The sequence below is a fragment of the Leptodactylus fuscus genome, chromosome 5, assembly GCF_031893055.1.
Source record: "Leptodactylus fuscus isolate aLepFus1 chromosome 5, aLepFus1.hap2, whole genome shotgun sequence".
In the NCBI taxonomy this organism is placed as follows: domain Eukaryota; kingdom Metazoa; phylum Chordata; class Amphibia; order Anura; family Leptodactylidae; genus Leptodactylus; species Leptodactylus fuscus.
The window spans coordinates 208755803-209044160 of record NC_134269.1 but is presented as its reverse complement, the minus strand read 5'-3'; the positions used below and the strand labels follow the sequence as shown (position 1 = coordinate 209044160).

General features: G+C 43.8%; 3 protein-coding genes across 12 annotated transcripts; 1 reads left to right on the top strand and 2 right to left on the bottom strand.

Moving 5' to 3' along the window:
• The first annotated feature begins 49660 nt into the window (after positions 1-49660).
• Positions 49661-145645, top strand: PHF21B (PHD finger protein 21B). Of its 2 annotated transcripts, XM_075275142.1 has the most exons (13): positions 49661-49954; positions 87379-87669; positions 122507-122599; positions 128702-129046; positions 129695-129817; positions 130009-130060; positions 133320-133396; positions 137166-137217; positions 140429-140451; positions 141365-141523; positions 142279-142351; positions 142727-142830; positions 145207-145645. In XM_075275142.1, exons 1-13 carry the CDS (start codon positions 49937-49939, stop codon positions 145432-145434), a joined length of 1638 nt encoding a protein of 545 aa, XP_075131243.1. In that variant the 5' UTR covers positions 49661-49936; the 3' UTR covers positions 145435-145645. The 2 variants fall into 2 exon arrangements, with proteins under 2 accessions (XP_075131243.1, XP_075131244.1); XM_075275143.1 differs by lacking the exons at positions 137166-137217; positions 140429-140451.
• A 19074-nt stretch (positions 145646-164719) lies between these two features.
• ARHGAP8 (Rho GTPase activating protein 8) lies at positions 164720-200503 on the bottom strand. Its single transcript, XM_075275152.1, has 13 exons — positions 200460-200503; positions 193336-193417; positions 192913-193047; positions 188331-188418; positions 186104-186235; positions 184731-184817; positions 183348-183446; positions 182087-182197; positions 175733-175806; positions 171398-171475; positions 167683-167811; positions 167360-167463; positions 164720-165065 (listed from the first exon to the last, which is right to left on the bottom strand). The coding sequence occupies exons 2-13, from the start codon at positions 193379-193381 to the stop codon at positions 164868-164870; spliced, it is 1281 nt and encodes a 426-aa protein (XP_075131253.1). The 5' UTR covers positions 193382-193417; positions 200460-200503; the 3' UTR covers positions 164720-164867.
• A 10107-nt stretch (positions 200504-210610) lies between these two features.
• On the bottom strand, positions 210611-287114 carry PRR5 (proline rich 5). Of its 9 annotated transcripts, none has more exons than XM_075275158.1 (10): positions 287096-287114; positions 251882-251971; positions 247543-247656; positions 230824-230904; positions 223007-223055; positions 222687-222744; positions 221338-221429; positions 219366-219506; positions 212787-212925; positions 210611-211278 (listed from the first exon to the last, which is right to left on the bottom strand). In XM_075275158.1, exons 3-10 carry the CDS (start codon positions 247644-247646, stop codon positions 210734-210736), a joined length of 1209 nt encoding a protein of 402 aa, XP_075131259.1. In that variant the 5' UTR covers positions 247647-247656; positions 251882-251971; positions 287096-287114; the 3' UTR covers positions 210611-210733. The 9 variants fall into 9 exon arrangements, with proteins under 9 accessions (XP_075131259.1, XP_075131262.1, XP_075131255.1 ...); XM_075275161.1 differs by lacking the exon at positions 287096-287114 and adding an exon at positions 278603-278875 and having other exon boundaries at positions 212844-212925; XM_075275154.1 differs by lacking the exon at positions 287096-287114 and adding an exon at positions 278603-278873.
• Between the last annotated feature and the right edge of the window lie 1244 nt (positions 287115-288358).

Genomic DNA, 288358 nt, shown 5'->3' with positions numbered 1-288358 from the left:
CTCATTATACTAGAGCAGAGGTCCCCAACTTTTTTTTACAGCAAAGACCGGCTTCAAGCAAGTCAGTTTTTCCATGTAGGGGCGGCGCTGTGGTTATATGGGGCGGGCTCCACCTTATGGACAGGAAGGCTCAGCACCGGGATGCTCTGGAGGGCATGCAGGAATGACACGAGCATCCGAGCGGACGTGGTGAATCGCTAGACACTGAGGCTGGATACTTCGCGCTAGGCCACGTTGCTATGTTAACATGTAAACTATCGGGTGGCGCGGCGTGGCGTCCTTATCAGGTTCACACAGAGTATTTTGGTTCGTAATGTGGAACGTAGACGCTGTGGGAGCTTTTGCGGGCCATATACGCTCCCATTGTTTTCAATGGGAGCCGGTACTGTATTTTGCATCTACGTTCCACATTACGAACCAAAATACTCCGTGTGAACCCGGCCTTACAGGACAATGCACTAACTGATAGTTTACACTTTACCATAACAATGTGACCTGGTCTGTATGTATGTATCCAGCTAACACTCAGGCCAGCATGCCGCGCCACCCCGCGGACCGGCAAACGACCCCCAATGGCCTAGTCCTGGCCTGCAGACCAGTGGTTGGGTTTGGTTGGAGTATAATAGTGATTTATGGGTGGTAAACCTCAAAAACTTTTGGGTCAAACCCGAAATTTTGGGAAATGTGTAAGGAATCCGACTCGATACGAACCATTGCTGATCTCTAGTCATACCTAGTACGGGTTCTAGGTTATGTTATGTGCTACATTACTCATGTTGAAAATTATCTCGAGGTCAGTGGTCTGGAACTTTCTAGAACTGAATCATGTGATGATCCATTATAGGAAGAACCAAGCTGGGCCCATGAGTTGTACCGTGGTAGAAGTTGTGTGTTGGGCGGCCTGTTGACATCAAGCATTACCTGACTACCAAGATGGTTCCCTCTCAGCGCCGCTCCTGTTCTAAGCGGCTTGGAAGAAGATGTAGCTGGCAAGGCCAGATGAGTTTGGAGGGACGTGTAGCCTACTTGGTCACTTATGCTGGTATATAAGCCAGATCCTTGAACCGACAACCTTTCTACAGCACCTGGTGAGGAAGAACCCAAATACTGCAGTGGTGGGTGGTGATTCCCCAAAAGATGGGGAAGGCTGAAGGCATACAGTGGGGCACATTGCCCCTAGGGTCCCTATGGTCCTATAGGCTGCCCTATTCCATGCCATTTTTATGTTACACCAACAAGGGTTCTTGTTTGGTCTCTGTCAGGTCAATGGAGTCCTATGGATACGTTATCTAAATGCACATTACTAATAAGACCCTATGAATGCCGTATGCTAAATAACAAGGCTGCATCGCAGGTGCTGGGAGCTTGTTAGTACAGCGGCGTCTTCACCACCGGACTTGTAGATTATAGAGAACACATTTGCTAGTCGCTGCAGCGCTTCATCATTCACATTTCGCTTCCCTTCCTCAGATCTCATTCCCACGTGTTTCGCGCGTCTCCATACTGACTATTCCTTCCAATCACTGCTGATTACATTAGTGGATTAAGGCTCTTGTGCCGGAGTCGAGATGTAACTTAATTCATTGTTTCATTGAACTAATGTGCATGGAGCCGTCTTAAAGGGAAAGTGCGCGATCGAAACCGTCGACGCAGGATAATCTGCAACAGAGAAAAATGGGACACATTGATGTTTTTGGATCTCGTTGTTCTAGGGCTACCAATGCTTGACAATAGCAAAAGAATCTATACTTACATGATCTTGATTTCTGGTCCATCATGACGGAAACGTGGCCACAACAGGGAAGTGTCCATGTCCATGCCAACATCCAGAAGTCTCCTGCCAAATGGGGTGTCTTCTCAACATCCCTGAAGAATGGCTCCTGCATCTGCCGGGGTTTGGGTAAAATTCTATGTCCACGTCGCAAAAAGGGGCATGAAATTGCATGGAGTGTTGATGAATAGGGTTTGATCTTCTAAATCTTTTGCGGCATCTGGAGCTCTTGGATTCCACTTGCCTAAAGTTAGCAAGCATGCTCTAAAGAAGAGATAGGAGAACCTACCAAGGTTTGTTTTGTTTCGGGTTTGGGTGGCTCGGGTCAGGTCGAACAAGTTGGGATAGAACTGGAAGTGAAAATATTATGCCTTGAGGTGTCTTCAGACCCCAGAGTATAATAGGTGGAGGCCTACAATTCTTTCTTGGCCTCCTCAGTGACATCCATGAAGCTCAACGTGCCCATGTCACCACTGAGGCCCAATCAAAGGCCTCAGCAGTGACCCCAGTTGTCTTATGTCACCAGGAGAGCGCCGGACACTGTACGAAGGTGCAAAAGAGGTAAAAGAGGGTGAGTATACCATTTTTTTTTTTTTTTGCTTTTTTCACCTCCCCTGGGCCGGCCCCTATAATACTCTGGAGTCTGAAGAGACCCCAAAGTATAATAATTTACAGCAATGCATGTTAGATGAATCCCCAATTGTTGCTTTTGTTAAAAACCAAATAATTTGGGATATTTGAGCCAGACCTTAGCCACAAAACCCGTCACTGAGGACTGGAGATCCACGACGGCATCGAGGAGGACGGGAGCTGCTTTTGTTATTTACAAGCGTTGGCTACATTTGGGAAAAAAGCTGAACCAGCTGATTTTGTCGGTGTTGTCTGACTACCATATGCATGGGGGTGTAAGACCTCTGCAACAACAGTTGTTGGGGAAAAGGAAGATGTGGCATACTGATGTGGAACATGCCCGATCCACCAAAGGAGGAACCATTAACCCTCTGGCTCCTATTGAGAACACATGTATGCTCTTTTCAGACCTCCGAGTATAATAATCGGAGCCCCAGGGGAGGTGAGGGAGCATAATAAACAATGTTACTTACCTCTCCTGGATCCGATGTCAATCTGAGAATGCTGCGGCCCAGGCTCCGCCCACAGGCCCCGCCCACAAGAAGTGGGTAGTAGATCTTTTGACTTGGTCGCTTTATAAGTAGCTCACATGCTGCGAAAGTGTGAGCACCCCTCCCATAGACTATAATCTGAACTACTTTCCTGTGCGCATGGTCCCTGCGGAGATCTGGTGGCAAGCACACGGACCCCATTATAGTCTATTGGGTCCGTGTGCTTTTATTGGTACACCGCTTGCAGTGGTGTTCAGTATTCCGTTCAGGGGGGTCCTCATGCAGAATACCAACGCGGATGTGAACGAGGCCTTAGACAGGATCATTGGGATTTAATACAACCACTTATCTTTCTCTTGCCACCATAAGATAAGCTATTTTTTAAAAACTTTTAAAGCTCAGGCAAGATGGCTGCCCCATAATCATGGACAGAAAATAGAATTAAAAAAAATTAAAATAGGTAAGAAAAAAGTGATAGATTTCTGTATCTGATTTTAATAAATAAATGGGTTTTTTTTAAGTTCTGGTAAGTAGGACTCTCAGTAATACACGTCGTGCCCCTGCCAAAGTATGATCGGCTCTGACGTCTGCTCGTTGCTTATTCAGCAGATAGAATTGGCTCTATATGGAGTATAATTATATCAGATGCATCAGTGGGCTACGGCCCAGCCAAGCCAGAGATAGGATGGACACCTGCCATAGGAATACATAGCGGCTGGCCAGAACAGGCTACTGGAGCAAGTCTACGGCAGGTCTGCTGATATAAGGGGCCTGTAATAGTAGATATTACAATGGTAGATAAAACTTCACACCTTCCAACTGTTACTGGTGATCTGAGAGCACAGAGAGTCCACACATCCATTATACAGCACCCCTTTCACCCATGGTGTTTGCTTGGAATTGCAGCTTAAATGTTCACAACTTAGTCTCATATAATAGAGCAGGATATTCTGGATCAAATTGTAATTCACTTTATTTAAAAATGTTGCTGTTTTCTGCCTGAAAAACCTCTCTAAAGTTCCTGCCACTAGGTGTCTCCCTCCTTCCTAATTTGCTGTTCACTTCCTGTTACTAGGGAAGTTCTGTCATTAGAAACCAGTAGGCTCAAAACAGGATCACAGTGGAAAGGAGAGGGGAGGGGAAGGTCTCACTTTACAGTCTCTACATGTTTGCAGCTTTCCCTGCCTGTACACTGCTCAGTCTGTAGCTTGTCAAGGCTCACACTGCAAGTAAGGAAATGCGTATTGGATATACCAATAAAGAAAGTAAAACGCGCTCACTCGGACTAATTGATAAGTAAAAACATGAAAGTGTTTATTTTGAAGATTACGCGTTTCGGGGTTTTTTTTGGAGTCACACAGGATCCCACCCCTTCATCAGATCTAAAAAAACAATTCCAAAAAAAAAAAAAATATATGTATATATATATATATACTCATGTATTTTATACTAAAATTTTCACACACAATAAAAGATTTTCCTATGTTTCAAACATTATTGTATTCAATATACCAATTCACCAATTACAGATACTATTTTGGATTTAAGTTAGGGGGTCTTTAGATGCGGGAAAGCCCGCTGTAAATGCTGTAAATCTATTAAACATAATACAACTAATTTTATAAGTTATAGCACAAAAGAAAGTTTTTTAATTAAACAGCATCTTACATGTGAGTCAAATTTTGTTATATATTTAATTTCCTGTAAATGCGGCCTACAGTATGTAGGTCGCACTACCCTATCGTTAAGAGTAAGGATTAACGGTCATAGACACAATGTACAAAAAGGCTATCAGAAGCATAGTCTGTCTAGACATGCGTATGATAACCATAAGTGTAACTTTGAACAGTTCCAGGTAACAATAATTGAGCAAATACCTATCTCTGAATCAAATCGCTTCGAAAAACTTAAACGAAAAGAAATGTTTTGGATTTATAAATTAAACACCCTTAATCCTAAGGGCTTAAACGAAGCAAGAGAATTGGTTACCAATTAGATTTATCAAATTACATTCGTTAATCCTGAAAACATAATATATTGTTGGGTACAAAACCTAATATATACAGTATGGCTTATAAATGGATTTAAGTTTATCATTCATTAAAATTAGTTATTTTATTTTAAGAGTTTTTAGATTTTTATACAAACATGATTAGACAGTCGTTAATATATATGCAGCCCACGTCTTAATAATGTTAGTTTACCATATTATTATACTTCTGGATATTGGCTTCTAATCTTATATTTATCTGATACTTTTGTAACTATTCCATTTAATATCCGTGTCCTTAATGCGATCACATCTCTGGAAGGTGTGGCGCATGCGTGCTTGATTCACTTGCGGAGATCTTGCCATTATTAAACTCCGGGGATCTCCGGAGTTTTCTCCGTGCGCACTTCGGATTGTATCCTCGGTGCGCATGCGCACTAGAGAGGTAATCGCACATACGTGACTGTCTAAGGCCCGCTGAGTATCCCATTCATTCGGGCTAAGTAAACATGGGGCGCATGCGTGTAATGCCGGCCTCGCGATGGGAGCGAGGCTTGGCTAGAAAATTCTCGCGGCCTTTTTGGGTTTAAAAGGACGCTGAGCAGCGTGTAATTTAAACTGCATGCTTTTCAAGCTGATAATCTAAAGGTATTTATTATTATTTTAATATTTCACTGTTAGTATTTTTGAAATCACTTTGCCATTGACATCCATTGAGTGGTTTGTATACTATGTTATTGTGCATATAATTATGCCAATTACCATCTGCACAAATAACCGCATAGATGTCTCTGTGCGATGTGTAAGTTTATGCATATAGGTGCATGTATTTACATGTATATGGGCATATTATTGGCTCAAATGGATCATATGTGTATATATGTGTGGATATGTATATGTATGCATATTATTGTTGCAAATCGGTTATTTACATTATTCATGCAAAATATACTATTTTCAATAGAACAAAGTTAATTAAGATATATATTGAAAATATTGAATACAATAATGTTTGAAACATAGGAAAATCTTTTATTGTGTGTGAAAATTTTAGTATAAAATACATGAGTATATATATATACATATTTTTTTTTTTTTTTGGAATTGTTTTTTAGATCTGATGAAGGGGTGGGATCCTGTGTGACCCCAAAAAACCCCCCGAAACGCGTAATCTTCAAAATAAACACTTTCATGTTTTTACTTATCAATTAGTCCGAGTAAGTGCGTTTTACTTTCTTTATTGGTATATCCAATACGCATTTGCTATATTTACACCGACTTAGTATCGGTAGAGTATAACGCTGCCAACTATACTCGGTTAACTCCCTTTCCACCCTCCTTTTTTGAGGAAAACATATTTTCTCATTAAGGTGGAATATCTCTACTAACTACTAAGATCCCAAGAAGGCGCGGTTATTCTTGACCCATATCTTCTACTTTCTCACTGCAAGTAAGTAGTGTCTATTTACTTCTGACTAACTGCTTGTGTAGCTTGCTGTTGTGATGTTAGTCATAGACAGTGAGTAGATTTCCTTATTGTGCTCAAGATTTATCTTTTTTTTTCTGTGCCAGGGATCTTTTTAGCTGTATCCTAACCTGTATGTGCAGTCAAGGTCCCTGGATCTCCTATAGTATGGTCACTTGGGCTTTTTTATTTAGCAATTTGTTTCTTATTTTACAATTAGTCCTGGTAAAATTTCACATAATAAAACCAATAGTAGTAATAATGGTTAGGGGAGGGGGCAGACTGCTCTGTATTGTACACATCCCCTGCCTTGGAAAGATATGTAAAATGTGCTGCAGCTATAATGGGACTACTGGCAGCAGAAAAACATATTCGACACCACATATAAAGACTTATACTGCCACACAACAACCTGTCCAGCAAGATTTCAACTTTGGATGTAAATCTGTAATACCAAACACAACCTATAGACTAGAGTGGCGCTATTTCTAAAAAGAAAAAAAACCTATTTGTTTTAATCTCCCAACAGAGATGAAGCAAAATACCAATAAGGAACAGAAAGAGGGAGTGTGATGAGCGGTGTGATGAGACATGGCTTCCTATATTGAGCGACGCTGCGGCGGCTGCAGATGGTTGCACCATAACAGCAGCTAATGTGATGTGAATCGTGTGTGACAGTCATGGCTGTATGAGAGTCGATCTCTACTTTAATTGAAAAATCATGTGTATTACGCAGTGCAATGCCATTACTACTTAGCAATAAAATAGGAATATCAAAAGCGTGAAAATGGTGGAGGGCATCTCAATTGTAAAGGGAGCCTATCAGGTCCCAAATGCTTCCCAAACCAATAATAGTGCCATGTAGGGTTTTTTTTTTCTTTTTTTAAATGTAGATTGCGAGCTCCACATAGAGCTCACAATGTACATTTTTCCCTATCAGTATGTCTTTTTTGGAATATGGGATGGAAATCCATGCAAACACGGGGAGAACATACAAACTCCTTGCAGATGGTTTTATGCCCTTGGCGGGATATGAACACCAGGACTCCAGTGCTGCAAGGCTGCAGTGCTAACCACTGAGCCACCATGTGGCCCCCTCCATGTAGGGGTTTTTAATAGGAGCAGAAACACACCTGTGTGGTCACAAACCGATGAAGTAATACAGAGATAATCATCTTTTTATGAATATGTAAATCAGCTCTTGCAAGTGCTTCGGAGGCGGGGCCTGATATGCCAGATAATAGGTGTAGGTCCTGGAAATCGCCTAATAGGTGTAGGTCCTGGAAATCGCCTAATAGTTGTAGGTCCTGGAAATCGCCTAATAGGTGTAGGTCCTGAAAATCGCCTAATAGGTGTAGGTCCTGAAAACAGTCCCTAATATGTGTTTAGTCTGCCCCTGGAAGGAGTAGTCAGTGCCCCTCCACACATGGCAGACTCTCTCAGCCTCAGCACTCTCTGCACATGCTCACAATGCCCTACATTTCTCTTGGTTTAAGGACCTACATCAGAGAATTCGGAGGTCCTATCGCATGTACACAATGCCAAAATGTATCAAACCATAGGAGGCAGCATACCATTACCCCCCTAACTTCTGACTTCATGGACAAGAGTGGACTAAAACGGCACAACTCTGTACACCACATAGTGGCCGTAAATGGTACTGAAACTCTCTCCCGTTCAAAAAATGTGATCTAGACATGTCTGTTCTGGAGTGCTGTGGCCTCTTCATTCAGCTGATCGTGGGGGTGACAGGAGTTGAACCCCCACTGATATAAGGATGGGCCATCAATATTAAAGCCGCAGAGAATCCTTAATGTAGTCAGATGGTGGTCACCCAGACAGGAAGTCATACGGTTACTAAGCAACTCCAATTACAAGAATATATATTAATCTATAAGATGTAGTACTGGATTGAACAGTCACCCTAAAAGGGGTTTTCCCATGGATCACCTGATGTACCCTGAGTCACGTTCATTGTCACATGACCAATACCATTCAAGTCAAGTGCAATTCCAAGAACAGCCACTAAACAAATATGAGGCGCTGTGCTTGGTAAGTACTGAAGATGCTGAAACCTCTTGAAACAGCTGATCAGCCAGGGGTCCGTGTTTGGTTGTAGAAAGCCCATACACATTAGGTAGTCGCCCGATCCTGCCAGAATTGGTTGAATTGGCCGTCTATAGTGTATGGGTTGCTCTAGTTATAAGAGGATATGTCCTATCTACAACTCTCAGTCACCTGGACTTCAAAACCAAGTTGAAAGGGTTAAAAATCAAATCAGTTTAACCCTCTGGGGCCCCAGGGGGGAAGATATCATTTTTGCCAGTCTGTGTGCAACTGTACAAAAGGATTAGCAGCATTTAGTACAGATGGCGGAGAAATTCAATCTCTAATCATGTTAAGGAAAACAGGATTCTAAGTTCAGATAGATTGTGCGAGTTCTTCACGGAAAAGCTTGAGACGTAACCTACTTCCTTTAGCGCAAAGCAGACGTCTCCAAAATTGTGGCTGTATCGTTTGAAGACTAATAATTCCTAAGTTTGTCCTACACTTTATCCTGTCCCTTCTTGGTAGAAGATTCCCTGGACAATAAGGTAATCACAAGTATTCAGCGGGTGATAAAACGTGGAGACATAGAGAGATGGAAAGATATAGAAGATAGATAGATAGATAGATGAATAGATAGATAGATAGATAGATAGATAGGAGATAGATAGATAGATAGATAGATAGGAGATAGATAGATAGATAGATAAGAGATAGATAGGAGATAGATAGATAGATAGATAGATAGATAGATAGATAGATAGGAGATAGATAGATAGATAGATAGATAGATAGATAGGAGATAGATAGATAGATAGATAGGAGATAGATAGATAGATAGATAGATAGATAGATAGATAGATATGAGATAGATAGATAGATAGATAAGAGATAGATAGATAGATAGATAGATAAGAGATAGATAGATAGATAGATAGATAGATAGATAGATAGGAGATAGATAGATAAGAGATAGATAGATAGATAGATAGATAGATAGATAGATAGATAGATAGTAGATAGATAGATAGATAGATAGATAGGAGATAGATAGATAGATAGATAGATAGATAGATAGATGATAGATAGATAGATAGATAGATAGATGATAGATAGATAGGAGATAGATAGATAGATAGATAGATAGATAGATAGATAGATGATAGATAGATAGGAGATAGATAGATAGGAGATAGATAGATAGGAGATAGATAGATAGATAGATAGGAGATAGATATATAGATAGATAGATAGATAGATAGATAGATAGGAAAACACCTCAAAATGCTCAGAAATGTCCTTATTAATGTACATTAGCACTCCCCCCCCCTTCCCTTTAGGATCCGTTTTGCGGTCCTATAACATAGTGCTGAATGCAGCTGTGTGAGCAGGACGCGGTCGGGTTTTTACCTTTCATCCTGCAGTGACTGAGCTTTATTTACATAGGACTGATCCACACCCCGAGGCGCTATCTCTAGAAGAAACTTTGAGCAAACAGCAGTAGAGATGCGGAAGCTTCCGCTGTGCCCGTAATCTCATTTATCAAAGTCGACATTCAGCGGGGAATTAGCAGAGCTCATTAGTATCAGCAGTAAGTGAATGTGATCGTCTGATACGCTGCTGTCACTGATCAGGTTGGACGCCTGCCACACACTTGTAGACTTACGGGACGCAGGATCGGAAACTTCAGCAGGTTTTTTTTTTTTCCTGTAAAAGAGCAGCTGTTCCGTGTTGGATATAAATAGATGTAAGGAGAACGCTGACTCCGTATCCGCGGGAGGAGATTCCTCGAATTGTAATTGTGGTGTTACGGAACAAAATTAAGAAATGACACACATTTGTTTAAAGGGGTTGTCCAGTTTAGAAAACCCTATTCATTCACTCTATTACGCATAGACTATAATGGGGAACGCCGGGTTTCCATCCGAAAATGGTGGAAAAATGCTGAGAGAAGAGTCCGGCTTGTAGGACTTTTCTTTCCGCATTTTTTAAGTGGATTCAGGGTCGGAAATCCCAAACGGAAATGAAGTGCTAGTGTGAACCAAGCCTTAGGGAGTTATGGGTTAATAAAGATGGGTCCTGCGGTTAGGTTACCAAGAGTGTCTCCTACTCTAAACTGAAGGTCCTGTCTCTCGCTGTGGAGGACCTGTCTCTGGCTCTGAAGGATCTGTCTCTGGCTCTGAAGGACCTGTCTCTGGCTCTAGAGGGTCTATCTCTGGCTCTGAAGGACCTGTCTCTGGCTCTAGAGGGTCTGTCTCTGGCTCTGAAGGACCTGTCTCTGGCTCTGAAGGACCTGTCTCTGGCTCTAGAGGGTCTGTCTCTGGCTCTAGAGGGCCTGTCTCTGGCTCTGAAGGACCTGTCTCTGGCTCTGAAGGACCTGTCTCTGGCTCTAGAGGGTCTGTCTCTGGCTCTAGAGGGCCTGTCTCTGGCTCTGAAGGATCTGTCTCTGGTTCTAGAGGGCCTGCCTCTGGCTCTGAAGGATCTGTCTTTCTCTCTGGAGAACCTGGCTCGGAAGGACCTGTTTCTCACTCTGGAAGGCGTCTCTTGCTCTGAAGGACCTGTCTCTTGTCCAGGAGGACCTGTCTCTCTCTCTGAAGGACCTGTCTTTCTCTCTGGAGGACCTGTCTCTGGCTCAGAAGGACCTGTCTTTCTCTCTGGAGTACCTGGCTCTGAAGGACCTGTTTCTTGCTCTGGAAGACTTGTCTCTCACTCAGAAGGACCTGTCTCTTGCTCTGGAGGGTCTGTCTCTGAAGGCCTATCTTTCTCTCTGGAGGACCTGGCTCTGAAAGATCTGTCTCTCACTCTGGAAGACTTGTCTCTGGAGGACCTGTCTCTCACTCTGAAGGACCTGTCTCTCACTCTGAAGGACCAGTCTCTCCGGAGGACTTGTTTCTGGCGGACCTGTCTCTTGCTCTGGAGGACCTGTCTCTTGCTCTGGAGGACCTGTCTCTTGCTCTGGAGGACCTGTCTCTCGCATTGAAGGACCTGTCTCTCACTCTGAAGGACCTGTCTCTCACTCTGAAGGACCTGTCTCTTGCTCTGGAGTTCCTGTCTCTCGCATTGAAGGACCTGTCTCTCACTCTGGAGGACCTGTCTCTCGCTCTGAAGGACCTGTCTCTTGTCCTGTAGGACCTGTCTCTCGCTCTGAAGGACCTGTCTCTCACTCTGGAGGACTTGTCTCTTGTCCTGTAGGACCTGTCTCTCACTCTGAAGGACCTGTCTCTCACTCTGGAGGACTTGTCTCTCGCTGTGGAGGACCTGTCTCTGGCTCTGAAGGATCTGTCTCTGGCTCTGAAGGACCTGTCTCTGGCTCTAGAGGGTCTATCTCTGGCTCTGAAGGACCTGTCTCTGGCTCTAGAGGGTCTGTCTCTGGCTCTGAAGGACCTGTCTCTGGCTCTGAAGGACCTGTCTCTGGCTCTAGAGGGTCTGTCTCTGGCTCTAGAGGGCCTGTCTCTGGCTCTGAAGGACCTGTCTCTGGCTCTGAAGGACCTGTCTCTGGCTCTAGAGGGTCTGTCTCTGGCTCTAGAGGGCCTGTCTCTGGCTCTGAAGGATCTGTCTCTGGTTCTAGAGGGCCTGCCTCTGGCTCTGAAGGATCTGTCTTTCTCTCTGGAGAACCTGGCTCGGAAGGACCTGTTTCTCACTCTGGAAGGCGTCTCTTGCTCTGAAGGACCTGTCTTTCTCTCTGGAGGACCTGTCTCTGGCTCAGAAGGACCTGTCTTTCTCTCTGGAGTACCTGGCTCTGAAGGACCTGTTTCTTGCTCTGGAAGACTTGTCTCTCACTCAGAAGGACCTGTCTCTTGCTCTGGAGGGTCTGTCTCTGAAGGCCTATCTTTCTCTCTGGAGGACCTGGCTCTGAAAGATCTGTCTCTCACTCTGGAAGACTTGTCTCTGGAGGACCTGTCTCTCACTCTGAAGGACCTGTCTCTCACTCTGAAGGACCAGTCTCTCCGGAGGACTTGTTTCTGGAGGACCTGTCTCTTGCTCTGGAGGACCTGTCTCTTGCTCTGGAGGACCTGTCTCTTGCTCTGGAGGACCTGTCTCTCGCATTGAAGGACCTGTCTCTCACTCTGAAGGACCTGTCTCTCACTCTGAAGGACCTGTCTCTTGCTCTGGAGGACCTGTCTCTCGCATTGAAGGACCTGTCTCTCACTCTGGAGGACCTGTCTCTCGCTCTGAAGGACCTGTCTCTTGTCCTGTAGGACCTGTCTCTCGCTCTGAAGGACCTGTCTCTCACTCTGGAGGACTTGTCTCTTGTCCTGTAGGACCTGTCTCTCACTCTGAAGGACCTGTCTCTCACTCTGGAGGACTTGTCTCTGGAGGACCTGTCTCTCGCTGTGGAGGACCTGTCTCTGGCTCTGAAGGATCTGTCTCTGGCTCTGAAGGACCTGTCTCTGGCTCTAGAGGGTCTATCTCTGGCTCTGAAGGACCTGTCTCTGGCTCTAGAGGGTCTGTCTCTGGCTCTGAAGGACCTGTCTCTGGCTCTGAAGGACCTGTCTCTGGCTCTAGAGGGTCTGTCTCTGGCTCTAGAGGGCCTGTCTCTGGCTCTGAAGGACCTGTCTCTGGCTCTGAAGGACCTGTCTCTGGCTCTAGAGGGTCTGTCTCTGGCTCTAGAGGGCCTGTCTCTGGCTCTGAAGGATCTGTCTCTGGTTCTAGAGGGCCTGCCTCTGGCTCTGAAGGATCTGTCTTTCTCTCTGGAGAACCTGGCTCGGAAGGACCTGTTTCTCACTCTGGAAGGCGTCTCTTGCTCTGAAGGACCTGTCTCTTGTCCAGGAGGACCTGTCTCTCTCTCTGAAGGACCTGTCTTTCTCTCTGGAGGACCTGTCTCTGGCTCAGAAGGACCTGTCTTTCTCTCTGGAGTACCTGGCTCTGAAGGACCTGTTTTTTGCTCTGGAAGACTTGTCTCTCACTCAGAAGGACCTGTCTCTTGCTCTGGAGGGTCTGTCTCTGAAGGCCTATCTTTCTCTCTGGAGGACCTGGCTCTGAAAGATCTGTCTCTCACTCTGGAAGACTTGTCTCTGGAGGACCTGTCTCTTGCTCTGGAGGACCTGTCTCTCACTCTGAAGGACCTGTCTCTCCAGAGGACTTGTTTCTGGAGGACCTGTCTCTTGCTCTGGAGGACCTGTCTCTTGCTCTGGAGGACCTGTCTCTTGCTCTGGAGGACCTGTCTCTCGCATTGAAGGACCTGTCTCTCACTCTGAAGGACCTGTCTCTCACTCTGAAGGACCTGTCTCTTGCTCTGGAGGACCTGTCTCTCGCATTGAAGGACCTGTCTCTCACTCTGGAGGACCTGTCTCTCGCTCTGAAGGACCTGTCTCTTGTCCTGTAGGACCTGTCTCTTGCTCTGAAGGACCTGTCTCTCACTCTGGAGGACTTGTCTCTACAGGACCTGTCTCTCGCTCTGTAGGACCTGTCTCTTGTCCTGTAGGACCTGTTCCTCACTCTGAAGGACCTGTCTCTCACTCTGGAGGACTTGTCTCTGGAGGACCTGTCTCTTGCTTTGGAGGACCTGTCTCTTGTCCTGTAGGACCTGTCTCTCGCATTGAAGGACCTGTCTCTCACTCTGAAGGACCTGTCTCTTGCTCTGGAGGACCTGTCTCTCGCTCTGAAGGACCTGTCTCTTGTCCTGTAGGACCTGTCTCTCGCTCTGAAGGACCTGTCTCTCACTCTGGAGGACTTGTCTCTGGAGGACCTGTCTCTCGCTCTGGAGGACCTGTCTCTTGTCCTGTAGGACCTGTCTCTCACTCTGAAGGACCTGTCTCTCGCTGTGGAGGACCTCTCACTCTGAAGGACCTGTCTCTTGTCCTGTAGGACCTGTCTCTCACTCTGAAGGACCTGTCTCTCACTGTAGAGGACCTCTCACTCTGAAGGATCTGTCCTTTCCTTCACACAGACAATGCATTGATTAATCCATTTGAATAAACAGTGTGCAATGCTTATCTTCCCCCTGTGATGGCGCTACATGGAAATTGAACACTTATTGCCATGTGTCTCCACAGTATGTGTAAGTTCACACTGAGTTTTTTTGCAGGTGGATTTTAATACGTCTGCGACTCCTCTGGATACTCGATCAGTAATCGCAACGCTGGTCTAGCAAGGCAAAACAAATCTGCCTTTCTCTGCTGAGACGTCCGACAAATGCCTCACAGCTGTCTACCCCGTGTTTTGCATGAGTCAAGGAAATCCTTAATGGCTGGGTGACTCGGACTCAGTATTTCTTGCCAATATCCACATGCCAGAGGACACGTTTCTGAGCGCCAATTCCTATACGCAGGGAAAAAGCCATTTCAAGCTGAATTCACATGGTTAGACACAACTACTAAATGGTTGGACAGATCAAACTCACAGCCTAGAGACCTCATGTGTAGAAACATAATGAGAAGGTTTAGATTTTTCAGAAACAGCGCCACCCTTGGCCATGGCTGTGTCTGATATCGCAACTTGGTACAACTGAGGTGAAAAATTGAAGTTTTTCTCTACAAAATGGAAATAAACGGTAACAAATTTTAGGACTTTAGAATTATGCCCTTAGCCAGTGGTGTAACTATGGAAAGTGAAGGGAAAAATACGTTATATAATTGCCGTTAAAGAAATTGGCAAATTTTTTAGGTGAAACTTTTTAGAGACCGAGTGCCCAAACTGCAACCCAAAACCCATTAGTTTATCACGGCAATTTAACCTTAATAATGTGCGGGTCCACAATTGCACACAATTACAGACCTGCAAAATATGGTCATACATATGGGGCTTTATAGAGCTTTCTGCTGCACTGTGACCCCTGCACAGTCCTATCTGATCCACTGTGGTCCCCACACAGTGCAATAAGCTGCACCGTAGCCCCCACAGGTATTAACTTGCTGCATAGTGGTCCCCACACAGTATAATCTTCTGCACAGTGGTCCTCACACAGTGTAATCTGCTGCACAGTGGTCCCCACACAGTATAATCTGCTGCACAGTGGTCCTCACACAGTGTAATCTGCTGCACAGTGGTCCCCACACAGTATAATCTGCTGCACAGTGGCCCCCACACAGTATAATCTGCTGCACAGTGGTCCCCACACAGTATAATCTGCTGCACAGTGGTCCCCACACAGTATAATCTGCAGCACAGTGGTCCCCACACAGTATAATCTGCTGCACAGTGGTCCCCACACAGTATAATCTGCTGCACAGTGGTCCCCACACAGTATAATCTGCTGCACAGTGGTCCCCACACAGTATAATCTGCAGCACAGTGGCCCCCACTCAATAAAATCGGTGAAAGATCCTCTTTAAGAGTTAATTCATCCCTTTCTGACAGGGGAAGGCTGTGTATCAGAAATCACTGTACTGCACCAGCGGGCAGGGGGAATAAATTTACGGTGAACAGAGTGTCAGCCAGAAAAGGAAATCAGAACGGAGAATGGTGAAGAGGACCTGTGGGCCCCCCCTGGCTTCAGGGCCCGATTGCAGCCACAGCTATTGTGACCCTCATAAGAACTGCTGACAGCAGCTTGCTGGCACTGTGCATACACTACGACATTATTACCAGCTGCACATGTTATCAGCTCAGTCCCAGATTTCCACCTGCACTAAAGCGACAAGATCAATGGATTGGGAATCAGCGCGAAGGCTGTGACCCGTTTATGACCGTGGTAAATGGGGGTCTGGGAGACTCTCTAGTCATAAGGTGCCCTCTTAAAATTAAAGCAACCCATAAAACCAGCCCTGAAGCTGAAAGTGCAGCGTTTATTACAGCACTGTACCTACACATACAGTGTCGCCGCTGCAGCTAACTGCAGACGTTGGCCGGCGGTGGCACTTGTAACGCCGCTCCCCGGCTGCACCACTAGATTTTAATTATAAACATAAAACTCCAGTACATGCTGGAAAGATTTGATGGTTTTATGTTGCGGCCGTCACTGTGCTGAAATTGCTAACACTTTACACAGTCGGCCTGGCGTAGCGGCTCATGCCGTGCTCTCCGGTTCTAAAATATCACAGATAAGTAAGATCAGACGCCATTGATTTTCTGCCACTTTAGTTGATATGATGGCAGCCTTCCTAATAGTTTGTCATAAGATCCTGTAAATTTCTGTCAGGGAGTATTACTGGCTCCCTATAACATGGGCAATGCTGTGACCATGCAAGGCCGGAGTGTGGGCCAGAGGTGGAGCAGGCTTTATAGGCCATGGGATTTTTTTTAAAATGGAAACTCCACCCATGAGTAGAGGCTGTGCCCCTATAACAGCCAATGATATGCTATAAAAGCCTGATAGGTACAGGTACCCCATCATATACTTACCAACTGTCCAGAATTGTTCTAGGAATAGTCCTGACTGACATTTATCACAGATAGTGTCCTTGAAAGCGGTACTTAGTACTGCCTATTGGGTTAGGAGGTGGGGGGTGAGTTGGAACTAAAAAGGAGCTTTCTATCACATCCAAAGTACTTTATACAAATGAGTACAGGTCAGTACCCTTCTGTATATGTCCTGCATGATTCTAGGGCTGTCTCTGAGTGACAGTGAGACAGTTATAAAGCAGATTCTCCTCTACTTACTGTGAACAGTATATGACAGCTAACCACTAAGTCACCGTGTTGCCCCTTCTAAAAAGGAGCTTTCTATCACATCCAAAGTACTTTAATCACATGAGTACAGGTCAGTACTCTTCTGTATATGTGCTGCATGATTCAAGGGCTGTCTCTGAGTGACAGTGAGACAGTTATAAAGCAGATTCTCCACTACTTACTGTGAACAGTATATGACAGCTAAACACTGAGCCACTGTGTTGCACTTTCTAAAAAGGAGCTTTCTATCACATCCAAAGTACTTTATTCACATGAGTACAGGTCAGTACTCTTCTGTATATGTCCTGCATGATGCTAGGGCTGTCTCTGAGTGACAGTGAGACAGTTATAAAGCAGATTCTCCTCTACTTACTGTGAACAGTATATGACAGGTAACCACTGAGCCACCGTGTTGCCCCTTCTAAAAAGGAGCTTTCTATCACATCCAAAGTACTTTATTCACATGAGTACAGTTCAGTACTCTTCTGTATATGTCCTGCATGATGCTAGGGCTGTCTCTGAGTGACAGTGAGACAGTTATAAAGCAGATTCTCCTCTGCTTATTGAGAACAGTATATGACAGCTAAACACTGAGCCACTGTGTTGCACTTTCTAAAAAGGAGCTTTCTATCACATCCAAAGTACTTTATTCACATGAGTACAGGTCAGTACTCTTCTGTATATGTCCTGCATGATGCTAGGGCTGTCTCTGAGTGACAGTGATACAATTATAAAGCAGATTCTCCTCTACTTACTGTGAACAGTATATGACAGCTAGTATTTACCTTCCAGCTCAGGGAGAATTGCAAACAGATAGAGCTTGCACAGGGGAAAAGTGTTACAAATGGCAGAAAACGCATTATATAATGGCCACAGATATTATTCCGCATGTACTCACTGAACTATTGATTTATGCAAAGTTTGTTTAACGGTTAGATAAATAGGAGCTTTCTGTCAGAACCAAACTCCCTTTTTCCCATGAATACAAGTTAGTACTTCATCTATATATGTCCTGCTCGATCCTTAGGCTATTTCCAAGTGAGAAAGATAGTTATAGGGAAGATTCTCCTCTACTTACTGTGAACAGTATATGACAGCTAGTATTCACCTACCAGCTCAGGGAGAACTGAAAACAGATAGAACTCGTACATGCCAAAAATGCTACAAATTGCAGAGTACATGTCATAAAATTGACAAAAATAGTATTATTCCACATGTACACGCTGGACTGTTGAGTTGTACAAAGTTTGTTTAAAGATAGGCGTAGTCCTTCTCCACAGCAGTGCCTATCGCGCTGTACAGTGTGAGCGGGGAGGAACGCCCCCCTCCCCTCCTGATAATACTCGTCTATGGACAAGCACTGTGAGCAGAGGGAGGGGGCTTTCCTCACCGCGCACACTGTACAGTGCGATAAGCGCTGCTGTGAAGAAGGACGTTTCTGACTGACTGTCAGGAACGCCCTTCTGACTGTAAAGAGCTACAGTACCGGCACTAATAGCTCTTTACCCGGGGCACTGATCGGAAAAGCCGACAGTGCGCTGAATTCAGTGCACTGTCAGCTCTCCAGCAGTATATAGAACTGCCTGTGCCCAAATCAATGAAAGGTCCTCTTTAAAGAGTAGATTCTCCTCTTCTTACTGTGAACAGTATATGACAGATAGTCTATATCCGTCAGCTCAGAGAGAACTGCAGATAACACTTACATGGGGGAAAAGTGTTACAAATTGGAATAAAACACCTGATATAATGACCAGAGATATCGTCTTATTTTGCATGAACATGCTGAGTTATTGATTTTTTGCAGTTTGCTTAAAACTTAGATACATTTTAAGATAGTTTTTGTTATTCCAAAATTTTCAGTTATTGAGCTGGGCGATACTTACGTCTTACGCAACCCTTTTTACAGTATGTAAGCCGAGCGACCTGTAAATAAATCCCTGTAATTCTTCACAGCCATTACCGGCATTTTCTGTAATGTAAAGTGCACATTTTGCCATCGACAAGAAATACTGTGTTTAGAGCGATATTTGCTGTTACAAGCCATTAAGAGCCAGTAATATGGAGGCAGCGGAGACGCATTAACTTACTCCACTGCTGAATGGACTAGTCAGAGGTCAAGGGTCATTGATAGGGCGTGAATATACACAGCCATAACATTAAAGCCATTCACAGTTATAGTGACTAAGGCTGATTATGTTTTGGCAATGGCACCTGTCAAGGGATGGGATTAGGGATCAGCAGGGGTGGGATTAGGGATCAGCAGGGATGGGATTAGGGATCAGCAGGGATGGGATTAGGGATCAGCAGGGATGGGATTAGGGATCAGCAGGGGTGGGATTCGGGATCAGCAGGGATGGGATTAGGGATCAGCAGGGATGCGATTAGGGATCATCAGGGGTGGGATTAGGGATCAGCAGGGGTGGGGTGTGGCCAGTTTTGCCCGATTCTGCAAATTTAGTTGCTAAAAATAGAGCCAATTGCAGGACCTGGAAGAAGGGCCCCAATCTGATTCTGAGATAGTTAGAGCAGGAAGCCATAGGCTACCTGTCCTATTACTTTTTGACTTGTAGGCCTTGGGCCACATGTTGGCCCTTTCGTTTCTATCCCCTGGTCTCGGCACAGATGACATGTCACAAGTGAGAAAGAGCATAGCCAGGGAACAGACAGTACTGATGTAATACCACTGTATGGGGGAAAGTGACTGGGCCACTGCATAGGAGTTATTATGTAGTATGGGGGCAGCGATGGGGCCACTGTAAGGGAATCATTATATGGGATGGGTGTCATTGATGGGGCCACTTTATGATAGCAATTATGTTGTTCGAGGGCCACTGTATGGGAGTCATTATATAGTAGATGGGACAGTATGTTTATGGGGGGCCATTAAATTTTGTGGGGGCCACTTCATGGTACCATTATATTGAGAGAAGGCAACTGTAAGGGAGTCATTATATTGTATAAGGGACAGTGATGGGGGCCACTGTATGGCAGCAATTATGTTATTTATGGGCCACTGTATGAGGTCATTATATTGTATAGGAGACAGTGATGGGACCTCTGTATGGGGGGGGGGGCATTATATTGTGCCAGAGCTACTGTATGAGGTTCATTATATTGTATAGGAGCAGTGATGGGACCACGGTATGGTGGCCATTATATTGGGTGGAGGCCACTGTTTGTTATGGCCATTCTCCAACCTATTCTGGCCTCCTGGTTGAGGTCAGTAGCCTCGGGAGACCCTTTGAGGCCCGTGATTGAGCCTCAGTGATCCCAAAGGACGCTTATATGAAAATGTTGCGATGTTGGTGCGTCTCATGTGACCACTGAGGCCCAGTCAAAAGCCTTAGCAATCTCTTTGGGGCAACTGATATCACCCCGGAGGACCGAAGAGAACACCCATGATGGAACACCATGGGTTCCACCATGGTCATGGGTGGCAAACCCTAAGTACCTCCAATTCATATCGATGGTGCCTCTTAATGATCCCTATGGGACTGATGGAGACATCTCAGCACTATAGTCTGTCCTATAGGCTTTACATACAGTAGGAGCATAAGTGTCTCTGGGCTTAGGACCCCTATACTAGTGATAATGGGGTCTGAGAGGTTGGGGCCTCTATCTTCTCGTATTTATCATCTATTCTATGGATCGCTGATAACTATTAGTCGATGGATAACCCCTTTAGGCTCAATACAAAGACAATAAAGTCCACTCCATCAGCACTGCCTTACAATTATGCTGCATTAATACTGTGACACAAGAGCAGGCACATTTGCCATGACTACGTGACTATAGTTGTTAGCGGCCCTGTTGCCTGGATAACCTTCATGTCTTCTAATGAACTTATTACCGGCGATAATTATGACAGATCTCTGTAACCACAATGGGGTAATTGGAGGACTTAGCGACTCTGCCTAGTAGTAATAACCACACGTAACACATTATACAATTACACCAATAGGAATAATGGTGACGCCGGCCCTTTAAGTTCCTGTAAGTATGAAGGCATGCAGGGGTTAATTCCTCCGTATTCCTTATTGTCCTCCCCATAGGGTGCTGTAGATATAATATGCATCCATTTCATACAGTTTTATAAAACTACAGCCGGGTATGTGAGCGTTTGACGTACTGACCATAGCTAAGGCAAACAGTAACTACTGTAGGTGAATGCTGTATATACTGTGTATACTGTGCAGGTAGTAGTCAAGGATATAACCAATCTTTGTAGGGGGATTCATAGCATAGTCTGATCTCATTTGGTAAAGATGCAAAAACACTACGCTACGTGGACACAAGGCACACGATGAGCAGCATTTATTTATACACATACTGTATATACTGTATATACATACATGCATATACATAACAAAACCAGACGTAAACATATTACGCACATACACAGTGTGGGGAGGTAGAAGCGGTGGTGCGGACAAACCTTCAATGAGCAAAACAAAATACAGCCTTAACTTCAGGTAAAAACAAAATAAAATCCTGCTCGTCTGAGCAACTAACGAAACAGAACACCTAACTATACATGTGGCTTACTACTAGCCACATGAACAAAACAGAAGCCATATAATCACACCGGACTCAGGGTTACAGGACAGACCCAGCCACCTCCTTTCACCTCATGGAACAGCAGCCTTTTATGGGTCAGTAATGTGCCCAGGATCTACACCAGGGCCGAGGCCTACTTCAGATTCGCCCTGGACTATACATACGTCAGAAACCTGTGGCTGATATAACTGGAGCCCAGCACTTTGGCTGTTACCTTCTCACAACATGCACACACACACCTTACACACACACACACACACATGCACCTTACACACAGATATACACGTAAATACCTCACACACCTACACACACACAAATCATAGCTCCCAACCGTCCCGCATCCTGCGGGACAGTCCCGATTTTAGACTGCTGTTCCACAGTCCCGCACGGCTTACTGCATGTCCTGCTCTGCCCCCTGAAGTATATAAACACACAAACACCTTACACACACCCACATACATACACATAAATACCCCACACGCATACACACACATGAACACCTTACACACATAAACATTTCACACACACACAGGGGTGTAACTACCGGGGTAGCAGTGGTAGCAGATGCCACAGGGCTCGGGACACTAGGGGGCCCGGTGACAGCCGCTACCGCTGCAGATTTTTTTTTTTTTGTGTAACTCCAGCATGTAACGGGCCCTATTTACTGCAGTTCCGAGGGCTGCCTGAAGATGGAGAGGAGCTGCCTCCTCCACAGTCCATCTTTCAACAGTATAAAGCTAGCAATTGCTGCCTTTACTACTGCACCAAGCAGGGGCCGCCTGCTGTCCGGGCCCCTGCTGCCTCCCGGCACTTGCATAGTGACAACGGGGAGGAGAAACTTCTATCTCCGGCCCGCAGTCCCCAGGCCCTGTGCCGGCATCTATACTAGTAGATTGAAGGACCTGAGACATGACGTCATCAAAGGTCCCTTAATCTACTAACATAAACTCAGTGTCTTTTGTGGGCGGAGCTTCCCGGATTGTATAGGTCAGTGTACAATGGGGGGAATGGGTTATAGGCTGTGAGGAAGAGGGGTACATGGGGGTGCAGGCTGTGTGTGAGAAAGTCTGCAACCCCATTCCTTCCTTTCTCACATACACCAAGCACACCTATGTACCCCTCCTACTCACAGTCTGCACCCCCATTCTGCCCTATGTGAGCAAGAAGGGTACATGGGCATGCAGGCTGTGTGTGAGCAAAAAGGGTGACCTGGGGGTGTAGGCTGTGTGTGAGAAAGAGTGTGATGGAATGGCGGGTTCCCCCCTCCAGATCACCCTCTTGCTCGCACACAGCTTGCACCCCCATTTCCCCTCTTGCTTATACACACCCTGCACCCCACATCACCTTCTTATTCACAAACAGCCTGCACGCCCATGTACCCCTCTTGGAGGGGGCTCCATGTCAAAAGTTCACCACGGAGCCGCGCCATTCCTAGTTATACCACTGCACACACATACACCACCAAAACAAAACCTTACACATATACATACATAAACATCTTACACATGTATATACACATGAAAACTTCACACACATACACACACAAAAACACCTGACACACATATAAACACATAAAGTGTGCATATATATATATATTTGTGTGTAGGCATGTTTGTGTAGTATGCATTTGTTTGTGTATGTATGTATTTTTTATGTATGTATCATGTATGTGTGTGTAGGTATTTCCATGTATGTATATATATTTGTGTATGTATATTTCTATGTGTCGATATGCATGTATGTATTCGTAGATATATCTTTGTGTTTATGTATGTATGTGCGAGTTCTTATATTTTTCGGTGTATATATTTGTGTGTGTCGGTATATATGTAGACATGTATGTACCGTATATGTGGGCATGTATTTGTGTGTATACACGTGCGTTCCTCCTTTCTTGTCGGGCATCATGACTACTTGTTATTTTTCAGGAGATTTACAATAAGTTTTGTCATCATGCATCACACACAATAACCATATATATAACCACTACATGGCATAATAAAATAGCAGATGGATCGGGGAGGTTTATTTGTCCCTGAGATAAGCTAATTTTACCTCATGTTCTGTGCTTTATGAATAGAGAGTTCAATGCTTTGTATGATGTGTATCTGGATGTGCAGCGTATCTAAGATCTCAGAACAACATGTTTCTTATTCACTCATGGTCTATATATAATGTGTTTTCAGCTCGCGAGGTCCCCAGCGATCAGATGTAATCTGGAAAGATAGTCTACAGCAGGTTGGTGATGTCTCTGCAGTGCCCCCACAGGGCAAATAAAGTAGTACACAGTTCATAATGAAATCAGTGTGTAGTGCAGGACAGGATAGGTCCTCCAGAGAGAAAGACGCTCTAAGTAACTGCTTCCGGCTTTGGACAAGAGATGTGTACCAGGAACAGAAACCCCCTTCTATTAGTCGTCTCCAAGACCTAGTTTTGGGTCCTCCAGGGAGAATCCTACTTGTAGAACTCTCCTTTATATATTTCTTAGGCTGAGTTCACATCTCATGTGGGGTGCCCGGTTTGGGACAGATCTGTTATAAATTATCAAATGAAAAGTACTGCAAGGCCGATGTTTTTGTCAGACAAAGGACACCCGACAGACCCCATTATAGTCAATGGGGTCCCTCGGCCTCTGTTTGTATCCACTATTTTCATGGTCCAAATTTCTATTCCCTGGTCCTCTGATAGATAAGAAGAACGGACATACAGCGCAGGTGTGAACCTAGTCTGTTTTTGAGAACCCAATATGGCATCCATACTTTTGGTAAAATAGGGATATATGAATCCGTACCCTCGGTCTACCCAAGAACACACCCAGTTCCCACTGTATTTCCTCCAGAACAGGGTGGGGGCCACCCATACCCAACATTCAGTATATTGCACCCCTAGTGCCCTCCACACAGTCTAATGCCCACTTAATGGTCCCCACTCTTGTCCATTACGGCATGGTTTATCCAGATATTGACAGAATCTGGACATCAGATATAATTCCCAAAAAGAAATGGCCATTTTTTTTTTAATGGCCAGGTTGTGGTCAGCAGGGCCCCCTTCATCTCTGGGGTCCTATGAAATTCCTTGGGTTGCTTGTTGGATTTCACAGCTCCAGCCAATACAGGGATGTGATCCTTATGAGGGACTAGCTTTTACCCGCGACTTCGTCTGCGGTGATTTGAGAATTGGGCGGACACAGACGTGTGAAACTGTGAAAGTGCTTTTAAAAGTTTGGTGGGCTAGCAAATGTGATGTGATGTGTTGTATTGTGTATGTAGTGATACAGACAATGTGATGTGTTGTATTGTGTATGTAGTGATACAGACAATGTGATGTGTTATAGAGTGGAAAGCTATATGTAAATGTGAGTGAGTAGAGTGAGGGCTACTCCTGAGGTGACAGTAAGGAGTGTGCAGGCAGGTTGAGGCAGGAAATGCCAGGCAGTGTGTGTGAGTCTATAGCTGGGGCTAGGAGTCCTGCTTTTGTGAGTCTCCTACTAGGAAGCCATGTTGTTTAGTGGCACCAAAAGTAGCCTGTGACTCAATCCTAAGGGAAAACTATGTTTGTGGAAAATTGCACGCAAATTCGTCCAAGCGTTTTAGCGTGATTGAGGAACAAACATCCAAACTCACAAACATCCAAACTCACAAACATCCAAACACACAAACTTTCACACTTATAATATTAGTAGGATATAATTTAGGACCTTACTTCCTAGGTAGTTGGATAATGTTCCGAAATGGGCCCCAATTTTATCATTGCTATGTCCTCTAGGTACGCCAACCCTGACAGATGATAACTGACGAGTCTTAAAGGCAAAGTCCAACATATAATGTTTCTTTTAGATTCTTAGTGTAAATTCTTGAGGACAACAAAATTTTTGAAATTTTTTGCAAAAATAAAATGCTAAATCGGGGTAAAAATAAGAAGTCAGCGGCAAGAAAATGGATTCTTCAGTGGACGATGATATTGAAAGTCATTGTATATATGATTAGCTGAGGGCTCAGTCCACCGGGGCGATATTATCAATGGGGGAACAATAGGAACCTTTACAAACAGTTGGTAGCCGGGCGGCTTAATGCACTTCAGAGCGTCTATAATGAACTTATGCTAAACAAAGCAATCAGAGCGTCGGCCCGGGAAGATTAAAAATTTATACCTTAATAAAAATAGATCCGAGCAGCCGACGACTTCACTTGGTAAAATGGTAATTTTTGTGTGTTTTCCTCGTATCAAGAGTAATTCCTCATTCGGTAGAACATAACCTTAGACCTGGGCCTCGTGTAGCGGTACGTGCCAGGGAAATAGTGGCATCGCTTATCATGGGACTGCTCGTATCATCGGGAACCCCAATGACAAATTCAGAATGTATTTTTGGAGATTTTTTGTAGCGCATATATACAGAACATTATATGGTTATGGCACGATTTTGTAACAGGCCTTATGGCGAGTGAGCCACACTATTACGTAGAGGGTTGTAGCTATAGGGGTCGTAGAGGCACAGCAATGGACCTTGTAAGGGTATGTTCACACAATAGAACTTGTAGAGAAATTTGAGAAGTTATCACCAATTTGCTTACTGATTAGCCCTAGATATTCCTGGCATTGGAAGAACAACTTTCAGGTTGACCTGTGACCCTTATTCTGGGGCTCTGGCATTGGAAGAACAACTTTCAGGTTGACCCGTGACCCTTATTCTGGGGCTCTGGCATTGGAAGAAAAATTTTCAGGTTGACCCGTGACCCTTATTCTGGGGCTCCATGTTTGAGTATTTTTGGTCAGCAGTATTCAGCAGTTTTAGTAGTTTTCCAGCAGTTTTAGTAGTTTTCCTTTCCCCGTGACACTAGGCACTGCATTCTCTTTTTTTAACGCTTTCACTTACCCATCCTGACTCCTGCTTTCTGCCTCCTCTGCTATGCTTTCATCCTCCAGGGGGTGCCGCACATTGCATCCTGAGGTTAAACAGGGCCCAGATGTTGCACACTAAACTCCTGACTCTGTTCAGCATCGGGACATCATTTTCAGCAACAGACTGAAAGCAAAGAGAAGGTAGTGGTCTAAAGTCACTTTGTGGGGGTAACTATGTCGTTTGGGGACCTTTAAAGGAGCGTTTACTGTATGGGGAACTTTAAGGACAGCTCTTACTTTATGAAGGCCTGTAGAGTTGGCCCTAACTCTGTGAAAAGGAACCATTTATGGGGCTTTTATAGGGGGCACTTACTATATTGGGGTCTGTAAAGGGGGCTCTTACTGTATGGGGACCTGTAAAGGGGCAGTATACTGTGTGGGGGACAGTGAGGGAGCAATTACTCTGTGGGAGTCAATAAATGAGTCAATGTAATATATTGGGGACAATAAAAAGGCAATATTTGGTATGCCTTAAATAAAGGAGGCAATGTTCCATGTGGGGGTCAGTAAGGGGAGCAATATACCATCAGTAAAAGGGTGTTATAACATCTGGGGGGCCAGTATACTCTATGGGAGACAATAAAATGGCAACATACTGTATGGAGGACAATAAAAGGGGCAATATACTGTATTAGGGCAAATAAAGTAAGCAGTATATCATGTGGGGATCAGTAAAGGGGAGCATTATACCTTGTGGGGGTCAATACAGCCGTTGTAATACAGCATGGTTGTAAGTAAAAGAGTGTTATACTGTATGGGTGTCCAGTATAGGGGGCAAGATATAATGAAGGGGTCAGTAAGGGGGGTCTTATACCATGTGGCGGTCAGTAAAGGGGGCAATATACTCGGTGGGGGTTGATAAAGGGGATGTTATACTACAGTCCTATGAAAAAGTTTGGGCACCCCTATTAATCTTAATCATTTTTAGTTCTAAATATTTTGGTATTTGCAGCAGCCATTTCAGTTTGATATAACTAATAACTGATGGACACAGTAATATTTCAGGATTGAAATGAGGTTTATTGTACTAACAGAAAATGTGCAATATGCATTAAACCAAAATTTGACCGGTGCAAAAGTATGGGCACCTCAAAAGAAAAGTGACATTAATATTTAGTACATCCTCCTTTTGCAAAGATAACAGCCTCTAGTCGCTTCCTGTAGCTTTTAATCAGTTCCTGGATCCTGGATAAAGGTATTTTGGACAAACAATTCAAGTTCAGTTAAGTTAGATGGTCGCCGAGCATGGACAGCCCGCTTCAAATCATCCCACAGATGTTCAATGATATTCAGGTCTGGGGACTGGGATGGCCATTCCAGAACATTGTAATTGTTCCTCTGCATGAATGCCTGAGGATTTGGAGCGGTGTTTTGGATCATTGTCTTGCTGAAATATCCATCCCCGGCGTAACTTCAACTTCGTCACTGATTCTTGAACATTATTCTCAAGAATCTGCTGATACTGAGTGGAATCCATGCGACCCTCAACTTTAACAAGATTCCCGGTGCCGGCATTGGCCACACAGCCCCAAAGCATGATGGAACCTCCACCAAATTTTACAGTGGGTAGCAAGTGTTTTTCTTGGAATGCTGTTTCTTTTTGGACGCCATGCATAACGCCTTTTTTTATAACCAAACAACTCAATCTTTGTTTCCAAAATGAAGTTGGCTTCTCCAAATGTGCTTTTGCATACCTCAGGCGACTCTGTTTGTGGCGTGGTTGCAGAAACGGCTTCTTTCTCATCACTCTCCCATACAGCTTCTCCTCGTGCAAAGTGCGCTGTATTGTTGACCGATGCACAGTGACACTATCTGCAGCAAGATGATGCTGCAGCTCTTTGGAGGTGGTCTGTGGATTGTCCTTGACTGTTCTCACCATTCTTCTTCTCTGCCTTTCTGATATTTTTCTTGGCCTGCCACTTCTGGGCTTAACAAGAACTGTCCCTGTGCTCTTCCATTTCCTTACTATGTTCCTCACAGTGGAAACTGACAGGTTAAATCTCTGAGACAACGTTTTGTATCCTTCCCCTGAACAACTATGTTGAACAATCTTTGTTTTCAGATCATTTGAGAGCGGGCTGTCCATGCTCGGCGACCATCTAACTTAACTGAACTTGAATTGTTTGTCCAAAATCCCTTCATCCAGGATCCAGGAACTGATTAAAAGCTACAGGAAGCGACTAGAGGCTGTTATCTTTGCAAAAGGAGGATGTACTAAATATTAATGTCACTTTTCTGTTGAGGTGCCCATACTTTTGCACCGGTCAAATTTTGGTTTAATGCATATTGCGCATTTTCTGTTAGTACAATAAACCTCATTTCAATCCTGAAATATTACTGTGTCCATCAGTTATTAGATATATCAAACTGAAATGGCTGTTGCAAACACCAAAATATTTAGAACTAAAAATGATTAAGATTAATAGGGGTGCCCAAACTTTTTCATAGGACTGTATGTTAGGGGGAAAGGTGGACCTTATCAGAATAATTTTTTGCTCTTTTCTTTCTCCATAGACTTCTATAGAGATAATTCACCTGAATCATGTAACCTACAGTCCATTTGAAGATGGACAGAACAGTGAATTTCAGAGTGAAAGTCAGTTTAGCAGAGAAAGGGGGATTGGTGAAACAGCCTGATAAGAGGACAAAAAAAGCATTGATCTCAGATAAGATATAGTACAAAGTTTCTTAGAATCGCCAGTACTCTTCATTTGAAGATTGTAGAACATGTATAACTCCAGTAGTAGAAAGAACTGCTTGTATCATTACAACATTTCACCGGGCCCGGGAGATTTGGCCGATCTCCTGGGACTCTACAAGTTCACCCTTTTCTTCGGGATCCTCCCAAATGTTCCAGGAGAGTAGTCAAGTACAGTCCATCTACCCAGGTGTCATCTTATGTGGACCCCTCATAGGCCTTGACCAGTGGCGTAACTACCGAGGAAGCAGCGGAGGCAGCTGCCACAGGGCCCGGGACATTAGGGCTGGAGTTATGGGCCCTACTTGCTTACCGATCCTGACAGGGGCCGGGATCGGTAAGTGACATCGCGGGCAACACAAGCATCATTATTATACTCGGGGGTCTTTTCAGACCCCCAAGTATAATGATCGGAGGCCCGGGAGAGATAAGCAAACATGACAAACAGTGTTACTTATCTCTCCATGCTCCGCAAAGGCTTCGGGGCAGACATCACATGACCTGCGTCCTTATGCTTCGCGATGCAGGCCCCCGGTCACATGACGTCCCTGACGTCATTGAAGATAGCCAACAGCGGGGAGCGCAGGGATAGGCAAGTAACTGTGTTTATGTTTGTATCCCCCTCTCGGTCTCCGATTATTATACTCTGGGGTCTGAAAAGACCCCAGAGTATAATAATTGTTAATGGGTGTCCACAGTAGGTGATAATACTGGGTGATGGGGCCACTATGGGGCATAATATTGGGTGATGGGGCCACTAGAGGGTATAATACTGGGTGATGGGGCCACTATGGGGCATAATATTGGGTGATGGGGCCACTAGAGGGTATAATACTGGGTGATGGGGCCACTATGGGGCATAATATTGGGTGATGGGGCCACTATGGGGCATAACACTGGGTGATGGGGCCACTATGGGACATAATACTGAGTGAAGGGGCCACTATGGGGCATAATGCTGCGTGCAGGGGCAACTATGGGGCATAATAATGTGCGCAGGAATGCGGGGGGGGGGGGGGGGGTTGGTTGGGGTCTACGGCATCGGTCGGGGGGGGGGGCCCATGCCAAAGGTTTGCCACGGGGCCCCGTCATTCCTAGTTACGCCGCTGGCCTTGACTGCTACTTCTGCAGCTCCTAGTGTCCCTATGGAGTCCTGTAAACATCCCACGCAGTTTCTATAGGTATATAGTCTGTATAGTTTATAGTTTCGGAGCTCAGATTTTAAGGCTGTAGACTTAGTGAGTGGGAAATTGATTTTTCCCACTTTTAAATTATTCATTAATTTGAATTTTTTTTAAACCTGTTTGCGTGTTCACATATGTATTTGATGTATTATTTATGGGGGGTTTTTCAGCGTGCCAAAAAGCATAGCAATCAACATCCCATTCACACTGTCCAGTTAAGAAGCATTTCTGTTTTTTATTTTTTTTTCTGCTGCTATTTATCGTGCCCTTTTCTTAGCATTTTTGTGGCATTAAACCAAAGTTGTAAACAACATGATTATAGTACAGAGAAATAGCATAGTACTCAGGCAGCAAATGAATATTTTAATGATTCACAACCGATTCTAATAAATATAGTTGTTATTATAGGATATAATCACATATTTTTAGCTTCAAATTTATTTGTCGCATATTTTATCTTAATTTTATTTATTATATATTTGCATCTTCTTTTATATTTTTTATTTTAAGTATTTTATAATTTTATATTTATTTTATTTATATCTTCTTCCTTTTGTTATATATATTTTTTTGATTTCTTATATTTATTATATATTTTTATTTATATTAATATATACATTAATACATTAATTATTTATTATATATTTATCTTTATTTTATTAATTAAATTTTTTTTATCTTTTCTTTATTTATTATATTTGTTTAGCTTCCTTTTATTTATTTATTATATTTTCTTTTAGATTTTTTATCTTTATTTATTTTATATTTTTATCCTTATTTTATTCATTATATTTTTTTTAGCCTTATTTTATTTATTTTATTTTTTTTGATAATTTTTTTATATATATTTTTTGTTTATAATCTATTTTTATCTTCGTTTTGTTTATTATATATTCTTTATCTTTATTATTTATTTTAGTTTAAATTTATTTATTATGTATTTAACTTTATTTGACATATTATTTATTTTTAGCTTAATTTTATGATGTATTTTTTATCTTTATTCTATTTATTCTATATTTAATCTTTATTTGGTTTAATACATATTTGGCATCTTCGTTTAATATTATATTTTTTTATTTATTATATATTTTTCTATTTATTTTATTTATTATATTTAGTTATTTTATTGTTGGCTTTATTATATATTTTTTTTAGTACTTTTTATGTTTGTTTTTTTCCTGTTGAAAAATGTATTTTCAGGTAAACACTTTCCCTTTTCTATTTCACCTTGATTCGAGGACAAGGACATTAGTGAGGGGTGTACAACATCTAGGCTATTCCCCACAACCAGGCCAAACTGCGTTCACGTCCGGCTCTGTTGATAATGGGGACGTCCGTGATGTGTTGTCCTCTTTTTGGAGTGTAAGTTTTGTGCCCTGAATGAAAGGCTCGGTCTTTTTTCCTTGAGTCCATTGTGACTGCAGTGCATGGTGAAGTAGTAATTCTCTCTGGCGGGGGTGGGGATATTGGAGAAGTAGTTTCAAGCAGTACGCATGACAGATGGGAGGACGTTTACAGTGTTCAGCTCCAGAGTGGTCTCTAATGTATCTCCGGGGCGGCCATCTCTGCCAATAAAATGGGTAACTACGAGGATTTCCACCATAAAATGAGAAAAAAAAACATCACGAGGGGCTACCTAACCTATAAAGTACAGGCGGCAACTACCATGTGCACATCTGTATGCCAATATGTCAGCAGGTTGTCAGCAATGGTGGAAAAATCCCAGGTGCGGCTGATAACAGAGAGCGATAGATTGTCATCATACATTAATATGGCTGATAACAGGGAACAGTTCAGGCCCTATTCACATCAGTGTTCGGGGAGTCCGCTAGAGGACCCCCCCAAATTGAAACCTATACGCATAAAAAAGCGGTTACCTAAGGAAACCCGCGGACCCCATAGACTATAATGGGGTCTGTGTGGTTTTTGCTCAGTGCAAGCAGCACTTTTCTCTCCGCATGTTCTGCGTGGAAATCGACCGTAGGTTTCCGTTCGGGGGATCCCCAATCGGACTCCCCAAACGGAAACCCGAACGCAGACGTGAACTGGGCCTCACTGAGGATTGTCTGGACTGGATGTAACTGAAGCAAAACCTCAGCTGTGAGAAGTACAAGGTCTCCACTAAGTTTTGAGGCTCCAGTAAAGAGAAGAAAGCAAGGAATGGGAAGGAACTGAAAAGTATATAAGAAAGTTGTATTAACTCTTCATTAACCACTTCAGTACCAGGTCAATTTCCCCAATTCACAACCGGACACATTTTCAGGTTTTTCACATGTGCATTTTTTTTTTTGTTTGCAAAATCACAGCCGCAAAATAACGCGGCGTATACGATCCAGGCTCCCATTGAAATCAATGGGAACTTTTACGGCGCTCAAAATCTCACACGCCGTATACGTCCCAGGTCACGCGGCACGTTACTCCGTGTGAACGGACCCTTATGTTATTTTTATATGTTTTTTTTTTTAATATCCGGGAAATGTGTCTGCTTTTCATGTTTTACAAAAATATTGCCACTAATTTTGTTTTCTAAATATTTTTCTATTACCCCCGTTACAATAATATTTATTTGGTATTGTGTCGTTGGGGTTGGGCTAGAACCTGTGATGGTGGCGTGGTATTGGTGTATTATTTATTTATTTTTTAATTATTTTACTTTAATTTTTATTTTTTACTTTTCTGTTTATTTATCTATTATACATTGTGCCCCCATAATAGACCTTTGTGGGGGGCATCTAAACAGTATATTTTTTTGGTGGGGAGGCTTATGCCATCACTTAAAGGGGTTGTAAGGACACTTCTCCTCAATCCACCGGTCCCAACTGAACGAAAGTGCAAATATTGTAATAACCGACATGATAAAAATCACGTTGTTGATGTTTCGTTTCAGTTATTTTTCGCTTGGCCCTAGTCGAGGCCCAAGAGAGGTGTGAAAAATAAAAAAAACATTCATACTCCCTTTCCGTCATCTCTTCTGGGCCTAGTTGTGGCGTCTGGCGCTCTCCTGTTGATGTCATATACCCGGGGTCACCGCTGAGGCCTGTGATTTTGTCTCAGCGGTCACATGGGCACACCAAGTGTATTGCTGTGCCTAATCCAAACCCAGGCCACACCGGACACCATGAGGAGGCCCAAAACTATTGAGGAAAGATGAGGCCTTCCCTGGGCCTCCAACTATTATACTCTGTGGTCTGAAGAATATCAATGAATGGCGGCCATTTTCGTTAGTCCAAGATGACTCCTAAATTGTTCAGAGACCCTTTCCAGGCTGTACACTGCACTGACTATGGCCTCATCCATACAACAGTGGGCGCCATGGTGGTCACCTGAGGAAGCAATGGTAAAAAACACAACTATGAGCATATATAATATATATACGTATCCCATAGGGTACTAACTGTCCTTAAGACAACTGGAATGAGGATTGAGGGGATAAACAAAAAGTTAAAGGGGTATTCCTACCTCACATACTCATCAGTCTTTACTGCTGTAAAATCTTCTTTCTTCCTGGTTTCTTGCATCATTTGGTGGGCGGGGTTTCACATGCAACCTGCCGTTTAGCTCCACCCCCAAATTTTCGTGTTGCTCCGCCCACCCACATTGGACTATGAAGTACAGGCAGGAGCAACTCCATTCTGTGTTACATACAGAGACTGCCTGTCTCTGCCATAATGAACACAATTGTATTAGCTAGCCTGATAACTGGGAGAACAGAAGAAATGAAAGCAGCTCCTCTATCTGAGAGCAGGGACCTAGGTCACGTGGTGTAGACACAGGAATAGCTAGATACACAGGCTCGCTCCCTGCACTTAGCCCCTCCTCCCTCCCCCTGAGAGCAGCAGATACATCACTTGACTCATGAGCAGCTAAGTCAGGGCTGTGGCCACAAAGAATTTTATAAAGTAAGATAGTGGACAAACAAAGCAGTTTTACTGAAGCAAAGTATTTAGGAAAAGTCTTACATCCACATTAACAAGCAGTATAGATAGGATCCTTGTGATGGGACAACCCCTTTAAGAGTGCGCCTTTAAGGAAAATGAAGCTTTCCCTTTAAATCCCAAGCTCATCCAGCGAGGCGCTATACATTAGATTTGTAATCCAGGACGTGACAGTGCGAATTAGCTCAATACGTCTTTAGAAGAAATAAAAAAACACAAATCTTATGTGGATTAATAATTGAGAGAGAGTTTGGTGCGGGGATTGCAGTAAATATTATCTGTCGCTTTACAGGATTGGAGTCACATCACTCATGTGTGTCACAAATCTTCTCCTAAAGTGTTGTGTCTCTTAGCAACATATATTAATCTAAAAAAATAGTGGAAGCACCTGACGGCAGAGGTGGAGGGGGAACGCGCCAAACAGGAGTCTTAAAGGGCACTCAGTAAGTTTGTTCGCTCCGTCATCCACCGCTGGTGTCTCTTTAGTTTCATGCCTCACGAGACCAATCAATGTCCTAGGAACTAGTCCTGTATGTGAGTGACGTCATCGGTCCCTGTCCGAGTGACTGCTAAGGCCGCCGGTTCCGCCAACCTACTAAATCAGCGGTTACCTGCGGACCTCGGAGGACGCCATTGACTAAAATGAGGTCCTCTAAGTGCCCATTGCTTTTTGTATGACAGACAGTTTCCGTGATGCAGAGACTCCAGCAAAGATGTGAACTTAGCCTCAGCGGTCATATGAGGCTAAGGACTTCCAGCACTCAGGCATGGCGTGAGATTGAACGGAAAGCGGCAGCGGACAATGGAGAACAGAAGACTGGTTTGTTTGTTTTATTTTACACCTTCCCCTCCTGACGGGTTGTTCCAATTCCTGGACAACCCCTTTAACTGTATCAACACTGCTTAAAGGGATCTTCCAATCATAACCCACAACCCACCCCCCATGATTATAAGTAATAACGGATATATTTTCACACCAGACCTGCGTCTGCTTTCACATGAACGATGCATTTTGAGCACAATAAAAATGGACGTCCTACAAAAATAAATAGATGACATTTTCTTTATTTTTCAGTGTCACCTGGCTATAAATTTGTGAAAGACGGACGAAACACGGACAGCACACGGATGATGCCCATTTGTAGAAGTTTTTTTTTTTCATGGCCCCATAGACTTCAGTGGTAGTAGAGAAACAGAAAAACAGTGCAAGCAATGATATTTTTCTCCGTGACCCTTGATGTAGAAAAAACGGATGTGTGAATAACTTCATTCACTATAATGGGTCCGTGTGTTTGTCTATGTACACTACAGTTTTAGTACCACACATCCCCATTGAAATTTATGGATTGTTTCTTTAAGGTCCCGTTCACAAGGCAGAATGTCCTGCTGATTTTGGGTTGAACTCCACCCTGATTCTGTTTAAGGGCCAGTTCACAGGTTGGAAAATGAAGAGGACTTTAAGGCGCTTCGGATTCTTCTTCAATTTCCGTCCCTCGGCTCCTCAGATGAATGGGTCTAACCATCAGGGAAGTCTCAAGCTGGCAAGATCATGCAGGACACTCACGGCCCGTCTTCACAGATGCCTCAGTAGGGTCAAGTCTATGAAGGATCGATGGAAATGTATTACTCTCAGATGGAGGTAACTTGAGGATGGGAGTAGTAGTGGTGGATGACATGCCTTCAGCTAGGCCGAGCACATTCAACCACTCTCTCCAGCTCTTCTCCTAGGCTAGACACTGATTAGGGGGGGTCCTGAACCCTGATTGTGGTGGTAGTATTTCCCCCAGGGCGTTTCCAGTTGGAGACGGGACCTCTCTACTCTGAGCCAATGTGATGGAATTCGGAAAGAACTGATGGTAAGGCAGGAACGACTCAGGCAGGCGGGTGTGCAGGTGAAAGAGAGTGTCACTCTACACCGCAACTGAACAGTAATACAAGAAGTAGCTTCCAAATGGGAGTTGTAGTTCTCCTATGTCCAACTCCCCAGCCTTGGTCTTAGGGAATGTCCAGTGATGTTCAGGCTCTAGTGCCGTACTTTACTCCTACTCTAACTCCTCTCCTCAGCCTCTTCAAAGCAGCCGGTACTTCCATCTCAAGGGCTGTATGGAGAACCACTAGGCCTCCATGTGTCAGTAACAACTTACACTATCCACTGCTAACTGCTAGACTGAGGTATAACAGTCTCCCTGGAGACTTAAGTCTCCTTGATCCCACTACGTGGCCGGAGATAGGCCAGGGCTGTACCAAGGGACAAGGTTTGAATCACAGGGGAAACTACACGGAACCACAAGGGGATAAGCCGCAAACAATATATACAGTACACAGAACAGAGAAGATAGAAGACAGGACACACAAATACATCCAAGAGACAATAAAAGCAGGAGCACTCTGGGATGCTGCACAGTGGCTATGGCCACTCTCGATAAAGCTCTGTTCCATTTGGGGGCTTATATTGTGTATCACACCACTTATTAGTGACGTGGACATGAAACGTACCAGTTACGCTCTGATTTTGGGAGAGATGACAAGTAAGAGTTAGGGCCTAGTGTCTAGGGTCTGAAATCCCCTTTGGGTTGGAGTTTGCAGTGGCCAGTGGAATCGCTAACTGGCTGCAAATTACAGTAGCACACAGGAGAAAAAAAACTTTATAGGACTGTCTACTTGGGACAGCCCTTGTCAGATGACCTACTATGCAAAATGGAGCTAAATGGGGATGATCCTTATGATTTGTGAACCAGGGCTACGAATTACATAGACACTTTTAGATTTGACCATCATGTGACATTAGGTGTGGTAGATCCGCTAAACCATTGTCTATAACATAGTACAACTGGACAAGTGGGTATAGTGGGGGTGAACAAGCCTTGTAGCAGAGCTCTCCTGGTGAAGCTGAAGAATGGAGAGCTGTACGCAGATGTGAATATAGTCCTACATAAACCAGTTTTTTTTTAATGCTAGACCTGGGGTTTCCGAGCTGGTTCCAACCAAAGGTCATGATATCAGAACCAGCACCCAGCCTTCATGTCGCTCTGCATCCTCCCTCTTCTCCAGTTTCTCCTGTATTACAGGGTTGCCTTACTACAGTCAGCCATCCTCCATAGCACAGGTAATACAGTCCTATGAAAAAGTTTGGGCACCCCTATTAATCTTAATCATTTTTAGTTCTAAATATTTTGGTGTTTGCAGCAGCCATTTCAGTTTGATATATCTAATAACTGATGGACACAGTAATATTTCTGGATTGAAATGAGGTTTATTGTACTAACAGAAAATGTGCAATATGCATTAAACCAAAATTTGACCGGTGCAAAAGTATGGGCACCTCAACAGAAAAGTGACATTAATATTTAGTAGATCCTCCTTTTGCAAAGATAACAGCCTCTAGTCGCTTCCTGTAGCTTTTAATCAGTTCCTGGATCCTGGATAAAGGTATTTTGGACAAACAATTCAAGTTCAGTTAAGTTAGATGGTCGCCGAGCATGGACAGCCCGCTTCAAATCATCCCACAGATGTTCAATGATATTCAGGTCTGGGGACTGGGATGGCCATTCCAGAACATTGTAATTGTTCCTCTGCATGAATGCCTGAGGATTTGGAGCGGTGTTTTGGATCATTGTCTTGCTGAAATATCCATCCCCGGCGTAACTTCAACTTCGTCACTGATTCTTGAACATTATTCTCAAGAATCAGCTGATACTGAGTGGAATCCATGCGACCCTCAACTTTAACAAGATTCCCGGTGCCGGCATTGGCCACACAGCCCCAAAGCATGATGGAACCTCCACCAAATTTTACAGTGGGTAGCATGTGTTTTTCTTGGAATGCTGTTTCTTTTTGGACGCCATGCATAACGCCTTTTTTTATAACCAAACAACTCAATTTTTGTTTCCAAAATGAAGCTGCCTTGTCCAAATGTGCTTTTTCATACCTCAGGCAACTCTATTTGTGGCGTACGTGCAGAAACGGCTTCTTTCTCATCACTCTCCCATACAGCTTCTCCTTGTGCAAAGTGCGCTGTATTGCTGACTGATGCACAGTGACACCATCTGCAGCAAGATGATGCTGCAGCTCTTTGGAGGTGGTCTGTGGATTGTCCTTGACTGTTCTCACCATTCTTCTTCTCTGCCTTTCTGATATTTTTCTTGGCCTGCCACTTCTGGGCTTAACAAGAACTGTCCCTGTGCTCTTCCATTTCCTTACTATGTTCCTCACAGTGGAAACTGACAGGTTAAATCTCTGAGACAACTTTTTGTATCCTTCCCCTGAACAACTATGTTGAACAATCTTTGTTTTCAGATCATTTGAGAGTTGTTTTGAGTAGCCCATGATGGCACTCTTCAGAGGAGATTCAAATAGGAGATCAACTTGCAATTGGCCACCTTAAATACCTTTTCTTATGATTGGATACACCTGGCTATGAAGTTCAAAGCTCACTGAGGTTACAAAACCAATTTTGTGCTTCAGTAAGTCAGTAAAAAGTAGTTAGGGGAATTCAAATCAATAAAATGATAAGGGTGCCCATACTTTTGCACTAGTCAAATTTTGGTTTAATGCATATTGCACATTTTCTGTTAGTACAATAAACCTCATTTCACTCCTGAAATATTACTGTGTCCATCAGTTATTAGATATATCAAACTGAAATGGCTGTTGCAAACACCAAAATATTTAGAACAAAAAATGATTAAGATTAATAGGGGTGCCCAAACTTTTTCATAGGACTGTACCTGTGAAACCTGTAGATAAGGGGCTGGGTGCTGGTTTAGATCATGTAACCTGGGTTCAAAACCAGCCTGGAAACCTCCCGTTCTGACATCTAGGTAACCCTGCCACATGTTAGGAAAATTCCCTGGACAACCCCTAAAAGCAAACTTAGGTGGGAAACCATTGATGGTATCCTGAGTAGCCGGCAGGATAAAAAAGACCAGGGGTCTAGCAGGTTTGGCTGGGAGAAATCACTGTCCTTTCAGGGCATCAGTAGAAGAGTGCACTGCTATGTTTCCGAGGAGTCAGAATGAGTATGAGTGGCTTTCAAAGACAACGATCACTGGAGGATGCCAAAGAATGATGGTATTGTAATGGGGAGCAGGTGATGATATACGCAGTAACTGCACAGAGCCACGGAATAACAATATATAACAGTTTAATAAAGAAAGGAGGGGAAGGGAATGGGAACGGGAGAGAAGGTAAGAAATAAGTATACAGTAGCTAAGCAAAACATATAACTTCAATATGACAGTGCGCACAACAAATAGTGGTAGTTACCCCTCTAGTGTCCTTAGTTAGAACCTGCATGCATTGGCTAGGAGAGGCCTCTCTTAAAGTAAGTCAGTAACAAGGTGCACCTTATTAATCTTCCAGGCAGGGGCCTGCTTTATCTTCCAGGCAGGGCCTGCTTTGTCTTCCAGCACACAAAGCTGCTTTAATGCTTGACCGAGCTGTATGGCCCCTCACTCTACTCACACTCCAACATACCTCTGTTTACAAGCTGACACAAGGCAGGAATAGTGAAGTCTCTCAGGGTCCTTGTTCAGCAAAGGAAAGTCCTTAATGGGCAAAGCAGCCTGCAGCAGGTCCTCCTAGCATGACATGTGTCCCCCTTCTGCCTGCAGCTTCCTGTATGCACACGCTTTTCCTCTCTGGAACATACCATCTTTCTCTGAGCTGTAGGGGGGGTTCTTTTGTGAATAGATTTGCCCTGCAATTTAGTCTTTCAGCAGTAGATGGCAGCAGAAGATCAGACAAATGACACAGTTATTCCATAAGCCCCTTACATGCCCCCCCTCTTTGACATCGGCCGTCCCGGTCGATACTTTCCTTGGACGCCTTACATAGGGTCATGCGAAAGCACCTTCTGCTCGGCCTCCCAACCTGGTGTTTGGGGGTCAATACTTTATAATCAACCCTATTAACAGTATACACAAACTCATCTGCCAAATACCTTTCAGGGGGAATACCAGCATTGGCCCTCTCAGTTCTACGTGGAGCCATGGCCACTTCTCTCGTGGTCTGAGCCATATCAGGGGTCACAGCATTCTCATTGCTGGCTCTGGCAAAGGTCAGATCATCTTCTGCAGGGGTGGCACCTGCATCTGGATTAGATGGAGGAAGGAGGCTGTCTTCAAGGTTTACATCTTCTGGATCTCTGTCAGGTGATGCTTCCCAGTCGACTGGGTTGGTTGGAGGCTGCCACCATTCTTCATCTTCATCTTCAAAGCCCCCCTCAGTGGGGACACATACAGATGCAGGCGTGCTCTCAGCTTCGCTTTCAGTCGGTCTTGCCTCAGAATAACAGGGCCTTAGCATATTTCGGTGGAGAATGCGAGTACGGTCCCCTCGCTCATTTTTCACTTCATAAACTGGTCCATGGGGGAAGGTTCTTCTGACTACAATGTAGGGCTCTACTTCCCAGCGCTCACTCAATTTATGTTGTGGACGCTTCTCAGCGACTAGAACCTTGTCACCCGGTTGGAACGGAACCTCTTGTGCAGGTTTTTGTGGCGGGTGTTTCTTTTCCTGTAGTCGCTTGGTGACAATGCGATGTACAGTCTCCAGTCGTCTGCGATGGCAGTCTATCCAGGAGCCCACACTCTGACTTTCACTATCCCCAGGGGGAGTCAGGTTCAATTCCTCGATGCCCCTCCCAGTTCTTCCAAACAACAAAACATATGGGGCATAGCCGGTGGTAGAGTGAACACGATTATTGTAAGTCCACACCAATTCTGCTACATAATTGGGCCAGTGGCTCTTGCGATCATCTTCTAATGTGCGTAGCATCTGTAATAGAGTCCGATTGAACCTCTCACAGGCTCCGTTTCCTTGTGGATGGTACGGAGTGGTTTTTGACCTTTGCATGCCATAGATTCTCTGCAGCTCCCTCATGACACTGCCCTGAAAGCAGGCCCCTTGATCAGAGTGTATTCGTTTGGGACAGCCATACACTTGGATAAAGTTTTCACTGATGGCTTGCGCAGCTGATGCAGCCGTTTGATCTTTGGTGGGCGTCACCACTGCAAACTTGGTGAAATGATCCGTCATCACAAGACAGTACTGATAGCCCCGATGTGAATGTCCAATCTTCAGATAGTCAATCATAAGCACTTCCAATGGCTCCTTGGTAACAATGGTTTGCGTTGGCGCTCTCTGTGTCAGGGACTTGCTTAGCTCACAGGCACGGCACAACTTGCAGGCTTTTTCTACTGTCCAGAGAAGTTGGGGACAGTATACTATCCTTTGCAGCCATTGGTACGTCTTATCCGGTCCAAAGTGGGCCCCCTTCTCATGAGCTTCCTGAGCCAGGGGTAATGCCATTTTCTGCGGTATCACCACCTGCCATCGCTCCTCTAGCTCAGCCGCCAAGTACACTCTGCGATACAGCAGCCCCTCTTGCATAGACAACTTCTCCCACTGGCTCAAAATCTGGAGGGTCTCGTGTGATAATTCTTCCCGTACCTTCTTGCTTGGTTTCCTCTGCTGAGTCACCCATTCCCTCACCCTGACTAACTCTGGGTCAGAAGACTGCACTTTGATCCATTCTTCCCTGGATTGGCCCAGTAGCCGTGAAGATGTTCCTGTTGTTATTTCCAAAATCCGAGCCTCTACAACCTTTGAGGTGAACTTGCGGAAATCTGGGATTTCATCTTCTTCCAATTGTTCATCTATTTCTCCCACAGGAACTTCTGAGGTGACTCGAGAGAGCGCATCAGCATTTTGGTTCTCATGCTTTGAGCGGTACTGTACATGGTAGTCATACTTGGATAAACGTGCTATCCACCTTTGCTCCATGGCTCCCAACTTGGCAGTGGTGATGTGTGCCAGGGGGTTGTTGTCCGTGTATACTTCAATCCGGGCTCCAGCGAGGTACTCGGCAAACCTTTCAGTGATTGCCCACACTAACGCCAGCAGTTCCAAGCGAAAAGAGCTGTAATTCACAGGATTACGTTCTGTTTCTCGTAACGTACGGCTGCCGTAAGCAATTACACGTTCAACGCCCTCTTGTACTTGTGACAGTACTGCGCCTAGTCCGTAAAGGCTTGCGTCGGTATATAACCGGAAGGGAAGATTGTAGTCTGCATATGCGAGGATAGGGGCGCTGGTCAAGGCTTCTTTTATTTTGTCCATAGCTTCCGCTTGTCGAGGTCCCCAGTTGATCCTTTGTGTTTTCGGCCCTCTCGCAGTCCCTCTGAGTAATTCGTGCAAGGGTTCTGCCAACTTCGCAAAGTGCTTGATAAAGCGGCGGTAATGACCCGCTAGCCCAAGGAATGCACGAACTTCCCTCAATGTGGTCGGTGTGGGCCACTGTTGCACTGCTCTCACTTTGTCATCTGAAGGTTGTATTCCAGCTTCGGACACTTTGTGCCCCAGATATTCGATTTCTCTCTGAAAGATTCGACACTTCTTAGGCTTGAGTTTAAGCCCATGTCCCCGCAGGCGTCGGAACACTTGGCCTAACTGGTCTAGATGTTGTGTAAAGCTTGCAGAATATACCACGATATCATCCAGGTATATCAGGGTAGCTTCAAAGTTCATGTCTCCTAGACAGCTTTCCATAAGGCGCTGAAAGGTTCCCGGGGCATTACTCAGTCCAAACGGCATTCGGTTGAATTCAAAGAGCCCCATGGGCACAATGAATGCAGTCTTGGCTTTGTCTTTCTCTGCCACAGGGACCTGCCAATACCCACTGGCCAAGTCCAGAGAGGAGAAGTAACGGGCTTTTCCCAAGGCGGTCAATGACTCCTCTATACGGGGCAGCGGGTAAGAATCTCGGATTGTACAACTGTTCAGTTTGCGGTAATCAACACAAAACCGAGTGGACCCATCCTTTTTCTTAACCAGCACAATCGGGGCAGCCCAAGGGCTCTGACTTTCTCGTATCACCCCACTCTTCAGCATCTGCGCAAGCAATTCCTTTACTTCTTGATAGTACTTTGGGGGTATCTGTCGATATCTCTCTCTGCTGGGGGAAGCCTCCCCAGTGGGTATCTCATGTTGAATTTTGTCGGTACAACCGAAGTCCTCCTCGTGTCGAGAGAACGTGGCCTGATTTTCCCAGATAAAATTTTCTATAGTTTTGGCCTCTACAGGAGTAAAGGGTGTGAGGTCTGCTCCCATCTGTCCTAGGATAATGCGGCTGTTCCACTGTTCAGTGGGATCCTCTCTTTCTTCAAAGGATACGGACAAGGCCCAGGCTTCTCCCTCTATTGGCTTCAGCTCAATTGTCTCAGTACTTGCTACTTCTTCAGGCGCCAAATAAACATGTCCCAAGACGACACCCGGTGTGAGCGTGAGGGCTTGATCACTTGTATTCACACACCGCAAAGGGACTCTTCCATCTCTCACCGTGGCTAAAGTTCGTGCCACCAATGGATCAACTCTATCCTCTTCGAGGAATATGGGCTCCACCAAAACTTCTATACCATCTAGCTTCCGGTGTGCCCCAACAGGTAACGTGAGGACAGTCTCTCGATTTGGTGGTAAAGTTATCTTGGTCCGCCTTGGTACGCGGATCTTTCCTACTGGATATCGATTCCCGCCATTCCTCCTCAAACCGCTGGTGCGGATAAGGTGCTGGAAAACTTTCTGCGTGGGTCTGTCATTAGCGGTCTGCTTCCAGTAATCAGGTCCTTCTTTGTTGAAAAGCAGTTGATCCAGCTCCTTCAAAATATTCATGCCCATGATGGCTGGCACCACCCTGTTGTACTGTCCTTCCGTTAATATAATCCCCTTCTGGCCTAAGTCTTGGCCACAAGCACGCACCGCCATCCACACGACTCCCACTACTGGAATAGGTAGATTGTTAGCGGCCATCAGCTTGATATGGGCTCTCTTGTCAATGGACATGGTCCGTCCAAAGTGTTGATAGAAGAATTGTTCTGGCATCGTGGTCACCTGAGACCCCGTATCTAGCAGGCATCTCACTTTCTTCCCTTCAAATTCAGCCGTAATCGTTGGAGTGTTTGCAACTATATCTTCAGGGCATTTATCTCCCATACTGTCCGTTTGTCCTCCCGCCATACGCCCAACTATGGAGGGAGGTTCTAGTTTAACGTCGGAGTCCCCTGGGGTCCCCTCTTCTCAGGGCAGCGACTTGCCATGTGGCCCCACCTTCTACAGTCCCAACACTGATATTCTCTAGCGGGTCTCTGTCGCCTTTGATCAAACCAGTCTCTCTTTTCTTGCTCTGATGCTATGCGAGTGTTTGGCTGCGCGGCCGCTGGTCTTGTTGCTACCACTTCAGTCATTGGCGTTCTGGCTTGTAATTGCATAAGCTTCAGCTGCTCTTGAAGGGCTAATACAGTCTCTTGCAGAAGATCTACTTGTTTTTCCAGCCGACTTGGCTCTCTGGGCCCCTCACTCGGGACTACCCTATGCGTCCAGACCTCACTCCATCTATTCGGTGGGTCATGGTCTTCAGCCTGCGTGCGTGAGACTGCCTCTTCTAATATCTCTTGGAAAGTCAGTTTTTTCTCTACTCTGATTCGTTCCCGGAGGGCACTTTTAATCAGTGGATTGTATAGTCCTCTAAGAAATTGATCTCGCAGGGTGCGATCGGCATATCCGGGAGTTTGTGCTAGCTCTGGCTCTGCGGCAAGAATTCGCCTCATAATTCTCTGAAGTGCATTGGCATACTGTGGCAACCCTTCCTCCTCACATTGTAATCTATGAAACAATTGTGCCTGCAAATCACCTGTTTCAGGTCTCCCACCATACACTCTCTCAAGAATCTTCACCACCTGCTCCAGTGTCCTCCTTTCACTCTCAGGACGCAGCAATACAGTATCTTGAGCATGCCCCTCTAGGGCCATCAGCAATATTTCACCTTGATTTTCTGTAGTTACTCCTGCCACCCTTAACATGCCTTTCATACGCTGTGCCCAGTCATGCAGCGGTATATTATCTCCTTTAAATTTTGGTATATGGGTCAACATTGCACCCAGGGATAAAGGTCTCACTGGTATTCCCCCATCTGGTTGCCTTGGTGCATCCCCTTCTGGTTGCACTAGTGCATTCCCATCTACAGCATTCCCCTGTCCTTCCATGCCTCAATACAGACTGCGTATCCTGCCGACTACGCCAGAAATGTAATGGGGAGCAGGTGATGATATACGCAGTAACTGCACAGAGCCACGGAATAACAATATATAACAGTTTAATAAAGAAAGGAGGGGAAGGGAATGGGAACGGGAGAGAAGGTAAGAAATAAGTATACAGTAGCTAAGCAAAACATATAACTTCAATATGACAGTGCGCACAACAAATAGTGGTAGTTACCCCTCTAGTGTCCTTAGTTAGAACCTGCATGCATTGGCTAGGAGAGGCCTCTCTTAAAGTAAGTCAGTAACAAGGTGCACCTTATTAATCTTCCAGGCAGGGGCCTGCTTTATCTTCCAGGCAGGGCCTGCTTTGTCTTCCAGCACACAAAGCTGCTTTAATGCTTGACCGAGCTGTATGGCCCCTCACTCTACTCACACTCCAACATACCTCTGTTTACAAGCTGACACAAGGCAGGAATAGTGAAGTCTCTCAGGGTCCTTGTTCAGCAAAGGAAAGTCCTTAATGGGCAAAGCAGCCTGCAGCAGGTCCTCCTAGCATGACATGTGTCCCCCTTCTGCCTGCAGCTTCCTGTATGCACACGCTTTTCCTCTCTGGAACATACCATCTTTCTCTGAGCTGTAGGGGGGGTTCTTTTGTGAATAGATTTGCCCTGCAATTTAGTCTTTCAGCAGTAGATGGCAGCAGAAGATCAGACAAATGACACAGTTATTCCATAAGCCCCTTACAGTATCGTGACCCATTATAAGTAGGAGAAGGGCCACAGGTTCCTCTGGGAGATCTGAATGAGTAAGGAGCTGTTTGTACATCGGAGACCCCTGATCATGCCTGGCAGACCCTTTTGGCTGGAGAGTATGGCCTGTATGACCTGGATGTGAGAAGAACCTAGAGTATATGCATGTCCATGTCCATGGTGGGCAGTGGTGGTAAAGTGCATGCTGGGCAGAACTATTGGAACAGTGTGCAAAAATCTTGCTGCTAAGCAATGACCCCTTGAGAAAACCTTTGACATCCCCTAGGGTTAAGACCAGAAATTAGTTGCCAGTCACAAGGAAGTGACCAACTGGAGGTATTAGTAGGAGAGGAGCAGGTGCCTGAAACGGAGAGACCTTACTGCGTACCCATGACAAACACTGCAACGCACTTTGTTGGTGGAGAAGGATTCTCCAGCAACGGTGGTCACAGGAATGGGGGGGGGGGGGGGTGCCTTAACTTGCTTAGGTTTCAGTTTCAGCTCCAAATTCCCTGTTATTATTTGCAAATGAGCTCTTTGGAGCAACGAGGACATCATCACTGCTCCAAAGAGCTTATTTGCTGGCAAAATCAGCGATATCTCTGCAATGGAGTCAGCGATTCACAAGGGGAAAACACTGTATGATTCAGGGGACCCTAACCTATATGCCAGGGTGGGTATATAGGCTGGGATATGGTGAAAATCCCTTTCAATTTATAGACAATTGAATGTTAAAGATTTTTGGCAAATTTTTGCAGAGTTTTAAAGACTCCCTTTATCTATCTTAATTGTGACAGTCTTTTGTCTGTTGCCAGTAGATACGACCATGGATGCGGGAATTTTTCCACGCATGAAAAGATAACCTGGGCATAATGAGGAAATCATGGCCGGACCCACCAAGGAAAGGTCCTGAATTCATGGTTGTATCTAGACATGGGACAACCCCTCAGGATTAGTTGTCTCAGATTTGGGTCCCTGATTCATTCTGGGTTGAACAAGTTCAATATAAATCACATTTTAAGGATCAGGCCAATGTGCAATGTGTGGATAAGTCAAAATCCCATCCACTTTGCAGGTACTGTAAAATGCAGTGGTGTTTCCACCTAAACTGGCTTAAAACATAGTGAAGAAAACTCTCAGGGCTACTAGAAAAACCTGGCGCCCATCACAGGTAAATAGGTGAATTCACTGGTGGGTCCCTGAGCCAGATGGGCCCCAGCTCACTCTGGTATGGCATAGTAGTCTGGCAAAGTAATATTTGCATGTAGTTGTATGGTGGGTCCTCAGAATAAATTGTATTGGTGCGGCCTAGGCACCCCAGTATGACAATGGCCGTCCATATTCGATCTGCGGAATTCCGAAGCCCAGGACCCCTGCAGATCCTCTTTCCTAGGACAGTTCGGCTCTCAGTATTATTACATGCTCACTCGCTGTACATACTGTAATGGCGGATCTAGTGGTGTCCAACTGATGTCCATGAGACACGGTCTACAGTTTGTACAGTGAGCGAAAAACATGGCTCTAAGCATGTCAACAATATCGGGAGATGATGATCTGCAGGTTCTGATGTCCTATCCTAATGGTTGGCCATCAGTGTTCGCAAGTGGATAACCCTTTTTAAGGTGGTCCTAGGTCCACCTCGTGTCTCTGTGAGTAGATAAGTGTCTCAGAAGTGCAGACTCAGGCTTTGGACATATTAACTTTACACAGAAGTAAGTTATCAAAACCGGGTTTTATATTTCTATAATAGATTGAGAAGTTCTTCTAGATGTCTTCTGGTGGGTCTTCATAGACTATGTACATCTCCCTCCTACTTATTAAGCCCCATCCCGGTTAAACATCATACAGAACGTCCCCATCTTACATATTAGTACTCAGTGGGGGCTTCAGCGGTCGGACCCACACCTATCTACAAGTTATCCTAGCGATTGGGGATATCGTGTCTTGGGAAAACCCCTTTAAGGGTATGCTTGTATGGAGGCTTTAGGAGAGGATTTTGCGATAAAACATGTCATAAGTTCTTACCCCTCCTGTCACGTTCTCTTTCTCTCTCCTTACTTTTGCCCTTTTCTATTTTCTTTCCACCCCTCTCTATTTTTGGGTGTCCCGAGGCAGTAATTACAATAGGGCCCTTCTTCCATATAAGTATTGTAAAGGGTGAATGGGGGTCTGTTGCCCCAGGGCCCTACAGCTTTATATTATGCCTCTGCCTTGTCTGTACTTTTTTATTTCTACCTTTGTTAATATGCCCTCGAATTTACTTTTAAGACGTTACCATCCTCTACTTCCCTCACATTCCCTCCTTCCTCATATCTTGTAGACTCTATGGCAGTACTTCTACTTTACTTCTGCCATCTCCCTTCCTTGAGTCATTTTCCATATTTCCTTCCAATGCTTCTCCAGTCTGCACATCTCCACCCTGCCCCAACTATTCTCCGACATCTTGCACCCTCACTACTACAACTCTTATTTTTCTCTTCACACTCCTCCATCTTTACTTCTCCTTCTCCCTCCTCTCTCCAGCCCCTCCCCCATCAATCACTTCTATACTATATTTACTCCGTCCCCTCCTTTCTCATTGTTTTCTTCTCCTAATCTTTATTTTGTTTGTCTTCTGCGTTTTCTAAGAACATCTCGCCCCTCCTTCCTGTTTCAGTTCTTTTTTAGAGACCTTACCCTTTATTTCGCTCTACCACAATCTCTTCTTCTTTCATGTTTTATGTTTTCATCCTTAGTTACTTTCCTTCCTTCTTTCCTTCCTCCTTAACTTTCCTTCTTACTTTTTTCTTCCTTATTTATTCCATTCATAACTTTGTTTATTCATTTTCCTTTTCTTCCTTCCTCCCTTCCATCCTTCTTTTAGTTTGTGCTCACTACTTCTGGTTCTTTCTTTTCTCCTTCCTTACTTCCTAGCTCCTTTCTTTCTTGCATCCAACTCTTGCTTCTTTGATTCTTTTTTCCTTCTTCCTTTCTCTTTCTTTCCGTACATCTTTCCCTTTCATTTCCATCCTTCTTATATCCTTCGTTCCATTTCTCATTCCGTCTTTTCAATCTTTCTTTGCGTCTCTTTCTCCCTTCCTTACATCTTTCCCTTTCATCTCTTTCCTTCCTTATATCCACCTTTCCATTCTTCATTCCGTCTTTACGATCTTTCCTTCCTTCTCTCTCTCTCATTCTACCTTCCTCCCTTCCTTTTATTCATTGCGCTGAAAGTAAACATTCCCCATAGTACAATGTCATGCTCCCTCTTCGCCCCCTCCCCTTCCTCGCTCTGACCACATTGGCTTGCATCACTTTTACTTTCCGACCTTATCATATTTACTCTCTGCCATCTGTCCTCCTGCCCTCATACTTCAATATTCCTCCAGTCTCCTGTAAGAACTTCATGTATCAACTCCCCCTGCATCACCTTCCCATCACTAGCACTCACCATCAGCCACTTTCACTTTTCTCCCCCCCTTTTGCACCCGCTACCCCACTCTCCCCCCTCCTTCTCCCTACCCTTCCCCTTGTTTCTCTCTTCTCCCACATCCCCCTCCCCTTCTCCCCACTCCCCCCTCTTTCCCTTTTTCTCCTCCCTCTCTCACTACTTCTTCCTCCCCTCCCTCCTCTTCCCCTGCCCCCTCCCTCTCTTGTCTTTTGCTAGAGCAAGCAACAAGGATTTGGAAGTAATGCGGTGCTGCTGCGTGGAGATTAGGACGAGACCTGAATATTTATGAGCTGGCTTGGGGGAAACTGCCTTGCACACTCACTGTGTGTTTACTTGCTTCTTTGTTCCTCCCCATTTCCATCAAACTTGAAACACTTTCTCCTTCCTCCTCCTCCTGCGATACTTCTTCTTCTTTTTTTTTTTTCTTCCTGGATATACTTTGTTTGCGCAAGGAACCATAGATTCCATATTTTCCTTACCTCCTTATAAACTACTTGCACGGATGAAGCAAGATCCACAGGTAAATGCGGTGGGGTTTTTTTTTTTTTGTATTTTGATGTTCTTTCCTCTGGTTTTCTATGGTTGTGCTTCTTGGATTGGTTGTGTTGTGATGGAGTACGAGGATGACAAACTTTATCAGCTTGGCATCTTTCATGGTGGGATCATGGCCATGGAAAGGAGTAGGACTCACCTTAGTTCTTTTTCCATGGATATTTACGGGAAAGAGGTAGGAGATACTCATTGACATCCATCTACCACTTCGCTTCCTTGTCCATCATTAACATCTTTCGACTCTCACCGGGGGGGTGGTTTGACTCTCATCTTCCTCCGAGCTCTAGTATTTGGACCAGCAGAACTCTCTTAGATGGTTGTTGCCTACAGTTTGTCCTCCTGCATGCTAGGGGAAGAAGAAGTTCTCACTGCCAGAGTCCATTCAAGATGAATTATGACACATCCCTCAATGACACATCAGTACCATGATGTACACTCGTGTCGGTCATATACACTCATTCTCTACTTTGTCAACACCCTACAAAAGTGTGAGATTCCGGTTGAGCCCAGTCAAGGTTGTTGAGTTCCCCTCGTGCACCATTTTCCTCTAGAACCACACACTCACATAGGACTACTAGTTACGTTGCTTTTTTCTTTGGCTTTTTTTTTTTTCTAGGCGTCCATTTTGAGTTGGTCGACATGTTTTTAAAGAAGGTGTAAAAAAACGTGCACTCTTTGGTTGACTTTGATTAGAGGAGGTGGCGGTGGGGGGGCGGGTGTTTATTTCATGAGTGGCTCAGCAGCAGCAGATGGGTGTTGGAAGTGCCCTTTGTTGCAGATTGCTGCGGCAGCCGATCCATTGAGCACTTTTTTCCTCCTCCTCTCTTTACCGAGACACTTTCACTCTCTTTTCTTGGCGTGCCAAAGTTAACTCTCCGCTTGCCGGAAGTAAAAACGGACCAAACTTTACTGCGCACCTTCTATAAGATCTAGTAAACAGGTGCCGTGACTAAGGGTGCATCCAAGTAGAGCGTAGAGTCTAAGTTCCATCCTATATATCTCGCTATGTATAGTCATATAATAGTGCGGGGGCTCTTAGTGCACGTTTTGATCAAATTGTGTGTGCCCACCTGCCACGTCATGGCAATCTGGGTCTGTACACTAACATTATTTGTATAACAGGAGACATACTTGCTTGCCAGAAGTGTAGTCCCCCCCCCCCCCCCTCTCCTCTTCTAGCCCTCCTCCCTGGTTGTGCTGTGCCGGAAATGGGAGGGGGAGGCAATGTGTGTTGTGTGGTCGTGCGCCTTTCAGCACCATGGACAGATGCCATTGAAAAGCTTTCTTCTTCCTCTCTCGCTGTAGTGAAATGCGCAATTGGAAGTTTCACGTTGCGTCTCGTAGACGAAGCCCCCGGTGTTTTGTGTCTTTAGGGGCCATCGTGTACCGTGTTGTGACACCCTAGGGCACATTTTGCAGCTTTTCATATTTCTTTCCAACCCCCCCTCCCTGGAATGAATCGATCGAGCTTCCTTAGGAATGCAGCAGTTTTCAGCACCAAACTTAAGACAGCTCCTTTCCCTTTCCACCTCTCCTAATCCCCCATCCCTCCTCCATCCTCCTCCGTCGCCTCAGGTCCTCGATTTAAGCTTCTTCTCCTACTTCTGCTCGAGTTTGGAAACCTTGTCATGTTAATGAGGGTTTGTCAGCACTCTCAGTTTGGTAGTGGAAGCTTCCATTTTGTGCGTGGAAAGGGGTGTTGTTTTTTTTTTTTTTTTTTCCTAACATGGAGAAAAGTCTGCAGAGTTTGAGATGGGGGATGGGGCCCCATTCATGCTGAACATTACCATTTTGATTGCTTTGATGCCATTTTTGGAGGGGGGAGGGGATAAAATCCAACCCCCCCCCTCTTTCCACCTTCTACTCGCACAGAACACACAAAGATGTTTAATCACCGTATACGATCGGAAATCAGATACTTTTTTTTTTTTTTTTAGCGAAGCAAATCTTTCACCTAAGGCTCTTCGAAGAGCAAGCTGTTGACTTGGGTGCTTTTCGGTGGTGCAGTTTTTTTTTTTCCTACCGCAACAATGCAACGCCGGGTCCTGGCTGCCTGTTTATATTCCGCTTTACGAAGCACATCTGCAGTCATTTCTCCTGCATAGGGAAGAAGTACATGCATGCTACTCCGTACTCCGTATGCTTCCAAGCTCCCCTCCCCCGCCTCCATTTTTAGCCATAAGTATATATTGCTTTTGCACTTTTCTATTATTATGGAGCACTTATCTTTCGGGACTGTCGACGGTCTGTGCCAATTTGATTATTTACTAGACGGAGTTGAATAAGTTGATGTTTACGCCTATGGCGGTACTATTAGTCCTTCCGACGTCGGTTTGATGATGTCACCGGATTTTTTCGATTTTTTAAGTTTTTGTTGTCGCCTTCCTTACGTTACCGTCGCGTCCATCAGCCGCTGTCGCCGCCGCCATTATCTTCCTTAGTTTATAGAACTGCTTCATAAACTGTACTTTGAGCGAGTGATTTATCGTGACACATTATCATTCAGTTCATTGCTCCGTTTTTTTTCATTGCTCTATAAATCTCATTGGCCGAGCTCTAATAATCTGATGCGCCTTGTCATCCCATCCCGCTACTGACTTAATTCTTGTCACACAACGTGCAGCCAGTTAAATATGGAGCTGGTGGGAAGAAGGGCTGCAGCACCGTGGGGGGATTGAGACCACAGCTGCTTGTTTGCATTACATATTGCCTCCATGATATTACCTTGCCCTTTGTTTTTTTCAATAGGTTGCCTTCTTGCGTTTGGTGGGGGAAGTTTTTTTTACGCAGTTGCGGTTGCTGCAGTCAGTTTTTAATGGTGATCGATGATGATAAAGTTTATGAAACATCTTTATTAGTCAGTTGTGCGATTCCTCTGCTGGCCATTGTCCTGGTGTAAGTTTGCCCTTTAGACCCGGGTTCATTAATGGACGTTTATTGCCTTTTTATGTTGTCAGGTGTCTTTCTGTTGTCGGCAGTGGTGACAACATATTGATCCTCTATGGGGTTTACTTTGGGCCTAATTTCGATGTTTATTCTCTTCTGCTGCAAATAAGGTGGAACAAGAGGTGAAGCTGGACCGTTCACTCAAATGAGGTGGCTGAACCAAAAATGGGGTGCATAAACCTCCTGTCAACGATGTGATTCAACAACCAGCTTTAGGTTGTATGGGGTGACTTATATTGGTATGCATTATGCCATATACTGTTATTTGGTGCAAAAATATCCATATCGCACAGTACCTAATGACCATGTACAGAAGGTGCACAAATAACAGTGTAATACAGTTCTCAAATGTACAAACACTCCATGCCGTACAGTGTTTTATTACTGATATTATAAGAAACAGTGCCATATAGTGCCCAACTAGTGCTCTACTATGTAGATATGTCCAGATCATAAAACATTGTTACCATTCAGAAGTGCCCAAATAACAGCAAATGATAGTGCCCAATCCAATGCAACATACAGCGCCCAATACAATATTATACAGTGCCCAAATAGTGGCACACTATGTACAAGTATCCTTGTTATAAAGTGACCTATTACCAGTATTATACAGGGACCTTGCATGTACGAATATCCCTACCGTATGGTGTCCACCAGTATTATAAAGTGCCCAAATAACAGCAACTTACAGTGCCCAATTAGTGCCATAGAGAGTATATACCCATCCCACAATGTGCTGAATTATCAGCAGAGGCGTAACTTGAAGCTCCTGGGGCAAAATTTGCAATAGGGCCCCTACCTATCTTGTGCCATTTTGAATACTGGGACCCCTTCAGAGTACAGGGCTACTGCACCACCCCCTATATTAAACCCCTTATTATCAGTATTATAGAGTTACCAATGACAGCACCATACGGTGCCCCAGTAACATTATTAAGGGCACAAGTAGTCATACCATACAATGAACAATTACCACCCCCCAAAAACACCCACCCCCATATGTAAAGACCTTACATTACCCATACTGGGTGTCACTAGCAGTAGGACGCAGCTGGCTTATTAATGGCCCATGTGCCAAGGGTGGGATTGGCAGGGGGCAATATTTGGGTGCCATCATACCCAGTTGCACCCGCTCATGTGTCACTTCCCTTGTGTGGCCATATTGGTCACCTAACCCTAAAGTTGGCCTTGTGCGAGTCTTTCAGCCATGTCAAGGATGTGGTGCTGCCCTCATAGGAGATAAGTAATGGACGCCATTACTTGTAATATTGTACAGGTAGTGTGTGTGTGAATATCAATGTGTGACATGGGAACGTGCAGGTCTTTCTTTTAGTGGTACCTTCACCAGTTACTTATAAGCATCATTATGTCTTGAGTTTCAGTCAAACAAAATGGCTGCTGCCGGTGGCCATCTTGCTCTGACTGCTCACTGTCTACGTGCCTGATACTCTGCCACCTGTAGGCTGCGGCTTGTACTTCTTCAGTGGCTGACAAGGTTTCTCCGGCCTAGTGGAAACTTTTATTCTGCCACTAAAGACTTTTCTGTTTTTAATCTGTAATCTTGGTAATGTCTGCACACGTAACAGGAGATTGTGTGACTGAGTCTTATCATAGGGAGGCCGAATAATACTACAGTAATAGGGTGGGATATGAGGAGTCAAAGGTGTTGCCCATACCAACCAATCACAATGCAGCTTTCATTTTTCAAAAGCAGAATTCAAAATTAAAGCTGCGCTGTGATTGGTGGCTATGATATTAACTGTGTCTCATACTACACTGCACTGTTATGTGCCCCCCTAACAACAGACATGTACAAATAATACACACAGTGATGTCACAGTACAGGATAATACACACAGTGATGTCACAGTACAGGGATAATACACACAGTGATGTCACAGTACAGAGATAATACACACAGTGATGTCACAGTACAGGGATAATACACACAGTGATGTCACAGTACAGAGATAATACACACAGTGATGTCACAGTACAGAGATAATACACACAGTGATGTCACAGTACAGAGATAATACACACAGTGATGTCACAGGACAGAGATAATACACACAGTGATGTCACAGTACAGAGATAATACACACAGGGATGTCACAGTACAGAGATAATACACACAGTGATGTCACAGTACAGGGATAATACACACAGTGATGTCACAGTACAGGGATAATACACACAGTGATGTCACAGTACAGAGATAATACACACAGTGATGTCACAGTACAGAGATAATACACACAGTGATGTCACAGTACAGGATAATACACACAGTGATGTCACATTACAGAGATAATACACACAGTGATGTCACAGTACAGGGATAATACACACAGTGATGTCACAGTACAGAGATAATACACACAGTGATGTCACAGTACAGAGATAATACACACAGTGATGTCACAGTACAGAGATAATACACACAGTGATGTCACAGTACAGAGATAATACACACAGTGATGTCACAGGACAGAGATAATACACACAGTGATGTCACAGTACAGAGATAATACACACAGTGATGTCACAGTACAGAGATAATACACACAGTGATGTCACAGTACAGAGATAATACACACAGGGATGTCACAGTACAGAGATAATACACACAGTGATGTCACAGTACAGGGATAATACACACAGTGATGTCACAGTACAGGGATAATACACAGTGATGTCACAGTACAGAGATAATACACACAGTGATGTCACAGTACAGAGATAATACACACAGTGATGTCACAGTACAGGATAATACACACAGTGATGTCACATTACAGAGATAATACACACAGTGATGTCACAGTACAGGGATAATACACACAGTGATGTCACAGTACAGAGATAATACACACAGTGATGTCACAGTACAGAGATAATACACACAGTGATGTCACAGTACAGAGATAATACACACAGTGATGTCACAGTACAGAGATAATACACACAGTGATGTCACAGTACAGAGATAATACACACAGTGATGTCACAGTACAGAGATAATACACACAGTGATGTCACAGTACAGGATAATACACACAGTGATGTCACAGTACAGGGATAATACACACAGTGATGTCACAGTACAGGGATAATACACACAGTGATGTCACAGTACAGGGATAATACACACAGTGATGTCACAGTACAGGGATAATACACACAGTGATGTCACATTACAGGGATAATACACACAGTGATGTCACAGTACAGGATAATACACACAGTGATGTCACATTACAGAGATAATACACACAGTGATGTCACAGTACAGGGATAATACACACAGTGATGTCACAGTACAGGGATAATACAGTGATGTCACAGTACAGGGATAATACACACAGTGATGTCACAGTACAGGGATAATACACACAGTGATGTCACAGTACAGGGATAATACACACAGTGATGTCACATTACAGGGATAATACACACAGTGATGTCACAGTACAGGATAATACACACAGTGATGTCACAGTACAGGGATAATACAGTGATGTCACAGTACAGGGATAATACAGTGATGTCACAGTACAGGGATAATACACACAGTGATGTCACAGTACAGTTTAATACAAACAGTGATGTCACAGTACAGGGATAATACACACAGTGATGTCACAGTACAGGGGTAATACACACAGTGATGTCACAGTACAGTTTAATACACACAGTGATGTCACAGTACAGGGATAATACACACAGTGATGTCACAGTACAAGATAATACACACAGTGATGTCACAGTACAGAGATAATACACACAGTGATGTCACAGTACAGAGATAATACACACAGTGATGTCACAGTACAGGGATAATACACACAGTGACGTCACAGTACAGGGATAATACACACAGTGACGTCACAGTACAGAGATAATACACACAGTGATGTCACATTACAGGATAATACACACAGTGATGTCACATTACAGGGATAATACACACAGTGATGTCACAGTACAGGGATAATACACACAGTGATGTCACAGTACAGGGATAATATACACAGTGATGTCACAGTACAGAGATAATACACACAGTGATGTCACAGTACAGGGATAATATACACAGTGATGTCACAGTACAGGATAATACACACAGTGATGTCACAGTACAGGATAATACACACAGTGATGTCACAGTACAGAGATAATACACACAGTGATGTCACAGTACAGAGATAATACACACAGTGATGTCACAGTACAGAGATAATACACACAGTGATGTCACAGTACAGGGATAATACACACAGTGATGTCACAGTACAGAGATAATACACACAATGATGTCACAGTACAGGATAATACACACAGTGATGTCACAGTACAGAGATAATACACACAGTGATGTCACAGTACAGAGATAATACACACAGTGACGTCACAGTACAGGGATAATACACACAGTGACGTCACAGTACAGGGATAATACACACAGTGACGTCACAGTACAGAGATAATACACACAGTGATGTCACATTACAGGATAATACACACAGTGATGTCACATTACAGGGATAATACACACAGTGATGTCACAGTACAGGGATAATACACACAGTGATGTCACAGTACAGGGATAATATACACAGTGATGTCACAGTACAGAGATAATACACACAGTGATGTCACAGTACAGAGATAATACACACAGTGATGTCACAGTACAGAGATAATACACACAGTGATGTCACAGTACAGAGATAATACACACAGTGATGTCACAGTACAGGGATAATATACACAGTGATGTCACAGTACAGGATAATACACACAGTGATGTCACAGTACAGGGATAATACACATAGTGATGTCACAGTACAGAGATAATACACACAGTGATGTCACAGTACAGGGATAATACACACAGTGATGTCACAGTACAGGGATAATACACACAGTGATGTCACAGTACAGAGATAATACACACAGTGATGTCACAGTACAGGGATAATACACACAGTGATGTCACAGTACAGGGATAATACACACAGTGATGTCACAGTACAGAGATAATACACACAATGATGTCACAGTACAGAGATAATACACACAGTGATGTCACAGTACAGAGATAATACACACAGTGATTTCACAGTACAGGGATAATACACACAGTGATGTCACAGTACAGAGATAATACACACAATGATGTCACAGTACAGGGATAATACACACAGTGATGTCACAGTACAGGGATAATACACACAGTGATGTCACAGTACAGAGATAATACACACAGTGATGTCACAGTACAGGGATAATACACACAGTGATGTCACAGTACAGAGATAATACACACAGTGATGTCACAGTACAGGATAATACACACAGTGATGTCACAGTACAGAGATAATACACACAGTGATGTCACAGTACAGAGATAATACACACAGTGATGTCACAGTACAGGGATAATACACACAGTGATGTCACAGTACAGGGATAATACACACAGTGAAGTCACAGTACAGAGATAATACACACAGTGATGTCACAGTACAGGATAATACACACAGTGATGTCACAGTACAGGGATAATACACACAGTGATGTCACAGTACAGGGATAATACACACAGTGATGTCACAGTACAGGAGATAATACACACAGTGATGTCACAGTACAGAGATAATACACACAGTGATGTCACAGTACAGAGATAATACACACAGTGATGTCACAGTACAGGGATAATACACACAGTGATGTCACAGTACAGGGATAATATACACAGTGATGTCACAGTACAGGGATAATACACACAGTGATGTCACAGTACAGAGGATAATACACACAGTGATGTCACAGTACAGAGATAATACACACAGTGATGTCACAGTACAGAGATAATACACACAGTGATGTCACAGTACAGAGATAATACACACAGTGATGTCACAGTACAGGATAATATACACAGTGATGTCACAGTACAGAGATAATACACACAGTGATGTCCACAGTAACAGGGATAATACTACACAGTGATGTCACAGTACAGAGATAATACACACAGTGATGTCACAGTACAGAGATAATACACACAGTGATGTCACAGTACAGAGATAATACACACAGTGATGTCACAGTACAGTGATAATATACACAGTGATGTCACAGTACAGGGATAATACACACAGTGATGTCACAGTACAGGGATAATACACACAGTGATGTCACAGTACAGAGATAATACACACAGTGATGTCACAGTACAGGGATAATACACACAGTGATGTCACAGTACAGGGATAATACACACAGTGATGTCACAGTACAGAGATAATACACACAGTGATGTCACAGTACAGAGATTATACACACAGTGATGTCACAGTACAGGGATAATACACACAGTGATGTCACAGTACAGGGATAATACACACAGTGATGTCACAGTACAGAGATAATACACACAGTGATGTCACAGTACAGGGATAATACACACAGTGATGTCACAGTACAGGGATAATACACACAGTGATGTCACAGTACAGAGATAATACACACAGTGATGTCACAGTACAGAGATAATACACACAGTGATGTCACAGTACAGGGATAATACACACAGTGATGTCACAGTACAGGGATAATACACACAGTGATGTCACAGTACAGAGATAATACACACAGTGATGTCACATTACAGGATAATACACACAGTGATGTCACATTACAGGGATAATACACACAGTGATGTCACAGTACAGGGATAATACACACAGTGATGTCACAGTACAGGATAATACACACAGTGATGTCACAGTACAGAGATAATACACACAGTGATGTCACATTACAGGATAATACACACAGTGATGTCACATTACAGGGATAATACACACAGTGATGTCACAGTACAGGGATAATACACACAGTGATGTCACAGTACAGGATAATACACACAGTGATGTCACAGTACAGGGATAATACACACAGTGATGTCACAGTACAGGGATAATACGCACAGTGATGTCACAGTACAGGGATAATACACACAGTGATGTCACAGTACAGAATAATACACACAGTGATGTCACAGTACAGGGATAATACACACAGTGATGTCACAGTACAAGATAATACACACAGTGATGTCACAGTACAGAGATAATACACACAGTGATGTCACAGTACAGAGATAATACACAGTGATGTCACAGTACAGAGATAATACACACAGTGATGTCACAGTACAGGATAATACACACAGTGATGTCACAGTACAGAGATAATACACACAGTGATGTCACATTACAGGATAATACACACAGTGATGTCACATTACAGGGATAATACACACAGTGATGTCACAGTACAGGGATAATACACACAGTGATGTCACAGTACAGGATAATACACACAGTGATGTCACAGTACAGAGATAATACACACAGTGATGTCACATTACAGGATAATACACACAGTGATGTCACATTACAGGGATAATACACACAGTGATGTCACAGTACAGGGATAATACACACAGTGATGTCACAGTACAGGATAATACACACAGTGATGTCACAGTACAGAGATAATACACACAGTGATGTCACAGTACAGGATAATACACACAGTGATGTCACAGTACAGAGATAATACACACAGTGATGTCACAGTACAGAGATAATACACACAGTGATGTCACAGTACAGGATAATACACACAGTGATGTCACAGTACAGGGATAATACACACAGTGATGTCACAGTACAGGGATAATACACACAGTGATGTCACAGTACAGGGATAATACACACAGTGATGTCACAGTACAGGGATAATACACACAGTGATGTCACAGTACAGAGATAATACACACAGTGATGTCACAGTACAGGATAATACACACAGTGATGTCACAGTACAGGGATAATACACACAGTGATGTCACAGTACAGGGATAATACACACAGTGATGTCACAGTACAGGGATAATACACACAGTGATGTCACAGTACAGGGATAATACACACAGTGATGTCACAGTACAGGGATAATACACACAGTGATGTCACAGTACAGGGATAATAGACACAGTGATGTCACAGTACAGGATAATACACACAGTGATGTCACAGTACAGAGATAATACACACAGTGATGTCACAGTACAGGGATAATACACACAGTGATGTCACAGTACAGGATAATACACACAGTGATGTCACAGTACAGAGATAATACACACAGTGATGTCACAGTACAGAGATAATACACACAGTGATGTCACAGTACAGAGATAATATACACAGTGATGTCACAGTACAGAGATAATACACACAGTGATGTCACAGTACAGAGATAATACACACAGTGATGTCACAGTACAGAGATAATACACACAGTGATGTCACAGTACAGAGATACTGCACATGATGATGTTACAATATCCACATAGTTCATAGTGCAGGAATAATACATATAAAAGTCATTATTTACATTGTAGGAACAATAACATATAATAAATAACATATAATAAATGTTACACACAGAAATATTTCATTACAATGAAGAGAAGGGATAATACACATATAGTAGGGATAAATATACCTCCCATAGTAAAGCTTAGAATGGGGCTGATGTTTCCATATATTGTCTATACTCATCACTTACTACCAGAGGTGTAACTTAAAGGCCCTGGACCCCAAAGCAAAATCTGTGATGGGGCCTCCATTTACCATATCCTTTCTATAACACTGGCCTCTTCTTATATTTTCGAGAAGCTCCAAGGCCTGATAGTGATCGCTACCTCGGCACCCCCTATAGCTACACGCCTACTAACTATGCCTTATGTCTTACATGGAGATGGGTCCTTTTAGTGGTTGGGCCCCACCGCTTCTGCTATGTCCTTCTTCCCATACAAGTGACGTCTTCTTCGCTTGCATTTCGGAGCCTTGCGTAGATAACTGGTTGCGTTTCTTTGATTTTTCGCGAGCTGGGATATCAGTAAACGTGCACATAAAAGGAAGTCAGTAAAATCCAGCTGCAGTGTAATATTTTTAGCCTGCGATCTAACTTATTATAGCCGTGGTGTTATTATATGCAATGCGCCGCTCTAGTGTTTCTCGATCACAATGAATATTTCAGTAACTTCTATAGGCCCAGCTATGGATGGTCTCAGTAGTCTGAATAGGCCCATCCACTATGCTGACCCTGAGGCCTAGTGTAGGCCCTTGGGATTGTGATTAAAGCTGAGCGATCGGGATTGGAAAAGATCGGATCCCGATCGGTGATCGAGCAAATTTCATTATCGGGAGCGGCTGGAAAAGGATTGGAAATCAGATTTTGAAATCTCAATCCTAAAAGTGACTTTTCCCATAGAGAAGCATTGACTAGGGTTGAGCGATCGGGATCGGCTGGAAAATGATCGGAAATCGGATTTTAAAATTGATCCTGAAATCTCAAGATCGGCTCAACCCTAATTGTGATCTGCTCTAACTTGGGGGCAATAAGGTTAAAGCTTAGCACTTGTATTTGTAGAGGGCTGTATAAGGCTAGGTTCACACTACTACTATTGGATGTCCGTTGCTCACATCCGGCACAGTCATAGTTTTTACTTTTCGGGTTGGGCAAGCAGGTCCTTCTCTTCCATTATACAAGTAAACATAAGTGACAGAAGACGGAGTCCATCATGTTGTCTATATTTACAGAGGCTCTTTGGGGCCACCTTACGGCGTCCGGTGCTTTGTCTCCGCCTCCTTGGTGACGTCTGGCTCGCTTTTGTGAAATCATACACCCTGCGGTCACTACTGAGGCCTGTGATTGGGCCTCAGCTGTAACATGGGTCTTGTTTTGTAGGGGTATCCTTATCCTTGGGATAGGACATCAATATATGACCGGTGGTGGTCCGACAACAGGGACCCCCACATTCAGTTGGTTGAAGACATTGCAGTGTTCAAGGGCTTCTACAATGAAAACCAGTAAATATGGTAGGATTTATGCTTGGCATTACAGCTCAGCCCCAATCATAATGTGAAGCATCCTTAAAAGGAGTGTCACCAGACCCCAGCATATCACCCCAGTCCTGCAGATAGATAGGTTACTGTCACCAGACCCAGCATATCACCCCAGTCCTGCAGATAGATAGGTTACTGTCACCAGAACCAGCATATCACCCCAGCCCTGCAGATAGATAGGTTACTGTCACCAGAACCAGCATATCACCCCAGCCCTGCAGATAGATAGGTTACTGTCACCAGAACCAGCATATCACCCCAGCCCTGCAGATAGATAGGTTACTGTCACCAGACCCAGCATATCACCCCAGCCCTGCAGATAGATAGGTTACTGTCACCAGACCCCAGAATAATCCCACCAGCCCTGCAGATAGAGAGGTTAGTGACACCAGAACCAGCATATCACCCCAGCCCTGCAGATAGATAGGTTACAGTCACCAGACCCCAGTATATCACCCCAGCCCTGCAGATAGATAGGTTAGTGTCACCAGAACCAGCATATCACCCCAGCCCTGCAGATACATAGGTTACTGTCACCAGACCCCAGAATAATCCCACCAGCCCTGCAGATAGATAGGTTACTGTCACCAGAACCAGCATATTACTCCAGCCATACAGATAGATAGGTTACTGTCACCAGAACCAGCATATCACCCCAGTCCTGCAGATAGATAGGTTAGTGTCACCAGAACCAGCATATCACCCCTGTCCTGCAGATAGATAGGTTACTGTCACCAGAACCAGCATATCACCCCAGGCCTGCAGATAGATAGGTTACAGTCACCAGACCCCAGTATATCACCCCAGTCCTGCAGATAGATAGGTTACTGTCACCAGGACCAGCATATCACCCCAGCCCTGCAGATACATAGGTTACTGTCACCAGACCCCAGAATAATCCCACCAGCCCTGCAGATAGATAGGTTACTGTCACCAGAACCAGCATATTACTCCAGCCATACAGATAGATAGGTTACTGTCACCAGAACCAGCATATCACCCCAGCCCTGCAGATAGATAGGTTAGTGTCACCAGAACCAGCATATCACCCCAGCCCTGCAGATACATATGTTACTGTCACCAGAACCAGCATATCACCCCAGCCCTGCAGATACATAGGTTACTGTCACCAGAACCAGCATATCACCCCAGCCCTGCAGATAGATAGGTTACTGTCACCAGAACCAGCATATCACCCCAGCCCTGCAGATAGATAGGTTACTGTCACCAGAACCAGCATATCACCCCAGTCCTGCAGATAGATAGGTTACTGTCACCAGAACCAGCATATCACCCCAGTCCTGCAGATAGATAGGTTAGTGTCACCAGAACCAGCATATCACCCCAGCCCTGCAGATACATAGGTTACTGTCACCAGAACCAGCATATCACCCCAGCCCTGCAGATACATAGGTTACTGTCACCAGAACCAGCATATCACCCCAGCCCTGCAGATAGATAGGTTACTGTCACCAGAACCAGCATATCACCCCAGCCCTGCAGATACATAGGTTACTGTCACCAGACCCCAGAATAATCCCACCAGCCCTGCAGATAGAGAGGTTAGTGACACCAGAACCAGCATATCACCCCAGCCCTGCAGATAGATAGGTTACTGTCACCAGAACCAGCATATCACCCCAGCCCTGCAGATAGATAGGTTAGTGTCACCAGAACCAGCATATCACCCCAGTCCTGCAGATAGATAGGTTACTGTCACCAGAACCAGCATATCACCCCAGTCCTGCAGATAGATAGGTTACTGTCACCAGAACCAGCATATCACCCCAGTCCTGTAGATAGATAGGTTAGTGTCACCAGAACCAGCATATCACCCCAGCCCTGCAGATAGATAGGTTAGGGTTACCTGAATCAAACAGTGTTTTCCCTTTATAAATCACCAACTCCATTACCGAGATATCGCTGTTACCATCAATGATTTGCAGCAACAAGGGCGCTGCCGTTGCTCCAAAATGCTCATTTGCATAAACACAAAAACAGCGATATCTCAGCAATGGAGGCAGGGATTCACAAGGGGAAAACACTATATGATTTAGGTGACCCTAACCTATTTATCTGTGCAGCTGGGTTGATATGCTGTGGTCTGGTGACACACTCCCTTTAAGGGTGCTTCATATATATTTATCTGGTGGGCCCAAGGAACCTCAGTCACTCAACGTTGCTATACACAGTGCCACCCAATCCTATTTCTTACAGTAGTAGTCATGAAACAGGAGGCTCAGGATGAAAAAATCTCAATTTAAAGGGATAGTTAGAAAGCAGATTATTCTCAAATTTAATGTAACCTGTTGGAAAATCCTATACATGGCACCATCGTTCTTATTGCAATAGCACACACTCGGCCCTGCTGCTCTGGCAGCTTTAGTGCTGCTACCTCTATACCCCCTATAGCTACCCCCTGTATAGAACATCTGTTATCACTTTGTCACTTGGTTTTCTGTAAAGGCCATGATCCTGATTCACTCGCTTGTCTTCAGTCACATCCTATATGATGAGGCCATGGTGGAGCCGCACAGCGTGGAGTGACATGATCTCGTGTGCAGCGAAAACGTGACGTGGAGCAGAATCACCAATGTGCTATGTATGGAAGTAGTAGTAGTAGTGTGGTAGTAATCCAAGGGCTGTGTGGCCCAATGCAACATGTGTGTGTGTGTGGGGAGGGGGGGCTTCATTTTTTTCATGGAAGGGACATGAGAAGTATTACATAATATAGGACAGTTAATAACATCATACTGTGCCCAAATAATGCCATCAGGTATAATAAGTAACCAAGGGACGCCATAGAGAAAATTTGGAATGGGAATTCACTCCACCATGGCCAAGTAAACTATATGGAAAGCATATGATTATTTCTCTAATGCACATGGAGAAAGTGCACAGTGATGTCACAGTACAGGATAATACACACAGTGATGTCACAGTACAGGATAATACACACAGTGATGTCACAGTACAGGATAATACACACAGTGATGTCACAGTACAGGATAATACACACAGTGATGTCACAGTACAGGATAATACACACAGTGATGTCACAGTACAGAGATAATACACACAGTGATGTCACAGTACAGAGATAATACACACAGTGATGTCACAGTACAGAGATAATACACACAGTGATGTCACAGTACAGGGATAATACACACAGTGATGTCACAGTACAGGGATAATACACACAGTGATGTCACAATACAGAGATAATACACACAGTGATGTCACAGTACAGAGATAATATACACAGTGATGTCACAGTACAGGGATAATACACACAGTGATGTCACAGTACAGAGATAATACACACAGTGATGTCACAGTACAGGGATAATACACACAGTGATGTCACAGTACAGGGATAATACACACAGTGATGTCACAGTACAGGGATAATACACACAGTGATGTCACAGTACAGGATAATACACACAGTGATGTCACAGTACAGAGATAATACACACAGTGATGTCACAGTACAGAGATAATACACACAGTGATGTCACAGTACAGAGATAATACACACAGTGATGTCACAGTACAGGGATAATACACACAGTGATGTCACAGTACAGGGATAATACACACAGTGATGTCACAGTACAGGATAATACACACAGTGATGTCACAGTACAGAGATAATACACACAGTGATGTCACAGTACAGGATAATACACACAGTGATGTCACAGTACAGGGATAATACACACAGTGATGTCACAGTACAGAGATAATACACACAGTGATGTCACAGTACAGGATAATACACACAGTGATGTCACAGTACAGGATAATACACACAGTGATGTCACAGTACAGGGATAATACACACAGTGATGTCACAGTACAGGGATAATACACATAGTGATGTCACAGTACAGGGATAATACACACAGTGATGTCACAGTACAGGATAATATACACAGTGATGTCATAGTACAGGATAATACACACAGTGATGTCACAGTACAGGGATAATACACACAGTGATGTCACAGTACAGGATAATACACACAGTGATGTCACAGTACAGGATAATACACACAGTGATGTCACAGTACAGGATAATATACACAGTGATGTCATAGTACAGGATAATACACACAGTGATGTCACAGTACAGGGATAATACACACAGTGATGTCACAGTACAGGATAATACACACAGTGATGTCACAGTACATAGATAATACACACAGTGATGTCACAGTACAGGATAATACACACAGTGATGTCACAGTACAGAGATAATACACACAGTGATGTCACAGTACAGGATAATACACACAGTGATGTCACAGTACAGGATAATACACACAGTGATGTCACAGTACAGGGATAATACACACAGTGATGTCACAGTACAGGGATAATACACACAGTGATGTCATAGTACAGAGATAATACACACAGTGATGTCACAGTACAGGGATAATACACAGTGATGTCACAGTACAGAGATAATACACACAGTGATGTCACAGTACAGGATAATACACACAGTGATGTCACAGTACAGGATAATACACACAGTGATGTCACAGTACAAAGATAATACACACAGTGATGTCACAGTACAGAGATAATACACACAGTGATGTCACAGTACAGGGATAATACACACAGTGATGTCATAGTATAGAGATAATACACACAGTGATGTCATAGTACAGAGATAATACACACAGTGATGTCATAGTACAGAGATAATACACACAGTGATGTCATAGTACAGAGATAATACACACAGTGATGTCATAGTACAGAGATAATACACACAGTGATGTCATAGTATACAGATACTGTATATAAGAAACTACTTTTTCCCATAGAGCATTGCCTCTAACATTAGCTGTACCAGATGGATCTCCTCCAGGGGAATCAGTATCTCAAGAGCTCAAGAAATGAAAGAGCAGAATGGTGTTCCTAGAAAACGCCATCAGTTCTGGAGTTCCCCTTTAAGGCATTCCCCTCCAGGACACTACTAGGGTTGCTTCTGTAATATGTTTCATAGTGTTTCGCTCACAGGCGCTCCGGAGGGAAGGAGGTGGTTAATAGTGCATGAAGCTGCACCTGGCTGTTGGGGACTTGGGACGCCTTCAGCGAGGACTTCACTGAGCGATGACTATTTATGAGCAATGTGTTGTACTTGGGATCTTTACTCTCAGCCTGAACGCTCAGCACCAGCTCCAGGAGATCAATCATCGCACCACACCAATATTGTCACACTCCGCTGTGCTCATAGCCATAGATATTACCGTAAAATTACAGAAAAATAATACGTCTGCTAAATACGGGGTAAAGGCCTGTATAGGGAAGAAATGGTTAAAGGGGGTCTTGGTTGCAGAGCATCCAGGGGGTGATAGAGACGCTACTTATAAGGTGGGGCAGTGGTCTCTCCAGACTCGTCTCTATTGGTCTCTGCAAATGCGCAGGATGGTTGGTGCATGCGCATGTGCCAGGAGCAGTCATCATTAGGTAAAATTGTTATTCGGTTCCCAATAATACCACTATATAGTGCTCAGGTAGTATGCAACAGCCACACCGAGACCACATAATACTGACATATAATACCCACTTATTACTCAAATTCAACTTCCAATAATAACACCGTATAGTACCCAAATGATATGCAGTCGTCATACAGAGAGCACATAAGACTTCCATATAGTACCCACATAATAATACAATTCAGTTTCCAATAATACCACCAAACTGCTCCCAAATAATATGCACTAGCCAAAATGGAGTACATACAGTAAAACTGTCATATAGTGCCCACATAATACTGCAATCCAATTCCTAATAATTCTGCCATGTAGTCCCCAAATACTATAAAGTAGACTCGTAGAGAGCACATAATCTTGCCGTAGAGTAACCACAAAATACTGCAACCCACTTCCAATTCGCTTCCCAATAATACCAACATATAGTGCCCACATAATACTGCAATCCAATTCCTAATAATTCTGCCATGTAGTCCCCAAATACTATAAAGTAGACTCGTAGAAAGCACATAATCTTGCCGTAGAGTAACCACATAATACTGCAACCCACTTCCAATTCGCTTCCCAATAATACCAACATATAGTACCCACATAATACTGCAATCCAATTCCTAATAATTCTGCCATGTAGTCCCCAAATACTATAAGGTAGACTCGCAGAGAGCACATAATATTGCCGTAGAGTAACCACAAAATACTGCAACCCACTTCCAATTCACTTCCCAATAATACCAACATAGTGCCCAAATAATATGCAGTACCCAAAAAGGAGCACATACTATTGCCATATAGCATCCAAATAAAACTATAAATTGCTAAATAATACCGCTATACACTACTTAATACAGATGACAGATGGCACGCTACATTAATAGTATAGCACGCCGCCTGTAACATAGCGCATGGCAGTATTATTTTTGGAACTGAAATGCAGTGTTATATGTGTACTATATGGCAGTATTATGCGCTGTATAGTATGGTATATCTGTAGTATTAGGTGGTGATAACAGGGAACAATAGATGATGTGAATTTGGTCATTCTGTCCTCCCCCGATCCTTGCCTGCTTAGAATGCACTGACTATGAAGACGCTTAGTCTCTTATGACCTACTTCATTATTTTTGATTATGTCTGTGTTTTGCGGTAGTAATACTGCTGATGCCACTTACAGCTAAATACGACCTCTTTAGACCATTGAAATATAATATGCACATATTTTGCACACTCATCACCTTGGGCCGTGTAATGTGGATTCACTTACTTCTGCCACGCCGGCGCACATTGCTCTAAATGACCGCGGCTTACGTTGCACATCCAGGCAGCTCCAAGGAACAAGTCATGTTTGGCCTGTTGAGTCTAAAGTAATGGGCCACTTATAGTACGATGTACCTATTCGTATGCAGGGAATTATGACCCTATTTACTTACGTTTCCTGTAAAGTAAGGCAGCTGCCTGGCATTGAGCAGACGGTGAAGTCACCGGGGTATTGTCCATTTTTTTTCTGGACCCAGAGACGAAGAAAGTATAGGAAATTTTTTAAAAAGTTTTCTTCGAAAAATAGATCGGGCACGTGACCTGAGAGACATGAGAATGAGGCCTGAGGCGTGAGGATAAGGCCTGACTGAAAATGTTTTTTGTTCGGAATGAAGACAACGGACTTGGAGTTACAAGGAACTTACAGAAGACGAATAGCTAGCTGGTTACGTTACACTCCCTCAGAAGTCTCTAGACTTGTCAGTTACACAACTTTGCAGAGGCCTAGTTCTTGGTGGTTTTACTCTTTGTAGAGGCTTAGTTCTCAGCGCTCTTACTTATTATATAGCCACATTTTTTGGTAGTCTTAATCTTTGTATAGGCGTAGTTTTTGGTGGTCTTACCCTTTGTAGAGATGCAGTTGGTGGTGGTCTTACTCTTTATAGAGGAACAGTTGTTGGTGGTCTTACTTTTTGTAGAGGCTCAGGCCTTGGCGGTATTACTCTTTATATAGGCACAGTTCTTGGTGGTCTAACTCTTTCTAGAGGCACAATTCGTGGTCACCTCACTCTTTGTAGAAGCACAGTTCTTGGTAGTCTTAATCTTTATCGAGGCACCATTCTAGGTGGTCTTACTCTTTGTAGAGGCTCAGTTCTTGGCAGGCTTGCTCTTTATGTAGGCACAGCTCTTGGTGGTCTTACTCTTTGTAGAGGTACAGCTTTTGGTGGTCTTACTCTTTGTAGAAGCACAGCTCTTGGTGGTCTTACTCTTTGTGGAGGCACACCTCTTGATGGTCTTACTCTTTGTAGAGGTACACCTCTTTGTGGTCTTACTCTTTGTAGAATCACAGTTCTTTGTGGTCATACTCTTTGTAGTGGCTTTGTTGTTGTTGGTCTTACTCTTTGTAGAGGCTTAGTTCTTGGCGGTATTACTCTTTATATAGGCACAGTTCTTGGTGGTCTAACTCTGTAGTGACACAATTCGTGGTCATCTTACTCTTTGTAGAAGCACAGTTCTTGGCGGTCTTGGTCTTTGTAGAGGCTCAGTTCTTGGCGCGGTCTTGCTCTTTATATAGGCACAGTTCTTAGTGGTCTTACTCTTTGTAGAGGTACAGCTCTTTGTAGAGGCACAGTTCTTTGTGGTCTTACTCTTTGTAGAGGCTTAGTTCTTGACGGTATTACTCTTTATATAGGCACAGTTCTTGGTGGTCTAACTCTTTGTAGAGGCACAATTCGTGGTCATCTTACTCTTTGAAGAAGCACAGTTCTTGGTTGTCTTACTCTTTGTGGAGGCACACCTCTTGATGGTCTTACTATTTGTAGAAGCACAGTTCTTTATGGTCATACACTTTGTAGAAGCTTAGTTCTTGGTGGTCTTACATTTTACAAGAGCAAAAATGCTGGATTACATTTGGTCCACGTATCAGAGAAATATGACCGCTTGTGCAATGACTGTGGCCTATCATCTGCAGCCTTTGAGTCAGGGGCCTTGTGATTGTGAACATAAAATCTGCTCAAAGGCCCCATTTAACCCAGTTCAAAAGTTTTTTTTTTTTTTAGAAAAGGTCCCAAGAAGATCTTTCCCCAGGCCTCAAATAACTCTCCTTTTGCCCCTGCCTATTCACTAAATCACATTGTCAGCACTTTACTGTCAAGACATGCTGGGAATATTACATTTACAACAGTTGGAGAACCACATGTCTGAAAACCACTGCCCTAGATGAGCCAAAAAATTTGCAGCAAAACAAAAATTTGCATTTTTTTTTAAAAAAAGAAAACTTTATTAACCTTGTTCTTCCGTCACAAGCCACTCTCATTGCACAAAAACCACACTGCATCAAACAAATCTTTTTTTCTTATCCGCATCCTGCCGTACAAAAACCACGGTCACGTTACGAATTCAATGGAGGGACGTGCGGTATTATTCTATCAATGGTCATACGTTCGAATCCTTGACTTCAATGAACGGGAGAGCGTAGGTGTGTCATGAAAGAACCATCTCGGCTCAATGTATTCCCACAGGAAGCCATCGCTAACAAGGCGCCCTGTTACATATTTAACAACCAATTTAATATTTTTGCAAAAAGTAAGTGAACCCTCTCCTTAGGGAAGTTTTACTACAAAAAGAGGATCCCAATATTCAGTCTTTAGTTCCTCAATGTCTGGCAGCTTTGTGGAAAATGTCCTTTAATGAACTTCTCTAACAGCTTGCAGCTTAGCAACACGTATTATTACATTGCAGATCAGGAGAAACCGTTTGCAGATGGAGTTACACATAGTAATTTATTCACCCTACTTTTTTTTTAACCCCTCTTTTCCGTCCCGTCCCCCCCCCTTTCTCGGCAGACTATACTCGTAACTTGTATCTGAAGAGTAAGAGTCTGGTTCTGGGATAAACGACTGACTTCCCAAAGTATATGGAATAAAAGTGTCTTAAAGGGAATGTCCGTATCATGTCTGAATAGGGCTTAAGTCATTTCTGACCATATCATAATAGTGGTTTGAGCCTTGTTTTTTTGATGCAATGCACCAAATCTGTTGCATAAACATAAAGGGAGATAAGACAAGATGGACTACCTGTGGTCACCACTAGTGGGAGCTCAAGAACTTCCTGCCTACTGTTTATACATTGAACTCTATAATAAACAGTATGCAGTAAACTCATAAGCTCCCTCTAGTGGTGGCTGCAGGCAGAGAGAATTTTATCAATGAACTCTATGTCCATGTGCCAGTATTTTTGTGGTTTCAAGATATTAAAAGTGTTTTGCTATTATAGAGACAAGATAGGAGATAAATGGGACCCCCAGATATCAAGAGAATGGGGGCCCAAAAGTCCTCCCTATGAAGGAAGCGGTTGCAAATTCGCTTCTATAGAGCTTCTAGATATTGCGATTTCGGAAGCTCCATAGAAGTGATTCGATGACTTTGAAACAGGGAGATTTGGGACGTTAATCCCATAAGGACCGGTGGATGTTTTAGTGTGCTAAATTGACCTGACAGGTTCCTTTAAAGTTGATGATGTTTTCTTCTGTATTCAGGCCTAAAGCTGTGCATTGTGGGAGGTGCATTATGGGAATTACATTGTGGGAGGTGCATTATGGGAATTACATTGTGGGAGGTGCATTATGGGAATTACATTGTGGGAGGTGCATTGTAGGAGGTGCATTGTGGGAAGTGCATTGTGGGAGTTGCATTATGGGAGTTACATTGTGGGAGGTGTGTTGTGGGAAGTGCATTATAGGAGGTGCATTGTAGGAGGTGCATTATGGGAGTTACATTGTGGGAGGTGCATTGTGGGAAGTGCATTGTGGGAGGTGTATTATGGGAGTTACATTGTGGGAGGTGCATTGTAGGAGGTGCATTGTGGGAGGTGCATTGTAGGAGGTGCATTGTGGGAGGTGCATTGTAGGAGGTGCATTGCGGGAGGTGCATTGCAGGAGTTGCATTGTAGGAGGTGCATTGTGGGAGGTGCATTGCGGGAGTTGCATTGTAGGAGGTGCATTGTAGGAGGTGCATTGTGGGAAATGCATTGCGGGAGTTGCATTGTAGGAGGTGCATTGTGGGAGGTGCATTGCGGGAGTTGCATTGTAGGAGGTGCATTGTTGGCGGTGGATTGTGGGAGTTGCATTGTGGGAGATCCACTTGTAGATACATAGTTGCTACGTTGTCACATGACCTTATAGATGCAGCTAAACAGAAAAAAACCTTTAACTTTTGTATTTTTACTTTGGATGTGAATGGAGGAGAACGGAAACTCTAGGCCTAAGTCAGTTCATCAATGTATCATAGTCACAATGGCTCTTGGTCGGGTTGTAGTGATCCATGCAGTGTCCCCTCTAACACTACTATTCCAGGTCTAGGTACAGCAGAGTTGAGTTTGTCAGTAGGCACATTCTGGTTATGTTTGGGACATGTGTTATGCATTATGTGAACCCGTGACTGATAAAAAGAGCTAAGTGACAAGTCGGCTCTGCTACCTCTGCGCCTCGTCGCTGTGTTCACTAATAGACCGGTTGACAACAGTGATATTTGTACAGGTTCAGTATACAGATGTGGAATAGTTGTGGGGATGTGCGGTGTGTCTGCTCCGCGCCAGGAGATGGCAGGGTTGATCCAGCATTGCAGGCGTTGTATATATTGCTTATCGGGGCCGAGCTGTAAGTCTTAACCACTCTGCTTACTCCGCGCTCACGTTCGCTCCAGCCTGGGATAAATACTACAATATGGTTCGCAGCACAATAGACTTTTATTTCCTTCTAAATATCAAGTTTTAGAGCCGTCATAAAGCCTCCAGGTAGTTCTAACATTTCTTAGTATTTTAAACATGTTGTTTCTTCAAGCATAGACAGGGATGAAGCAGAGCTGAGCTGGCAGACACGGCCGTATCTGCTCCCTGCTACTCCATATAATGGACATATAAACAAGCCTGGTGTATACGTATTCATAACAAATTGTGCCAAGGACAAACTCAGCTCTGCTATATCTATCCAGGCAAACAAGCAAAAATTCTGCAGCAGTCTGTAGGGGGTGCTAAAAAACATAAGCATTAAAAATATGCTTTCAAATTATACCGCTATTCAAGGTCCAAAATGATACCGCCTTACAATGCCCATATAACAATGCTATGGCATGTCCATACAATACTACCACATAAGTACTCAAATATCAGCGCCATAATATGTCCTTATATAGAATGTCAAGACATAGTGCGCTAACAACAGGGCCATAATATGTCCATACATACAATAGTACCATATAATTGCTCAAATAACAAAACCATAACATGTCCATAGATAGAATGGTACCATATTGTGCTCAAATAACAGCGCTATAACATGTCTATACATATAATGGTGCCATATTGTGCTCAAATAACAGCGCCATAACATGTCTATAAATATAATGGTAGCATATAGTGTTTTAATAACAGCGCCATAACATGTCTATACATATAATGGTACCATATAGTGTTTTAATAACAGCGCCATAACATGTCTATACATATAATGGTACCATATAGTGTTTTAATAACAGCGTCATAACATGTCTATACATATAATGGTACCATATAGTGTTTTAATAACAGCGCCATAACATGTCTATACATATAATGGTACCATATAGTGTTTTAATAACAGCGCCATAACATGTCTATACATATAATGGTACCATATAGTGTTTTAATAACAGCGCCATAACATGTCTATACATATAATGGTACCATATAGTGTTTTAATAACAGCGCCATAACATGTCTATACATATAATGGTACCATATAGTGTTTTAATAACAGCGCCATAACATGTCTATACATATAATGGTGCCATGTAGTGTTTTAATAACAGCGCTATAACATGTCTATACATATAATGGTACCACATAGTGTTTTAATAACAGCGCCATAACATGTCTATACATATAATGGTACCATATAGTGTTTTAATAGCATGTCTATACATATAATGGTACCATATAGTGTTTTAATAACAGTGCTATAACCTGTCTATACATATAATGGTACCACATAGTGCTCTAACAGCTGCTCCATCACTGTCATACAGCTGGCAGTTTCCAAACATAGTGTAGCGTAGTGATGTAATAATACTGCATACAATGCCATCATTAGATCGCCAAATTAATATAGTATAGTATAACGGTCAAAATGTGGCCTCATATAGTCCCTAAATATAATAATACCATACCCTACACATGACAGCAAAGTATGACCATATAATACCAAAACCAGTAATAGTCAGTGTCCAAAATTACTGTTACTCCATGCTCAAATAACATGGCTATAACGTATAAATATAGGTACCATAATGGGCACCCAAATAGTGCACAAATAACACTACCATGAGCACCACAGCAGAGCCCAGATAACACTATTGTGCATCCTCTTGCCTAAATAATAGAACTACAGTGACTATATAATAGTCTCATATAGTGCTTAAATAATACCGCCATACAGTCCCAAAGAACACTCACCCAAGTCCTTACTACAGTGCCCAAATAATGCTAGTCAGATAAGAGTTCTCAGGCCTTAGATTCTGCAGTCTGTTGCTGTAGTCAGACCTGGCTTTGGGTGGTGAATGTCCCCTGATTTGCTGCAGTTGCCCTTTTTGCCTCACCACAATCTGCCCTACCTGTATGTGTATGAGGCGGTAGACTTTCTGGTGTGATGTTGAGCTGCTCGGGATTCACTTACTCATCTCAGAGAGAAATGACTGGAGATGAATCCCCCGAGGACCCGAGTAATAGTAAGAACGTGTAATTGTATTATATAAAACGTAGCGTAAATGAGGAATATTTCATGACAGCGCAGAGAAGAACCCGCCATATAGTGCACAGAGAATCCGAGAGGACACTGCATGACAAATACATCTGATCTATCTATCTATCTATCTATCTATCTATCTATCAATCTATCTATTATCTATCTATCTATCTATCTATCTATCTATCATCTATCTATCTATCTATCTATCTATCTCCTATCTATCTATCTCCTATCTATCTATCTATCTATCTATCTATCTATCTATCTATCTATCTATCTCCTATCTATCTATCTATCTATCTATCTATCTATCTATCTATCATCTATCTATCTATCTATCTATCTATCTATCTATCTATCTATCATCTATCTATCTCCTATCTATCTATCTATCTATCTATCTATCTATCATCTATCTATCTATCTATCTATCTATCTATCTATCTATCTATCTTCCTATCTATCTATCTATCTATCTATCTATCTATCTATCTCCTATCTATATTTCTGTCTATTTCTAGTATAACATTACATAGTATATAATTACAATCTACTTCATGCCACCATTTTATTATTTTATCTATGACTTTCCGTGACTCCCTTCCTGTTATCCTGGACTTTGTGAAGCTTGTTTGGCTTGTTACAACTCATTGCTTTGTGTGGAAAAAGATGGATGCCAGAGGATATTGTCAGGGGGGCTGTCGTGTCCTATCCCCTTTCTCTTTGATCCGTCCCACTTCAGATTGTAATTGGGGGAGAGTCAGAAAAAGGAACAGCTGGCTGCTAATACAAATGGTCTAAAGGAGGGGCCGGCAAACATTCTGGCAGATGGACCCGGGTTCCCAATTATCTACAGAAAGCAAGAAAAACCACCATAAGTTGGGCCTAACTGTGCCGGATAAAACTTGTGACTGATTTACAAGGTAGTTTGGAGTTTCAGATGTAGCAGAGCTGAGTTTGTCATTTAGCCCAACTCACTTACATTATTAGGTTAGTTCTATGTAAATAGACTGATTCATTTTACCTGCGCTGGTACAGTGTAACAAAATATTGGGGCAGAATCATGTTCCCATTCACTGACAAAACAAAGACAACTGAAATCCACATACAGTCAAAAAGTTGCAGAACTTCTCATTATGTATTGGATTTATGGTGATGAAATGGTTCCTCACAAATTCGGGTCTGCTATGTACAGTGTCAGACTGGCCCACCAGAGGACCACAGTCTCCAACACAGTCATCGTTCAGCAGAAGACCCAAATTTGAAGGGTACTACCGCCTGTTTCCTAGGAATTTCTTGAGTTTGGCCTCCAGAATCTATTTGTCTGGTGGGCCCAAAGATCCTCAGATTGATATTTTAACTCGCTCTTCTGCTTCGTGTCCTTCTCCCCCGAGCCTAATGTTGGGCCACACCATGGTCCTTTATATAAATTGGCTTCCTTAAGCTTCCTTCCTTTGGGCTGTTTTTGGTGTTTAGGGTATTTAGTTTTGGTGGGGCCAGATCATAGTTTGGATCAACTAAAGTTCTTGTGTATCCAGTCTAAGATTTCGAGATGTTGTCCATGTAAGATGGACCAGCTGGAGATACAATTAAACGTATGGTAATGAGGGTTTACTGTTCTGGATATTTGGCAGAATCTTTTAAGAGGACCTCAATCTTTTAGGTGTTCCTTATCATCTCAAGGATGTCCCAACAGGTCACAAGGACAACTCATTAACTCTGACAACGAATGACCATGACCTAACATTGCAAATCGATGGTCAGCTTATGTGAACAGATCATTTTAGATCGTTGTCAAAGTAAAAAATTACATGGTTAGGTCAGTAAGTAGAGATCATCAAAATGAAGAACCAAAACACATGATTTTGAGAGTCTTCCGACTACACCAATCCATACTACCTTCATGATGTCGTACATTCTTCCATAAATTCTTCCAAAGCCCACAAAATCATTAGAGACCACTAGATTATTTTTGAAAAACTCAAGGAGAAAACCTTTTGAAGAAACTACCTGTAGTACCTTCAGGGTGAGATGGTTTTGTCCACCAATGTTGGTCTTCCTGGAGTTGGGTCAAGTAGCATACCAGAAGTGGTGGTTTGTTCGAGTCACCAGTGTATATGACTACCTATTCTTGGTGGGTTCCAAAAACACTCAACCGAGAGCAGATCTGTTAGCATGGCCCAGGAACTTGAAGACACCCATGAAGTGTAGGCCTCAAAAGGTAAGATAAACTTTAATAACCTAAGGGAACATTTAGGTTTTTTAAATCTAAATATAACCGAGCCGACTCATCCTAGTTGAATATTTTCTGAGATGGCTTACGCGCTTTTTTCCACTGCCGGAATGAATTGATTCTGTGTTCTCTCCGGGGAGAGCTATAGTAACATAGGATGTGTTTCCATTCATTCTAAGTGTTACATAAAACTGCCTTCAAGAGCACTTTTTTTTTTCGAAGGCATTGTGTAGGAAGCTCGATCATGGCAGTATCTGGTCTGAGGGAGTAAATATTTCTCAGAAGTTTCTAATTATTACTGTACAGAATGAAGACACTGGAGGTTTGCTTAGATAAGAGGCTCTCACCATGAGTTCAACTGTGTTACTAGAGTAACGTGAAGGAGTTCTCGGAGTTCTCGGAGTTGGTCTCTCACATGTTGATCGTAAAGAGTCTTTCCTTCTTCTTGCCAACCCCACATGCTCAATTGATATCTCCTTCCTTAAACCATTCCAATTTTTTGCTTCTATTACCATCTTCTTTTAGTTTAAAAGAGATTCTGAAAAAAAAGAAGATCTCTAGATGTCCTTAGAAGGTCCAAAACATCACACATAACCTCTGCTTGTTAGTAGAGTCAAGAGACAACCTTTTGGTATCTACCGCCTCTTATCTAGACCACAAGTATACCTTATAATCTATATCTATGTAGTCTTTGAGAAAACTGGAACCATAGTGGGTGCCCATTTTGCCCAAGATGAGTCCCATTTGGCCTAAACAGGTTGTCACCTACTAGGCTAGGAGACACTTGAGTTTAGCTCTTGGTCAAATGGCATTCTCATCCTGGATCTAATCCGATTCCCTGAATATTTTTCCATAAATGGATCATGATTAAATTCTGGTATTAATACAAATTTGATGAAATTAGAAGAATTTTCAAAAATAAACCAAAAAAACTCATCTAGGATGGTGGGCAGGTGCATACATAGAGTTGTGAGAGTCCATAAGAAGAGTCAAGATGGATGTAGTTCATATCGCGCCCTATTTCTGATACAGTAGAGTCCCACTCTTGACCCCTTTCCTTGTAGGGAAAAGGTCAACTTACCCCTTACTTGTATGTTACTTATGGTGGTGCTTTTAGTAATAAAAGAGACCCCTATAGGTTAAGACCACCCAATGGAAAGAATTTTTCGTTGGTTTGGTGCCCAAAAGAGCCCTGGTATGTTCCATTTAAGTGGTGGGCAAACCTCTCCATAGGTCCAGAGACCTCCATGCTTCATCCTGCACTTGACTGGGTAGATGAAGAACAGCTGTCCAAACAAGTCCTGGCTATGTATGAGCACCAAGCTCTTGGGGTGGTATTGCTTTCTCCTTGAAGAGATCCAGATGTTCTTCGAGATCTTATAGGCAATGCCAACTGGTTAAATATTGTTTGACCCCTTGATATAACTAGAGATTTTAGACAAGTCTCCACCATTTGTAGACAATTTTGTTTTGGAGTTTTGTCCCTCATCGGTATGGGCACTGGTTGACTAGGTGAGAGGCCTTTGTCGAGGTTCTCAAGGGTACTGTTTCCATAATAAATAAAGAGTTAATAGCATCATTTTTGAAAGCTACTGAGGCCATAACTCATCGGAATAGAAGTCGTATGGTGCTGATGTGAGGAGCATCTCAAAGAGATAGAAATCAGACAGATTAAAGAGTGTAGGGTCTTTTGTCATCTGCGTCAGGCCACTGTTTTCTATAATCATTGACATCTTGTGAAAACAATAGCAGTGACTGGTGTTGTGCAGCTCCGTAATGAAGGCACTCGATAAAAAGAGGACAATATTGATTTGCAGGTTTTTGTTGAGATGTAGTTACAGTAACATCCAGATCTTTCTTCCTGGACTTTAATGGAAAAACAAGCCCAAGAAATTCAAGGTATTGCATGGTCAATAGCAATTAAAGGAGATCTCCAACTATAGGTCTAAGCCACAAATTATAGAGATTTTGAAGACTTCAAAATGGAGGAAGCAGCGCCGCACCTTCCATGAGGTGACCTGAAGCGACTGCTTCAGGCGGCGCTATGCCAGGGCCCCGGGGAGGGCGGCATTTTTGCTTACCTATGCCAGTCCAGTACAAGCTGTCCTGGACTGGCTTACGCTGGGTTCACACCTGCGTTCAGGGTCTCCGTACTATGGTTTCCGTCTTCTGCATGGCAGAAGACGGAAACCATAGACCGGGTCCGGCCGTGCGCGGCGGTGAGCGTTTTAGGCTCTCCGCCGCGAAACCGGATTTTTTTATCCGGACACAGAGTAGTACATGTCCGACTCTGTGTCCGGATTATAAAACCCGGTTTCGCGGCGGAGAGCGCAAAACGCTCACTGCCGCGCACGGCCGGACAGCTTTCTCACCCATTCAAATGAATGGGTGAGAAAGTCTCCTGCAGGCTTCCGTCTCCTGCATCTGTTTTATGCAGGAAACGGAAACCTGCAATAAGGACCCTACAACGCAGATGTGAACGAGCCCTAAGTGTCACCGTCACTGAGCAGTGGATTGGGGAGGCCCTGTGGACGCAGTGCTGCTCCAGCGGCCTCCCCTCACGCTCAGGCAGAGAGCAGGTCCTCTCCCTGCCTGCTCTCTGCCTGCTAACGCCGCTCTGCCATGCCCCCTCCGCTCTGCCGCCTCCCGGGGAGGGGGGGGGGGAGGGCGGCTTTCTGTCGTCCGCCTCGGGCGGCAGAAAAGGTAGGTTCACCCCTGGGAGGAAGCCATGGTGCTCTGCAAAAGTTTTAGACAGGTGTGAAGAAAATTGCTTCAATGTAAGAATGTGTTCAGAAATAGAAGAAAATCTAATCGATATTTGGTGTGATCTTTGCGCTTTGGAGGAAGAGTCCTGGAAGTGATAATCCGGCCCCCGCTGATATAGTCCAACATCTATATAGATATCCATATCCATATAGATCTCAACATCATCCAGTCTGTCTGGGATGACATGAGGAGACAGAAGTATTGGAGCAAGCCTATGTCCACAGAAGATCTGTGCTTAGTTCTCCAAAATGGCAGCGGAAACAACCTCACTGCCCAGTTCTGCCAAAAACTGTCTGCAAGTAAAGGGCAAAGGTCAAACCAAATATTGATAGGATTTACATTTTCATTCACTGCATTTTGTTAATTGACAAAAATAAACTATTAACGCTTCTATTTCTGAAATCCTTCCTACTATGGATCATTTTATACACACCTACCTAAAAATTTTGCACAGTACTGTACTTTACCATAATCATACCTCAACCTTGACACATCTCAGCCTACTGTATCTTAGCATCGCCTTCCAATTTCTTGTATACTCTTTATCACCTTTTCATGATGTCTTCGTATGCCCGCATTCTCCACCAAATTGCGAACACCAATTCACTCATGATAATTTTGGGAATTCACTTCCCTAATTCTATGGCATAAAAATTTGTTTATCACAACTCATCGTTAATGAAAGTTTTGTGCATTCAGTTAAGTTGACCATACCTTTCAGATGACCCTTGGGCACTGCCTAAAAACATTGGACATGTTGTAATCCAACAAACCTAATAGTCCGTGACACCCATATGCGTTATGTATTCGATGGTCCTACTGAAATCTAATGTCTATGGTCTCCTCAACAGTGCAACAACATCACATTGAAGACCATGGAAAAAATCTAGTCCCTGGAAAATTTTGCCATACAATTTGTGTCATGGGCTGCTCTTGTTCTGGGCATAAAGTGCACCTTACCTTGTGTCCTTGGAGAGAACCAGATTCATCCTGAAGTTGCTAAACGTTCTAGGTTCCCAACCCCAACCCCGAAACATATGGGGTTCGCCACCCACAAACCATATCTTTAGACCCCAGAGTATAATTAGTAGAGGTTGAGGGGAGGTTTCAAAACATAACATACACTTCTACTCACCTCTTCTGGACAACCTTGAGGTGTTCACTGCTCCCTCAGGGTCTTCTTCCAGATTCTTGGATGACATCATTGGGACCACTCAGGCTTGTGGCTTGGGCCTTGGTGGTCCCATGGAGTTTACCGATGTCAGGATTCTTTAACCCAAGCTGTAAAGATGGACGAACCTCACAAATATTCACAAAATGAGGGTTTTTTTTGGAAATTAGGCAATTTTGAGTTGAAATTTCTTTGCTGCCCGTAGAACAGATTGTCTCCTCGGTGCCACGTGGCAGATAGGAATTGGCAGCTGCTCCGAGCGTTCATTCCAGTACCATGTCAAATGCATTACAATGTATAATGAGGACAATTTTTAATATGAAATCACAAAAAGACCAATATTTTAACTAATTTCATAATTTCCGACTTCTTAAATTTTATTTGCTTATTTTTTAAAAAATTTCCACCAATTTCTTCTTTTTCTGACTGTTTTATACAACAAGGCCGTAATTGCTTCCTGTATGTTTACAATGGGGGAATCTCAATATTGAAGGTTCTTTATTACACCAATTTACCGGAGCACTCCAAACGGTTAACTGGGCGACACTGGCGAAGGTCTGGCCTACGTGACCATTGTGTGTCTGTGCGTTACCTGCTTTGTGTTGGATTGTTTTGTGTTCGGATGATTATTTGCTCCCACAAGCAAAAGACTGTTTGATCGCTTACATATACATCTCAAGTGCCCATTTATAACCAGATAAAACCCATCAATTCTGCCTGAGCGGCGGGCGCACTACATCCAGAAGAATATTAATGGCTACATAAAAGACCTGCTTGAAGGATTTCATTAAAACTGGCGATGGACCTTAGATTTTAATCGGTGGATCCTTCCAATTCTGATCCATCAACATGCTAGCATCTATGGGAATCCAGATAGTCCTTTGAAGTTTACAGTTTGCCTCAACTTAAAGGGGACCCTCCACCACCTCCAGCTCTTTGCAACCTTCAATAGTTGCCGCTCCACTAATTCCGGTACAGTTGGAATTTTTTCTCTAGCCTCCACCATTCCCTAGTAGTCAGTGCTTTTACGTCCAACAACCGATATGCTAACTAAGCTGTCTACTGTCAGGTGGGTGGTCCTGAGCCTCCTCAAACAGCTGATCGGTGGGGGTCCCAGGTGTCAGACCTCTATTGATCACATATATTAAGGATTGAGCCTCTTCAAACTGCTGATCGGTGGGGGTCTCATCTGTTAGATCTCTAGTGATCACATATACTAAAGACTGAGCCTCTTCAAAGAGCTGATCGGTGGGGGTCCTAGGTGTCAGACCTCTAGTGATCACATATATTAAGGATTGAGCCTCTTCAAACCGCTGATCAGTGGGGGTCCCAGCTGTCAGACCTTTAGTGATCATATATACTAAAGACTGAGCCTCTTCAAAGAGCTGATCGGTGGGGGTCCTAGGTGTCAGACCTCTAGTGATCACATATACTAAGGATTGAGCCTCTTCAAACCGCTGATCAGTGGGGGTCCCAGCTGTCAGACCTTTAGTGATCACATATACTAAGGACTGAGCCTATTCAAAGAGCTGATCGGTGGGGGTCCTAGGTGTCATACCTCTAGTGATCACATATACTAAGGATTGAGCCTCTTCAAACCGCTGATCAGTGGGGGTCCCTGCTGTCAGACCTTTAGTGATCACATATACTAAGGACTGAGCCTATTCAAAGAGCTGATCGGTGGGGGTCCCATCTGTTAGATCTCTAGTGATCACATATACTAAGGATTGAGCCTCTTCAAACCGCTGATCAGTGGGGGTCCCAGCTGTCAGACCTTTAGTGATCACATATACTAAGGACAGATTCTCTTCAAAGAACTGATCGGTGGGGGTCCCAGCTGTTAGATCTCTAGTGATCACATATACTAAGGAATGAGCCTCTTCAAGCCGCTGATCAGTGGGGGTACCAGATATTAGACCTCTATTGTTCAAACAGCTGATCGGTGGGGGTCCCAGCTGTCAGAACTCTAGTAATCACATATACTAGGGATTGAGCCTCTTCAAACAGTTGATCGGTAGGGATTCCAGGTGTCTGACCCCTAATGATAGGTCACTAGTATGCAAGTTTTAAAAAATTCCTTTAAGAAGAGGGGCGTGCATGTGTATGTGGGTTATTGAAGGTATATGGCTACCTTTAGAGTTTTCTAATCTATTGTATTCTTCAGCTCCTTCAGCTTCTCTTGTTTAGGGGATTGGCCAACAGCCCTTGGAGAAGGTTCTACAGAATTGAAAAAACGTGACTGCTTTCTTCCAGAAACAGCGCCACATCTGTCCATAGGTTTCGGCTGGTATTGCAACTCAGCTCCATTTAAGTAAATAGCACTGAGCTGCAATACCATCTGTGGACAGATGAGGCGCTGTAGCTATGTGTAGTGAATCCTGGACAACCTCTTTAACATCTATGGCCATTTACTGTCTAAGACTATAGGTAAAGTGAGAAATTGACAAGGCCTGGGAAGATATTTTAGGGTAGTTTTGAGGGTCTATGTTGCAATGACGAGATATATAAGTGAGGGGGATCCATAAGGGTGAAAATGGGGTCAATCTGGGTTAACATTCCTAACAATTTTTGAGAGTCGGTCCACCTGTATTGAGGTCAGGGTCTTACTTTGCTGTGAATCACTCTAGTCTCGTCACCATTTTAATGGGGGTAAGGTCCTCCTCAGGTATGGGGGGTCCATGGGTCCTGCAACCTCAGTACAGAAGGAAATTGGACTTGAGTTATGAGGATTGAATGGGGGCGCTAGGACTTCCTTTCCGGAAGGTTCTTGAGAGGATCCTCATTTTGTAATCTTTCCTTGTCCGCTATCAATATTACCATATAGTGATGTATCGTTGCATATGGATGTATATAGGAAGTGTAAGGACCGTACCGTATATACTGTATATACAACAGTACAATATTATATATAGAGAGAGACGTATACTAAGAGCTCTTCTAGCTTTTCTATGTTTTCTATGTTTGTAGTCATTTCTCACAATTCCTGAATTACAAGTCAGAGCCTGGAAAGTCTTTGGTCATCGGCGGTGTAATCAGGCGCGCTGCCCCCTGCTGTTGTGTACAATGTGCCCTGTGATGGGTAATGATAAAAAATACAACTCATCACATGTAAAAAAAAAAATATAAGAGTCGAAAAATCTCGCCTTTATAAGTTGCCCATTGAGACTAGAATATCATCGACTCATTTGTACATTGTATGATCATTAATTTGAATTATTTATCATCTTATAATGAGGTTAACAAAGCACAGACAGGGACAAAAAGTTTGTATTTCAGCTAAAAAATACCTAGAAAAATATAAATATATAAATCCAATAAACTAATAATAATAATAATAATAAAATAATAATAATAATAATAATAATAATAATAATAATAATAATAAAATATTTTTAAATAAATTGAATAAAAATCTTTTAATGAATTGGTAAACAGGACATTTTTCTGTTGTATAGTATATATATTCACAATCCATTAGGGATCTACAAAATTGTAGTTTCAATTGAGGAACAGAATCCAAATATTGACCTAGAATTGAATTTTTGCTAACGGATTTAAATATTTAAAATTTAAAAAAAAGTTAAGGGAAAATTTAAGTCGAAAGAAAAATAAATGAAGAAAGACGAAATGTTAAAAATAAATAAATAATAATGTAAAAGAATAATAATAATAATAATAATAATAATAATAATAATAAAATAATAATAATATAATAATAATACAATCATAATAATAATATAATACAATAATATAATAATAATAATAGTAATAATAAAATAATAATAATATAATAATAATACAATCATAATAATAATAATATAATATAATAATAATAATAATAATAATAATATAATACAATAATAATAATAATAATAATAATAATATACAATGATGATAATAATGTAATAATAATACAATAATAATAATAATAATAATAATAACAACAACAACAACATAATAATGTTAAATAATAAACTGATGCTAAATTAGACTACAATATAATAGTGAAATTGAATAACACAATATAATATTATGATTAAATTATACAATATAAAATTAGGATTCAATGATACAATATACTACTGTGAAATAATAGAATATAATAATGTCATTAAATAATATTATATGCTAATACAATGAAAGAATACAATATAATATATAAATATAGAGTAAGACAATTAGATAATAGAGTAATATAATAATAATAATACAATAAAATAATGCAATATAATGCCATTAAATAATAGAATATAATAATATGAATAACACAATATATTAAAACCAATAAATAATACAATATAATAATACAATGAAATAATATAATATAATATAATATCAGTAAATTATACAATATAATAGTAAAATAAATAACGCATTATATTAATAGAATGAAAAATTGACAAATTAAATGCTAAAAATAATACTGAATAATAAAATAAGGTAAAAATATTTTAAAATATTTAGATTTTCCCCTGGTAAAGTTGTAGACGTGGTATACCCTCCCCCCTAATCTTTACCAGGCTCATATCTCGGCCTACAATGAGAGTAAAATCTAAATGTTCCTTATGTTTCCTGCAATCAATGGCACCACGGGGAGATGGATGTTTCAGGTTGCGAGGCTCGTGCTCTCTGCAGGCAGCTCAGCTGGATTCACACAGGAACAGAAAGCCTTGTGGTTAGAAATAAATGCAGCCATATTCATGTCGGAGAATCAGAGTCGGTGCCCTAAATGTGCCCGGTTGGGGTCGTTTCATCAGGGGGGGCTTCCTTCGGTGCGGGGCGGCTTCCTCAATCACCCGTCTTCTGCTGCGAGCATGTAGAGCCTAATACACACAGAGCCAGATGGTCTCTCTGATACTGGCAGCGCCGGCCCCGGTAGGTGGTGCGGAGGGAGGTGCGGAGAGACAAGTAGGAGGGCCCTGGGAATTGTGGCTACTTGATCTCACCCCTGTTTCTTTTTTCCTCTCTTTTTACCCTGTGTCTCATTTTGCCTGGCAGAATCTGGCGGTCCGGAGCTGTCCTGTGGAAAGTGCCAAGCCCATCCCGCTCATCAAGGCACCAAGCAGTCAGGGGGGCATTGCCATCTCCGTCGTCCCGGCCAAAGCACCCGTCACTATGGTGACTGCACACCTCAATGGGCAGAAAACGGCTACGGCCTCAGCGCCGTCAGCGGCCAACAGCGCCGAACCCCCACAGACCGCCCCCATTAACCTACAGACAACCAGCAAATTGGTGGGGGGAACCATAAACATGGCGGCAAGGAGAGTGTCGGAGATGTCCCATGCCCAGGTACGTGACATTTATATCCGATACCGCCATCATTATGTTTTTTTATAAAGTTTATGAAAGTGCGGGGTCTGGTCTTTGGTGTTCGTTCATGTGCTGTGTAGCTGAGTACAGTCTATTGTCCGCTGTTATCAGCCACTTCAGGATGGCCAGGTAGTTCTCCTCTCTGGGATGTCTTTCCGCCCATGGTCACGGCTTCTTACATCCTGCCAATCCTGAGACCCTTCAGGAACATGAACCATCATGGTGGTCTTACCTTCACTACCACTGTATAACTTCTGGAGGGTGTGAGGTCAGTCACAGAGGAGGCGGCCATTGCTCCCAGCTAAGTGATTGACTGGATGGAGACGCCGGAGCAGCGGAGCTGAGTTTGTCATGTTCGCTGCTTCGGGTGATGTTACAGCTGATGTGTTTTTCTTCTCATTATATTAGGCTTATATCACCGACTCCAAGTAATTTTCTGCTTTATGCTTCGATTACAAGCGTGAGACATTTACATTACATTGTGAGTCACCGCTAGAGGTCACATCGTATATTCACAGTCACTCCATGAATGACAGCGAGGAGATATCCTGCAGTATATAGATAACAACTGTCCTATAGACTGTCTATCTATCTATCTATCTATCTATCTATCTATCTATCTATCTATCTATCATCTCCTATCTATGTATCTATCTCCTATCTATCTATCTATCTATCTCCTATCTATCTATCTATCTATCTATCTATCTATCTATCTATCTATCTCCTATCTATGTATCTATCTCCTATCTATCTATCTATCTATCTATCTATCTATCTATCTATCTCCTATCTATGTATCTATCTCCTATCTATCTATCTATCTATCTATCTATCTATCTATCTATCTATCTATCCCCTATCTATCTATCGATCTATCTCCTATCTATCTATCTATCTATCTATCTATCTTCTATCTATCTATCTATCTATCTATCTATCTATCTATCTATCTCCTATCTATCTATCTATCTATCTATCTATCTATCTATCTATCTATCCCCTATCTATCTATCGATCTATCTCCTATCTATCTATCTATCTATCTATCTATCTTCTATCTATCTATCTATCTATCTATCTCCTATCTATGTATCTATCTCCTATCTATCTATCTATCTATCTATCTATCTATCTATCTATCTCCTATCTATCTATCTATCTATCTATCCCCTATCTATCTATCTATCTCCTATCTATCTATCTATCTATCTATCCCCTATCTATCTATCGATCTATCTCCTATCTATCTATCTATCTATCTATCTATCTATCTATCTATCTTCTATCTATCTATCTATCTATCTATCTATCTATCTATCTCCTATCGATGTATCTATCTCCTATCTATCTATCTATCTATCTATCTATCTCCTATCTATCTATCTATCTATCTCCTATCTATCTATCTATCTATCTATCTATCTATCTATCTATCTCCTATCTATCTATCTATCTATCTATCTCCTATCTATCTATCTATCTATCTATCTATCTATCTATCTATCTATCTATCTCCTATCGATGTATCTATCTCCTATCTATCTATCTATCTATCTATCTATCTATCTATCTCCTATCTATCTATCTATCTATCTATCTCCTATCTATCTATCTATCTATCTATCTATCTATCTCCTATCTATCTATCTATCTATCTATCTATCTATCTATCTATCTATCTATCTATCTATCCCCTATCTATCTATCGATCTATCATCTATCTATCTATCTATCTATCTATCTCCTATCTATCTCCTATCTATCTATCTATCTATCTATCTATATCCTATCTTTCTATCTATCTATCTATCTATCTATCTATCTATCTATCTATCTCCTGTCTCTATCTTCCCCTCTTATGACTACTATTGATGGTCTCTGTAGGTTCTGCCATATAATAATGTGATATACTGTATTTGGGGTATTCTCGGTGCTCGGGGGGGGGGGGGGGGGGGGGGTTGGGGGGGTGAGGCGCTGACATCCCCCATCACTAAGCATTCAGTGGAGCAGAGATGGACTGTGAACATTTAACGGCTCCATGATTCACATTTTGGCTTTGGACCATCGAATCCATATTTTAAGGGTTCTGCCAAATAGAGAATCCTGCGTGAGTGTTTCTGAGCAGATTGTACGACCATAAAACTCTGTGCAGAACAAGACTGTTTAATTAAATTAGCAATTAGCAAATGTTACTTCCCGTCGCTGCCGCTCTGAAGTTTGGAGTTATGGGATCTGATTTGTACCGGGGACACAATGTTGCCGCTTCATCTTCTTACTTTTTATACTCTTCTAAGCTAATAACTTTTTTTTCCCCCAAGAAACAGTGCCACTGCTGTTCACAGGTTGTGTGTGGTACTGCAGTTCAGCTCCAATGTAGCAAAATGAAATTGAGCTGCAATTCCATACACAACATGTTGACCAGTGTGGCGCTGTTTTAGGGAAACACCAGCCATATTTTTGTAATAAAAGGACAACTCTATTAAGAGGATTTGGAGTTCCAATATATATATACAAATTCTTAGCCCTTATGGGCCCCCCAGCCATCGAAAAATGGGTGGGAAAGTGAATTTAACCATTTCTACCCTGGTCAACCATGAGCCTGGATACTACCTATTACAAACCTGCTCATCCCTACACCCTTGATAAATATCTTGGCCCCGGCACCTCCTGAGGTTAATGGGCACATTTTTGCCGAATTTTGGCAAAAAATTTTGAGCAGCCATGACCCCTTTAAAGTAAAGCTCCCTTCCGTTATATAACATGCCCACATAACATAAGATCCTAGAGTACGTGGGAACATTCTTCCGAGCTCTGGAGATATGTCCCCTTTCCGGGACTCAGGCAGGTCATCTCTTTTCGCAGGAACCTTCTGGATGTTTTGGGAGAGTTGGCAAGTATGTACTAAATCCAATTTAAAGCAGACAGATTATTGAAACATGTCACTATCTACAGTTAGCCTCAGACTGAGGGTCCTTGGGGCCACCAGGTATAATGGTTATGGGGGCCCATCTTCCATTAACTCTAGAAAGTAGACCAAAGTACGCTTTAAATTGGGTTCCTTCTATTGGACCATTATTGTGTTAGAATTTGGGCCCTCTTTAGGATCCTCTGGTACCCTGACGTGCCAATCCAACACTGGCTCCAGTCCCAGAGTTTGGGCTCCCTCTCGGATCCTCTGGTACCCTGACATGCCAATCCAACACTGGCTCCAGTCCCAGAGTTTGGGCCTCCTGGAAGATTCTCTGGTACCCTGACATGTCAATTCAACACTGTCTCCAGCCCCAGAGTTTGGGCCTCCTGGAAGATTCTCTGGTACCTGTATGTGCCAATCCAACACTGGGTCCATTCCCAGAGTTTGGGCCCCCTGGAAGTTTCTCTGGTGCCCTGACATGCCAATCCAACACTGGCTCCAGTCCCAGAGTTTGGGCCCCTTGAAAGATTCTCTAGTACCCTGACATGTCAATCCAACACTGTCTCCAGTCTCAGAGTTTGGGCCCCCATGAGGATCCTCTGGTACCCGGATGTGCCAATCCAACACTGGCTCCAGTCCCAGAGTTTGGGCCTCCTGGAAGATTCTCTGGTACCCTGACATGTCAATTCAACACTGTCTCCAGCCCCAGAGTTTGGGCCTCCTGGAAGATTCTCTGGTACCTGTATGTGCCAATCCAACACTGGGTCCATTCCCAGAGTTTGGGCCCCCTGGAAGTTTCTCTGGTGCCCTGACATGTCAATCCAACACTGTCTCCAGTCTCAGAGTTTGGGCCCCCATGAGGATCCTCTGGTACCCGGATGTGCCAATCCAACACTGGCTCCAGTCCCAGAGTTTGGGCCCCCAGGAGGATCCTCTGGTACCCTGACATGCCAATCCAACACTGGCTCCAGTCCCAGAGTTTGGGCCCCTTGAAAGATTCTCTAGTACCCTGACATGTCAATCCAACACTGTCTCCAGTCCCAGAGTTTGGGCCCCCAGGAGGATCCTCTGGTACCCTGACATGTCAATCCAACACTGTCTCCAGTCCCAGAGTTTGGGCCCCCAGGAGGATCCTCTGGTACCCGGATGTGCCAATCCAACACTGTCTCCAGTCCCAGAGTTTGGGCCCCCAGGAGGACCCTCTGGTACCCGGATGTGCCAATCCAACACTGGCTCCAGTCCCAGAGTTTGGGCCCAATGGAAGATCCTCTGGTACTCTGATGTGCCAATCCAACACTGTCTCCAGTCCCAGAGTTTGGGCCCCCAGGAGGATCCTCTGGTACCCGGATGTGCCAATCCAACACTGGCTCCAGTCCCAGAGTTTGGGCCCAATGGAAGATCCTCTGGTACTCTGATGTGCCAATCCAACACTGACTCCAGTCCCCATGGTGAGACCTGGATTTTGATTGGTTGCCTGACTAACTTCTCTACTTTTCTCTTGTACCAATTTTGGTAAATCTTCCCAAATTTTTTGAACCTTCTCATTCTGTCCTCACACTGTTGCCCTATGGCATAAAATAGCAAATTCGGCTCTGCTACATCTCGGTCTGTATCTTATAGATGTCCGGAGCAGCAGAGAGGAAGCACTGGTGGGTAGATAAGGCTGTCGACCTGTGGTATCCACTCATTCTGTGTAATTTAATGAACATGATGGATCCGCACTAAGACGCTTATTTTTTTAGGTTACGCAGAAAACAAGGCCGCTCCAGATTTTATAAAGGTTCATTGGAAGAGACAAGACGGCACTTCATTACAAGCTTTTCATTAACATGACTAATGACATTTGCAGTCGATATTCTCCAGGCATCGGGGCATTCATTTCCTTCATTGTGCTGTTTGGAGTCTTGGAAGAACAAAGACAAGACTCTTCATTTAACGCTTGCTGACTCCGAGGAGCTTCCGCCCTAATTTTGGCCCTCGGAAATCCTGTACTGCCAACGTTGCCAAAAATCTCCGGTGACATACCCTACTGGGGAATTCAAGACCCTCGTGTAGTAACCAGAGTGGGGAGTGACTGTAAGGGGTATCTCTTAGGCTAGGTTTGCACAAGCATTGGCTGTCCGTTGTTCTGATCTGAACAATGGACGGGTATGGTTTATATTCTTTATTCACCTTATCTGTAATCATAAGGGACATGCATCAATATGGAGAGTAGGACCTCCCTTCTTCTTGCTATCTGAGGTGCACTACAATAAGTGTCCTTACATACTATCTAGTAGTTATACATTAGCATCAAGTTCTCAGTCATTCCTAACATCAGTGACTGTATCAACATATACTGAACAATACAATATGAGAATATAACAACAACATGGCTGCAGCAATTAATCACTGTACCTGTAATCATAAGGGACATGCATCAATATGGAGAGTAGGACCTCCCTTCTTCTTGCTATCTGAGGTGCACTACAATAAGTGTCCCACCAGAAACACACCTCTGAGATACATGGTCCCACTCTAGTGTCAGATTACAGGACCTGTAAACTGCTAGTCTGACACTAGGTAATATCCAAATTTTTGTGTGGTAGATCTTTCTGTATATATCTCACATTCTTCCCCACTAAATTAATGTCGTCCTCGACATTCCGCATTTCCGCAATTATGTGGATTGTCTTAAGGTACTTTAGTAATTGAGAACAATCAATTGGTGGTGATATCTCCAATAGAGGTCAATGCCTCATTGTGACATATGTTCCTATAAAATGTCACAAGTTACTTCTAGGTCCGTTGCTAGCTAAGAGACCTAGAAGAGCCAATGTTAGCACTGGTTCTAAGTAGTATTGGACCACCATGCATAACAATGCTACTACAATATCTGAACCTCATTTTATGAGGTGGAGATTGGTCAGGTCTAATTTTTGCATTAAATACGACCACATGACCATGTAACCTCACAGTTTCTATCGCTAAACAACTAGAAACATTTCCAAATAAACAAACTAATTGTAAACGTAACAGTGCAATTGCTTTGAAGGTAAATAGTCTTTATATCTGCTCACAGTTCTCCAGAAAATATGCTGGTGGTAGGTACCATTCAGGTTGTTTCTCTTGGCCAATGGTTTTCACTACCTGTTTAGCATGAAAACTTCTTGGTACCCTACTTGGTTCTCCCATGGTATCATAAGTAAGTGTAACCGGCCTTCGCCTTTCTCTCGCAACAGAAGATCTTTTCAAAGTCTGTTGTCCTGAAGTTTCTGTTTCTTCATCTGTTTCTGGGTCTGTTGATTCAGATTTCTCCATCCATACTTCTTCCTCTGGAGTTGTTGCAGATTCCTCTGATGACTTTTCTGACTCTGACAGTAGACCTTCAGGTGATGCCAAGATCTCTGATGAATTTTGTGGTTCAAATTCTGCTGCGTCAGGATTAAGTTTACTGCCTTGTGCTGTATAGTTATCTGTTGTAGGTGAACTTAATGAACACATTTCATCTTCTTCATCAACACTATCAGTTTCATATCCTACATGTGATGTTGGTTTTGGTCGCTTTGCTTTGGAGGATCTCTCTTGGCCTAACAATTCAGCAGTCTGCTGTACATCTGGAAGATAGTCACAAGATAATAACAGATTACGGTGCAAAATCCTTGATCTGTTGCCACCTGACTCTGGTTTTACCTCATACACTGGACTGTTTTCGTGTTTTCTTCTCACGACAACATAAATCTTATCTTCCCAATAGGAGCGAAGTTTTCCTGGTCCTCCTTTCTCATGTAAGTTCTTCACTAGAACTCGACTTCCTGGAGTAAGTTCAGCACCATGACTTTTTTGATCATAGTATTCCTTGCTTTTACATGCTGACTTCTTTGCTGTTTCTGAAGCTATTTTATAAGCTTCTGCCATTCTCTTTTTCCAGACTGTAACATAATCCGCGTAAGTTTTGTATTTCTCTGATACTGGAGTGTCAAACATTATGTCAATTGGAAGTCTTGGTGATCGACCATACAATAGGTAGAAAGGTGAATACCCTGTTGCTTCACTTCTAGTACAATTGTAAGCGTGGACAACTTTTGACAAAGAATTCTTCCAGTCTTGCTTTTCTTCCTCTGTAAGAGTTCTCAACATTGACAACAACGTACGATTAAAACGTTCAACCTGTCCATTACCCTCTGGGTGATATGGAGTTGTATGAGAATTCTGAATTCTGCAGTATTTCCCAAGTCTTGCAAATAACTGATTTTCAAATTCTCTTCCCAGATCATGGTGTAATTTTGTTGGAAAGCCAAACTTTAGAGCAAAATCATTAAATATCTTGTCTGCTGCAGTCTTACCAGACTTGTTTGTGGTAGCATATGCCTGTGCAAACCTTGTAAAATGATCCATTACAACAAGGATGTACTCATATCCTCCTTTGCATTTTTCCAGATGCAGAAAATCAATCGATACCATTTCAAAAGGATAGGTGGAGACAATGTTGTTCAATGGTGCTCTGGTTGGTTTATTGGGACGTTTGTCTTTTAGACACTTGCATTCTCTGGTGACATAATGCTCAATATCCTTCTGCATATATGGCCAGAAAAAGCGTTCTCTAACAAGATTGACAGTTCTTTCTACTCCTAAGTGTCCCATTTGCTCATGGAGTTCTTTGAATACTGTCCTATGGTAGACTTTTGGCAGGACTAATTGTAAGTTATGGCTAGTCTTCCTATAAAGAATACCATCTGAATTGAGGTATAACTTAGACCATTCTCTGAATAAGGCAGTTACAGCTGGTGGTTCTGTTTGTCTCTCCTTCTTAGCCGGAAATCTGTTTTGATGTTTGTAGTGTAGCAGTCTCCCAATGATCTTGTCTTCTTCTTGTGCTTTTCTGATAGTTTCTTTTGGGAGCTGGTTAACGCTTGCTCTGAGGCTTTGTTCAGCTTCTCCAGCTGTACTTTCTACAGTTACAGGGCACCACCATGGCATATGTTCCTCCTCTTGTATCTGAACTGCTTGGACAGTGCTACCAATAGCTTCCATGCTGATTTCTTGGGAACATTCCTTCATATACTGGTCAGGATCTAGTGGCATTCTTGACAATCCATCAGCGTCTGCATTTGCTTTCCCTGGGCGGTATTTAATGCTAAAATTGAAGTCTGCAAGTTCTGACACCCATCTATGGCCAGTTGCATTTAATTTCGCTGTAGTGAGAACATAGGTAAGTGGATTGTTGTCTGTATATACAACAAATGATGGACTATAGTACAAGTAGTCTCTAAAACGGTCACATATTGCCCATTTCATTGCCAAAAACTCAAGTTTCCCCGAGTGCAAATGGTAGTTTTTCTCTGCTGCAGTAAGAGTTCTTGAGCCATAACCAATAACTCTCAACTTGCCATTTTGCCTTTGATATAGGACAGCACCAAGTCCTTCCTGAGACGCATCACAGTGCAGTATGAATGGGATGTTGAAGTCTGGATATCCCATCACTGGTGGCTTAACTAACAAATCAATCAGTCTCTCCAGGATTTCTTGATGATGGGCAGTCCAATTGATGGGCTGATGTGCAGGAAGTTGACTTTTTCCCTTCTGTTTGGATCTATCTCTCTTTGCTTTCTTTTGTGTGGGTGATGGTGAACAAGGCCCTACCGACAGTAGATCATACAGTGGAGCGGCAATCCGGGAGAAATTTTGAATATATGTCCGGTAGTAAGACAGAAAACCTAGTATTTTTCTAAGCTCTCCCACTGTAGATGGAGGTTTGTTTTTCAAAGCCATTACTGGAGCAATTTCTGCTGGATCCATAGTATAGCCATCAGCAGAGACACTCTTACCTAGGAACCGGACTTGTCTTTTGAACAGCTCACATTTCTTCGGTGTTAGCTTGATTCCATGCTGTTGGTAGCGCTGAAGCACAGTCCGTACATGTTCCACATGTTCAGTGAAAGACTTACTGTGAACCAGGTTGTCATCAAGATATGGTTGACAGATACTGTCTCTCAGTCCTTCCAAGCATTCTTCCATGCTTCTCTGAAATTCCGCTGGAGCTGAGCTGAGCCCAAAAGGAATACGGATCCATTCATATAATCCCCAAGGTGTTATAAAGGCTGTCAAAGGCCTACTGGATTCTTCCATAAATCCTTGGTGATAGGCTTTCCCTTGATCAAGCACAGAAAACCATGAACTTCCTGACAAACTATTCAGCATATCTTGGATTCTCGGTATAGGATGACGGTCAGGAACTGACTTCTGGTTTAGTTCTCTATAATCACAGCAGAGTCTCAGGCTACCATCTCGTTTTCTTACACATACTATAGGAGAAGAGTAGGATGATTTTGACTTTCTAATCCATCCTCTATTTATCAGGTCTTGTAGGTACTCCTTCACTTCGTTATGAAGCGGTTTTGGCACCGAAGTATATGTCTTTTTAACGGGGGTGGTGTCTTTTAGATTAATCTTTAATTGGAGTGATGGAATACATCCAACATCAGACTCATCTCTGGAGAAGGCATGACATTCTTCTCTTAACATCTGCCTTACTATGCACTGTTCGTCTGCATCAAGATGATCCGTAGGAACCGGAGGATCCCATTCCTCTTTAACTGAAGACACTTCACCCTCTGCTTTGTCAACATTTTCCACTGTTTGTATGTTTGCAGTCAGAGAAGAAACTTGAACAGGTTTTATGCAAGCTGGGTATACCGCTTTGACTGTTTCCAAGTGACCCAACACGGTTTTTGGATCCAGTACAATATCATGTTTAGTGGGGTTCATTACTGGAATGGTTACCCGAGCATAGTTGTCATAAGGTACAATCACAACTGTCTCATCTGTATATATTCCCTCTGGTAACTGTGCAGTGTTACTTGGCACAAAGAGCTTTTCCTGGTTCTTCTTATGAGGTCCCACATGGACACCACACTTGACACCCATTATAGTACCTGCAGGAATAATGGTACGACGTACTCCAGTTCTTACCTCCTTCACAAATGTTTCTGCTTGGCTCACTTGGACGGCTTTTACCACCATCTCTGCTCTTCTTGTCGGCAGTGAAAATGATGCAGCCAGTGTACTCACCAAAGATGATGAAGGGATTTTTCTCAGGATGACTTCCTCAATCACATTATATCCAATGATTGGCTCTTCAGCTACATTATTGTCACTGGATACTAGAAAAGGCACCAGAAGTTCTATGTTGTCATTACCAGAGGACAGCTGGAAGGTTACTTCTATCCAACCAATGAAAGGAATTTCGGTCTTGTTTACCGCTCTCCCGCATAATGGTTCAGAGCCTAGTAATTCTTCCACTGCCCTTACTTCTGTTTGAGGAAGGTACTGCTGCCGCCAACTTTCATTGATGATACTTGCTTGAGCTCCAGTGTCCCATAATGCCTGAAGAGGAACCCCATTTAGTTTACATAGGACCATACACCTTTTTCCTATTAAATTGATGAGTTTTCTTTGGCCTCTCGACACACTTTCACTCATCTGTAAGTTAGTTGTCGTGCACTTCCTAGAAGTGACTTGCTGTATATTGTTCTGTTGAAGCTCCAGTTGTTGGATACGATCACATACATTTTGGAAATAAGTATGTAGCAGATTTTCTTTGGCTTCCATACCTGAAGATGGTACTTTCTTTGGTTGGGACTGGGGCTTGGCACAGGTTACTGATTGTCCCTCATCAGCAACCTCCTGTCTTTTAACTGTGCAGATCTGGGTGCACAACATCCCCTAGCATAATGTCCTTCTTTACCACATTTGTAGCAGTGGCGACATGTATGACCTTGATTTGATGTCTTGCAGGCCTCACAAATTGGATTCTGCTTATTTCTGGAAGTTACTTGGGATGAAACCAATCTTGGTTCTTGAGAAGTCTTAAGTAACTTTTTCAATTCTGACATCTCATTCCTCAGTTCTTTCACAGCCTCCTCCCAGTTTGTCACTTCTGTATCTCCTGAAGGTGGAACTTTCTTTGATTTTAGCGTAGGTGGGGCGGTTTGAGTTGTAGATGACTCTACTTTTGTAAGTAATCCTTGTTGTGTGGTACCAGCCTGCATTTCGCCAAGTTTGCTGATTTTGCTGGAAGAGTACTTCTTTAATTTCTGTTCCCTCTCTTGTTCCCAACTGGCAGCTTCATTCATTTTCTTTATTAATACGTCATCAGTGACAGTGGGATCATCCAAATAAGGTTTCAATTGGAATTTAATGTGTTCACTGAGCAGTCCTGTTCCTACTGATCTCAGGAATTTCCTTTGAATCAAATCCGTTTCAAATTTTTCCTCTGCTCCCACTTCTCTAGAGGCAAAGAGAAGTCTGTCCTTTAGTTCTATAGCCCTGAAGAGGAAATTTTGAGGAGATTCTTTGCTGTCTTGCGAGATATTTACCAGCCGGTGGTATAAGTCTGAGTTGCTCTCCTCCTTGTAGTGTCCTTTTAGGATAGTCTTCAGCTGTGGCAGTGTTAGATCACTTTTCATCTCTAACATATTTCTTATACTCAGGCCGGGGCTTATTGCTTTAACTACTGCCTCAATCACTTCTAATTCACTGTAGCCCTTTTGCAGTCCCATGTCTATCTGGTGCATGAGATTTGTGTAAGACAGTTTGTCTTTTTGACCTCTTTCACCAATTTGACCACTAATTTTAAAGTCTTTCCGTATTGTCATTTCTGGCCACATGTTCTGTGGAGAAGTCCTGCAGTACGTCTCTCTCTCTGACACCTCTTGCTTTGTTTGACTTGATGTCTCAGAAACAAGGGCTTTTTCTAACAGTTTGCTAGATTCCTGGAATGCTTTCTGCAAAGTAAGGTACTGTGCCTTTAAATCTTCCAATTGAGTCTGGGTCTTAGTCTCTTTTGCCTGTGCCCCGACCTCTGCCTCTGAATGCAGATCTGTAATGAACTGTTTGCACTTTTGGAGGAACAGACAGGTAACATCTTCATCCTCTGTTTCTCCCACTTCATCAAGCAGTTTATTGATGGCATTCAGCAGGTGCCTGCAGGTTCTGGCTTTGGAGATTTGCTCCCCTGGCACTTTAAGATATTTGCTAACAGCACCCAGTTCATCAAATGTTAGATGCAGCAAGGACTCACTAATGTCATTAATACAGCTCTCCACATCCATTGTCAGTCTGCTGGGCAGGATCTCACTGAGGGGACACTCACAGGATATCACTGAGATGGCTGCACTGTACAATTGGTTCTTTTCTATCTCTTATTGAGTGAATTCTGCTCTGTATCTTCTATGAATTGTCACTACATCCCATCCTCGTCGCCATTTTTGTTGCACACCTAATGAACTAACACTGGTGTGGTTGGGGGGGTTTATATTCTTTATTCACCTTATCTGTAATCATAAGGGACATGCATCAATATGGAGAGCAGGACCTCCCTTCTTCTTGCTATCTGAGGTGCACTACAATAAGTGTCCTTACATACTATCTAGTAGTTATACATTAGCATCAAGTTCTCAGTCATTCCTAACATCAGTGACTGTATCAACATATACTGAACAATACAATATGAGAATATAACAACAACATGGCTGCAGCAATTAATCACTGTACCTGTAATCATAAGGGACATGCATCAATATGGAGAGTAGGACCTCCCTTCTTCTTGCTATCTGAGGTGCACTACAATAAGTGTCCCACCAGAAACACACCTCTGAGATACATGGTCCCACTCTAGTGTCAGATTACAGGACCTGTAAACTGCTAGTCTGACACTAGGTAATATCCAAATTTTTGTGTGGTAGATCTTTCTGTATATATCTCACAGGTAGACTGATAAAATATTGGTTACCTACAGAGTCAGATGGACCCCATTGACTATAAAGAGGTCCGTTGGGTGTCCGTTGTCTTTTTTGTCCTTCGATTTTAGGTGAAGTCTCCTATGCAGACTCTGGAGGACTCAACATGTCCGTATAATACACTAGCCTATTGATTTAAAGGGAACCTCTCACCAAAACCCAGGACTTCAATCCACAGATAGTTTAAAGGGGTATTCCCACGTCGCATTCTCACCAGTCTTCAATGCTGTAAATTCTTCTTTCTTCCGGCTTTGTTGCGTCATTGGTGGGCGGGGTTACATAAGCAAAGCCAGCGGCGAGAAGTCGTCGCTTCTATGCCGCTGGCCCTGCGTGTGCGCTCCCGATGCAGCTAGGCATCGGACGTACAGCCTTCACAGTGCAATACAGACCCGGCATCCGCTGTAATAGAGAGGCAGATGCCGGGGAGTGTAGACGCCGGCACAGGTGCCTGCAACATCGCTACGCTCCTGCCCTGCATGAAGCCAGCAGCGGCAGGAGCGATGCTGCTATTCCGCTCCTCCGCCCCTCCGGAATAGCAGCATCGCTCCTGCCGCTGCTGGCTTCATGCAGGGCAGGAGCGTAGCGATGTTGCAGGCACCTGTGCCGGCGTCTACACTCCCCGGCATCCGCCTCTCTATTACAGCGGATGCCGGGTCTGTATTGGCGGCCACTTCCCCCCCCAAAGTGTATACTACCCCCCCTCCTCCAGGCTCGCTCATGTGCACTTAGCCCCTCCCTCCCCCCTCAGAGCAGCAGATACATCACTTGACTTTTGACCAGATAAGTCAAGGGATGTGTCAACAGAGAAATGACGCCCTCATTGCCCCGAAGAACTCATTTGCATATTGAAAAAAGAGGAAGAGGAAGCGATTCACAAGGGGAAAACGCTATTTCTTTCGGGAGACCTTAACCTATCTGTAGGAATTTTCTTTGCAGCAGTCACCTCATTTACATTACAGACAAAATTACAATAGAAGATAACACCTCTATAGATAACACCACTGACGTCCATTACTGATGTCATAGCTTATCTATTCCCGCCTTGTGCACTGAGCATGTCTAGAAGACTCTCCCATACACCTCAATCATCTATAACATAGAGACAGAGATGTAGCAGAGCCGAATTTGTTATTTTTACACCATAGGGCTACCAGTGTGACGACTATTGCTGCCTATGGCCATGACGGTGCTGTAAAGCAGATCATTAAATGCTGTCAACACAGCAGAGGAGACATTCAGGCAAGATGGCCGCCACCCTAAAATCTACAAAAAAAATCAAATAAAAAAAAGAATATTTATTAAAATAAATAAATATTGGTGATACGTTCCTTTAAGACTCCCTTGGTGTTGAGTCACCGATAAATTTGTGAACAAATTTTTTTTTTTAAATGTAAATTTTTTTTCTTACAGGAAAATGCGATTCCTTTCGACGAGAAATGCTTTTAGTAGAACTTATAAATTATTTGACATTTATTTCAAAGAAAAAAAAAACGAAAAAAAAACAAGCACTTATCTAACATCTCCGATTTTGTAATAAAGACTCTAATTTCGGAAATGAAAGTCATTGGAGGGACGCCAGCTCTCTTAGTTAAATTTGTTCTGTAAAGCGGCGTTCATTAATAATGAGAGTATATGAGCGATGGCAGGAGAGCTTTCCTCCGTGTCCAGGTCTCCTGCCATTCCCGCAGTGGTAAGCCAATCCTTTAAGTGTTCTGTAATATCGGCCAATTACTAGCTTGTATTATATAACTGTTTACTAGCCCCGTAAGGCTTGTTGTGTAAGGGAAAGGGAGAACATATAAGACAAGGTCACTTCGAGAAGACTGCCGACCAAAAATGTCAGCATGGCGGAGGGTGTGGGGCCGGCGAGGGAGGTTTGAACCAGAGGAAAGGTGTTATTGGAGCCCTATTTATGTGTACTGCATGGCAAGATCTGGAGCTTTATTGTCACATTGTCATAATTCGTTTGGCCACGGTATGACATTACCTAGCTAGTGTATGCACTAACTAGTAGATGTATGTACTACTTATCTGAGCACTGTATGGCACTAACTAGTAGATGTATGAACTACTTACCTGAGCACTGCACGGCACTAACTAGTAGATGTGTGTACTACTTATCTGAGCACTGTATGGCACTAACTAGTAGATGTATGAACTACTTACCTGAGCACTGCACGGCACTAACTAGTAGATGTGTGTACTACTTATCTGAGCACTGTATAGCACTAACTAGTAGATGTGTGTACTACTTATCTGAGCACTGTATAGCACTAACTAGTAGATGTATGTACTACTTATCTGACCACTGTATGGCACTAACTAGCAGATGTATGTACTACTTATCTGAGCACTGTATGGCACTAGCTAGTAGACGTATGTACTATTTATCTGGGCACTGTATGGCATTAACCAGCAGCTGTATGTACTATTTATCTGGGCACAGTGTGGCACTAAATAGGAGATGTAGTACTATTTATCTGGGTATTGTATGGCAATAACTAGGAGATGTATGTACTATTTATTTGGGCACTGTATGACACTAACTATGAGATGTATGTACTATTTATCTGGGCACAGTGTAGCACTAACTAGGAGATGTATGTATTATTTATCTGGGCACAGTGTAGCACTAACTAGGAGATGTATGTACTATTATATCTGGGCACTGTATGGCACTAACTAGGAGATGTAGTACTATTTATCTGGGTATTGTATGACACTAACTAGGAGATGTACGTACTATTTATCCAGGCACTAACTGCTTGCAGGACTTTTCTCTTCACATTTGGTGAATGGAATGGGGTACAGATTCCCCGAATGGTAAATGAACACAGATGTGAACCCAGCCTTACTAAGCAGTGTATGTACTATCTGGGTACTGTATGACACTAACTAGGCAATGTATGTACTATATATCTGTGCACTGTATGGCATTAACCAAGAAGTGTCTTTACTATTTATATGGACACTAACTCGGAGATGTATGTACTATGTATCTGGACACTTTGTAACTCTAACTAGATAATGTATTTGCTATATATCTGAGCACTGTATGTCACTGACTAGGCAGTGTATGTACGATTGATCTGGGCACTATATGGCACTAATATTTGTACATTTTGGAGCTACGCAGATACTAGATATCCTGGCACTACATAGCTCACTATGGGGCTATTACCACACTATTATTTATTTATTCCGCATCGCTTTTACATACATGGAAGTGAATGGGATACGGAAATCTTTGTGTTGAGAGATGGAAGACTTACGTGGTGGTTTTTGCATGACATGGTAGGTTTTGTCCACAGAGTGAATGTCCCTTTATTTCCCACTCTATGATATTTGCCATGTTCACATTACAATACAAGGACCACCAGCATGGATAATCCAATACTAGATCTTGTGTATTGGAGTATATGTAGATAACAGCACAGCCTCCAGCACGTTCTCCATTATCAGTCCCATTGACAGAGTGATATATTCTCCGCTCATCTCATATCTTTCCAATGACGTTAGCTGATGAATAAGAATCCAGTCAACTTCATTCAATAATTTAGAGATGATATTATATTACGCTGTATCGGCAGCATATGTTACCCGCTACTGGAGCAATATCCATGCTAATGTACCATAGAACTGAATAGATATAGAATCAATTTAATGGATATTTCAGCTGATCCTTCTGTGAATTATTGTTGTAAAAGACAGATGTGTTCTCTCATTCCGTTCATTGCTGCAGTACTCACTATACAGTATGTTGAGCCTTTACATACATTCAGGTGGTCAGGACCCCAAACCCTTCCAGGGAAATCTGAATTTATAGAGGGGGGTTCCTGTTCAATTCCCCATCTATATATCACGCAAAACTCCCTAGAGGCCTATGGACATTATCAAGTGGCAAATGGTGCTGGGATTGAGCTGCAACACCAAACACAGCCTCTATACAATGAATGGCGCTGTGCCCGGTATGTAGTGTGATGAGTGTGGAGATGGAGTCATGACTTACCCTTGTGCTTCATACTTCTTCCCTGCTCTGGGCAGTGATGTCACAGCAGATCCCAGAACAAAGATGGAGGCATGGACCAGAGTGGTGAGGAATGAATGGACTGAGGGGGCCATTGTACTGGTTGTGGGGGCACTGAGGGGGCCATTATACTGGTTGTGTGAGCACTGAGGGGGCCATTGTACTGGTTGTGGAGGCACTGAGGGGACCATTATACTGGTTGTGGGGCACTGAAGGGGCCATTGTACTGGTTGTGAGGGCACTGAGGGGGCCATTATACTGGTTGTGTGGGCACTGAGGGGACCATTGTACTGGTTGTGAGGACACTGAGGGGACCATTATACTGGTTGTGTGGGCACTGAGGGGGCCATTATACTGGTTGTGTGGGCACTGAAGGGGCCATTATACTGGTTGTGGGGGCACTGAGGGGACCATTGTACTGGTTGTGGGGACACTGAGGGGACCATTATACTGGTTGTGTGGGCACTGAGGGGGCCATTATGCTAGTTGTGTGGGCACTGAGGGTGCCATTATGCTGGTTGTGAGGACACTGAGGGGGCCATTATACTGGTTGTGGGGACACTGAGGGGACCATTATACTGGTTGTGTGGGCACTGAGGGGGCCATTATGCTGGTTGTGTGGGCACTGAGGGGGCCATTATACTGGTTGTGGGGACACTGAGGGGACCATTATACTGGTTGTGTGGGCACTGAGGGGGCCATTATGCTGGTTGTGGGGGCACTGAGGGGGCCATTATACTGGTTGTGGGGACACTGAGGGGACCATTATACTGGTTGTGTGGGCACTGAGGGTGCCATTATGCTGGTTGTGGGGGCACTGAGGGGGCCATTATACTGGTTGTGGGGACACTGAGGGGACCATTATACTGGTTGTGTGGGCACTGAGGGGGCCATTGTACTGGTTGTGGGGGCACTGAGGGGACCATTATACTGGTTGTGTGGGCACTGAGGGGGCCATTATAGTGGTTGTGGGGGCACTGAGGGGCCATTGTACTGGTTGTGGGGGCACTGAGGGGCCATTATACTGGTTGTGTGGGCACTGAGGGGGCCATTATACTGGTTGTGGGGGCACTGAGGGGGCCATTATACTGGTTGTGTGAGCACTGAAGGGGCATTATAGTGGTTGTGGGGGCACTGAAGGGGCATTATATGTGTGTGATGCACTGAGGGGGCCATTATACTGTGCATAGGGCACTGAGAGAACCATTATACCATGTGTTGGGCACTTATGGGGCATTATATTATGTGTTGAGCACTGATGGGGCCATTATATGGTGTTTGAGACACAAAAAGGCATTATACTATGTGTAGGGCACTAGAACCATTATACTGTGTGTGGGGCACTTATGGGACATTTTATTCTGTGTGGAGCACTGAAGGGACCATCTTATGGTGTGTGACACACTGAGGGGGCATTATACTATGTGTAGGGCACTTAGAGAACCATTATACGGCATGTGGGACACTGAGGGGGTCATTATGTGTGGAGCACCGATGGGGCCATTATATGGTGTGTGAGGCACTGAGGGGGCATTATACTTGGTATGGTGGCACCAAGGTGGCACTATACTGTGTGGTGGGCAGTGTGAGAACCATTATATGGTATGTGTGTCACTGAGGGGGTCATTATATGGTGTGCAAAGCATTCAGAAGGCCATTATACTGTATGTAGAGGCACTGAAGGGGTATTATACTGTGTGGGGCCATTATTCTTACTTTCTAGAACATTCAGGAGGGTCCCAACTACACCGGTGCAAACGCGTTAGCACTCGGGCTGATTACTGGGTATACTGGAAGTCAGAACCGCGGCAATCTGATGTGGAGGACCTATCCTATAAAATATTTTGGTCTGTTCACCTGCTGCGCTCAAAATCATGTCCGGACGCTGCAGTCCTATAATAGGGTGACCCTGTTTTGTGTAGGTCACAGGTCCACTATATAATGATATAATGGCAGGCCTATTCAGCGGTCCAGGCCTTATGCAGAGTGACCCCTGACTAATGTGTTTCGGTGGGGGTGGGGGGGTTTAATAGTTCATCAGGCCGGTTATTCCGGCTCAGTAGACCACGATGCCGCCGCACAGCTGCTCGACATTGTCCTCATAGGAGAGCGACCCCAGTCCATTCATTAATCCGAGCGGTGGGAAAAGCATCAATGGGACTGGATGTGTGAGCGAGGCTTTACAGCGCCATAAAGTGATATACAGCCTCACAATGCAGTCACTTATCCATTCTACTCTTATCTGGGAAAAACATGGACTGCATTAACCAGCAGAGATTGTTTATGTACGAGGACTCGGCACATGAATTATTCGCAGCAGAATATCTTCTCGGGTAAAGCTGCAGTTCCTGACAATTACATTTCATATGAGGCTTTTATGAGCTGTATCGGTGATGTAGCAGAGCTCAGATTGTCAAAGAACTCACAGGCTTGTATTGTCCATGAATCTTCTACATTTTGCATTAAATGGGTTCTCCAGGGAGTCTATCTTTCCTGACTTCCAACCAGAGTATTTTAGATGCTGTACCGAGGGGTTCTGGTTTGGTTCCAACCCATTTGATCGGACCCAGCACCTGGCTCCTGGTTCCCCCACATTCACCTCCTCTTCTATTTTCACAGGTAGATATCTGTACAATGGGGGCCGGCTAGCCAATCACTATAGTGTCCTGGTTGGTATAACAATCGCTATAGTGTCCTAGTTGGCTCACCAATCACTATAGTGTCCTGGTTGGTATAACAATCGCTATAGTGTCCTGGCTTGTTCACCATATTGTTCTACTCAGCAATCACTATAGTGTCAGGCTCTCCAATCACCATAGTCTCCTGGCTAGTTCACCAATCACCATAGTGTCCTGGGTAGTTCACCAATCTCCATAGTATCCTGGCTGGCTCTCCAATCACCATAGTGTCCTGACTGGCTCACCAATCACCATAATTTCCTGGCTGGTTCACCAATCGCCATAGTGTCCTGACTGGCTCACTAATCACAATAGAGTCCTGGCTGGTTCTCCAATCTCCATAGTGTCCTGGCTGGTTCTCCAATCTCCATAGTGTCCTGGCTCTCCAATCTCCATAGTGTCCTGACTGGCTCACTAATCACCATAGTGTCCTGACTGGCTCAAAAATCACCATAGTGTCCTGGCTGGCTCAAAAATCACCATAGTGTCCTGGCTGGCTCTCCAATCACCATAGTGTCCTGGCTGGCTCTCCAATCACCATAGTGTCCTGACTGGCTCACCAATCACCATAGTGTCCTGGCTGGCTCTCCAATCACCATAGTGTCCTGACTGGCTCACCAATCTTCATAGTGTCCTGGCTGGTTCACTAATCACCATAGTTTCCTGGCTGGTTCACCAATCACCATAGTGTCCTGGCTGGTTCACCAATCACTATAGTGTCCTGACTGGCTCTCCAATCACCATAGTGTCCTGACTGGCTCACCAATCACCATAGTGTCCTGACTGGCTCTCCAATCACCATAGTGTCCTGACTGGTTCACCAACCACCATAGTGTCCTGGCTGGCTCACCAATCACCATAGTGTCCTGGCTAGTTCACCAATCACCATAGTGTCCTGACTGGCTCACCAATCACCATAATTTCCTGGCTGGTTCACCAATCACCATAGTGTCCTGACTGGCTCACTAATCACAATAGAGTCCTGGCTGGTTCTCCAATCTCCATAGTGTCCTGGCTGGTTCTCCAATCTCCATAGTGTCCTGGCTCTCCAATCTCCATAGTGTCCTGACTGGCTCACTAATCACCATAGTGTCCTGGCTGGCTCTCCAATCACCATAGTGTCCTGGCTGGCTCTCCAATCACCATAGTGTCCTGACTGGCTCACCAATCTCCATAGTCTCCTGGCTGGTTCACCAATCTCCATAGTGTCCTGACTGGTTCACCAATCACCATAGTGTCCTGACTGGCTCTCCAATCTCCATAGTCTCCTGACTGGCTCTCCAATCTCCATAGTCTCCTGACTGGTTCTCCAATCTCCATAGTGTCCTGACCGGTTCACCAATCTCCATAGTGTCCTGACCGGTTCTCCAATCACCATAGTGTCCTGACTGGTTCACCAATCTCCATAGTGTCCTGACTGGCTCTCCACTCTCCATAGTGTCCTGGCTGGTTCACCAATCACCATAGTGTCCTGGCTGGTTCACCAATCTCCATAGTGTCCTGACTGGCTCACCAATCTCCATAGTGTCCTGGCTGGTTCACCAATCACCATAGTGTCCTGGCTGGCTCACCAATCTCCATAGTGTCCTGGCTGGCTCACCAATCTCCATAGTCTCCTGACTTGCTCACCAATCTCCATAGTGTCCTGGCTGGCTCACTTATCACCATAGTGTCCTGGCTGATTCACCAATCTCCATAGTGTCCTGGCTCATCAATCTCCATAGTGTCCTGACTGGCTCACCAATCACCATAGTGTCCTGGCTCTCCAATCTCCATAGTGTCCTGACTGGCTCACCAATCACCATAGTGTCCTGGCTCTCCAATCTCCATAGTGTCCTGGCTGGTTCACCAATCTCCATTGTGTCCTGGCTAGTTCACCAATCACCATAGTCTCCTGACTGGCTCTCCAATCACCATAGTGTCCTGGCTCTCCAATCTCCATAGTGTCCTGACTGGCTCTCCAATCACCATAGTCTCCTGACTGGCTCTCCAATCACCATAGTGTCCTGGCTGGTTCACCAATCTCCATAGTCTCCTGACTGGCTCACTAATCTCCATAGTGTCCTGGCTGGTTCACCAATCACTATAGTGTCCTGACTGGCTCTCCAATCACCATAGTGTCCTGACTGGCTCTCCAATCACCATAGTCTCCTGACTGGCTCTCCATTCTCCATAGTGTCCTGACTGGTTCACCAATCACCATAGTGTCCTGACTGGCTCTCCAATCACCATAGTGTCCTGACTGGCTCTCCAATCACCATAGTCTCCTGACTGGCTCTCCAATCTCCATAGTGTCCTGGCTGGTTCACCAATCTCCATAGTGTCCTGGCTCTCCAATCTCCATTGTGTCCTGGCTCTCCAATCTCCATAGTGTCCTGACTGGCTCACCAATCACCATAGTGTCCTGACTGGCTCTTCAATCACCATAGTGTCCTGACTGGTTCACCAACCACCATAGTGTCCTGGCTGGTTCACCAATCTCCATAGTGTCCTGACTGGCTCTCCATTCACCATAGTGTCCTGACTGGCTCTCCAATCACCATAGTGTCCTGGCTAGTTCACCAATCACCATAGTGTCCTGACTGGCTCACCAATCACCATAATTTCCTGGCTGGTTCACCAATCACCATAGTGTCCTGACTGGCTCACTAATCACAATAGAGTCCTGGCTGGTTCTCCAATCTCCATAGTGTCCTGGCTGGTTCTCCAATCTCCATAGTGTCCTGGCTCTCCAATCTCCATAGTGTCCTGACTGGCTCACTAATCACCATAGTGTCCTGGCTGGCTCTCCAATCACCATAGTGTCCTGGCTGGCTCTCCAATCACCATAGTGTCCTGACTGGCTCACCAATCTCCATAGTCTCCTGGCTTGTTCACCAATCTCCATAGTGTCCTGACTGGTTCACCAATCACCATAGTGTCCTGACTGGCTCTCCAATCTCCATAGTCTCCTGACTGGCTCTCCAATCTCCATAGTCTCCTGACTGGTTCTCCAATCTCCATAGTGTCCTGACTGGTTCACCAATCTCCATAGTGTCCTGACCGGTTCTCCAATCACCATAGTGTCCTGACTGGTTCACCAATCTCCATAGTGTCCTGACTGGTTCTCCAATCACCATAGTGTCCTGACTGGTTCACCAATCTCCATAGTGTCCTGACTGGCTCTCCAATCTCCATAGTGTCCTGACTTGCTCACCAATCTCCATTGTGTCCTGGCTGGTTCACCAATCACCATAGTGTCCTGACTGGCTCACCAATCACCATAGTGTCCTGACTGGCTCTCCAATCACCATAGTGTCCTGACTGGTTCACCAACGACCATAGTGTCCTGGCTGGTTCACCAATCTCCATAGTGTCCTGACTGGCTCTCCAATCACCATAGTGTCCTGACTGGCTCTCCAATCACCATAGTGTCCTGGCTAGTTCACCAATCACCATAGTGTCCTGACTGGCTCACCAATCACCATAATTTCCTGGCTGGTTCACCAATCACCATAGTGTCCTGACTGGCTCACTAATCACAATAGAGTCCTGGCTGGTTCTCCAATCTCCATAGTGTCCTGGCTGGTTCTCCAATCTCCATAGTGTCCTGGCTCTCCAATCTCCATAGTGTCCTGACTGGCTCACTAATCACCATAGTGTCCTGGCTGGCTCTCCAATCACCATAGTGTCCTGGCTGGCTCTCCAATCACCATAGTGTCCTGACTGGCTCACCAATCTCCATAGTCTCCTGGCTGGTTCACCAATCTCCATAGTGTCCTGACTGGTTCACCAATCACCATAGTGTCCTGACTGGCTCTCCAATCTCCATAGTCTCCTGACTGGCTCTCCAATCTCCATAGTCTCCTGACTGGTTCTCCAATCTCCATAGTGTCCTGACCGGTTCACCAATCTCCATAGTGTCCTGACCGGTTCTCCAATCACCATAGTGTCCTGGCTGGTTCACCAATCTCCATAGTGTCCTGGCTGGCTCACCAATCTCCATAGTGTCCTGGCTGGCTCACCAATCTCCATAGTCTCCTGACTGGTTCTCCAATCTCCATAGTGTCCTGACCGGTTCACCAATCTCCATAGTGTCCTGACCGGTTCTCCAATCACCATAGTGTCCTGGCTGGTTCACCAATCTCCATAGTGTCCTGGCTGGCTCACCAATCTCCATAGTGTCCTGGCTGGCTCACCAATCTCCATAGTCTCCTGACTTGCTCACCAATCTCCATAGTGTCCTGGCTGGCTCACTTATCACCATAGTGTCCTGGCTGATTCACCAATCTCCATAGTGTCCTGGCTCATCAATCTCCATAGTGTCCTGACTGGCTCACCAATCACCATAGTGTCCTGGCTCTCCAATCTCCATAGTGTCCTGACTGGCTCACCAATCACCATAGTGTCCTGGCTCTCCAATCTCCATAGTGTCCTGGCTGGTTCACCAATCTCCATTGTGTCCTGGCTAGTTCACCAATCACCATAGTCTCCTGACTGGCTCTCCAATCACCATAGTGTCCTGGCTCTCCAATCTCCATAGTGTCCTGACTGGCTCTCCAATCACCATAGTCTCCTGACTGGCTCTCCAATCACCATAGTGTCCTGGCTGGTTCACCAATCTCCATAGTCTCCTGACTGGCTCACTAATCTCCATAGTGTCCTGGCTGGTTCACCAATCACTATAGTGTCCTGACTGGCTCTCCAATCACCATAGTGTCCTGACTGGCTCTCCAATCACCATAGTCTCCTGACTGGCTCTCCAATCTCCATAGTGTCCTGACTGGTTCACCAATCACCATAGTGTCCTGACTGGCTCTCCAATCACCATAGTGTCCTGACTGGCTCTCCAATCACCATAGTCTCCTGACTGGCTCTCCAATCACCATAGTGTCCTGGCTGGTTCACCAATCTCCATAGTGTCCTGGCTCTCCAATCTCCATTGTGTCCTGGCTCTCCAATCTCCATAGTGTCCTGACTGGCTCACCAATCACCATAGTGTCCTGACTGGCTCTTCAATCACCATAGTGTCCTGACTGGTTCACCAACCACCATAGTGTCCTGGCTGGTTCACCAATCTCCATAGTGTCCTGACTGGCTCTCCATTCACCATAGTGTCCTGACTGGCTCTCCAATCACCATAGTGTCCTGGCTAGTTCACCAATCACCATAGTGTCCTGACTGGCTCACCAATCACCATAATTTCCTGGCTGGTTCACCAATCACCATAGTGTCCTGACTGGCTCACTAATCACAATAGAGTCCTGGCTGGTTCTCCAATCTCCATAGTGTCCTGGCTGGTTCTCCAATCTCCATAGTGTCCTGGCTCTCCAATCTCCATAGTGTCCTGACTGACTCACTAATCACCATAGTGTCCTGGCTGGCTCTCCAATCACCATAGTGTCCTGGCTGGCTCTCCAATCACCATAGTGTCCTGACTGGCTCACCAATCTCCATAGTCTCCTGGCTGGTTCACCAATCTCCATAGTGTCCTGACTGGTTCACCAATCACCATAGTGTCCTGACTGGCTCTCCAATCTCCATAGTCTCCTGACTGGCTCTCCAATCTCCATAGTCTCCTGACTGGTTCTCCAATCTCCATAGTGTCCTGACTGGTTCACCAATCTCCATAGTGTCCTGACCGGTTCTCCAATCACCATAGTGTCCTGACTGGTTCACCAATCTCCATAGTGTCCTGACTGGCTCTCCAATCTCCATAGTGTCCTGGCTGGTTCACCAATCACCATAGTGTCCTGACTGGCTCACCAATCTCCATAGTGTCCTGGCTGGTTCTCCAATCACCATAGTGTCCTGACTGGTTCACCAATCTCCATAGTGTCCTGACTGGCTCTCCAATCTCCATAGTGTCCTGACTTGCTCACCAATCTCCATAGTGTCCTGGCTGGTTCACCAATCACCATAGTGTCCTGACTGGCTCTCCAATCTCCATAGTGTCCTGGCTGGTTCACCAATCTCCATAGTGTCCTGACTGGCTCTCCAATCACCATAGTGTCCTGGCTGGTTCACCAATCACTATAGTGTCCTGACTGGCTCTCCAATCACCATAGTGTCCTGACTGGCTCACCAATCACCATAGTGTCCTGACTGGCTCTCCAATCACCATAGTGTCCTGACTTGTTCACCAACCACCATAGTGTCCTGGCTGGTTCACCAATCTCCATAGTGTCCTGGCTGGTTCACCAATCACCATAGTGTCCTGGCTGGCTCACCAATCTCCATAGTGTCCTGGCTGGCTCACCAATCTCCATAGTCTCCTGACTTGCTCACCAATCTCCATAGTGTCCTGGCTGGCTCACTTATCACCATAGTGTCCTGGCTGATTCACCAATCTCCATAGTGTCCTGGCTCATCAATCTCCATAGTGTCCTGACTGGCTCACCAATCACCATAGTGTCCTGGCTCTCCAATCTCCATAGTGTCCTGACTGGCTCACCAATCACCATAGTGTCCTGGCTCTCCAATCTCCATAGTGTCCTGGCTGGTTCACCAATCTCCATTGTGTCCTGGCTAGTTCACCAATCACCATAGTCTCCTGACTGGCTCTCCAATCACCATAGTGTCCTGGCTCTCCAATCTCCATAGTGTCCTGACTGGCTCTCCAATCACCATAGTGTCCTGACTGGCTCTCCAATCACCATAGTCTCCTGACTGGCTCTCCAATCTCCATAGTGTCCTGACTGGTTCACCAATCACCATAGTGTCCTGACTGGCTCTCCAATCACCATAGTGTCCTGACTGGCTCTCCAATCACCATAGTCTCCTGACTGGCTCTCCAATCTCCATAGTGTCCTGTCTGGTTCACCAATCTCCATAGTGTCCTGGCTCTCCAATCTCCATTGTGTCCTGGCTCTCCAATCTCCATAGTGTCCTGACTGGCTCACCAATCACCATAGTGTCCTGGCTCTCCAATCACCATAGTGTCCTGGCTGGTTCACCAATCTCCATAGTCTCCTGACTGGCTCACTAATCTCCATAGTCTCCTGCCTGGCTCACTAATCACCATAGTGTCCTGACTGGCTCTCCAATCACCATAGTGTCCTGGCTCTGCAATCACCATAGTGTCCTGACTGGCTCTCCAATCACCATAGTCTCCTGACTGGCTCACTAATCACCATAGTGTCCTGGCTGGCTCACCAATCTCCATAGTGTCCTGGCTGGCTCACCAATCTCCATAGTCTCCTGACTGGCTCACTAATCACCATAGTGTCCTGGCTGGCTCTCCAATCACCATAGTCTCCTGACTGGCTCACTAATCACCATAGTGTCCTGCCTGGCTCACTAATCACCATAGTGTCCTGGCTCTCCAATCTCCATAGTGTCCTGGCTGGTTCACCAATCACCATAGTGTCCTGGCTGGCTCTCCAATCACCATAGTGTCCTGGCTCTCCAATCTCCATAGTGTCCTGGCTGGTTCACCAATCACCATAGTCTCCTGACTGGCTCACCAATCACCATAGTCTCCTGACTGGCTCACCAATCACCATAGTCTCCTGACTGGCTCACCAATCACCATAGTCTCCTGACTGGCTCACCAATCTCCATAGTCTCCTGACTGGCTCACCAATCTCCATAGTCTCCTGCCTGGCTCTCCAATCTCCATAGTCTCCTGGCTGGTTCACCAATCACCATAGTCTCCTGACTGGCTCACCAATCTCCATAGTCTCCTGACTGGCTCACCAATCACCATAGTCTCCTGACTGGCTCACCAATCACCATAGTCTCCTGCCTGGCTCACTAATCTCCATAGTGTCCTGACTGGCTCTCCAATCTCCATAGTGTCCTGGCTGGCTCACCAATCTCCATAGTCTCCTGACTGGCTCTCCAATCTCCATAGTGTCCTGCCTGGCTCTCCAATCTCCATAGTCTCCTGCCTGGCTCTCCAATCTCCATAGTCTCCTGACTGGCTCTCCAATCACCATAGTCTCCTGACTGGCTCACTAATCACCATAGTGTCCTGCCTGGCTCACTAATCACCATAGTGTCCTGGCTCTCCAATCTCCATAGTGTCCTGGCTGGTTCACCAATCACCATAGTGTCCTGGCTGGCTCTCCAATCACCATAGTGTCCTGGCTCTCCAATCTCCATAGTGTCCTGGCTGGTTCACCAATCACCATAGTCTCCTGACTGGCTCACCAATCACCATAGTCTCCTGACTGGCTCACCAATCACCATAGTCTCCTGACTGGCTCACCAATCACCATAGTCTCCTGACTGGCTCACCAATCTCCATAGTCTCCTGACTGGCTCACCAATCTCCATAGTCTCCTGCCTGGCTCTCCAATCTCCATAGTCTCCTGGCTGGTTCACCAATCACCATAGTCTCCTGACTGGCTCACCAATCTCCATAGTCTCCTGACTGGCTCACCAATCACCATAGTCTCCTGACTGGCTCACCAATCACCATAGTCTCCTGCCTGGCTCACTAATCTCCATAGTGTCCTGACTGGCTCTCCAATCTCCATAGTGTCCTGGCTGGCTCACCAATCTTCATAGTCTCCTGACTGGCTCTCCAATCTCCATAGTGTCCTGCCTGGCTCTCCAATCTCCATAGTCTCCTGACTGGCTCTCCAATCTCCATAGTGTCCTGCCTGGCTCTCCAATCTCCATAGTCTCCTGACTGGCTCTCCAATCTCCATAGTGTCCTGGCTCACCAATCTCCATAGTGTCCTGGCTCTCCAATCTCCATAGTGTCCTGACTGGCTCACCAATCTCCATAGTGTCCTGGCTGGCTCACTAATCACCATAGTGTCCTGACTCTCCAATCTCCATAGTGTCCTGGCTGGTTCACCAATCTCCATAGTCTCCTGACTGGCTCACCAATCACCATAGTGTCCTGACTGGTTCACCAATCTCCATAGTCTCCTGACTGGCTCTCCAATCTCCATAGTCTCCTGCCTGGCTCTCCAATCTCCATAGTCTCCTGCCTGGCTCTCCAATCTCCATAGTGTCCTGCCTGGCTCTCCAATCTCCATAGTGTCCTGGCTCGTTCCCCATTCACATATATTACGGCACACTTTATTCATAAACTTTTATTCTCCAGAACCTCGGCTGCTCCCAATCACCGCCCCATATATTACCGCCGTACAGCTATGTGTACACAATAATTGCTCCCATTAATATAGCGGGGCGTGCGTTATTATTATGGCCGCCGGCAGCCCTTTCAGTGACAGCCCTGACTTAGTACATTGCGGCATTTCACTTCTGAGTCCAGCGGCCCCTCCGCACCCCCATCCCCCCACCCGATCCCCGTATATTTCCATCTTTATAAGACCACATCACTTCATTCTCTATTCTGTAGTGAGCTTTGTTGTCTAGAGAAAGGTCTCAAATCCGGGAGGCTCCGGCATCTGCCGCCTGCTATTGTGGCCTCCGCTCAAGGTTAAACACAACATTCAGCCAGAAAAATGAATGTTGAAATGACTTTAGTAAATATCCATTCACATTACACATTGTCATCCGCACAGTTGCCATGGTATTGCGGCTCTGCTACATTACAACTCTCTCCTCTTTAATATTGAATAAACAACAGCGGAGAAGACGAAAAAGAAAAAAAACAAGGTGAATTTAATGTAGAACACGGCGGTATTGTGACAAGCCGAGCGCGCCTAATATGTTGTCACTTTATTGGAGTCGCTGGCAGAAATCTATATGGAAACATTACATACAGGGGATGCTACAACAGTCGTAAAAACAATATATGAGCGGCTTCTCCCACAATGCACCGCCACCGCCACCGCCATTAACTTTCACTGTAAGTCATTTAGGATTCACTAGATTCATTTCTGCCCTTTACAAGTCTTTGAACATTCCGGAATGTATCGCTTCATAAGTTATATTATCTGTGAGCATGGATATATCTATATGGAGTAACCCCTGATAACTAATAGTAATACGCTATCTATCTATCTATCTATCTATCTATCTATCTATCTATCTATCTATCTCCTATCTATCTATCTATCTATCTATCTATCTATCTATCTATCTCCTATCTATCTATCTATCTATCTATCTATCTATCTCCTATCTATCTATCTATCTCCTATCTATCTATCTATCTATCTATCTATCTATCTATCTATCTCCTATCTATCTATCTATCTCATATCTATCTATCTCCTATCTATCTATCTATCTATCTATCTATCATCTATCTATCTATCTATCTATCTATCTATCTCCTATCTATCTATCTATCTATCTATCTATCTCCTATCTATCTATCTATCTATCTATCTATCTATCTATCTCCTATCTATCTATCTATCTATCTATCTATCTTCTATCTATCTATCTATCTATCTATCTATCTATCTATCTATCTATCTTCTATCTATCTATCTATCTATCTATCTCCTATCTATCTATCTATCTATCTATCTATCTCCTATCTATCTATCTATCTATCTATCTATCTATCTATCGCATATCTATCTATCTATCTATCTATCTATCTATCTATCTATCTATCCATCCATCTAAATGTCTTTATTCTTCTACTGCTATACATGATCTATCTATCTATCTATCTATCTATCTATCTATCTATCTATCTATCTATCTATCTATCTATCTAATCTATCTATCTATCTATCTATCTCCTATCTATCTATCTATCTATCTATCTATCTATCTATCTATCAAATTGATCATCTATCTATCCATCTAAATGTCTTTATTCTTCTACTGCTATAAATGATCCATCTATCTATCTATCTATCTATCTATCTCCTATCTATCTATCTATCTATCTATCTATCTATCTATCTATCTCCTATCTATCTATCTATCTATCTATCTATCTATCTATCTATCTCCTATCTATCTATCTATCTATCTATCGATCGATCTATCTATCTATCTATCTATCTATCTCCTATCTATCTATCTATCTATCTATCTATCTATCTATCAATCTATCTATCGCATATCTATCTATCTATCTATCTATCCATCTAAATGTCTTTATTCTTCTACTGCTATACATGATCTATCTATCTATCTATCTATCTATCTATCTATCTATCTATCTCCTATCTATCTATCTATCTATCTATCTATCTATCTATCGCATATCTATCTATCTATCTATCTATCCATCTAAATGTCTTTATTCTTCTACTGCTATACATGATCTATCTATCTATCTATCTATCTATCTATCTATCTATCTATCTAATCTATCTATCTATCTATCTATCGCATATCTATCTATCTATCTATCTATCTATCAAATTGATCATCTATCTATCTATCCATCTAAATGTCTTTATTCTTCTACTGCTATAAATGATCCATCTATCTATCTATCTATCTATCTATCTATCTATCTCCTATCTATCTATCTATCTATCTATCTATCTATCTATCTCCTATCTATCTATCTATCTATCTATCTATCTCCTATCTATCTATCTATCTATCTATCTATCTATCTCCTATCTATCTATCTATCTATCTATCTATCTATCTCCTATCTATCTATCTATCTATCTATCTATCTATCTATCTATCTATCTCCTATCTATCTATCTATCTATCTATCTATCTATCTATCTATCTATCTCTCATCTATCTATCTATCTATCTATCTATCTATCTATCTCCTATCTATCTATCTATCTATCTATCTATCTATCTATCTATCTATCTCCTATCTATCTATCTATCTATCTATCTATCTATCTATCTATCTAGCTCCTATCTATCTCTCATCTATCTATCTATCTATCTATCTATCTATCTATCTATCTATCTATCTATCTATCTATCTCTCATCTATCTATCTATCTATCTATGAAAAATAAATAGACAATATTCTTGTATACTAATTCTGGACACCCCCTCTAAGTGATGGTCCTCCATAGGCCTCCTAACATTCATAGTGACCGCCTGTAATGTAAGTACTCCCATCTCATGAATATAGTAGCTTCGCTTTATCACAATACAAATATTATAGTAGAGAAATATCTCCATCACTCCCGATAGTGTTTACACGACTTCTCCGCGCAGGATATGACTGAGATCAGTAAAGAACCTTGACTACGGCTTTCATGATTCCTTTCCCTTTGAGAGAACAGAATAGATGAGATCAATAAAGCGGCGTGTTGTATATCTGCATTACTGCCACCTTTTTATTAAGATGCTATAAGCGGTGATTGTAGTCATATAGCGCTAATTTATCTGCTCGCTCATACGGTAACCTTTCACAGTTATTGTTTCTGCCGCTCTCGATTTACTCATTTAAAGGGCAAGCTTTGCGCGTCTTTTTTCCATCCCTAAGATGCTATACAAGAAGAAATTACCATAAAAAGGTTGAAACAAATGTCAAAAGTAACTTCTGATGTGAAATTTCTGGAGTATCGTGACACGGTTTGGGCTGCCATGTTGAATTTATCATCACACCATCGTGCCATGTATTTATTACAGATGGGCGAACCGCTTTGTCCTAGGCTGGGGCCGAATATTCCTAATTGTTCAGTTTTTAATGAAACCCAAGAAATTGTGTAAAAAATTTGGGCCTTCTCATGGCCTGGTGATATCATGTGTCCAGGGTCACCCCTGAGGCCTATGATTGGGCCATATTGGTCACAAGGGCATGTCGAGCGGCATGATAACAATCACAGGCACTCGAGGAAGCCAGCAGAGAGTGCCAGATGCCCTAGGCCTCCAACTATTATACTCTGTGGTATAAGGAGAACCGAGACTACCATAATGTCCTTTCAACTTGTTCAACCTGAAACGAATCCAGGTCCTTGGCCGCCTGAATCCAGAACGAAGCCTTCCTTTACCCTTTTGGGCCTCCAGCACTCTCTATCGGCCTCCTCGGTGGCGTCTTGTGCCCAGAGCCAATGCTAAAGCCTGTGATTGGGCCTCAGCAGTGACATGGGCATGCTAAGCATCATGACATCATATGGCGTGCCCATATGACCACTGGTGGACCAATCGCAGGCCTCAGTGGTAACTCTGGACAACTGACGTCACATGTAGATCACCAGGAGGCCCAAAAGAGGTGAGGGAAGGATTCGTTCTGCAATGGCTCAAGAATGTTGAATATGAATGGTGGAGGCCCCTGGGCACCTATTGCACTGGACCCCAAAGTATATCCTGTCGGCGATTTTAGTTCAAACAAAACGAAGACCCCTTTAGCTCGTTGGTTTTGTAAAAAAATTTGGAACATTCGAGACAAACGTGGCTCAGTATGAATCCTTCACCTATCTCCAGTAGTGACTTCTTGGATTCAACTTCATCCTGGACTCTTCTCTGATAGTCATTTTGGCTACTCTTTACCTTCCTGTTTTGTTTATTACTACTTAGTCCTCCTTAAGGTAACTGATTTTGTTTTTTACATCCGCGCCTGTTATCTTAGGCTAGGTTCACATCTGTTCTGGGTTCTCCATCATTCATGACCACCATGGGACCAGAACGACAGAGGCCAGGACTGCTAAACTAGAGGTTAGACATGGACACTGACACACCCCGTTAACTATAATGGGCTCCGTTCAGGACTTCTCTCTGTGAACTTAGCTTTGACTTGAGGCCAAGTCCATCCTTCTCTGCAGCGGGCTCTGGTTACAACATTGGGGGCATGTTAGACTTCCCATTAGTAATGTCAGATAATAGGTAGCTGCTTACTTGTGATATTCCAATCTCATCGGTTCCTAGGTCATTTTTGGGAATACCCTTACCCGGGAGTCGGTTCCATTTTCCACCCTTTCCTGGCTGGCTCGCGATCTTTACACCCTTTGTATACGGGCCCACTGTAACGTCCTTGCTATTATTAGACGTACGTGCGCCTACAGCAAGGGCTTATATATTTTTGAGAAAATTACGCTTTGGCTTTTTTTTTATCAAAAATGTCAGTGGGCTTTGCTTTTGTGCGGCGATGTCCTGTGGCTGACATTTCTAAGCTCTGCAAATGGAGGATAAAAACATTAATGTAGTGGAGTCTGACAAAATCCCTAACATTATTACCCTTCCCACCTCTCCGAGACAAGAAAAGGTAATCTATTACTTTTTCATCCATGAAATTTCTATTGCATTTACAATACCCGAAGCATCTTCGAACTCCTGACCGAGGAATAATCGGTTTTATAGACTGAAAAGGGTACGTAAAATGGCCGAGTGTTCTAGAAAACGCATTATCAAATGCCCTATTAGATAATTCGAAGTTAATTCCTTGCTCGAAAGCCTTACCTATTACCCAGAATTCAGAGCAGTTGCAAAAAGAAACTTTTGCTCTGGAGGACTGGAGGAGTGTAATACTTTATTTTTCCTGCGGTGGTGCTGTAAGGAAATTAAATAGTTGTTACTAGATTTCTCCACTGATCACAACTGATCTCTGGAGGTCCCAAAAGCAGGACACCTTATTATCAGAATATCCAGGACCTTTCTAACCTAAAGGAATTGTCCAATGTGGAGCCCCTTTAAGAAAACCTTTTTAGTTTACGGTATTTTTCTCTATACAAGTGGACAAACCATTTTGTAAACAGAGTAATCTCTTTTTCTAGAAGAATACCAAATGGATGTTCTCCCCATTTGGATGACCAAGACGAGGGAGCTGGTTTGTTACAAAATTTTCAAAAATTTCAGGTTCGACTAAACCTAAAAGTTTTGGGGTTCACCAACCGGAGTATAGACATAATAAGTGCTGATACTCACCTTGGCTATGGGCTACATCGCGGTACTCTTTGGTCATGCTCTGGTTTTCTTGGCAATGTCATGGGCCCCGGGGACCACCATGGAGTGGGATGAGACCTCAGCGGTCATGTGCGGCACTCTGACGTCATGAAGCTCATGTTAAAGTGTGATGATGTCAGCACATCTGATCGCTGATGCCCAATCACTTGCCTTGGTGGTCCTCCTGAGCCTATGATGTCACCCAGGAGGCAGGAAGAGGCCAGAAAATGACCAAAGAAGACCCCAAGGAAGTGCCGAATACCGCGAGGGTGCCCAGGAGAGGAGAGGGCAGGAGAGAATCAGTGTTTACTATGCTTTTGCAATTCCCCTTGAACTCCACTTATTATACTCTGGGGTCTGATGAGACCCCGCGTATCATGACAAAATCTCACGAGGTTTGCCCTCTAGAATTCACCAAAACTTTATGGAAATATTTAGTGTGACCATCTTCTCAACAATTTTAATGATCTCGTACAGCTTTATAAAAACACAGATGCCTTCTTCCTAAAACAGCGCCATAGTTGTCTGTGGTTTTTTTCTATTTAATTTACTGGAGCTGACTTGCAATACCACACACAACCTGTGACAGGTGGGGCACTGTTCTGGGAATAAATGTTGTCCTTTCCTTTAATAACTCTAATGTATTGATATTGAGATTGTTTGTATTCCAGTATTCTGCAGCATATCCGCATTTAGGTAACCTTGGACTGATCAGTTGTTCTTTCTTGTCTTTTCGCAGACATTGGGCACCATAACTGCAGTGCCAATAAAAGTCCCTCAGGTCAGCTCCTTGCACAGATTGGCAGGACATGGACCAGCAGTGCTACCTCAGGTAACATCACTAACTAATTTGTCTTAGTCCTATCCCTATGAAGGTTGATATTACCCATAAGGAATATGGGGTGCAGATGTAGCAGACAAGCACAGGCCCTGGTGCCTGAAAGGGAATGCATCGTCAGAAAATTACTTATTTTTTACACATATTTTTATTATTTTTTTATGATGGCTTAAACAATTTCCTGCAATTTTCACTCTGACCACTAAGCCCAACAATAGACTGGCACTTACCAATTCTGTAGAGGTTTTCTTTGCAGCAGTTACCTTGTTTACATCATAATAGAAGATAACAGCTCTAGAGATAGCACCACAGACCAATCATTGCATCACTACCGACAACAGGTGATGTCACAGTTTATCTCCTCCTCCCTGCACAGCGCATATCCAGTAAACTCTCCCATAGTCCTCAATGAGTCATCTCCAGTCTATTGCTGTCTATGGCCATGACTATGCTGTAAAGCAGATCACTAAATGCTGCTAACAGAGCAGAGGAATAGCTTAGGTGGAAGCATATCAGCTTTGCTGTATAGACTGGAATAGTATGAGCAGAGTCATCTCATTACTATTGAGGTAGTAGCAGAGCCAATGACTTGAAGTACAATTTATACACCTATAAATACCTACTGAAGCCTATCAGGGGCGGTTCATGGCACAGGAAACAGAGAACCCCTGTCATGCTCCGCCCCCTTCAGGCCAATTTCAAGGAGGAACACAATGGGGCAAATTTCTGGCACACCTCGGCCCCTCGGTGAGTTATACTTATTGAGAGGCTGATACCTCTTAAAAATTCTGTCTCTCACAATATTAAGATATGGCTGCTTTCTTCATCTCAGGAAGTGACATCACTTCCTTTAGTCACGTGACTACAGCTCAGTCCCATACAAACGGTCATGTGACCAACAGACGTGATGTCACTTTCTGAAAAGCAGCCATGTTTTCTAATCCCGGGTAGCCACTTTAATAAATCCCCCACTATATCAGTTTTCCACGGAGTGTCCCTTTAATAAGATTTTTTTTTTTTTTTTTTGCATGAAAGAGGATTAAAAGTGTAGCATCCCTTTAAGAACAATTATTTGGACAAAACCTCAAAGACAGTCTCATTTTTTGACTATGTATCGGCGGTTCATTACCCGTACTGAGCGGACATCAATGGGACAAGGACAAAGGCACGGACATATGTCCTTATTTTAATAGATTTGACGAATTTGACCGGTTCTTGGCGGCTAATAGCTTTTCTCCCCCATCTAAATGATATTCCTGAGAGCGGGGATTATTTGCACATTGGTTCGGTGTCTAGCTTGCGCTCCTGCACAGAGGTGAGCTCAGCCCCCCGGTATAATTGCTAGGTGTATTCCATTAGAATCCAGATGACTGTGTACAGACAATTATTACATTCGCTCCTCATTTATGCAGTCAACCACTTATTCAGCCTCACAAGGACGCGAGCAGCGAGCGCTATAATGACAAGCTTGCCAACACTGCAAATGTCTCGAACAAAGACACTGCCTTAATCAAGAATTAACAACTTACGACCAATGCGGCAATAACTAGCGAGCGCCGCGCCGAACCGTGTATTAGCCATTAGTACCCGACTTGCGCCGTGCAATTAGTATTACAGGAATTAATATGATAGAAATGAATACATTTCACAATAGGTTTAGGCTACAGGTCTTTATATTATATAGTCAACTATTGGAGGCTGTTGTTGTTGCTTTAGGACCAAAATGCTATACTGTTAGGTCCTATCTATGTCATTCAAACAACAAGACCCCTATAGTAGGAGTAAACAGGAACCGCCTCTCCTTCTCTATTCACCAACCAGCGCCGCACCTCCCATGAGGCGACCTGAAGCGATCGCTTCAGGCGGCGCTATGCCGGGGCCCCAGGGAGGGCGTCATTTTTTTGCTTACCTAAGCCAGTCCAAGACAAGCTGTCCTGGACTGGCTTAGCACCGAGCGGTGGATTAGGGAGGCCGCTGGAGCAGCGCTGCTCCAGCGGCCTCCCCTCAAGCTCAGGCACAGAGCAGGTCCTCTCCCTGCCTGCGAACACCACTAAGCCCCGCCCCATTCGCTTTGCCCCGCCCCTTCGCCCCGCCACGCCCCCTCCGCTCCGTCACCTCCTCCGGAGGCGGCTTTCTATCGTTCGCCACGGGCGGCGAAAGGCGTAGGTTCACCCCTGCCACCAACCCAAGGGATCCGAAACTGGACAACTCCTTGAACTTACTCAAAAGGCTTAAAACAGACTAGTTGGCGCTGTCCAAATTCCCTAACTTTTTCTCTTCCTCTGTCTTGTCTTGCTTCATATGTCTTTTGAACTAGGAGAAATATATAATAAGAATTTATGGGTCCCAGATTGTTCATTTATCCACTTTCCCGTCTACTACTTCTTATAAATGTCAAATCAAACCTCTTCTTGGCTGTAAGGCAACTGGCTGAAGCAGGAGCTCTCCCCCATTGCTCTATAATAGGCCTCCTAAACACCATCCGTCATTGTGTGGGGGCCCAAGTGTAGGAGTCAGCCTTTCCAGAGATACAAAATCAGGGATCCTGTTTTCATATTAGAGGTTGACCGAACTGGACTGTCCCTTTAAGTTATTTGGTTTTTGGATGTTGTTTAATCTTTTGTCATGTCTCATTTTTAAATCTAAGAGAAATACACAAAAAACACCAAATAAATTAGAGAGGACAAAACATTAATTTACCCCTCTCAAACCTCAAATCAGATCTCCCTTTGTTTGTAAGGCAACTGGTTGCAGCAGGAGCCCCCCCTTCCCATTTCTCTACCAGCATGTTAAACCCCACCACCTATAATAACCCATTATGTCGAGACCCAGATATAGGAGACAACCATCCCACAGGCACATGATCAGGGATTCAGTTTTCTGGTAAGAAGTTGCCCATACTGGACAACTGCTAAAACTGAAACATTTCAAACAGAGTAGCTGGCTATGTAAATACTTCCTAACCTTTTCCTCTTACTTTCCTTTGATCATTTCATACCTGTAATTTTAGTTAAAACTAAGAGAAAAGGAATTGCAGACCTCAGATCAGGCCTGGCTCTGGTTGTAAAGCAACTTGCTGAAGCGGGAGCTCTCCCCCATTGCCCTGAGATAGGAGGCCAGTCATGTTAAACGTCGTTCCCTATAATATCTCATGGCGTGGAGGCATAGATGTAAGAGGCAGAGCCAACTTTATTTTTTCTCGTCCTTTGATCTTTTCATACCTTAAATTTTAGCCAAAACTAGGAGAAACACACAAGAAATGAATGTTTATGGGTCGCAGAACATTAATTTACTCCTTTTTTACAAATCTCAAATCAGATCTCCCTTGCCTGAAAGGCAACTGGCTAAAGCAGAAGCCCTCCCCCACTGCTCTATAATAAAGACCAGTTATGCTAAACTTCAGCCCCTATAACAGCTCATTGTGTGGAAGGCCAGACATAGGAGCCGACCTTCCTTTATATCCCACAAGTTCATCATATGAATTCTGTTTTCTGGTAAGGAGTTACCCAGACTGGACAACTGCTAAAACTTTCAGACCAATCAGCTATATGAATATTTCCTTACTTTCTCTCTTCCTATCCTTTGATCTTTTCCTTCCTCATATTTCAGTCAAAACTAAGATAATTACACAAGAAATTAATTTATATGGGTTAGAATATTAATTTGCACCTCCAGATCCCCGTTCACTGCTTATTACAAGCATAAAATCAGATCTTGCTTTGGCTGTAAGACAACTGGCTGAAGTAGAAGCTCAGTGCTAAACCCCAGCCCCTATAACATCTCATTGTGTGGAGGCCCAGATATCGGAGCCAACCTTCCTTCGTGTCCCACAAGCTCTTCATCAGGAAAAGTTTTCTGCTAAAACTGCTAGTCTCTTCGACAAACCTCTCTCTGGCTGTAAGACAACTGGCTGCAGCAGAAGCCCTACCCCTCTGCACAGTACTAAACCCCAGCCCCTATAACAGGTCATTGTGTGGAGGCCCAGATATCAGAGCCAACCTTCCTTCCTGTCCCACAAGCTCTTCATCAGGAATCTGTTTTGTGCTAAAACTGCTAGTCTCTTCGACAAACCTCTCTCTGGCTGTAAGACAACTGGCTGCAGCAGAAGACCTACCCCTCTGCACAGTGCTAAACCCCAGCCCCTATAACAGCTCATTGTGTGACGGCCCAGATATTTGAGCCAACCTTCCTTTGTGTCCCACAGGCTCTTCATCAGGGAACCTGTTTCCTACTAAAACTGCCAATCTCTTCGACAAACCCCTCTCTGGCTGTAAGACAACTGGCTGCAGCAAAAGCCCCTCCCCCTTTGGAGTACATTCATGATAAACCCCTCCCTCTCAGTGAAGCCAAACTCCTAGCTGACCTATGGGGCCAAACTGGAAGGAATCGGATGAAAATTCAACCCCGCAAGATTTCTAAAAACATTGCGTGCAATTTTTTCTTCTGTTTAGACTTAAAGATTATTTCTCGGCCCGCTGTTCCTTTAATTATACCGCAAAGACTTTCACTATCTTAAATTTTGTTTATTACTTTTGCATGTTGGTTTTTCAGATTCCACATCCCGGCGTCCCATTAAAAGCGGTTGTTAAATCTATAAATTATTATGGACGACTGCTTTAAAGGAGATTTTATGTTTCATTTTATGCTCTAGCATTACCCCCTATGAGGAAAATGAGAATTCTTTGCCAAGTTTTTGCCGCTCGGTGTTTATCACACTTTCTATGTCTGTTATCGAAGGTTCGGAGGCTGGATGTTTATGTTTCCTGTTCAATAGTTTAACAATTTTTTACTATCATTTTCTGAAAATGACTGTTTTTATACCAAATGCACATTTTGTCCTAGAGGAAAATAATTTGTTGTGGGGGGTTATAAAAACTGCAAATTGTCAGCTCTAGATGGCATGTGACCATTTGTACAACGGCATGCTGAGACGTCTTGTAGACATTTTCTGTATTCTGTATAGCATGAGTTTTTCTTTTATAGTTGGTCCCCGATTAGAAAAAAAAATTAAACTTTTTTCAGAATCAGAGCTATTTTTGCTCATAGACAGCTCCTGTTACTGTGGTTTAGTCATTTACTTGAATTAGAATGAGGTGCAATACCAGACATGGCCTGTAAACAATGGTGGCGCTGTTTCTGGAACAAAAAAAAACAAAACAAAAACACAAACAACTCCTTTAAAGAAAGGAGTCCTCAAAGAAAGTTGCAGAGTAGATAAAATAAGTTAATATTACTTAAAACCGTCTTCTGTTCCGTTAAAGTTTCAGGAAATGGGCGGGGCTATGACACCTGTACTAAAAGAGTGGATTCATTTTGTTTTAGCTCTGTTCCTGTAGGTTGATGATCCCATATCCCCACTGTAACGCCTCTGCCTGTTCGGGTCACTGCGCCACCCTCTGCTCGCATGCTGCGGTGGAGGAGGCATGTGCAGTTTAATTCCTTGCTTAGAGTTTTTGGTTGCACTGGGTGAACACGGCTCTAGATCTGTAATTGAATTTGAACCACATCCTTCTACCCTTGTTTGCCTCTGTTCATTAAGTGGTTAATTTTAGCCTTGCCCTGTGATTGACAGACTATCCACCTATCAACTCCAGGGCAGGTTCTTCCTTCCTATTTATTATTGGCTCACATTCACTTTGGTGCTTGCTATTGCCTTGTGCGTGCTGGCTTTTCTCTCGCTGTTATTTCTTGTATTCTGAGTCTTGACCTCTGGCTTTCCCTTTTGGATATCCATTTTGACGCTTCATTGCTCAACTGTTACTGACCCCTGGCTAGCTGAACTCCCTTGTTGTTGTTTGTCTTGTCCGTGTTTTGTGTGTCACGTATTTAGGAACAATTTTGTCGTCCAGTTGTTGTCTATTACCTAGGATAGGACCGGCAAGCAGGAAGGGACAGTGGGGGGGTTTCAGACCAGGGCTTACTGTCTCTCGTGCCCCTTCCTCCAGGGTTCAACTACAGCACTGGGGAACTGCTGTCTGGCACGTCCCTAACACCCACCTTTGCTTATCCAACATGTCTCTATAACTGTCTCTATGTTCCCTCAACATTTTAGGGTACGTCACAAAAACTTTTTGTTTTTTTGCTGTTTTATTACAGGTTAGGCCAAAGACTCTGATTCCAGAAAGCCTTCCCATCTCCCCCTGCAGAGACCAGCCTTCGAAACAACCCCCTACATTTCAAAAGGCCACAGTGGTCAGTATCAAAAACCCCAGCCCAGCCCTTCCCACTGCCAACAACACCGTCAGCCACCTCCAGGCTTCCAACGGCCAGTCTCAGAGCTCTTCGGAACCAACAATTTCTTCGCCTCTAAGCAGTGGAGGTGTGGCCTACGCCATTATATCCACCTCGCCAAGCAATGCAAACCCCATTAACACCAGCAACGTTTCAGTGGTGAATGACACCATCAAAGTTCAGCCGCTCCTAATCAGCGCCGATAGCAAGGTAGGTTGGAGTTTTTGAAAAAAATAATTCTCTTAAGTCCCAGTGGTCGCTACTCGAAGATAAACCTATCATAGAGACAAACTATGTACTTGGCCTTGTCTTGTCCAGACTTGGTTGTTCCGTTAACTTTACTACCATTATATGGCAAGAACTCGTGAAGGACACACCAGTCATGGGACATTAGACCCATTTCTGGAGCGGAAAAACCCAACACCATGATGAGTGGCCCATTGCTACATGACGAGGATCTCATGATACTTTCAGGCTATTTTCTTAAGCTTGAATGCACCACTTTGGATGATCTTGAGTCAAGTAAACCTATAACTTAGCCATCTTTTGAATGGCCATAGGTAGGTCAAATTTTTTGGAGAAGGCAAATCCCACTTCTTTGTCTTGTGCAAGTTCTTGCAATATAAGCTCTTGGCCAACTAAACAATCACATTCCTCTACCATGGGCCCGCTTAATGGTAGCTACAGGAGTCTCGTCATCAACTTATCTAAAGTAGGGTCTCCAACATAGATTGGAATGGAGACCCTTGACATAGTCCTATCTGAACATTCTTCACCAAGCTAGTCTTGCTCGCTCTTTCCTCATTGATGACTGTAGAGCACCAGCTTCTTATCAAAAAGGTATCATGTATATTCTAGGTAATCATCATACAACCTCAAGTTCAGAGCCAACCAGAGATCAAGACTGAAATTAAGAAACCTTGTGAAGAACCTCCTCAGGGACCCCCAGCTACCAAAAAGAAAAAGGAGGAAAATCCAGAGGTAAGACTTCCTGTAGACTTGGTGCTCAATGGTTCTCGAGTTTGCTTTCTGACCACAGACATCTCTAGTGTTCCTACTTTATCATCCTGGAGGACCCATGAAGGTGGATGTTTTTGATGCAGTGGATGTTTTTGATATCAATATGTACTAGAGACAGATTTTGATCATTCCGTTTTCTTCTCTTTCTCCAGAAAATCGCCTTTATGGTAGCGCTAGGCCTTGTTACAACAGAACATCTGGAAGGTGAGTGATAATCGTCCTTGACAACTTTTAGAACAAGCTTTCTGAGTCGTGTGAGAGTATGGTGGGTGATGTGCGCTTCCAAAATTCTTCATCCAAAATTTATGCCTTTTTGATGCTGATCGCGTTGTGGCAACAGGGAGTTCTCTCCACTCTTCTAGAAGGTCCAGGAGATCTCCCATATATCCGGGACACTCTAGGAGATTGTGATTGTTTTTTCTTTAGACAATGTTCACATCTGTGTTGGAGAAAAAGACCTCCAAGCCTCCAAGTTTTCTGTCCATTGATGCCGTGAAGAAAACAATGGATGGTCATTAAAGATGACCTTTCCTCACGTCCACCAATTCCAACTCTCTACATCCTTAATAGGGGCCTCTCAGCACAATTAGAACTTTTTCTCTAGCATCTACCACTCCTAAGCAATCAATGCTCATAGTTGTAGTGCCAAATATGCTAATTAGGCTCTCTATTGTCAGGTGGGTGGTTCTTCGATGGAGTAGATAGTCCTAATTAGTGTATTGGGTGCTGAAGATAACAGCACTGATTGATCAGGAACAGTCGGGGCTACAGAAAAAAAATCCAACTGCACTGGAATCAGTGGATCGGCATCCATTGAAGAGTACAAAAAGTTGGGGTTGATGTAAGTGGTGAAATGTCCTCTTTAATGTTCCTTTAAACATGGTAACAACCCATACGATCACCGTCACAGTTCCTAAAATGGCTATTACCTAGCTTTCTTGAACCCTTAAAGGCAAATTTAGTCTTGTCCTGGCCTGAAAACTGGAATTTCTGAAACTCCTCCTGAAAGGGGCAGAGTTTTCCTAAAGTCTGCCCAGGATGGGTGTTGGGGTAGTTTTCCTTAGGATCGGCCTATCTGTTCATGTGGGGGCAACAGTCATTGGATAGGCCATAAAAAAGTCCTGGACATTCCCTTTAAGCATTTCTATTCCCCACACTACAAAGTTTCTAAGTATGTGTACTAGTTGTCACAAAGCTTTCCCAAAATCTGTTTGGATAGGTAGCAAGCGGAATATATATCTAAATAGATTTGCCTTTCAGGAGCCCGTGGAAGCTGGGCAACACATGGTATAGTAGAGTCACGTGAGAAAAGTCATCCAGGATGCAGCAGATACCTGTAAATGGCTAATGTCATTTCCCATCTGCTGCAGCCGGCGCGGGAGACGCGCCGATCATTACCTGGGGAGCCATTAATGACGACTTTACCCACTTTCAATGAACATAACTCTACAAACCCGAAAGAAAACACGAAAAGAAACTCTTGAAACGCGTTAATCTGCCATAAATGGCATTAATTCCCGCGCGTTTCTGCTACGCCAGCTGCAAACTGACATCTGCTTTCCAATAGTGATAAAAATTACCGCCATTTCCATTAATAGCACTTTACCGCTATGTTCTCCTCCTAATATATGGCCGCTTTATATGTGTATACAGCGGATACATCCCACAGTAGCCATCGCTTATAATCCAGGCGCGGCTATAATACACACTTTACCACGCTCCGTTTCATTAGCATAATGTATACGCATATATCAGGCCCTGCCGCATGACTTACAGGGTTGATGCATTCGCTCATTTAGAAATTTTTGCTGATGGTTCAACTTTTTAGATTTGCCATCAGCTTTATCACACGGGTTGAAGGGGACAGCAATAATATTTGTTCCCTGGTCATGGTAGGGGGCCTCAAGGGTCTCTTTACTGTAGGTGAAGAAACCGATATTTTAAACAATTTATGGACTGTACCAAATTTTTGTATGTCAGAAGGGCGGGCCTTACAGCCTAGTGTTATCTCCGGACAGTGCAAAATGCCCCCCCCCGACTGTACAAAGCTATGGAAGAATACTGTCAAAAGGGGGCGTTCCTCAAAATCCAGGGATGACACTAATCTTTTTTTTTTTTTTTTTAATGTAGATTGTGAGCCCCACATGGAGCTCACAATGTACATTTTTCCCTATCAGTATGTTTTTGGAGTATGGGATGGAAATCCACACAAACACGGGGAGAACATACAAACTCCTTGCAGATGGTTTTTATGCCCTTGGCGGAATTCAATCCAAGGACTCCAGCACTACAAAGCTGCAGTGCTAACCACTGAGCCACCGTGTGGCCCCCGGGATGGCACTGATCTGTAAGGCCTGTCTTTCTGACAGTGGAAAGATATCGGTGCCGTTAGTTATGTTCCTTCACTGTCAGAAGGGCAGGCCTTAAAGCCTAGCGTTATCTCTGGACAGTGCAGAACGCCCCCTGACTGTACAAAGCTATGGAAGGGTACTGTCATGTGGGGAATTCCTCACAATCCAGGGATGACACTAATCTGTAAGGCCTGCCTTTCTGACTGTGGAAGGATATCGGTGCCGTTAGTTATGTTCCTACACTGTCAGAAGGGCAGGCCTTAAAGCCTAGTGTTATCTCTGGACAGTGCAGAACACCCCCCTGACTGTACAAAGCTATGGAAGGGTACTGTCATGGGGGGAATTCCTCACAATCCAGGGATGACACTAATCTGTAAGGCCTGCCTTTCTGACTGTGGAAGGATATCGATGCCGTTAGTTAAGTTCTTACACTGTCAGAAGGGCAGGCCTTAAAACCTAGTGTTATCTCTGGACAGTGAGGAACGCCCCCCTGACAGTATAAGAATACTGTCAAGGGGGCATTCCTCATAATCCAGGGATGACACTAATCTGTAAGGCCTGCCTTTCTGACAGTGGAAGGATATCGGTGGCGTTAGTTATGTTCCTTCACTGTCAGAAGGGCGGGCCTTACAGCTTAGTGTTATCTCTGCGGAATGCCCCCGACTGTATGAGGCTATGGAAGAATACTGTCAGGGGGGCGTTCCTCACTGTTCAGGGATGATGCTAATCTGTAAGGCCTGCCCTCCTGACAGTGAAGGGATATCGGTGTTGTTAGTGTCTCTGGCTCAAAGGTGACTCATAATACCGCCCATCTCGACATAAGAGGTCCACTCTAATGGCCACTGGGACCTTTGGGCTTGTCTACCAATAACTTGTACAGATGTTTTTTGAATATTTTTGCCTTTTCCATTACGATCTGCCCTTCCTTAAGTCTCTTCCAATTTTTTTCACTTTACATCTCCTCTAAACCTGCCCCAGTTCACCGCGTTTCGCTCCACTTCAACTTTGTTTTCCTTCAAAGCGTCGCATTCATTCCAAAGGAGCGAAACGTCTATCCCTGCCCTTGACTTCTTAAAGGGAATACTAATGCAAATGTGTTTCCACGGTTACAGAGATCCAAAGCAAACGTCACGAGAGAAAACGGAGAAGTACGGCCAATCCGGCTTACAGCGGCCTCCTGGAACCCGAGGTACGACCGACCTCTCCACTCCTAATAATAAAAACTTTATACGCTCCCAAAGTCCCAGTTTACTTAAGTCAGGGTTGAAAAAAAAAAACGTATTCAGTTCCATCGACCAGCAATTTTCGCCACGTATGTCGGAATGGGGAGGGGGGGAGGGGAATGCGGGAACCAGAATGAATTGTAGGATCAACTCATGCATATTCAGAGCCCCAAGCAAAAGAGAAGGCGGGGGGGGGGGGGGCAGAGACTTTTGACATTTGGAAAATAAATTGGCGAATGAACGGAAGGCGTAATTGCTTTGTGTTTTGTGACGGTCGGCGATGATGTATAATGTTCGGCGTAGTTTATATTCCGTACTAGAAGGATTACCGTGCGCAGCAATTTTACCCCCCTGAAACGCTGAATAATCAGATTGAACATTTTCTATCAGAAGGGATTGAGGATCAAAACTCGTGCGCGCTAAAAAACATAAAATCGTTGATGAGTAAGCAGCGAGAAGTGCTGAGCCGACAAGACGCGAGGGGTCTGGAGACGTTACAGAGGAAAGCGAGATTATTTCCTTACACTCACTAGATATGGATGAGATAGAAAGCTACAAAATTGGATTCTGCCGCCGACAGTCTGTTATTGTGTATAAATCACGATGACTTTTTTTTTTTTCAAAAATTTTATTTTTATTTCTTTTTTATTAAATTTTTTTTAATTCTGGCTGATGATAATACAGTATATGGAGAAAATTATTGGGACACGTACCTATGACGCCTTTTTGACGTCCCATTCTAAAGTTAGGGATCCCCGAGGATCAGCTTCACAGGCCACGTGATATCACATTTATCCGCCACAAGTGAATGGGCTGAGCTGTAGTACCGAGAACAGCCACTATACCATGTAAAGCGCTGTGGTACTGAAGAAACCGCAGTGCTCATCTGAACCGCTGCAGTGACTTCAAACAGCTGATCAGCCTGGGGCCCAGTCCCTAAGGATAGGTTATCAATTGTTTAGGGCTAGTTCGCACAGGCACTAAGGGGGCAGATTATGGCGCGTAATTCACATCATAATCCGACCCCTCAAAATGGAGGTCTATGTAGATAATCGGACTGACCTTTCTTCAGGCGGATTCAACGAGCCGCGGCGTCCGCCTGGCGGCAGCAACCTCCAGGGTCGGCCCATTTATTTGAGCCTGCTCTGGACGGGGAAGCCGTGACTGTCGGAAGCTGCGACAGTCATAGCAGGCGGGTTTTGGCCCGAGAGTGACGCGGCTCCCCGCGTCACTCTCGGTGCCCAAATCCGCCATTATGCTCCCTGTGTGAATTTAGCCTCAAACTGCTCCCACTCCTCTGGGAAGGCTTTCTACAAGATTTCGGAGGGTCAGTTACTGATGTTGGATGAAAGGGTCTTGCTTCACTATCTCTGTTCTGGATCGGGTTAAGGTCAGGGTCAGTCAAGTTCTCCAGCACCGAATTTCCCCGACCATGCCTTGGACCTAGCGTTTTGCACTTGGGCCATGCTGGGACAGGAAAGGGTCTTCCCCAAACTGTTCCCATAAAGTTGGACGTATGCGATTGTCCACAATGTCTTGGCATGATGAAGTATTAAATTTTGCCTTCATGGGAACTAAATGGCCTAGACCAGTCCTTGAAAAACAACCCCCATTACCCCTCCTCCATCAGTGATTCTGTCACAAATATTAACGTGGCCCTATGCACAAAGGGCAATCCAGAATGGTAAATCCGGTTCATACATCATCTGGATTTCCTGGTCTTATGATGAAAATTATGATGAAAGGAGCATGCATGTAGTGTCCTCCTGATAACCAGCCATGATGTCCTTATTGTGGTCAGGTTATCTTCTCATACATGTAGTGTCCTCCTGATAACCAGCCATGATGTCCTTATTGTGGTCGGGTTATCTTCTCATACATGTAGTGTCCTCCTGATAACCAGCCATGATGTCCTTATTGTGGTCAGGTTATCTTCTCATACATGTAGTGTTCCCCTGATATATATCTTGTAAATAATGAACCGTCACTCGGTGGTTAGGCAGGTGCCCGGAAATGGCTTCTCACGGTCATTTGTTTACTGTGTCCTCCTGATAACCAGCCATGATGTCCTTATTGTGGTCAGGTTATCTTCTCATACATGTAGTGTCCTCCTGATAACCAGCCATGATGTCCTTATTGTGGTCGGGTTATCTTCTCATACACGTAGTGTCCTCCTGATAACCAGCCATGATGTCCTTATTGTGGTCAGGTTATCTTCTCATACATGTAGTGTCCTCCTGATAACCAGCCATGATGTCCTTATTGTGGTCGGATTATCTTCTCATACATGTAGTGTCCTCCTGATAACCAGCCATGATGTCCTTATTGTGGTCAGGTTATCTTCTCATACATGTAGTGTCCTCCTGATAACCAGCCATGATCTCTTATTGTGGTCAGGTTATCTTCTCCTCCAACTATTAAGAGCTGGGGCCCAGTACATTTCTCCATATACTGTAGTGTATTTTTTGTGTGTTCCTTAACGTCAATGGAACAATATTTCAGCCTTTTAAAAAATATATTTTTAGCCATATTTTAGCCTAATAAATCTTGTTCTAGTAGGTTGAAATAAAAAAGGACTTTAATTACGGTAATCTAATAGAATAATTTATAGCATTATTCATATATAGACAAAGTTTTTCCATAAGTTTTTAAACACTATAAAAATAAATAGATAAAATACAAATTTGAAGCTAACCCCCCCCAAAAACTGCAAAAATAACAGCAAAATTTGGAGATGTGAAAACAGTCCTATACCATAATACATATTGTACAACAAAGTCACCAGGAGAAGTTTATGTTTAGCTATAGGGGGTTTATTGTAGTTTTGATTGGGCATATTTTTTAGCACAGGTTTGCGAAATTTTTGTAAAATTGATAAAAATTCAAATTCTCAAAAAAATTTTTTGGGGAAATTGCCAATAAATTTCCTAAATAAGAATACCAACTGGATAAAAAATATAAAGAAAATGAAGTTTTTCTTTTACAGTTCCCCTGTATCCCCTCTTGATTTTGGTTAAAGAAACTGCAATAAAACCGCAGCTTGTAAATAAGTCCCTAAAACATAAACTCAAATTTTTTTTTATTTTGATAAAAATAATCTTAATAATTGAGTCAATGGTAAGTATTTTACTTAAAAAATTATTTATAGATAGAAACGAAGGGATTGGCGCTTCTACACAGGGGTGAACCTAATTTTTATGCCGCCTGAGGCGGATGACAGAAAGCCGCCCCCCCATTTCCGGGAGGAGGGGGATGGAGCGGAGGGGGCAGGGCCGAACGGAGTGGGCGGGACGGAGCGAGCGTCGTTAGCAGGCAGAGAGCAGGCAGGGAGAGGACCTGCTCTCTGCCTGAGCGAGAGGGGAGGCCGGTGGAGCAGCGCTGCGTCCACAGGGCCTCCCCAATCCACCGCTCGCTTCCCGTGCCGGGTTGCCGAGACGGTGACACTAAGCCAGTCCAGGACAACTTGTCCTGAACTGGCTTAGGTCAGCAAAAATGCCCCCTTTCCCGGGGGCCCAGCATAGCGCCGCCTGAAGCGGTCGCTTCAGGTCGCCTCATGGGAGGTGCGGCGCTGCTTCTACAATAGAATTTTCTAGAATTTTTTTTTTTGCTATGCTAAGATTTTTCTTACATTATGCGGATTGAACGATCGATGTATTTCACGTATGCATTAGTTATTGAGTGAAATGCCAGATGTCTAAGTCTCTGTGTCTCATGGCGTTCTTATTGTGTCTTCAGCGGAAACGCCTTGCTCCAAACTATTTGAGTAACCCGTTCTTATCAGGGAAAGGTAAGTTGCCAACTCTGCCACCTGTTTTATGTGTCCGATTAAAAGTTGGCGCCACCATAGTTCTAGTTTTTGTCTCTTCGGGATTATACGTTGCCCATATTTCATGTTATTATATTCAATTCTATGTATTCACTTTGGGGTCTAACCTATGCCAAGCCATAACGTTCTATACGGGATAAGCAGGTAAACAAAAAATTAGATAGATAGACTATTAAAATCTCAACAAATTTTTTTCAAAAACTAGCAAAAGTGCAGGAAAAGAGTACCATGTAGCACCTAATAAAAGTATATACATATTCTAAATACTTATTGTCTTTGTGATGTTGGGAAAGATCTCTCAAGATCACGGAAGCCACATGGTGTTTGCCCATTTTGCCAACCTATAAACTGGCCTTGCCCATACAATGCCAGCCAGTGTCTCTCGACTTCTTCCATAGTAATACTAGGCAAAATGCTCCTAGTGCTAACCATGGACAGCCAAAGAGGAATCCAACACCTGAGACTCCCACCGATCAGTTATTCGAAGCGGTAGGAGCCCTCCATAAGTGCCATAAGGTGATGGGACATCTTGTTCATTGGTCACATGGTTGTGCAAAGCTGAAGTGAATGGGACTGAGCTAGGGGGGGTATCGTCACTCCTTGAGGAGAGACCACCATATAGGTGTGTAGAGACTTATTAAGCCTTTAGCACTCCACTTTGCAAGGGACTATGGGAAGAATATGCAAATCTGTCTTCCATGATGTAATTAGGAAGTCAGGTGCCTCAGTGTTGCAAACCAATAGAGTTTGCTCACTGGAATGTGCAAGCCTGTCTTCCCTGATGTAATTAGGAAGACAGAATCTCAGTGATATGGCCCAATAATGGCTGCTCCCTTTAACATCATGCTCGACCTATATGGTGGTCTCTCCCCAAGGAGTGACGATACCCCCCCTTACCCTGTCTAAGCCTCTCACCTCTACCAGGTTAGTCTTCTCTACACCGGGCTGACGAGATGCAATAACATCGAAACGGCCATCCTCAGTTGAGAGACTATACCTGGTAATAATCCCAGCATCATTGCAAAACAAAGGCCTCTTGGAAGGTCGAACATGATGTTAAAGGGAGCAGCCTTTATTGGGCCATATCACTGAGATTCTGTCTTCCTAATTACATCAGGGAAGACAGGCTTGTACATTCCAGTGAGCGCCCTCTATTGGTTTGCAACACTGAGGCACCTGACTTCCTAATTACATCATGGAAGACAGATTTGCATATTCTTCCCATGGGACTGAGCTGTAATACCAGGCACCGCCACTACTAGAAGTATGAAGCTGTGCCATACAGGGCAGTATAGACAATGAAGGAGACGTGGCACTCATTGGAGTTTCATTGGCCCTTCAAACATTGGATCGGCATGGGTGCATTGAGTTTGATCACCATTGGACTATCCAAAAAATAGGCCATCAATTTTAGGGATCCTGTTAACCCCAAATCTTCTATCCTGAATGCAACTCAAAAACATTGAAACAGTTATAGAGTTCCTCAGCACCATCACCACCAACCATCTCCATGAGGACCAGTCATAATTCTTAGGCCTCAAAATTGTGCCTTTAAAGACAAATCTTTGAGAGAAGTCTTTATGAAGCCCATACTATTCTATAAACACCTTGAAGATCTTCCATCATCCTTCACTTTGGATGACAGATCTCATAACTATTTTTCTAGCGACCATAAAACAGTCTATTGGGTTTTATTAACTAATATCGCAGAGTTATTAGGAGCCTCATCCTGGGGCTGAGATCCGTGATTAATGTTCCTCGGGCTGTTTCGTTAGCAAATTGATTAGTCGCTAATCAGGGAATGGGATATTTTCAGGTAATTCATCTAACCAGCTGAATGTCATGGAAAGTCACCACCTTGTGTGATCAGTAGGCTGACCTTGTATGCTCTGGAGTAGTAACACTCAGTGTGGTGTCCTCATTAGAACACAATGGGCCAAAATTGGTTTAATTTGCAAAAAGAACCTTTATTGTTTCTACATGGGTTTGGATAACGTAGACTCTGAGGCCGTACACGATTAGGGAATGTCAATGAGATCTTCAGAACTTCGAGCCTCCTTAATGATAATTGCTTGTCCGAAAGGGTCGAAAGATCAATGAGGAGAGGTAATGATATCGTTCATCGTGATGAAACCAAACTCCATCCATGGAGGTTTATCAATCCGGTTATTAAGTGTAACCCAAAATTTAACAAAAGGATAGATATTAAGGGATCTATAGTGTTAGAGAAAGTTCAAGGTGGCCATAAACAGTAGAGTCTCGAAAGCAGATCCTATGGCCAAACTATGGGGGCCAAGAGACACTCTCCCAATAACTATAGTCAACGTTGGGTTTGGCAAATTGGGTTTTGTCCTCAGATAAGCCCTAGGTGCCTAGGAGGAGATAAAGGGAGGAACAGGAGGACAGATACTTAGTAGTCACCCAACTCTTAGGTCCAACAAATTCTCCCTATGGCTACGTAAACCCTTGTTGATACAGTGAATATTCCCAATTTGCTCAATAGACCTTCATTGACTCCAAAATGTCCCCAAAGCAACCAGTCCCATTCAAGATGTGCCATAGGAACGTCCGTTTCGACTAGCACGCACCCATAGGAATGAATGGAAGCGGCCGGCACGCAGACTTTGCTTAACCTCCTGCGTGCCAACTGCATCCATTCATTCCTATGGGTGCGTGCTATTCGAAACGGGAGTACTCGCTCATCTCTAATAGGAACCAACCATATTGAAACTATGTTCATTGCAACCAGTCCTAACTTGTAACCAGCCACGTTGTCATTGTTTGTTGCAGTCCAAAGACTTAGGAATGAGTCTGTGTCCATATTAACCAGATATATTTCTAAGGCAGGTCATAAGATGACCCAACTGGATATTGGATGGTGTGTGCACTACGTCATCAATAATCGTGGCCTTCCTTAGCCATGGACTACCTAATAAACCTAGAACTCGGCACCCCCATTAACATGCCCCCCATCATTACCATTGCCTCTTTGTATGGTAAATCAGCCATAGTACATACCTATAGATTACCTATACGTGACCTGGATCATGATAGAACTAATCTCACCATAAAGAATACTCATCATATAGATGTGCACCCCCTACCCTGCTTTACTACCTTTATACTATTAATATTGACCACTAACCTATTTCTGCCCTTCTTTATGTGCTAGCGATTACGGATTCCTTTTGGAAGGTATGTCGCCGCCATGCTTCTTTCATCATCATATTAACCCATTACACAAAAGTATCACCAATTCAGGAATGGAGAAATCGGCCATATTGTTAGGACAGTCAACGTCTTGTCCTGATCTTTAGAAGCCCCTAGACATGAGAGCAAATTTGGAGAACAAAAATCGTCATCTCTAGTGATATGATTGACCCTTCCACCAGTAAAGTACCCTGGAGGATTTAATAATCCCTTGTCCCCTTTATTTCCAAACTTTATTACCCCCCAAAAAAATGGCAGCCATCTAAGCCATCTCTAACAAGAAAAGAGCCACCAACATTCTCCGAGCCACAAGGTCCAGTATTACTTATTTGGTCACCATTCTTTGCCCTGTGGTCAACCTAAATCTTACCCAACCTTCCCACCGAGGCTAGGACAAAAGTGTGGCAACTCCAAAAGGACAGTCCGTGGTTTGTAGACTGGGTTGACAAAACAAAAATCTACACACCCCACTTTATCGTCAACACCTCAATCCAGAGCCAATCTTGTAGACCTGAGATCCAGATGAAGATGTTTTTTCTTTTCATTCCAGGAATTTTTGGTTGGCATGAAACATATACAAAGTCATTTCATGGGGTCATTGTGTTTTTTTTTTCTTCATATTCTCAGTTTATATTTTACGTTGTGTTTTGTGTGATCTGGCATTAACTCAACAACTAATGTTGTAAACTCATCAGCATTTCACACCCAAAGCAAAAAAAAAAAATCCCTCAGTCATTGTAGGCTTGGGCTACAGTCATCCTGGCCAACAAGTATTGGGAAAGTAATGATCATTTGAGGTGGGGCATTGGTATTGGATGGGCTTGAGACTGTTGTTGTTTACCCCACCCATCTTGACTTTTCTTACGAACCTTAATCTAGTTTTACTTACCTCCTTTAGGATGAGATCATCCATGATGAACACTGCTCGGCCTGCAAACGTGGCAACAATTTACAGTTGTGTGGAACGTGCCCAAGAGCTTATCATTTAGACTGCTTGGTATCAACGGTGAAAATCACACCTAACCGGGTCTGGATGTGTCCAAAGTGCCAACAGAAGGTAAGAAGAAGTCAAAACTGGTGTACATGAAGTGTCCATGAAGTGTTGAGTCTAGACTAGGGAACTAGGGTTGAGCTGATCTTGAGATTTCAGGATCGATTTTAAAATCCAATTTCCGATCGCGGTCGTGAAATTTGCTCGATCGACGATCGGGATCCGATCTTGTCCGATCCCGATCGCTCAACACTATAGGTAACTTTTTTCTTTTTGTCCTGGCTACAAGAGTTCAAGTTTCATGATATTCGACAGCTATGTATTGTAACATTACCGAGGACATGTTTATTGCAAGTCCTCTTCTAACGGAGAAGGTCCATGATCACTGCCTGACCTTCTTGAGTCAAAAAACCACACAAGGGTCAAAGACCAGTACTTATCTCCCTTCAAAGAGCTTGCCATCTTCTCAAAGCTTCCCAACAGGGCTTGGGAAGCCAGAGGTTGCAGGGAGGTGAGGAACCTCATGGTCACCACAACCAAGATGGTCTTATGGTAATAGACATGTGGTTACGAAACAATTTTTTCCACCCATTTTTCATAGTCGTCTCAGCATACAAGTTGACATTCTCTTCTGTTCTGGTATATGCCTACCCTCTGATGGACCTGCGTAGCTGAGTAACCATCCCACTGCGTATTCTGAGCCACCACTGTTGCTTATAACCTTGACATTTTCAGCAATTTTTATCAAACTTTTTGAATCCAAAAAGAACATCATCTTAGAAGACCATATAATTAGATTTTTATTTCTTATTTACTTGCAGGTATTAAAGAAGGAAACAGTGCCATGGAGCGGTGCCCTAGCTATCGTTCAGTCTTACGTGACACATAAATCCGGTTAGGACCTTTCTGTTGTGACTAAATAAAAAAATTGGGCTTATGTGGTAAGACGCGGTATCAAAAGAGACCAACGATTGCATAGTTGCCAATATTCAGGGGACGTTTTGCTGCTTGTACTGTAGTATGGCAGTAGTCACCAAGCCATAGCTTTTGAGGTGTTGCAATAGTACATCTCAGAGCTCGCCCCGACAGCCCTTTGGGCCTGCTGGGGGTGGAAGTTTAACAGCTGGAGAACGTATGGTCTAGTATGATGGATTGTTCTGAAGGAGCAAACAGGACTCATGCCCTATGTATCTACCAACCCATTACCCCAATATATACATATGGTATCTCAATCTGGTGCCCAACTGACTCTGATGTCTTGTCTTACAGTGAAAGAGGAGGAGAAGAGGAAATTATTGAAGAAAGGGAATGAATTAAAAAATGAACAGAGACAGCTTGAAGATCAAGAAAGACTCCTGAGCAATGCTATAAAGGTCAGGATTCATATCTTACGCCAGTTCATGGCCAACCTCTCCGCTAGTCCATGGTCTTTGGCTTCTGATTAGAGATGAGCGAACAGTAAAATGTTCGAGGTTTGATATTCGTTTTGAGTAGCCCCTCAATATTCAACTACTCGAATCGAATATCGAACCCTATTATAGTCTATGGGGGGGAAAATGCTCGTTTCAGGGGTAGGCAACGTTCGATCAAATTACACTTACCAAGTCCACGAGTGAGGGTCAGGCTGGATCCTCCGAGAAGTCTTCTCCGTGCAGTGTCCCCGCGGCGTCTTCCGGCTCTGAATTCACTCTGCCAGGCATCGGGCCTGGGCAGAGCCGACTGCGCATGTCCGCACTACAAGCGGGAATGCGCAGTCGGCTCTGCCCAGGCCCGATGCCTGGCAGAGTGAATTCAGAGCCGGAAGACGCCGCGGGGAAGCTGCACGGAGAAGACTTCTAAAGGTAGGAGAAGAACCAGCGTTGACTGGCCGACTGTATAGCATTCGGCCAATCAATGCTGGTTCTGCATCGAACTTTTCCATTCGAACAGCGAGTGGTACTCGATCTAGTACAAGTATTTCGAATACCGTAGTATTCCATCAAATACCCACTCGATCGAGTACTACTTGCTCATCTCTACTTCTGATGAACAGACCAAACAAATCTGTTCAGCTATTCCGAAGTTATAAGCCCTGTTGATGCAATTTAGGATTAGTAACACATTTTCTTACAAAAACAATATCTCATTTTTCAACTGGCTGTATCTGGTAATGCCGAGGACTGGGAGGGGACCGATCTACATTACCACGCGCAACTTGCAAAAAATTGGGGTCCTGTTTTTTGTAAAAAAGCAGCCATGTTTTCCTAATCCCGGAAAACTTATTCAAATTGGATCATTCCACATTTATAGTGATCTAATAAATAAAATATAGATGCGATAAAATGTTCTATAGTTTGATTCCTAGAATGAAGATTAAAAAAATTCTTAGAAAAAAATGTATATTTAAAATCTATAATAATAGACATAAAATATACTATAATACCAAATAATATATAGTATGATAGACGATATTGTACTATATGTTATATATCTTAATATAGAATTGTTCTAATTGTGCTATATATTCTATATACTCGAGTATAAGCTGACCCGAATATAAGCCGAGGCCCCTAATTTTACCACAAAAAACTGGGAAAACTTATTGACTCGAGTATAAGCCGAGGGGGGGGGGGGGGGAATGCAGCAGCTACTGGAAAATTTAAAAAATGAAAATGGTCGGAGTTTTTGGGTGCAGTAGATGCTGGGGAAGGGGAGGGGGTGTTTTGGTTGTCTGTCTGCCCCTTCCCTGAGCTTGAGGACTGAGTTTTTTCTTCCCCCACTTGGAATTCAGTCTGGCTGACTATAGGGGATCTGCAGTGCTCCTATTAACCCCTTCCTGACGGAACAGGAGTACTGCAGATCCCCTATATTCAGTAGACCGGGCACTGTCCGACACAGGGATACCTAATATGTATGTGTGTCACAGTCATTTTCTGCTTTTGTATGTATTCTAGGGAAAGTGAGAGTGATTTAGAACTTTTTTTTTATTTTTTATAAATCTTTTTTTTTTGCACTGTTTTATGGGAGATTCTATACATTGATACTGTGGCTGGTCATAGACCCCCCCCTCCTAAAAATATATATATATATATATATATATATATATATATATATATATATATATATATATATATACATTTTTTTTTTTTTTTTTGCTGACTCGAGTATAAGCCGAGGGGGACTTTTTCAGCACAAAAACTTCGGAAAAATTTGGCTTATACTCGAGTATAATAATTGAACTAATTTAACAAATTTTACTATATATTATATATTTTAATATAATAATAATAATAATAATAATAATAATAGTTTATTATTAATAATAATAATAATAGTTTATTAATAATAATAATAATAATAATAATAATGATAGTTTATTATTAATAATAATAATAATAATAATAATTGTTTAATAATAATAATAATAATAATAATAATAATAATAATAGTTTATTAATAATAATGATAATAATAATTTAATAATATAATTTATTTATTTTTTTGCTTTCAAAGTAATAAAAAATGAGAAGGAGAGAAATTCTAAGGGTACAAACATGGGGTACATGGATTTTTTTTTTAATTTTTTAATTAAAAAAAAAATCCCCTGAAGAAAGTCACTTATTGAGTAGTAGATCTAGCCTGGTACTCGCCGGTACAATATTATTTTACTAGCATTAGGCCTATGGGGGATTTTATACCGCACTTGTGTGTTTTCTTTTCATGTAAAGATCCAGTTTTCAATCTAACCATCTTATTTTATTCTTTCCTAGAAATGCTTAGAGCTAAAGAATAGCTTGCTGGCCCAGCAGAGAGGAACTCAGTCATCTTTGGAACGTCTCAAAACTCTCATTAGACTGATTCAGAGCGAACAGATGCTTCAGGTTACCATGACCACAACCGCCACCGCTTCATTGCTGACGGTCCCCTGGATCAAACCTTCATCTGCCTCCCCTACTCTTCACAAAAGCGGCCTGCAGCAGTCTCAGAGTAACAATTGACACGGGCAGATGGAACAATAACTTTAAGCAAATTTCGCCAAGAAGGAGAAGGAAAGAACAGTCTGTTACGTTGTTTTTTTCCCAACCTACAAGTACACGAGCGGCGTCCACGTACGAACCAACAAACATGGCGGCAATATGGACGGAAGCAGCGTGTACCGTGTCACGTGCTGACACCTTCGGTTTTTTTTCCTCACTTCATTTTTTTACTTTGGCCTTAAAAAAAAAAAAAGTCAATTTAAACAGAAAATAAAAAAACAAAAACTGTGAAAAAAAAAAAAGAAATTAAAAAAAAAAAAAAACTTTGCGAAAGGGCCAAATTAGGCAAGCGTCCCAGAGACGGGCGGTCGGATCTTGCTTAAAAAAAAAATTCACCTTTCATTTATTCGTGGAGAGGATTGACATATTGTAGAGGTAGCGTGAAAGCGATTCATAACTCTATTTTGGGAGACGTGAATAAGTAAGAAAAAAAATGTAAGAAAAAAAAAAATTGGGGGATTATTTTTGGACTATTTTTAGCCCTTTCGAGTCAAATCTGCCACATGTATTCAGGTTTATTTTTCAATGGGGCTATTGGAAAGGGTTTATGTTGGAAAATACTCAGAGCCTTCAAACAAATGCTGAATTTCTTTGACTTTTTGAAAAAAAATTTTTTTGGGAATTTTTTTCCCTCCCAGTATTAATACAGTCGAGGTCTGCAGCTATATTTAAAGAAAAAAATAATTGTATAAAAACTTAGCATTTCTAGTGGGACACGGAAGTATTTTCATGCTAATGCTTGTGTATAAGCGTGCCGAACTATTTATCAAAGTGCGACTGTAATATTCCTTCATTTTCTTGCAGGTTCTTTGTACTTATTTTGCTATCGATGTATTTTCTCATTGAGCTTTTTTTTTTTTTTTTTTCTGAAAGGTTTAAAGATGACAAAGTGGGTCACTTTGGTCTGTCGATTTATTTACACTTTGGTAAAAATCAGAAAAAAAACAACATTTTTTTTACAAATATTTTTATTTTAATTTTTTTATTTTTATTTCGCCAGTACAGACAATATGCCAAAAAAAACTTAACCTTTTTTGTACTGCATTTTTATTGTAAAATATGTAATGTGAAAGGAACAATATGCGTTTTTATTTTATGCTTGCAGAAGTATCTGCTATATGGTACAGGAAAAAAAAAAACTGCCTCAAGTGGAGTTTCTCATATCTGATATATCATGTTTTTAAATTATGATTTTTTTATGATTTTTTTTTTAAAATTAGTATATAGATGGGATATGGGGGCAGGGGAGACAAACGTTATTTTTAAAAACTCAGCTTCTAAAAAAAAAAAAATACAGTTAATTCCTCTATTTATTTCATGAGCTGGTCTTCCTGATACGGAGTGGTCAGCTAAGTCTAGCGCCTTAATAGGCCTCACAATTCTGTGGACTCTATTTGGATGTAACATACACACACGTATAGTTCTATATCAACTTGAACATATCATTTTATGTGATGTTCCCTTCATTAAGACATAATATTATACAGTATATTGGAAATGATCAATTAAAAGGGACCTTTCACCTCCTTCAGGTCTTTAACTCCTTCAATATAGGCTGCTCTACTGATTCTGGCGCAGTTGGAATTTTTTATCTAGCCATTACGGTTCCTGAGCAATCATTGCTATTTGTTTCTGCTGTCTGCTATGAGGTGGGCGGTCCCTGTCTACCTGATTCAGCCTAGGACAGCCCACCTGAAAGTAGAGATCAAGTCTGTACTGAAACTACCAGAAATGATTGCTCGAGAATGGTAAGGGCTAGAGAAAAAATTCCAACTGTGCCAGAATCAGTGGAGCGGCGCCTATTGAATGATGTCATGAGTTGTAGTTGATGGACGTGGTGAAAAAAAAATTCAAAACACATTAGCACCTTTAAAAAAAATATAAAAATAAAAAAACTGGTATTGTATTGCATTTTACCATTTAATTTTATTTTTTATATCCAAGCTACCATAGCTTTACCTGAAAAGTTGGCTGTTACTTATCAGTATTAGTTTTTTTTACGTTTTTTTTATTTTTTATAACAAAGTAGTTGAAATATAGTATGGACATTTGTACTCGGGATCCTTGCTCATTCCGACATGTTGTCATTTTTTTTGTTTTATACCGGACTTTGAGATACATGCTTCGAACATTATAGGCTGCTTATATCATATCACACTAATCTCATATTGAGAGGATATTTGCATTATCAAAAATAGGACATAAAACAAGGGCAGCTCCGCTGTACATCCGCATATCACACGGTTGTGAATGTCTTATGAAAAATAAAGGGGTTGATGGTCGATAATAGTCCCTTACCACCATTCTCACAACTCCGGGAGAAACTGTGCAGTACTATACAAATCTATTTTAATACACGTAACCATGGGTTGACCAAGATTTTATATTCTTTTACTGATGAACAAAAAAAAACAAACTTGACTAAAAAAAATAATAATAAAAAAAATGACACCGTTGTTATACATTGGTTGTTTTATGCCAATTACGCATTCAGATACGGCTTGCAATGTAGTTTTTTAGGTTTAAAGGGTTTTTTAAGTTATTTTATTCTTGAATAAAATTTACAACGTGCAGATAGAAAAAAAAAAAAAGAATAAAAAATAAAAACGTGAGCGGGTGTATGAAGAAATGTATTGGACTGTTAAAAGTAGTATTATTTATTTTGTTTTAATTTAAAGGGACAGTCCATTTAGTGTGCATAGAAAAAAAAAAATAAAGTGTTCGTCCTAAATATTCCAATGTAGTTTTACTTCTCTATGATGCATTAAAACTTGATTGACAATTTAATGGTGTTTGTGTATTAGTAATTTCGTATCATGTGACAATAGGCCCCATTATTGTACTCCCGATACTCCCCATATTGTACAGCTATTATTTTAAGTTCATTTCTATGAGAATTGTGTAATACTCTGTTTGCCCTGCGGAGGCACTGCATGGAAATTGAACACTTGTTACAGATGATCAGTGGTAGTCCCAGTAGTGGGACATAATTTGTTCAACTTATTATCAGCAGGCCCTTCTTACAAAAAGGTGATTGTCCAAAGTGGAGATGCCCTTTAACTTAACTATTGCTGAGAATTAACAATACAGCACACTTGGAGGACCCAGGATTGAGCCCCATCCCTGGTTGATGAAGGGTATCAACAAGCCACTCTGCTTTGGCCAGGTTTTTTAAAAATGGGGCTAAGGATAACAAATTGGATGTTTGCCCCCGGTGAAGAAAAGTCTACACATGTGGGCATAACCATTATGGTAGGACAAACTGCTCCTAAAGCTACGAAACTCCTCCATTTTTGCATATGCAATGAGCTTGTATCTTCTGGATGGTCACAGTGGGTGGTGGTCGTGTATGACATAGTCAAGATGGCAAGTTTGCAGGTAGTGGATGGACTTTGCACCAGAAGCTAGTTCTACTTTTTGCATATTTTGGAATCATGGATCCTACCAATGCTAATAGGCTCGTACCTTCTGGATGGTCACAATAGGTGGTGATGGTGTAGGACTATGACAAAGTCAAGATGTCTAGTTTGATGGTGGTGGAAGAGGTTATGTACCAGAAGCTAGTTCTACTTTTTGCATATCATGGAATCATGGATCCTACCAAGGCTAATAGGTTTGTACCTTCTGGATGGTCACAATAGGTGGTGATGGTGTAGGACTATGTCAAAATCAAGATGGCGACTTTGAAGTTGATGGAAGAGGTTATGTACCAGAAGCTAGTTCTCACTTTTTGCATATCATGGGTCCTAGTAATGCCAATAGACTTATACCTTCTAGATGGTCACAGTGGGTTCTGATGGTGTAGGACTATGACATAGTCAAGATGGCGAGTTTGAGGGTGGTGGAAGGAGTTATGTTCCAGAAGCTAGTTATATGGACCATCTGTCATAAGTGTACAACCCTTTACCATACCATTGGGTTGTATGATCTGCCTCAATCAGAGGTGTAGTTATAGGCCCTGGGAAGACACCCGGGCATGTGTACATTGAGCTAGTGTCACAAATAATGGTATGGTCCACAAAAGTGTAACCATAATAAAGAGAGACTATATGACTGCCACTGACAGCATAAAGAAAAAAAATTCAAAAATTTATAACAAAAAGTTGTAACAAAGCCGGTCTTGACAATGGGATTTCTCCGAGCTTTGATTATAGCTACAAACAGAGCACGAATATGAGTCTTACTTCCCTTTTGGCAAGGGTAGCGTTTCGGAGGCGAGGATCACTTCCCCACAGAAGCTGCGGTAGCATTTTCCTCACTTTGTTTTTGCTGGACCAGCAGAGACCAAAGAATTAAAAAAAAAAAATAAAACAGCTGTGAGCGAGTAGATGCCCGGCCGCGCCGCCGTCGCGTGTATTCATTAAAATAATCTCTAGAAAACCGAAGTCGTTTTTAATGAAAATCAAAAAAAAAAAATTGTAACGTTAACCTAAAAAAACCTCTACACTCGGCTAACAGACAGCAGCCAATTACAGCGCCCGGCGGGGGGCCTCCATAATTAATGTGGATTCAAGAAGATGGAGACTTACACTGGGCTTTAATCTCGCAAAATATTTTCAAATTTTTTTTTTTCCTATTCTCAGGAGGGGTCACTTTCTTTTATAACAGTGTCGGATCTAACGTTCTGGTCGCCGCGAGCTTGACGATGGGAGCGGTCAGTGTTTGGGAGAAAATTTTGGTAGATGCTGTTTTTATTGTTTTGACCCCCGGTGAACTTTTTATCATTGTTTTGAGAAAAGGTTTCGATTAAAAAAAAATTCACGGATGCCTTTAAAGTGGAGTCAAATTTTTTTTTTTTTTAAGAAAACACAATCATCTCATTGGGATTCGCTCTGAAAATTGAATTTCAAAAGGGCCAATTTTCTGCCCTGTTTATCATTCGGTTTCCAGGCTTTGCTGGCAGTCTGTTGTATAATTTTAAGGCTAGAGCATGGGCTGTGCAATGCCAGATGAAAGAGTGGTGTGCGGCATGGGACGTGACTTTTATTTTACGTGGGCCGCTGTTTTTTGATTTTTTTTCGATCAATGGCTTATATGGCTTCACAGTGTAGCATGTTATAAGACTGGCTCTTCTTGAACTGTCACAAAAATTTACATTTTTGGGGGTGTTTCTCTACCATCTTTGTAGTAGGCCGAGTTCACCCCAGTACTTAGTCTCCGTTCGGGGATTCTGTTCCCGAATACGCTTGAAAAATTTGCAGAGTAAAGTCCTGTAAGGGAGACTTTTTCTCTACGGATCTTTCTGATGGACCCCATTATAGCCAACAACTTTTTAAGCGCTTTGGGTTTCTGTTTTTTGGGTCCCCAAGTGGACCTGATGTATGGAAACCCAAGCGCAGGTGGGAACTCAGGGTAAGAAGATTTAAGTCCCGATTAGAGATGGGCCAATCTCCCAAGACTTGTTTATTTTCGAGTGACTCGAGTCTCGTATTTGCGGATAGGACCAGAAGTGAAATTTTATACTCTTCAGACCCCATAGTACAATAGGTTGAGGTCTGGGGATCGCAGACACTGACCATGTAATTGGGTTAACACCTATGGGTTGAGCAATCGGGTTCAGAAAAGATCGGATCCCGATCGGCGATCGAGCAAATTTCACGATTGCAATGGGCTGGAAAATGATTGGAAATCGGATTTTGAAATCTCAAGATCGGCTCATCCCTACTTGTATGCTACCTCCACTGGTATAGGGAGCAGTGGTCACACAGGTGGACTACCCCTCCACTCTGACTACGACAACTTAGTGTTGTTCTGAGATGGGCTCACCTCTCCCTACTCAAGAACACGGCATCCAGACTTTCCGCTTCTTGAGCTGCAACTAAGAGCGGTTTGTTCATAGTCATCTGGTGCCATTGCGATTTTTTCAAAACTTTTCCGAAATGTTTTGGGTTCACCGCCCAGAATTTGTTATTATACTCATTCAGAATCAACAGGCCCGGCTCTGGAATCACGCCATATGGAACTGGATGGACCAGTGACAATGGAGGTCCATACAGAAGACTCAAAGGTGTGGGAAAAATGTTCTTCTCACCTACTACAAGACATCAGGACAAAGCAACTCCAAAGAGACACCAACCATCACACAACCAATTGCCACAAGTAGGTTTGGCCCATTTGGAGAGCCATCGTTCCACCTTTTTTCCTAAAAAACACCAGACTAGAAATGGGTAAACCTCTAAAAATTAGTTTAGTCTCAGATTTGTAGTCGATCTTCTGGTTTGTTTCAGTCTGAACTTGTTTCGATAAAAGAGGAAGTAAAATGATCATATCCTGGGGTCTCCTTATACCCTGGGCCTCCTTGAGGCGTATGGCAATGGTTCTTGGCCTCGTTGGTGGTGTCATGTTCCCAGGGTCACCACTGAGGCCTGTTTTTGGGCTTTAGTGATCACATGGGGCATGCCAAGGTTCATGTGTCAGAGTCTAATAATTTCATTCCCAGTTCGTGAGTGATGAAACTTTTGGAAAATTTGGGGCAAATCTGGTTCGTTCCAAACTGGTCTTCTCCTCTCTGTACAAGGGTGGACATGATGATTACTTAGTGCCCAGGAGTGAACTACAGGGGGCAGGATTTAGGATGTACCAACTGGGAGAGTTGTCCCCTCACCTGGATGTCTGGGAAGTGTCCCCTTTGTCCGATATTTGGAAAAATTTGGTAAACGTGATCCAATTCCGTGTAAATTTTCATCAGTTCGGAGTCTTGAAGGATTCCGGAAGATTTTATTAAGATATCTTCTCCGAGATGATCTCTCCAGCTCTGTTACACTCCGATACGTTTGTTATATCGAGCGACTTAACCACATAGTTGCCTTACACGTGATAGACGTAATACCCAAATGAGCATCGAAGGCTCCCGGCAAATTACTTTATCATATTGGCAACTATATCATTAGGATCACTGTCAAATTGCCACACGTAGGGTGATGTAACCATGGAAACCGCTATTACCAACTCTAATAATGGAAAAAACAATTAAGCCCGATCCATTGAAGATATAGTCATGTCTATCCAACTCGAAGGGTTTGAATGAAATTAAAATAGACATGGTTGATTTTTGTAAGAACAGTGCCACTCTTCTCCACAGGTTATGGGTGGTATTGCAGCTCATGCACTTGAATGCCCCCAGCCCCCTGCCATTCAGCTATTTGAAGAGCCTGCAGATTCCTGTTAACCAAAAACAGATATAGTGCCAGATATTGTAATGTGGTTCTGACTGGTATTACACCTCAGCCCCATTCACCTGAATGGGACTGAGCAGTGAATCGGCCATGTGACCAGTGAGTGTGATGTCACATGGCCTGTGAAACAGAGGCGGAACTAAGAGAGGGCTGCTACCACAGCTGATCCACCGGTCCAGGGGTCAAGTTCCTTCCAACAAAAAAAACTGCGTTTCTGCAATGTTGGGCCTTAGCCTAAAGATATTTTAGAGCTGAGGGAGTAATCAAATTAATTCAGTTCATTCACCCAGAGTGTTTCAGACTATTCTGTTTATTAATCAATTCACTGAACTTTACTTTTTTCAATTTTTTTTTTTAACAAATGTACCCTAAATACTCTGACTAAGTACCCTAAGCATCCAAAGTACTCTAAGCATCCAAAGTGCCCTTGGTATCTAAAGTACTCTAAGTACCCTAGTTATACTGACCATCTAAAATATCCTGAGTACCCTAAGTACTCTAAGTATTCAAGTACCCTAGGTATCTTAAGTATTCATAATACCCTAAGTATGCTTAGTACTCTGGATATTCTAAGCATCTTAAGTACCCTAAGTACCCTAGGTATACTAACCATCTAAAATATCCAAAGTACCCTAAGTACTCTAAGTATTCTAAGTAACCTAGGTATCTGAAGTACCCTAAGTACCCTAGGTATACTAACCATCTAAAATATCCTAAGTACTCTAAGTATTCTAAGTAACCTAGGTATCTGAAGTATCCTAAGTACCCTAGGTATCCTAAGTATTCATAATACCCTAAATACGCTTATTACTCTGGGTATACTAAGCATCTTAAGTACCCTAAGTACCCTAGGTATCCTACATACCCTAAGTATCCTTAGTACTCTGGGTGTCCTAAGCATCTTAAGTACCCTAAGTACCCTAGGTATACTAACCATCTAAAATATTCTAAGTACTCTAAGTATTCTAAGTACCCTAGGTATCTGAAGTATCCTAAGTACCATAGGTATCCTAAGTATTCATAATACCGTAAGTACGCTTAGTACTCTGGGTATCCTAAGCATCTTAAGTACCCTAAGTACCCTAGGTATCCTACATACCCTAAGTATCCTAAGTACTCTGGGTATCCTAAGCATCTTAAGTACCCTAAATACTCTAAGTATCCTAAGTATCCTAGGTACCCTAGATATCCTAAATACTCTAAGTATCCTCAGTACTCTGGTTATCCTAAGTATCCTATGAGTATTCTGAACCAGACTGGTCTTTCAGGCCTCAACCAGTGCTGTATGAGGCAGGGAGGTGTAAGTCGCACTTTGGGAGCGGGGCTAGATGAGGATGATTATTTTGTTTATTGTATTATATCATCTGCGGGGCCACGGCGGTGGGAGAGGGGGCAGTACACTATGTGGGGGCCCATAAGTGGTATTATATTATGTGGGGGCACTGAGGAAGCATTATAGTTTGTGAGGGCCAGGTATGTCATAGCGGAGACACACAGGTCTGCACTCTCTTCTCTGACCGGTAGAGTTGTCTTTCGCCCTTTTTTTAGGGCACAGGTAACTCTGCTGCCCTGCCTAGATTGAGCACTTTTATCAAAAAAATTTCCAAAAAGATTTGCAATTTTTTTTTTTTTTTCACAGTCACAGTTTTGGAAACTGGTCATGGCCACAGTTCGGACAAGACTGGTGTAGAAGTTGCAGATTTTGTGTCCTCCATCATCCATGTGACAGGCAGGCCCTCTTTGTGTAGCCGTCTCTCCCGCTGTCCGCGCAGGTTTTGTTTAGCGAGGGGTAATTAACGCTAACTACCCTATAATTAGGCGGTAATGGCTTCTTTTGGGCCATTTCTCCGCAGGTTTTGATTGATGCTGTAAACACAATATTGAGCGATGACTGGGCATCAGCACGACAACAAAACAACGGAATGTCATGTTCACAAGTCTGGAGTGCCTCCGGAGCTGGCATCGCGTAATGCACATTTTATTGCTGAGGTGGACAATACCAGAAAAAAAAAAACATCCAAAAATGATGCGTACCTGCCCGAACAGAGACAGATAGAGGTCCGACAAAAAATGTGTGCACCCCTTTCCCAAGAGAAATGGATAGTAGTACATAACACGAGGTAATAATGATAGGACCATGCTATCGTAATCTTAAAATATTCACTCTGACCCCTAAGCCTAATAATAGGCGAACACCTGCCAATTCTGTATGGGTTATCTTTGCAACAGTCACCTCATATATATCAAAGACAGGATTACAGTAGAAGATAACACCACTCACCCATCATTGACCAATCACCTCATTTACATCATAGACAGTATTACAATAGAAGATAACACCTCTATAGATAACACCACTGACCATTCATTGACCAATCACCTCATTTACGCCATAGACAGTATTACAATAGAAGATAACACCTCTATTAATAACACCACTGACCCATCATTGACCAATCACCTCATTTATGTCATAGACAGTATTACAATAAAAGATAACACCTCTATTAATAACACCACTGACCCATCATTGACCAATCACCTCATTTACGTCATAGACAGTATTACAATAAAAGATAACACCTCTATAGATAACACCACTGACCCATCATTACATCTACTACTGACATTAGGTGATGTCACAGCTTATGTCATAGAACGTGCGTACAAAACTCTCCCTTAGCTCTCAATGAGTCGCCACCTACCTATGGCCATGCCGATGCCGTGAAGCAGATCACTAAATATTGTTAACAGAGCAGAGAAGAAGCTCAGGCAACATGGCCGCTCCTATAACCATGGACAGAAAGTAGAATATAAAAGTGAAAGGCAAGCCGAAATTTGCCAGGTTTGTTACTGAAAACCATTTATGTCGGAGATGTACTGGGGTTATACTGTCCAAAAGGAGAAGGGCCCCAAACCTATTCCCCAACGTTCCACGCTAGAATGCCCTGAATGGTTGTAGACCTGTGACCCTCTTTGAGATTAGGGAGAGTCTACCTGTGATTCAGCATTTGCACAAACTACCACCTACAAGGAGGAGCCATGGTGGGGGTGAGGAGACTGATGGGCACATACTCCTCCATTAGATCCTAGGAAGGGGCAAGGGCTGTAACTAAAGTCTTGTGGGTCTGGTGAGAATGCAAAGTTTGGGTACAGCATCACCTCACATCCGTCATCCACGTCCCATCCACACATTAAATCCTATCATTTTCCATCTGGGCCCAGACTGTCATGAAGACTTCTCCCACAATATCCTTCCTTCACTATACATTGCCGATCAACTAATATATTTGCCATAAAAGAGTTAATCTTCTTTCTGACAGTGGAAGGCTGTGTATCATAAATCTTCTCCCTCCAGTGCACCAGAGGGCGGGGGAAATACATTTACATTTAGGAAATCAGGAAGGAGATCATAGAAGTTTATCCAACTCTAATGTGGTGGGGATGACCTATAGGCCCCCCTTGTCTTTGGGCCTGTGAACCCCATGGAAGGGACACCCATAAAGGCATTCAGTAAAACAGAATGTGCATCATGTCACGTCCGCCATGACACGCTGATCATTTGGGGTCTTCCTCCCCAAATCAGGGATCCTGTTTGTCCTAAGTAACATTACAATCAGACACGACCAACTACAAGGGCTGATAACAGAGAACAATAGATTGTACGGAAAATGAATTGACTGTGACAGCTATCACTTCATAGCAGACAATAGCATTAATGGAGTCTGGTTAATAGACTCAAAGCCCCGAGCGTCCCGGCCCCAAATCCCCTCCTAGGTAGTAATGGATTATAGCGCGCACCGTGCTCGCCTCTCACGGCCCATGTATAGGACGACGAGGCGCGCTTTCTTCTTTACGTCTTTCATCTCCCATCCAATCTATTGTCTTTGATGTATTTCCCAGAGAATATCAAGAATGGCATAAAACAGTCAGTCCACGAGCGAGAACCTGTAGACATTACAGAGGCGTGATCGAGGGGGATGGGGAAGAATTCAGAGTGGACCAAATGATAAAAAGCGCAATTCACACTATAATAAATATGTCCCATTAGTCTAAGTGTCAGCACTGGTTATACTGGTGGCCGCGGTGACTGATCGCTCAATGCACCCGCATATGGTTAACAAATTAGCAATGTACATAGACGCCATAGGGCCCCATAGCAAATGGGCCACGTCCGACAGACCTTCTACGTCATTATTAAAGTTACTATCCACCACAATCACCAATAGGGGGAGCTAACTGCCTATTAGTACAACAAGATGTGTAAACAGTAGCTCCCCTAGTGGTGGCTGCTGGTAGTGCTTATGGTAGTATCATGGCAACCAAAGGGCTGATCGGTCCTAGGGCCTAAAGCACCACACCCATACCGGTCAACTTTGCATCCCTAAAATAGGACGTGACCATCTGATTGGCTTGACAATGTCATGAAAAGAGTATGAAACAAACAAAAAGGGGGATGCTACACTCCGTACGGGGTGAGGCCATATCCAACGGACCCAACAAATTTCATGGCACTCTTTATCTGCCAATTTCCTTGGAGTCAAGACCTGAATGTTGATAAGTATGACCACAGCCCTGTGACAGATTCATGCCCTATATGTTCCCCATTGTCTATAGTGGAAATCCAATCCTCTGAAATTATATGAACAACCCCTTAGTTGATCAGAGTCACAGAGTTATCCCAAATTGAGAAGGCGAAGGCCTGACTGTAAGAAACCTTCTTTAGAGGTGGACCTGATCTTTTGAACTTTTGAAGGTTTGAAGGCATCTACCATAGCATCCATTGTATAAGATCTAGTAGAGTTGTAGTCTGTCCCTCTCATGTTTCATGGCGAGCTGTGGACTACCCCAAAAATGAAGAGGGTACAACTTATATCTATAGAGTATAAGAGCAATATATGACAATATCAGTGCCTAGGGTAGAACTGGAGAGCCTAGTTGACTGAAGAAGGTTGCATCATGGTGGCCAATAAATTGGCCATAAAGGGTCTTTAGATGGGTTAGATACAAGAGCTGTACCATGGTAAAGTAGGGCATTGGGAAACAGATACTGGTTGATACATGCCACAGACTAAAGACTGGAGAAAGGCCAAAGGGGACTCATTCAGATGCTCTTCAATTTGCCACCAATAATGTCCAAAAACCTATCTAAGAACCCCTTTGCTTATGACAGTGGTTGGAGCTAAACAAAGGTACAAAGCATTTTTTAGTTTAAGGACCATTCCACAAAAAGTTTGCTCCTCCCTTTAACACTTCAGAGCAGTGTTTAACATCTCCAACCCTCACCAATCATGAGAATAGGGTTCCAAGTCTCCCATTTCGGCAGAGCAATGGTTGCCCACGTGGACTGTCACTCCATTCATTCTCTAGAGGACTGATGGAGATACCATAGTTGAGTACAGTGTTGGACGGGCCCACCAGAGTACCAGAGGATCTACCAGTGGGCTCGGGATGAGTAGAAGACAACCAAATTTGACAGGTAGTATGGTCTATTTCTTAAAAATTTTGGACGTTGGCCACTCGATTACTTTTACTTGGTGACCAAACCTCAGTCCGACATTATTTGAATCCAACTGTTGGATTTCTTTGTCAGTGCTGTAGACCTTCTAGTGCGCATGCGTAATCATCTTTCCATTCCACAAATGAACGCGGTACCCCTTTTATTTTTGGTTGTCCTAGTGGTGGATAATAACTTGCGATTGAAGAACGACCCCTTTAAGATAACACAGTAAGCGCCGCTACATCTTAACAGAGTACGTAATACTCCACGTCGTGCCAAAACACCCGACCTGATAGAAAATAAAAAAAGTTGCAGTTGGTATTACCTATCATTTTCTGCTTAAAAAGTCAACGTTTCGATATCTTGCCGGCGCTAAATCCTCTCAGCAGGCAGATCTAACACTATTACGATGCGAAACTCACAAAATCAAAAAGGATGCTCAATGTCATCGCCGAACCGGAGCTAGCCTACCACATGTTGCAAAAAATTCCACCTCATTGATGGGAAAGAAGACAGTATTGGCAGACACATCTCGGCGGAGCCTTCCACTGTAATCACCTTCTCGATAGCTGAAGAGATGATCTGAAAATTGTCTTTTGATGCAGGGAAGATGTTTCTTCGAGGGGATGGTGGAGGAGAAGATATTGCACAATTATCATTTGTAAAGAGAAACTGTTATCAGAGACTCTGCGGGGGACGACCGGCACGGCTCCGCTCTCCCTCATAGCACTGAGAACAACATGAATCTTCACTGGGAAACTTTCCTGAATAATGTATGAGAGTTGATTCAATTCCATCGATAACCTCACCGGTGCTGGAGGGAACTTCTTGAAAAAGATCTGGATTCCTTTAAGACTTTTTTTTTTAAACAAGGGTTTGTTACAGATCCTTAAAGTCAGACTTGGTTGATTGAATGAACTCAACTTTTTGAATATATCGATCTTAAAGGGATTCTCTGACTTTTTTTAAAATTACAGACTGCATAGAATTTTTTTGGGTTAACTTTCCATTTACAGGTCCAGCGTTCTAGCGACGGTCAATGCTGTCCATGGTGACATCTTCTTGTGACAATCCATTCTTGCAACCAATCACTGGACTCAGCATTGGTGTAGGGTCATTGGTCACATGCCATTTAGGCAAGGCTTGGAGGTCAGTAAGTCGCCCTTCCGACTCTAATTCTGACTTCTGTACTTTTCTAAACTACCACCGATCCCTTTTTAAAGAGGAGGACTTTTTACCACCTCTCCGTCCTCCAATAAGTGACACTGTTCAATTTTTTATTCTAGCCCCCACCATTCCTGAGCGATCACTTCTGTTAGTTTCAGCACCCAAAATACTAATTAGACTCCCAACTGTCAAGTGGACGCCCCCTGACTGTCTGTTCTTAACCAGAACCGCCCACTTGACAGTAGAAAACCTAATTAGCAATTTGGGTGCCAAACCAAAAACACCACAATCGGAGTGTGTGTGTGTGTGTGTGTGTGTGTGTGTGTGTGTGTGTGTGTGTGGAGATAAAATTCAAGCTGTAGCAGAATCAGTGGATTCAAAAAGTTGCAAATGGTGGAGGTGGCGAAAGCTCCTCTTTAAATGTATAGCGGCCAACAATGACAAACTTACCAAGATGGTCGCGAGTAGAGATGAGCGAACAGTGTTCTATCGAACACATGTTCGATCGGATATCAGGGTGTTCGCCATGTTCGAATCGAATCGAACACCACGTGGTAAAGTGCGCCAAAATTCGATTCCCCTCCCACCTTCCCTGGCGCCTTTTTTGCACCAATAACAGCGCAGGGGAGGTGGGACAGGAACTACGACACTGGGGGCATTGAAAAAAATTGGAAAAAGTCATTGGCTGCCGAAATCAGGTGACCTCCATTTTAGACGAATAGTGGATTTCAAATCCGGGTCATATGAGAATGTGAACTTTGTGACTATGAGACAGGGATAGCTGTACAGGCAGGGATAGCTAGGGATAACCTTTATTTAGGGGGGAATGTTATTAAAAATAACTTTTTGGGGCTCTATCGGGTGTGTAATTGTGATTTTTGTGAGATAAACTTTTTCCCATAGGGATGCATTGGCCAGCGCTGATTGGCCGAATTCCGTACTCTGGCCAATCAGTGCTGGCCAATGCATTCTATTAGCTTGATGAAGCAGAGTGTGCACAAGGGTTCAAGCGCACCCTCGGCTCTGATGTAGCAGAGCCGAGGCTGCACAAGGGTTCAAGCGCACCCTCGGCTCTGATGTAGGAGAGCCGAGGGTGCACTTGAACCCTTGTGCACCCTCAGCTCTGCTACATCAGAGCCGAGGGTGCGCTTGAACCCTTGTGCACACTCTGCTTCATCAAGCTAATAGAATGCATTGGCCAGCGCTGATTGGCCAATGTATTCTATTAGCCTGATGAAGTAGAGCTGAATGTGTGTGCTAAGCACACACATTCAGCTCTACTTCATCGGGCTAATAGAATGCATTGGCCAGCGCTGATTGGCCAGAGTACGGAACTCGACCAATCAGCGCTGGCTCTGCTGGAGGAGGCGGAGTCTAAGATCGCTCCACACCAGTCTCCATTCAGGTCCGACCTTAGACTCCGCCTCCTCCGGCAGAGCCAGCGCTGATTGGCCGAAGGCTGGCCAATGCATTCCTATGCGAATGCAGAGACTTAGCAGTGCTGAGTCAGTTTTGCTCAACTACACATCTGATGCACACTCGGCACTGCTACATCAGATGTAGCAATCTGATGTAGCAGAGCCGAGGGTGCACTAGAACCCCTGTGCAAACTCAGTTCACGCTAATAGAATGCATTGGCCAGCGCTGATTGGCCAATGCATTCTATTAGCCCGATGAAGTAGAGCTGAATGTGTGTGCTAAGCACACACATTCAGCACTGCTTCATCAAGCCAATACAATGCATTAGCCAGTGCTGATTGGCCAGAGTACGGAATTCGGCCAATCAGCGCTGGCTCTGCTGGAGGAGGCGGAGTCTAAGGTCGGACCTGAATGGAGACTGGTGTGGAGCGATCTTAGACTCCGCCTCCTCCAGCAGAGCCAGCGCTGATTGGTCGAGTTCCGTACTCTGGCCAATCAGCGCTGGCCAATGCATTCTATTAGCCCGATGAAGTAGAGCTGAATGTGTGTGCTTAGCACACACATTCAGCTCTACTTCATCAGGCTAATAGAATACATTGGCCAATCAGTGCTGGCCAATGCATTCTATTAGCTTGATGAAGCAGAGTGTGCACAAGGGTTCAAGCGCACCCTCGGCTCTGATGTAGCAGAGCTGAGGGTGCACAAGGGTTCAAGTGCACCCTCGGCTCTCCTACATCAGAGCCGAGGGTGCGCTTGAACCCTTGTGCACACTCTGCTTCATCAAGCTAATAGAATGCATTGGCCAGCACTGATTGGCCAGAGTACGGAATTCGGCCAATCAGCGCTGGCCAATGCATTCTATTAGCCCGATGAAGTAGAGCTGAATGTGTGTGCTAAGCACACACATTCAGCACTGCTTCATCACGCCAATACAATGCATTAGCCAGTGCTGATTGGCCAGAGTACGGAATTCGGCCAATCAGCGCTGGCTCTGCTGGAGGAGGCGGAGTCTAAGATCGCTCCACACCAGTCTCCATTCAGGTCCGACCTTAGACTCCGCCTCCTCCAGCAGAGCCAGCGCTGATTGGTCGAGTTCCGTACTCTGGCCAATCAGCGCTGGCCAATGCATTCTATTAGCCCGATGAAGTAGAGCTGAATGTGTGTGCTTAGCACACACATTCAGCTCTACTTCATCGGGCTAATAGAATGCATTGGCCAGCGCTGATTGGCCGAATTCCGTACTCTGGCCAATCAGCACTGGCTAATGCATTGTATTGGCTTGATGAAGCAGTGCTGAATGTGTGTGCTTAGCACACACATTCAGCTCTACTTCATCGGGCTAATAGAATGCATTGGCCAATCAGCGCTGGCCAATGCATTCTATTAGCGTGAACTGAGTTTGCACAGGGGTTCTAGTGCACCCTCGGCTCTGCTACATCAGATTGCTACATCTGATGTAGCAGTGCCGAGTGTGCATCAGATGTGTAGTTGAGCAAAACTGACTCAGCACTGCTAAGTCTGCATTCGCATAGGAATGCATTGGCCAGCCTTCGGCCAATCAGCGCTGGCTCTGCCGGAGGAGGCGGAGTCTAAGGTCGGACCTGAATGGAGACTGGTGTGGAGCTATCTTAGACTCCGCCTCCTCCAGCAGAGCCAGCGCTGATTGGTCGAGTTCCGTACTCTGGCCAATCAGCACTGGCCAATGCATTTCTATGGGGAAAAGTTAGCTTGCGAAAATCGCAAACTGACAGGGATTTCCATGAAATAAAGTGACTTTTATGCCCCCAGACATGCTTCCCCTGCTGTCCCAGTGTCATTCCAGGGTGTTGGTATCATTTCCTGGGGTGTCATAGTGGACTTGGTGACCCTCCAGACACGAATTTGGGTTTCCCCCTTAACGAGTTTATGTTCCCCATAGACTATAATGGGGTTCGAAACCCATTCGAACACTCGAACAGTGAGCGGCTGTTCGAATCGAATTTCGAACCTCGAACATTTTAGTGTTCGCTCATCTCTAGTCGCGAGGTTTCACCAAAAATTCCAGGAGATCCTAGCTTAATGTCATGGACAACACCGAGTGCTATAGATAACTGTTGAACGAATTACTCCAGACTCCCCACTCAATGGGGAAGTCTCTGCCAGGAACCTCTGGTAGCCGCTTGTCTCCATCGGGAACGAAGGACAGGCTCCAACGACATTTTCTCTGACGTTTGCTGCCAGTTGTCCTCCAGATAAGCAAAGGTCGGTGAGGAGAAGGAGGAGAGGAACATGGCTAAGTTCCTGGGACACACAGAGTAAAATTTCTTCACATGTACCTTAGAGTAGGAGGACATAAAGGGAGGAAAGGACGGAACCTTTTTATGTTTGTATTTTCCGTGTTTAAGACGCGGTGGAAGTCACCATCTTCTAAGATGACTCTGTCCATCACAACTTTTCCTACTGCTGTAGATCCTCAGGAACAACTGTAAAAATACAGTCTCCAAGACATGGTAAGGTCTCTCTAGTACAGTCAAACACAAATCTGGTCATATGGTCGCTAATGACCATGAACCCCCAAACTGTTGAGGGAAGTTCGTCAAGGTCACCAATTATTGCCTCAGATGCCTTCAGCCCCAGTGGTGTTTGGAGTTCCATAACAAGAATCTTCAGCCTTCTTCTGCCTTCCTGTGTGATGTCAGGAGCCTTGGGAGGACCTTGGTCATTGGGCCTTAACTAGCTTTGACATCATGACGCCTTGGTGCATCTGTTATGACTTTGGCACACGCCCCATGATCTCAGAGATCTTCTGGGACTGCTAGAGTCACCAATAAAACCGGAAAAGCCCACAAGAGGACCAAAGACTCCCAGGATGGAGCATCATGATGCCAGCGTGTCCCAGTGGTTCCCCAGGGCCCATGACGTCACCCAGAGGACAAAAAGATAACTGAAGAAGACCACCAAGAGTTGGGAGGAGGTAAGTAAGACCCCATAAGTGGTGAACCTCAAAAATGATAACAAACCCAGTTCCCTCATCTCTATTTCTCACAAACATCACCTAGCCCGGACCAGTTAGTCCTCCCATAATGGCCGGCGTGGGACAAGGAGACGGCTCGTTCCCCGCTCGCCGCTTCTCCAGATCTTTTCTTTCCTGCCCTACATTTGCATAAACCATAAAGTTGAAAGTAATTGAAACCATTGTTTGCGGAGTGCGGCGAGTGCGGGTCTGCCAGGATTCGGCTGGATATACGCATTAATTCTGCGGTGACCATTAATCACAAGACCTCGGGAGGCGGAAGTATAACAATCCTTCGTGGAAAAGGGTCGAGGAAAAGAAAGAAGGAAGTGGAGGTCGGGGGAGGGGGACGGGAATGGGGTTGGGATCTTGGGGGTATAAGCTTTATCTTGTAGGCCGTATACAGCACATTCTCCCTCTGCAATAAAAGTCATGTCATTCACCGCCGCGCGTTACGAAGTGTCATATGGGTTTTGGCTCTGTTTTGAGTTTCTACTGACACCTACTGGACCGGTGGGGTATAACCGATAAAAGAGGGAAAGCTCCATCTATACGAGTGCCAGGAACAAATACGTAAAAATTCTTTTTATTTGGTATTAATGGCACCGGATTATCAAATATTCTGGATTATCGGAGTAATACTTCATAAACACATACAAGGAGTGCCTGCAGTAACCCTCCCGGCCTGCAGAGGTCACTATAGCAATCAGGTTTCAATGTAACAAACTTTATTCAGTACAACGCATTGCACCAAATATGACATCAGGTACTGATATTACAGAGCCTCATTAAAGGCGTGCATAAAAGGCCAAAAGGGGAGGGGTTTATCAATGTAACCAATCCGATCACTTCTTGTATGATTTGACCTGAACATTTGAAGTGAATTCTAATTGGCTGCTTTGAACATGACCCCACCCCTGACCCCTCTACTGATAGAAACGAAGTCCTTGAAAATTTGGTAAAATTTGCTACCTATATTTTTGGTGTATTTCTCCTTTAAATAAAATATTAACGTAAAAGGTATTATTAAAGTTTTATCGAATATAAATATAAATTCTGTGACCTCTTTGAGTGCAAATTTTTGTAACATTTTTAAGAAAAAAAAAATAGAAGTCTTGTAAATGTCTCTCCAAGGCGCGGATCAGGGTAACGTCTCTCCCGGGAACGTTCTGGAGCTGAAGATTTTTGGATAATATTCGATCAACAGTTCTGTAAACACGTTGACGGGCACCAAGGCGCTGATGGAAGGGGCGCCCTCCTGTGGCCACACTAAATTCACCCCAAATACACAGCCCAGATTGGAAGCGCTCATCTTGTTGGAAATGCTTTCCGCGGAAACCTGACGATAAAAGAGATGACGGTCAGAGCGGGTCATGGAAGTTTTAGGATAGGTAACATAAGCCTAAAATCAAACAGCAGCTCTCAATGCCAGGCGGCAGCGGGTAAAGCCCATGAAATGATGTAATGAAATGATTCAGTATTGAAGTGGAATGTGTGGAACATAAAAAACACAGTTACTTACCTCTCCTGGCTCTGGAAGGCTTCGGCCTACTTGCTGTCACATGGGCCGAGGCTTGCGTCCTTATGCGCTTCGATGCAAGCCCCTGCTCACGTGATGTCCGGCGTCCATACGTCATTGAAAATGGCTGACATCAGCGGGGAGTGTGCCGGAGCCCAGGAGAGGTGAGTAACAGTGTTTATTATGTTTATATCTTCCCCATGGTCTCGATTATTATACTCGAGGGAAGGGTTCTTTACTGTATAGGCCCCAATTTACATCATAGAACAGTCAGGTGAACCCAGGAGTGAACCAAACTATAGAAAGGCACCCCCCCCAAAAAAAAAGATAACCAACCTGGCTTTCTTTGGTTACGAGATGGATCCCCCGTAATTAGGAGGCGCTCTCCCATTGGCAGATCCAAAAAACCCCTTTTTTGCCCCCCGCACGATATACAATCCCTTTTTTCTGGCTGCCCACAAGGTATAGAACCCCTTCTTTCTGGCCCTGCACACTGTATATAACCCCCTTTTTTGCCCCCACAGTATATGACTCCTTTTTATGGCCCCCACCAGTATAACACCCCACTCTTATGGTCCTCACACAGTTTATGGACCCCTTTTAACCCCCTCCACACACAATAGAACCCCCTTTTTTACCCCCCTTTTAGGACCTCCTTTTGATAGCCCCCTCTTTACACCCCCCACCACTAAGTTTAGGGGCCCCTTTTATTCCCCCCCAACCTTTAGAGTTTATGACCCCCCATTATATGTTAGGCATACATTTATACTCATCTGTCCACGTTCCTGTTCAGGCCGCCTCCGCTACATAGCGTCCTGGCATTGTACGGCGTCATGGCGCAAGCGCAGTGCGGCCTACAGGAGGCAGCATAGGGCGGCCTGGACAGGTGAGTAAAAATTATCGCCCGCTATCTCTTGTGATAACACAATAGGTAGCGGCCAATAAATAAAAAATGCCGCCCCTCCCCCCCCCAGTTTATTCCATGAGGCACTGTAGTCAAAAAAAGAGGTGTGGCTAATAAGTCGTGAAACGTGCTACATGTATAACATGGCAGCCATTAGTATCCAAAACACTGAGCGCCGTCTCCTCCACCTGACCCGCTTTACGCCATCTCGTACACAAAACATCCTATGACACTGTCCATAAATCGCGCCCGTTTCGCACGCCATGAATATTTGAATATGTAAATTTCCATCGTCTTTAGCCCGGCTGTTATTTTACCGCCGTTTCTGCGAGTTGCGAATCGCAGCCTAATTGGTGGATATACATTTATTTTCTGTTTGCATAATAGATTCCGCTCTAATAATGCGGTTCCGTCCGCGTGATTATAAATCTAATGACTATAATGTGTCACATGGGGAATCGCTAATATCATTTTTCTAATTGACTAATCAGATTTATGCGCACATCAAGACAAACATTTGTAGAGTTATGTTCCCGCCGCCGCGTCCTGCTATCTAGAGAGCGGGCGGCGGCGGCGATCCCCGCTATTAATGTACTGCGCGCTCTGTCCATAATGCAACGCTCTGCTGGTTAATTACCGGGAAGGTTATGTAGTACCGCCACACACCTCATTACCACCTCAAGTACCGGCCTCTTAACAAGTGCATAGAGATGATGCATTGACTGCTCTGCAAATGTCACTCGCAGCTCAGGGTCCGCCGGGACGACGGCTCTTCCAAGGTCTTCTTAAAGACAAACGTCAGGATTAGCATCATGTGAAGTGTGTTTAGTTTCCCTGCAGCGCCACCACTGGTCAAAGGAAGCATCACACAGTGTCCATTCAAATCAATAGACAGAAGGACAGGTCGGGTCCTCCAGAATGAGAGACGCTCTTTGTCACCTCTCGATACAGGGTAAAAGCGACGGTATGTTACATAGGTTACGTTCGGAGCCCCTGGTGTAGGGTCTGTCTAAAATTGGACTTTAAGGTCATAGCAGGTCAACCACATCATAGTCAATGGGGTCACTTGAAATTCATTTTTAATGCTTAGTCCGAACTCCTACAATGGAACGAAACGATGCCAATAATGTATCTTGCCCACTAGGTCTGGGGTTGTGCGCCCCCCGTGACACCCATAGCACCCGTTTTCATTGAGCTGTGAGGAACTCACCAAGTTGAGGAAACACACAAGATATTTCAGGACGGCATAGTTGTGGTCCGGGAGCTGGTGAACAATTTGCTTACAGATGTTGATCCTCAAGATGCTCTCCACGCCTGGAAGGGAAATCAGTACATCAGTTCATAGTCCTCCTCAGTCCACAGAAGCTAATAGACAAGGAAGAGGGGATAGGAGGGAGGTGCAGCTGCAGGGTCTCTTAGACTGTATGCTGTGAGAGAGGAGAGGGAGCAGAACTTCCACAGCGACGAGTGAGTTATGGATTGGGTATGACGTGGGTGATGTGGGCCCAAACTTGTCCAGACGACTATACTTACTAGTGATTTCGAGGATAGGCCGGTAGGAGGCAAAGGTCAGCAGAGGTTCTGGGAGTTCACGGAGGAAGGTCTTCAGGATACTGGCGGGGACATGGACATCCTCGTATTCATCAAAATTCACTGGTTTCCCTGTAGATAGACAGGAATAGAGTGATGGCGTCCATTAATATTTACCCGCTTATCAGGCAGTAAAGAGCTGAATAGTAAGTGAGACCTGACGGAGCCGGAACGGTAATGGGATTCACCGGAATAAAGAACTGCAGAGAAAGTCACAGGAAAACCTGTATAATGTGCTGTGCTACAGTAATGTATCTACAAGGATAAGCTGAGGTGAGGTTTTATGAGGTTCTGCAGCAGCTGGGGTGTGTATTATGAGGTTCTGCAGCAGCTGAGGTGTGTATTATGATGTTCTGCAGCAGCTGAGGTGTGTATTATGAGGTTCTGCAGCAGCTGAGGTGTGTATTATGATGTTCTGCAGCAGCTGAGGTGTGCATTATGAGGTTCTGCAGCAGCTGAGGTGTGTATTATGATGTTCTGCAGCAGCTGAGGTGTGTATTATGATGTTCTGCAGCAGCTGAGGTGTGTATTATAAGGTTCTGCAGCAGCTGAGGTGTGTATTATGATGTTCTGCAGCAGCTGAGGTGTGTATTATGAGGTTCTGCAGCAGCTGAGGTGTGTATTATGATGTTCTGCAGCAGCTGAGGTGTGTATTATGAGGTTCTGCAGCAGCTGAGGTGTGTATTATGAGGTTGTGCAGCAGCTGAGGTGTGTATTATGAGGTTGTGCAGCAGCTGAGGTGTGTATTATGAGGTTCTGCAGCAGCTGAGGTGTGTATTATGATGTTCTGCAGCAGCTGAGGTGTGTATTATGAGGTTCTGCAGCAGCTGAGGTGTATTATGATGTTCTGCAGCAGCTGAGGTGTGTATTATGAGGTTCTGCAGCAGCTGAGGTGTATTATGATGTTCTGCAGCAGCTGAGGTGTGTATTATGAGGTTCTGCAGCAGCTGAGGTGTGTATGATGAGGTTCTGCAGCAGCTGAGGTGTGTATTATGATGTTCCGCAGCAGCTGAGGTGTGTATTATGATGTTCTGCAGCAGCTGAGGTGTGTATTATGATGTTCTGCAGCAGCTGAGGTGTGTATTATGATGTTCTGCAGCAGCTGAGGTGAGTATTATGATGTTCTGCAGCAGCTGAGATGTGTATGATGAGGTTCTGCAGCATCTAAGATGTGTATTATGAGGTTCTGCAGCAGCTGAGATGTGTATTATGATGCTCCGCAGCAGCTGAGGTGTGTATTATGATGCTCCGCAGCAGCTGAGGTGTGTATTATGATGTTCTGCAGCAGCTGAGGTGTGTATTATGAGGTTCTGCAGCAGCTGAGGTGTATTATGATGTTCTGCAGTAGCTGAGGTGTGTATTATGATGTTCTGCAGCAGCTGAGGTGTGTATTATGATGTTCTGCAGCAGCTGAGGTGTGTATGATGAGGTTCTGCAGCATCTGAGGTGTGTATTATGATGTTCTGCAGCAGCTGAGGTGTGTATGATGAGGTTCTGCAGCATCTGAGGTGTGTATTATGATGTTCTGCAGCAGCTGAGGTGTGTATTATGATGCTCCGCAGCAGCTGAGGTGTGTATTATGATGCTCCGCAGCAGCTGAGGTGTGTATTATGATGTTCTGCAGTAGCTGAGGTGTGTATTATGATGTTCTGCAGTAGCTGAGGTGTGTATTATGATGTTCTGCAGCAGCTGAGGTGTGTATAATGAGGTTCTGCAGCATCTGAGGTGTGTATTATGATGTTCTGCAGCAGCTGAGGTGTGTATGATGAGGTTCTGCAGCATCTGAGGTGTGTATTATGATGTTCTGCAGCAGCTGAGGTGTGTATTATGATGTTCCGCAGCAGCTGAGGTGTGTATGATGAGGTTCTGCAGCAGCTGAGGTGTGTATTATGAGGTTCTGCAGCAGCTGAGGTGTGTATTATGAGGTTCTGCAGCAGCTGAGGTGTGTATTATGATGTTCTGCAGCAGCTGAGGTGTGTATTATGATGTTCTGCAGCAGCTGAGGTGTGTATGATGAGGTTCTGCAGCATCTGAGGTGTGTATTATGATGTTCTGCAGCAGCTGAGGTGTGTATTATGATGTTCCGCAGCAGCTGAGGTGTGTATGATGAGGTTCTGCAGCAGCTGAGGTGTGTATTATGATGTTCTGCAGCAGCTGAGGTGTGTATTATGAGGTTGTGCAGCAGCTGAGGTGTGTATTATGATGTTCTGCAGCAGCTGAGGTGTATATGATGATGTTCTGCAGCAGCTGAGGTGTGTATTATAAGGTTCTGCAGCAGCTGAGGTGTGTATTATGATGTTCTGCAGCAGCTGAGGTGTGTATTATGAGGTTCTGCAGCAGCTGAGATGTGTATTATGATGTTCTGCAGCAGCTGAGGTGTGTATTATGAGGTTGTGCAGCAGCTGAGGTGTGTATTATGAGGTTCTGCAGCAGCTGAGGTGTGTATTATGATGTTCTGCAGCAGCTGAGGTGTATTATGATGTTCTGCAGCAGCTGAGGTGTATTATGAGGTTCTGCAGCAGCTGAGGTGTGTATAATGAGGTTCTGCAGCAGCTGAGGTGTGTATTATGATGTTCTGCAGCAGCTGAGATGTGTATTATGAGGTTCTGCAGCAGCTGAGGTGTGTATTATGAGGTTCTGCAGCAGCTGAGATGTGTATTATGAGGTTCTGCAGCAGCTGAGGTGTGTATTATGAGGTTCTGCAGCAGCTGAGGTGTGTATTATAATGTTCTGCAGCAGCTGAGGTGTGTATTATCAGGTTCTGCAGCAGCTGGGGTGTGTATTATGAGGTCTGCAGCAGCTGAGGTGTGTATTATGATGTTCTGCAGCAGCTGAGGTGTGTATTATGATGTTCTGCAGCAGCTGAGATGTGTATTATGAGGTTCTGCAGCAGCTGAGGTGTGTATTATGATGTTCTGCAGCAGCTGAGGTGTGTATTATGATGTTCTGCAGCAGCTGAGGTGTATGCTGTGATATCCAATAAGAGCCGCACACCTCATTATATAACACATGGCACAGCTGCTGAAGAACCTCTTCTTAAAGTAAAAGAAGTGCGACTTGCCTATAAAAGTGATCTGTGACTGACAGCCGGACTAGATAAGCGTTGCCTTTGCGGCGCCGCTCATCTCTCTACCTATACAAATATTATGTCCTGTGGTATAAGGCTATTATTCTAGCAGGTAATGAGCGGCGCTGTGCTCCAGAGCTGCGCTCATACTGCCATGTACTTCACTGCTTAGAATGGGCAACGACGGGAACATAAAATATAATTGCTGGTGGCCTGTAATAATCTCAGCGGTGGTGACATTTCACCCGACATTACAGGAGAGAAGGGACTGACACCAGGATGGGGACAATTTATGACCCTGCGTTACGTCCTGTGTCGCCATATGTTGGGGGAGGGGGCAGCGCTGTAGATCATAGACTCTACTATGGAGCCCAATGACTAATGTCTCTTCTATAGGACTCAGCGCCCCCCCTGTAAATCCCAGCTCCTGCCCCCCTGGCGCCCCCTATACATCTCCCGTTAACGTGACACCCAGATTACAAATGGCTTTATGATTAACTAATTAAATGAGCGTCGGCGGCCGCAGATAAGATTCCGTATCACGGCGGCGACTCGCTCCGCTGATCGCAGATTACTTCGGGGAACGCTCACCGAGGTTATAAAGCTTCTGGATGTCTTTGATGATATGAGCGGAGACCGATCTTCGGAAGAGTCCTTCTGTCCGCAGCCCTGGAAGATGGAGAAAAGGATATTTGTGGGGTTATTTGTGGGGCCCCAGATCAGGCCGTGGAGATCCATCTTAAAGGCGTCATACAAGGCTTTTTAATCGATGACCTATCCTTAGGATATTGAAGATCCTCGGGGGAACCTCGTGCAGAGCCGCCACACCATCCCATTCAAGTGAATGGGGCTGAGCTGCAATACCTAGCACAACCACTATACCATAGATGGCGCTGTGTTTGGTATTCCGTGAAGAGGCTGCAGAACTCACTTAAACACAGCTGATCAGTCGGGGTCCTGGGGGTCCGACTCATCCTATGGAGGTCAATAGGTCATGAATTAACAAACCTGGAGAACCCCTTTAATTCAAGGACTATAGAAAGGAGATCGGGGGGCAAACATGTCCCATGTCCTAATGTCCTGGGTGGTCAGGGGTATGGTTACACTGACCAACCTCAGAGGCAATACTCCCAAAATTTAAGTTACATTTGGAAATCTACGACACCTCCCAGAAATGTCCATTTAGGGGCACATTTGTCTAAGCCTCTCCCCGTTGGAGATTTTTTTGGTGGCCCAAAAAGTACAAGAGGTCCCCTTCCATTAATGTACATCCTCAACACATTATATGAACCACCAGAACAATTATGGAGCGTTTTATTAAAAACTCTGTTCCGTCCCTCTGTTATTCCTCCTGGAAATATATGAATAATACGACAATGGCGGGTGTGTTTATTCACATTCTCTATCTAGTGGTCACAATACATAAGGATAAGCCTTTTTGACAATAGTTGTCAACTTATTCATAAGTTTCCAGGAGGAGTAACAGAGGGAACAAAGATATTCCATATGTTATATATTATTATTTACTATTTTTATTTACATGTCAGGAGAGAGGAGAGGTCCCCTTTAAAGTCAAGACGTGCCCAAGTCCCTTTGTGTGAAGACACTCTGGTATAGTCAGACACGTCGCCTATGGTAAAATCTGGAGTCTGAAGCTGTCAAATCTGTGCCGAGAGTGTCACCCTATGTATGGGCACGACCCCTAGCAGAATGGTATCTCCTCGTTGTCAATTTAATAATACATTTCCAGGAGGAACAACAGAGGGAAAGAACAGATTTGTAATTTTATAGGGATATATTATCTTGAAGACAACCACTAATGGAAACTAAACAACTAGAATGTATTGTATTTGTCACCAAGCTTTACACAGACCCCTAAAGGCATATAAATCTGTATTGTGCCCTGCTTCCCATTTACTCCTAATTTGCCTGCTGAAGTGTCAGTCTTTACTACAATTCTTGCATTCTATTCACAACTGAAGAGGCTCAGAACTAAAGGTTTTATAGCTTCAGCCTAGATAGACTGACCTATACTACAACACTCTCTAAATAGTACTGACAAATTGGCCGGAGTATCAACATCAAGATTTCCAGGAGGAATAACAGAGGGTCGCATTACAAAATTCTAAGCGAAATGCTCCGTAATTACGATGTCATGTGGAAAGCGAGTATTTACTAAAACAGGCACCTTAGGTGGGGCAACAGCTCCTATTAGCGAGTAGTCACGGGGTGTGAATAGTTATGCAAATCGCTATTTTGTTCACAATGGATTTAATTTGCATATTTTCGCATACCAATTAACAGAAGAGACTGTTTAGATCAGTGTTGTCATAGCAGTAAATGTAACAGGGAGGGTGTGAATACTTTACAGGCACTGAGACAGGTTGTTGGATCACATGATCTCTCTTGGCCTGAACTCTTATGATCCCCGTTCAGACACGTTCGCCATGATTGTTCGTGTCGTGAAGGGTCGTTAAGCTGTTACTGGCAGGACCATTAACGACGACATTTGCATAAGTTTTAATGGAAATATATAAAGTGTTTATTTAATTAGAGGGCATAAAAAGGCAAATGGCTGAACTATAATCGAAATCTACAGACCAGATGGAATAATGAGAGAGAAAGAAGAAGAAGAGATCCTTCCGGAACATCAATGTACTGAAGAGATTAGAAAAATGTGGCTGGTTTCTTCTATAAACAGCGCCACTCTTGTCTATGGCTGTATCTGGTATTGCAAGCTCAGCCCTATGTACAGGGAGGCTATCACCAAAACCCTGCAGATAGATAGGTTACAGTCACCTGAATGAAATGGTGTTTTCCCGTTAATGAGATATCACTATTTTTGTCAATTCACAAAAGAGCTTGCTTACCTCTTTGTAGCAATGGTGGTGTTAACCTATCTATCTGCAGGGCTGGGGTGATATGCTGGTTCTGGTCATTCTAACCTATCTATCTGCAGGGCTGGGGTGATATGCTGGTTCTGGTCATTCTAACCTATCTATCTGCAGGGCTGGGGTGATATGCTGGTTCTGGTCATTCTAACCTATCTATCTGCAGGGCTGGGGTGATATGCTGGGTCTGGTGACACTAACCTATCTAACTGCAGGACTGGGGTGATATGCTGGGTCTGGTGACACTAACCTATCTATCTGCAGGGCTGGGTGATATCCTGGTTCAGGTGACACTAACCTATCTATCTGCAGGACTGGGGTGATATGCTGGTTCTGGTCATTCTAACCTATCTATCTGCAGGGCTGGGGTGATATGCTGGGTCTGGTGACACTAACCTATCTATCTGCAGGGCTGGGGTGATATGCTGGTTCTGGTGACAGTAACCTATCTATCTGCAGGGCTGGGGTGATATGCTGGTTCTGGTGACACTAACCTATCTATCTGCAGGGCTGGGGTGATATGCTGGGTCTGGTGACACTAACCTATCTATCTGCAGGGCTGGGGTGATATGCTGGTTCTGGTGACAGTAACCTATCTATCTGCAGGGCTGGGGTGATATGCTGGGTCTGGTGACACTAACCTATCTATCTGCAGGGCTGGGGTGATATGCTGGTTCTGGTGACAGTAACCTATCTATCTGCAGGGCTGGGGTGATATGCTGGTTCAGGTGACACTAACCTATCTATCTGCAGGGCTGGGGTGATATGCTGGTTCAGGTGACACTAACCTATCTATCTGCATGGTGGGGGTGATATGCTGGTTCTGGTGACAGTAACCTATCTATCTGCAGGGCTAGGGTGGTGAAACCCTAAAGCGGAGCCCAAAACTTTTGGAAAATTCAGGCACAATCCAATCCTATTAGCTCATCTCTAATCGAAGTAATCTTACCATAGGTGATCAGAAGATAGATAACACCGCCCTTGTCTAGAGCGCCACGCGCTAACACTATAAACACTCAAAAACAAATTAGGAAAGACAAAACCAGCTGAGGAAACGAAGGAAGGAAGGAGCGAAGAGTAAACAGAATGTGCGGCGGACTACCTAGAAGTAGCTCTCAAGGATGTAAGAGGATGACTCAGCGAGATAAACGCCGTAATTACATCTAGAACCTGTTACTTAAGACCTTCCACTTACTCCAAGGTCAATACGATATAAACAAGAAGCGCGCGCCTGGCGCGGGAGGATCGTCACATGACGACGCCCAATCATTTATAACGCTAATGGGATTATTTATAGGGTTCTATGTAATAGAGCTGAACGGGGGAATTAAAGGGGAACTCCACTCATGGTATAATTGTACTCGGATGCTCTGTCCGCCACCACTATAGGCCACTCCATACACTTCTATTGGATTGTGGGTGATGCTGGAGGTTACAGCTCTGCCAGCCCCATAGAAGTGAATGGAGCGCTGATCATACAAGTGAGCTGGTGCTCCATTCAGAAGGAGGCCTTAAAGGGACTTTTGGTACCCTGTTCTCCTTATTACTAGGAGACGTGGGGGAAGGGGGGTTAAGTGTCCATAATGGGACAACCCTTTAAGGGGCATTCCCAACTTTTGGGACACTTAAAAGGGTCCTCAATACCAGACTGGTAGATGTCTGCCACCGACACCCCAAATGATTAATTGTTCTATGCAGAGAATGGAGCAGGAAGCAGATAGCGCTGTTCACTGTTTAGTGTCCAAACCCGGTACTGCAGGTCAGCTCCCATTCACTTGAATGGGAGCTCATCTGCAGTGACTCAGTTCAGCCACTACACAGAGAACAGCACTATCTGCTTCCTGCTCCATTCTCTGTGTATCAGCTGCTGAAGACAGCTTATCCATGGGTTGTCAGGTGTCAGACACCCCTCAATCTGCTATTAGGGAACTACCTTTTGGGCTTTTAGTCCAGAAAACCCCTTTAAGACACATCCATAGGATATATCATACATGTCTGATAGTTGAGGATTCCACCTCGGACACATATATCTCACCTTTTGCTTTCAAGTAGGAGATCGTCTGCTCCATAACTGGTGGGATCAGGTCTCCTTTGTTTTTGTTCTTTAGGCTGGAAACAAAAAGAACAGGATCTGGGAGTTCAGGATTCGACACAATTCGACAAAACCACAATTTTTTATCCACAAAAGGTCCTCTTTAAACAATACAATTATGACTGCTTACAGTCTCCACTAGAGGGAGCTCACTGTATGTTGAAGTCTAACTGTATAAAAACATATGCCTTCTGCTCCCTCTAGTGGCAGCTGCTGGAATTAGTATTTGAAAAGAGTTTCCACGACTTCTGCCGCCAATCACTGGCCTTAGTGGTTATGTGGTCACATGTGTGATATATAATCTCGGTCGACTCCTTTAACCCTATAACACGCCACCCTATGTACGTCCCTGGCGAGACCCCTTTAAGGCTGTGAGATCTAGGGGATATGATAATGACTCCAATAAGTTATCATCATGTGGCAAGCAGCGGCTCGTACCTATTAGCACGCTACGTTCCCTAAAAATAGCTGAAATGACTGCACAGTCAGAACCGGCACCTAATTCTGTGTTTGTTTCACAGATAATTACCTTCTTCCAGCGCCGTTTGTTATCTCCAAGAAAGTGACAAATTCCGAGCGGTTCTTAGAAGTCAATTTGCTTTCCGTTAATTAATTCTGTTGGTTTTGTACCAAAAATAATTAAATAAAAATAAAAAAATTGAAAAAAAAAAAAATCGCTGCTTTGACTACTGTAATGAATGGGTTTATTATGTGCGTGAAGCAGGGAAGCGGCTCAGTGAGTAAAGGTTCATTAATGGAGAGTGTGATGGAGCCGCCATGTGTGAATCCACCTTCCTGCATTAATAACCGCGCTGTAATGATCGGCTTAGTTAGTGTTGCCGGCTGGGCCATCGAAGCGCACAAATTATTGTTGACCCCAAATGGTTCAATAACCTGCAGCTCATCTCCAGATGAGTAATGGGAATAGAGCAGCGCGGCGGCCGCGTCTGGAGAAATCAAGATAATCAAGATGTTACCTCCGGAATCACAGGAAGAGACCCGCAGTATGTGGTAGATGGAAACATACATGTGTATGTAAATAAGACGTAGTATACGTAGAAATGTGTTACGTGTATTATACATTCACATATAGCTATGTAACCAGGAGCCTATACACATATAAGTTAACATACAGTATACACAGACACGTTATACATGTACAATACACATACACATACCTCCCAACCGTCCCGATTTCCGCGGGACATTCACGATTTGGGTGACGTGTCCCGCGGTCCCGGTTGGAGGGAGGTATGTCCGGAGGACACAGATCTGAGTTGAATACAGACGCAGCTAAAACAAGGAGTTGTCACAGCTCAGCTCCTTGCTTTGCCGCTGCTTGTCGCTGTGTAGACGCGATGTGATGACGTCACATCGCGCCTACGACTGTTAGCAAGACTGCGGAGAGAAAGAGCGGCGGGGGAGCGAGGAAAAGGTAAGTTTAGTGTTTACACTGAGGTGGAACGTGAATCTGGGGGCAGAGATGGAGGGGACATGAATCTGGGGGCAGAGATGGGGGGAGATGAATCTGGGGGCAGAGATGGAGAGGGGACATTAATCTGGGAGCAGAGATGGAGAGGACATGAATCTGGGGGCAGAGATGGGGGGACATGAATCTGGGGGCAGAGATGGGGGGACATGAATCTGGGGGCAGAGATGGGGGACATGAATCTGGGGGCAGAGATGTGGAGACATGAAACTGGGAGCAGAGATGTGGAGACATGAAACTGGGGGCAGAGATGGGGGACATCAATCTGGGGGCAGAGATGGAGGGGGGACATGAATCTGGGGGCAGAGATGGGGGGACATGAATCTGGGGGCAGAGATGGGGGGACATGAATCTGGGGGCAGAGATGTGGAGACATGAGTCTGGGGGCAGAGATGGGGGGACATGAATCTGGGGGCAGAGATGGGGACATGAATCTGGGGGCAGAGATGGGGGACATGAATCTGGGGGCAGAGATGGAGGGACATGAATCTGGGGGCAGAGATGGAGAGGACATGAATCTGGGGGAAGAGATGTGGAGACATGAATCTGAGGGCAGAGATGGGGACATGAATCTGGGGGCAGAGATGGAGGGGCATGAATCTGGGGGCAGAGATGGAGGGACATGAATCTGGGGGCAGAGATGGAGGGACATGAATCTGGGGGCAGAGATGGGGGGGCACAGGAATCTGGGGGCAGAGATGGGGGGACATGAAACTGGGGGCAGAGATGTAGGGGGGACATATAATTTACGGGTGACTGTAGGAGGATTATACTGTGTGGGAGCACGCAAAAAATGAATGAGAATTGGCGGAGTCAACATAAAAGTGGGTGGAGCCAAATTTTCCACGGCGCGCTGCGTGCGCTGCACGTTTTGTCCCTCTTTCAACTTTCCAAAAGTTGGGAGGTATGCATACATACTGTATATACACATACATATAGTATATACACATGCATACATATTATACACACGAGTAGGTAGAAACCCAAGCAGTCTATGAGGTGACCCTACAGCAGACATTTTCCCCTTTTGGACAACTCTTTTGTTCACCCAGCAAAACCCGCAGGTCAGTCACGGCATTGAATAACAGATCCATGAATACCAACTTGCTTATGGTTTCCATCTGATAAAATGGTTTAGTTTTTCCCTATACCACTAAAATAATAAGTAAAAAGAGAAAAAAAATCTAATCGTGATATGTCACAAATAGGGTTGAGCGATCGGAATCAGAAAAGATTGGCAAAGAGCAAATTTCACGATCGCGATCGGCTGGAAAATGATCAGATATTGGATTTTAAAATCGATCCTGAAATCTCAAGATCAGATCAACCGTAGTCACTAAGATTCTAGACTTCTATATGTCCAGACTATAGAGTCAAAGGTAACCAAAGCTGGCCATCACCAGGTCCACCAGAAGATCCACCGGCCACCATAATGGACAACCAGATGTGATGGATATTTTGGTCTATTTCCAAGGGGTTATTGGAGGGATCATTTGATCTGGTGGGCCCAAGGAACCTCAGTCCAGCACTGACCATCACCTCTACTGTATGAAAATTTCCAACCTGATGGCCCTCAAAGACCCCGAGACAAGAAGGCAAAACCTGCCTCATGGAAATGAAGCCGTAATACCGACACCCATAATATTCTATGATATTGACAAAACCGTTTCCATTCCGTCCTCGGAGTGAAAGGCCACGAAGTCTATACAAATGCAATTTTATGTGGCAATGAATTTCTTTTATCAGCCGGATCGGTTCCTTGAGATTGCCTGGAGAGGTGACATGCTCCTTCCTGTTATAACAAGTCTGGGTAATTGGAAGCTTTACACCAGTTGTAGAAAACTAATAATGAAAGGTTGGAGACGTCTTTAGCTGACCCTGGAAGAAGTAAGATCAAGACGCCGAGTATTTATATCATTAAAGAGTCAGATTCAACCAAGGTGAACCTTATCTTCTCATCTCCAGGCATGTGGAAGGTGTCGGAGTGTTGTCGATACCGCGACGCCTCTGCAATTTCCGCAGGTCTGTAGAGTCATCGTGAGCTCGGGAGACTCCTCAGAAGATTGCAAAAGGTTTAGGCAGGCATGGAAAAAAAAAATGCTTCAGAAATAGAAGGGTTAATAGGTTATTTTTGTCAATAAAGAATAAAAAAATGTAAATCCCATCAATATTTGGTGTGACCTTTGCCCTTTGCCTTCCATCACTTCTTCTCGGTACTTAGAGACAGTTTTTGGCATCTTGGAGACCTTCTGTAGATATACGCTTGCTCTAATCCTTCTGCCTCTTCATGTCATCCCACACAGACTGGACGATGTTGAGATCAGGGCTCCGTGGGGGCCGGATGATCACTTCCAAGACTCCTCCTCCAAAGGGCAAAGGTCTAACTAAATGCTTCTACCGAGGTGGGTAGTTATAGGTAGTGATGACAGTTACTACTGGGACCTGAGTGGGCCCCAAAGGTTCCTCTGCCACATATACTATACCACCATTCTAAATGTCACTAAGTGGGTAAGGCTCCATTACAGGGCCAAGGAGCTTCTGTTTCTCCCATCTTCTGCTTTCTATCAGAAACACTGCCCCTTTGTCTGTCAGCTATGTTTGGTACTGCAGCTTAAATCCTTCAGTTTTTCCAGAAATACTGCCCCTTCTATCTATGGAATGTGTTTGGTATTGCAACTAAACTCCAGCTTCTGCCGTTGGGCTGTGCCTGATTTCTTCCAGAACAGCGCCCCTCTTTTCTATAGGCTGTTTCCAGTATTTCAGCTCAGCATCTGCTTCAATCCAGATCTAGTGCCCCTTCTGTTCATGGGTTGTGTTTTCTATTATACCATAGCTTCCCCTTCTCAGGAAGTGACATCACATCTGTTTGTCACATGGCTTTCATTTGAATGGGCCTGAGCTGCAGCCTGACCATGTGACCAATGGGTGTGATATCACTTCCTGAGAAGGGAATGTGGCGCTCCGTATCATAGTCCCAAATAATCCCTTTAAGGAAAACGTTTCACCACATCTACCACATTGCTACCATAAATAGGTATTTATCCGCTGATTCTGAGCTAGTTGGAATTTTTTTTCTAGCCCACACCATTCCCGAGCAATCAGTGCTGTTATTTTCCGTACAATTATGCTCTCTACTCTCAGGTGGGCGGTCCCTATTTTCTGCTCTTGTCTAGGACCGCCCACCCGACAGCAGAGAGCATAACTGTACTGAAAATAATAGAAATGATTGCTCAGGAATGGTGGGGGCTAGAGAAAAAATTCCAACTGCGCTGGAATCAGTGGAGCAGCGACTATTGAAGGATTTAAAGAGGTGACAGTGGTGAAAGGTCCCTTTAAACATGTTCAGGGCTTGGTCTAGAGACACCGAATAAGCCATAAGAATTGGAACAGTGTCGTTGCAGCAGTCACTCATTCCATGCCTGGTTATACCCCAACTAGATATAATCCACTGTACACTATCTATATACTATAGAGAATAAATCTGCCATTCGCGTCCATATCTAAACAAAGGCGGAATACAGATGATATGAGCACACCATATGTCCCCTAAGATAAGAGCTGATGTCTCGTCACACTCCGCAATCTACACACGACCTCTCTGCCCGGGGAACCTGATAAATGGAAATTGAATAAGTTCATTGTTTTATTATCTGGTTATTATTTCACTCCCCTAATCCCGGGACGCGGCTTCTGCGGAGGCGTCAGGTGATCTTGCTATCGTATATTGATCAGTGAGAGGGATTTTTGCGCTAAAGAGTTAAAAGAATAAGGAAAAGGCGTCTACTAATATTTAAAACGTCCTCCTGTTCCTTGATGCTGGTCTAGTCCGAAGGGTTAAATAAAAAATAAAATCAATATTCTTGATAATGGAGACATTTATCTCCCCCTCCTTCTCCCCATCAGAGCTTAGACTATGTGACTAGTATGTCTAAGGAAGAAGAAGGGCTTAGACTGCTTTGTAATCCGGGCTTTAAATTAGGCAAAAAAGCCACACCCCTTTTGGTAGGCCCTGCCCCCGCTGAAAACAATAACCCCGCTGAAAACAGATATGTGGAACTTTGTACCAGTGTCGATCACAAGGAGGTTGTTACCCATTGACTCTACCCCACCACTTCGTGAATGGTCATTGACGAGAATGGGCCGACCATGCTCATGGCATGGTTGGCCCAAAACATGATCGGCCCAAAACCCAAAACTTCATACTCATACTTTGGGGTCTCTTCAGACCCTGAGTATAATAAACGGAGGCCCAGTGGAGGTGTGGAGACCTTCCTTGAGCTCTCTCTCGGAGTCCCCCTCCGGCCTCTCGTCTGTGTCTGTCACGCGGTGGGTGATGACATCATGAGGTTTGCATGATGGTGGCCTCAGTGGTTCACCAGGGTGTATGACATCATCAAGGAGGCTGGAAGATGATCCCAAAGGAGAGCTGGACGCCATGAGGAAGAGTTGAAAGAAGGTCAATAGAAGTGTTCATTATATTTCTGCACCTCCCCCTTGGACCTCCACTTAAAGGAACCCTGAAGTATAATAATAACAAGTTCAGCCCAAAGCCAAATAAATGGACGAACTCCGTTCCCTCTTCCCTGCCGACTTACAAATGGTAGAAAAGGAAATCGATAGAAGAGAGTCATTCATGACTGTAGCATCAGACTACACAGGGCTTGCTTGTAGTCTGTAACTATGGAGACACATTGGTATGCCTAGGAGCTGTATACACCAAACCGTATTGAAACCCTTATCAAGAACATACACGTTGGAGTCATATAATTCCGGGATTACCACTACATAACTTCATTACAAAAACTTACTATTGAAGACTGACTCCAAACTGCTGTGTTGGGAGTGGGGGACGAGGTGGAGGGGCTTTACTAACAGGTGGGGGTCTTCCTTTCTGGCGGACACGTAGTTTTTCATCATGCCTGAAATAAAAAAATTCACAATTTAATATTGGGCGGCTAAACTTTGCCGTCGTTTCATTTTCATTGATTATTCTGTTTAATTCCATAGAAAAAAATAAGAAGAAATTCTATCTTAGATATGCTGACGCCCTCCTGCAACTTTAATTATACGCTACGATATCTACCTGTCGCTCTCTTGTACTTGTCACTGTGAATATTACTCACGTCAGTACTAATTTGTGCTATCAATGCAAATTTATATCTATATAGTAGATTAAAAAATAGATCTGTGCTACGTGTGTTTTTGGATATTACAAGAACTGGAGGAAGAAGTGGGTTAGACGGGGCTAAAATCTGGGGTGATTTACTCATATCCCTTTCTGCCCCCGTTTCCTGATCCATAGAGCACTATGGTAGTGATACGTATGGTATGCAGAGGATAGGTCCCCATAGGAAAGGTAGAATCTAGGCCTTGACACCAACACCACACTCCTACTCCTAAAAAGTAGTCCTGTGCCCCCCGCCCCATTTTCACGACCAGATTACATTTCCCACTTACTTGTTTGACAGCTTTGTAGCATTTGTGGAACGACATCCACATGTTTTAACCGAGCCACTGTGTTTATGTGGGTGTGGTCTGTACTCATGGGTGGGGTTTAGTAGAAAGCACCTCCCACGAGGAATCTTTGTTTCAAGGGTATAGACTATAAATGGAAGTAGTGTATATGTCTTTGCTGCTGAAGACTCACAAGCAGGTCCTCTCTACCTATTGAAGACAGGACACCCACCAACTTAGAATGACCTCTATCGAATGAAAGGCTCTGATAGATAGGGATCCTTGAAGATGCTACCTCTATAGCGCATACACATTGGCTATGGAGACACAATTTTATAGTACCTTTATACCTTTTGGTGGGGTAGTTGTGTTGGTATAGCATGTAAAAAGTGGGGAGAACATCATGAACTTTTTGGATAATATCTAAAAATTTAAGGCAGGGAAAGCTTTGTCGGTGGAGTTCTTTGGGCCCACACTAACAGAGAGTGAACTTTTTGGATAGTTTCCAAAACATGACGGCCAAACGCGTCAAATAAATTGGAAACACTCTTCCAAAATAAGTCTCAAAAACATCACCTTGTGTTCCCGAATGTGAATCTCTACGGCGCCACTTACTGCAATACTTCAGGTGGGATTATCAGGCGGTTGAAGCGCAGATGCTCTCGAAGGTCGCTCAGGTGATTCATGTACAGAATCTTCTTGCCGAACTTGTGACTGGAGAAAAAGAAAAAAAAAAAAAAGTCACTTTCTGAAGAGTCCATGAATCTTATCGACTTCTCACCACTGCCAGGCGAGGCTTTCATCAGAAAGGGTTAATCTTATCACCCCGAGCAGAGCAGGTTTCCAACACGATTAATTTATCGGCGGTCGGCGCAGGCAGATTACTACGTTATATCTTGTAGCACCTATAGAGTTTGTCATTTTCACTGAATATAATTTGCGAGGAGGGAAGATGAAAGGCCCGAGAACGCCAGAACAGTTCCCGAATGCTGAGTGTTACGCGTTACGCGTGAAGCATGGAGATCGCCGATGATCTTATCGCACCAGTGCTTGGTTCCAGAAAAAAATAATTACAGAGAAACCTATGGGGAAAAAAACTGGCGAAAGGATTGGAAATCTGTTTGTTTCTACAATGGGGAGAAAAAGTGATAATATAAGAAAAATCTACGTAGAATTCAGAATGTAAAGACATATTAGGGCCAATGGCTGTCATAATGGGGCCCTCCACTGTGAGCCACATTGATCTGTAAGAGTGGCTACTGGTTTGGAGGTCCCAATGTGTCCAAGCAGTACATGGACGATCATTCATCACAATGGCTGGCATGTAATGCTCCATTTCTCCTGTAGTGGCCGCTGTATAGATATAAAGCTGTATGCAGTAAGCTCCACCCTAGAGGAAGCTGTGAGCATCATTTAAAGGGAACCCCAAACATATGTACATTAAGACATGCTCAGCAAGAGATGGGTCCAACGTCGACTTCACTGTGCATTCACTGGACTTTGGGTGCAAGTGCAATACTTCATTTCATATGTTCTGGGAGATTTCATCTCTGGGCAAGTATAGACTTTATAAAAGGTCCCATCATGGGACAGAATTGAAGGGGTTTGGTGTCTTTTGATAACACTACTATATAGGTCATTAACATGAAATCAATGGTGGTCAAACACTCGGCACTACACAGTGTACAGAGCCTTCTGATTCTAGCTTTACTCCCAATATACGTAGGGAAGGGGGGGGGGGGGGGTTCAATAGTACTAAAAAGAGCCAAAACCTACAAAACCCCTTTAATATAGGAATATGGGAGATACTAAACTACCAGGACATCGGGACCTGGTGGTGGTTCATGTCACACATGTGCCTCATAGGTTTCCATTAAAGGTTCCTCTTGAAGGTTCACCTTGAAGGTTCCCCAAGGATGATGGGGGTCTGGCCTCAGCACACCTACCGATATATAGTATACAGTCTATAGCCTATATACACCAATATATTGTATTCACCTTATGACTGGCTTGAATATTTTCCACAGGATCTTGATGAAGTTGGTCGGATGAACCACATAGAGAGCCTTCAGATTCTTCTTGTACCTGGTAGAGCAAAGTCACGATTTTCAGTCTAGATTATGGAAAAGATGAGGTGCCCTTGTTGATCACTGGGGTTCCCACTGTATTCTGGACATATACCCTAAAGGTTCATAGGGTACAACAGCTTTAAAGGGATATTCTAATAAGGGAAAACTGATGTTGAGGGTCCAACCTCTAGGAGAATTGGAGACCCATGTCCCCCAACAGAGAAGTGGGTTTCAGCAACTCATCTCTGTGGACACCATTATCCCTGACAGTCCCATTTAGTAGCAGCAGCCATGAGATACTGGGGGTCCCTGTGCCCATAATTGTTGGGGGTCTCAAGGCCCGTGTGAAGGCCGACAGAGTTTGTGTTTGTAGATTTATCGAGAGAGTCTGTTTCGATGGAGGCACTTTGGTGTGTCTTTATGGGGATGTGGTCGGTACTCATGGGTGGGGTTTCATAGAAAGTCACCTCCCACGAGTATGGGTGCTCTGTCCTAAGGATTGGAAATTGTGTGTATATCCGCATAGTTTAGTCACTGAATAACTATTGCCGGGTTACAACTTTAGTAACAGTCAAATAGGTTGTCAGAAACCGCAGAACCAGGAGAGATTTTTAACCCTTAGAAGTCACCCATGCCGAAATGATAAAAAGGACGACAGTTTTAACCAAAATCACATAATCCCGCCATAAAAATCCTAGCTGTACAGGAGACAAACCGTAATAGGCCGCACATCGGAGATCTGTGGAATCCTTGCCGCACGGTGACAGTGAGATTATTGGGGCCATTTTATCACAAGTCCCTGTGAAGTCTCGAGGGTTGCGATTTCCAGATCCGTATAACAGAACAGCCAGCGAAACAGACAGGCACAAAAGAGGCCATCAAAGCCTTTCACGAAAAATGCTGCGCACGCTAATACATTTCCATCCGCAGAAGATGAAATACAATGTACACAAGGCAGTGCCAGATACGGATCTGCATGCTTATTAGATAAAAGAAATATCGCGCTGGCTGTACTGTGGAGGAATAACGGGTTAAGAGGTGATCTCCTCCCAGGCTATATGTAAGATACACCTATGGCTACCAGAATACAGAGGTGGCGAGGGATTTTTCGGTGGTGTCCAATAAATGGAGCTCTGATATGTTAAGAAATGAATATAATCATGCTAGAGCGCCCCCTATAGAAGCCCCCTCTAGAATTTTCTGCGACATTTCTCCATTCCTCACCACTTGGCCATAGATCTCCTCACAACCATACACACTCTTGAGGAAATCCTAGACACGACAAAGACATGTGGTACTTACTTCCGGTCAAAGGCCTTATAGGCGCTCTGTAGCCAACTCAACGAAGGTTTATTGCGACTGTTCAAGCCATAGTGAAAATAGACGACGGTATAGTCATTCTCCACATAGTTGTCTAAGGTGTACTTCAGATATCTGAAAGGAAAACGTATTATTAGGCAAAAAAATTCTAAAACATTCTAATACTCCTCCTCATCCAAGACCCAAATAATCCTGGAGTTGCCTAATAACCACATTTATTCTGCACAGCATTAAAGTATCAGTTTGTAACTTAAAGGGACCTTTCACCACCTCCACCAACTCTAACACTTTTTTCATCCTTCTATAGGCGCGGCTCCACTGATTCCAAAACAGTTGGAATTTTTTCTCTAGCCCAAACCATTCCTGAGCAATCATTTCTGTTAGTTCCAACACAATTATGTGCTCTACTCTCAAGTGGGCGGTCCCTGACTTTCTGCTCCAGTCTAGGACCGCCCACCTGCCAGCAGAGAGAAATGTGCTGAAACTAACAGAAGTGATTCCTCGAGAATGGTGGGGGCTAGAAAAAAAATTCCAACTGCTCCGGAATCCGTGGAGTGGCGTCTATTGAAGAGTGAAATGAATTGGAGTTGGCAGCGGTGTTGAAAGGTCCCCTTTAAGACAGAAAATTGTCTTTTCTTTCAATCAAACATCTAAAACGACTACCTAGATTCTATTCTACTCTCTCCACTTCTCCCTATAATGTCTGCCAATTTTTTTCTATGTTTTTTTTAATGTTCCTGGCCTCTGCTTTGAAACCATTCATAGTATTACAACCCTACAGGTAGGGGCATCCACATAACGTAGAAGTTACCCTTGGGACATATACAACTGTAATGTATGATCGGAGCATTGACTGACCCTAAATCTTTTACTGGACCCATACTATGCCCCTAGCCCACCATGGGCCCTTCATGTGTACCTCTGATTGTATATGGAGGCGTGCCAAGGATTTTTTCATGTAGTATTTTCAGACGGCATCTTATGGAGAAACACTGTATTGCTACAGTCAGGTTGAAGGTCTTTTTGATTATAAAAATAAAGAAAAAAAAATCACGTTCAAAAATTCCCTTCTGATCAATTTGCAACGAAAAAAAGGTTGAGATTGTGCGGAAAACTTCACAGCGTGTACATCATATGCTCCGTGTGTCAAAAACTCAGTCGATACAATGGATTGTGACATTTTACTGACATGAAAGCCATTAGAGGATACAGGTTTTTACTCAGCGCCTCGGGCGATAATCTGTACCGCGTCTCAGCTTTGCCAGGGTTGATTTAAAAAAAATTAAAAAATCCCACCTATGACACTTCTGTTGAGTTTTTGTAATAGAAAAGCAATATCATATAGTGGACATCAGCTGGACTAGGGGGTCCCATGGGAAGGTCACCTGTCATCTGCATGACCCAGGAGCTGAAAGCATGTGCATTCTTCTTAAAACAGCACCACACATGGCCACAGGTTATGTGCGGTATTGCAGCTCAGCCCTATTCACCAAAGTACAGCTGAGTTGCAATACCAAATGCAACCTATGGACATGTGTGGCGCTGTTTTTGTAAAAAAAATAAAAATAAAAACCTGTACAATCCCTTTAAGGGAGTCGCATCCTCTGTATGAGTGCTAATGAACCTGCTCCCATTTCAGTTTCTATAAGCACTAGTTTCATTGCTTAATCCTGTTCTGTAACCACATTTACCAGCAGAGATGCTTACCTTTTGTGCCCCTGACCTTTGGAACGGTCCTCCGATCATAAGATGATCTACCAGTGATCATTTGTATTCAATGGATAACTTAGCAGCAAATGTTCAATTTCCCTGCAGTGCCTCCACAGGAATATTGAGGTATTACACTAAATGGGTCCTCCAGAGTGAAAAACACATTTTGTAACCATTTTCTGCTCTGGTTAATTCATTGAAGTGCAGAAGACCAGACTCTATCCCTCTATTAACCCAGAATTACCCATTGGGTTGTGTTAGAATGAGGTCCAAAAATCACCCAATACCTATTGTGTCTACCCCTACTGATCATGAGACTGTAGCCAACCATGTACAGAACATGTCAACCATTGGATGCTCTCCTAGATACAGAAGCACAACTGATGTAGGTCCTATGCCCATGACTCTCTGGGGCACCGGTTGCCAAACTTCTGCCCCCTGGGATTTTTGTTTGTTGCTACAGGTTAACATTGCCCATATTATAAATAATATAACTTACTCCAGAAGTCGGACATGATCAATCTCATGACAAGGAGGGAGACGGCAACAACTGAATGTGATCACTTTCCTCCCCGAGTTATCGTCTCCTGAAAGACAAAATATATGAATGTGTCAGAAAAACATAAAATTTACCAGTAATTCCATCATGTATCTTGTGGAATGAAGACAGAGCTGTATTATAATCTGATAAATCACCGCCAAGCTTCCTCTGCTACGTGTAACCTGTACCGCTATATGGTGCGTCATCCTCAATAACCTACAGGGGGCATGCTACTTGGCCAAGGCCTCATCCCATAGTGGTTGTATAGGTGCAGTATGTTTATCCCTTGTATGTGTCTGTCTAGATTATAATCATAAAGTGCCTAAATAATTAAGGTAATCATAAAGTCCCCCCAGTGGTCTAGAGCGATGAAGGGTATAGTGGCAAAGTCCTGGTGGTCTAGAGTAGGGAAGGGTAAAACAGTAAAGTTCCTGGTAGTCTATGGGAGGGAAGGCTATAATGGTGAAGTCCCCAGTGGTTTCAGGCAATGAAGGTGATAATAATATAGTTCCTGGTGGTCTAGAGCGATGAAGGGTATAGTGGCAAAGTCCTGGTGGTCTAGAGCAAGGAAGGGTAAAACAGTAAAGTTCCTGGTAGTCTATGGGAGGGAAGGTTATAATGGTGAAGTCCCCAGTGGTTTAGGGCAATGAAGGTGATAATAATATAGTCCCTGGTGGTCTAGAGCGATGAAGGGTATAGTGGCAAAGTCCTGGTGGTCTAGAGCAGCTAAGGGTAAAACAGTAAAGTTCCTAGTAGTCTATGGGAGGGAAGGTTATAATGGTGAAATCCCCAGTGGTTTAGGGCAATGAAGGTGATAATAATATAGTCCCTGGTGGTCTAGAGCTATGAAGGGTATAGTGGCCAAGTCCTGGTGGTCTAGAGAAAGGAAGGGTAAAACAGTAAAGTTCCTGGTAGTCTATGGGAGGGAAGGTTATAATGGTGAAATCCCCAGTGGTTTAGGGCAATGAAGGTGATAATAGTATAGTCCCTGGTGGTCTAGAGCGATGAAGGGTATAATGGCCAAGTCCTGGTGGTCTAGAGCAAGGAAGGGTAAAACAGTAAAGTTCCTAGTAGTCTATGGGAGGGAAGGTTATAATGGTGAAATCCCCAGTGGTTTAGGGCAATGAAGGTGATAATAATATAGTCCCTGGTGGTCTAGAGCGATGAAGGGTATAGTGGTCAAGTCCTGATGGTCTAGAGCAGGGAAGGGTAAAACAGTAAAGTTCCTGGTAGTCTATGGGAGGGATGGTTATAATGGTTAAATCCCCGTGGTTTAGGGCAATGAAGGAGATAATAGTATAGTCCCTGGTGGTCTAGAGTGATGAAGGTTATAGTAGCAAAGTACACATGGTCTAGAGTTTGGAAGAGTATAATGATAAAGTCCATAAAGTCTAGGGTGGGGGAGGTGATAATGATAAAATCCATGGTGGTCTAGGGTAATGAAGGGCATAATAATAAAGCTCCTAGTGGTCTATGGTAATGTAGGGTATAATGGTAAAGTCCCTGGTGGTCTAGGGTAGTGAAGGGTACAAAGGTAAAGTCCTTGGTGGTCAGGCTGAGTTCACATCTGCATTTTCTTATCCATGATGGACACTAATAGTCCCCGACAAGCCCCATTATCTTATAAGGTGTACTGCTGGGTAAAAAAAAATATGACAAAATCTGCAATCGTGATGGTAAATTCCCTGGTGGTCCCAAGCACTGAAGGTTTACATGCCCCGTCTCAGTTTGCTCCTGTGGATCCAGGCCCCTAGGAAATCGGGATCCTGGGCATTTGCTACCCCTATAGCCATCCCCTTGATAAACTCATCATGTATGGCTATGCCAGTCATTCCATCTTGTCAAGTCGATTCAGTATTGCAAATATCAGGCTGTTGTCATCCCAGCAGCAAACAGGTTAATTAAATCAAACACTTTTTTTGCAGTTTAGCGCAGGTTCCTCACAGGTTCCCCGGGCTTTGATCTGAGCTCTTCTAAAAAGAAAAATCTCATTAGCTTCAAAACCCCATTACTAGACAGGATGGCTTGTCAGGATTACATTACAGCTAATCCTGCAGGATACAATGCAAACATTCATGTGAACAGGAGCTTCTCCACAGTCATGTGCACAGCAGCCAAGGTATTGGGGGATGCCACTGCGGGCCAGACATGAGAGGACCCAAACAGAAGACTAAATGGAAAATTGCACCTTAAAGGGGGTCTGTCACCAAAAACCAGCCTATCAACCCAATCCCACAGATATATAGGGTAAGGTATTCTGAATCAAACGGTGCTTACCCCTTGTGAATTGGAGCCTCCGTTACCGAGATATCGCCAATTTTGTCACCACCATTGCTCATTTGCATATTGAAGAAAAACAGCGATATCTCAGCAATGGATTCACTTATTCACAAAGGGGAAACACTGTCTCATTCAGGTGACCCTAACCTATCTATCTGCAGGGCTGGGTTGATAGGCCGGTTTCTGATGGCAGACTCCCTTTAAGGATTTTTCTGGGAACCATAAATGCAAAACAAAGAACAAGATGATATTGATGCCTTCAAAACTGTGGAGATTGTTAGAGTTAAGTCCTCCATCTTTGTATTTTGGCAGCCATCTTGTAATCTTTCACATATAAACTGTGTAAGTATGTATTTCTCTGCTTAAGTCAAGGAGGCCCTTTGTTAGACTTTAAGCAATGTGATAATGAACGTTAATGCATAGGTTGCTAATCATTATCTCTCAAGGGCCTCATTTTGAGAAGATGCAGCTGACTTTGTATATCTCTTACCTCCTTTACATGATGTATGGACACATAACCAACAAAAGTATTAATCTTATGGTATCTGGGCACTCTGTCATATTTTATGGTATATGAAGGTCACTTAGAGTGTATAGACACAGGGTCTATGGAACATGTCATCTTATCTCTTTTGCCATGATATATACATATAGACATAGTCTGGGATGTTAGCTCACACATAAGTATTTTGAATCCTTCTTTGTTTCATGGGAAAGTCCATCCCAGTGTGGAAAGCTATAATGAGATGCAGATTATATCAGGCCTCAGCCAATAGTCATGTGCCAGGCTTATCTTATATCTCTATGACCAATCATGGTTGTATTGATTAGAATAGCCAAGCCAACTCTTTGTCTGTAATGTATTTAAACTACCCTTTTCTTATAATAAAATCAGAACTCTTTTGATACACTACCATCTTGTGTCTTTAATCAGTTCTCCAGACTTAAAGAAAATGGCTGCAGGCCATCTAGGCCTGTTAATTAATTATCTAATTTGGAACTCTGCAACATACTCTTATGAGGACACTTTAATGTCCCCAACAAGATCCTCACATCAAGTGGTCATGGCTATGATATCATAGGCAAATGAGTGTCATTTCCCCAACCACTTGTCACATGTGATACTTCCCACCACATCCATTTTTGTTAACATCCCCCCATTTGAGTTAGGTTTGTCACATTTACTGCCAGATGGCAAGAATCTTGTATTAACTATTATCCATAGGGACCAAAGTACTAAAAAGGTTATTATCAAACATTCTGGTAGCCTAGACCAACATTTCTATTTAAGGTTCATTTCAGCATCCCTGGTGGTCTAGTGTGATGAAGGGGTCAATATCAGGAATTCTTGTGGTTTATCGCAGTATGGTGCTCATGACAGAATATTTCTAGAAGAGGGACAGGGTTAATGTAATCATCCGTGTTCATCTAGGAAATGGATGTCACCAATGATAGCATCCCTGGTGGTCTAGGGGAGGAGAAGGGTTAATTTAATCATGATTAATGGTCTGTCATACCTATCAACTTAGTAGTTCGTATTAAGATAGAGATGTTTAAAGATCCTTTCCTGGCCCACCAATGGGCACATCCCTATCTCTGCCTAAACCCCAATGACCATACCCCTTTTTTGAGTCGGAACAGTCCAAATTTGCCAGGACTGTTGCCATAAATGACAGACCGTCCCAGCATGTTCGGGGCGGTTGGTGGTAATTATGGTCCATGACAGGCAAGCTTCAATACCAGCCACAACCCATAGAGAGCTGTGGCACTGTTTGTATTTGGTCTCCACCTTTAGACCCCACTTTAGGGTGAGGCTACAGTAGCCAAATTTTCGCGTTGGGACTACCGAAATTTTTTAGGATTGTCGCCAGAAATTAGGGACTATCTTAGCAAATTTGAGACAGTTGGCAACTATGAGAGGCCAGCTGCAATTCCAAGGACAAACCATGGATAGGTGTGGCGCTGTTTGTACAAGAAAGTAGCTATAGCTATGTAAAATGGTACGAGGCCTTTCTTTTTACATTGAAATTTCGTTCTTAGGTTTCTCGTGACTTTAGGCTACAAAAAGAAGTGATGGAGCTACATCATGACGGGGAATGAGGGGCCGATATAGTCACAGAGGGCCGGTCATAACTAGCCAAGCATAGAGGGTATTAGCCCAGTGGCCCAGTGGGCATTCAACTCTGATCCATCCTTAATGATACTTTGGAAATTTTTTGTTAAAAATAAAAAATGTTCTATGGCACCCATCAGGACTCACCGGCAACATGAATGATACCATGGCGGGCAATGTCGTAATAGGGGTGGCTTATACTGACATCATTCACCTCCCGGGTTGGAGAATCCACCATATCACAACTCATCTGCGCCTGCTCCTCTTCATCCTTCTGAAGCTCTACAAAAACATTGCAAAATGAAGGACAAAATTAGACCAAGATCCGCCAAGCACCCCATAAGGAGCCCATACACCCTCAGCAGATGTCATCAGGTCTCCCCCATACACATGCATGCTCAGCCGGGCGATGGACGGCAGGGCCTTATGACATGGGCCGGTGCAGGCGTAGTACAAGCACCGATTACCAATAATAATCACCCCGATAGGCGCTCGTCTGCAATGGCCATTTACATGCTGATGCAAACTATATGCGGAAGAGAAGATCATGGTCTATGAACGGTTACGTACCGATCTCGGCCAACTCTTCGAAGTCTATCGAGTGCAGATTTTCCATGTCAAAAATGTGAAGATGGCCGACTTACACCTTAACCTGAAAAAAAATATAGGCCAACGTTTAACAATTTATAAAGCCATACAGTTCAGTTCTTTGGGTTTACCCCAGCACCACTCATTCTCCCCCTTGTTGGGTGTGGACGGGACATAGGGGCCTCCATTTTAATGATCAGTGGAGGTCTCAGGAGGTAGGCACCTATGTAGACATATACATGACATCTAGAGGATCTAAAATTGGGGAGACCATCTGAGAGCTCGGAGAAGTTGTCAAGTCTAGTTGTCAAGAATACCACAAAAATCCCTCGAAAAAAAAAGCTGCAGAAACCCACCATCTGCCATGTAGCTGTGCGGCATCATCAGGCCAAGCCCTGGGGTCAGAAGGTCTTGGCTGGGGTCTGAATTTATAAGAGGCTCTGGTCTGAATGAAAGGGTCTTGGGTCTGCAAAGATGGGTGTCTGGTCTGGGGTTTGTATAGATGGGGGTCTGGTCTGGGCTCTGTATAGATGGGGGTCTGGTCTGGGCTCTGTATAGATGGGGGTCTGGTCTGAGCTCTGCATAGACGGCGGTGTGGTCTGGGCTTTGTATAGACAGGGGTCTGGTCTGGGATCACTATAGATGAAGGTCTGGTCTGAGTTCTGTATAGATGACCTAGTGGCCTAACTAGGAATAGCGGAGTCCCGTGGTCAACGTTTGACATGGGCTCCCCCCGCCCCCACTCCCTCCCGACACCGACGACCTCAATCGACCCCCTCCTACCCATTCCTGTGCACTCTATTATCCCCCATAGTGGCCCCTGCACACAGTATTATGTCCCATAGTGGCCCCTGCACACAGTATTATGTCCCATAGTGGCCCCTGCACACAGTATTATCCCCCATAGTGGCCTCTGCACACAGTATTATCTCCCATAGTGGCCTCTGCACACAGTATTATACCCCATAGTGACCCCTGCACACAGTATTATCCCCCATAGTGGCCCCTGCACACAGTATTATCCCCCATAGTGGCCTCTGCACACAGTATTATACCCCATAGTGACCCCTGCACACAGTATTATCCCCCATAGTGGCCCCTCCACACAGTATTATCCCCCATAGTGGCCCCTGCACACAGTATTATCCCCCATAGTGGCCCCTGCACACAGTATTATCTCCCATAGACCCCCGAGTATAATGATAGCAGCGGTAGCGACTGTCACCGGGCCCCTAATGTCCCAGGCCCTGTGGAAGCTGTCTCTGCTGCTACGGCGGTAGTTATGCCACTGGATGGGGGTCTGGTCTAGGCTCTGTATAGTTGGGGGTTTGGTCTGGGTTCTGTATAGATGGGGGTCTGGATTGGGCTCTTGAAAGATGGGGGTCTGGTCTAAGATCTGCATATAGGGGGGCTACTCTACAGTCTGTATAGGTGGGGTATGGGATCCTATATAGAGGGGGGTCTGGTTTAGGTGGGTTCTATACAGATGGGGGCCTGATCTAGGAACTGGATAGATGGTGGTCTCATTTGGGGGACTTTTATATAAATGAGAGTCTAATATGCGATATGTACAGATGGGGATCTGGTCTGGTGTGTGTGTGTGGGGGGGTTCTACATAGATGGGAGGTTGGTAACTTGTTATGTACTTTCTGGTCATGTCCTACATAAATGGGCGGGACATCCAGCAAAAGAAATTAGTTCCTGTTTTCGGCATCGCCTCGCTATCCCTATCCTCCCGGACTCCTCCCCTATCCACCCTAAAATGGGCCGACCACAGGGAACAACAGATAACATCCACGATGAAACGAATGAGGTTCCATTGTAAGTTTTCACCCGCGTTCGCTCTCCGTGACGACTACGATAATTCTCCGTGGGGCGATAGGGTGCCGCCTCTCCACCTTTACGCGCCGCTTATCTCCGCTATTTACATTGTCTACAAATAATGATTGAAAAATTATGCGAAAACAGCGACCGGTTAATGTGCCGGGTGTTTAGCGCGCAGACTGTGCAAAGCGTTAATGAGCGGTCGGATGGCGCGATACTAAATTAACACTCAAATAGAAAATTCCGGCTCGGGGGATTAAGCGCTTTGAACCTTCCACCAGCCGAGAGATTTGGTTGGAGGCGCTCGGAGTTTTAATTAAATTAACCTGACATGTTCCTGGACAAAGGCCTCTTGTATTTGCCTCCATAGCGTCTAATTATAGTCTAATACTCGCCAGGGATTTATCGGGGTGTATTACAAACTATTTCCATTATACCGAGCACGTACCAGATCGGATACGGCAGAGATACAGACGAGCGGCCCCCAGAGAGTCATCGCCGGCATCATTGTCATCTTGTGTGTTGGGGGATAGACAAAAGCAACAACGCCTCAGTGATGAGGTGACTGTACTTTAATAAGTCAGAAAACAGCACCCCCGCAGGTTCACCAGACTCGCCACCTCCTATCCCTATAAACCTGGCCAGAGACATTTACTCTTTCGAGGAGCCTTAGTCATCCGTGTGAAGTTTTATCAGTGTTCTGGTGTCCGAAACCTTAAACAACCACTTATGGTGACATCCCTTACACATGCACACTTAGTTCGGCCAAGTGTGAGTATGGGAAGAACAGCAAGACTGGGTGTTGAAATGACATTTTTCTCCCCCAAGTCATGAAGGACAGATAGGAGACCGTCATATGCAATGAAGTCAGACAGTCCCAGTGGGATAGGTCTACTGTACAGTTGATGGTAACTTCCTTGGTGTTCTTGGGTGACAAAGTGGTTAATAGTGACTTCCCTGGTGGTCTAGGGTGAAACATTGGTTAATGGAGACTGGTGGGCTAGGGTAACATAGTGGTTAAAGTTGACTTCCCTGATGGCCTAGGGTGATAATGTAATTAATGGAGACTTCCCTGAAGATCTAGAGTAACAAAGTGGTTAAAGGTGCCTTATCTGGTGGTCTAGGGTGACAAGGTGGTTAGAGGTGACTTCTCTGGTGGCCTAGGGTGACAAAGTGGTTAAAGGTGACTTCTCTGGTCATCTACGGTGATCATGGGGATGTATAGTGACAAAGTGGCCAACAGTGACTTTCCAGGTGGTCTAGGGTGACACAATGGTTAAAATTGACTTCCCTGGTGGTCTAGGGTGACAATGTGGTTAATGAGGACTTCCCTGGAGATCTAGGGCAACAAAGTGGGCAGAGGTGACTTCCCTGGTAGTCTAAGGAGACAACGTGGTTAATGGAGACTTCCCTGGTGGTCTAGGGGGATCAACGTGGTTAAAGGTGACTTCCATGGTGATCCAGGGGGACAACGTGTTTAATTATGACTTCCAAGGGTGGCAAAGTGGTTAAAGGTGACTTCTCCGGTGGTCTAGGGTGACAAAGTGGTTAATAGAGACTTCCCTGGTGATCTAGAGTGACAAAGTCGTTAATGATGACCTCCATGGAGGTCTAGTGTGACAACATGGTTAAAGGTGACTGCCATGGTGGTCTAGTGTGACAAAGCGGTTAATGGAGCCTTCCCTGGTGGTCTAGGGCGACAATGTGGTTAATAATGACTTTCCTGGAGATCTAGGACGACAAAGTGGTCAGAGGTGACTTCCCTGGTGGTCTAGCGTGACAAAGTAGTTAATAGAGACTTCCCTGGTGATCTAGAGTGACAAAAGTCGTTAATGATGACCTCCATTAAGGTCTAGTGGGACAATGTGGTTAAAGGCAACCTCTCTAAAGAATCATGAACCAGAAGGATCAGGATGAACAGTGTAAAGAGTCTTACCCAGGGTAGGGAGGAGACTATGATTTAAAGGGACCGCACACAATAATTCTATAAACTACCACCCAGTGATAGACGCCGCCATCATGTGTTTTATCGCATTACAACCATGTGATGACGATACCAAAGCCGTTTGTCAGGTGAAGCAATGAGCATTGTGACAGCGCGCAGTCAATTACGGAGTTAATGATACTTCAATACAACGTGTTTAGTTAGTGATTATGGATGGGGTCTGTATTCTGACAATATCGCCGGAGGGCGCAGCTGTTATGAAACACAGAGAAGCTAAACAGGTTCTGACAAGAGGATGCTATTCCTGTTTGGTCGGGATTCGTGAGATTTTCCTGTCCAGGCCTTATTAGGGTATACTGCGCTGTATACACTGCCGCGCCAGCTCCAGGCTACGGCGTCTACAACACAAAGACCTCCATTGTTGCTGAAGACAGAGATGGCAATGGGGGTCTTCAGGTTAAAGGGGTTGTCCAGGAATAGTAAAACTTTATATTTGTCTTACAGGAACAGCGCCACCTCTGTCCATGTGCTTGGACAGCTCCACTGGAGAGATTGTGTTGCAATACCACCCACATCCTGTAGACAGGTGTGGCGCTGTTTATAGAAGACATGGACAACTTTCTAATACACCTTGTGTACCAATTCCTTAAAGTCTTCAAGATCTCTGCTTGCTGGTAGTGAATGTGAACATTCTTGTTTACATCCAGAGACTAAAAATCAGAACAGACCTAAATTTTCTCCTGGCAGAACTTTGCTCCAATTGCACCCAGTCCTCTATGAGTGAAAAACATCAGCAGCTCAATTTTTTATCCTATTCTGATAACTTGCTACAGTGTATCAGTGCAGGTCAAATGTATCAGTCTGGGGCCAGTATGTTTAGCCTTAGTTAAAGGGAGTGTGTCAACAAAACCAAGCATGTCAACCAACCCTGTAGATAGATAGGTTAGGGTCTCCAGAATCAAACACTGTTTTCCCCTTGTGAATTGGAGCTTGCGTTGTTGAGATATCGCTGTTTTTGTCAATAATTTGAAGCAACAAGGGCGCCGCCATTGTTCTAAGGAGCTCATTTGCATATCGACAAAACTGCGATATCTCAGCAACGGAGGGAGCGATTCACAAGGGGAAAACACAGTTTGATTCAGGAGACCCTAATCTATCTGTCTGTGGGGCTGCATCGATATGATGGTTATAGTGACACAATCCCTTTAAGTGATATTACAAGAATGGAATGACAGCAAACAGTGATGCTGACCATCTCTTACTGATACTGCTGCAGGGCTCATTACAAGAGGGAGCTGAAACATTGTAACAAACCATGCTCTGAATCTGATAAACAGGATTTGGATGGGTTTTAGAGTCTGTTATAGCACTTCGGCAGCTGCATCTAGGGCACACTCCACCCAATCGCAGCCACCAATGATACCGCGTATAATTGGACGATCAGCGGGGGCACATGCGTTGGAGGTTTCGCGACATTTTTCATGTAACAAAAAGTTACACAACAAAAATTTCAATGTATCGCCACAGTGTGACATCATGACATCACACAACAGTCGCAGAAAATCCAAACCAAATCACAGCTCTAAAAAAGTTGTAATTCGCAGCCGGACTACTTTCTTAGTCACGTGACCTCTCAAAATACAGCAATGTTCTCCAGATGTACCGTACAGATATAATGTCCAGACGTAGCAGAGTCGACTTTGTAATGACTAGCACAATATGGCGCAAATTGTATTAAGAAGGAAAGCAAATGCACAAATTCTTCATACGTTATACTGAAGCACACTCACCAACAGCTAGGCTCACCATGATATACTGTCCAGATGTAGCAGAGCTGACTTTGTCATGACTAGCCCAATATGTCACAATAGATGATAGATAGATAGATAGATAGATAGATAGATAGATAGATAGATGGAGAGATAGATAGATAGATAGATAGATAGATAGATAGGAGATAGATAGATAGATAGATAGATAGATAGATAGATAGATAGATAGATAGGAGATAGATAGATAGATAGATAGATAGATAGATAGATAGATAGATAGGAGATAGATAGATAGATAGATAGATAGATAGATAGATGGAGAGATAGATAGATAAATAGATAGATAGATAGATAGATAGATAGATAGATAGATAGGAGATAGATAGATAGATAGATAGATAGATAGATAGATAGATAGATAGATAGAGAGATAGATAGATAGGAGATAGATAGATAGGAGATAGATAGATAGATATATAGATAGATATATCGATAGATAGATAGATAGATAGGAGATAGATAGATAGATAGATAGATAGGAGATAGATAGATAGATAGATAGATAGATAGATAGATAGGAGATAGATAGATAGGAGATAGATAGATATATAGATAGATATATAGATAGATAGATAGATAGATAGATAGATAGATAGGAGATAGATAGATAGATAGATAGATAGATAGATAGATAGGAGATAGATAGATAGATAGATAGATAGATAGATAGATAGATAGATAGGAGATAGATAGATAGATAGATAGATAGATAGGAGATAGATAGATAGATAGATAGATAGATGATAGATAGATAGATAGATAGATAGATAGATAGATAGATAGATAGGAGATAGATAGATAGATAGATAGGAGATAGATAGATAGATAGATAGATAGATAGATAGATAGATATCACCATATTTTCCATACTTTATACTGATATACACCTACCACCATCTACGCTGTCTGTGATATACTGTACAGATGTAGCAGAGCTGACTTTGTCATGACGTATATGACACAAATTGTGCAGACATTTCGGATACATAAGTCCAGGTAGTCGGTAGTTTTGGCTCCATCTCTAGGTGTGCGGTAGAAATCACCCTGCCACTTCTTCACTAACATTAGTGCGCGTTGCGCTGCGATCCTTGTGAGCCGCCTCTTTAAGTCGCAAAAAAGTCAAACAATATTCAGCTTGAAGTTACGTTAGTGAAGTAGTCACGGGGCGAGGCGATGAGCTGCGACCAAAACGGCTGTGTAAACTTCTTGCTATACGGTACAGATGTAGCAGAGCTGACTTTGTTATGACCAGCACAATATGGTGCAATTTTTTTTAAAAAAATCTATAAAAATTCGTACAGACCAGTTACTACTTACAGCTGAGGGTCTGTTACAGGTGGATCGGGTCTGATCTAGATCTGAAATCTTAAAAGTTTGCTACAATGTGTCGGTGAAGGTAAAACGTATCAGACGTTGCACTGTAGCAGACCCTCCGCTGTGAGTAGTTTGAGGTCTGTGCAGATTTGTGGACTCTGGATGTAAACAGTGTTGAATGTCACGCTCACCTCTGCTGCTCCTTCCGTACACAGCACCTATGTCCTACTTCCTGATTCGTACCTGTCCGGTCCGGCGTCCCCACTCGCTGTCCGGTGGGTTTTCCTTGCACGGGGCGCACCCAGGTGACCCGACCTCTGCAGAAGGTGCTCAGGGCTCCTTTGTCCGGGTGGAGAAGGCGGGGCCGACACAAAGGAAAAACACTTTTAATTCCAAGGTGAAAACACAAGCCACCCACTCAGCCGGCATTCCTCCCCCTCCTCCTGCCCCGACACACTGCGACGCCAGCAAAGAAGGCAACGTATCTGCCGACATTAAACATGGCCGACAACTTCCAGGGGCTTTGCAGATTTAAAGGGACTTTTCTATTACCCCCACCCAAGTAAAAGTCATGGAATATTTCCTCCTGGGGTATCAAAGATGCCGAATGACAACCAGTTTTAAAGGGATCGTCTTATGACAGATGGCCCCTTTAAGATGTGATCCGCTTAGGATGTGACCCCTAAGACCCTCGACAAACAGTTGCATGATGGCCATTCAGAGGGGTCCGACACTTGTTAGATGCTCAACAGAGACCCCCAATATGATACCCATATACAGCATGTGGACTACTGTTGCCTTAAAGGGACATCCCTTTAAGAGATGCTCCATCTGACACCAATTCTTTAATGGTGTAACAGTCTACACTGACGTTCCGGAATTCCGTTCAATGTTGTGAAGCAGAGTTTTGCCACAAGACCCAGTCACACCGCCCTATTTGAGGTTCCTGAACCCACTATAGATGCAGCGGCACCCCTTTCTATACATGACCACACCCCTTTCTATACATGACCACACCCCTTATTGGCATGACCAGACCCCTTATGGGCATGACCACACCCCTTATGGGCACGACCACACCCCTTTCTTGTGCGCTGGCACATAACATGTCCAAGTCCATTATGAAATGACAGGCACGGGAGATCTGCCAAGGCTCCAAGAAACATCTGGGGGTCCGGGAGGTGACCCCTGTTTTTGAGAGCCCCCCCTGATCCTCTGCTCCCAAGTAGAGATAATGGGGCGGATACAATAACTGTGACCTGGAGATAAAGCTGTAATGTCCTGATAATTGAGGAGGGGGCGGCAGGTATTTCGGGGGAGGGGGGTTACCTAGACAGGAAGGGCTTCTGTTCCTAAAGGTAAATGTAGACAGATATTTCTAGCCCTGAGTCACCTGAGGGGGAATCTGAGATTAGAAGAATGTGAAAAACTTAAAAAAAAAACCTTGAAGTCTTGAGGAAATGAGTTTAACCCCTTCACTACTGCGCTCAAATGATCACAATAACCTGGTGGGGCCCAAAGTCTACACACTACACAGATATGGATTTGATATACATTTGAATTATGCAATACCTCATTTCTCCTGCGGAGGTGCTGCAGAAAAATTGAACAGTAATAATAATAATACCACCATATAGCATAATAATACTGCCATATAGCATGATAATATTACCACCATATACCATAATAATAATACCGTCATATATCATGATAATAATACCGCCATATAGCATGATAATAATAATAATAATAATAATAATAATAATAATACCACCATATAGCATAATAATACCTCCATATAGCATAATAATAATACTGCCATATAGCATGATAATAATACCGCCATATACCATAACAATAATACCGTCATATATCATGATAATAATACCGCCATATAGCATGATAATAATACTGCCATATAGCATGATAATAATACCGCCATATACCATAATAATAATACCATCATATATCATGATAATGATACCGCCATATAGTATGATAATAATACCGTCATATAGCATGATAATAAAACCACCATATAGCATGATAATAAGACCGCCATATAGCATAATAATAATACTGCCATACATAATAATAATACTGCCATATAGCATGATAATAATACCGTCATATAGCATGATAATAAAACCACCATATAGCATGATAATAATACCGCCATATAGCATGATAATATCACCGCCATATAGCATAATAATAATACCACCATATAGCATGATAATAACACCGCCATATACCATAATAATAATAATAATAATACCACCTACTACCATATAGTATAATAATACCTCCATATAGCATAATAATAATACTGCCATATAGCATGATAATAATACCGCCATATACCATAATAATAATACCGTCATATATCATGATAATAATACCATCATATATCATGATAATAATACCACCATATAGCATGATAATAATAATACCACCATATAGCATAATAATACTGCCATATACCATAATAATACCATCATATGTCATGATAATAATACCGCTATATAGCATGATAATAATACTGCCATATACCATAATAATAATAATACCACCATATAGCATAATAATAATACTGCCGTATAGCATGATAATAATATTGCCATATACCATAATAATACCTCCATATACCATAATAATAATACCGTCATATATCATGATAATAATACCGCCATATAGCATGATAATAATACCGTCATATAGCATGATAATAATACCACCATATAGCATGATAATAAGACCGCCATATAGCATAATAATAATACTGCCATACATAATAATAATACTGCCATATAGCATGATAATAATACCGTCATATAGCATGATAATAAAACCGCCATATAGCATGATAATAATACCGCCATATAGCATGATAATATCACCGCCATATAGCATAATAATAATACCACCATATAGCATGATAATAACACCGCCATATAGCATGGTATTAATACCGCCATATAGCACGATAACACCGCCATATAGTATAATAATAATACCGTCATATAGCATCATAATAATACCGCCATATAGCATGATAATAATACCGCCATATAGCATAATAATCATACTGCCATATGCTATATACCTATAGAGATAAGTTTCTAAATCTAAAGTCTATGGTGTTCTTCAGTGGGATTGTTGACATGAAGTCCCTGCCTTGATGATCTAATTTTAGATGTACTTCCCCTTTAAGATCTATTTTTTACTTTTTTGGTCCACTGAGGGTGACATCATCCTGCTCTGAGTGATTTTTGGTCATGATACCAGAAATAACAGCAGAGCCATTGTGCACGGCCCAGCCCAGAGTCCAGCAAAGCTTTGATGTCTAAATATATTAAAGTGTAAAGTGCCCTCCAACTACCTGCTCCGTCCTCAATTTCAGAGATCAAAGCCTCAACTTCCAACGAACAGCGATGACGTCATCGGGGAGAGAACGGTTCAAACACGACCGACTCACAGCGGGGAATTGCAAATGGAAGTAATGAGATCCATTTACAGAAATTATATCTGCGTCAGTCAAAAGTAAGTCAAGGAAATCCAAATATTATAGATGTGATCATTATTGTAGGTACACAGTGTATACACATCACCGAGTCATAACATTAAAACCACCTGACTCATATTGTGTAGGTTCCCCTCTTGGTGCCAAAACAGCTCTAACTCATTAAAGTGACCCATCTGACCCCTCTGAATGCGTCCTGTGGAGATGGCAGCAGGACAGTAGCACCCTTAAAGGGTGTCTGTCACTGGAACCCAAGATACCCATCAAGCCTGCAGATAGATAGGTTAGGGTCTCCTGACTCAAACAGTGTTTTCCCCTTTTGAATCGCATCCTCCATTGCTGAGATATCGCTGTTTTTGTGATATGCAAATGAGCTACCTAGCGCAATGGCAGCGCCCATATATTTCAATAAACAGCGATATCTCGGTAACGGAGGCAGCGATTCACCAGGGGGAAACACCGATGGATTCAGGTGACTCTAAGCTATCTATCTGCAGGCTGGGTTGATACGCTGGGTTCTGATGACAGACTCCCTTTAAGCCCTCTAAATTTGGAGGTGCGGCATCCATGACTTGTGTTTCCAGGACATCTTGCAAATGATTGATCAGATCTGGGGAATTTGGAAGCTGTTGGTGAAAATGAATGACAGAAACCCTGCTGGTCTAGGGCAATGTTTTTTAACCAGTGGTACCCATACTCCATGGCATACACTCAGTAGCCTTCACCTACAGCTCTGGATATGGAGGGAGTGCTCAGGTTCCAAATTCAAACCACCCATCATCTTCAAAGATGGCTGTCTAGTAAATTTACTTAATGGGGCATACTTCAGATGGAGATTCAGGATCTGTCAAGTGATGGACACCAAGGTGTCTGTTGGGGATACTTGGCTGGAACATTTTTCACGAGGGGCACTACTTGGCTTGTAGAACTTAAGAAACATTGATCCAGTGCAATGAATGTGTTAAAGGGAGTTGGCCAGGTACAAAATGCCTCCCAAACCAATATCAGTGCTTTTAGGGGCATTTAATAGGAGCAGAAACACACCTCAGTGGCCTCAAACCGAAGAAGCATTGCTGAGATAATCATCTTTTCATGGATATGCAAATTAAGCTGCAAGTGCACTGGGGGCGGTGCCTGATTTGCCAGTTTTACTGACAGACCCGTGGACGTGGGCAGAGTCTGAAAATGTCGAGAGCCAGAGCACTTATGACTGTCTGTAGTCAAAGCTTGAAACTTTAGGCCCCGCCCCCAGTGCACTTTGAAGCTGATTTGCACATACATTAAAACATGACTATCTCTGTATTGTTTCATCAGTTTGTGGCCACTGAGGTAGGTTTATGCTCCTATAAGGGCTTTGGTTTGGGAGGCAATGTGGACCTGACAGACTCCCTTTAATGATAGAATCCCTAGTGGGCTAGGCCAGTGAAGGGGCTTGTTGGCTACGGGCCTATGACTTATAAGAGTGAACAATTGGGCAGAGCCCTAGGTGGCTATGCCCCACTGCATTATTCAACTGTATACAAGGCATGACATATATCTGCCCCATAGGCTGTGCTGTATGCAGTTGGCTCCCCCTAGTGGTGGCTAATGGTAGACGCTATGACAGTATTTCGGCAGTGTGTCGCTCCTCTCACCCCTGCAATCTTGTGCCTATCCTCTTCAGTAGGTATACATATAATTGCGTGTATGTTATTTAACTGACCAGTATTGGGCGCAAATTCTCACGGCCAATCACACGCAACATCATGTATGCAAATTAGGAGATCTCATCATTGATGTGGATGACAGAAAAACGGATTGCACCTGTCCCCGGACCGCTCCAGTGATCTCTTACACTCATTATGTGACTCCATACATTCGGCTTTATCTCATCGGTGTCTCGGATGATCCATTCTGGTGATTTACTGAACAGACGTCTCCAATTTACTTCCAGCTCCGACTTCACATTTACTAGTGCAGCAGTCCATCAGGAATGACTAACTCGTGACGGCGGCCATTACTGTGGAATTTTCCAATGTCTCCCTATCGGGCAATCCCTACTTGTCCTTGACAATAAGCTGATCACAAAATGTCCTCCGGCTGGGAACCTCCAAAATCATCGGTAAATGGTGAGAAAATCTGGGAGCGTTTTCACTGCAGCACCTCCGCAGGAGAATTTAGGCATTACACCATGCTCATTCATATCAATGGACTGTCTGGTCAGGTCCTCCAGATAGAGAGAGACTCTTTGTATCAGATGAGGACCCTGAGCATAGAGAAATGTTTGCACCATGACTAGAGATGGGTGACCTAATTTCAGGTTCTGATGGTTTGGCCCAAAGATTCATTCCAGGTGGAATAATTTTGTCTGGTCTGTTTATGAGATGGAGGTCCAGGGGAGGTGGAAAAATAACAAATAGTTCCTCACTAGGGTTGAGCCAATCTTGACTTTTCAGGATTGATTTTGAAATCCGATTTCCGATCATTTTTCATTCGAACCCGATCTCGATCCCAATTTCCGATCCCAATGCAAGTCAATGGGATTTTTTTTACTAATTGGATTTTAAAAACAATCCTATTCACTATACATCATGGAATCTAACCATTGAACACTTTAATTGTTAGATTCCATGCTGTGTAGTGATTTTTTTAAAATCACTAAGTAGCCAGAGCATTTTTTTTTAATCCTCCGGTTACTTAGTCCCCCCTTTGTGTCCACCTACCTGCAGAGATGGCTGCTCCCGTGCCTGGTGTTCTCGTTCTTCTTCGCCTCATTGCCCCCTGCCTCCCAGGTTAGGAGAGTGTGGGCGGGTACTGGGAGGAGAGATGTCACGTCTCCCCACCCTGTACCCGCCCACACTCTCCTAAGCCACAACGATAACCTCTGGGCCCCCTCATGCTCTAGGGCCTGGGGACTACTCCCATCTTGGCACTCCCTATAACCCTGTAACGATAACCTCTGGGCCTCCTCATGCTCTAGGGCCTGGGGACTACTCCCATATTAGCACTCTCTATAACGATAACCTCTGGGTCCCCTCATGCTCTAGGGCCTGGAGACTACTCCCATGTTAGCACTCCCTATAACGATAACCTCTGGGCCCCCTCATGCTCTAGGGCCTGGGGACTACTCCCATCTTGGCACCCCCTATAACGATAACCTCTGGGCCCCCTCATGCTCTAGGGCCTGGGGACTACTCCCATCTTGGCACCCCCTATAACCTCTGGGTCCTCTCATGCTCTAGGGCCAGGGTACTACTCCCATCTTGGCACCCCCTATAATGATAACCTCTGGGCCCCCTCATGCTCTAGGGCCTGGGGACTACTCCCATCTTGGCACCCCCTATAACCTCTGGGGCCCCTCATGCTCTAGGGCCTGGGGACTACTCCCATGTTAGCACTCCCTATAACGATAACCTCTGGGCCCCCTCATGCTCTAGGGCCAGGGTACTACTCCCATCTTGGCACCCCCTATAACAATAACCTCTGGGCCCCCTCATGCTCTAGGGCCTGGGGACTACTCCCATCTTGGCACCCCCTATAACCTCTGGGCCCTCTCATGCTCTAGGGCCAGGGTACTACTCCCATCTTGGCACCCCCTATAATGATAACCTCTGGGCCCTCTCATGCTCTAGGGCCTGGGTACTACTCCCATCTTGGCACCCCCTATAATGATAACCTCTGGGCCCCCTCATGCTCTAGGGCCAGGGTACTACTCCCATCTTGGCACCCCCTATAACGATAACCTCTGGGCCCCCTCATGCTCTAGGGCCTGGGTACTACTCCCATCTTGGCACCCCCTATAACCTCTGGGCCCCCTCATGCTCTAGGGCCTGGGGACTACTCCCATGTTGGCACTCCCTATAACCCTATAACAATAACCTCTGGGCCCCCTCATGCTCTAGGGCCTGGGGACTACTCCCATCTTGGCACCCCCTATAGCTACACCCCTAACTAAAGGGCAGATAAGTCTCCTAGTAGTCAGTGTAAACATCCCGGGGCCTGAGGGTTAGCTCATCATTCACTTTCTATGGTTAAACATTAATTTGGGCAGATATTTTAGGCCTGTGAGTCACCTGTAAAGCACTCGGGATAGTCATCTAGATTGTGGGTTTCAGTTCCTACGACTTGATCATGTAAGGTCACCAGCCTCTCCTCCGCCGGAGCAGACAACTATCTCACCTCCTGAGCTCAGTGAACACTAAAAAACCGTAAAGTGAGGAATTAGACGACTGGTCGACAGGAGCGCATCCACAGCCTGGTATCCATGACAAGTCATGCACTATATGCCAACAGAAGCCCATAAGAATTACCTGGCCCAATGACCAGCTTAGAAATCCATGGTCACATACTGTACAGTATTATCAGTTAATAGAGGACTCTCATCTGTTATATCCACAGTGGAAAGTGGCTCAAAGAGGGTCTCCTGTCCTGGAGGACTCAACATGTCCACTCATTATACAAGTAGTCCAATGATTTCGAATGAAAAGTGTGTAGTACCTTGTTTGACCTGTGGGGATGCTGCAGATTAATAAAATTCTTGCTACCAGGCTCGAACAGTAAACTAGTTGGTTCAAAGTAGACAACCTCTGTGCTGGGCGTAGCTATAGGGGGCGCACTTGTGTGGTATAAGAAGATGCCAGTAATATCAATGGCACATGGCAGTTTGGCGTGCCAATGCAGGATTTACCTTGGGGTCCAGAGACATCAATGTACGATTCTCGTCATTTTCTTTGGCCCCCAGACTGTGCCCATCAGCCTCGGTAGTCACATGGGTAACATCCCTCATTACATTGTCTATCAGTACGCTCCCTTTATTACTACGGCCACGGGTTGACCCGGCGTTAGACATTTCGGACTGCAGATTGCTCATTGTCAGACCATTAGCGGAGACCCGCGGTGAAGTATCTGACCCCTCTACATGCCCCATGTTTAATGATGTTTTGCTGCAAGATATCAGCGGCAGCTCTGGCTCTTCTTCTGAAGTGACGATACGCCCCCAGCTGGTGGACGCACACGCTATAGTCACAAACATTATCACTGTATATACAAAGCTTTGTCTGAATATCCGAGGATGAAAGTCTATGTCTCGACGAGTCAAAAACAAAATTGCAAAAATTTGTAATTCTTCGTCCAAAATACACTAATCCTATCCTTCCTACTAATATTATAAATTTGGGTTTGGATGTTTGTTCCTTAATCACGCAAAAACAGCTGAACGGATTTGCATGAAATTTGCCACATACATAGATAGGATCCCCGATTAAAACATAGGCTACTTTTTATCCCAGTAAAAGACGTCACTACACGACCGCAGTGAAGGACCTGTGAAGGACAACACTAAAGGACTGTGATGACATCATCATAGGTCCTTGAGCCATTCTAGGATAGGATCTTGCTAGGCAGTGGGCGGAGCTACATGCTATTTTGTGGGCGGAGCTATATAGGATGAAGCTGGACAGTGTGAAAGCTGATGAAAATGGAGTCTCATGGAAGATCAGGAGATTAAAAAATATGCAGGATGTGTGTGGGCAGGAGGAGTATATATTGGGTGTAGATTTTCAGTGAGTACGACCGGGAATGTGTTGTTCTGCCTCTGATGGGGAAGGGGGGAGAACTTTGGCACGTTTCAGCAACATCCGTTCAGCCCTTTGTAACACAGAAGCTGCTCAGACAGTCACATAACAAACCTCTGTAATCACAATTGTCCGAGGGGCCACACGGTGGCTCAGTGGTTAGCACTGCAGCCTTGCAGCGCTGGTGTCCTGGTGTTCAAATCCCGCCAAGGGCGAAAAAACATCTGCAAGGAGTTTGTATGTTCTCCCCGTGTTTGCATGGATTTCCATCCCATATTCCAAAAAAAGACATACTGATAGGGAAAAATGTGCATTGTGAGCTCTATGTGGGGCTCACAATCTACATTTAAAAAAAAAAAATTGTCCGATGTAGCAGAGCTTATGCAGCGCTGTAGCACACCTCTGTAGGCTCTCCATATGCAAACATGTACATACAGCTGGGTATCCTATGCATATGGAGCGATGTAGCAGAGCCAAGACGCGGGAGCAGGCTGATCGAACTTTGGCACATTTCAGCAGCATCCATTCAGCCCTTTGTAACACAGAAGCTGCTCAGACACTGACATAAGAACACCCCTATAATCCAAATGGCCAGATGTAGCAGAGTTTAGGCAGCGCTGTAGCACAGCTGAGTACGCTCTCCATATGCAGAGATGTACATACTGAGTATGCTGCTCATATGCTGCGATGTAGCAGAGCCGAGACGCGGGAACAGGCGGATCATTCACAACAACAATTGGCTAAATATAAGTGGCTCAGCGCCAACACCAACCCACAGACAAAGTCGCGGGAAAAGCTAGTGTACAATAAATGCAGGTCCCACTTCTGACACCCAATGTGCTCTAAACCCGTCTCACACCTGCAGTTAGAGGTGGCTCAATATGTGAGTGGCAACAAGACAGGGATCTAGTAAACCCCCATTATTGAGATGGGAGTACTCCTTTAAATTTATGGACACACCACTACTCCCATAGATGTAATATGTGGCGGAGTCTAGTGAGTGAGAACTGTAGCTGATCGAGGGGAATCTGTTTTCTCCAGTTTGTCCACATTTTTACTTCCTCTCTTGTGAATCTGGTAGTTCTTATGTCCTCTGGAGACGGTTCATCTAGGGGTGCCACTTTATATCTTGTGGAACTGGAAGATCCATTTCCAGTTTTGTAAATCTAAGGGTTCTACTTCCTGTTTTTGTGAATCTGGGAGGTCTTTTGCCTTCTGTAATCACGTTTCTCAACCTGAGGGACATTCATGGACCAAAACTGAACCATAAATTCATCATACATTTAATGGAAACCAAAAAATATAGAAATGAACGGTCAGGAGTGCAATGGATATCTCAAAATTAGAGTAAACCCAAAGTAAAAAGAATATAGAAAGTAAAAGAGGATTATTATACAAGGCTTTGCCTTCCAACATCCACGGCGTATCCTGAAGATTTGGCACAACCTCTTCCAAAATCTATGAAAATTCCTTCAGAGTCAGAGTCTATGGATTCTAAGATCTGGTCTACAAGTGTCTCTGGACTGGAAGATGGTGCCGGAATCAAAGTAGAGTCTCTGGACATGTCCTCTCTGGAGCTCGAGCTGTGGAACAGTCCTTGTTGAGGTTCACTGTTGTTATGCATTGATGGAAACTGTCCATTGCCCATGGCCGGGTGCTCCATCTCCCCTGTGGGTTGTGGTTTGGTGGTGGACATTGAGAGTTTGGAGCTGGAATCCAGGATGGTGGTTAGGTTGGAGTATCCCTGCATCTCTAGAAGTGAGGTCATCTCAGATACGGAATGTCTTCTGATTCCAGTCCCGTTGGCAGACATGTTTTCCATTTCGTACTCCGCTACCGGGGTCAGCAATGGATTGTTGTAGCTCTTGGATCTCACCACTGGATTCTTCGTGATCATCTCACCGGACTTGGGGCAACGTCTGAACATGCGTTTCTCTGTAAAGGGAACGAAATAGTAGAAGAATCAGTTCCACGCACTTCACTATCCATGGTGCAATACTGGAGCATGACATACAGATGGCGCCAGCTGCTAAAGGAAATCTACCCTACAGGTGTCACCATCCAAGAAGAAGGGGCGTTAAAGGGGATGTAAACTTTGTATCGTGTTAATGGGGGGAATGTGTTAAAAGTTTCCTGTCTCAAAAGTGGTCCAGTTTTGGCACATGGCCGAATGAACCAAAAATGTACATTTTCCAACTGGGTGGAGCAGGTCAAAGATCAAGGAAGGTCAGGATGGGGAAGCCTTGGGTTACCATGACACACACCAGAAATCTATACTAGTACCCCACTGACGTAGAGTTCATTTCGGTGAACGGGACCTCCCATGATATGCCCAGAACCCCTTAACAATTCCGGTTCATCTTCCGTCAGCCCTCACAATATTAAGAAGACTGTGCAGATTCTGTGCAAGAAAATCACAAAAAGATCGAGCGGTGATTGATCTTTTTACGACACTGATTTTCATTTATATCAACCTTAAGGTCACAATATGACCCCATACAACTGCATTAGAATATGCGTTCCAAGACAACATGGTGATCTTTGGTTGCTCAACGAGGACTGCAAAAAAATCTGTAATTTGGGTGATTTGGGGTCACATCAGGTGCTCATGGACCTCTGCAACGTAACCGGCAAACTATATGGAGCATGCAACGAAATAGGTCTATTGTGTAACTACTCATAATGGCCACCTGGTGGCAGCAAAGACCAGATAAATAGAAATATTCCTCGTTACAAGGGCGCGTTCTCACCTGACTTCTGCGGTACGTTCATGTCAGATAAAATATCGATTATGGCGGATTAGACGATTAATCGTATTTATTGCTATAGGACGCGTAGTCCGGTAGTGTATCAGGTTATATTACTTTTGTCTATAATATTATCGTATATTATAACAATTTATGTTACTTTTGTACGATGCCTATAATATTATATAGGTGTGGAGACTTACTAAGCCTTTAGCACTCCACTTTGCAAGGGACCATGGTGGTCTCTCCCCAAGGAGTGACGATATCCCCCTAACCCTGTCTAAGCCTCTCACCTCTACCAGGTTAGTCTTCTCTACACCGGGCTGATGAGATGCAATAACATCGAAATGGCCATCTTCAGTTGAGAGGCTATACCTGGTAATAATCCCAGCATCATTGCAAAACAAAGGCCTCTTGGAAGGTCGAGCATGATGTTAAAGGGAACAGCCTTTATTGGGCCATATCACTGAGATTTTGTCTTCCTAATTACATCAGGGAAGACAGGCTTGCACATTCCAGTGAGCGCCCTCTATTGTTTTGCAACACTGAGGCACCTGACTTCCTAATTACATCATGGAAGACAGATTTGCATATTCTTCCTATAATATTATAACAATGGTCCATGGTGTGAATTAATACAGTCCACGAAGAACCTGCCATATTGTGCGAGCGCGAAACTACAAAACTGTCTCATACCCAAGATACAGGAGGAGTGCGTGAATGGAGCGTCACTAGAGTACAACCCGTAAGTACCAAGGTATGGAGAGACCACCTTCTGAATGAGCGATTCCAGGTTGAGATATTCCTCCGACACACCCTTAGACTCATGGACACCCTGGAAATATAAAGAAAATATTACAGACCGAGTGATCAAGTCACCAAGATCCTTTAAGACACATAGTGAGTCTCTTAAAGGGATTGTGTCAGCAGACCCCAACATATAAACCCAGCCTGCAGATAGATAGACATGGATCACCTGAACCAAACAGTTTTTCCCCCTTGTAAATCGCTGCCTCCATTGCCGAGATATTATCATTTGTATCTTACAATGTGGGCGCCGCCATTGTCCCAAGAGCTTATTTGCATATGAAAGAAACAGCGATATCTCAAAGACGGAGGCAGCGATTCACAAGGGGAAAACACTGTTTGATTCAGGTGACCCAAATCTATCTATCTGTAGACTGGGTTGATATTTTGAAATTGGGTGACATTCCCTTTAACATATAGCCTATTGGGGCAGATGTGCCTGATAGATGAACCAGTTTGGATGGAATCAGATTCATCCTGAAATTTCCAAAAGTTTCATGTTCATCCGACATCATGATATTGACCACTGAGACCCAATGACAGGCCTCGGCAGTGACCACAGGGCATATGATGCCACTCAGGAGGCCAGAAGAGATGAGGGAAAGTGAGCAGAACAACTTCGGATGGAAAAAATTGTAGGGTCGACTCACTAAACCGAACACGAAATGAATCCTCAGAGCTTTGCCCATTTCTCACTAGAAATAATTTCTTAAAAGGACAATCCCTATCAATCTTCACATCCTTACGACATCCTTAATGTCCCTATGACATCACTGAACTCGCCGAAAAAAGGCTTGTCATGGAGATCCGGCCTATGGACATCGCTGGTTTCAAAACTTTTCCACCTGGCGCGAAATAATCTCTGCAAGAAAAAGTCTAATCCTCCAAAATACTGAAATAATCTCCTCAGCTAATTCCGAATTTCTATGGTAATCCTTCCATGTGCTCGCCTCATTAATCGACTGACACAGTTACAGTACTTTTCCATGAAAGTGAAGACATGTCTTGGAGTCTACACAGAAAATACGCCATCTGTTGGATCAATGGGGAAGATATATGAGGGACACATCCTGGTTTATTAGGTGAACAGTGAACATTACCTTTAAGGGGGTAGATATAATCTTTAGGCTCGTGCGGTCACTATGGGCCTATACCTGCTTCAATAGAGAAGGAAACCTCTATCCTTACTTCTTAATGTGTTGCAGCAGCAGGTTAGAAGGTAAACTCAATATTGGGCATGTGATGGGACCCATGGCGGTTCCTAATGAAAATATAAAGCGCCTGAATTTCGGGTGCAAATGGTGGCCGTACAGCAAATATGCTCCACTTGTACACAAGGTTTCTGGTACGTGTCATGGGAATTCCCCCCCAACTTGTTCCAAACTGGGTTCGACCTGAATATCCCACATTCTTTGGTTTTTAATGAAATTGGGGACTCACCTATGACATAGTAAAATGGCCACCGCTCCATACATAGCAGTGGATTATTATACTCTGATTTGTCCTAGCGGCATCCAACGTTTTCCCGGTGAAGTCACCCGGGGTCACTGCTGAACCTTGTGATTGGCCCACTGCGGTCACATGGGCACTTTGAGCGTCATGATGTCATGAGATCCAATCACAGGCCTCAGCGGTGCCCCCAGACACATGACGTCACCAGGAGAGCGCCAGATGCCCAAAAGAGGTGAGGGAAGGTATTTTTTATACCCAGCCTGAACCCACACCTATTATACGGCGGGGTCTAAAGAGGTGCCACGGTATAATAATGTCACGTCCGGTTTTATCCGAACCCACCTGGACCCGAAACTAAACCAACCTTGGGAGGTTTGCCCATCTCTAATAGTGATATACGTTATGGTAGCACCATATGGCGGCACGTGTATTGTTCTGTAAGCTATCATGGGGTAATTTATTAAGATTTGCACATTGAACTGGTCTTAATGTTGTGGACGCTAGCAGCCGATGTGGCAGAATTATTAAGGGGTTAATCTGGAGCACCACAGGGACTAGTGTAAGGACTGGTGTAGATATCGGTCCAGACCCCAGACTGGGGAAAAAAATTTTGGCACGGACAGCCATATTAGATCTGATACCATCCTTTCCGTGCAGAACATAAAGGGTTACTGCCGAGTATACCGGTAGCAGGATGGTCTTGGTGTGAATCCCGTTTTGGAGATGTTTTGTGGGTCACGACCCGCTGTCCTAGAATACAATGTCCAATGTCAGAGACCCTTTTGTGGACCTCACTCTGTAATAAGACACAAATCCTCCTTGTTTTGGACCCGTCCCCACATATGGGATCCATTAAATTCCAGAACACGAGCGTACGCCTGGTAACAGGAGAGTTTTATATAACAGTGCGATTCTGTATATACTTCTCCGCGTCCCCTCCAGGAAATAAATGATTTATATTTCCTTTCAGGAACAGTAAATGTATCAAGAAAAACATCGGCTGGAAAATCTGTGGTCATTGCTCTCGGTTTTTTTTTTTTTTTCATTCTCGTTTACAGAATTTTTCTAGGAAATGTCTTTCTAAGAACAGTAAGAACCGCGGGGCTCCAATGGGCATCATCTATAGTTAATGCATGTCAGCTCCTGGTTCTTAAAGGGACAGTACACTAATGCTCTACTGTCCCAGGATGGAGGTAAGCAATAAGGACCATTTGGTATGTACACATGCTTTAAGGGTTCTCCTGTTCTGTATACCAGGACGTACTTGCCTTCCGCCTGTCCTGATCCACCATCTGTCCACCGTTGCTGCCAGTAGGCTACCTGCCCCAACCCCAATTCGCCTATTCTGCCAACCCTGACTTCTGTCGGTCTGACTACGACTACTTGTGCTGACTTGGTGTTATGTCCTGATATCATCTGCTAAGTCCATGGTACTAATTCTGACTACGCCGGGGGTCAAGGTGATATGGGGATTCCCTGTTCAGGTCCCAGTACAGGGGTTAAAGGGTAAATACCAGAAAAGCTCTTAGACTTAGAGGTCTGCCATAAGGCAAATCACACCTACTCATAGATCCCATAGCAGTCCCCGCTTCTTTGTCTAACCCTTTGATGTTACCTCGTGATAATAGTTGATCATGGTTGACCCAAAGTCAAGTCGGATGAAGTGAGCTTCTCTTAGTGGCAGCTACAGGCAGTGGCGTAACTAGGAATGGTGGGGCCCCGTGGCAAACTTTTGACATGGGCCCAACCCCCGACTGACACCGAAGACCTCGACTGACCCCCTCCTACGCATTCCTGCACACTCTATTATGCCCTATAGTGGCCCCTGCACACACTATTATATCCCTCAGTGGCCCCTGCACACAGTATTATCCCCTATAGTGGCCCCTACACACAGTATTATGCCCCATAGTGGCCCCTACACACAGTATTATGCCCCATAGTGGCCCCTGCACACAGTATTATCCCCTATAGTGGCCCCTACACACAGTATTATGCCCCATAGTGGCCCCTGCACACAGTATTATGCCCCATAGTGACCCCTGCACACAGTATTATCCCCCATAGTGACCCCTGCACACAGTATTATCCCCCATAGTGGCCCCTGCACACAGTATTATCCCCCATAGTAGCCCCTGCACACAGTATTATCCCCTATAGTGGCCCCTGCACACAGTATTATGCCCATAGTGGCCCCTGCACACAGTATTATCTCCCATAGTGGCCCCTGCACACAGTATTATCCCCCATAGTGGCCCCTGCACACAGTATGGTACCCCATAGTGGCCCCTGCACACAGTATTATCCCCCATAGTGGCCCCTGCACACAGTATTATGCCCTATAGTGGCCCCTGCACACACTATTATATCCCTCAGTGGCCCCTCCACACAGTATTATCCCCTATAGTGGCCCCTGCACACAGTATTATCCCCTATAGTGGCCCCTACACACAGTATTATGCCCCATAGTGGCCAGTGCACACAGTATTATGCCCCATAGTGGCCCCTGCACACAGTATTATCCCCTATAGTGGCCCCTACACACAGTATTATGCCCCATAGTGGCCCCTGCACACAGTATTATCCCCCATAGTGGCCCCTGCACACAGTATTATCCCCCATAGTAGCCCCTGCACACAGTATTATCCCCCATAGTGGCCCCTGCACACAGTATTATGCCCATAGTGGCCCCTGCACACAGTATTATCCCCCATAGTGGCCCCTGCACACAGTATTATCCCCCATAGTGGCCCCTGCACACAGTATGGTACCCCATAGTGGCCCCTGCACACAGTATTATCCCCCATAGTGGCCCCTGCACACAGTATTATGCCCTATAGTGGCCCCTGCACACACTATTATATCCCTCAGTGGCCCCTCCACACAGTATTATCCCCTATAGTGGCCCCTGCACACAGTATTATCCCCCTATAGTGGCCCCTACACACAGTATTATGCCCCATAGTGGCCAGTGCACACAGTATTATGCCCCATAGTGGCCCCTGCACACAGTATTATGCCCATAGTGGCCCCTGCACACAGTATTATCCCCTATAGTGGCCCCTACACACAGTATTATGCCCCATAGTGGCCCCTGCACACAGTATTATGCCCCATAGTGGCCCCTGCACACAGTATTATGCCCCATAGTGGCCCCTGCACACAGTATTATCCCCCATAGTGGCCCCTACACACAGTATTATGCCCCATAGTGGCCCCTGCACACAGTATTATGCCCCATAGTGGCCCCTGCACACAGTATTATCCCCTATAGTGGCCCCTACACACAGTATTATGCCCCATAGTGGCCCCTGCACACAGTATTATCCCCTATAGTGGCCCCTACACACAGTATTATGCCCCATAGTGGCCCCTGCACACAGTATTATGTCCCATAGTGGCCCCTGCACACAGCATTATGTCCCTTAGTGACCCCTGCACACAGTATTATATCCCATAGTGGCCCCTGCACACAGTATTATGTCCCTTAGTGGCCCCTGCACACAGTATTATGCCCCATAGTGGCCCCTACACACAGTATTATGCCCCATAATGAACACCCATAAACAATTATTATATTCTGGGGTCATTTCAGTTTAATAATCAGAGACCCAGGGGGAGGAAAACATAAAAAAAATTCTGTTACTCAACTATCTCCTGGCTCCCAAGCTGTCAGCCTCCGAAGTAGTCCATCTTCAATGACGTCAGACGTCACATGACCCGGGACGCAGGCACGGCTCATGTGACGTTGGATGACTAGGCCAAAGCCTGCCCGGATCGTGGAGAGGTAAGTAACAGTGTTTTTTATGTTTCTTACCTCTCCCTTTCCGCCAATCATTATACTCGGGGTCCTAAAAGACCCCCGAGTATAATGATAGCAGCAGTAGTGGCTGTCACCAGGCCCCTAATGTCTCGGGCCCTGTGGCAGCTGCCTCTGCTGCTATGGCGGTAGTTACACCACTGGCTACAGGTAATTGCTTTCTTAGTATCATGGCAATCAGGGGGTGATGTCTGATCCCATAGCAGTACCCTGCCCTGACTCTTTGTCTAACCCCCTGACGTTACCTTATGATAATAGTTGATCATGGTTGGCCCAAAGTCAAGTTTGATGCAGTGAGCGTCTCCTAGAGGCAGCTTCAGGTAATTGCATTCATAGTGACATGACGAGCAGGACTGATCCCATAGCAGTCCCCCGCCCTGCCTGTTCAGGTGACATGCTATTGACTATCCCCCATGATCATTACTGGTAATGGTTGATCCACCTAGACTAAAATAATTAGATTACAGATCTTTAGCCACTTACTCCGGATTTTGGGTTTACCCCTCCCCCACAAAAAATAGGAATAGCGTAAGGCTTACATAAGCAGGAAGTTATGTGATACATGACTAACAAGGGTGGGGGTATTGTTCTTTTACACAGGAGCATTACATAACTATGTTTATTACAAAACTAATTAATTTTATTAACATAATGATGCCAAACAATCTTCAGCCTCGTGCTCATATTCCGTCCTTACTTATCGGAGTTTGTTGATATCTTTATCCAAACTGAGTCACCATGAGGAAAATAAACCTTACGTTACCCTGAGTCATAGCCTGCAGAAATCAATGTAATTACCAGGACGCAGCGCTAAATAATGACTTCAGCCGTGACATTACAAGAGGCACAAGTGGAAGGTCACATTTAAAGGGCACCACCTTCAGAAAAAGCACCGAAGGACCTACAGCACATCTGCAAGGGTGGAAAATTTAAAGGGTATCTCCGATTATAAAGCAGACTATCATAAATGAATAGTACAGGTGACTATAAGAAACTTTGTAATATATCTTATTAAGGAAATCTGGATAATAGTGGCCCCTGCACACAGTATTATGCCCATAGTGGCCCCTGCACACAGTATTATCCCCCATAGTGGCCCCTGCACACAGTATTATACCCCATAGTGGCCCCTGCACACAGTATTATGCCCATAGTGGCCCCTGCACAGAAATCTGGATAATGTCACAGTGATGTACCTGAAGTATTAGCAGCATCTGAATGATGGAGGGAGGTACTCGAGCTCGTGGGCGGGATAAGGCATCGTCCAGTTTAAGATTGAGGGTTATGATATTTCTGAAGTGCAGTAAAGCCAGCTGACGGATGGAGGGCTCCTTCCCCTATGCAAGGAACAACACGCCATATTAAATATGCTAATAAATAAACCTTCAGTCAAGAAATTAAGCAAAAAAGGAAATGTATCTCATATATTAAATATTAAAGGCATCGGGACTATAAATCTATGAAGTACAAACTCTCACTATTTCACTCTATTTCCACACTCAATCTCTCTCTGCCTCTCTCAGAGCGGGAAATATCAGCATTGTCTGATACAGCAATCAGCCTTGTTGTCTATGTGATCACATCAGTGGAAATTTTTCTCTAGCAAAATCCTTCTTTACAGGGCTGGGGTGATATGCTGGTTCTGGTGACAGTAACCTATCTATCTGCAGGGCTGGGGTGATATGCTGGTTCTGGTGACAGTAACCTATCTATCTGCAGGGCTGGGGTGATATGCTGGTTCTGGTGACAGTAACCTATCTATCTGCAGGGCTGGGGTGATATGCTGGGTCTGGTGGTATGACAGTAACCAATCTATCTGCAGGGCTGGGGTGATATACTGGGTCTGTTGACAGTAACCTATCTATCTGCAGCACTGGGGTGATATGCTGGATCTGGTGACAGTAACCTATCTATCTGCAGGGCTGGGGTGATATGCTGGTTCTGGTGACACTAACCTATCTATCTGCAGGGCTGGGGTGATATGCTGTGTACTGGTGACAGTAACCTATCTATCTGCAGGGCTGGGGTGATATGCTGGGTCTGGTGGTGTGACAGTAACCTATCTATCTGCAGGGCTGGGGTGATATGCTGGTTCTGGTGACAGTAACCTATCTATCTGCAGGGCTGGGGTGATATGCTGGTTCTGGTGACAGTAACCTATCTATCTGCAGGGCTGGGGTGATATGCTGGTTCTGGTGACAGTAACCTATCTATCTGCAGGGCTGGGGTGATATTCTGGGTCTGGTGACACTAACCTATCTATCTGCAGGGCTGGGGTGATATGCTGGGTCTGGTGGTATGACAGTAACCAATCTATCTGCAGGGCTGGGGTGATATACTGGGTCTGTTGACAGTAACCTATCTATCTGCAGCACTGGGGTGATATGCTGGATCTGGTGACAGTAACCTATCTATCTGCAGGGCTGGGGTGATATGCTGGTTCTGGTGACACTAACCTATCTATCTGCAGGGCTGGGGTGATATGCTGTGTACTGGTGACAGTAACCTATCTATCTGCAGGGCTGGGGTGATATGCTGGGTCTGGTGGTGTGACAGTAACCTATCTATCTGCAGGGCTGGGGTGATATGCTGGGTCTGGTGACAGTAAGCTATCTATCTGCAGGGCTGGGGTGATATGCTGGTTCTGGTGACAGTAACCTATCTATCTGCAGGACTGGGGTGATATGCTGGTTCTGGTGACACTAACCTATCTACCTGCAGGGCTGGGGTGATATGCTGGTTCTGGTGACACTAACCTATCTATCTGCAGGGCTGGGGTGATATGCTGTGTACTGGTGACAGTAACCTATCTATCTGCAGGGCTGGGGTGATATGCTGGGTCTGGTGGTGTGACAGTAACCTATCTATCTGCAGTGCTGGGGTGATATGCTGGTTCTGGTGACAGTAACCTATCTATCTGCAGGGCTGGGGTGATATGCTGGTTCTGGTGACAGTAACCTATCTATCTGCAGGGCTGGGGTGATATGCTGGTTCTGGTGACACTAACCTATCTATCTGCAGGGCTGGGGTGATATGCTGGTTCTGGTGACACTAACCTATCTATCTGCAGGGCTGGGGTGATATGCTGGGTCTGGTGACAGTAACCTATCTATCTGCAGGACTGGGGTGATATGCTGGTTCTGGTGACACTCCCTTTAAGTCATTTACCTGGACAGGGTAGAAGATGGCCTGTAACATTGGGAGAACATCGCTGAAGAAGAAATCCCAGGTTTCTGCTAAAGAATCGAGGAGTTTTTGTCCTAAAATAGACAAATAGTAATAATACTATTAATAATACTAAAAAACATAACATAGATATACACAGTCATGGATAATGATGGCAGTCCTCTGTGCTCTTAAACAAGTTTTCCTGATTTAGGAGTAAATCTATACAACATATTATCTCAATGTAGACATTGAGCTCGGTGGGATTTGTACTCAGCGTGATCATGCCAGATAGCCAAGAGCTGTACCGAGCTATATAGAGACAGAATAGAGAAGCAGGGTGAATTCGCAACACAGTTATCAAGATCTGTGGATGTTCTGCTTTTGTAGATAGGTGGGGTCAAGAAAGCTCAGAAATGCAATGGGGTCCTCACATTTTAGATAAGGTTGTGCGATCGAGAGCAGGAGCAGAGACCCTCACGTGTCATTCATTTTAAAGTAGTAGTGGGGCCCTTGTCTGCAGGGCCCCTGTATAACCGGTTATGTTTAGGAGCGATCGGGATTGGAAAAGATCAGATCCCGATCGGTGATCGAGCAAATTTCACGATCACGATTGGGTTCGGCTGGAAAATGATCGGAAATCGGATTTTGAAATCTCAAGATCAGCTCAACCCTAAAAATGACTATTCCCATAGAGAAGCATTGACTAGGGTTGAGCGATCGGGATCAGCTGGAAAATGATCGGAAATCAGATTTTAAAATCGATCCTGAAATCTCAAGATCGGCTCAACCCTAATTATAGAGCTTAGCCTTCCTCATGTAGTCGTAGTCAGACTTTCTTTCACCTGGGTTCACTTTACCCTAGCTCAGTATATGAATACCCCAGCCAAGGCAAAGTGATTCGTTACCCTCTTGGCGCTCAAGGCCTTACAACGCCTAGTCTTAGCCATTCCCTTGTACGTGATCTGGTTAATAGGACCTATATTAGGAAATTGCTAAAATCTCCACTAGAGATGTCCGCTTGTAGTGCAGACATGCGCAGTCGGCTTTGACCAGGCCCGATGCCTGGCAGAGTGAATGAAGAGCCGGAAGATGCCGTGGGGACGCTGCAAGGAGAAGACTTCTCGGAGGATCCAGCCCGACCTTCACTCGTGGACTTGGTAAGTGTAATTTGATCGAACGTTGCTTACCCCTGAAACGAGCATTTTCCCCCCATAGACTATAATAGGGTTCAATATTCCATTCGAGTAGTCGAATATTGAGGGGCTACTCGAAAGGAATATCGAACCTCGAACATTTTACTATTTGCTCATCTCTAATATCCACTCTTTGCTTTCCTAGATCTTTCTTACCTTCATAAAACCGTATTTTGTCTCGCAGGATCACCATCCCCTTAGTGAGAAGCTGGTTCTGAGGAGTGAATAATAGACGACACGTAAGAATTATATAACACTATAAAACTATATTCATCTCAACCCCCGTCTGCTGGCCTAAAGCATCAATAATGCAAGAAGCAGATTTTCTAGATGGAGGAAAATAACAGCTTAATGCACCGAGGAAAACGGCTGTGAAGTTTTCTTACAGAAACTCCGAAATACTCTTAATTTTAGAGATGTGACATGTTCTTACCGGTCACATCTATTATTTACGAGGCAGAGAAGAGCGCACGTACCTGAAGATATTCTGTGAAAAAGGAGCCGAGTTCGGTTTTCAACAGCTGCCTGTGACGAAAAAGTGAGAAAATTAAATGGCGGGCATAAGCTGTAAAGTAACACTAGGGGGCGCCGTCGGACAGGTGGGTCATTTTTCTGATATACCCTGCCAATGACCCCTTCTGAGGAGGAACGTGAGCTGGTTCAATTTTGGTTCAATTGAAGAAGAATCTTAGGTCTTATTAGTGACATGACACGTTTATGCAAAACCGTTGGGTGATGATGTCATAAGGATGTCAGATGATGTCATATATGCCATATATAAACATATGCTCTAAAGACAGACGTTGGACCTTAAGGCCAGTCTAAGATAGTCTTGAAGATTTCAGAAACTGAGAAATAGTGAGATCATGGATCAAGGGTGATCTCACACCAGCCAAATGATGTCACAATGTGACCTATTGCGCCAAACACGAATATATACTGTAAAGCGAGAGGTTGGGCCTTCAGTCCAGGTCACGGTCCACTTGAAGATCTCAGAAGTTGGGATGTGTGATAAAAATGGAGGCCACGGGAGCGAAAACTTTCATCTCAGTGATATCACGAGAATCATATGATGTCATATAATAGGCCATAATGAGCATATCCTGATAAACTAGAGGTTGGGCCTTCAGTCTAGTCTAAGGTACTCTTGAAGATATCAGAAACTGAGATACGTGAGACCATGGGAGTCAAACCTTTCATCTCAGTTGTCCCACACCAGTCAACAGTGTTGGACTTAAGTTCCAAACTACAAGGGTCCCCCATCTGTAGGGAGTTCCTGTTCCCATTTTTTTTCCAAACACACCAACAGCTACTGAAATTTATACATGGTGGGATTGGACCCATTGGGTGATCCTATGGTAGGCCTGTCCACCATGGATACCCTCGCCCCGGCCTTAAAAGCTGAGTGATAGATTTCTATCTTCATGCACAGGGAATGTACAGAAGATAAGACTTCAACTTGAGAAAAAAACGGGCACTAAAAATATACTGAGAAAACCACATACGCGCTTGAGGTTTTGGTTGAGATAGTAGGAGTGTTCTCCGAAATGTTCCTAAGACCTTTTCTATTGTAACTGCAGATACAATACTGCACCTAAGTACGACGTCTGCTATTCAGATATTTTTTACCACATTAAAGTCAAAGGGACAAAAATAGCTCAAAAATTTTCCTTCCAGTTTGTTAATTCAAGTCACAAGATGTCATTGGGTGAAGTCTGTGAGTTAGGGCACTTACTGAACGCTAGACCATAGAGATTTCCATAACGGAGAGGGTCAATGGAAATAGAATGACCCACAAAATCTGGAGACCTTGGTCAAGAATGTCCATAAACCAAAAAATTCTAACCCATGTGTGAACCTGATCTTATGGTCCAGAACTAGGTGTTGCCACTGGCCACAAATGGCCAGATATTTAAGGCCCCGTTCACAAGGGGAGAGGATTGGCGGATTTTGGTCCTGAGAGTGACGCGGGAAATTCCTCCGTGTCACAATAGGGTCAAAATGTGCCTGCCACGACAGTCGCGGCTTCCTCCTCCGGAGTAGGCTCAAATGAATGGGCCTAGTCCGGAGGGTGCGGACGCCGGGGCTGAATCAGCCGCGGAGTCCGCCTGAAGAAAGGGCATCTCGCTTCTTTTAGCGGTCTACATAGACCTCCATTGTGAGGGGGCGGATTACGACGTGGATTCAGCGCCAAAATCCGCCCCCTCTTGCCCCGTGTGAGTGAGCCCTAATAAGTTCAGCCTACAGAAAAGGAACCATGAAAACACTCGAGACATATAATCCAACGAGCTCCGAGGAGGTGGAAACCAAGGGCACCAAAAAAAGCTCCTCCCAGTCTGTAGGGATTATGAAATCTGTGCCCATTATGGGGGTGAATTTTAGAATTAAGAAGGGTATTTTTGGAAAATAACCGCCACCTATGTTACGACTGTATAATAGATCGATGTTGTGAATTTCGACCGTGACTGGAATTGTCCTTTAAGGGTACAACATCGATCACACTATAAGGTTACAGCCTGGATAGGATCCAATCTGTTTGTTCTTAATGCCTTCGGTAAACATTCTTGTAAAATATGTGACCCTTACGTGGAGCTTCCTGTTTACACCGGATTTATTGGTCAGCGCAGAGAACTAAGAGAACCCGCCTGTGACAATATTTATGAAATGGGCCTCCAAAGCTTTCAGTGTTTATGTCGGCACATCCCATTAACCTGCGGAACGGTCGTATAACCAATGGCCCTTGTGATGAGGACGATTATAGATTTATGGCCAATCCAGTCTGCTTAATAAAACTCCGAAGAAAAGGGAATGAACATTTGCTCCATTAAATTAAACAGTTTCAATTAAGGAATAATTACACCGGGGAGAAGCAATTACGCAGATTTCGTGTCACCGCCGAGCTAACAAGGGTCAGCTAATTCCTCCAAGAAAAAAACAATACATACAGCAAAAATAAAGACAAAAATACTTCCAGTCTGGATTAACAAGTCATGGGTCACCCCATTTGGGCAACCACTGAGGTTTGAAGTCTTTCCAACTTTTCTACCCCGAAGTTGGGTTTTGATGGCCCAATTCTATTGCCCCCCTCCTCAAAGCACAGAGGCTGATACTGTATATCCATTCGAGACAGAAACACATAGGATTGGTAAAGTCCACCATTTTGATTTGACTTGTTTGACAACGAATTGATTCCAACCAATTTGCAAATTCTCCAATGTATTCAGTCAACCTTTGTACATGTTTTTGGAAAATCTTGACACTCTAAGAGTTGCCCAGTCAACCTTGGTGTTACTTTGACATTGAAGATATTGGGTAGCATTGGGTTGGAGTTTTCCAATGTCCCTACTCTGGAAATTTTCCGACTAATATACTCAGTCAACCACTGTACTTGTTTTTGGAAAATCGTGACTCTCTATAAGGTGTCCGATCAACGTCCGTGGTTCTTCGACATTGCCACCACCTTGAAGACAGTGGCAGTCTATCTCAAACGTTGGGGTTGGAGCTGGCCAATCTGTCTACTCTGCAAATTTTTCAACCAATATATTAGGCCAACCATTGTGCTTGTTTTTGTAAAATTGTGAAAAAAATGGAATGGGGGTTTAGTAGCTTCTTAGGAATCTTTTATGGGATCCTAGGTCTTGTGAACCCTTCAATGTTATCTTCTGGCCTCTTGACACTTCGGGAAGTCGTGTAGCTGATGTCATTGCACAATGATGGTATATTGCACAATCTACTCTAAAGCTGGCAACCAGTTTTTTTGGGGTTTTTTTGTGAGCCCCACATAGGGCTCACAATGTACATTTTTTTCCCCCCTATCAGTATGTCTTTTTGGAATATGGGATGCAAATCCATGCAAATATGGGGAGAACATACAAACTCCTTGCAGATGATTTTTTGCCATTGGCGTGATTTGAACACCAGGACCCAGTGCTAACCACTGAGCCACCGTGTGGCCCATCTGGCGACCAGTTTTGACCTGCCCTGTTGACAATCCATGGACCTGACAGAATCTCTAATTAACTTGGTCACATTATAGTTCCGTGGAACCAGATAACCATCTATGGTTTATAGGTTTCCAGCTATTTAGTCAATGTTAACCTTCCTACTATCCCTATATTCATAGGCACTTGGTTTGACCAATTTCGATGGAGAGAACGAAGTACACCTCGGCAGATACAGCAAAAGAAACGGATGTTGAAATTCAACATGCCCAATTTTTCTATAGCCCATCATCCTCTGTCAGGGAAAGGTTGAGGTTCTCCATACAAATCAACAGGTTGGGCCAAAATGTGTCTGGTCGCTTTAGATAATTGGCCAGTTCCACTTAGGTTTCCAACTTTTAACTAATGGACCCTTTATTCCCCGTCCTTCTGGTGACGAGGCCAAACACGTACGTTAATGGGTTAAATACCGTTGGCCGAGTAAGACTTATCCTTTGTTTTTGGCCAATGTTATCTGAAGGAAGACTAAATTCACATTAAATTCTATTGAAGTGAGTGATGCCCTTTGGAACAACTATGTAAATGAATTGCGGAGCGCGCCGGCCTTTCTGCAGATATATAGAGCAATATCCCAAACTAAGCAAAAATTTTATGAGCTTATTCGGAATTGATGTCCCTCTGAATCCGCCACTTAAAAGGATGAATTTGCTGCCTCGGACACTTTAGAAAGAGGTAAAAGTCATCTTTGAGTAGGGACATAGATCATGTCCGGCACATTGCCCACCTACAGTAGATGTTGGACCGTGTTCAAGCCAATTTCCTGAACTTTTATCATTAGACAATGTGAACTTTTGTTGAAGATGTTATAAAAGGAACTTTACTACTCTGCAAAAACTACATTGGGTTATTGTAATGTCAATGGACGTCCAGGTATAAAAGGTCTGCAACTTGGACACCTCAAGGCTGGATTTTTATAACAGTTGTCTCCAGTGAATAACAGGGATAGCCCATAAAAAACATAATCTAGCTACAAGGTTGGTGGTAAATGTATGACTGCTAGGTCATCTGGTCTCTGACCAATGGAACCCACCCTAAGTATGAGAATGGGAGTCCTGTGCCTCCCATTGTGGCTATGCAAGCACCCAGTCGCTCCTTCTGTTGAAGGGTTGGAATGGTGTGGTGTGTGGCCACCACTCCATTCCAACTGGGTTGTCCTTATGATTGGTGAGACCAGGATTAGCGGGACTGTTATCTCTCTCCGAGCCAAGTTACAGTGTCATATGGTATCTTAAACCGGTCCTCTTTTGCCTGCGTATTGGGGTACTGTTCCTTGACTTTAGTCTATAACTATTCCGTACTCTGATTCTGTATCCCTCCACGAATCTTGCCATTTTGTTGCACCATCTGGTGCTACTTATTGTCCTACTACCTTTTGACCCCTGGCTCATCTTCCAGTTGCTTGTCCTAGTACATGTCTAGTACTATTACATTACCGACTGAACTCCTGGTATCAACCTTTGGCTATATTTCTTGACTTTGCTTCTATATCTCCTTGGAGAACACTCACCATCCATTGGTGACTACTTTGGAGATCACAACCTAGAAATTCAATGTGGGTGTCCTAGGGTTGAGGATTCCTTATACTGCACATCACAAGTCAGGATCATAAGTTGTGAAACTATCCATAGATGTAAAGATTATCTCACGGTGGAGATATCTTTCCTTAGAAAGTTCTTTGACATGGTCTTCAACTAACCACTGCTTAGATACCAAAGGACCCTTCAAGATCATCCATTTTTCCATGACCACATACTTTTAATGTTTCATTGGTTGACATGAATGTGTCGGCACTAGAGCCATAGACCTTAAAGCCCTGCCCGATAACCATCACTAAATAATCCGTGCCAGGAAATCCATCTGACCTCCCGACATAACCTCTTCAGTCAATATCTTCCTGTATGTTCACCAAAGTAAACAACATCTTGAAGGATTTCTTCTCGGTGACATTTAACAAGGGCAGGAGATTTATGATTTCCCTCAATATGCGTAACGTCTCATTTTATCAGATGCTAGGTCTGAATATAGCTCAGAGACCTTGTGGGAAATTAGAGCTGCAGATCTATAAGTAGATATTTACAAAGGCGGAAACTGAGTGGTTTGGATAGGACGGCTGGAAAAAAAAAACCCATGTGGTAATAGTTGTCCATGGCGAACAACTTTTTTTTGGATACGAAGGTAAAACCACAGGTTAAGGTGACATTGACGTAATGGGATTTCTATGAATTCTCAAAATAAGCTCTTCAAAGAAGTTATACAACTTCCATAATGGGTAGGTCCATTAGAATATTGGATGTCCATCACATTCTTGGTTTGGTTGGGTTGTTCTTGGGACATCCTTGGTTGGGTTGTTCTTGGGACATCCTTGGTTGGGTTGTTCTTGGGACATCCTTGGTTGGGTTGTTCTTGGGACATGTCATGTGGGGTATTTCCAAATGTAGCAGTGATAGGATGTCTATAAATTCCCATAGAAACCCTTTTAGGTCTTTCGGCCATAAAATAGATGCCTCATTGGGCTCCTACCCTTTGGATTATGTAAAGAACTGGATATAAAAACTGTAGGATACTATTTCGCTAGTTTTGTCTAGATGGACTACGTGTGATACGTCATGATCAGATGATGCAATGGGAACGCAACATGTGCTGGTGTCATATAACATTCACGTATAATGAGAGTTGACCCATTGATCTGGCAGCGTAACACAAAGCCAAACATCACAAGAGCCAAAAACAGAAAAAAAATATTTGCCTTAAGAAGTCTACTTCAACAATAGTGGAGGCCGAGACAAATAGATTGTGTAAATATATGACCGCGCTCCACACCTATTGACAGTTTCATTTCCTTACAGAGTCATCTTTATTTTCTGATGTAAGCGAGAGCAACGTTCTCAACCGGACATTTCTGTAAATCAATGGGTGACTGTGTTATGACTCAGAAAGCAAGCCGTTCTGACGGTGGTTCATAGAAAACTGCAAGTCTGATCATAACCAAAAGAACAATTATAAAGAACCATGAAATATTCTAATATTCTGTAAAAAAACCCTCAACAATCTGTGGTAGGGTGGGCTCTTCCCTATGGAAGATTGGTATATGGAGTGTGGCCTGGATGAGTTCACTCGCGCGTCGGAGGGCTGTATAGACCTTACTGAGCATGCGCAGTACACTCTGTTCGGCAAATACTTCGCGGAGCGTACTGCACATGCGTGCAATTGCGGCCTCACAAATATGGCCGCCGGCATTCGCAGTCGGCTCTAACAGGGTCTTGCTGCCAGAGCCGACTGCGCATGCATCACCCATAACGACAAAAGAAGAGGACACAGAAGGGGAGGAGGCAGATCAGGAAGAAGGCGTCACTGGATTGCCCAGTTCCGGCAACAGTGGGGACACCTCCATCGGCATGTGAACGCTGGGGCCCGCCCTCATTGTTTCCGGACACTCATTAGCATACCGGGAAAAAACGGTATTTTGGACGATCGGCGCGGCAGAGACCACATCAAAAGGGCGGAGACGAACAGCCTTTCTTAAGGCTATTCCGACGTGGTCATTAGAAAAAAACATGTTTTAATGGTAGAATCCCTTTAAGTAAGTGGGTGCTCCTGTAAGACTGGCAAAAGGGTGGACTGTATCATCTGGAAGACTGGTGTGAATGAGCAATAGTCTCTGGAAGACGAACATAAGAGTGGACTGTGGCCTCTTAAAGACTGGCGTAAGAGTGGGTGGTGGCCTCTAGAAGACTGGCATAAGAGTGGGCTATGATGTCTGGAAAACTGGTATGAGTGAATGGTAGCTTCTTGAAGAGCAGCATAACAATAGACTGTGGCCTCTAGAAAATTAGCATAAGAGTGGGCTGTGGTCTCTGGAAAACTGGCATGAGCAAATTATAATTTCTGGAAGACTGGCATTAAAGTGGACTGCGCTCTTTTGAAGACTTGCATGAGTGAGAGGTGTGCTCTGGAAGACTGGCATTAGAATGGACTTTAGAATCTGGAATAGTGGCATTAATGAATGGTACCCTCTGGAAGATGGGCATAAGAGATGACTGTGGCCTCTGCAAGACTAGCATAGCAAAGGACTTTGACCTCTGGAAGATTGGCATAAGAGTGAACTGTGGCCTTTGCTAAGACTTTGATTAACATCTTGCTGACCTTTCTCCTAAAGTCAGTCAATATATGGTATCTCGTGACCTCTATAAGTAAGAAGGCCAATGGTCTTTCTTGTTTGGATAAGATTAACAAAACCCCCATCAACTTCTACTACCTTATCCCTCTCAACAATGAATACTAGGTCTACTCACCGGACTCCTTCGTTCAGATTGTAGAGCTCATGATCCTGCAGCCCTTTCTTCTGGAAGACTGAAATTACTCCATTCTGGATGCTGAAATAAAGAGAAGAATCTTAGACTTGATGTCCATTCTGGAGCTCTGATATATATAATATGGTCAATGCTGGAGAGGGAAGCAGGTGGAATGGTGAATCTACCAGAAACTACTGTCAATATAGTCTTTTGGTTGGAGTTGCTTGGAGAAGAGAGTAACATCTAATGTGTTTACCATTTGTGGTCCATAAGGAGTTATCCTCAAGTCTTCCCAATGTCAGATTGATCATGAACTAGTCTACGAAAGCCATGTGACAACCCATGTGGATCTGAAATAGTAGCCATAATGGTAGTCACCTAACAGCTTTACAGAAAGGGACCATCAAAGGTCATCTGTAGATAATTTATTTTGACTATAACAGTTGTCCCTTACCTTTGGCTCTCCAGTTGTTGTGAAACTACATCCCCGAGCATGTCCTCAAAAGGGGATGCTGTCAGGGCATAGGGTGACTGTAGTCTTACAACTGCTTGAAAGTCACCATTTGGAGACCACAATCTGGGGGCCACCAGATGGGAACCACAAGTTGAGGACCATTCTGATATAGGATTATATTTTTGATGGCCTAGTTATGGACCACAGAATGGAGACCAATGGAATATAGGGTTGCAATTTTAAGACTCGGTCTCTGACAGGATCAGTCATGACTGAAATTTGTAAAACATAGATAAGCCAATACAGCAAGGTGGAAGCCACTGCCTTATTGAGCTTTAGTTAGGGACCAATCATTGGAGAAAAGTAGAATGTAGGTAACTAGAATGTAGGTCTACAGTGTAATATAGGGTTGAATTTTTGGTGGTCTGGTATTGGCCTCGTTGAAGACCACACATTAGGAATCACTATAATATAGGGTTGTATTTCTGGTGGCCTAGTAGTGGCCTTGTTGGAGACCATATGTTAGGAACCACTCTGATATAGGGTTGTATTCCTGATGGCCTTGTAGTGGCCTCGTTGGATATCATATATTAGGAACCACTCTGATATAGTATTGTATTCCTGATGGCCTTATAGTGGTCTTGTCGTAAACCATATGCTAGGAACCACTATGATATGGGGTTGTATTTCTGGTGACTTGGTATTGACCTTGTTGTGGACCACAAAGACCACTGGATCATAGGGATGTATTTTTGGCGACCTAATATTTGTACCAATAATTGCTCGGCGTGGTATCTCTAAAAGGAACCAGAAATTAAAATTTTTCTACAAGACATGCCCAGACTGATGGAAGCAGCATCTCCATAAGAACCATTATTACATAGAAACTAAGACTTTCCGACTGAGCCGAGATGTCTTCCTCAATAAGATAATGAAATGCAAAAAAGTTGGATGATGATAATACAACAGAACAGAGCAAGACTTGGAACTGAGGCCGATGTATGCGTGATAGACATATGAAACATGACACGTAATTTACTGAGTCCCATAATCCTCACCGATATTGAGGCTGAACGTAATTGAAAAGGAGTAGGAGCTATAGAGCTGTATATTACAGTCTTATTTTACTGCATGAATATTACTAAGGCAAGACAAGTGAGTCGAATGATCCGGACCTACCCCCTCTCTAGCCAAAATAACTGGTGGACCCTTGTGTTAGGTGACCAAATAAATCCAATTAATACTACTCTTATTTGCCTATTGGAATGATGGACTATGGCAAACAAAGTTGGCCGAACTTGCCAATTTTAGCAAGACTGGCCAACTACCTTATGTGTATGGAAGTCTTCAACTCTAAGGATAGGTCATCAATCTAAAAGCTTCCCAATACAATTACAGCTGAAACTAGAGGGCCTACAAAGATGACAACTGGTATGAAGACCATTCATGGTCAGGGCTTTGGAGGTGTCATCTCCGGTTTCCCCCACACAACTTGCAGACTGTGAAATGAATGCTTCAATGAGGTTCCTGCCTGTAAAGCGTCATGGCCTAGTATTTTGGAACCATGAAAGAAGGGGTGCTGTACTGCCCCATGCCGATGAATAGGTTGCAATGAGCTGTGATGATTTGCATGAAGGCTCCTACCAGTCACAGACGCGTGGCAGGAGTCGTTGGGCAGCTCGGGCCTTATACTTCTGCTTTCTTTCATTATCCATCTTCTCAAACTTATAACCACATCTTAGTTTGGAACTATTTAATAAGCATTAGCCTAAGAAAAAACAGATTCACTTTGGTAATCTCCTTAAAATTCCATTCCTAGAACTTCCAGTGGAAGACGGCAAGGGAAGACGACGACGGTGATGATGGGGATGATGGAGAGAAGAGGATGGTCATGGGTTATTAACATTAAGAAACCATTTATGTACTCTGATCCGCAAAGTCTGGGCTTCCCATATCTATGTGTCCCCAAATCCTTTTTGTTAGTACTATACTACTTTTCCTCTCCATTCTCCAGTTCCTGTACAGACCTAAGGAGGAGGTGAGTGTTTTTACAGAATGGGCAAAGGAGCCAAATGGTCTTTAGACTTCACCACTTGTAGGTCTTCACCATCCTCATGGGTAAAGTTGGCTAAATGCCCCATTTTGGGATGAATGGGTGACTATGTTATTTTGGAGGTGTGACAACTTTCTCCAACATAATGTTGGGGAAGGTAGAATCGGACATGTTGAACTTCTCGATTCTTTGATCTCACGGGGATTAGATGCCACCAGAGGTATCTGACTGTAGCTTCCTTCATTTTGCCCTATGCCAGCTGAGTTGATCTGAGTATGCATGTCTATGGGAAAGTCGGGAAGAATACTTGCTAAATGAACATATGGTCGACACTGTTATTGGGACTCTCCATTTTCCAATTGTCCAGAAGACCCTACTTCTCCTGTGTCCATGTAAGCCAACATAGACCTCAATCTGGATCTGGGTGGAGTTTACTATTGCAGTATCCAATCTATATTTGTATCAACCTGTTACCAGTTGGGGGCGTGTCCGCACACCCTCATACTGTCCAATCAGCACTGACAGTGTCTGACTGTGTAGGACACACCCTTTTGTGAAGCCATGTTCATCAATTTGTAAATTTCTAGGAGGAATAACAGAGGAACGGCACAACACAGAGTTCTCAGAAAAGTTGCTCCAGAATTGTTATGTCATGGAGAATACAAATACTTAATAAAACGGACATGTCAGGAGAGATGAAAGACCCCTTTAAGAAGAATAATGTTACTATGAAGAAGACCTTCAAACATGTCTGACCACCCCTCGTAGGGTATGTCATGATTTAGAATGCTCCATTTACTGAGGAAGGTATCTAGATAGAAAAGGTTCATTGAGCCACGCAGAATGTGATACGAGAAGTGAATAGTTCAGCCTTAACCTTTGTAATCTTACACCATCTCGTCCTCCGTCCAAGATATGATTAGTTTATATAGATGAAATCCCATAATCCCTCAGCCAGAGATTACAATAATAAAAACTCCACTTCGTCTTCAAAGTTTATTTCCTTGGGACAATTGGATTAGAATGAAAACCGAAGAGATTTGGATCTTAAAAGCTAATGTTCTAGTTCCCTGCGAATGAATGGGAGTAAGTGAGAGATCAATTGCAAGAAAGTGGTCAATGAAAGGGGCTCTCCGGGCCCCGGGGACACAATTTGTGATGTCATCAAAGTAATAGGTTTCACTGAGAGCTTAAAGAAGTTCCATCAACTAAAGAAGTTATTTCCTATTAAATGGTTAGTGGATACCTTCATGATGGGTGGGGGTCTGACTGCTCAGACTCCCACTGATAGCGAGAACAGGGGTCCGGTTACTCCATCCTGGTGGAGCATCAGGCTGAGGATAGGCCCTGCCACTTATGGGAGAAGACATGGCCTACTGCACCATCAGTATGAGGACCCAGACCCCTGTTATCAGGATCGGTTAAGTCTATCCAATCAGATTCCCATTGATCATGAAGTTATACCCAACCCTCTAAAAGTTGGTACAACCCTTTTAAAAGGAGGAGGTCATCTTTGGAGGCTTTGACACCTACACGGAAAAGGATGAACTATGAGCCCAACCACTGGGACAACTGGGGGACCATCATTGTTAAAAGTGGAAGTGGGGCTGTAGGTCATTCACTCAAGGAACTGAGGAAAACAGGCACAGGGGTCAAAATGGAGACCAAAATAAGACCAACATCAGTTACATTTACTTCTAACCATGGTTGTGGAGGAAAGGGTCATCACTCTAGCCATGGATATTTTTTACACCTTACAATGTAGTTGGTCCTGAGAGTTAGAAGGAGTGATGTAGGAGATCATGCACCTTGGATGGTTCTTCATTCTGATCGCTCAACCCCTCACTAGGCTCCTCTAGTGATGTTTTATCTTTTCTGAGAACCTAAGATTTGGCACATCAAATTCCAACAAACCTTCTTCTACTGTTAGGGAAGAGTTGAGACGATTAGATATTTGGCTGGTCCTACTGACTATTGGTGGGTTTGGCTTATGCTTATCTAAAATGTATGGAGACCTTAACAACCCTGACATCGTTTATTGTGGAAGGGTCAAAAAGAAAATTTCATGCACATTAGATGGTCGACCATTACCACCAAGTGCGTTGGGTTGTACTGACATATATCTCATATCTATGGTTACCATGTAATGTAAGAACCAAAGGTATAGCTTGAAGTATCAAGGCTTCCTACTTCTTCTACATCCTCTTGGTTACGTAAGAACTTATCAGGGTGTGGCTTTCTTTGGAAAATGAAACGGTCACAGATATTTTGTTGAGTCACTGGAAAAGTTCTCTGAGTCTCCCTGGTTAGATTTCTGAGCATATAGAAGGAGGTCCAGGTTTAGGACCCATCAGGTAAAAAGAGGGAGGTCCAGGTTCAGGACCTTCATTTATCAATAGAGTGGCGACTGATCTCATTCTTTGGAGGACTGACAATCCATTGATTTCAAAGGGAATGGTGTAATGTTTCATTTTGCCTGTGGTGGCACTATAGGGAAATTGGACACTTGCTGCCAGGTTGGTCCAAGTGATCGCTGGAGGTCCCAACATCAAATCACAGTACAATAACTATAGTGGTTTCCACCTAAAGTTATTCTTAGAAAAATGTAATTACTATGGAAGTAATAGATGTTGTTTAACCCTTCTTTGTCCTCATATCAGTGCCGATTCTCATCACAATTTGGGTACTACGCCCTGAGAGGTTGTCACAGTCTGGTAACCTTTGAGATGCCATAAAAATCTGATTACTATGGCTGTAAGAGATACTATAAGAACCAAGACTGGGTATTGCCAAGACTATTTAACCCTTCTTTGTCCTTATGTCAGTGCCGATTCTCAACACAATTTGGGTACTACGCCCCGAGAGGGTGTCGCTGACTGGTAACCCTTGAGATGCCATAAAAATCTGATTACTATGGCTGTAAGAGATACTATAAGAACCAAGACTGGGTATTGCCAAGACTATTTAACCCTTCTTTGTCCTTATGTCAGTGCTGATTCTCAACACAATTTGGGTACTACGCCCCGAGAGGGTGTCGCTGACTGGTAACCCTTGAGATGCCATAAAAATCTGATTACTAAGGCATTAAGAAATGCTATAAGAACCTAGACTGGGTATTGCCAAGGATGTTTAACCCTTCTTTGTCCTTAGATCAGTGCCGATTCTCATCACAATTTGGGTACTACGCCCCGAGAGATTATCGCTGACTGGTAACCCTTGAGATGCCATAAAAATCTGATTACTAAGGCATTAAGAAATACTATAAGAACCTAGACTGGGTATTGCCAAGACTGTTTAACCCTTCTTTGTCCTTAGATCAGTGCCGATTCTCAACACAATTTGGGTACTACGCCCCAAGAGGTTGTCACTGACTGGTAACCCCTAAGATGCCACAAAAATCTTATTACCTTGGCAGTAAGAGATACAATAAAAATATATACTGAGTATTGCTAAGGATGTTTAACCGTCTTTTTGCCCCCATTTCAGTACCACAATATGGGTACTATTCCCGGGCTGGAAGTCACTGACTGTTAACCCCTGAGATGCCACAAAAATCTGATTACTACCCCAATAGTACATACTTTAAAAAACAATTGGGTTACCAATTCTCATCCCGACTTGGGTGACTATGACTAGATGTGTACTGGATGACTACTCGCTTCGTCACTTTGTCAACGGCTGCAACCTTAAAGGGTTAATATGTTCTTTCCGCTAGGATGGACCCCAGATTTCAAATTCTTCTCTCTGAGCTCATTGTCGCCCCCTGCTGAATAAGAGGAGAGGTTGTCACACCCCGCTGAGCACGTTTCCGGCCAACGAAAATGGTCGTCTAGATCCTTTTAACCACTGATCTGAAAACATTCTTTGATTCCTAGAACTGAAATCTGAAATACTGCCCCCTATGGACAAAAATAAGAATCTGAACAAGCAGCAACCTTTCCATCTATAAATAGAGCTAACCTTTAAGTTACTTTTTTCAGGTTGGGGCCACTTCTGGTCCTGAACGTTGGGTGTTTTAGTTCCGGACTAACCGCTAACCCTGTAGATTTAGGAATTTATTTGCATCTTCCAAGTGAATCATTTTCCTGCTACGCACTTACATAATTGAAACCGTCAGTCCTAATGGCGCAACGACAGACGACCTTAGTGAATCAAAGAGAAAACTTCTGAGAATCCTGGCAGGCGTTGTAATACGGGGAGTACTGAATCACCATCAGCTGCTCGACTTTATTAACCCTCGCTACTCCTCAGAGAACGGGGCCTAGTAGGAGAGACCTTTGTCTTCAAGTGATCAGTGTGTTAAAGGGGTTGTTCCGGATTAGAAGAACATGGCTGCTTTCTTCTTCTGCCTATGGGTTGTGCTTGGTATTACAGCTTAGCTTCATTGAACTGAATAGGGATAAGGTGCAATACCATGTACAACCCATAAGCAGGAGTGGCGCTGTTTTTGAAATAAAGCCACCATGTTTGTCTAACCTGCATATAGAGCAATTCCTTGACAACCTGGACAAGGATTACGTAGACCATTGAATTGCATAATTTTTGAAAGCTCTGAACAGTAGTAGAACATAGCAAGTGTTCAATTTCCATGCGGCGCCACCACAGGACAAAGAAGGCATTACACAATTTTCACTGATTTCAATGGTCTCAGATTTAACAGGTACTCCAATTAGTAGCTGGAAACCACCCTATAGAGTCTCAACTGAGGGGTCTCTACTATTAAATAGTCTCTAAATTCCCTTTAAAGAGGACCTCCATCACCTCCAAACCTTTGCAGCCTTTAATAGTCGCCGCTCTACTGATTCCGGCGCAGTTGGAATTGTTTCTCTAGCACCCACCGTTCCGGAGCAATCAGCACTTACAGTTTCAGTACCCAATATGCTAAGTAGGCTCTCTAGTGTCAAGTAGGCAGTCCTTGTGCTGATGCAGTAGTCTGAGACCGCCCACCTGACAGCAGAGAGGCCAGCTAGGATATTGGGTAATGAAAATTACAGGAATGATTGCTCAGGAATGGTGGGGGCTACAGAAAAAATTCAAACTGTGCCGGAATCAGTAGAGCGGCGACTATTAAAGGATGCAAAGGGTTAGAGTTCTAGAAGGTCCCCTTTAAAGTTGTTTTGCTGGGACTACGACTACCTAGACGAAGCGAGATGAGCAGGAAATTTTAGCATGCAGGATACTTGGGGAAAGGTTTATTATTTTTTCGGTCTAGATTATATCCCAGAGCGTTCACAAGGGTTTTATGATCCTTCTTATTCTGATATATTTCAATTTTTTGTCTCACCACTTTTTGGAATGTTTTTGGATCACAATTGCTCCATCTGTTATGAACCATTTCCCTACCCAAAGGACAGGTGGGGTCCAAATAGAATCCGTATCCTTCCACCTCTGGCAGCACACAACATAGTCCCTTCTTTTCCCCCCTGCGGCAGTCTTCTTGGCTATACTGCCATATCCTACACATTTCTGCTCCAGAGTCAGGAGTCTATGTCTATGGACCGCCCTATAATGATCAGAGGATGACTATGCAGAGACCAGGCCATGGGGAGAGTGACTGAGCATGTGTGTCCACCAAAACACTGCTCATTGGGTGGACGTGCAGCTTGCTATACATTTTGAACACCAGGGGGTGCCATACTATGTCAGTAAATTGAACTCTTCACCTTTTTACCAAACATTGATCATTCTTTATGGTCTATAGAAGGAATATGATATTTCATTGTCTCCATATAGGTATAGGTTTGGTCCCTATTGCTGTTCTCCCTTAGTCATACATGTTCTGAGCTTCACTTCTCTTTACAGTTATGGGATCAGCTATAACCGGGTTACAATCTTAGTAGCCTGCAGTATCGAGCTCGTCCGCAATCTTAAGAAAACAGCTTCTCGCAACGTATGGATTAACTCATAAAGCCTATAAGTTCAGCTCTTTAATCAAGTCTGGAAAGCTGAGTGTGACATTCCTGGCGGCCAGCTACAGGCCAGGCAGATAGAAGCCTCAGTATAAATGAATTAGTCCTTGCTCTGTTTATGGGAGATGGGGGGAGGGGGAGCGGCTCCTCCTGCAGCCAGAGCAATGCGTTTCAGTGGGTATGTATAAGAAAGACAATAGAGGTCAAAACTGGTGGGGTGATTGGAGTGGGCGAGTAGGGAGAGCAGGGGTGTAACTAGCAAAGACTGGGCCCCGTTGCAAACTTTTGACTTGGGCCCCCCCTTGGCATAGCGCCCCCTTTTCTGGTCCCCACACAGTATAACGCCCCATTTACACATACTATAATGTCCCAAAGTGGCCTCCAGACAGTATAATATCCCATAGTGGCCCCTCCGCACAGTATAATGTCCCATAGTGGCCCCTCCACACAGTATAATGTCCCATAGTGGCCCCGCTGCACAGTATAATGTCCTATAGTGGCCCCTCCACACAGTATAATGTCCTATAGTGGCCCCTCCGCATAGTATAATGTCCCATAGTGGCCCCTCCACTCAGTATAATGTCCCATAGTGGCCCCTCCACACAGTATAATGTCCTATAGTGGCCCCTCCGCATAGTATAATGTCCCATAGTGGCCCCTCCACACAGTATAATGTCCTATAGTGGCTCCTCCGCATAGTATAATGTCCCATAGTGGCCCCTCCACACAGTATAATGTCCTATAGTGGCCCCTCCGCATAGTATAATGTCCCATAGTGGCCCCTCCACTCAGTATAATGTATCATAGTGGCCCCTCTGCACAGTATAATGTCCCATAGTGACCCCTCCGCACAGTATAACGTTCCATAGTGGCCCCTCCACACAGTATAATGTCCCATAGTGACCCCTCCGCACAGTATAACGTTCCATAGTGGCCCCTCCACACAGTATAATGTCCTATAGTGGCCCCTCCGCATAGTATAATGTCCCATAGTGGCCCCTCCACTCAGTATAATGTCCCATAGTGACCCCTCCGCACAGTATAACGTTCCATAGTGGCCCCTCCACACAGTATAATGTCCTATAGTGGCCCCTCCGCATAGTATAATGTCCCATAGTGGCCCCTCCACTCAGTATAATGTCCCATAGTGACCCCTCCGCACAGTATAACGTTCCATAGTGGCCCCTCCACACAGTATAATGTCCTACAGTGGCCCCTCCGCATAGTATAATGTCCCATAGTGGCCCCTCCACTCAGTATAATGTCCCATAGTGGCCCCTGCACACAGTATAATGTCCCATAGTGACCCCTCCGCACAGTATAACGTTCCATAGTGGCCCCTCCGCATAGTATAATGTCCCATAGTGGCCCCTCCACTCAGTATAATGTCCCATAGTGGCCCCTGCACACAGTATAATGTCCCATAGTGACCCCTCCGCACAGTATAACGTTCCATAGTGGACCCTCCGCATAGTATAATGTCCCATAGTGGCCCCTCCACTCAGTATAATGTCCCATAGTGGCCCCTCCACTCAGTATAATGTCCCATAGTGGCCCCTGCACACAGTATAATGTATCATAGTGGCCCCTCTGCACAGTATTATGTCCCATAGTGACCCCTCCACACAGTATTATGTCCCATAGTGGCCCCTGCACACAGTATAATGTATCATAGTGGCCCCTCTGCACAGTATTATGTCCCATAGTGACCCCTCCACACAGTATTATGTCCCATCATGACTCCAACGATGTTCGTTGCAAATATTGCGAACATTTTGAGTTCAGCAGAACCCAAAATTTTTGAGGTAAACCATCCATGATCTATTATTAGACTCTGGGGTCTTTTCAGACCCCAGAGTATAATGATCAGAGGTGACATACATAAAAACCAGTGGTACTCACCTCTCCTGTGGGACTACCTGCTGTTTTCGGCCCTCTTCAAGACGTGGGTTACGCTGATGTCATTATTCGTCACAACGCCGGCCTGACCACATGACGTCTGTGATATAACTACAGAGGCCCGAAGACCAAGGAGAGGCGCACTGGATCCCAGGAGAGGTGAGTACCACTGGCTTTTATATTCCCTCACCTCCCTGGTCCTCCAACCATTATACTCGGGGGTCTAAAAGACTATAATAATAGCAGTATTTGTTGGGGTTCACACCAACAAGTACTCTCTAGCGGTGGGAAAGAGGAGACACTATGGATATGCCTTTAATTCCTACAATGAGAATATCCCTTTAAAGGTGTTTTTGCGGTCGATAATAGGAATTGCTGTGTCCTCTTCACTACTTACCAAGCACAGCACCGTACAGTGTATAGTGGTCGTGCTTGGAACTGCACCTCAGCGCTATTCATTTGAATGAGACTGAGCTGCAAACCTGATGTCACTTCCTGAACAGCCATGTTTTCTAATCCTGGAAAATCCCTTTAAATTGTTCACACTGCCACTAGTGGTGTAGCGTACCTCTAAAATTCATCTCTGGGGTTCGCTCAACTCCTTGGAGTCAATACGTAGAGTCCCTTAAAGGGCACCTGACGGGAAATAGGATTTTTTGACACATATTGGTTAATGGTTGAGGACAAGATTTTTGGCTCTGAGTTTGCAGAATGTGACACGTATTAGCTTATTGTACGAAATGAACATTGTTTCATCGGCCGCCGAGCGTCAGAGCCGCTTGTCGCAGTAACAGGGGGGTAAATGGCTTTTAGCAACTGTCTCCCAGCGATAAGGCCGTCGGCTGGCCCTGAAAATCCTCCAGACTAATGATGAAAGTCAGCAATCCTGCTTGTGGTGCAGAACGCGCCCCGCCACTTCTCACTCACTTCCATGAACAGAGAACTAATTACATTTTGCAGGATTACAGTGTTTTACATTCCACCGGATCACCTCAAGCGTGAGAAAGCCACGCTACCGTGGAAAATTAAACTTCCCAAAATCTGTTATGAGCCCCCTTTTTTTTTATTAAAGGGGCAGTCTATTTTAGAGACGTATCTGCCAGAAGCGGGTAACAGGTATAATGCCACTGAAGGTGTCCATCAAAAATCCTGTGTGTCCTAAAATTTACAAGAAATTTTTCCTTAAAGGGAATGTGTCACTAGACCCCAGCATATTAACCTGACCCCACAAGTGGAAAGATTAGGGCCACCTGAATCAAACGGTGTTTTCCCCTTGTGAATCACTGCCTCCGTTGCTGAGATATTGACATTTTTGTCTATATGCAAATGAGCTCTTTGGAGGAACAAGGAGGCCGCCATTGCTTCAAGGAGCTCACTTGTATGTGGACAAAAACAGCAATATCTCAGCAACGGAGGCAGCGATTCACAAGGGGAAAACACTGTTTGATTCAGGTGACCCTAAACTATCTACCTGCATGCTGGTTTGATATTTTGAGTTCTGGTGACACACTCCCTTTAAGGACCATTTTACTAAATTTCTTTGGTGACCATTGACCCTACATATTAAATTCCCTAGGGCAGTACTCTTTAACATTATTCAAAATAATAGGCCAACATGTATACCTATACGGCTCTAAGATTAGAGTCTTGGTAGCCCCATAGACGTGAATGAAGTGCAAGTCACGTAAGCGCACTAGTGCTCCAATTACAACGAGGCTTCAGGGAGACTTTTGGTTCCCCATCCTCCTGATCACTGGGGGATTTCGGAGATTGGGCCCCCAATGATCGCACACTTATCCTCTGTCCTAAATGTCCATAATGGCACAACCCCTTTAGGGTACACTTTAAAGGGATTGTGCTGAATTAGAAAACATGGTTGATTTCCTTCTCAGGAAGTGACATCACATTCATTTTTGAGCTGTAGTAATGCCATGTGGATGCCAGGTCACTTCCTGAGAAGATCCTTTTCTAATGCTGCACAACCCCTTTAAGTGCCATGTAGTCTTGATTTCTGATTAAATTTTAATAGAATAAGTCCCTGAAATTCAAATTAATCCTAGCACCATCCCTTTAAAACCTATTCCACAAAATTCCATTGGTGACCACTAGACCATCACATCTGGTGACCCATTCCTCTTAAAATCAATGGAGATGTCGTCAATGTATCTCAGACATATTTTACAGTCCATCTCTCTCCATTGGCCGATTGGCTGCCTATACAACAATTACATTACTAGCGCTTTGGGACATATTGAAAGGGCAAATACTTTACACTGGGTATATCTGTATAACAACAGCCCCCGCCGTGCCTAGGGTATGACTCTACCATGGTGATAGATACGTCGTCTCGTCTTAGGTTATGACCCTCATACAATACCATATAGCATTCTTAGATCAGCTGCAACAAATGTGTCTCAGCTCGTGCACCATATGTATGTATAAGCAGCAGCTGCTCACCCAGCATGACCCTATAGCTCATATGTGTGCGACGCCTGTTGTCAGAATGAATACGATGCCGGCCGACGCCTGCACAAAGCAGCTGCAAATATCTTATATACTCTGCATTTCTATCTCTCACCATTAGAAAAGACCTCTGCTTGTTGTCAGTGAACGGAGCCATGCTTATGTAGGACCTGTACTGACCGAGTATATCTCACAGCAGAGGGTTCGCTACAATTGTATGATAATCAGCTGTACGGATCTCTCCGTCGTCCTAATTTGTTGCAATGTATCAGTGCAGGTAACATGTCTCCAGTCCGTAATCTGCTTACTGGGGGTGTAGTGGAACGGTCACTATCGGGCCCTGGGCCCTCTATTCTAAATGGCACAAGGTAGGTAGGGGACCCATGACATCTGTGCATTGGGACCCAGAAGCTTCAAGTTATCTAAACTGGATACAATCATAGCAAACCCTGAACCGCAGTGTGAATTCTGCCGAAGCGTTATAATATTACTAGAAACCGAACATCTGAATGCAAAGCAGCGCTCTCTCCGGTCCAGACAACACAACATGTACACCATTCAGATCTGTCTGCAGCCCTGACAGTGCCAAGGGGCCGTGGTAGCTGCAGGCTGCTGCCAAGTCTAACTGGCATCCTATTACAGGAGTCATTTATCCGCTGCATGAGGCTACTGGTAAATAAAATACTGCCATATATACACAAAAACAGATGGAGAAGCAAATGCGCGCGGAACCGGGCTGAGTTTGTCATTTGGCATCACTTATTGAGATATCGTAGCGCCCTGTCTGTTGTTTTATATAAGATTAAAGGTAAACCGACTGCATCTTTTTATCAGGCACAATACAGCCCAAATGACTTAAAGGGAGTGTGTCCCCAGAATTGAGCATATTATCCTAGGCTGCAGATAGATAGGTTATGGACACATGAATCAAACGCTGTTTTCCCCTTGTGAATTGCCATCTCCGTTGCCGAGATATCACTGGTTTTGTCAATGAATTGACGCAACAGGGCGCCGCCATTACTCCAATAAGCTCATTTGCATATCAAGAAAAACAGCAATATCTCGGCGATGGAAGCAGCGATTCACACGGGGTAAAGACTGTTTGATTCTGGTGACAATAACCTATCTATCTGCAGAGCTGGGGTGATTTGTTTGTTATCGTGCAAAGTCCCTTTAAATGACACATTCAGCTCTGCTACACCAGTATTTATGTGTATTTATCAATGCTATCATCCTCATTTTCTTAGGAATTCGGATTCTGCACAGAAAGGGAATGGTCTATAGATAAAGAACAGCAAATAGAATTATTAAATTGTACTTTGCTCCGTATTCAAGGTGCTGAAAGCCTTCTTTACGACTCTGATTCATTGACACTACTCCTCACTCCTGACCAATAGATTATATGGGGCTGAACTTTAACCTTGCTAAGGGTCTGTATGTAAATTTGACTAAAGAAGAACAATCATGATAATCATCAGGGATCCAGAACAACTACAACTCTTCATCAGCCCTACCCTTTAACTTCCAGGGCTTAAAGGGATTGTGTCAGTAGAACCAGCATATCACCCCAGCCCTGCAGATAGATAGGTTACTGTCACCAGACCCAGCATATCACCCCAGCCCTGCAGATAGATAGGTTACTGTCACCAGACCCAGCATATCACCCCAGCCCTGCAGATAGATAGGTTACTGTCACCAGACCCAGCATATCACCCCAGCCCTGCAGATAGATAGGTTACTGTCACCAGACCCAGCATATCACCCCAGCCCTGCAGATAGATAGGTTAGTGTCACCAGAACCAGCATATCACCCCAGCCCTGCAGATAGATAGGTTACTGTCACCAGAACCAGCATATCACCCCAGCCCTGCAGATAGATAGGTTACTGTCACCAGAACCAGCATATCACCCCAGCCCTGCAGATAGATAGGTTAGTGTCACCAGAACCAGCATATCACCCCAGTCTTGCAGATAGATAGGTTAATGTCACCAGAACCCCAGAACCAGCATATCACCCCAGCCCTGCAGATAGATAGGTTAATGTCACCAGAACCCCAGAACCAGCATATCACCCCAGCCCTGCAGATAGATAGGTTACTGTCACCAGACCCAGCATATCACCCCAGCCCTGCAGATAGATAGGTTACTGTCACCAGAACCAGCATATCACCCCAGGCCTGTAGATAGATAGGTTACTGTCACCAGAACCAGCATATCACCCCAGCCCTGCAGATAGATAGGTTAGTGTCACCAGACCCAGTATATCACCCCAGCCCTGCAGATAGATAGGTTAATGTCACCAGAACCCCAGAACCAGCATATCACCCCAGCCCTGCAGATAGATAGGTTAGTGTCACCAGAACCAGCATATCACCCCAGCCCTGCAGATAGATAGGTTACTGTCACCAGACCCAGCATATCACCCCAGCCCTGCAGATAGATAGGTTAGTGTCACCAGAACCAGCATATCACCCCAGTCCTGCAGATAGATAGGTTACTGTCACCAGACCCAGCATATCACCCCAGCCCTGCAGATAGATAGGTTAGTGTCACCAGAACCAGCATATCACCCCAGCCCTGCAGATAGATAGGTTAGTGTCACCAGACCCAGCATATCACCCCAGCCCTGCAGATAGATAGGTTACTGCCACCAGAACCAGTATATCACCCCAGCCCTGCAGATAGATAGGTTACTGTCACCAGACCCAGCATATCACCCCAGCCCTGCAGATAGATAGGTTACTGCCACCAGAACCAGTATATCACCCCAGCCCTGCAGATAGATAGGTTACTGTCACCAGACCCAGCATATCACCCCAGCCCTGCAGATAGATAGGTTACTGTCACCAGACCCAGCATATCACCCCAGCCCTGCAGATAGATAGGTTACTGTCACCAGACCCAGCATATCACCCCAGCCCTGCAGATAGATAGGTTACTGCCACCAGAACCAGTATATCACCCCAGCCCTGCAGATAGATAGGTTACTGTCACCAGAACCAGCATATCACCCCAGCCCTGCAGATAGATAGGTTACTGTCACCTGAATCATATGGTGTCTTCTCCTTGTGAATTATGGTCTCTGTTGTTGAGATATTAATGTTTTGTCAATATGCAAATGAGCTCTTCGGAGCAATGACAGTGTTGCTATCTTACCTCTTTGGAGCAATGGCAACACCCTGTTGCTCCAAAGAACTCCTTTGCATATTGACAAAACAGCAGTGTCTCAAAAACAGAGAGCAATTCACAAGGGGAAAACACCGTTAAGAAAATTCTCAGCACAGACACTGCTAGTAAATAATTTTTACATTTCATTGGGTACCATGTAATACTTTATTTCTCGCGCTATAGGAATGAAACACTTGTTGCTAGGCTTCCGCACATCCATCCATCTATCTATCTATCTCCTATCTATCTATCTATCTATCTATCTATCTATCTATCTATCTATCTATCTATCTCCTATCTATCTATCTATCTATCTATCTATCTATCTATCTATCTCCTATCTGTCTATCTCCTATCTATCTATCTATCTATCTATCTATCTATCTATCTATCTCCTATCTATCTATCTATCTATCTATCTATCTATCTATCTATCTATCTCCTATCTATCTATCTCCTATCTATCTATCTATCTATCTATCTATCTATCTATCTATCTATCTATCTCCTATCTATCTCTCTATCTATCTATCTATCTATCTATCTCCTATCTATCTATCTATCTATCTATCTATCTATCTATCTCCTATCTATCTATCTATCTATCTATCTATCTATCTATCTATCTATCTATCTATCTCCTATCTATCTATCTATCTATCTATCTATCTATCTATCTATCTCCTATCTATCTATCTATCTATCTATCTATCTATCTATCTATCTCCTATCTATCTATCTCTACATCTATAACATATGGAATGGGATCTTACCTGTTCCAGGTGGCGTTGGACCCGGCTCGCTTCTGTTGCGTCCCTCGCTCATCCAAGGCTGCCTGCTCTCTCTTGCCCAGGTCACTGAGGCTGGGTGAGCTCATGAATTTCGACCTGCGGAGAGTCCTCATGGTCAGGGTGAGTGTGAGCATTTGCTAATGACAGATAATCCTGCGAGCTCTCACGCTTTGCATTCAGACAAAAAAAAAAAAAAAAAAGAGGCATGACAAGATTTCTTAACACAACCCAACCGGGGCAGGAACAGACCACAGTAAGGCATGAGACAGCTGCATTGTGGCCGACGCCTTCCAGACCCAAAGATGACAAGCGGGGGGTCACATGCCCCTCTGTCCTCCTGGGCCCCCTCAGGCACTAGGGCCCAGGTGTGACCGCTACCTCTGCACCCCTTATAGTTACGCCCCTGGTGTCTTCAGTCACAGCAGCCAAGTTCCTGACTCTTCTCAACTTTTTTTTTTTCTTAAAGGGACGGAGGCACGGTCGAAAGAGAAAGAAGAAAAAAAAAGTCGCCTGCACAAGAGAAGGAAGGAGCGCAGATGTGGGACACTTACAAGGTGCTCAGAGAGTCCACGTGTGCTCAGCAGCCATCAGAGAAGAAACCGAAGGCTGGGACAATAGATGGGGAAGAAGAGTCTGGCCCGTATGGGGGAAAGTGGCCCCCGTATTCAGTACCGCAGCGCTGGAATTTACATCTCAATGCTGGAAGTCATGCAAGAGAGACGACTCGCTTAACCTCTTCTATCCCTGAAGAACAAAAATCACCAGGAAATCCTTCTTTTAAAGGGATTGTCCACCCATGATCACCTTTGGTGTTTTTCTATGTAAATAGATTCAGAATCCTGGGCTGATTCATTCCTTAATATATCTTTATAGTGGTCGGAGTTCAGTTTTGCTGGTACAAAGCTCCAAATCTACCGCATAGGTAGGTGGTGGAATATAACATTGTTATGACCTGTGGCCAACACTAGAGGGAGCTTAATGTAAACTGAGTAACAGTCCTGTATACAGAAAGCTCTTAAGCTCCCTCTAGTGGTGGCCGCAGGAAGCCGGTTCTGTACTGAAGATTTTGCAAAAAATGAACATTATATTGACACTTGTCCCTGGGTGCCGATTGGAGGATCAGAACAACGGACACACGGATCGCTGAATCAGCTGTCACCGGCGGTTCCCATTGGGTCCGTCCAGTGTCCACTGTTTCAAAATGAAACTGGGAAAGTCGGGCTTGCAAGACTTTTATGATTGAGATTTTTGGCGGTTACTGTAAACGGAAATCCAGGCCCCACATTGCGAAACGCAGCTAAAAAAACGCAGCAGAGATAAATACAGGGAAAACCCATTGCGTTTTTTCCTGCGTTTTTCTCCTCTTATTACATCTATAAGGAAAATTTTCGCGTTTCCGTAGCTAAAATTGACATGTTGTGTTTTTTGACATGCAGATTTGTGTGAACATACGCTTAGGCCTCATGTACACGACCGCACGCATTGTCAGTGCGCTATCTGTCCTGATGTATTCACTTCTATGACCCCATACACATGACCTTGTATTAGTACAGGCCTGTGTATGAGGTGGGAGCAAAACTCAGGACTAGAGATGAGCGAGTGCTATTCGAAACGGCTGTTTCGAATAGCACGCACCCATAGGAATGAATGGAAGCGGCCGGCACGCTGCGTCCATTCATTCCTATGGGTGCCTGCTATTCGAAACGGGAGTTTCGAATAGTACTCGCTCATCTCTACTCAGGCCGGGTCCTATGCCAGTCCCTTTTGCGGCCCGTGCTCATTGACCTCAGTGAATGGGGCGCAGACATACACGGGTGTCATCCATGTGTCTCGGCCCAGAGACACGCACTCACTCATGTACATGGAGCCTAAGACACTGCTATAAATCTGCCCCACTGTTGCCCATAGCAAGCACTGAGTGCCCACATTGTGCTATCGGTACCGTCTAGAAAGTCTAGGACACCTGCTCTGAGACACAAGTCTTACATGAAGCTCAAGGAAGAGGAGAGATTAGGATGAGAAGGAAGAAGACGTCTCACGTATGTGTGAGGTAATATGTGCCTCCGGGTCACTACGTGCAAACACTCACCTACACATACACACATACACACCGACACGTGCACTATCAATACATTCCTAGAGAGTGTCATGTACAATGGAGACATGGATGTGTGTAAATAATAAGCGTATACAGATCACATCATGGTGATTGATGATTATATAGAGATGAGCGGCGCTGCATAGGCACTGCTTATCTGCCCTGTAGAAGAACTCTGTCATAGGTCACCTATGCAACAACTACTGACTGACTGATATATGGTAGTATACAAGTCTCACACACCTCAGCTGCTTCAGAACATCATCATACACCACTCAGCTGCTGCAGAACATCATAATACCACCTCAGCTGGTGCAGAACATCATAATACACACCTCAGCTGCTGCAGAACATCATAATACACACCTCAGCTGCTGCAGAACATAATACACACCTCAGCTGCTGCAGAACCTCATAATACACATCTCAGCTGCTGCAGAACATCATAATACACACCTCAGCTGCTGCAGAACATCATAATACTCACCTCAGCTGCTGCAGAACCTCATAATACACACCTCAGCTGCTGCAGAACATCATAATACACAACTCAGCTGCTGCAGAACATCATAATACACACCTCAGCTGCTGCAGAACCTCATAATACACACCTGAGCTGCTGCAGAACCTCATAATACACACCTCAGCTGCTGCAGAACCTCATAATACACACCTCAGCTACTGCAGGAGTAACTCAATATATCCAGTAATAAAACCTGTACTGAGCTGATCCCCATACACACAGCATTGTCACATACTATACATAGTCCTATATGCCACTGTATGGCGCTATATGTATCTGGATGTGCTCAGTACCTGAAAGCCTGAGATGGCTGATAACAGAGGGCAATAGATCCGGCATATAGGCAGACTTTGGAGTGGGCTTACATGTGCTAGGTAGAAAATAACTGTGTATGTTACGTCTGATCTCGGAAAGATGTTGTAGAAAAATATCAAGTGAAATAAATTTGGTGTTTACCCCACAAGCCCTGTGCTCCGCCGTCCACCGCTGATTTTAATGGCAGGTGAATAAATATTCATATAGTGTTGACTTATAAATAATAAAATATTTATATCGGCGAATATTCAGGCGCGGCTGCCTTACAGGCTGCAGTATTAATGTAAGATATAAATCCTCAGGCCGTATACAATGCGTACAACTGTGTTTAAAGGCACACGCCGCCTTATACCCATATATCATCATACAGTATAAAGTGATTAATGTGATTCTAATACACCTTCATCATCATCTTCACTTATTATAAGGCTATATTTACTCTGCAAAGTGTACACAGATAGTACTGCCTCTCCTTATATATGATATATACACAGATTGTACTGCCTCCCTGTCTCTCCTTATATATTATATAGACACAGATAGTACTGCCTCCCTGTCTCTCCTTATATATTATATAGACACAGATAGTACTGCCTCCCTGTCTCTCCTTATATATTATATAGACACAGATAGTACTGCCTCCCTGTCTCTCCTTATATATTATATAGACACAGATAGTACTGCCTCCCTGTCTCTCCTTATATATTATATAGACACAGATAGTACTGCCTCCCTGTCTCTCCTTATATATTATATAGACACAGATAGTACTGCCTCCCTGTCTCTCCTTATATATTATATAGACACAGATAGTACTACCTCCCTGTCTCTCCTTATATATGATATTACATTGTCTCACCAACTACTAACAACCCCCCCCCTCCTCCTGAAATCTAACACCCTTTGTGCCTGCTCTGTATATATATATATATATATATATATATATATATATATATATATATATATATGCATCCTTCAAAAATGTTTTTAAATTTGCTTTGACAAAGGAGCCTTTGCGCTTCGAAACGTTAGCCATTTGTCATCATTATGAGTTAGCCATTAAAAAGGTATCAACTACTGAAGATCACCAAGTTTTCGTGTTTTTTTATATTTCCAACCCACTGGCTAACACGGTACAACAACGAACATTTTCCTTTTATATATGATATACACACAGATAGTGCTGCCTCCCTGTCTCTCCGTATATATTATATACACAGATAGTACTACCTCCCTGTCTCCTGCTTTACATGGAACCTGCAGAATTATGGGGGATATAGAAGACAGAGTAGCCTCAATAAGAAACTGCCCTTTGTCATCGCCCCACCCGAGATAGCAGCGAATCAATGTATATTTGCATGATGTCACATTTGTAGAGCGCTCACCTTTGATGTCACCAGGATGGCAAATCAGGTCACTCAGGTTTGTGGATTTGAAGGCGTCAAAACAACCAGAGGCCGAAACCTACATCTGATCTGTGGAGAAATGTATAAAAATAAAAATTATCAGAAATCAAACACTATACAAGGGTATCTATAGCTGATACATTGTTATGGGGGCACCAATAGGGGGCAGACTATAAGTGTAACGGCGGGAACGTTATGAATAAGGCCTAAACTCTGAAGACTAGCCTCTCTGTCAATGGTTTTATACAAGGAAACTCTCTTACCAGGTGTATCGGTCGCAGATAACTGATATATCACACTGGAATATTCACGCAAGAAACTTGTCCAACCATTTCTACACCTGATCTGAACTGCCAAGAAATTTCCACCGCTCAGAAGTTAAGAATCACCCATTATTTTTTTTCAAAATTACCGCAAATAGAACCTGCAAAACCGCATAAAATTGTACACTGTGTCTATCTAATAAATCTATGCCAAGAGCTCCACCAACTGGACGGTGTCAGTACTGCATGAATCTATATAGGGTAACAGAGGTATGGAACGTTAATGGGGCCTTGGCCCATTAGACAAGCCGACCTACACAAGACATTTTATTAGTTTAAAGGGATTTTCTATTACATATATAGATGACCTACACCTGGGACACCTGCTGATCAGCTGTTTGAAGAGGTCATGAGCACTGTGACCTCTTCTCTATGCTGATATCACGTTCATTGGTTACATGGTACAGCAGCAGCTCAATCCCAATCAAGTGAATGGAAATGAGCTGCAATACCAAATATAGTCCCTACAACATGTGTGGCGCTCTGCTTGGTAATTCAGTAAAGCAGCCAATTTACTCTGTGGCCCCTTCAACCAGCTGATCGGTGGAGGTCCCAGGTGTTGGACCCCCACTGGTCATGTATTGATTATTTATCAATATATAATTCCCCCCACAAAAATCAAAGACTAAAACCAGTGGGGTAAATCATCACCAATATCAGTTCCATTGGAGTCCAACTCTCAGCACCCCCACTGATCAGCATGCTGGTCTTTTTAATAGTGGTTGTGCCTGGTATTGCAGCTCAATCTCATTCATTTGAATGGGACTGAGCTGTCCTGAATTGTAATATCAGGTATAACCACTATTAAAAGTGTGGCGCTGTACCTGATAAACATTGAAGGAGAAGTGGTGCTTGCAGTGCTTTGATTCGGCTGATCAGTAGGGGTTCTGAACGTTTTACTTTATATGAAGGAAAGTAGGGGATTTGGAGCTTTGTAACAGGAAAAAAACAGAACTTTCTTCCCTCCCTAGAAAAGATATTGAAAAATATTAAAGAGGTGGTAAAGGATTAGAAAAACATGGCTGCACCCATTCATAAACAGCGCCATACCTGGCATTGGTTGAGGCTGAACTGCAATACCACATACAACCTGTATATGGGTGTGGCGCTGTATTTGGAAGAAAGCATCAATATTTTAGACCTATTTATAGTTAATAGTACTGTGGTAGAAGGGGTGACGGGTTCCCTGATGGGTATAAATGGGAGGAACTGGGGCTGCTGTTAAGCAGGGGAGTGGCCTGTACTCGTGGGTGGGGCTTAGAGGCTACCTCTCCCTATGCCTCAGGTTATCTCATGTAGTTGTAGTCATGTAGATCTCTTAGCACATCCGCTCCAGTATGAAGCCGGCTGGTGAATAATAAGCAATCTTCTCATTCATCCCCATCCTATAAATCAATGGCCGCCCCGACCAGTCCTGTCAGGGGTCGGAGAAGAAGAATAAATACACGGCGATTACTAATCGTTGGTTAAACACGGACTTCACTTTCCGCCTTCCATTTATGATCAATAAATGTAATAATCTTATATCTTGTGCCGGTCTGGAATCAATCATTCACATTCACGGATCATGAACCTGGATCTTTAATGCAGCGTCCCCGAGACTATAAATAATCCGTGAAACACAGCGGCAAAGTCCCAACAGGATGCAAAACAACGGGCTAATGATTAAATGTAATAAATCTGAGAAAGCTTAGAGCCAGAGAACACACAGCAGAACATACAGTCCTAATATATGCAATTACTCAGGATGGCCACAGAGAGTATTACCCCTTTAAAAGGGTTGTCCGACCCCAAATGGAACTTTCATACTGATGACGTCGAGTGCCGATCCTATACAAGTAATTGGGGTCAAGCTGCAGTTCACCAGAACCACCACTCTGCAGTGGATGGGGCTGTTGTGCCGCTCCTATTACTTCTATAGGAGCGTCTCTATTTGTGCTGCTCGTCCCCTAGCAGCTTCCAGAACAGCTGATCTGTGCAGGATCCGGGTGTCAAACCCCAACAGACCACATACTGATTACCAATCCATTTGATTGATTATCAGTATCAAAACTTAATTTGGGGCCAGAGAACCACTTTAAAGAGGACCTTCCACCAACTTTTTGCATGAGTCTGTCTAGTGCCGCCTATTGGGAGCTACCCTATAAGTCACCTTGAACCCATAAAAACGTTCATATGCTGGTTCTGGTGACAGTAACCTATCTATCTGCAGGGCTGGGGTGATATGCTGGTTCTGGTGACAGTAACCTATCTATCTGCAGGGCTGGGATGATATGCTGGTTCTGGTGACACTAACCTATCTATCTGCAGGGCTGGGGTGATATGCTGGGTCTGGTGAAACTAACCTATCTATCTGCAGGGCTGGGGTGATATGCTGGTTCTGGTGACAGTAACCTATCTATCTGCAGGGCTGGGGTGATATGCTGGTTCTGGTGACACTAACCTATCTATCTGCAGGGCTGGGGTGATATGCTGGTTCTGGTGACAGTAACCTATCTATCTGCAGGGCTGGGGTGATATGCTGGTTCTGGTGACAGTAACCTATCTATCTGCAGGGCTGGGGTGATATGCTGGTTCTGGTGACACTAACCTATCTATCTGCAGGGCTGGGGTGATATGCTGGTTCTGGTGACACTAACCTATCTATCTGCAGGGCTGGGGTGATATGCTGGTTCTGGTGACAGTAACCTATCTATCTGCAGGGCTGGGGTGATATACTGGTTCTGGTGAAACTAACCTATCTATCTGCAGGGCTGGGATGATATGCTGGTTCTGGTGACACTAACCTATCTATCTGCAGGGCTGGGGTGATATACTGGTTCTGGTGAAACTAACCTATCTATCTGCAGGGCTGGGATGATATGCTGGTTCTGGTGACACTAACCTATCTATCTGCAGGGCTGGGGTGATATGCTGGTTCTGGTGACAGTAACCTATCTATCTGCAGGGCTGGGATGATATGCTGGTTCTGGTGACACTAACCTATCTATCTGCAGGGCTGGGGTGATATGCTGGTTCTGGTGACAGTAACCTATCTATCTGCAGGGCTGGGGTGATATGCTGGTTCTGGTGACACTAACCTATCTATCTGCAGGGCTGGGGTGATATGCTGGTTCTGGTGACACTAACCTATCTATCTGCAGGGCTGGGGTGATATGCTGGTTCTGGTGACAGTAACCTATCTATCTGCAGGGCTGGGGTGATATGCTGGTTCTGGTGACACTAACCTATCTATCTGCAGGGCCGGGGTGATATGCTGGTTCTGGTGACACTAACCTATCTATCTGCAGGGCTGGGGTGATATGCTGGTTCTGGTGACACTAACCTATCTATCTGCAGGGCTGGGGTGATATACTGGTTCTGGTGAAACTAACCTATCTATCTGCAGGGCTGGGATGATATGCTGGTTCTGGTGACACTAACCTATCTATCTGCAGGGCTGGGGTGATATGCTGGTTCTGGTGACAGTAACCTATCTATCTGCAGGGCTGGGATGATATGCTGGTTCTGGTGACACTAACCTATCTATCTGCAGGGCTGGGGTGATATGCTGGTTCTGGTGACAGTAACCTATCTATCTGCAGGGCTGGGGTGATATGCTGGTTCTGGTGACACTAACCTATCTATCTGCAGGGCTGGGGTGATATGCTGGTTCTGGTGACAGTAACCTATCTATCTGCAGGGCTGGGGTGATATGCTGGTTCTGGTGACAGTAACCTATCTATCTGCAGGGCTGGGGTGATATGCTGGTTCTGGTGACACTAACCTATCTATCTGCAGGGCTGGGGTGATATGCTGGTTCTGGTGACACTAACCTATCTATCTGCAGGGCTGGGGTGATATGCTGGTTCTCGTGACAGTAACCTATCTATCTGCAGGGCTGGGGTGATATGCTGGTTCTGGTGACACTAACCTATCTATCTGCAGGGCCGGGGTGATATGCTGGTTCTGGTGACACTAACCTATCTATCTGCAGGGCTGGGGTGATATGCTGGTTCTGGTGACACTAACCTATCTATCTGCAGGGCTGGGGTGATATGCTGGTTCTGGTGACACTAACCTATCTATCTGCAGGGCTGGGGTGATATGCTGGGTCTGGTGACAGTAACCTATCTATCTGCAGGGCTGGGGTAATATGCTGCTTCTGGTGATAGTAACCTATCTATCTGCAGGGCTGGGGTGATATGCTGCTTCTGGTGACAGTAACCTATCTATCTGCAGGGCTGGGGTGATATACTGGTTCTGGTGAAACTAACCTATCTATCTGCAGGGCTGGGGTGATATGCTGGTTCTGGTGACAGTAACCTATCTATCTGCAGGGCTGGGGTGATATGCTGGTTCTGGTGACACTAACCTATCTATCTGCAGGGCTGGGGTGATATGCTGGTTCTGGTGACAGTAACCTATCTATCTGCGGGGCTGGGGTGATATGCTGGATCTGGTGACAGTAACCTATCTATCTGCAGGGCTGGGATGACATGCTGGTTCTGGTGACACTAACCTATCTATCTGCAGGGCTGGGGTGATATGCTGGGTCTGGTGACACTAACCTATCTATCTGCAGGGCTGGGGTGATATGCTGGTTCTGGTGGCAGTAACCTATCTATCTGCAGGGCTGGGGTGATATGCTGGTTCTGGTGACAGTAACCTATCTATCTGCAGGGCTGGGATGATATGCTGGTTCTGGTGACAGTAACCTATCTATCTGCAGGGCTGGGGTGATATGCTGGTTCTGGTGACACTAACCTATCTATCTGCAGGGCTGAGGTGATATGCTGGTTCTGGTGACACTAACCTATCTATCTGCAGGGCTGGGGTGATATGCTGGTTCTGGTGACACTAACCTATCTATCTGCAGGGCTGGGGTGATATGCTGGTTCTCGTGACAGTAACCTATCTATCTGCAGGGCTGGGGTGATATGCTGGTTCTGGTGACACTAACCTATCTATCTGCAGGGCCGGGGTGATATGCTGGTTCTGGTGACACTAACCTATCTATCTGCAGGGCTGGGGTGATATGCTGGTTCTGGTGACACTAACCTATCTATCTGCAGGGCTGGGGTGATATGCTGGTTCTGGTGACACTAACCTATCTATCTGCAGGGCTGGGGTGATATGCTGGGTCTGGTGACAGTAACCTATCTATCTGCAGGGCTGGGGTAATATGCTGCTTCTGGTGATAGTAACCTATCTATCTGCAGGGCTGGGGTGATATGCTGCTTCTGGTGACAGTAACCTATCTATCTGCAGGGCTGGGGTGATATACTGGTTCTGGTGAAACTAACCTATCTATCTGCAGGGCTGGGGTGATATGCTGGTTCTGGTGACAGTAACCTATCTATCTGCAGGGCTGGGGTGATATGCTGGTTCTGGTGACACTAACCTATCTATCTGCAGGGCTGGGGTGATATGCTGGCTCTGGTGACACTAAGCTATCTATCTACAGGGCTGAGGTGATATGCTGGTTCTGGTGACACTAACCTATCTATCTGCAGGGCTGGGGTGATATGCTGGTTCTGGTGACAGTAACCTATCTATCTGCAGGGCTGGGGTGATATGCTGGTTCTGGTGACACTAACCTATCTATCTGCAGGGCTGGGGTGATATGCTGGTTCTGGTGACACTAACCTATCTATCTGCAGGGCTGGGGTGATATGCTGGTTCTCGTGACAGTAACCTATCTATCTGCAGGGCTGGGGTGATATGCTGGTTCTGGTGACACTAACCTATCTATCTGCAGGGCCGGGGTGATATGCTGGTTCTGGTGACACTAACCTATCTATCTGCAGGGCTGGGGTGATATGCTGGTTCTGGTGACACTAACCTATCTATCTGCAGGGCTGGGGTGATATGCTGGTTCTGGTGACACTAACCTATCTATCTGCAGGGCTGGGGTGATATGCTGGGTCTGGTGACAGTAACCTATCTATCTGCAGGGCTGGGGTAATATGCTGCTTCTGGTGATAGTAACCTATCTATCTGCAGGGCTGGGGTGATATGCTGCTTCTGGTGACAGTAACCTATCTATCTGCAGGGCTGGGGTGATATACTGGTTCTGGTGAAACTAACCTATCTATCTGCAGGGCTGGGGTGATATGCTGGTTCTGGTGACAGTAACCTATCTATCTGCAGGGCTGGGGTGATATGCTGGTTCTGGTGACACTAACCTATCTATCTGCAGGGCTGGGGTGATATGCTGGTTCTGGTGACAGTAACCTATCTATCTGCGGGGCTGGGGTGATATGCTGGATCTGGTGACAGTAACCTATCTATCTGCAGGGCTGGGATGACATGCTGGTTCTGGTGACACTAACCTATCTATCTGCAGGGCTGGGGTGATATGCTGGGTCTGGTGACACTAACCTATCTATCTGCAGGGCTGGGGTGATATGCTGGTTCTGGTGGCAGTAACCTATCTATCTGCAGGGCTGGGGTGATATGCTGGTTCTGGTGACAGTAACCTATCTATCTGCAGGGCTGGGATGATATGCTGGTTCTGGTGACAGTAACCTATCTATCTGCAGGGCTGGGGTGATATGCTGGTTCTGGTGACACTAACCTATCTATCTGCAGGGCTGAGGTGATATGCTGGTTCTGGTGACACTAACCTATCTATCTGCAGGGCTGGGGTGATATGCTGGTTCTGGTGACACTAACCTATCTATCTGCAGGGCTGGGGTGATATGCTGGTTCTCGTGACAGTAACCTATCTATCTGCAGGGCTGGGGTGATATGCTGGTTCTGGTGACACTAACCTATCTATCTGCAGGGCCGGGGTGATATGCTGGTTCTGGTGACACTAACCTATCTATCTGCAGGGCTGGGGTGATATGCTGGTTCTGGTGACACTAACCTATCTATCTGCAGGGCTGGGGTGATATGCTGGTTCTGGTGACACTAACCTATCTATCTGCAGGGCTGGGGTGATATGCTGGGTCTGGTGACAGTAACCTATCTATCTGCAGGGCTGGGGTAATATGCTGCTTCTGGTGATAGTAACCTATCTATCTGCAGGGCTGGGGTGATATGCTGCTTCTGGTGACAGTAACCTATCTATCTGCAGGGCTGGGGTGATATACTGGTTCTGGTGAAACTAACCTATCTATCTGCAGGGCTGGGGTGATATGCTGGTTCTGGTGACAGTAACCTATCTATCTGCAGGGCTGGGGTGATATGCTGGTTCTGGTGACACTAACCTATCTATCTGCAGGGCTGGGGTGATATGCTGGTTCTGGTGACAGTAACCTATCTATCTGCGGGGCTGGGGTGATATGCTGGATCTGGTGACAGTAACCTATCTATCTGCAGGGCTGGGATGATATGCTGGTTCTGGTGACACTAACCTATCTATCTGCAGGGCTGGGGTGATATGCTGGGTCTGGTGACACTAACCTATCTATCTGCAGGGCTGGGGTGATATGCTGGTTCTGGTGGCAGTAACCTATCTATCTGCAGGGCTGGGGTGATATGCTGGTTCTGGTGACAGTAACCTATCTATCTGCAGGGCTGGGATGATATGCTGGTTCTGGTGACAGTAACCTATCTATCTGCAGGGCTGGGGTGATATGCTGGTTCTGGTGACACTAACCTATCTATCTGCAGGGCTGGGGTGATATGCTGGTTCTGGTGACACTAACCTATCTATCTGCAGGGCTGGGGTGATATGCTGGCTCTGGTGACACTAAGCTATCTATCTACAGGGCTGAGGTGATATGCTGGTTCTGGTGACACTAACCTATCTATCTGCAGGGCTGGGGTGATATGCTGGTTCTGGTGACAGTAACCTATCTATCTGCAGGGCTGGGGTGATATGCTGGTTCTGGTGACACTAACCTATCTATCTGCAGGGCTGGGGTGATATGCTGGGTCTGGTGACACTAACCTATCTATCTGCAGGGCTGGGGTGATATGCCGGGTCTGGTGACACTCCCTTTAAAATCTTTTTCGGCACCCTTATGTCACTATTGGACACAGCTGAGCTGCACCTGAAACACAAATGACTGCAGTGTCTTGTAAGTCGCCCCACTCAAGGTTTTCGATGTGACTTATTACAGAAGCAGCCGGAAGGATGCAAGTCAAGGTTTGTAAATGCAACCGACTAATAATTGCTAATAATAGCCCAGCAACAAGTCAGAGGAACAGCTGCAGTGAGGGCGACCGCCCAGACGTCTAGAACTCTAGATCAGCCAGACGTTTATCTGGAAAGATTAAACTTGGGGAGGAAGTCACGGACCGCGACTATAAGACACATGGAGCAGTGCCACAGCCCAATAATCCCGTTATCTACAGGACCCAGAATATCTGCTAAGGAATATTAATGACTAAATAGAAAAACATAAGATTTCACAAAAAAAAAAGTTTCAAAAAGGCACAAAAAAAAAGTAACCACTAGGTGGTGGTAGAGAGGATAATACATAACTATCCACTAGGTGGTGCTACAGAGGATAATACATTACTATTCGCTATCCACTAGGTGGTGGTGGAGAAGATTATATATTATTATCCACTAGGTGGTGCTAGGGAGGATAAAACATTACTATCCACTAGGTGGCGGTAGAGAGGATAACACATTACTGTGTTAACAGTGAAGGGGGTATAACACTAATCCCAATTCATTCTTAGGATCGTTTGGGGGTCCCCAAGGTCACACCAAATCCACCAGAGAGTCATGGAATATCCTAGTAATATACCATCACTTAAAGATATGGGAACACCCCTTTAAGACATACTGGCCTTGCCCACTTCAGAAGTAGCGGACCAGGGTGGCCTGGCGCATGAAAAATGTTTGGCCATGCCCCCTTTTATATAAAGCCTTTCCCCTTTTGGGACATGGCACCCCTTTTTGCGATTTACCCACTTTGCTGGAACGCCAGGAGGCCCTGAATGTTTCGGAACTATTGGCAAGTATGCTGTAGGAGCTTATGTACATGGCAATGCTCAATGGGGTTGTATCATGGGTGGCCTTGTAGTAACTATGTTGCACCATATAGTGCCTTTAAGTAAGAGTTCCCTTGTATGATATGGCATGGACTACACTCCAATTTATTGGGGACATACTAATGAATAGAAGTTAGCTGTACCATATCACAAAACTGCACTAACTGTCTGCATGAGGACTTAAAGGCAAAATGTCACATTAAAAATTCAATCCACCAAGTGGCACCATGTTATAGAGCAGGAAGAGCTGAGCGGATTGATATATAGTTTTATGTGGAAAGATTTAGCAGAACTCGTATTACATTGAACTGAATCTCTGCTCCTTCTGGACTTCGCTTTCCAGTGGGCGGTCCTAATCAGTGACTGACAGTTGTCACTGCCCACCCACTGGACTCCTAAGCCCAGGATAAGCCAAGATTTAGATCAATAAATCACCTGTTCTACTAAATCTTTTCCCACACACCCATATATCAATCTGCTCAGCTCCTCCTGCTCTATAACATGGTGCATACAGATCGGACTGAATTTTCATGTGACAATTCCCCTTTAAGGGCATTTTTGTTCCCAATAACCACCCACATTGTTCTATTGCTTTGGGTTGTTGTCCCCCATCTATAAAGCAATATAATGAAGTTATGGATTTGCTTTTAACTCTTTGAACTTCTCTTTGTCTTCGTGTTTAATATACAATAAAACCAGTTTACAGTCAATACCAGTAAGAGGCCGGCGAGGCCGAGAACTAGACGGTGAGGTTTGTCAGCTGTTGTCTTGTTTATGTTCGCAAAGTCACGAAAGGAGAAGAAACGCTGCCAAGCCTGATCACAGCTGACCTGATGGGCCATAACTGACCAATGAGAAAGGACTAAAAACAGCATGTGATGCAATGGCGCCACTGCTGTCTACAGGCTGTGACCTGTACTGCAGTCTGGCTCCATTTAAAGGGGATCTTAAGGGGATCTTATTTTACTTACAGATTTTTCTTTCTTCTGTACTGGCTCTATATGTATTTTGAGCATCATGAACCCCCTCCCCCCTCCCCTTTTCACCCCTTTACACAGTTAACCCCTTCCCTGCCATACCAACATCTGAAGCATCTTTTCATCTCCTCTCTGGCTGCCGTTAGGTGACAGACCCCGAGTAATCGCCATCTGCTCCAGTCATATGTTATACATCAGGTCTCTACCAGTATATCCAACCCCACCACCCCACCACCATACTACAGCTCATGTATTAACATAGTGGGTTGCTTTTAATCTCAAGGGGGGGTGGGGGTGGGGGCTTTTACTGTTTCTCGGCTTCTCCATACCTGACCTCTTCAACTCAAGGCTTGTGATATCCATACACAATACAATCTGTGGCGAAGTACAATGAACATCATCTCGGGAAACACTGGCACTTCACGAAACCTATCACTTTTAACATAATATAAATTTTGTATGCAGCTTTAGATGTGACTAGAGTCGTGTCGTGTCTCGGGTCTGTATTAGTTTAGGGGTCTGGTCTGAGGTCTGTATCATTTTAAGGGGTCTGACATGGAGTCTGTATTTGTTTAGGCATACCTCCCAACTTTTGAAGAACCTAAAGAGGGACAAAATGTGCGGCTCTCCCCCAGTTTCATATACACCCTTCATCTTCCCCCAGTTTCATGTCCCCCCTCCATCTCTGTCCCTAGATTCATGTCCCTCCATCTCTGCCCCCAGATTCATGTCCCCCATCTCTGCCCCCAGATTCATGTCCCCCATCTCTGCCCCCAGATTCATGTCCACCATCTCTACCCCCAGATTCATGTCCCTCCATCTCTGCCCCCAGATTCATGTCCCCCCTCCATCTCTGCCCCCAGATTCATGTCCCCCATCTCTACCCCCAGATTCATGTCCCCCCCATCTCTACCCTCAGATTCATGTCCCCTCCATCTCTGCCCCCAGATTCATGTCCCCCATCTCTACCCCCAGATTCATGTCCCCCCTATCTCTACCCTCAGATTCATGTCTCCACATCTCTGCCCCCAGATTCATGTCCCCCCTCCATCTCTGCCCCCAGATTCATGTCCCTCCATCTCTGTCCCCAGATTCATGTCCCCCATCTCTGCCCCCAGATTCATGTCCCCCATCTCTGCCCCCAGATTCATGTCCCCCATCTCTGCCCCCAGATTCATGTCCCCCCCATCCCTACCCCCAGATTCATGTCCCCCATCTCTACCCCCAGATTCATGTCTCCATATCTCTGCCCCCAGATTCATGTCCCCCCTCCATCTCTGCCCCCAGATTCATGTCCCCCCATCTCTGCCCCCAGATTCATGTCCCCCCTCCATCTCTGCCCCCAGATTCATGTCCCCCCATCTCTGCCCCCAGATTCATGTCCCTCCATCTCTGCCCCCAGATTCATGTCCCCCCTCCATCTCTGCCCCCAGATTCATGTCCTCTCCATCTCTACCCGCAGATTCATGTCCCCCATCTCTGCCCCCAGATTCATGTCCCCCCTCCATCTCTACCCCCAGATTCATGTCCCCCCATCTCTGCCCCCAGTGTCATGCCATCCTCTCCTTCAACTGCCCCCAGTTTCACGTTCCACCTCAGTGTAACCATTACACTTACCTTCTCCTTCGCTCCCTCCGCGCCTCTCTCTCTCTCACTCGCACACAGTTGTAGACGCCATGTGACGTCATCACATCGCGTCTACAAGCCAGTAGCTGGTGGCAGTGGCGAAGCAAGGAGCTGAACTGTGACAGCTCCTTGCTTCAGCCGCATATGTGTTCAACTCAGATCTACGTCCTCTGGACGCAGATCTGAGTTGAAATCGGGACATACCTCCCTCCAACCGGGACCGCGGGACACGTCACCGGAATCGTGAATGTCCCGCGGAAATTGGGACGGTTGGGAGGTATGGTTTAGGGGGTCTGCATTTATTTAGGGACCCTGGTCTGGGATTTGTATTTGTGGGTCGAGCCTTCACCAAGTCCTGTAACTTCCCCGCACATCTGATAATCCAGCATGGCCGATCGTCTTTCTCTCCTCTCGTGCTCCTAGTACACAGAATACGTTGCGCTTCACCTCATGGTCGGTAATGGGCTTCGCTTTGTAGTAATAGGAACACGGAGGACTTGTGAGGAAATCTATAACCTTCTTCTAAGAAGAACATGTTCCAGTGCGTTGCTTGTAGACGCGGCCTGTGCTCATCCATCAGGAAGGTAACAGACGGGAGGCGTTCATTACGTGATATTTGCCGCTAGACGATTCTCCGTTAGGCTTTCTGTGTTACATTTATTCTGAGAAACCGCATGAATTATGAAAGAGACGTGAAAAGAAAAATGTCTCTGGGCGTCTCAGCTCACGTCAGCGCTCTATGCCCAAGACACCGCCAGGTACGTACACGGCGCAGCTGCAGGTCTTATGGAATTTACGGAAATTGGCTCAAAAAAAAAAAAAAAAAAAATCCTCTGGACATGGAGTTAAATGATGAAGCAGCCGCCGCCACTAGGAGGCGCTATGGCGCTCATACATATATTTGAAGGGGTTGTCCACGATATTTTAGTAAAGCGACAGTAGGGCGAGGAAGGTGAAAAAAAAAATTCACCTGTCCCTGGTGCTCTGGTGTCCCAGGCCGCTGGTGGATGCGATCGCTGAGACCTAAGGGAAGGAAGTGGGATGTCACCGTGTCATTTCCTTTCTTGTGCGGTGGGACTTCCGCCAGAAAAGCCCCGAGGTTCCACAGGGACTGGACACTGGAGCAGCCGTGACCTTCTCTGGGGTCCTGCCAAAATACTAAAATAGTTACCAAGCACAGTGCCACACTTTGTATAGTGGCTAGGCTTGGTATTGCAGCTGATTCAGCTGTGGATTCTGCCTCATGAAAGGGTATGTTGCTCGCGGAAAAAGGAACCCATTGGATTCAATAGGAGGCGTTTTTTTTTTTAGCTGGGTTCTGACGTGGATTCCTTGTCAAAATCCGGCCCAAAAAAACCCGTTGTGAACCCGGCCTTAATCAGGTGGTTGGGGAAAGAAGGGGTGCGAGCAATTTTTGCAGCCTCAGATCACACGTCCTGGGGTCATGCTATCACCTCCGGGTCCATCATCAGCATCCCCGGGACCATGTAAAACAGTCAATACTGACCTGACGGCCCTTTTAATAGGGGTCAAAAACGCAAATGAAAAACACTGCGGAAAAAAATGACTTTTTAGCTTTAGGCTAAAGAGGAATTAAAATTTTTTCTTACAGTCTGGGTTACATGTACTGGATAACATTGCTCACCGACTCGCCACCCAAAAACTATTGACCTAATGGGTTGGACTGGCCCGCGGTGACCAATGACTATAACCCCTGACTCACAGTAAAGCTCAGCAACTCTCCAGTCTCTTCTCCCCATTACTGGATGTGGTTAAAACGTTCCTGCAATAACAGAAATGGAGCGCGGCCCATAAATAATGGTTTACAAGGTGACAGCGAGGATCTCAATGTGACATTCAGGTTGCTCTGCGCTACCTTGGGCCGATTTTTCGCAGCCGAGCTGGTTTCCAGCACGTGGGCGGCGGGCGGGTCATCCAATCCTCGCCAAACATTAAACTAGTCAATCTGAAAACCCGCTGAACCTTAACACCGACCTTTCAAAAAATTTCCACTCCAAAACCAGACAAAAACTTCTTCTAAAACCGGTCGGCTGCATTTGTTACCCTACCTGCCATACGGGGAAAAATATATATATACAGGAAATATAGAAAAGTATTATAAAATGATGATATTTTTTTACGAATATTTTTTAAAAATTTAATTCAGAGACAAAAAAGTAGGAAAAAAATAACAAAAACATATTTTCCAAAATTTATTTGCTTTTGATTTTAGTTGCATTTTTTATTTATTTTTTTTTACATTTTTTTTCCTATCAGTAGGTCTTTGTAGAATGGGAGGAAATCCACACAAACTCCTTGCAGATGTTGTCCCTGGCGGGATTCAAACCCAGGACTCCAGCGCTGTAAGGTTGCAGTGCTAACCACTGAGCCATCATATTGCCCCTGTGCACGGTGCATAGTCATAGCTCATAGTCATACTTATTTCAATGTTTTTTGTGCCGTCCCTCTGTTACTCTTCCTGGAAATGTATAACTACACCAAGAAACGTATTTCTAGTCAATGGGATGTGTCTAATTGTCCATACAGATCATAGAGGGACAAACACCATGGCAATTTCCAATCATCCATTTCCAGGAGGAATAATAGAGGGAAGATACAATACAGAGACCCAGAATTGATGTTTCCTGGGAAATTCAAGTAGTCACTAAACAGTCATGTCAGGACCGTGAATATGTAAATCTATAAAAAGAACGTTGAAAAAAACCTATAACTGCGGATAAATCTAATATAACCGTATACCCGGCAGCTCCCAGCACCTGTACAATCCGTCTCCGGTGACTGCAGCTCGGCACCGGCTCAGAGGCGTTTCATGATACTGATACTTGCAGCAGGTTAAAACTAGCTGTGTCCTTCCATTTTTAATGCAAGAAGTCTATGGGAAGGAAGCCAGGGACCGTAATGAGGTCTGAGGCCGGCCGGTACGACAAGGACTCACCACAACCTTCACTTAATCCACTCATTTCCAGGGTTCGGGTTTAAAGTGGCGGCTACATGGTGGGTTTATCTAAGCAAATATATCCGAGCCTTAGAAAATCCATTCTGATATAACCTACATATATATATTTTTTTTAAATTTGATTTTATGTTCAATTACATATGTTTAATTGAAGTACTATATTCTGTCATTTTTCACTCATACCACTAAGCCTAAAAATGGACTGACAGTTGCCAATTCTGTAGGGGTTTTCTTTGCAGCAGTCACCTCATTTACACCACAGACACGATTACAATAGAAGATAACACCTCTATAGATAACACCACTGTCCCATCATTACATCACTACTGACAATTGATGATGTCACAGTTTATCTCCTCCCCCCTCCCTGCACAGAGCATGTCTAGGAAACACTCCCATAGCCCTCAATGAGTCGGCTGCCTAGGACCATGACTAGGCTGTAAAGCAGATCACTAGATGCTGTTAACAGAGTCGAGGAGAAACTCATTCAAGATGGCCACCTCCATAATCATGGACAGAAAATAAAATTAAAAAAAAAATCTACAATCAGAAAAGATAAACAAACTAGAAAATGTGATAAATTTCACTATTTGTGTTTAATAAATAAATTTAAAAATTGGTGATACGTTCCATATAATAGATCGGGTGTGGGGCATTTAAAACCCTCACCTATAGACCAGGGCAGAGAACAGCTCTCTCACCAAAGTACCCGTCAAATCTGTGCATTACACAGACTCAACATCGATATAATTTTTTTTTTTTAATTTGTGTAATACTTCTTTGTTCCTGCGGGGGCAGTGCAGGGAAACATAACACTTGTTCCTAAGTATTCCCACAAACTACAGCTGACTGGTGAGACATTCTGTAACCAGTTGATTGTGATGAGACCCTTCAAACTAAAGGGGTTTGACAAAAACAGAGTTTTTTTTTTTTTTTTAAGGCAAGGCCTACACTATTATTTTGGGGGTAAAATCACTCAAAAACAGCAGTGACTTGTTTCCTTATGGGATAAAAAAACACAAGCAAATTTTATGACCATTACCACAGGTCAGATAGTAGGTAGATTTTTTGGCATACAACTTTTTCTCCTTGCAAAAACAATCCTTCATCCAAAATTTTAATTCAAAAAAATTCACACGAGAAGAGAAACGGATTTCAAAAATTTACAGAAAACTTACAATTTAGAGGATGGAGAGAGATTTTGTATGAGAAGTTTTGCCTTTCTGTTGTGACCTCAGGCCAGCGAGTCTCCAGGTTTTTCCGTCAACTCTGATTCTACCAAAAATTTTACACTAAGGGGCAAGGGGCTGGGCAAAAAATAGACGACCTCCGAGTGTCCTTTACAGTAACCTGTGTGGATACCTGGCCCCATCTACCGTTGGTGAGACCAGATCCCATATTCCACCCCAGTGACCCAAGACAAAGGTAAAAGTGGTCAGAAATTTTTTGAAATTATTTTTGATTTTTTTTTTTATTAAATTTTTTATTATATTGCACTTGATCGTGTGATAGGATACTTTATACCGTGAACCATATCATTTCGGTCCATGTTAGGATTCTTAATTTTTGGCCAAAAACAGGAGCGGGTCCCATCATAACTTCCTTAAATGGTTGCTTTATGCTTTGGACAAGAAGAATAAGACCTGAATAAGGCCTAAACCTTTTTTGAGTAATTTTGGCCTTCCAAAAACATCCCCTCTCCTGTCTATGACCCCGTCTGATCCTGCAACTCAAAGCCAAAAATACCCCAAGGACTGAACTGCAAAACCAGACACAGACTGTAAACAAGAGCAGAGATTGGGGTTGAGCCAATCTTGAGATTTCAGGATCGATTTTAAAATCCGATTTGAGATCATGTTCCAGCCGATCCCGAGCGTGAAATTTGCTCGAGCGCCGATTGGGATCCGATCGTTTCCAATCCCAATCGCTCAACCCTAGCAGAGATAACTTTAGAAAAAAAAAAAAATTTTACTCTAATCTGGCCACCTAATTTTGTTTTCTCAATTTTTTTGTGAAAAACAAAACTTTTTATGAATATTTTGTAATTTTTGCAAATATTAGCAAAAATAAATTCGAATGCATTTATGTTTTAGCATCCTAGTATTCCTTTAGTGTTCCCCGTCCCATAAAATCACTGTCATAAATAAAATTTTTGTGTAATTTTTTTCTACTTTTTTTTTACAATTTTTTTTTTTTTTTTTTATTCCATAATTTTTTATAAATTTCTTCCAGAATAATTTATATTTTACACCATAATAGCTCCAATTATAAGGAAAATCTACCTTGTGGTATATGCAGCGCCGCACCTCCCATGAGGCGACCTGAAGCGACCGCTTCAGGCGGCGCTATGCCAGGGCCACGGGGAGGGCGGCATTTTTGGTGACCTAAGCCAGTCCAGGACAAGCTGGCCTGGACTGGCTTAGGGTCACCGTCACTGAACGGTGGATTGGGGAGGCCGCCCCTCACGCTCAGGCAGAGAGCAGGTCCTCTCCCTCCCTGCTCAAGACGCTTGCTCCGCTAGGCCCCGCCCCCTTCTGCTCGACCACGCCCCCTCCTCCGGGGGGGGGGGGCAGCTTTCTGACGTCCGCCTCAGGCGGCAGAAAGCCATGGTTCACCCCTGGGTATATGTCGGAGTATTCCTATCTGTATACCTCCAATGTTTTCCACTGTATATCCATAGAGAGGCCTAAAAATATTTGTTTTGGCAATTGAGACACCCAATAGGCCCATAGCAAGAAGTCTTTCCCATATGGCCACTTGGCTTCCTTTCCATCACATTCTATGTTCAAAGATAATCGAGTAACTTTTTGAAATTTTTTTGATTAACTTTTTGTAAAAATGTTTTTGAAATTTTATTTTATTTTTTTTTTTGTGCAAAATTGGCCGATCTCTTTAAAACCAATAGTCAATGAGGTAAATATTCCCTGTTTACCTTATGCCGGTGTTTGGCGGGGCAGAAACTTAATGGGGATTTCATGGGGTAACAGCTGGAGCTCTGATGTCAGCGTCTCGCTCCTTGACATTTTCATTCAGTAGTCCCGCAGGTCAAGAGCCCAGAAAAAACAAGATCTGAGCGGTTACAGGGCGGCCAAGCGAGGAATGTCAACAATTTTTCAATGTTTTTTTAAAAGCTAATAAAGTCCTAGTTTACACAGAGCCCGAGGATTAAAACCTGGCGGTGCGGGGCTGAGATCATGAGAATGGGGCCTACCAAAGTACGGGTCATACAAGGAGGCCGGGTCATACCTCGTACCTCATCGGCCAAGCGTATGTTCTCCCGATCCCCTCCACTGTCCAAGACCAGGCCAAGACCGTGAGAGAGTCAGCCAGTTATGCCAAAACCGCCAGATTCGGCCACGATACAGCTAACATATATGACCAGAATTTTTTTTGCATCTAGTAAGGCTGTGTTCACATCTGTGTCGGAGTCTCAGTTTGGCGTCACCGGCTCAGAGTCCCTTTAAGATATCGGTTCCCATTGTATTTTGGCGGCGCTTGTTTTAAGGGCCTTTCTTTCCTCATTTTGATATATATTACGGTATATTTTCCTATGGATCACGAGCAGCAGCCAAAGGAACCCGGGCGGAGACTAGCCAGGAGGGATAACTGAGGGTCATTGTCAGGGTTGTGTCTGCCTTTGTGCAACTCCCTCGAGGTGAGACCAAACCTAGGAAGTTGCTGTTCGGCCATATTTGTATGTGATCCTGTGATTTGTGTATCCCAGACCCCTATATTAATATCAGACCCCAGACCAGATCTCATATAATTATCAAACCTCAGACCAGACCCCTATATTAATATCAGACCCCAGACCAGATCCCCGTATTAATATCAGACCCCAGACCCCCTATATTAATAACAGACCCCAGACCCCTATAGTAATATCAGGCCCCAGACCAGACCCCTATATTAATATCAGACCCCAGACCAGACCCCTATATTAATATCAGACCCCAAACCAGACGCCTATATTAATATCAGACCCCAGACCAGACCCCTATATTAATAACAGACCCCAGACCAGACGCCTATATTAATATCAGACCCCAGACCAGACCCCTATATTAATATCAGACCCCAGACCAGACCTCTATATTAATATCAGACCCCAAACCAGACGCCTATATTAATATCAGACCCCAGACCAGACCCCTATATTAATATCAGACCCCAGACCAGACCCCTATATTAATATCAGACCCCAAACCAGACGCCTATATTAATAACAGACCCCAGACCAGACCTCTTATTAATATCAGACCCCAGACCAGACCTCTATATTAATATCAGACCCCAGACCGGACCCCTATATTAATATCAGACCCCAGGATATTCTTTTATATTAATATCAGATCCCAGACCCCTATATTATTATAAGACCCCTATATTAATAACAGACCCCAGACCCCTATATTAATATCAGACCTCAGACCAGACCCCAGACCAGACCCCTATATTAATAACAGACCCCAGACCCCTATATTAATATCAGACTTCAGACCAGACCCCTATATTAATAACAGACCCCAGACCAGACCCCTATATTAATATCAGACCCCAGGCCATTCCTTTATATTAATATCAGACCCAAGACCCCTATATTAACATAAGACCCCACACCGGACCTCTATATTAATATCAGACCCCAGACCAGACCCCTATATTAATATTAGATCCCAAACCAGACCTCTGAATTAATATCAGACCCCAGACTAATAACGCCTAGCATGCTGACACATTTCTGGTGTCTATCCGTATACAGGGGCTCATCTTATGTCCCTCCAGTGCTCATAGCTATACTGTATGCAGTGTGTGAGTGTACAGGGGGGTCCAGGGTAGAGGACCCCATTTCAAGTTAACCTCTCCCTATAGGTTAAATAAAAAGGGGGTCTGATGAGTACACATTTCCCCTCCCATAACACCCCCTACCCTTATACTGTCTGCAGCGTGCGGCCAACTAGCATCAGTTCTGCAGCTGCACCACTGACGGAGGACACCGTAACTGCCAGTCTCCAGCATTAAAGTAAATCATTGACTGGGGCCGGTATTCACACACAGCATCAATGCCTTAAAGGCTCCCTTTTTATTAGTTTTAATGTAAGCTGCGGAGCTGTCAATCACCCGGAGCCTCAGAGTGATTGACGACTGCAGCAAACAGCAAATTCTGCCACAGCAACAGCATATCATGTGCTCAACACTATGGGGGACAAAGCAGAGACGGTAACATTGTAGTGGTGGATGAGAAAATACATGTGTATATACATAGGGCTACAGATGCCAAATGAGGGCCAGTCTGGTGCCTATATATCCCCACCATCTATTTACTACCCCCGGAAACTACCTAAAACTCAAGGGGAACATATTTGCCTTTGTGGCATAAGCATACTCCATATAAACTCCTTTATTCTATTGCTTCATCTATATGGAGAGCCTAGACTTCTTTATCCATGTAAACTCCGCCCATGAGTACAGGCCGCACCCTGGATTAGCTGCCTCTATTAGCAGCACCATCAGGACCGGCCCACATAAATAGTACCAATAGAGTATCTCCATAAATTCCTTTATGCTACAACTTTTCAAAGGATTTCAAGTTTTTTTCTATGTAAACCCCACCCATGAGTACAGGCCACACCCTGTATTAGGTGCCTCTATTAGCCGCACCATCAGGGTGGTACACGTAAACAGTACCAGTAGAATATCTCCATAAACTCCTTTATGCTATTGCTGAATCTATTTTAAGAGTCTTTTTCAAAGAACTTTGATTTATTTTTCTATGTAAACCCCACCCCTGAGTACAGGCCACACCCTGGCTTAAGTGCCTTTATTAGCAGTACTGGAGTGGATTACTTAAACAGTACCAGTAGAGTATTCCATTAAATAGTACCAGTAGCGTATCACTATAAAGTCATGTATCCTACTGATACATCTATTTTGAGAGTAATTTTCAATGAGACTTGAATTCATTTTCCAGATAAACCCCGCCCATGAGTACAGGTATCACTGTGGCTTAAGTAACTCTATTAGCAGCACCAACTGAGTGACCATTGCAAAAAATTACCAGTGCAGTATCTACATAAACTCCATTATATTATTGCTACCCCAGGAGCAGTTTTTAAAAAGACTTGAGTTTTTTCCATGTAAAGCCCTCCCCAGTACTGGACACACCCAGACTTAAGTGCCTCTATTAGCAACACCATTAGAGTGGCCCACTTAAACAGTACCAGTAGAATACCCAATAAACAATACCAGTAAAGGATGTTTAAAAACTTCTTTATCCTATTGCTACATCTATTTAAGAATAGTTTTCAAAGATTTTTTTAATTGTTTTTCCATGTAAACCCCACCCATGAATATAGGTCACGCCCTTTCTGAATTGTCTCTATTTGCAGCAACACCAGAGAGCTCCACTTTAAGTAGTATCAGTAGAGTATATCCACCAACACCTTTATCCTATTGTTACATCTATTTTGAGAGTAAATTTCAAAGAGCATTGAATTTTTTTCCCATGTAAGCTCCACCCATGAGTACAGGCCACACCCAGGCTTAACTACTTCTATTGGAAACACTATCAGAATGGCCTAGGTAAACATACCAGTAGAGTTTCTCCATAAACCCCTTTATCCTATTATAATGTCTATTTGAAGAGTTATTTTCAAAGAGCCTTGAATTCGTTTTCCATATAAACCCCACCCATGAATATAGGCCACACCCTTGCCTAACTGTTTCTAGTAGAACAGAGTGCCCCAATATTTAATGCTGCCAGTAGTGTGCCCCCTCATAAAAAGTGCAACCAGTGAATCTCATATTAACATCTATAGAATTTGATGGTTTCATCCAATATTTATCACCTATTCACGTGTGATAGGAGATAAGTTTATGAACCCTGGTTGTCTGACTGCTTGGACACCCATTCATTACAGGGGTCGTATGACTCCTGTATGTATTGAGTTGTGGTGATGCAGGAGCCCTACCACTCCATTCAATCTTTACGGGGCTAGTGAAGATACCGCAGTACAACGTTTGGCTATCTTCATCAGTCCCCTGGCCTTGAATATAGAGGTAGTGCGCATGCCTGATCTCCGCTGTTGTCAAGTGGCAGACACTGGACTGCCCGTTTTTGCGATTGGTGGGGATCCCAGTAGTCAGAACCCCAATAATCGTACATCTACCACTTATCTTGTGAATACATGAAAAATGTATCATAAAATTTTGGTTTCCATCAGTCACCTCTAGGGGGAGCTTCCTGCAGACAGATGTATACAGTTCTTATTGAAGTGAATGTAAGCTATATAAACATACACGCAGCAAACTTCTCCTAGTGGAGGCCGCTGACCCCAGACCTATAATGCATGTGCGTGACGTGAATGGATACAGATGGGACAGTCCAGATAATCCATAGGATAATCCAGAGTTTGATCCTGTATGAATAGCATCCTAGTTCCCGAAAATCACTTTGAGTAGCTCCTCATAAATGTTATTGCGGTCGTGGTCGCTCATGGGAACACTTTGTCCCAATTTAATTTTCAGATCCATCCTCCTACCTTGCAGTCTGGAGAAATACATTCTCTTCTGCATGTTAACTATAGTCTACATAAATCAATGGGATCCGTCCCATAAGGCAAAGCAGGAAGACCCAACAATAGAAGGAGCACCACAAACCTTCCATCGGATGTCATAAATCCTGGAATATCTGCAGCGGCAACACATCAACATGCCTGGGATAGTGACAGGACAATGACAAACTGAAACCTTATAAGCACTGCATGGTCTATCTAATATCTATCTATCTATCTATCTATCTATCTATCTATCTATCTATCTATCTATCTACCTATCTCCTATCTATCTATCTACCTATCTCCTATCTATCTATTATCTATCTATCTATCTATCTATCTATCTATCTATCTATCTCCTATTTTATCTATCTATCTATCTATCTATCTATCTATCTATCTATCTACCTATCTCCTATCTATCTATTATCTATCTATCTATCTATCTATCTATCTATCTATCTATCTCCTATTTTATCTATCTATCTATCTATCTATCTATCTATCTATCTACCTATCTCCTATCTATCTATTATCTATCTATCTATCTATCTATCTATCTATCTATTTCCTATCTATTTCCTATCTATCTATCTATCTATCTATCTATCTATCTATCTATCTATCTATCTCCTATCTGTATCTATCTATCTATCTATCTATCTATCTATCTCCTATTTTATCTATCTATCTATCTATCTATCTATCTATCTACCTATCTATCTCCTATCTATCTATAATCTATCTATCTATCTTCTATCTATCTATTATCTATCTATCTCCTATCTATCTATCTATCTATCTATCTATCTATCTATCTATCTCCTATCTATCTATCTATCTATCTATCTATCTATCTATCTCCTATCTATCTATCTATCTATCTATCTATCTATCTATCTATCTATCTCCTATCTATCTGCTAAGAAAAGGCAATAGGTAAGGTGTTTCAGTCCACATGTCACCATCCATGAGGGCGTCACCTATCTGTATCTTTAAGACTCATCAGCAGGTTCGAGGTATGACATGTACCTGGCCACAAGAGGGAGCAGAAAGCATTGGAGTGTAAAATTGTATACATCCTTCTTATACCACACTGACCACGCTACTCTTACCTCTGTCTTCAGGCCTAGCACCTGAGCACTAACTCTAATCACATACTGACAGACCAGAATTTGATTGGTCCTAAACATGCCAGCTTATTGTAATGTGACGTTCATCTATCTATCTATCTATCTATCTATCTATCTATCTTTCTCCTATCTATCTATCTATCTATCTATCTATCTATCTATCTCATATCTATCTATCTATCTATCTATCTATCTCCTATCTATCTATCTATCTATCTATCTATCTATCTATCTATCTCCTATCTATCTATCTATCTATCTATATATCTATCATCTATCTATCTATCTATCATCTATCTATCTATCTATCTATCTATCTATCTATCTTCTATCTATCTATCTATCTATCTATCTATCTATCTATCTATGTATCTATCATCTATCTATCATCTATCTATCTATCTATCTATCTATCTATCTTCTATCTATCTATCTATCTATCTATCAATCTATCTATCTCCTATCTATCTATCTATCTATCTATCTATCTATCTATTTATTATCTATCTATCTATCTATCTATCTATCTATCTATCTCCTATCTATCTATCTATCTATCTATCTATCTATCTCCTATCTATCTATCTATCTATCTATCTCCTATCTATCTTCTATCTATCTATCTATCTATCTATCTATCTATCTATCTCATATCTATCTATCTATCTATCTATCTATCTATCTATCTATCTATCTCCTATCTATCTATCTATCTATCTATCTATCTATCTATCTATCTCCTATCTATCATTTATCTATCTCCTATTTATCTATCTATCTATCTATCTATCTATCTATCTATCTATCTCCTATCTATCTATCTATCTATCTATCTATCTATCTATCATCTATCTATCTATCTATCTATCATCTATCTATCTATCTATCTATCTATCTATCTTCTATCTATCTATCTATCTATCTATCTATCTATCTATCTATGTATCTATCATCTATCTATCATCTATCTATCTATCTATCTATCTATATCCTATCTATCTATCTATCTATCTATCTATCTATCTATCTATCTATCTATCTCCTATCTATCTATCTATCTATCTATCTATCTATCTATCTCCTATCTATCATTTATCTATCTCCTATTTATCTATCTATCTATCTATCTCCTATCTATCTATCTATCTATCTATCTATCTATCTATCTATCTATCATCTATCTATCTATCTATCATCTATCTATCTATCTATCTATCTATCTATCTTCTATCTATCTATCTATCTATCTATCTATCTATATCCTATCTATCTATCTATCTATCTATCTATCTCATATCTATCTATCTATCTATCTATCTATCTCCTATCTATCTATCTATCTATCTATCTATCTATCTATCTATCTCCTATCTATCATTTATCTATCTCCTATTTATCTATCTATCTATCTATCTATCTATCTATCTATCTATCTCCTATCTATCTATCTATCTATCTATCTATCTATCTCCTATCTATCTATCTATCTATCTATCTATCTCCTATCTATCTATCTATCTATCTATCTATCTATCTATCTATCTATCTATCTCCTATCTATCTATCTCCTATCTATCTATCTATCTATCTATCTATCTATCTCCTATCTATCTATCTATCTATCTATCTATCTATCTCCTATCTATCTATCTATCTATCTATCTATCTATCTATCTCCTATCTATCTCCTATCTATCTATCTATCTATCTATCTATCTATCTATCTATCTCCTATCTATCTATCTATCTATCTATCTATCTATCTATCTATCTCCTATCTATCTATCTATCTATCTATCTATCTATATCCTATCTATCTATCTATCTATCTATCTATCTATCTATCTATCTCCTATCTATCTATCTCCTATCTATCTATCTATCTATCTATCTATCTCCTATCTATCTATCTATCTATCTATCTATCTATCTATCTATCTCCTATCTATCTATCTATCTATCTCCTATCTATCTATCTATCTATCTATCTATCTATCTATCTCCTATCTATCTATCTATCTATCTATCTATCTATCTATCTATCTCCTATCTATCTATCTATCTATCTATCTATCTATCTATCTATATCCTATCTATCTATCTATCTATCTATCTATCTATCTATCTCCTATCTATCATTTATCTATCTCCTATTTATCTATCTATCTATCTATCTATCTATCTATCTATCTATCTATCTATATCCTATCTATCTATCTATCTATCTATCTATCTATCTATCTATCTATCATCTATCTCATATTTATCTATCTGATATCTATCTCTCTATAATCTATCTATGTCACACATCTATCTATCCCATTTCTTGCAATCACTTGTGACTTCTAGATTGACCGCAACTTAGTTGTATATATATTACCGTAATATAATAAACTAGTCATTTCACATATTCTGCTACAATGTATATAATATTCGGCTACAACATATCACATATTCCGTTACAATGTATTACATACTCCGCAACAATGTATAACATATTTGGCTACAACGTATCACTTATTCCGCTACAATGTATCACATATTCCGTTACAATGTAATACATATTCCGTTACAATGGATCACATATTTGGCTACAACGTATGGCATATTCCTCTACAACATATGACTTATTACGCTACAATGTATCACTTATTCCGCTACGACGTATCACATATTCCGTTACAATGTATCAGTCCAGAACCTTTTTCCCTCTTCCTTTCCTCCTCACATTAAGCAGGGGGATCCCTCCAGACGTCTCGGAGGTTTACCTCTCCTTACACCGTTCAGCACGCTATCCGTCCGCTCCGCCACAAGGTGTTATATTCCCGTAAACCGCAATAATCTGCATGAAGCAATGTTTACACTTGTGGTGCCTGCGTGATACCCGGCTCTGTCACATAGCGTCTTATTAAGGGCATTGGCTCAGGCACATTTTTGGCATCTCCTTGTAAGCGTCAATAGCAATTGCTTGTGCAAGCGGAGGGGACACAGGAAAACCCTGTTTATATATGGAAGACTCCCAGCCTTTGGGGAAGGGGGGGGGGGGTGCAGGGAAAATACATGCAGTTAACCGCTTCGGGGCTGGAAGAAAGGCAAGGATGCAAGGGTAGTAATTTAAGGGGTGCAGGGGAGTGACAAGTTATTGGGCGCCCCCAGGTAATGAGGACTCACCTGATTGACTGCGCTGAGGCTTCTTGCATTTGCAGAGGATCCCAGGGTAGATGTCGGAGATCTCAGGGATCTGTCAGACTGAGGCAAGGATACGAAGGTTTAGGGGGGGACAAGGGGGCTGGGGAGGGGGTGACAGTCACATAGACCCCACGTGTGGTCTCCTCCAGACAGGACAATCCCTGGCCCTGGCGTGGAGCTGTCTAAGGCTTGATCCTTTTTTGCTTTGCTGCCATCCTTGCTTGCTGTGAGTTCCTCCCCTCCCTCCACCCCAGTCCCCGGCTCATCTCCTCCCATTCTGTGATATTACAGGACCAGCGCTATGCAGGCAACACACAGGGGCTGCGCCGCCGGGACAGCAGCAAGCAATGGCAAATCCCAGCTTGTCATCCAGCTTTCCCTGACTCCTGAATGGCAAATACATTTCACGTATAAAACTGCCATAGAATCTCTGCTGGCTGACAACCTGTGCAGGAGATGTGATGGAAGTCGTATTGGGTTATCGCCCAGCTTTTCCAGAATCCTGAATGGCAAATCTATTTAGCAATTATAAATCCAATAGTGAACATTATACTGTGCGGGGGGCCAATAGGGGACATTATATTCTCTGGGGGCCAGTAGGGGACTTGTGTGGGGGGCCAATAGAGGGCATCATACTGTGTGGGGGCCAATAGGGGGCATTATACTGTGTGAGGGCCAATAGGGGGCATTATACTGTGTGAGGGCCAATAGGGGGCATTATACTGTGTGAGGGCCAATAGGGGGCATTATACTGTGTGGGGGCCAATAGGGGGCATCATACTGTGTGGGGGCCAATAGGGGGCATTATACTATGAGGGGTCAATAGGGGACAATATATTGTGTGGGGGGCTAATAGGGAACATTATACTGTGTAGGTGCCAATAGGGAACATTATACTGTGTGGGGGCCAATAGGGGATATTATACTATGAGGGGTCAATAGGGGACAGTATACTGTGTGGGGGCCTGTAGGGGACTTTATATTGTGTGTGGGGGGCCAATAGAGGGCATCATACTGTGTGGGATCCAATAGGGGGGCATTATACTGTGTGGGGCAATAGGAAACATTATACTATGAGGGGGTCAATAGGGGACTTTATACTGTGTGGGGGCAAATAGGGGGCATTATACTGTATGTGGGCCAATAGGGGGCATTATACTGTGTGGAGCAATGGGGGGCATTATACTGTGTGGAGGCCAATAGGGGGGCATTATACTGTGGGAGAATTGCAAGGAGACATTATACTACGAGGGGACAATAGAGTGTGCGTGCGGGGGATGGGGCTGTTATACTGCGTGGGGGCCATTCTAGAGGTTTTTCTTTAGGTGTAGCACTTATTGGCAGAGCTGCTGCAGAACTCCTTAGAACACCACATGTGTGTTCTTGTTATGAACAGCAGTGACTTCATTCATAAAATGTGTCTTAAAGGTGAAAGTTGCAAGAAAAATCTGGTACATGGAGAAGTTTATTACCCTATAAAGACAAAGTTGGCATAAAAGGTGCATTAGTCATGGAGTATAGGCCGGGGGATAAAGAATATATACGTCCTCTAAGGACACGACCTGGTGTTGTCACATCTATAGCATGTGCGGCATTACCTATAGGTATCATAAAGCTTTCCTATAGGTACAAACCTTCTGGACACCAGGAATCCTAGCCCTTCAATAATAGACTTCTACTGACCCCCGGGACAACAGGAAACATAGCCCTCACCTAATAGACTTCTACTGATCCCTGGGACACCAGGAAACATTACTATCACCTAATAGACTTCTACTGACCCCCTGGACAACAGAAATCATAACCATCACCTAATAGACTTCTACTGACCCCTCAGACACCAGGAAACATAGCCCTCATCTAATAGACTTCTACTGACCCTTGAGACACCAGGAAACATAGCCCTCATCTAATAGACTTCTACTGACGCCCAGGACACCAGGAAACATAGCCCTCACCTAAAAGACTTCTACTGACCCCCGGACACCAGGAAACATAGCCCTCACCTAATAGACTTCTACTGACCCCCAGGACACCAGGAAACATAGCCCTCACCTAATAGACTTCTACTGACCCCTGGGACACCAGGAAACATAGCCCTTCACTAATAGACTTCAACTAACCCCCTGGACACCAGGAAACATAGCCCTGACCTAATAGACTTCAGCTGACCCTCAGGACACCAGGAAACATATCCCTCACCTAATATACTTCTACTGACCCCCAGGACACCAGGAAATATATCCCTGACCCAATAGACTTCTACTGACCCTCGGGACACCAGGAAACATAACCCTCATCTAATAGACTTCTACTGACCCCCAGGACACCAGGAAACATAGCCCTCACCTAATAGACTTCTACTGACCCCCGGGACACCAGGAAACATAGCCCTCACCTAATAGACTTCTACTGACCCCCGGGACACCAGGAAACATAGCCCTCACCTAATATACTTCCACTGACCCCCAGGAAACATATCCCTCACCTAATAGACTTCTACTCACCCTCGGGACACCAGGAAACATAACTATCACCTAATAGACTTCTACTGACCTCTGGGACACCAGGAAACATAGCCCTCACCTAATAGACTTCTACTGACCTCTGGGACACCAGGAAACATAACTATCACCTAATAGACTTCTACTGACCCCCTGGACACCAGGAAACATAGCCCTCACCTAATAGACTTCTACTGACCCCCGGGACACCAGGAAACATAGCCCTCACCTAATATACTTCCACTGACCCCCAGGAAACATATCCCTCACCTAATAGACTTCTACTCACCCTCGGGACACCAGGAAACATAACTATCACCTAATAGACTTCTACTGACCTCTGGGACACCAGGAAACATAGCCCTCACCTAATAGACTTCTACTGACCTCTGGGACACCAGGAAACATAACTATCACCTAATAGACTTCTACTGACCCCCTGGACAGCAGGAAACATAGCCCTCACCTAATAGACTTGTACTAACCCCCTGGACACCAGGAAACATAGCCGTCACCTAATAGATGTCTACTAACCCCCTGGACACCAGGAAACATAGCCCTCACCTAATAGACTTCTACTGACCCCCTGGACACCAGGGAATATAGCCTTCTCCTAATGGACTTCTACCAAGCCATTGTTGGATAAAGACAATAGAGTTCCAGTTGGTAACAATCGAGGTTTCTTGTTCCCAAAACCTCTACATGGGTGGCTGTCAATGAAGGACATCTATCTAAGCATGGATTACTATTAATAAAACTTATTTTTTTGTTCAATAGTAGGTTAAAAGAATCCAATAAATCACAAAAATAGTCCAATTAAAATATGAAAAATACCCAAAACTACAGATAATGGAGCCCCCTCCTAATAGACTTCACAACCTACTGGACACCATGGAATGTCGCCCCCTCCTCATAGGGTCTCTCCACACAGGACCTGTCCGGGGTACTGAAACATTTTTACCAGGGGGCTTCAAGAGACCTGGGATCGGCTCTGTATACGCAGATGGAGCAGAGTTGAACTTGTTTCTGAACTATTTTGTTATTATTTGCAATATTTTTTGATATTTTTTTTTTTTTAGATATTTGGGGGGTAATAAATATATTTGTAAAAGTATATATGATACACTATGTTATGCGTAGGGTGGAGAGGAAGGGGGCGGGGCATGACATAGGAATTATACGTATATTTATGTCATGGTCTACCCCTGCACTAGCCATAAGGCAATGTATCAGGTTTGCCTGGAGTGTCCCTTTAATTCTCAGGCCTGAAGCAGATGAGACTGTCAGCGTGACAAGGTCGCCTTCGCTATTAGCTGGGGCTGAGGAAATCAAAGGTTAATAGTTTCATGTGAACTGGTTGCAGGATAACCAGATATTATTTCTCTATGCTTAAATGGCTAACCTCAGCATGTCTACATGACATAGAAGATAGAAGATAAGAAAAGCTGAGACTGCAACACACAGCTACATAGCCATGAGAAAAGGAGCTCGTGCGGGCCGAGGTGTCACAAGAGCTTCCAAAAATGTCACTAAAAACAGTCAATAAGTTTGTAGGTCAATTCCACCTTTAAAGCATAAATAGATCAAAATTTCTGCAGTGAATAATGTCTTAAAGGGAGTGTGTCACCAGAACTTGACATAGCAACCCGACCCACAGATAGATAGGTTAGGGTCACCTGAATCATACGGTGTTTTCCCCTTGTGAATCGCTGCCTCCATTGCCGAGATATCGCTGTTTTTTTCATATGCAAATGAGTTTTTGCAGCAACAAGGAGGCCGCCATTGCTCAGGGGCTCATTTGCATATCAAGAAAACAGCGATATCTCAGCAACGGTGGCAGCGTTTCACAAGGGGAAAACACCGTTTGAATCAGGGTACCCTAACCTATCTATCTGTAGGGCTGGCTTGATAGGCTGGTTATGGTGACAGATTCCCTTTAATATATGTTCATAGTAGTGAAAGCACTTTATTTATGATCTAGAGCTCGGCAGTCACATACCCTAATACAGGCATTGTAGCTCAGCAATGGGAGCCATGATGCCAATGATGGGGCATGTGACCATTCCAAACAGAGACCAGAGAGGACCATCAGAGAGACAGTGCTGGATAACCAGGAGAATCGGGGGTTGAGTAGTGATTTTTTTTTTATTTTTTATTTTAGACACTTTGCAGCTTGTGTTTCACAAACTGGACAAGCCCTTTAAGAAGTCAGCACAAGATGTTGGACCTAGAAACGGCATAATAATAAAGCCCCCAAACCGCTTATTCTAGTCGTATAGAAACGCTGTGAATGGTAAATTCTCTTTCCTCAAATATTACCCAAGCCCCTTTGAGATTTCACATAGTGTTTAGAGTGTCACATACGATAGTCTTACTTTTACTTCCTCTTTTGGTGCCACTCAGAAGGTCTTAAGGAAGTGGTGACAAGATTCACAATGTTTGTGGTTACAGGACTATGTAGGCGATACTGCTTCACAGACCAAATCGAAATATGCAAAGTAATAATGTAAATAGGGTCTAAAACTGCTGCAAAACTGGGGAACAGCGACCAAGAAAACTTAGGTTGTTATTTTTCAGTCCATTAGTCAGCAATTGCTTGGCAAACTAAGCTCAACATCCCTACGTATATAATACTACTCCTATGTACAAGAATATAACTACTATAATACTACTACTATGTACAAGAATATAACTACTATAATACTACCTCCTATGTACAAGAACATAACTACTATAATACTACCTCCTATGTACAAGAATATAACTACTATAATACTGCTCCTATGTACAAGAATATAACTACTATAATACTACTCCTATGTACAAGAATATAACTACTATAATACTGCTCCTATGTACAAGAACATAACTACTATAATACTGCTCCTATGTACAAGAACATAATTACTATAATACTACCTCCTATGTACAAGAATATAACTACTATAATACTGCTCCTATGTACAAGAATATAACTACTATAATACTTCTCCTATGTACAAGAATATAACTACTATAATACTTCTCCTATGTACAAGAATATAACTACTATAATACTGCTCCTATGTATAAGAATATAACTACTATAATACTACTCCTATGTACAAGAATATAACTACTATAATACTACTCCTATGTAAAAGAATATAACTACTATAATACTGCTCCTATGTACAAGAATATAACTACTATAATACTACTACTATGTACAAGAATATAACTACTATAATACTGCTCCTATGTACAAGAATATAACTACTATAATACTGCTCCTATGTACAAGAATATAACTACTATAATACTGCTCCTATGTACAAGAATATAACTACTATAATACTACCTCCTATGTACAAGAATATAACTACTATAATACTACCTCCTATGTACAATAATATAACTACTATAATACTGCTCCTATGTACAAGAATATAACTGCTATAATACTGCTCCTATGTACAAGAATATAACTACTATAATACCACTCCTATGTACAAGAATATAACTACTATAATACTACTCCTATGTACAAGAATATAACTACTATAATACTACCTCCTATGTACAATAATATAACTACTATAATACTACTCCTATGTACAAGAATATAACTGCTATAATACAACCTCCTATGTACAAGAATATAACTACTATAATACTGCTCCTATGTACAAGAATATAACTACTATAATACTACTCCTATGTACAAGAATATAACTACTATAATACTGCTCCTATGTATAAGAATATAACTACTATAATACTACTACTATGTACAAGAATATAACTACTATAATACTGCTCCTATGTATAAGAATATAACTACTATAATACTACTCCTATGTACAAGAATATAACTACTATAATACTACCTCCTATGTACAAGAATATAACTACTATAATACTGCTCCTATGTACACGAATATAACTACTATAATACTGCCCCCTATGTACAAGAATATAACTACTATAATACTACTCCTATGTACAAGAATATAACTACTATAATACTGCTCCTATGTACAAGAATATAACTACTATAATACTACCTCCTATGTACAAGAATATAACTACTATAATACTGCTCCTATGTATAAGAATATAACTACTATAATACTACTACTATGTACAAGAATATAACTACTATAATACTGCTCCTATGTACAAGAATATAACTACTATAATACTACTCCTATGTACAAGAATACAGTATAACTACTATAATACTGCCCCCTATGTACAAGAATATAACTACTATAATACTGCCCCCTATGTACAAGAATATAACTACTATAATACTGCCTCCTATGTACAAGTATACAGTATAACTACTATAATACTGCCTATATTATGGGGCTCCATTTTGTTAGAGTAATTTGCTTAGTAAATCTAATAAAATTTATTAACTACGAAGAAAATACTGTTATTTTTTTTTCTTTTTGGTTAATATAATTTCCTTCCATATTAATAGATTGTGCTTGCAGGGCTGGGGAAGCTGTAACGGGTAAGTCATTAATGATAAGACATTATGTCTATAATTAGTTCAGCATTATGTAGTCAGGGTAATTAGCAGCTTAATATAGTCGTGGAATATTCTAGGGCAGAGGGAAGTGGCGGTTCCTGTGTGAACACGGATACATAATGGCACCTGATGCATTCAGCACAGGAAGACTGGTAGTGGATCAAGATATTAGAAAACAAGTCCAGTTATACTTAAGTCATCCTCCTTGCTTTACATTGCAGCTCTGCTTCTTCACACTGGCTGCTGTACACGTTGAAGCCCATTAACAACGCAAAAAATAAATGTCTGGGCTGGAATATTTACTAAGTTGCTTAAAAAATCCATCTAGGTTAATACACAAAACAGTTATCTGAGATGAGAGGGAGGAGGGTGATGCGGCTGCAGTTTCTCTCTATATCTGTACATGTGAGACTGCAAACTCTCAGATGTGAGAAGAGGCAAAAGTAAGGAAATTTTTCATCGGTGAGCAGCACATAGCCCAGCTCTAACCCCAACAAACAGAGCTGGTCCTTGTCTTCTACCTTATCAGTAAAGGGGGTGTCTTTTTTTTATTCCAGGATCCTTTTGTCCTTTCTCCCTGCAAACTCTATGTAAATTTTTCGAATCCAAATTGGTAACTAAAAATACATCTAGAGTAAAGCAGTAAAGAGAGAGGAGGGGGATGCTGCTGCAGCTTCTTTATTTATGCATGCTGTGAGAGGGGAAGGGTTACAGAAGTACGGAAATATGTAATGTGAGTAGCACATAGTACAGTTCTTTACTTGCAGTCGGTAGAGCTTGTCTCCCTTTTTATCTTAGCGTGAGAATACATGCTGAGAGAGGGTGGGAGGTGCAGAATTAGGGAAACATCTGATTGGTGAGCAGGACCTATCACAGCTCTTACCTCTTAACAGTTTGAGCATATCTTTGCCCTTTATCTGAATAGTGGAGGAAATGAAGTGGAGTAGAGGGAGTAGGGGATGCTACTGCAACTTCTCTCTCTTTCTGTACATGCTGTGAGAGGGGAGAAAGAACAGTGGTAGGGAAACATTTGATTGGTGAGCAGGACATATCACAGCTCTTACCTCACAACAGGTAGAGCACATCTTTGCCCACTATCTGAATAGGAGAAATGGAGGAGAGGGTGTAGGGGACGCTACTGCAACTTCTCTCTCTTTCTGTGGATGCTGTGAGAGGGGAGAAAGAAAAGTGGTAGGGAAACATCTAATTGGCGAGCAGCACATAGCGCAGCTCTTATCTCAATTCAGGTAGGACTTGTTCTCGCCCTCTCTCTTATTGTGAAACATACAGCTCTTACTTCAGACCAGGTACTACTTGTCCTCACCTTTTATATTATTTCAAGAAGTGGAGGAGAGGGAGGAGGGGGATGAAGCTGAAGCTTGTCTCCTTTTCTGTGCAGGCAATGAGAGCGGAAATGGAACAGATAAAACGCACATATAGCACATCACTTACCTCACTTCACTCCACCCTTTATCTTATTAGGAGAAGTTGAGAAGAGGGAGGGGGGATGCTGCTGCAACTTTTTTTTCTCTTTCTGAACTTGCTGTGAGAGGGGAGGAGGAGCAGAGTAAGATAGCACATAGCACAGCTCTTACAACGCACCAGGAAGGATGCAGTCTGGAGATACTAAACTATTACAATATACTATAATATATTGATATATTGGCAGTATTACTGTTCATCTGTCCTCTGCAGATTTCAGAGGGTAAAGTAGTACCACAAATATTACAGAGCTGTTTTGATGACTGACACCCCCCCCCGAGCTGACACTTTGGGAAGCTCATATTTTCAGTTTCTCATGCACAGGATTTTTGCTACGAGTGCAAGATGGCAGCCAAATGGCAGCTGCCCGGAGTCCAGCAGATTTCCTGTTTCACTGTGTTCCCTGGCAGGGCTCAGATTCTCTTCATATGTATGATGATGAATATTGCTGCAGATTGCTGGACACATTTTGACAGCTGGGGAAAGTCTGGATACTTGGAATTAAACATCCTAAATATACATTTATCCCGGGGTTCCTCTAGTCACACCGAGATCTGCTAATCCAGGAGAGGAGATGTACACCCCAGGTTACCTGCCAGGGACATGGATATAATATAGCACTTGTCTCTGCCCTCCTGTGTCTATGTAGGGGGGGGGGGGGGGGAGCAGGAAGATAGACACAGCCTGTTACATCATCGCCCCCCCCCCCGCCCCAGCGAGCTGTGCTGTTTTGTAGCTCTCGAGTTACACCATGTTTACATCAGTATTGCCTATTGTGTATGATATAGCAGTATTATTTCTATGTATAGTATAGCATTTTTTATCTATCTGTACAAGATAGCGGTATTATTTATGTGCATAGTATAGCGGTACTATCTACGGGGAATAGTATCACAAATTATTTTCAGGTATGGTATAAAGTTTATTTTATATAACAGAACAAACATTGTATAGTAGTACTATTAATGTGCATAGTATAGCATTGTTATTTATGTGTACTAGATAGTGTTATGTATGTGTACAGGATAATGGTACTATATATGCTTACTGTGTAGCAGTAGTACTTTTATGTATGATATAGTGGTGCTATTTATGTATTTGATATAGCAGCAAAATTATTATGTATGGTATGGCAGTACTATTTATATGTATTGTATAGCAGTGCTATTTATTTACTTGACATAGCAGTATACCTATTGTGTATAGTATAGCAGTACTATTTACATGTATGGT

What these genes read in the sequence shown, in the direction of transcription:
- PHF21B (XM_075275142.1), top strand. An exon ending in TACAACAGAACATCTGGAAG is followed by an intron (nt 130,061 to 133,319) that starts GTGAGTGATAAT and finishes CCACGGTTACAG; the next exon opens with AGATCCAAAGCAAACGTCAC. An exon ending in TTACGTGACACATAAATCCG is followed by an intron (nt 142,352 to 142,726) that starts GTTAGGACCTTT and finishes CTTGTCTTACAG; the next exon opens with TGAAAGAGGAGGAGAAGAGG.
- ARHGAP8 (XM_075275152.1), bottom strand. Translation starts at nt 193,381, where the DNA reads ATGGAAAATCTGCACTCGATAGACTTCGAAGAGTTGGCCGAGATCG. An exon ending in TATAAGGCCTTTGACCGGAA is followed by an intron (nt 184,818 to 186,103) that starts GTAAGTACCACA and finishes TTGCTCTACCAG; the next exon opens with GTACAAGAAGAATCTGAAGG. An exon ending in ATCCCACCTGAAGTATTGCA is followed by an intron (nt 182,198 to 183,347) that starts GTAAGTGGCGCC and finishes TTTTTATTTCAG; the next exon opens with GCATGATGAAAAACTACGTG.
- PRR5 (XM_075275153.1), bottom strand. Translation starts at nt 247,673, where the DNA reads ATGAGGACTCTCCGCAGGTCGAAATTCATGAGCTCACCCAGCCTCAGT. An exon ending in TCCAACGCCACCTGGAACAG is followed by an intron (nt 230,905 to 247,542) that starts GTAAGATCCCAT and finishes TCTTTATTTCAG; the next exon opens with CATCCAGAATGGAGTAATTT. An exon ending in TTTTCACAGAATATCTTCAG is followed by an intron (nt 222,745 to 223,006) that starts GTACGTGCGCTC and finishes TTCACTCCTCAG; the next exon opens with AACCAGCTTCTCACTAAGGG.